We start from the raw sequence: 288,358 nt of genomic DNA on the forward strand, positions 1-288,358 counted from the left end.
TTCTGCCTTTTTGCCAAACCTTTACTTGACTCAGAAAACTGCACCTTTTACATATGGAAGATACACATCAACGAGTTTCCCAAAAAGAAACATAACCCAGTACAGTACAAGTGGGTTGAACAAAAACATTGTCTTAGAATGCTACTAAGTATCTTCTTTAGTCATGTTTTTCCTGTTTACTTGTGTTAGTTAGTAAAATTCATAGACTTATCACTCATTCAAAATTATAAAATATCATTTAAGGAAATCATTGAGATAATTTTTTTTTCTAAGATTTTGTAACTTATTCATCCAGGCACAATACTCCATTAAGAGATCTGTAAACTGTTTTTCACAGCATCATAGAGTCATTGAGTTAGAGCTGGGAAGTATTAGGATCACCTGATCCAATCCAATAAAGAATAAACTAAAAGCCAGCAAACAGAAATGATTTGCACAAGGACATCCAGCTAGCCAGTGTGAGATTGGGATGTGACAAAGACTTCCAAATTCCCATTCCAATATTTCTCTTGCTTTGATAACATACAAGTAATTTATATTCAACAAGCATCTCTGTTGTGCTTCTTGTACTGCTAATGGGAAATTCCTGTTACAGTGTAATATGTTTCTGAAGGAGTTGAGAATTCGGCCATGTTAGGTCAAAGGTCCCTGTAGGGTATATATAGATTTGCCCCACACTCTCTCTGATCATATGCTAATCAGAACTCTTCCTGAAGATATTAACCATCCTTTTATTGTGCTAAAAATATCCTACTTTGTATTTCATTAGGCCATTATATTTTGTACAAATTATTTTTAATGTTTATTTATTTATTTTTGAGAGAGAGAGCAAGCAGGGAAGGAGCAGAGAGAGAGGGACACAGAGAATCCCAAGCAGGCTCCGCCTCAGCACAGAGTCTGATGTGGGGCTCGAACTCACAAACCTTGAGAATGATCACGACCTGAGCCAAAACCAAGAGTCAGATGCTTAAGTGACTGAGCCACCCAGGCACCCCATTTTTATAAGTTAATTTTTTTATGTTTATGGTTTTTTTTTTTTTTTTGAGAGAGAGAGAACATAGGCCACTATTATATTTTGAAGAGAAATTATGCACTTACCAAAAAACATGGCTCAAAATTCACTACCTCTGGTACATTTTCCATCTCAAAAATAAGCCAGCCGTACTTTCTTATCTCTGCTGACTACATTGACCTGCTCACTGCTGATTCATCACTGAACCAGTCAGTTTGCTGGCATAGCCAAAGCTCTTAGGTTTATGTTCTGGTCATTATCATGGGGATAAGTTGAGGGTCAGACGGGGGGAATTAGTGTATTATTTATTAGAAAGACTACAAGAGTGTGGAAATGCAAATTTGAGCCATAATAAGTATGTTCTATGTCCTATATAAAATCATGACTGACAAAGATTCAGAAAGAGGACTCTGACAAAGATCATGCCCTCCTGGAGCTTACAATCCAGGCATATATACAGACTCTGCTGTTAACTCTCTTATTTCCACCAGAGAATTTCAGGAGAATAGAGGAGGAGAAGACTTTTGATGGGGGATAGGATAGGGTGGGAATCAGGGATGGTTTAGAATGCAAGGCCACATCTAGATGCCATCAAAAACTGACTATGCATGTATGTGTATAAGCTGGGTGTGTATCAGTTGTTTCTGCCTCCATCCAGGCAATAGCTGAGCACTTAGGGTATATGAACAGCAAGTCAGCAGGTTAATCATTTGGTGTTTCATTGCTTATTTCGTGATCAGTATGGAAGCAATGGCTCCAGGCAATATTATAGACTCAGTCTCAAAGTTCAAGTTGTAAACAATCTCTTCAAAACTTCTGTGGAAAGTGGGCCTCTAAAGTTAGGGACAGTTTGAAAGTTCTTGCTTTGAAAGGGGCAACAGACCACACATTGGTCTGTGTGCTCACACAATTAGTGCAAATATTATCAACTTTTAATAGACAAAGGTCAAAGACAAACTAACAAATATGTAAAAAAGTGAAGATTTGAATATTCAAGGCTGAATACTCTTTACCTTACACATCCAATCATTAAGTCCTGTCAGGTATACTCTTAGCTAAGTCTTCTTTTATCTATTCCTCACTATCCACCCCTTAATGACTCCATAATAATTCCAGTCATTATTTACATTGCAGCCATATAGAACTTCTCAATGCACAGATATGAACTTCTAATTCTCTTGCTTAAGGATCATCTGGCTTTGCTTAACATCCTCAGTAGATCCTCATTGCTCATCAAATAAGCTCCAAGTTCCTGAACATGGCATTCAAAACTTTTCTTTTCCCTAAATTATTTTCTCTTCACCTAAATACACCCAAACTCTAAACATGGTTTCCTTAATATGTCATGCTACTTCATGTACCCATAGCTTTACAAATGTTGTTCACTATGTTTAGAATTTTCTTCCTTTATGTCTACCCAAAGAATGTCTAATCATGCTTCAAGGCTCTTTTTAATTATAACTGCCTTAATGAAGCAATTCATCACACAGATCTGTATTACTCTGTTCTTGATGACCATTAGTTATCTGCACACACCTGTGGTAGTATGCATCTCTTTTCATTGTAATAATGCATTTGCATTCCTGACTGTGATTTCATTGAGCATAGGGACTTTCTTTTCCATCTTTGCATCTCATAGTACTCATCAATTTGCAGAATGAATAAAAGTTAAGCATTTGTTACATTAGTTAAGACTTTATGCTTTGACTACAGATTTGATTTTTTTAAAAAGAAAGTCGGCTGAGCTGAGACCCCTGGATATTAAATGAAATTCAAAGATGCTGGTGAGAAATCAAATCATTTTTATGTGAGGATGATCACTAATAGCCTTAAGCAGAATAGAACATTCATTTTAAAACAAGTGATTGATCTTGATAACAGCAGGGCAACCCAAAGGACAAAGTCCCTTGCTAGCTCCTTGAGAGGAAGAACTATTTTCTAGTTCTTTCTTATCACATGCAACACCTTGTAAAGGGTGGAATACATAGCAAACCCTCAATAATGCTTGTGGAGAGAACAAATAGGCTTATAAACATGGGGATGAACCTTGGTATTCTAAACATGCTGCTCATTGTCCCTTACCTCAGACCATAACTTAAAGTAGCTAATATAACATTTAGTCAGCAATATTAATTAATCTCAACATTAGCTGCTATGATTACCTATTGAGCAGTTTCTCATTATCTTAGTATAGCAAATCTTTTATACTTAAGGTCTGTATGCATTAAATATCTGGGATATTTTCAACCTATTTTCCCCAAATCATTTTGGATCCCAGTGAGTTATCTGAGTGACCACTTTGAGATCAAAGATGCCAGTGTGAGCACCTCTGCGTATGCTTTTGTGATACCCAGCACACAGTAGGTCCTCAACAAATGTTTGCTGAAATGAAATAGTTAACCTACATTATCAAAAAACAGAATTTAGCGATAATACTATCACACAAATACACACAAATATGTGGCATTCTGAAAAACATAAAGGATATTTGCCTGAAATAGGAATCATTTAAACTCAGCACAAAGAATAAGGATGTGCATTTTAAAAGTTGAGACAGTCAAGTGAAATAGTTGCAGAAGCATAAGTTGGGAGTCAAACAGACCTGGATTCAATTTCTGGCTCTGTTACCAGCTCAGTGACCTTGGGTAAAGGTTTGTGCCTCAGTTTTCTTCCCTGGCAACACTGGATTATTATCACCTTTTTAATACTCTGGTCAAAATTAAATAAGCTAATACACCTGAAAGCACTTACTACCATGCCCTGGCCCAGACCATTCAGTGATAGCTTGTTGTAGCTGCTCTTAATTGGCAATGACAGCTGCCTAATCCTTTCTTTACCCTCTCTAGCGTAGTTGCTATTAGTGATGTGCTGTTAGAGAACCAAGACCCTGTTGAGCAGTGTTTCACAAACTTTACCATGCAACACAATACCCTGGAGGACTTGTTAAAACTCAGATTACAGGGCTCCATCACCACAGCTTCTGATTCATTAGGGTCTGGGATGGGGCCAAGAATTTGCCCAAGTTTGCCCATTTCTAATAAGTTCTCAGACGATGCTGATGATGTTGATCCTGGGATCACTCTTAGAGAAGCACTGCTTTTGAAAAATTATTTCTGCTGTAATGAGAATTACTGCAGGAAGGAAAAAAAGACATTTATGGGTTCTTGAGTGTGGATATCCCTGAGGGCTTCGTGGGGCCTGGAGATACAGAAACGGAGTATTCTCACCTGCCATCCCAACACTGGGAAAGACAGAAATCATTTCAGTTTGCCAGTAGTTCTCAATGGATAAACCCAAAGCAATCACCAGATAGGCTGAGAGGGGATGATCGGGTAGAGGACAAAAGACAGGAATTCTCAAAGCCCCCCACCACCTGACTTCTACTATTTTCAAAAGCTCTCTTTCACTGACCTTATTTGGGAAAAAATAGAACTACTTTGAAAATTACATGTACTGAATGTGTATTCATCTATCTCCCAAACTGGGCAACTATAAAACCAATATACATACTGGGACAGAATCAAAGAGAAGCATACACAGTTTCTGCCATGGAAGAGCTCAGAATTAGGGAGTTTGACAAGCATGTTAAGAAAAAAAAACTGACCAAATATATGTGACATTAGTGCTATAATAGAAAGAAAAAAGTGAAAGGGGATATAGACACCTAGAACACAAAGACCAATAATAAATAGCCTATGTATTTGTGGTGTTTATTGTAAGTGAGGCATTGTTCTATTAATTAATTTAAATTCTCAGTATAGCAGTAATATGACTAGTCCCATTTTACATATTAAAAAACTGAGGCACAGAATGGTTAAATGAGCTGCCCAAGGTCACACAACAAAAATATAGCAGAATCAAAATTTGAAACCAGGCAATCCTGCTCAACATCTTTTCTCTTAATCACTACACTATCTGGAGATGAAATAAGGAGATGAAATTTAAAAAGACAGATGGAGACAAAAAGATGATTTATGAGAATGGCTCAAATTATCAAAAGAAGCCCATCTCTCTTCCTTCTTGTATACCTGAAATCATCTTAGTATTGGACTCCTTCTGCTCCAGAAGCTAAACAGGTAGAACCATTACTGCATTGCCATATCCTAAAACAGGATAATCTAAAGAACCACACTGATTATGTGCACTGACTTCTGTTACGTTGCACTATTTCCCTAAATATCCACAGCAGAGAAAGTTTCATAATAAATTATGTCTTAATCCTGTGCATTAGTGCTGGCCACTCTCCCACAATGTCAAAATTGTAAGCAATTGGCACAGAGTCATTGTGACAATATGTAAATTACTTGTAAAGGGAACTTGATTTTGTGTAATAAATGCTATTTGAATCTTAATTTGCTAACAGTATTTTAATGCAGTAATTGAGGTCATGAAAGACGTGGGCTAAAGATGAAACCATCTATAACTGTCAATTTTAAACAGGACTGCATTACCCAGGTTTATAAAATACTCCAAGGAATTAAAAGGCAAATGCAATACTTATACTTGCTACAAGAAACACTGAAATGTAACTGTAGAAAAAGAAATAATATGCTACGGGACCATAGGAGGGGTTTGGAATAGGTGATCAAAGATTTTATCTGAATCTAAAATTCCATAGTTCTAGGATCAATGTCCCCCGACCTACCTAGGTTTTTCCTTAATGAAATAAAGGGACATCTCATTAAATCATATGGCCCCACTTTAATTCTTAATAATTTGGGGCACCTCTTCATTGCCATGCTTTCATAATTAATCACCAAACCTCCTTTGTCTTCTCAAAGAAAGCCCTCAACCAATTGTCCAATCTTCTTTCTCTTTTCAGAACAGTTCTCTGATCAAAATCAGGTTCAGCATCTGTGAAACTGACCCTCCAGTGTGAAATCATTTTTTAATGATAAAGTGCCAAAAGTGTTCTGTAAGTATAAGGTATTAATTGAGTGTTATAATTATTATTATGCAGCCACTTCCCATAGTGATGACCTTTGTTCTTCTCTACCTCTCCTTCATCTGCTCTATTTTATGATCTGTCATTTTTGAGGCTTTAAAGCCTCTCTTCTTTTCTGAAACCTGAAACTCTGGTATTCTTTTCTTCCCTTGAGTTCTGCCCTCTGTGAACAGAGCTAATCTTTCTCCAAACCCAGCGGACACGGTAGGGAGAGCCAGATTTGGCTCTGATTGAGGCCAATGATCACCATTTCTCCTTCCTTATGTAGTCACACAAAACCCACATTGAGTTATGCAGCTTGGCCAACATTTAGAACAGGAAGGAATTTTGAAGGAAGCCACTCATCAGCGAAGACCTGAAAACAAACCTCCTTTATGTTATGCCCTTTTTCAGAAACCTAAAATGCTGTCCTCTCTTTATCACATCAAGTCATAAGTCTTTATTCAAGACCTGTGGTCTTGTTGACTATAACCCATCCAATCACTACTCACTTACTTCTGGCTTCTCTATTCAGATGTGTGTCCATGATGTCACTTTTCTCACTACCTCTTTTTGCCCCTCCAAATGAGGACTACCGATCCTGCTCATCATCTTGGTACTAGCCAGCTTTCCAGCCCAAGTTCAAATCCTACTTTTTCAATGGAGCTTTGAACCACCTCATTGGTTCCATGTATTTCTTCCCTTCAAATTCCTGCTCAAAATTATTCCTTCTAGAATTAGTTCCTTTCTCTTATCGGCTTCCCAAGAACTTCGCTGATATTCTATAAAAACACTTACCACATTGCACTGCAAGTATTGTTTCTATAGCTTTTTTTTTTTTTTAATTTATTTTTGGGACAGAGAGAGACAGAGCATGAATGGGGGAGGGGCAGAGAGAGAGGGAGACACAGAATCGGAAACAGGCTCCAGGCTCCGAGCCATCAGCCCAGAGCCTGACGCGGGGCTCGAACTCACGGACCGCGAGATCGTGACCTGGCTGAAGTCGGACGCTTAACCGACTGCGCCACCCAGGCGCCCCGTTTCTATAGCTTTTTGACCGTATTGTATATTCATCCTAGTAGAATCTGTATTTTGTTCATTTTTATAATTTAAAACGATAATAAAATCTGATCTATATTAGATACTTGATAAACAATTGCTGGATAAAATAATAAATGATTGCCCAAAGCTCTGAAAGAGTATTAAGTTGAATCCTCTCTTCATATGCTCATTTACAGTTTTGTCCATTTTGCCATTTTTCATTATGCTTATTAATTTATAAGTTTCTTTACACATTCTTCATACCAATCTTGTCAGTTTTTATAATATATATAATATATATATACATATACATATGTATATATAAGAAATATTTCCTCCCCATTTGCAATTTGTCATTTTACGTTGTTTATAGTTTACCTACTAATATGCTTATTTTAATATGGCCAAATTTATAAATATTTTATATTCAGCAGCTTTTGTGCTTTGTTTAAAAAAATCTTTCATACCTAGTTTAAAAGAGCATAAGATTCCAATTCAGAAAACCTGCAGTTGTATCCATATTCTACCATTTATTCCCTGTGGGATCCTGGTCAAATATTTAACTTCTGTGGCCCTCTAATTCTTTTTTTATGAACAGTGAATATTATTTATATAAAGAGTTGTTATGAGGATTAAGGGTGAACAATGTTTTATATGTAAAGTGTTATATGTATGTTAATTATAATACTGGCTAAGATTAATTTTTGTGCAACTGGCATAGCCTGCAATTTCCAAAATGAAAAGAATACCATAACAGGATTCAGAAACCCAGAGTTCTAGACTACTCATTTCTGCCATGACCTTTCTGAATAACCCCAGACTTTTAACCTTCACCAGCTTCAGCTGACCATCTGTAAAATGGCTACACTATCTGTCTCCTTGTGATGCTATGAGCACATGGTAATGTTTAATAAAAAGGACTGGGGCTAGGGTACAGTGAGTGAGGTACTTACCTCAGGTGCACAATATAAGGGGACACCAAAACAACTTTAATCAAGATAAATAATACCTTAATGTAATATTCTTGAAAATCAAAATTAGTGCAAAATTCCATGGTGAACGAGATATCAAATTTTTAAATAAAGATAGGATTTTATTTTTAGTAGAATATTTGTTTTCCACATTTAAGAAATTTTGTCTTCCACAATATGAGAAATTATTACTCACACAATTATCTATTACAGAATGGCCAGAGGTAGGACCAGAAACATGGGGGGTAAGGTTATTGTTTGCAGCTTTTTAAGAGCACTTGCAAACACTTGATCTTTGTTCTCTTCAGCAACAATAGATGCTGAGTGGTCGCTGCTCAGCTGGCAGGTGACTGTGTTTTGAAAGCTTTGGAAGCCTGTTTCCAGCTGATTGGCTATTTTCACTATTGGTGAGTTACTCTGTCTTAATCACAGCTGACTGATCTCAGCTGGCTTCATTCTTTGGCCCTGTACCTCTTTCCTCTCAAAGCCAATGCTAATAGCAAAGGTGTCACTTTCCCCTGTGACTATTGAAGCCTCCTTCTGCCTAAGGAACAGCAAGGCCAGTTAAGGGGTTTTCTCATAAACACAGAGCACTTCCAGCACATGGTAAATAATAAACTGAAACTCAGCCAGCTGCTGACAGGATTGGCTGGTGACAGGATTAGTGATAGAGACAGTTTAGGGACCGGGGAGTGTTTTAAGCCTTATAAACACTAAACATGTCCAAGCTCCGCATGCTTGGAATGCACCAATAAGTAATGAGCTGGATATGATTTCTTGCTTTGGAAGCACCTCATGATGAGATTTACTGAAGAGGCAGAGGAGACTCCCAGATCTATAATGCACATTCAGGGTATGACAGAGGAGGATAAATGTACTGTATATAATAGTCGAACATACCTTCTGTTTTTACTGTTGTGAATATTGACTTCCAAATGGATTTAATCAAAATCAATAACAAAATGTACAGTAATGAAGTAATATAAAATGCAGTAATGTATAGGCCACGAGGTTGAATATGGAATATATTAACAGAAAAGCAGCTTTGCAAGAATAACTCATCCCTCTTTTAGAATCTTTCTTCACCTAATATAAGACAATAAGAAGGAGAGGCAAAGCTCTAGAGCTGGGCCACAAAGTGGGTCCTTTATAGAACTTTAAAAAATTATCTTTTTTAGCAAATTTAGTAAGACAGGATTGGGCCACAGCTGGAAAGACAAAGTAAAGAAATCTGTTTATAAGATCAGAAGGCTGACCTATCAGTGGATGGTCCAAATATTGTCCTTTCAGGTTGGCTTTTAAAGGGAAACAAAATGACTGATTTATAACAATATCATAATGATTTTCTAAAAGTTAAATAATTCTAAAATGCCTTATATATACCTTTGGAGCACACACATGCAACCTACAGTCAGATGGCAAAGGGCACGATTTGTTAAGAATTGTCTACTTATTAAATTTATATCCTAAGAGATAAAAGAGGGAAATGTATTATCTAAAATCGGCCAGAAAGGCCCAAGGTGATTTTTGAATAATCGATATTTTCCAATATCTGCTATAGCTTTAAACCAGAGAAAAATAACTGATGCTGGCATTCACTAGAAATCTGTTTGGTTTTTTTTTTTTTTTTTTTTTTGAAGAAGTTTAATGATTTGCTGGTAAAGACTGACTATAATACAAAGATTTCAAAGACTGTATTTTACCAAGAAGGAATAGCATTCCCATTTTATAGAAAACCAAACTCAAGTTTCAGGATAATAAGTCTTACCAGAAATCACTGGATGAACACTTTCACTCATTTATCATTTGTATTTCTTTCTTTACAACTTCAATTTACTTTTCCCTTCTCATATTTGGCTGTTACTCCTCTCGATTAACCTTTGTGTTACCATCTGAATTCCCTCATTTCCTTCCTCCTGTTTTCCTATTTCTTCTTTGACCATCCTTATACTCTCCAGAGAAGCTTTAAAAGAGGAAAGAATAAAGGCAATAAATAAGGAAAATAACCTACTTTTAAACACTGGTAGAATAGCAGATTTAAGGCAAGAGGTACTATCTTTTGAATACCTCCTTTTAAAATGGATGAAAGGATCAAAAAAAAAAAGGGAGGGAAGGAAGAAATTAAAAGAGGAGAAAGAAATATATGGGTGAATTACTGACATTTTCTAGTGCAGTCCTACAGTGATGAATGTGAACTTCCACATGCCATTTCTGTGTAATGTCTGAGCATTATTGGAGACAAGCACTGACATACAAAAACATTATTAGAATCTGAACAGCAATAGCCGCTTTAGGTGTGGAATGGCTGAGAATTCAGATATCAGGCACAGACCATCTAGGGTCTAGCGGCATTTCCTACTCATCCTCAAGGGACTCCACCATGACTGGAGTAATAGAAGTCAAAACTTCAATCAGGCCCTTATTAGTTACTTTGCACACAGGATACGAGGTACCATTGTTGGTGGCAAGTGAGAGCTATTGTAGCTTAGAATTGACAATGCTTTTTTTAAAAGCTATCTTTGACTGCTCAATATAAGGTTAGGAGCAGGTCATGTACCAGGTTTTTTACCAAATTAATGCTATCAGGGGAATTACAGTTAAATGGAATTCTTTCTATCTAAACAATTCCATCTTGTTCCATCACTGCTTCTTCTCTCCATCCCTCCCTATATAAAATAATTCTGACTAGTAGACATCTGGAATAATATATATATATATATATATATATATATATATATATTCAAGTTATCAAACAAAGACTTACCACGAGGCTTGTGCTCTTTCTCTAAATTATCTAGGAAATCAAAGTTTCAAATAGCCAGTAATTTTTTTTGACAGGTTTCAAGTAATCTTTGACATTCTGCTTCTTGGTACATAAACTTTATTCAAATGGCCAAAAATAAAATCTGAAGAGACTCTTTTGTTTGATAATCATTTCCTTCATCTATTTTTCATATAAACAGTATATTGTTGTGTTTAGGAGAGGCTTTGCTAAATCAGCCATCAAATACATGCAGGAATCAAAATCTAAATCTAATTACAACTTATTATTCCATACTTAAAGGCAAGATGCCTTTATGTCATCTATTGGTTTTTTTTTTTTCTTTTTTCTTTTTTTTTTTCAATTCTAACAACTCTCCTGTATGGTACTTCTAGAATCATTTTGTCATTCCTTTGCCAGTCCAATGAAAGAAGACTTCATTACACCTATGTCTACGCACACAAGTAAATGGGATATTTGAAGGTATTTGTTTTCAGTAATTGAGTTAGTGATAATTCTTTAAGCATCTATGTGCCCACAGCTAATATATGTGTTTGAGACGGGGCATTGGCAGTAGGGGAGAGCTCATAAAAGTAGACTTTAAAGGGACTCTACAAAGCATAGTAAAAAAATGACATTGCATTGACAGAAGTGACCCTGAATTGCTAGAAAGCCTAGATTTCTGGAATAAAAGATATGTGAATTTTACCCACAAAATGAAAGTGAGTTATTGTAGATTCTTAAGCGGAGAAGTGATGAGATGGAGGCTATGTTTCAGGAAGATTTGTCTATTGTGGATGCTTGACAATTCGGAGATATGGAGGGAAGGATGAGAGAACAGGAGTCGATGGGAAGGAGAATGGAAGCCAAGGACATGTTGAGGATGCTTATTTAGACAATAATCCACAATAAAGTAAAAAGCGCCTGCTACAGACTAAATGTTTGTGTCACCCAAAACCCATGTTGAAACCTAAATCCTCAATGTGATGGTATTAGGAGGTGAGGCCTTTGGGAAGTAATTAGGTTTTAGGATGGAGGTCTCATGAATGAGATAAGCATCCTCTTATAAAAGCCACCTGGGTGGCCTACTCAGTTAGATGTCTGACTTCAGCTCAGGTCATGATCTCACAGTTTGTGAGTTTGAGCCCCATGTCAGGCTCTGTGCTGATAGCTCAGAGCCTGAAGCCTGCTTCGGATTCTGTGTCTCCTTCTCATTCTCTGCCCCTCCTCCACTCATGCTCTGTCTCTCTCTCAAAAATAAACAAACATTAAAAAAATTTTTTAAAAAGCAACCCTAGAAGCTCCTTCTCCCTTTCCACCATGTGAGGACATGGCGACAAAGAAACTGTCTGTGAACCAGGAAGCAGGCCCTCACCAAATACTGCACCTGCTGGCACCTTGATCTTGGACTTTCCAGCCTCCAGAACCATGAGAAGTAAATGTTTGTTGTTTATAAACCACCTAGTCTGTGGTATTCTCTTGTGTAGCCCAAGTGGACTAAGACGTGACCTAAGCCACAGAATGGAGAGAAAAAATAAGAAAGGCAGATCAGAGGGAAATTGTGATTATTTTAAGTCTGGAAGGTATAGATAAACAGACAGTAATAAAAGATGAATCCTAAGTTGTGATACCAGAGAACAAGGAGAAGGAATTTAGCACTGATAGGAAAACAGGAGTCAGCAAAAAGCATGGGTTTGGGAATAGGAAGAAGTGGGAGAAAAGGCAGGGAAATTAAGAGGTTAAATATGTGATTCAGCACTTGTTAAATTTGAGAGGATGAAGTTACATCCATCTAGAGCAATTTAATTAACAGATAAAAAGATGGTATCTGGATTAGAAATAAAAATTGAAATGGATGTTGTAAGCAATCAGCATGGAGATGAAAGCAGAGGTCTTGAGAATGACTGCACTGGCCCAAGAAACAAAGGCCGAGAAACAGAAAGCCAAAGGAGTGACCTTGGGGGAAATTTGATTTTGAAAGATGGGATGTAAATCAAAAAAAGAGATCTCAGAGAAGAAGGAAGGAAAAGCTGTAGCCGTATTGTAATAACTGTAAGAGTCCTTACAAGAAAGCAAAAGACATGGGTTCTAGTTTTAGTTTTGTCACTTACTAATGGTAACATTGACTGAGTTCTAGGATTGTGCTGTGCTTCTGTAAAGTAAAGGATGTGGATGAGTTCTTTTGCTGTTTAGGATATTAGGAAAGAGAAAGCTAGAGTGCTGAGAAAGCTCTAACAAGAAATACTAGATAGAGTAAAAAATCATAACTCTTTTTTAAAATGTTTATTTATTTATTTTGAGAGAGAGAGGGGTGGGCAGAGAGAGAAGGAGAGAGAAATCCCAAGCAGGCTCCACATTCTCAGTGCAGAGCCTGATGCAGGGCTTGAACTCACAAACCTTAAGATCATGACCTGAGTTGAAATCAAGTGTCGGCTGATTAACCAACTGAGACACCTGGGTGCACCCCCCCCCCATAACTCTTTTTTTGACCTCGGGGAAAGCTAGTGTTACAGCACAAAACAAGCAGCTTGATTACCAGAAGAGACAGTGCCAAGAAGAGATAGGCCGTGCAGACTGGCTCAGCATGGGAGTAAGATGTATCAGCTGCCATATAAGCAGGTAAGAAATCATCTAAAATTTTGGCAAATGTTAAAAGTCGAGTGTGGGCTAATGTGACAGTATAAACTCTTGTAAGCCCCAGAACATAAAGAAATTTATACTCACTCATCACACAAACTGTTTTCCTCAGATCTTTACTGGGTGCTCTTAAGATTTGGGGTACTGTGAGAAACCAATGACAGCACCCTCAAGGGTACAGGTATACAGGAAGGGATTAGCTGACACTGCAAGAATCCACAAGCCCTGTCATCCTACCCAGAACATTTTCTCATGTGGAACAAAGTCATCTTCTACTGAGAGAGAAACACGAACCCCATGGATGGTAACCAACTGCTGTCAGTAGAGAAATCAATCCTCTTCCCCAACAACTGAAGTGCTAAAGAAACTAAGTACAAGCTCAATCCCTAATTCAACCACAAGTTTTGTCTTTAAAGTTCATTTGCAAAGCAAGGGTTGAATGTCAGTCAGATACTTAGATACCCAGGCCAGACTACAATACTATGGAGGGGCATTGCTAAAGGTTCACTTGTGGCCTCCCCTAATTTATATGTTGATGTCCAAACCCCTAGTACTTCAGAATGTGACTTTTTATCTTTTTCGAAATAGGAACATTGCAAATCTAATTAGTTAAGATGAAATCATATGGGAGAAGGGTGGTCCTAATCTAATATGACTGGTGTCCTTATAAAAAGGAGAAATTTGGAGACAAAGACACACCCACAGAGAGAATGTAATATGACAATGAAAGGAGAGATCAGGGTGATGCTTCTATGAGCCAAGGAACACCAAAGATTGCCAATAAGCCACCAGAGGGGACAGGCATGGAAGATTCTTCCTCACAGCCCTCAGAAGGAACCAACCCTGTGGATACCTTAAGTAAGGCTTCTGGCCTTCAGAACTGTGAGACAATACATCTTTGCTGTTTAAACCACTCAGTTTGTGATACTTTGTTATGGCAGCCCTCACGAGACAATACAGGCATTGAAGAAGTTATACTAGTAGATTCATAAATTCACTTATTGAAAACATTTTTTTCATTCTCTAGTATGTGAAGTGGACATGGTAATGAACAAGAGATAAAGTCCCTTCCCTCAAGGGGCTATAATCTTAGGTTCAGAGATAGACAATAACACAAATGAATAAATTATATACCAAGTAGTGCAATGTGCTTTGAAGAATAAAGCAGGATACAAAATAAAAATAAAGCAGTCAGGAGGAGAAATGCTTCTCCGAGGAGGTGTCCCGGAGTAGGGACCTAACTAGGTGAGGGCAAGAGCCAGATAAATTCTTGACAGAATAGGCCTCCAAGCTAAGGGAGCAACAAAGGTCTTGAGGCAGAAACTTGCTTGGCATGTTTTGAGAAACAGAAAAAAAAGAGCAGAGTGTCTACAGCAGAGTGAGCTAAGAGAGTAGAAATAAGGTCTGAGAGGCAGAGCCAAGATCATGCAGGATTTGTAAGGACTGTGAACTTTATTCCAAGTGTGATGGGAAGCCATCGAGGGTGATGAGAAATTACATGTTTCAAAAGCTGGGTGCCACATACAACTAAACTTTAAAAGAGGGTTGGTGTGAAAGTAGGAACATCCTTTTGGAACCTTTACAGTTGTTCCTGCTGAGGTGATATTATCTTGGGCTAAGGTGGGAGAAGCAGCCACACACAAGATGTATTTGGACAGAATTGCTGACAGTATATGTTAGCTATATGGGCGTTGGTCAGGAGGAAGTCTCTGCCTTGATAGAATAATTTCCAGCCTGAATTAGAAAATACAGCTCTAAGTAGATTTCAAAGTTCTGGGAAGTAACAGACTATGTAGTATGGCTAGGCATACAATGGCTGTAAATATTTTAAAACCGTGCAAGATATTGTGAATATTTTCAAGTGGCAGAATCCCAACAGAAAGTGCATTTTAACAGAGAGCATATTTGCACCTTTCCGTCTTTCAAAATGTTTTCCGCATTTCCACCCAGGGTGTTCTCCCTAGTGACAGCCATTGGTGGAATCGTTTTGAAAGTGCTTGCCTTTCATCACAGGCCAAAATAAATCAAAAACTGTGGTCACAGCTTTTGCAAGGATTGGTTCAATTGTGAAAAAGAATATGTTTGATCTGTGGAGGCTCTCCAGGGGAAAATGTTTTGAGTGAAAGGGCAGCATTTTATTTTCTAAAAACAAATGCTTCATCATTCCTCATCCATAAAGGCTATATCTGCACACACAGAAATGAAGAAAAAGGTTTAAATAATTACCCAAACCATGCACACACAGAGCGGTGCCGAAAGGAGGGAGAACCACAGCATTCTGAGGCAACAGTGGGGTCAGTCTTGTCTGAATTAAATATCTAACTGGAGCAAAGGCCCAAGATTATTGTTCTACTTTCACTTCACTTAAAAGGAGGAAGATTTTGCGAGTTTTATTTTCCTAGGAAACTACTAGCACTTTTCTTCAGACTCTGTTAAGATAGATTCCTAAGAGTTGTGATGCTAAATCAAAAACTGGTAATTTTTATAATTCTGCATATTAAATAAAAGCTGCTGTAAAAAGCCACTGTCTTCTAAATGTCAACCCAGTACTTTTCCCATGTGGAAGGATGTTTTCCTTGATTAGATTTATAGCTTTTTCCAAGTCCTTAATCAATGCAGTCTCAATCAAATAACTAATCAACTTTGCTTCCTAATTTGATGAATTATACTAATAAACTCCAATTTGTACCAAGGAAATGTAGATTTACAGTCAATTCCTTTTCATTTGAATGAGATACTTCCACCATTAAAAAAAAATATCTGATCTCACTTTTTATTTTCAGAAGTTTTGGCTAAGTTAAATTTTCTGTTGGAGTATGCCCAAGATACTAAGTTTTATGCCTCAATAAATGGTGTCAGATTTTTTTATCATCAGTTGCCATGAGAGTCCACCAACAGATCATATCCCCCTCAATCTCATTAATGTCTGACAGTGGAAGAAGTACACCATTTGGGGTTTGTCCTGAAGAGAATGAATATTTTGTGACTTGATTCTGTCACTCTTGTCGTACAGTGAAGCATGAGTCTTGAGCCCTCCATCACATAAGCACTTGTAGATACTCCAGCTTGACATTCTAATTTCACATTTGGGTATACAGTATTTCCTTTAGTCTTTGCCAATCTTACTAAGATTTGTATTACTTTTTTTGGTGTACTTTTTTAATAAGAAGATGAGAACAGAAAACATGTGCAGGAAATAATGCATCAGACACAAACATCCTCTTCACTAACTTGACCATCAAACTCTAAAGATGTAAACAGTCAGGGCCCTGTCTTTTCTATCACCTCTCAGGTTGCTCGTTGCTGCCTACACTGTTAAATTTCGAAAAAATATTGCCAACTGACTAAATGCTTAATCAAATCTCCCAACTTGAGTTCAATTAATCTATTATTATTATGCCCCTACTATGTGCTAAATACTATTGACAGTAAGTATACTGATGAATAAAATAGCCCGATGTTCATGGGCTCCCAACTTGGGTGGATCATAGATTAGTACTTATCTTGAATGATCCTAGATGGGCACTTATCTTGAATAGATACAAAGCTATGGAGAAGTTTATTTGTAAAAAAAAAAATCAGGGATCAGAACCTTCAGAGTCATCAGAGTCTCCCCATTCAGGGCATTTCCTTAATCACGGAATTCTTTAATCCAGTTCAGGGAATATAAACATTAACATACAGAAAAAGACACATTGCTCAGTGATTCCAATCTTACCTTATCCAACCTAGTTCTTACCACTTTTAATGAAGAAAGCAATTTAAAAATAAATTCCACATATATAAGTATAGGGTTAGACAGGGTCTTGGAAGTCCCTTAGCTCATTTTCCTATCTTGCAGAGGAGGAAACAGGCTCAGAGAGAAAAGTGGCTTGCTTTAGGTCACCCACTTCTTAGTGCCAAAACTTGGCTCAATGAGTCTCATTCTTAAATACTTGCCCCCCACACCTCTCTAAATGAATATAAATAGGCCAAACATGATCCATATTTAAACTCCATGGGAAAAAATAAGATAAGAAAAATTGGTAAAAGTTACTATCATAATATTAGAATTCAGCTCCATCAAGTAAAAGATGTGGGGTCTGTGCTGAGTCCCACTTACTTTCTTTACCTTATTCTGGAAGGCTGCTGACTTGCTCCTCCCAATCTCAGAGACTCAGGTCAGTGTGGATGTGGGAGAGAGGAAAATCTGTGTGAAACTCCATTTATCTGAGGAAAAGGCCAAGACCACTAGCACCAGTTTAGAAGGAGGAAACACTGACAGTCAGCTGAATGGGGTCAAAAACCAGCTTTATCATCTACTGTGCTCACCTGGACTTATCTAATCTCTCTGTGTATTAATCCCTCATCTGTAAAATGGGATGGAATCATATCTACCTCATGGTATTGTTATAAGGATTAAGTAATTGATATTTATATAGTGATTAGATTTGCCTAGCACATGTCTGTGCATTTTTAAAATTAATACAGTTCAGTGGTGTAAGTGCCCAATCTACTAGAAACAAGAATACTTAGAGATATGTCCTGTCTAAAAATAATTCCTTTTGTTGTTTTTTATAGAAGGCAAATTTCAAAGAGAAGATTCTGTTGAGGATTCACAGTGTAGTTATCTCCTACTGTTCATTATGATGTCAACTTCAGTTAGAAGTGGTATCATGCCATTCAGATGGATAGCATTAAATACAGCCATTTGTTTAAAATTAAAAATCACTTTATTTTTATTTTTTTAATTAATATGTTCTTGTTTTAAGTTTTTATTTATTTTGAGAGAGAGAGAGCATGCATGCAAGCAAGCAGGGAAGGGGCACAGAGAAAGGAGAGAGAGGGAATCCCAGGCAGGCCCACACTGTCAGCGAAGAGCCCCATGCAGGGCTCAGTCTAACTAATTGTGAGATCATAACCAAGCCTATATCAAGAGTCGGATGCTTCACCAACGGAGCCACCCAGGCGCCCCAAATTAATAATCACTTTACATTGGAATTTTCCACAATGAGTTTTATGGAACATCCATGTCCTTGAAATATAAGTATGAGTCAAATGAACCAAAATTCTTCCATAGTCCAAAACATGGGAAAGCACTGGGATACACAGAATTCAATAGGTTTCTTTACTGCAGGATTTTTAAGAGCCTATGTTTACGCAAATTGAAAATTCTGTTTATTAAGGTGAGAAGGAAATCATCATTAGATTAAATTTAAAGAATAGCAGCTAAAAATGCAACTATGCATTACAATACTTTAGATTATTAACTGCCTTTCAAAAGGCCATTCCTGCAGGCACTGATTCTGATAAAGTTTTCAAAGTATAAATCTCTATGATCATTGCTAGCTGGGCATCTCTGTTAAGAGTTTTTACAGCTTAGTCTCCAGTCAAGACCCAATGAAAAGTCCACAGAAGTGACAATCTTGTGTAGCTTTTCCACAAGACAATAAGAAACAAATAGAAATTTTAATTCATTAAAAGGAGGGTTAGCATGAAGTTTTGATAGAATATCCAGCATATTAACATGCCTACTGTTAAGAGTGAGTGGCAGACTTTTTTTTTTCCTTATGTAGGTAAAGCACACTTTCAGAGCACCCAGGGTGTTTGGTTCCTGAAGAATTTACTGCTATGACCATTTTAAAAAAGATCAGAGCCTAGCAATCAGAATACGTTTTACCCTGTCAGGAGGAAGACCTTCCTCTGAAAGTACATCCAGCCTGAAAGGCTCATTGTGTTCTGGCCAAAAAGGTTAGAGTTTGCACCAAAGAGAAGACTACAGTCTGCAAAATCTGAGACAGTTATACCAAAGAGAAATGAGATATTGGAAGCAGGCCTCCTGCAGGCCAGTGGAGCTTCTATAGTACCTCTCATTATTATGAGGTAGTTGTTTAACTACGTGTGTTCCCCTCCTTGCCTCCATTCTTTGATTCTAACAGCCCAGAGCATCTCATACCCAGGTGGTTAAAACAATAGGAAAGTTGTAATAGGGTTGAAATGTCATAAATTCATTTGAGTGTTGGTTTCTATAATTCATCTATATACTTTCCAGTTGATCTAGCCAGATATTTTAATAATTTATTTCCTGGTAGATTTTATGAAACTGAAACCTAGAAGAACAAAAGCCACAGTCAAGATGCTAGTGCCTAACTGAAAATATAGCATCCACAGAAGACGGCCTGTTTTTACTTACAAGTCTGATGCTGAAACAGGAACATGAATCTATGTGTTTATGCCCATCAGCTCCTTGACAACTGATAGCCACCGTTGGGGTTGATTTGGAAAAGAGAGGATTAAAGTTTGAAGAGAGTGCAGGAAATTGTTCAGCTCAACATTACAAATGTTTGAAGGAAGTAGATTTGGGCCTGGGAGGGATAGAGTTTCTAACAAGTAGGTGAAAAAGGCCAAGAGATCCATGTCAGGAAACCCGTTGTTTTGGTCTGCTCTGGAATTAAGTTTTCATTGGCAGTTGGAAAAACATCCACTTGGTGCTTGCTGTATTTCCCTCCTTAACTAGACTGAGCCAATGGAGATGAGTAAATGTTTGCAAATGTTTCCTTCCATGTTACTATTTTCCCGGGAGTACACAACATTGAAGCCACAAGGCATGAATTGATGTATGAATCGGAGAAAGATGTTTGCTGAGCGGGAAGAATGTGGAAGACCATGACAGCTCCAAAATTAAGACTTTGGTACATATTAGACAAATCTCTTCTCCTCCAAAATGCCCACCTATACAACTTACCAGTTTGCTACCCTACCCCAAGACCTATGCATAAACCTATTAAGACCAGGAGATGCCTTCCATCCATGATCTCTGGAATTGTGTTATAAAGAATTATATCTAGTTACTATAATAATAGTGTTTCTAAAGAGTTAAGCCTATAGACATTTTCTTCCAGGAATATTTCTCTTCCGTTTATCAAGGGATGTTTGTCCTTGTAAGTTTTCAATATTGTTTTGTCTAAAGGCATATGAAATTTTATCACTGTATCAACTTGAAATAAAATGTGGAAGTGGTAGCAGAATTTCAGGCAGTGATAGAATTCCCAAAGGATTCTGGTGTCCTTTTAAAAATTAAATACAATAATGGAAGATAAACTGTGTAAAATGCCAGCACTTCTCTTCCCCATCTCCTCTGTTTGTGTACTAAGCCAAGAGGTCCCACTGCCAATCATATCCTAGGAAAGAAATAGTATAGAAAGTGCTTCTCATATCACTCATGCATTCATTAGATCCCCTGTTTCTCCCCTTTAATTTTGAGTCTGGTGTTAATTCACTGCACACATATACCTATAAAAATGTATACACCTTCTCTGATTATAATACATGTAGATTGTTGGTAATTTAAGAATTCCTGAAAATATTTAGAAATATTTCTGTCTGGATTTAAAATGTCTAAACAAAGAACTTTAAAATGAAATCTCCATAGGAAACATATCTACTGACACTGCAGCATAAATACCATTATTATGATAATGAGAAAAGTATTGGATTTCCAAGAATAACCAATATAGTAACTATCCTTCCCCCCAAAAAAATGCTGAGAGAGAAAAAGATGGGGGTAATTCTACATCTAAACCCCAAGGCAGAGAAATTAATTTCTCTATTAATGTAAACAAAATGATTTGTCTTTTCATAACATTACATCACGTCAAAATGCGATTTGTTTTATACCTTAATCACCCCTATACCTGTGGTCATTCCTCCTAATATTCTGAGTATTATTACAATGCCTCTGGCTGTTTTATTTTAATTTCTCCCCTTTACTTATGAAGAGAAAACATAATTGTTTAAATGCAGGAGATATTTTCTTCCAGAAATCTGAAAAAGCACAAAGAAAACAGAATTTTGTGAGACATAAATTTTCAAAAATACCATAAGAGACCATTCTTTAGGATACAAAGCCCCAAATTTTGCCCCTCACAATCTCTTTGACAGCAGGCTGGTAGGGGAATAAGGTTCTTTTTCATAATATCAGCTTCCAAAAATATGATTTCTATTCTACACATCAGAAATTTCCATAAGAACTAGTTCCATTTCTGACCCTCATAGTTATGTCCAATCACCTTAAAAACTGCTTATTTGTTTTATCTCTATACCATCTTTAGGTACATGGACTTACTACCACTGAAGAGAGTAACACATTGTTTTATGTGCCCAACATAACTTCTGTAAGGTTTTACAGAGCTGCCATAGTTTCAGTGATACTTAAACTTAAGCACTCTGTTCAAATGCTTCTTGACTTTATAATCTTAGATTACATTTCTATACACACTGGCAGCATGTTGCTGTTTTTATCTTTAGAGTGCCTCCTCACCCAGTCCTGTATTTTCCAAAACTGCCTCTCAGTCAGTTTGTTCCCCAGCCTACACACGCCTGATACACACAAACATATTCACTCACACATGTTCACTGTGGAAGGTCCGTTCTTTCAGTGAAACACAGAGGTAAGGCCAAGGGAGACTCTAATTTATTGACTCTTTTAGATGCAAAGCCTAATTCCAGGTGCTCTCATTTTATCTTTATGGCACCACTGTGAAGTATTTTCTTATTCCTATTTTCAAGTCACAAAATGAAGACCTGAGTAATTTGCCCGGATCCTACAGCTATAGACGGATTCAAATGTAGGCTTACCGGTCACCCAATCCCCCACAGAACCACCAATTTTAAGAAGCCAATAATTTCTCAACCTTCAACCTCTTTTCCACTCTGCCTTCCCTATCCTCCGTCTTCAGAGACAACAGCTTATGCAACCACTTTCTTGAAGAGTCTCAATAAGTTGTTATATAAACTTGCTTTTGTTTAATATTAACATTTCAGTTGTGTGATATCAATGCCCCCACTCTTTGATAGTGGCTCCCTTGATGACATCTTAGCCCAACTCCACAATTTTTTAGACCCTTTCAGTTACTTCAATATAGTGCAAGACAGCTTAAACCTTCATCTTCATATCCAGTTTGAAGCTCCAGCCTACACAGACCAGAAATATGGCTCCAGGAGAAGGCAGGAGGGAGAGGCATTTGTTTTCAAGTCCCATTCTCCTCCCTGATGCTCCAGCCTGAGTCTAAATAGGAAAGGGGGTACGAGAGACAGAAATCTCTGTTGCATCCTGGCTCCTAGTATCAGGACTAGGGTGAGACCAAGAAGGCACTAAGCCTGCCCTTACCCAAGCCCACAGGGAGAATCTCCTCAAACCTGTACCCTGGGAATGTCTCTTGCATCCCTTGCTCACACTGCTTCCATATGATGCTGGGGCTTCTGCTCAATGCTGGCCTCCATTTAAGAGGTGCAAAAAAACTGGCTGGCTTTTGCTGGGGCAGTCTCTTTATTGAGGACCTCTGGAAGAACAGCACTTCCCCTGGGTCCCCATATTGCAATTACACTCCCTGGTTGGGTGCCCCCTCTCTTTGCCTCAAGCCCACCTGGGCAAACCTATGATTCCTGCCTCCAATTTCATCTTCCTGCATGCAGATCCTCAGGAACTATTGAGATCTCTTATGTCCTCAACAAGAGCTACAGAAAACTAAGGTGGGGCAAGGGTTATGCCCCGCTTCTTAACAAACCCCATAAGCACAATCCCTGTATGATTTGCTGATGTGGATTCTTCAAGCAGGCCTCACACCTTCCCAACACTCCGTACTAGGCTCTGAGTGAAAACCAGCAAACTTCAGGGAACATATACCAGGGTCTCCCAAAATCTCTCTCTCCACTGGCAAAATCTCTCTCTCTGGCAGAAGGTTGCTGATCTCGGGGAATGCTTTTGCCTATGCTTAATAAGGTTCCACAAACAGATATAGTTTTAGAAGCCAAGAAATCTGTTTTTTATAAACCCATGGTCAAGGTCTGAGCTTTCACAGCATTGCCGTCACTAAAGCCACCACTGAGCACACAAAACCTTCCTGACTCTACAGGCCTCCAGCCCTGCAGTGAGAAATGCTAGATGCCCACATCCTGACCTTGAGCTATTTGCCTGGCTAGGATTTTTTTTTTCTACCAACCTTGGAAGCACTAAGCTATTTCTGAACCCTGGTTTCTTTTCTGATTGCTTACCAAGCAATAATTCTCCAGGTTCTCCATTTGCCCTAGAAACAGAAAGAATCACAGCTCACTAGAAAGTCAAGAGGCACAAGTGGTACCAATGCAAAGTAGCATCTGAGGCTTTCCAGAGTCATAGACAACATCACCCACATTGGCTGGGATCTTGGCCATACATTTCCACAACCCCCAACGTGACCTGTCTGTGTTGTCTTGAGCTCTGAAGTGATGAGGGCCAGAATCAGAGGCCCTCAGGGTCTCCTGGTTCAACCTCCTGCCAGATATGATTGATATCTGAGCTCAAGGGCTGGTATGAGTGAGGGTGACAGAGTGAAAGTCTCCCTGCAGAAGGCAAATGTTTGCAAATTGTGCTTCTTGGAGTCCTGGGTGGTGATGACAGGATTAGGAAGAGGCAGAGAAATAGCCTCTTCTTGATATGTTTTTTATGCTGGATTTGGGTTATAATTTAATATGGAAAAAGGGTTTCAAGTCTTTAATATTGAAAAGAGGATAGAGGTTTGGACTCAGAAAAAAGAGTTCTAAGTCCTATCTATGTCCTTTACCAGTCATTGATTCTGAGCAAATCATTCAACGCCTCCAGTCTCATCCTCATTTATAAAGTGGGGGAAACAATACCTGTCCAATTGTCTCCAAAATTATAATTAGCATGAAATGTACAAAAAATGTTTACAATTCTTAGAGACCAGAAGGGGCCTTTGGTTTACATCCTCTCCTTTGATCTTTATGACATCTCTGTAATGTAGATGCCATTGAACTTCATTTATCATATTGAAAACAAAAACAAAAACAAGTTCAGAGAGGTTCAATAAGTTGCTAACAGTCACACAGTGATCCAAGATTTGCTCTCAATTCTGACTCTTGATCTTCTTAGAAACAGAGGACTTGGCTATGCTTCAGATTTATATATTTATATTTTTTAAATTTCACGATAAAAAGGCCACCTAGACTGTAGAAGGTATAGAACCAGAGAGAGTCTGAAGGTGTGGAAAGAGCTTTGGGCCAGAACTTGATCTTGAACTGGGCTTAATGTTGCCATTGTTATTCTCCCCAGCTCTCCATACTACTGTCTACAGAAATACGAAGGACAACAACAGCTGCTGTTTACTGAGTCCAAGGCACTGTACTCACTGACATATATTATTTATTATCTCATTTAATTACCTCAATTTAGTGAATCCTTGCAACACTTGTATTAGGTAGGCACTTTTATTATTTCTATTTTACAGATGAAGAAAGTTATACTTAAAGAAAATGGGTTAAGTTTCCCAAGGTCCAGGGCCAGTCACATTGTACATGCCTTGGCTGCTGTAGCTAATCACCATCATCTCCCTGATGCCATTACTAATTTTGCCACCATCACCGTGGCACCTGACAATGCTTCCATCTCTGCTGCTGCAAGGCTGTCAAAGCCCCGGTTCATCATCTGCCCTCCAAAAGGCAAAATTGCCCTTCTCGGTTTTAAGGTACCCTCCTTCAAGAAACATGGGAAAAGTGCAACAGGACATGTGAGGAAGATTCTCCCTGACTCTGAGCAGTGCCTTGAGGTTAAATCCAAGCATCTTTACTCTTTCCTCACATGAATCACCTGTCCACCTGGGAATGCTTCACTAGCTGGGAAATCTTTTCTTCCCCTTATTTTTTTTCTGAGAATTATCATTATAATGAATATTTATCCAGTACTTTTTATGTCTTGGGCATTGCACTAGTGTAAAAACATGCATCATCTTATTAATCTTTACAACAACTCTGTGAGATAGTTACAGTGATTATTGCCAATCTATATATGAGGAAGCTAAGGCAGAGAGAGAGGTTAATAACATACATTCATACAGTGGGTTAGCAGGAGAGCCAGGCTTCAAAGCCAGGCTATTAGTCACCAAGGTGAACACTTTTAGCCATTAAATATGCCACAAAGCCTTGTCCATTGGCCCCAAGAGTCCATTCCCTGCTCTTTTCAAGGATATAAGATGACAAAGACCTACCCTAAAAGCTCAGAATGATCCTCCCTATATAAACATCAAGATGTGGAGATTAACTCACTCCATGTGTATGTGTAGAGATTTTTGTCATCTAAATATGCTAAGAGGATATGGGACAAACTGCGTAAACTCTGTTGAAAACAAACGGGAAAAAATAATGCCACCATATTGCCACTTTTTAATGTGGTTTTCTTTCTGCTTTTCTTGCATGCTTTCCTTTCTTCCATGCAAAATATTTAAAGTTGGTACGCTTTCTTTGAGCTTAAAACCACATAAGGAATAACCATGCTTCATAATTCTAATTTCAATAATATTAATAAACTAATTTCCATTTGGTTCTTTGATCAATTAACATGTTCATTGTGCCTTGCATCACATTAAGATATATACAGTGTAAATTACGGATATGATTCAGGAGCAAGCTCTACTCTTAAAGGTATTGAATTCTATGGGAGAGATCAAGCCCAGAGAATATGGTCTCTGTTGGTCTAGATAGCCAGTTTTCTCTCCCAAAACATTATGAATACCCTTTGTCACTGCCCACATGAGACATCTTTGTCATTAACAAATGCACACTGTATCAGGTAGGACTGGCTACATAATTTTCAGGGTCCAGTGCAAAACGAAACTGTGGGAACCCGTGTTCAGAAATTACTGAGAATTTTAAGACAACATCTCATGAAACCAAGCAAGGGACCCTTGTAAGTGCAGGGCCTGTGCAATTGCATGGGTTGCATGCACATGAGGCCAGCCTTGGTGGCATGTCACTTTTTTTGTGCTCTGTTGGTTCTGCTTCTATGTCAAATACTTTGATCACCCCCAGGCCAACTCCATTTCTTAGACCAGCTGCCTTCTGAGCATTTCCTACCACGCCACAGCTGCTCCTCCTGTCTCCTATTGAATCCCTGTCCCAGCTTCTCCATTTGACTATTTTCTATATTCCTTTCTTCTCTTCACAATAAATTGAGTAGGCTGCCTTGGCTGGCTCTGTTGCAAGATCAGAGTAATCTAACTCCAGCGGTAAGGCGTCCTCCCACCTACAGGCCACTTGCCTCTCTCTTCCCCTCACCCAGGAGAAGTGGGGGTGAGGCTGAAGGGAAGCCAGAAGAAAGAGCCACAGACAAGTTAAATCTTGGTAATACCACTCTTGTAGCCACAATGGACTTTGGTACTTTCTCACCATAATGAAAGTTATTTTGCATGAAATTGCTTGATAATTGGCCAAACCACTACAGACCCCACAAAGCACCCTCCTTCAGTTAAAGGCTTTCTCAATTTTGTTGGGAAGTTTATTACCAAGCTGAATTCAAGGAATATGTTAATCTTCCTGATGAGTATAGTTCTGGTGGGCGGGCCCATTTTCATGCTTCTTCAGATGTAAAGCAATGCATCTTGCTCACCTGAAAGGACCCTCTGTGCCTTACAAGACAGCGCTAGAAGTCCAGTGAATGGTGCAAACAGTAGAGGCTTCAAGAGTTGAGAGGAAGCTGGCACTGTAAGGGTAAGAACTCTGGAAGTCTTCAGGGAAGAGGTGAGGATTAAAAGTATTAGTTTCATAAGGTAAAATAGAGTGATATTTCTGCCATTCAACTCAATAGCAGAGAGTCTGCAAATCTCAAAGAATAGTTTTCTATATGGAAATACACCATTTTCTTTATTGACTTCCAAGATTTTATTATGTGATTTCTATTGCTAAGGCCTTTTTCCTGATCATTTAAAATTGTTCCTAATCATTTAAAATTGTTCTCATTATGCCAATATTTATGCTTTTATAATATTTTAACCCACGACTACTTTATTTTTCCCAAGTCTTTTAATTGTCTCCCTGGTTTCTTAACAGTTAATTAATTCATTGAAGAGTAGCAGGTTGACACTTTGATCACAGAATGGTTTAGCTAAAAAATTATCCCCTAGCTGGAAATCTTCTTTCCAGTTTTTGAAACACTTTGCCACTTTCTCTGTATTTTTGTTTGACAATTAGTACTTCCTCCTGTGTAACAGGGCTATAATGTATATTTCCATGTCTTATCTCCCTTACTAGTCTGCACATTCTCAAAGGACAAGATTCTGATCTGGTTCATAAATGTGTCCTGCAAGCAGAGGGTAGTTAATTAGGTAGATGGTTTAGTTAGCTGATTGAATGAAAAAAAGAAGAAAGGAAGGGAGGGCGGGAAGGGAGGAAGAAAAGGAGGAAGAAAAATTTTCTATTTTATCTGAGACTCCATTCCCCACTCATCTTTGATCCTGTTATCAGTTCAAGGTATAGCTAAGCTTCCTGTAATCAACTTTATGCCTGCTATTTTTCAAGAAAGTCTTTTACTACTAAGGAACTATGGGACCAGCAAAAATAGCTGAAGGAGATAAAGCAATGATCAGTTAAAGAACTGTTAATGGTGCCTAACTCTGCAAGTATAGACAAAGTTCAACACAACTAGGATGTAAGACTTGGCAGTGATTTTTCTCTCCAGTAACCTGTGCCTCCTACATTGTCTCTTCCACCCGATGTTCTAACCACTATAAACCTGGAGAATCATGCTATAATCTTAGAGTCAGAAGAAATCTTACATATTTTCTAGCAATTTCTTAATTTTTAAATAACCTTGAAATCTTTGCTTAGTAACTCTCCTTTAGTTTGATCACCTCCAACCATGAGAAACTTACTACATACCAACAAACCCTATTCCATTTTTCTACATTTTAAGAAGATTTTTACATTAAAGAAAAATAGGGAATAATGTAAGGATCCCACCAAATAGAAGTGTATAAAATAAATGCTAATATTTTGTCATTTCACTTCAAAAAATTATAAATATATAACTATATGCATTTAAATATATAAAAACTAAAACAGCATAGTTAATATAGCTGTGAAACACACCATTTTCATTTGTTCCCCATAATTTGCTAATGACATATAAGTTATTTTATGAACCTATCTATCCTAAATGTAAAATCCCTACCTCCAGGAATTTGTGATTGCCCCATTTTACTTGTATGCCCACCTCTAATGGAGTTCTGCCAGAAAACTGATTATGCCCCCCAAGGTCTTCCCCTCTTCTAATTTGTTTTTTATGCTTATTTATTTATTTTAAGAGAGAGAGAGGACAAGCAGGGGAGGGACATAGAGAGAAGGAGAAAGAGAATCCTAAGCAGTCTCCACATAGCACAGAGCTCGAGGCGGGGCTCAATCTCATGAAGCGTGAGATCATGACCTGAGTTGAAGTCAAGACTTGGAGGCCTAACTGACTGAGCCACCCAGGTGCCCCTCCTCTTCTAATTTCTTGACAGATTCCCAGAAAATAACACCAAGGAAATCCCACAGTCTTCAATATTCAAATGTCCTAAATGAGAGCAATAAAATGTGATTGCCTGTTCATAAGAGCAACCACACCAGCAACCAACATCTTCTACATAGGTATGCTAAAATTGCTTTAAAGAAAATAAGTTAGGGGTGCCTGCATGACTCGTGGGTTAAGCAACTGACTCTTGGTTTCGGATCAGGTTATGATCTGACAGTTCATCCATTTAAGTCCCTCTTTGGGCTCCATGCTGACAGCATGGAGCCTGCTTAGGATTCTTTCTCTCCCTCTCTTTCTGCCCCTCCCCCATTCATTCTCTCTTTCTCTCTTTCTCCCTCTCTCTCTCAAAAGAAATAAAAATTTTTTAAAAAACTAAAAAAATAAAAAGAAAATAAGTTGTATTTAACTCAATAAAGCCAATATTTTCCTGTTCAAATGGGAAATGATGAGTTTGTTCCTCTCAAATCAAGAAAATTTTAATATAGAAATAACTCTGATATTTAAACTGAGATACATATACTTTCAGAACACAATTATCTTCTTTGGCTAGGACAAGGTAAAATAAATATAGACCCAAACATATCTGAGATCTCATTCTTTTATTTGTGCTTACACATTCCCCAAGCAAAGTATGTCTCCTCTCCTAGGGCTGTGCCTTTAAATCACTGATTTATGTTCCCGGGCCTGAAGGCAGTGTTTTACATAGTGCAGTGCTAGCCAGCAGCGAGTCCCAGAAGGTGAGTGTATCATTTGAAAGGGCTTTAATGCAGCAGGGGAAGAAGTACTACCTCCCGGTAATCACATGATCAGCACACCTAAATGGACAGCCCCAGCCTGCATATTTAAACCTGCAGCCGGAGATGCAGCTCTGTTTGCACAATGCTGTCCCATGGCAGAATTACACAGCTCGCCATGGCTGCAGCCAGATAATTATTATTGATTCACTCTCAAACTGTCAATCCAGGGACAGCTCTGAGGCAGTCAGTGATGGACAGAAGGAGGATTGGACAGCCACCATCCAACGAGGAAACTTCATCTTGAAAATGAACTTAGATGAGATGGTGCCGGTGGATAAGGGTAATTGATGATTGTTTCAGAGTGGAGGAAGGAGAAGAAGGAAAGATTAAAAAAAAAAAAATCCTTGTTGGCATTCATCTTAGTGTCCTTAGTGGAATGTACTAGGGGCAGTCCAGGAACTCTGAAATTTTTGTGTGGTTTTTGCACAAGATATCTATCATTTTTAATATGCTACATAATCAAAATGGACTCACCACTTTCCAAATAGAGACAAAAACTTAGGTGTTTTCTTGATTACCTTAGAGGTCAGAAAATTTTGAGTTTAGATATGTAGGCACATTGACTATTTTTTTTAATGTGCCTAAAATATATTTGTATAGTCATTTGAACTTGTCAAAGTATTTTCTGTAATTTATTTGCAAAGCAATTGCACCATCAGCCACCATAGGTAACCCATCACATACCAGTTGACAATTTGACAGATGGGCAAATTGAAGCACAGAGCAGCTAAACGACTTACCTAAATTCAAAAAACTCATTAGAGGTCGACCTAGACATAGATCCCACATTTCCTGTCTCTTAGATACTTACCCTTCCTCTAATCATCATTCCCATTCTTCAACTGGCCATTCGGAGTCAAGCACTATACAAGACACTCTGCATAGATTATCTTATTTAAAATTCACAACAGGAAGGAAGTTTGCATAAACCCTTTTTTAAAATGAGGAAATGAAATTCATAGTAATTTTGGGACCTGTGAAGTCACTCAGAAGTCTGTCAGGACTTGAATCTCAGTGGTGCTTCACACAGAGGCAGTGTGTCCAATATTAGAGCTTCTTCAGCAGGTACTAAAACAACAACAGTACAATGGATTTGAACAACAGCACATTAAACCAGACTTTTGTGTAAGTGGTGCCTTTATTACCAGTGAAGACTAATATGGCTTCAGTAACATCCTGCTCCAATAACCAAGGACCCAGAAGCCATCGAAAATTTTTCACTGAAGGGTAATGTCCTGCTTGTGTGATGCTGGACCCTTTTATTTGTTCTTCTAGGAGTCCAGGGGGTGAGCAGCCCCAGCCTGTGCAAGCCAATGATCAAGCTGATGTGCACAGGGTTGTTAAAACAGCCATCGTGGCTACATTCCTCACGATTCACCCTTTGTCTCTCTCCATTTGAGGCGTGACCTGGCATTTGTTGATTGTCAGTGACATTGCTTTACTACAGTCATTTCCAGGCCTGAGGTTGTGTCACCCTGGGGCACCTTCAGTTATCTCAAGGAATCATCTCAAAATGCTTTTTTTTAACAGAGAATTGTTAGTTCATCTTAATTCAGAGAAAGAAAGAAAAAGAAAGAAAGCAAGAAAGAAAGCAAGAAAGCAAGCAAGCAAGCAAGCAAGAAAGAAATATACATTCCAGAGAGTATTTTAAAAGGAGGAAAGTAAGCCTAAAAAAATCAAGCCCAAACAAAAACACATAGAGTTAGGAAATCATTGGTGAACATAAGTCACATTATTCAGACAGGAGAAGCATAATGTTACCCATATTCTTAGAAGTTTGAGTCAAATACCTTAGTTCTGGCCTAGAGGAAGAGCAAATTGCCATCTGCCCCCTGCAGTTTTAACTTCTCACATACTAGATTTCTGGCCATTCCCAGCAATTACATATTCCAACTTTCCCCCTTAGATTAGGAGTGAAGATTCTAAGGGCTGTGGTATGGTAAACACAGAAAGTTCCCCTTCCAATATATCCTTAAGCCTTAAAAAAAGCTTCTACTTGTAAGGATGATTTCCATTTATGATCGCACACTGCACCCACACCTGGCATTCATGTTTTCTTTACTTGTCATTCGTTGTTCCTTTCTTAATCAGCCTTCATCTCATTTCATCCACATAAAACTCTGAAAGGTAGGGTGGATACTATTACTGATGTTTTCCAGATGAGCAGATTCAAGACCCAAGAAGTTAAACGACTATCCAAAGCTGCTCAGCTTGTAGGTGACAAAACCAGGTCTAGAACACAGATTTTTTGACTGCTAGTCCTAGGCTATACCACTATGCTTCACTGACTCTATGGTTTTGTTTTGCTTTTAATGTACTAGATCCATTTTGCATGCATGTAAGCTAAACACAGGGCACCAGGGATAGTATGGAAACCATAAATTTGTGTAAGTATTATAAGAATCTCCTGCAATATGTCAGTAAAGTGTCTCTCTCATTCCTCCAAAAGCTAGTTTTAGGACAGTATCATAACCAACAGAAGTACAGTTTCTTAAGGAAAGTGTTGTTGTTTTTTTTTTTAATAATACCCAAAGGCACCATATAACTTTCACCTTTGGTCCTGAATCCATTGTCTCATGTCTGAGTCCTAACAAGAGATGGCTAGGAGAATGAAGGGAACAAAAAATCTAAAAGATATATTTATTTGAACTTCAAATTTCAAAGCACAGGCCACTTTCTAGGTTTTTTTTTTCTTTTTTAATGTCTAATGATTTATTTTTGAGAGAGAGCAAGCAGGGGAGGGGCAGAGAGAAAGGAGAAAGAGAGAATCTCAAGCAGGCTCCATGTTGTCAGCTCAGAGCCCAACGTGAGGCTCGATCTTATGACTATGAGATCATGACCTGAGCTGAAATCAAGAGTCAGACATTTAACCAACCGAGCCACCCCAAGTGCCCCTTTCTAGTTTTTCTTGTATACAGTATCTGTAGGTAGGCACCATGCACCTTTTACCTGAGATGTTTCTTCAAGCTCTCTGGAGTGTCAAGGAGACCTAACATCCCAAACATCTGATGGGATTGGCCCTGTTTGGACTGAAGAAACATCATTTTCAGCAGGTATTGGTGATATCAATGCACCAGGACACTTAATGGATATGTGGCACCCTTCCAATATGGCCAAGTGTCAATCAGAGGCCTGGGAAGAAGACATTACCACTGGAGCACAAGAACGGAAAATGGTAGATTCTAGCAGGATTCAGGAAGACTATGTTTGTGATCCTTCTTAAGGATGCCTAGAAATAAAGGAAAATGAGGGAAAGGAAGACTCTCAACAGAGCCTGAGTCAAGGTTTAGAGTAATAATGTTTGTACTATGGTTATAGTTACAGTTGTGTTCTCCATCCCAAAGCTGATGTGGTCTGGAGAAAAAGTGGAGGAGTGGGGTGCCCAATTAATATTTTAGATTTTTATGAAAAATGCCTGTTCCATTTTTGTTTTCAGGAAAGGTACATAGATTTTAGGGCCTGACAGAATTGACTTTCAATATTAATCCCACCATTTACTAGTTCTGGAACAAGTAATAGAATCTGCTTAAATCTGTTCTCTTTGCAAACTTGGGGTGATGCATATCATGTGAGATTGTTGGGATCTATCTGATCTTAAAGAGAATGAACTGTCTACAACTATAGGTAACCCTCATCTGAGAAGGCAAAGGTGAGGTCTTTTACAGTTCTGAAAGCCCCACATCAGTCTTGGGAGTTAGTATGACCTCCATGGGACAGACTAGGCAGTCTGCCTTGTACTCACTCACTCCATGGCACTGTCACTCACCTAGCTCTTACCTGGGCCCAGGTTCCTTCAATGAGTGCTGTGATGCAGGCCATGATGATAGTTTAAGCCATATCCTATACCCCTATCCCCAATTTGGCATGGTGATCCAAAGACCTGCAGGTGCTGTTTCTCAGATACATTCAGAAGTAAGCCTTGCCCCCTTACTTCCAGGGGAGAAAAGCTGGGGATCTCTGTGAGGAAGCACTCTCAGCACCTTGTGGGGAGGTAAAGGTGCTTGCCCCACTCCAGCAGCCAAATGACAGGAATGGACTCCATATCAAAGGCAGTTGTGGCAGAGGAGAAGGTCTGCTTCAGGGAGGGAAGGGAGCCAAGCTGTGGAGAATGCTTAAGTAGAATTGGCAGCAGGAATCTTTGATGGCCCTAGCAACAAACACTTGAGTGGCAGGACTGTAGTGTTGATTTTTCTTTTAATCTTCTTTCACCTTCATGATAACATCGTTCTCTGGTAGAAAAGTCAGTCTTTACCCATTTATGGCTCTGAGGCCAAGAATCACAGAAATATTGCTTCAACCGAAATTCTGAAACAAGACCTTATTCCCTACGATTACAAAAAAAAAGGAAAAAGAAAACGAGTATGTCTGTATATGATATCTCTTTTTGTGGTCATGATGTTGCTTTCCACACTATCTTTGTTAAGTGCTCTTAAAGGTGCCAGAGCCAACCCTACAAGCTGATAGATGGAGGCTGCATCAGAAATGACTGACAAGAAGAGACAGAGGGCAAGAGAGCAAAAAGGATTTAGAATGAGAAAGAAGTCTAAGTTTGTCAGCAACTGGGGATTGGAAGAGCACACTGCTTGACGAGATGGAGGAACTGAGGCAAGTCATACTCAGCCTGGCCTAAGTCAAAGTGTTGGAGGACCAAGAATTTATATTAGATAAATTAAACATGAATTTACCTCTACCTCTGACTGGATTGTACATATATGGGGTGGGGTGAGCAGGTAGAGGGAGGAAGTAGCATGGACTATAGATAGAACTAAAGAGATCTAAAATGATCTTCCATGCTTTGTGCAATTAGAGGTAAAAATCAATGAGAAGTAAACACTGATATTAGAGAGCTAGATAAAAACTTAAACAAAGGAGATTAATAAGACCAAATTGAAATAAGTTAGTGTAACCCAAACACGTAACTTAGATTAGTCTCATGAAGTTGCCATAACAAAACGCTGTAGACTGAGGGGTTTAAACAACAGACAATTATTTTCTCCCAGTTCTATAGGCTAGAAGTACATGATCAAGGTGCCAGTAAATTTGGTTTCTAGGAAGAGGTCTCTTCCTGGCTTAGAGCTGCCACTTTCTTTGCACATCCTTACAGAGCCATTCCCCGGTGTGTGTGCACAGGGAAAAAGACAGTGAAAGCAAGCCCTGTGGCATCTCTTCTTTTAAGGACACTGATCCTACCAAATCAGGGCCCCACCATTATGACCTCTATTAACCTGAATAACATCTTCAGAGACCCCATCTGCAAATACAGGCACATCAAGGGTTGGGGCTTTAGCATGTGAATTTGTGGGGCAGAAATGTTCAGTCTACCACATCCCTCATGGACAAACTCAGTCTGTTGTCTTATTAAAAAGAAACACAAATCCAACATCATCCCTAAAGAGCAAAAGGAAATTTAAGCCTTTAGCAAAATCTCTCAAAGAGGTACATATGCTTGCTGCAAACAGAACAAAATGCATGCATTTTTTGCTGATCTCCTTGGAGTTTCAGTCAATGTGATAGTTGCTCTGCAGAGTCTCTCCTTGAGTGCACCCTCCCCAGACTCTTGCCAGTGTGTTTGTCTCTCCTCCTCCACCTTTTCCTCACACCCCTTTCACTCTCATTGTTGGATTAATCCCCTTCTTCTGTGAGTTGTTCTAGGCTAGTGACTCTCAAACTTTGATTGGTATCAGTATCACCTGGGGAAAGAGGGAAACTACAAAGACCCGGGCCCTATTCTACTTCAGCAAGCCTAGGCCTCTGTGGTCTTATTGGCTCTTTAGATGATTCTGATATTCACCAAAAGTATAAGTCAGCTCCGGCTACCAAAACACAACAGTACAGGCTGGAAGCCTCAAACAACAGAAAGTTATTTTCTCACAGTATGAAGACTGGGAAGTCTAAGATCAAGGTGCCAGAGGGGTTTGGTTTCAGATGAGGACTCTTCCTGGTGTACGGATGGCCATCCTCCCTGGGTCCTCACATGACCTCTCCTTGGTGCTTGCAGAGTAGAGAGAGAATTTCTCTCTCTTCCTTGTCTTAAAGGGCCACAAATCCTATTGGATCAGGGCCCCACCCTTATGAGTTCATTTATCCTTAATTACCTCCTATGAGTACTATCTCCAAATACAGTCACATTGGGGTTAGACCTTCAACACATGAATTTCAGTGGGGGAAAATTTAGATCATGGCACCCAAGTTTGAGAGCCAATGTTTTAGACCATGTGTTCTCAACAAGGGGCAATTTTGTCTCCCAGGGAACAGTTAGCAGTATCTGGAGATATTTTTGGTTTTTGCAACTTGAGGGAGGGTTGCTACTGACATCTAGTGGGTAGAGAGGCCAGAGATAGTGATAAATATCCTACAATGCACAGGATAGCCCCCCACCAAAACAAAGAATTATACAATTTAAGATGTCCATAGTAATGCTTACTGAGAAATCCTGCTCTAGTTCTTTCTCTCATCATTCTTATCTATAATTACACCCATTATCCTAATGAGCACAATGAATGTCAGGCATGGATTTGCCTGAACATGAAAGGCAAGAAGGAAGGAGCAAGGAGAGAAGCCAGGGAGTACCATAAAAATCCTACCATTTTTATCTCTGTTGTATTTGTCTGGATTAGAATAGTGCTTCTCAAACATAAGCATGCATCAGAATCACTTGGAAGGCAAGTAAAACACACAAATTGTTAGCTTCAGCTTCAGTGTTTTTGATTCAGTAGGCCTGGGGTATAACTCAAGACTTTGCATTTCTAATAAATTCTCCGGTGATGATGATGATGCTGGTCCAGGAACCTTATTTTGTGAACCACTGAGCTAGAAGAAAAAGAGCTGATAAGTATTCGATTAACTTCTCAAGTTTTTAACCTATGAGCAGTTCTTGGACAAAAGCAACAGCAAGATGGAAATACTTTGAGGGGTTTCAAGATTTTAATAAAAGACTCATTTCAGGCAATAAGAAGTCTTAAACCAAGAGTAATTTATTAAGGGAAGTTTTGGAACCTCTTTCCTTGGTAAACATGAAGAAAAAAAAAGACTGCTTTGATGGTCAGCAGACCTCTGCTGAATGGCTCAAAGGAAAAGACTCTCCTGAGAGAGCTCTACCAAACACAGCCTGAGTCTGGGAGATAGACTAAGCTACCTGCCCAGTAGTTCAGAAACAGAATAGGTCTGCTTCTTTTCCTTCCTGGAAAATATAACACATTAGATGCCCCAGTGTTTTTATGTGAATTAGTTCGTTTTGTGCTTTCCTCTTATGTAAGAGACACACCTGCCAGAGGAACCCTGCAGGGAGGGTGTGAAAAGGATGAAATCCCATGCTGAGCAATGTACTCCAGCCTGGGGGCTCTCAGTCCTGGCTGAGCATCAGAACCATGTGGAGAACTTCGACAAAATATTGAGACCCCAGCCCGCCTGCAACTCCATAAGTCTGAGAAGGACCACACAGCTATTGTTGCTGTTGTTATTCCTGAGTTCTATAAATGTGTGGAGTTGCACAGCCAGATTGAGACCACTGTAGGCACTTCTAGCACATCATTTTATATAATGCCCACAAGAGCCTCATGATTTATTCCAGTTGTAATAATGAAAAAAGAGGCCCAGAGTGCTCTAGGCTATCACTGTGTTAACAGACAGCAAGTGGTAGGACTGAGATTGCTACCCAAATCTGCCTTGTTCACCTGTACCAAAGGGTGATGTGCAGCAGCAGGGGCTGGCGGTGGGGGGATGTGGTGGGGGGTGGGAGGGAGGTATGTGCACACGGTCTGTGTTTGTGTGTTAGTGCTGAAGGGAAATGACATCAAGTTAAGACACCTGTACTTCAGCTTTCCCAGCTTTGGAACCTGGCTCTGAGGGTATTTTTTTCTCCCTTTGTCAGTTACATAGCAGAGAGAAAAACAAAGTAAATTTCTTCCTTTCAAGCCAATCTAGGTTGAGTGAGACTAGGAACAGGACTTATTTTATGAGTCATAGGACCCAGCATATGATTGTGCTTTTAAATATTTAGGAATAACACTCTTTCCTCTTTTCCACTGACATTTATGTAGGAATCCACTGAAGGAAGTCTACAAGAAAAGAAAAACTTGGAACTGACAGTCAATCAGAAGTTCACAACTCAGATTATGTATGAGGTTCACTAACATAAGATTGACAAATTCAGTTTTATTATCATTCTTGACTATTTTTTAAATTATTTTTAATGTTTATTTATTTTTGAGAGAGAGAGAGAGAGAGAGAGAGAGAGAGCGCGTGAGTGGGGGAAGGGCAGAGAGAGAGGGAGGCACAGAATCTGAAGCAGGCCCCAGGCTCTAACTCACAGACCGTGAAAACATGACCTGAGCCAAAGTCCAAAACTTAACCAACTGAGCCACCCAGGCACGCCTCATTCTTGACTATATTAATCCTAATTAGTCACTAAAGCAGATAAGTCTTATAAATGGATTTAGAAAATTATTTTTTAAATTTCATTAGTGGGTGAAATCATTAATTTATATCAGATTGTAAAGCCTCTTTTAATTTTTCTGCAAAGAAATGGCTGCCTTGAGTGTCCCCAACAGAGGGGGGCCAGAGATGCAAGCACCTGGTAAACTGTAAGATGCCACATGGAATGCATCATTGTCATCACTATTAGTTTTTTTTTAATTTTTTTTTAATGTTTATTTATTTTTGACACACAGAGAGAAACAGAGCATGAGCGGGGGAGGGGCAGAGAGAGAGGGAGACACAGAATCCAAAGCAGGCTCCAGGCTCCGATCTGTCAGCACAGAGCCTGATGCGGGGCTCACACCCACAGACCGCGAGATCATGACCTGGGCCAAAGTCAGACGCTCAACCGACTGAGCCACCCAGGCGCCCTGAGTTTTAAATTAAGCTATAAATGTATGAAGCATCTGAAGAGCATCATATGCCTCAGTCTCCCATTTGTTCCCCCCATGTCTCTGCTCTTCCCATCTTTTTTTGATTTCCCTCACCACACTCTGTCAGTGGGCACCCATGCCCAAGTAGTCTAACCTCAGGAGACATGGTCCCATCTTCTGCATTTAAAAAAAATCAGGTTAGCAACAAAGAAATAAACATTGATGATGTACAGATGACCAGCTGAATTCCAAATGATTACTATGATCCTGGTAGAATAAATATCATACACATAGGAAAAAGAAACAGAAAAATGAACATAGAAACAATGCTTTGTCTTTACATGTGTGTAGATTCTCCTTTTCCTTCTTTGCTACTTCAATGTTATTGGTGCAATAAATAAAATACTTTAAGTATTATATCTAATTTTTGTTGTACTATTTTCCCAGGGTTCTCCTAACCTCCCTACAGCACCTCCCCCATCATCGAAAACACCTTAAGATCAAATTCAGGTGGTCAGAATTTGTCAGGCAAATGAGAACCTGAAAATCTTCCTTTTAGCCAAGTCAGACAGTTCATCTGCTTTCTATCTTGCTTGTTTTCTTCTGTTTGTTCCTGCTCCCTGGGTGCCGACTTGTATCCACACTGGCAAGTTAATCATAAGAAGAACTATAGACCAAGTAGCTGGTCTTCCAGAAGATTATGACTACTGGCATCTTGCCATGTGGACCATGTCCTGCCCAGACCCCATGACAGATAGTGTGTCAAGGACTGTTCCTATCGACTTGCCTCATTCTCAGGGGTCTGCAGAGATCTCCACAGGAATCTGCCCCTTTCCCACTAAAAAAGCACCTATGCTATCAGCAATGACTGCACTGTGCACTGTTGATGAAATGCTCATACTAAAAAAAGATACATTTTTTAAACATATATGTATGTATATTTTACATAGGTATGTAAAATATACATAAAAATAAGTTTAGATAGACAGACAGAAAATATATCACCAGAGGTTCATGGAGATGTGCCAAGGGCTCTACTAAGGCACTTAATGAACATTTTTCTGGAGCACTAATTTTACTCAAAAATAAATAAATACATTGTGGAGTAGAATGGAACTTTTACAAGCATTTTTATGATACAAGTGAAAACGTGAAAGACATTTCTTAGGAGGCTTTGGTCAGATGCTAGGGTTCAAATTTACTTTCTTTTGCCAGTGTATCAGTGGGAAATCTGACAAGCAGGACACCTAGAGCCACAGGAAGTTATGATCACACTTGACCAGGCTTTTATAAAACCCTCTGGTGTGTTATAATTTACTTTACAGAGAGTGAAGTCCCAACTCACTAATGCCAGCGTAGAACCTTGAGAACTGGTCTTCATTTAGTAAATGCGGAAAGAGCAAGCAAAAGTGGGATTTACCATCTACTTCTTGTCTATGCCCAGCCTCTAGGGAGCTGCTTCCTGCCAAGAACTGGGCAGACCCCCAGTGCATAAAGAGAAATCTGATACTTCTGTGTTCTAGTAAATCTGACACAGTCACTTCTCTTTTAATAGAAGCCTTGCTTTGCTATGTTTATGAACCAAAAGCCTGAGTCAAGCATGTTCAGGTAGTTTTTTTTTTCTGATTTATTAATTTTACTATATGAGGCCTGAGTTTATCCAGACCTCACAAGCCCATGAATCCAGGTAACAGAATCAGGATATAAGAACACAAGTATCTCTTCTAGAACTTGCTTCTGTGAGACTTTAGCCACCTATAAAGTCTCACCCTAGTCTGTCTGAAAGTATCTAGAGGTGCCTCACAAGCATTCAAGTTAATCAGAACATCTCTTTATGTCCTGATCCATCACCAGTGTCCATGGTGAGAAGCCCTTTGACCAGGTCTCACTGCTGTCACTGCCACCTGGGCCAAGGTGCTCCACTTTGAGGATAATGTCTCCTATGCTTTCAGAGGCAACAACCCTTGAGGTGCCAGGTGTATTCTGTGTAGCAGTGAGAAGGTTAACCCTCTTTCCACTCTGAGTCCAACATTATCATCTGGTACCAAAGTAACATTCCTGATGCCCCATACATACCATGTTCCCTATGAATACAGCTTCTCAATTTCTGCATGTAGTTTTGTTCATCAGTAGGCTCAAAGACCTAATTCCAGATAGTAGATCAATAGTAAAAACAGATCCCATGCAGTCCTGTCCCTCATTTTCTTTTCTCTTCCTTACCATACAGCCCCATTTCTCCCTTGCATATCTGCTTACTCTGATTGAATACCTGAATTCCACCTTCTGATAGTTTATCCTATATTCATGGACATACCTGAATACTCAAAGTAGGAATCTATTAATGTCAAGGCAAAACCCCAGGCATATAGATGAGAAGCACAGAGGTATGAAGGTTAACCTCCATGTACTGGTACATTTTGTGGGTTATTTCTACTAGGTGATACTGAGACTGACCAAAAAAGTACAAGATGATTTATCTTGCTGAGTCCAGGTGAATTTGGCCTGTGGGGGTAATCCATGCTCAACCCACCAGCTCTAATGGCCCTGATGTGACTGGCTACCATGTGAGCATAATGAACCAAGCCTCCTTTTCTACAGGAACCAAGGTAAAAAGCCCTTGCATTTGTTAAAATCCCTTCTAGGCCTTCAATTGAAATGTGATACAAAAGGACAAAGTGCTATTACATTAACCTAATTATGAAGTTACTTGCTAAGAGCAAGTTTTAGAGTATTTATGTTTGTTTAAAAGCCAAAAAGATTATCAGCTGTACTGCGGCAGACTTTGAGGCTCCTATCTGTTTTTTATTTACCAATTTCTAAATTTAGGTGGAGGATTCTGTTATGTGCTTGAATTGCTAGTCGTTTCTGCATGGGCAGACAATGCAATATAGAAAAGATACTAGAATTACGGTTGAAAAATACTAATACACAAAAACATTTTATATAATAAAATATGTGAAATGGCAAGAATAACATTTAAAAAATAAATGGCTTCATTTAGCAAATTGGAACTATATGAGGTTCCATTTATAGAAACCTCTGCAAAGAGCATATGGTAATTCCTTATTCAGAAAGGAAAAAGAGGGGACTTGAGGTGCTTTAAATGTCCTTAGATTTCTCATTTCCATTTTGCACAAAACTCTAGAACTTTTTTAATTGTTAAATTGCTTTAGCTGGGAAAACCATGATCTAGATACAAATATACTTACTTTGAAGAAGTGAATAAATAGAAGATTGGAGATTAAAATTCAGACATGGTGATAAGGGCCAGGCCTTAGAAATTCAGTGCCTCTCAGACACCATTGTCTTTTGTCAAAGAAAATCCTTTATCTAGACAACACCAAACAGCTCACTCACATGTCTCACTTACCAGGAGCCTACTCACTGGGGACTCCAACCCTCTAGAATCCAAGAAGCAAGTGGGCAGGCAAGGTGGTGATGATGGGGTAGTGGGGTGGAGAGAAGCTTTAAGAAACAAAAACAGCTGTCATCTAGTCATCCTTCTGTGAGTTTCTAACATCCTATCCCCACAGTCAGGCTGACTGGATCTGAACCCACTTACACATGTGAGACATTGGGCAAGGCAGGTAGCCTTCAGATCCTTGGTGTTCTTACCTGTAAAACAGAGATAGTAATTTTTTGTCCCTCATTGGATTATAGACAGGATTGAGTGATGTCATCTATGCCTGCTATATGTTAATTGTTGTTAAATGATGTTGTTATTTATTACTCTAACTACAATTCTGCAAGCACGTATCAGGCTGTCCATGCCTGGCAGATCAGAGGCCAAAAATTAGTCAAGTCCATGTATTTCTCCTACACCACGTTATTGTACTATTGGTACAATATCCCCTTTTGATATATATATTTACTCTTTTATTCTACTGTCTATTAATTGTCTGTCTCCTCCCATTAGTAGAAGTTCCATGAAGTCAGTGACTTTATCTGTTTTGTTTGTTGTTTTATCTCTAGTTCCTAGAACAATGTCTGGCAAATAGTGAACACATGGTAAATATTTGTTGTTTGAATGGGTGAGAGAATGAATATGCAAGTGATTAACCATGAGGGATTTTTTTTTCCTTTCTGCCACTTTAGATGGTTATGTTGAGATGTTTTTAAACTTTAAGTGTTTTAGGTCTTTGAATAAAAATCAATTTTAAAAAATTAAATGCATTTTATCAAACTGTGGAACCAAATAGAGAAGTAGGACCATTACCTATCCTGCTAAGATTCTCATGGCTTACCAAATACTACTCTCTTTACCATTTTGGCACACATAATCAGTCTACTTTCTCTTCTATTAAATCATTTCAACATTTACATCCCTTGCTCTGGCCTCTTTCCTGATCGTCAGTCTATACTAGACTGAGAGACAGATCTTTATGAGTATCCCATATATGCCAACCTGTCTTAAATTGAATTCTGATGTTTTTCCCAGACCACTTCTCTGAACATTCTATTACCTAGAACAATGGCCCATTAACTCTTTTCTATGGACTCTTTTCAGGGTTTGGAAAATGGTGCAGACCATGTGGAAATGAGATAATAGCCAGTCCACATTTAGATAGGATGGGAAAGGCAAATGAAAAAATAGAGACAAGATGGGACATCAGAACATCCTTTAAGTGGTGAGCTGAGCTATCCCAAACAGTGCCATGGAGACCCCAGTGTATAAGGTGTGGATACACTGAGGAAATTACAGGCAGGAAGGCAAAACCAAAGTCACTTACTTCTCAGTCCTGCCTGGAGCAGTGCAGCACTGAATGAACCAGATCCCAGCTACTAAGAGCAAAGTTGTCTTAGAGAGGGCAATTTGCAGTAGCATATTTTGGCGGCTGTTTTAGGCAACTGCTGTTGGTTCTCATTTGACCCTGGCTTTGTCTGACCTCTGGAAGCTGTGGCTCAGAAGTGCAGAGTGACTTTGAGTATTTTAATTGGAAAAGGTTGCTAATAATATACACCACAGCTTACCTAAAGTTTACAACATGCTTGCTAACATTTCTCTACCCTTCCCCTCATAACAGTGATAAAACCTGAGCCAGAGCGGGGCAAAATTTGTTAGCAAGGTACTCCGGCCTAGCTCATTCCCCTTCGCCCTATCAGGCAAGTAAGTATTAAGTCCTAATGCCTGGCATTTTTGACTCAGTTTCTCTGTCATATGGTTGATTCACGAAATAATTCTGTCCTGATATCTATTCATTTCCCTTTTTAATTCCCAGTATCCATTTCTCTAAACTTTTTTTTCCTAAAGTTTTTCACTATGCTTGTAAAACAGAAACAGACCTTCAAGGTACTTCATAGAAAACCTGCTCTCAGGGGCACCTGGGTGACTCAGTCAGTTGTCAACTCTTTATTTTGGCTCAGGTCATGGTCTCAATCGTTCATTAGATGGAGCCCCATGTCATGCTCTGCACTGACAGCATGGAGCCTGCGTGGGATTCTCTTTCTTTTTCTCTGCCCCTCCCTTGATCTCTCTCTCTCAAAATAATAAATAAATAAACATTTATAAAAAGAAAAAGAAAACTTGCCCTCAAATGTTGAGAGTTTCTTCTAAATAGTCCTTGAAATTAGTAACACCCGTGCCAGATTTTAGTGTTTGCAAAGCACTTTCTCATTTAACAGTGATAACAGCCCCAAGAGACAAGTATTCTCGCTCCTACAGGTGAGGGGTCTAAGGCTCAGAGATGGCAGGTGACCTACCCAGAGTCACACCTGGGCCGTGGAATACTTTCCACCATATTGGACCCTCACCAATATGTGTTCCACCTTTGTAGCTCATCTAATTGTATAAAGGAAATTGCAGACAAAGACATCGGCATTCATTCCACAGTATCTTATCCAGCCTTGCCTTTCCCAGAGTCAAGAATAGAAGATCATATTTCTTTGCACTCACTCGGCCATGCTGCACTCACCTGCTTGTGCTGTGAACTCTTTTGTGTATAAACCCCAAGTTCATATAATGCATTTGTTCATTTTACTAATATATATGTATATATGTATACATATATATATGTATATATATATGTATATATATATGTACGTGTATGTATATATATATATGTATGTGTATATATATATATATACACATTGAGTGCCTACTGTGTGCAGACATCAATAGTGTGTCGATTAGGTGATAGGAACTATTAAATAATTACAGATGAGAGCATTATTCATTTTTTTAAAATCCACTTAAATCATACAGGATCCAATGAGCTATATTGTATTCAAAGTGAAGTAAATCACAGGGCTGCTGGCTCCAATCCTTTTTTAAAGTAGGCAGGGTATAAATAATAAATAGAATAAAAGCGTCACTGTGAAAATTTTATCAGAGGCCATAAGTGTGGAGGAGTTAAGAGACTGGGCTTCAGTCCAGGCTGCCACCAGCAATGTGTGACCTTGGGTGAGTCACCTCGCCTCAACAGGCCTGTTTCCTCCTCTGCAAAATACGTGAATTGAGTGGGGTGAGTTTTAAAGTGTCTTTTCTCATTAAAGACTGAAGGTGAAGCATCACTCAGTGCTTCTGACCTTGATCCCCAAAGATCTCAGGGGCTGAGAGAAACGCGGACTTAGTTACACTTGGGATCCTTAAAGGTAAAGTACCATCAAGCAAGAGCAAACAAGCAATCCACTTGAAAGGCAATAGGCTGGAGTGTAGAATATAATTGATTTGAAAAAATTAATATAATGATAAGTGAACATTACAGAAATTCCTATTATTGGCACAGTCTCCTATACATAATAAATATCTTGGGAAAATTAAAAATCAATAGGTAATAATGCATTAATATTGGTTCCTTAGTTGTGAGGAACCAATGTTCCATGTTCCATGGTAATATAAGATGCTGACAATAGGAGAGCCAGGTGCAGGGTAAATGTGCATTCTGCACTATCTTTACAACTTTTCTATACATTGAAAACCACTATTTATTCTAAAACAAAAGGTTCATTTTTAAAAATCAATAGGAATACTCATCTACCTGAGAACCATCTACCAAGTTGAAGATTGCTGTCTCTCCCCACCTGCACAAAAAGGTTGAGTGGCAGATTCAGGGTTATCATTCTACCCATAAAACCATCTTATTCATTTCTAACAGTAATGTTTGAGTCCTATGTGTTAGCAGTCTTACAACATTAATCAGAGAGTTTAACTGGACTGGTTGAATTATTTTATATAAATATTAATAAAGAGAGAGAGGTGTGAGCTCTTCTCAGCAGTTGGAAACCTATTCATAGAACTGGAAATAAACTGTCCAAACCAACTTAACTGATGGTGATATTTCCACACCCACCCAAATCCTTTGACTGCCTCTTTAAAAATCGAAGTTAAGTCCAACTACAAGGCAATTACAAATTCATCCTTAAAGGCTCACTGTGGAAGACGAAAGGTCTGAGGAAGATGGTTTCTAACTTCCCGGTATTTGGCTACCATTTGGAAGCAAAGCAAACACACACATGTACACCAGACTCAGGAAGGAAAAGTCAATAGTATTAATAAACCTACCATGTGTGTTAAAAGCATGTGGATTAAAGGAAAATGCCCTAACAGTTCTCTTCATTAACATTAGCAAATTCTTATGTAACTTCCATAGCATTAAAGCCTGCACAATCCGGCCTAATTTCATCTTTGAGGTATAGGCTTCTGAAATGTGCTCTCTTTGGTCTACACACTGCCTTTTGATATATTCTATTAGCTGGAAGCTCCGGCATCCTTTATTATGATTCCAGCAGCCTTTGCTCTCTGCTCACAAATAATTGATGCTCCCTTTGCACCAGGCATAGTTTTCAACTGATAAGCAGCAGAGTAATTGGCACCTTCACAGGATATTAGGAAGAAGGAGGGGGGAAAATATCACACTTTGCAGACAGGAAGCAGACAGCAGAAGGTAACCAAATAATCATGCCTCTGCTAAGAAGCCTAAGTTTTTCTGGAGACATATACTTTGAATTTCCCATAGTAAATATTAAGTTTTATATTTACCAATACACATTGTAAGAAAAAATTGTCAGGCTAGGGTACTCCGTGGGTTTATTAAAGATGAGATGTTGAGGTTACTATTTATTCTCAGTAATGTGCACAGTTTGATATAACTTCTACTAATACCTAGCATTAACAGTTTATATGTTTTCCATACTCATTGTGACATAATTAATGATGCTGTCACACTGAATGCATGCACATGAATTATTACTAAATTAGAATAGGATTCCTATAGCATTATGTATAATGCACTGTCACTATAAATACAATATCAATAAAGAATCTCTGTTACCTGTGCTTAACCTTTTTAAACCTAACCTTTTATTTTAACAAAGCACATTAAAAAGCTCTGATTTTGCCAAATTTGGAGGAAAGTTTATTGAATTTTTAGGACAAAAAGATGTCAATGCTATTTTGACAATGGCACTAAGCATAAATTTTTAAATTCTCTACTTCAAAATCAGGTGTCTCCTAGGATAATAACTGAACAGTAAGTGTATATGTGAGAGCAAGTCAGCAGGCTGGGATGGATTGGCTCATTTGTGTTGAGACAATCCATCTAGTCCTGTCCCTCCTCATGCTCCAACCAAACCTAACTCCCAGCCTCGGATGAAGATCAAAGACTAAAGAAAATTCAGTCTCTAAAGTTGAGCCAAAGGCACAGAGAGAAAAGAAATGTGAGGAGAAAAATACCTGATCAACACTGCCTGCTCCCTCCCCCAATATCACCACTACCAATCTCCATTTGTTACCCCCTAGTCCCAGTGGGATCCCACTCAGATTCTGCCATTGTAGGACCTAAGCTAAGACCATGTCACCCCCAGAAGAAGCTTCCATTTGACCCAAATCCAGGTCTGCTGGTCCTAGCACCTGTTGGCAAAATCACTCTGGTGATTTCAAAAATTTCTTCCAGGCTTCCCAGTTGATTCCCTAAACCTGGTCACCTCTGGCCCTGTGCTTGCTCTTCTGTTAACATTTGACATTTTGTTGTTTCTGAATGTTTGCCTAGACTCTCAATCCAACCATCAGCAACAATCCTGGCTCATCCCACTCTCTTCCAGATCAACTATGTTAGCAGCTGGACAAACTGGGATGCCCCTTTGAGTCACAATGATAAGCCCTTGTAGAAATAATCTAGTCATTTCAGAGACTTCATTCTCTTAAATTGATTAGCCTGACTACATTGGCTTATCACCTGACTGCAGTTTATTTCGCAACCATATATTGACATCACACTATGAACCAAGGAATCACAGATGCAATTGGCTCCCTAGCTTCTTCCCTCTCCAAATGTTCTCATTCTCCAAGGGCACCTGCCACCTACATCAGTGACTATCAAACTTTTTGGTCTCTTAACCATTTACTCTCTTAAAAATATCACAGACCCAAAGAGCATTTGCTTATGTAGGCTATACCTTTCGATATTTACTCTATTAGAAAAGAAAAAGAAAATGTAAAAATATTTATCAGTTTATTTAAAATAACAGGAATTAACCTATTATATATTCGTATAAATGACTTGTCTATAAAATGTATGTTTTCTAAAACAAAAAAAAAGTAGCAAGAGAGGTGGCATTGTTTTTGCAATTTTGTAAACCTCCTTCATGTCTGACTTAATAGGAGGTAGTTGTATTCTCATACCTGCTACCACATTCAGTCTGGTCCAATATGTATTCTAGCTGAAATATCTGAAGAGTACCTGGACTCACTCAGACATGTGTAGAGTTGAACAGAGGAATATCCAAATAACATTTTTGGATAATCGTGAACATTATTTGCTGAAACTCAACTCACACGCAACAAATAATAGTGCAGTGTGGGAACTGAAACTTCATCAATGAACTTTTCATACTCAATACATTAAAATCCATTGGCTTATCATACACTCCGAGTGGATCTTTTACCAGTACATGACGGGTCATGTAGAAGATATTGGTTCACTGAGCTATGTAGATCAAATATTGACAGAGTTTATTATATAATATCAAAAAATCACATTCATCTTGAAAACATTATAATAAATTAAAAGAGTTGTATGATACTCTGGAAAAGGCAATACTCTAAGACAGACATCAGATTAGTGGTTTCCAGGGCCTGGGGTAAGAGGACAGAAATGACTATAAAGGAACACCTGAAGACTTTCTGGGTTGATTAAAATATTCTATATCCTATTTGTGGTAGTGAATACATGACCATGTATATTTGCTAAAACTCATAGAACTATATGCCCAAAAGGATAAATTTTATTATATATAAATTATGCCTCAATAAGTAGACTATTCTGTACAATAAAATTGGAAGAATGCATAAAGCACTTCTGCTTCATTCTGAAGTGCATATACATCTCAAGGAAAAGAACAATAAAACTATTCAAAAAATGTTCTGTTGCAGGTGAAATAATAAAGAAAATTATGAACATCATGAATGCCAAGAGAAGGATAGCATTCATCACACTTTCCCTTGATGTGACAGACTTACTTCATTCATTTTGGAGAAAATGCCTGAATATCCGTAGTTTGTCGACCCAGTCTTTCTTTCAAGTAAAGATGATGTTCCACAGAAAAGGTGCTTACATAAGATTCTAACTCAAATCATATAAGTGCTTTTCTTTTCATGTGTGCCAAGACACCCATAGTTTTACCTACCATTGCTCTATACCATGAGTGTAAATGTCAACACAGTTGTTCCAAGATAAATCACGAGACTGTTAAAAAGTTACTCAATACTTTTGAATATTTCAGCACCACTTTTGTTTGTTGCCAAGGTTTCACAGAAAAGAAGGTCTTCTTTGATGATTTGTTGTTGCTGATGCTGGGTGGATACAAACAAACATAGACTCCCCTCATTGGTAAGGCAAAAGTATAAATCTTCAGACGAGATGGTCATTAAATCTTCAAATACACACAGCTGGATTGCCTCTTAGCTATTGTGTGTGCTTCTTTACCTAGTGCAATGAAATAACTTACCTATTAGATGTTTCTATGGCTGTTTCAATCCTAGTTTGAAAAACTGTAAGGGGCACCTGGGTGTCTCAGTCGGTTAAGCATCCAACTCTTGATTTCGATTCAGGTCATGATCTCATAGCTCATGGGTTCAAGCCCCATGTCAGGCTCTGCGCAAATAGTGCAGAGTCTGCTTAGGATACTCTCTCTCCCCACTCTATGTGCTCCTCTCCCACTCACCCCAGACCAAACTATGACTGGTCTCAAAATGATGCCATACCTGACACCATAGTATTATTCAAAATGTTCTAATGCACATGATACAATAAAGTTAGTTATTAACATCACCAAAGCTAAAAGAACTTTCATCATTTAGTTTCATATTTATTGTTGCGCCCAGCTTCCTCCCCTCCATGAGTCAGAGAACTCTCTATCGCCAGTCTCTCCTTTTCATCATCTTTAGATGTAGATATCTGGCTATAGATTGAAAATGCTTTTCTTCTCGGGGCACCTGGGTGGCTCAGTCGGTTAAGTGTCCGACTTCAGCTCAGGTCACGATCTCACGGTCCTTGAGTTCGAGCCCCGCGTTGGGCTCTGGGCTGATGGCCCAGAGCCTGGAGCCTGCTTCCGATTCTGTGTCTCCCTCTCTCTCTGCTCCTCCCCCGTTCATGTTCTGTCTCTCTCTGTCTCAAAAATAAATAAACGTTAAAAAAAAGAATTTAAAAAAAAAAAAGAAAAAGAAAATGCTTTTCTTCTAAATCTCTCATTTTTAGGCCAACAATTCATCCTTAAATATAGATACAATATATCATTTTTAAATTTGTAATAAAATATTATTAAATTCTAAAATAAGTTTTAGGTACAATTTAAAAGTCTTAAAATATTTTTCTATATTTAAAACATGTTTGTATATTTTTAAAATATTATAAAACAAGACAATTAAGTATACTTCTTATTGTGTTTCCACATAGGCAAAAAAAAACCCTTCAGAATAATAATTTAGGGGCGCCTGGGTGCCTCAGTTGGTTAAGCGTCCGACTTCTGCTCAGAGCATGATCTCACGGTTCATGAGTTCCAGACCTGCGTCGGTCTCTGCACTGACAGAATGGAGCCTGCTTGAGATTTTCTCTTTGCCTCTCTGTCTGCCCCTCTCCTGTGTGTACATGTGCACACACATAGTCCTTCTCTCTCTCTCTCTCTCTCTCTTTCTCTCTCTCTCTTAGAATAAATAAATGATCCACATCATTATATTGTAATTCCTTCCCTGTAATGATACTGAAGGAACCCAGGCTGCTGAGAGACCTTGTACTGCTGAATTGTTTAGGAAATAGGAAGGATACTCAAGCAGGTAGCAAAACCTATAGCCTCAAAACCGTACAGTATAGGCAGCTAGTCGAGACAGGTTAATGATTGACAACATTGCCATCCCATAATTCAAACCAGGAATCTTAGGTTCATCCTTGAATCCTCTCTCTCCTTTGCTCCCTACAGCAAACACCACTGGCTTCTGTCCTGGTAGGAGCCCTCATTATTGCTTGCATGACTACTCCTTAAAGATTCATGAATAAGTGTCCTGCCTCCTCCACCACCGGCATCACTTCCACAAAGTCTTCCCACACACTATGAAATAAAGATACCGGGAGTCCTTTAAATTAGGCCCCATAGACTCTTCACCATATCAACTATGTTTCAACCATTCTAAAAATGTCCCACCCAGAATGCAAACTGGTGCAGCCACTCTGGAAAACAGTGTGGAGGCTCCTCAAAAAATTAAAAATAGACCTACCCTATGACCTAGCAGTAGCACTGCTAGGAATTTACCCAAGGGATACAGGAGTACTGATGCATAGGGGCACTTGTACCCCAATGTTTATAGCAGCACTCTCAACAATAGCCAAATTGTGGAAAGAGCCTAAATGTCCATCAACTGATGAATGGATAAAGAAATTGTGGTTTATATACACAATGGAGTACCACGTGGCAATAAGAATGAAATATGGCCCTTTGTAGCAACGTGGATGGAACTGAAGAGTGTGATGCTAAGTGAAATAAGCCATACAGAGAAAGACAGATACAAGATGTTTTCACTCTTATGTGGATCCTGAGAAACTTAACAGAAACACATGGGGGAGGGAAAGGGAAAAAAAAAGAGGTTAGAGTGGGAGAGAACCAAAGCATAAGAGACTGTTAAAAACTGAGAACAAACTGAGGGTTGATGGGGGGTGGGAGGGAGGGGAGGGTAGGTGATGGGTATTGAAGAGGGCATCTTTTGGGAAGAGCACTGAGTGGTGTATGGAAACCAATTTGACAATAAATTTCATATTTTAAAAATAAATAAGTAAGTAAATAAATAAATAAATAAATAAATACAAAATAAAAACAAAAATAAAAATTCTCCACCCAAAAAATAAAAATAAAATTAAGAGAGGCGCCTGAGTGGCTCAGTCAGTTGAGCGTCCAATTCTTGATTTTGGCTCAGGTCATGATCTCTTGGTTTGAGAGTTTGAGCCCTGCATTGGAATTCTCTTAGGATTCTCTCTCACCCTCTCTCTCTGCTCCTCCCCTGCTTGTGCATGCATGTGTGCATGCTCTCTCTCTCACTCTCTCAAAATAAATAAAACTTTAAAAAAATTAATAAAGGTTCCCATAATACTGTTTGGCATCTCCTAACTCATGTACATGTCCTTTTCCTTGAATTCCACTCATTCTTCAGGCCCAATTCAAAAGTCCACTCCTTCATGAAGCCTTCTCCAGTGCCAAGACACAACGTATGTTTCCAAAATGTAATGAGCAGCTTAATGACCACTTTTATCACACCAGATTGTCTTTATTTGTTCACATCACTGTCTCCCCCCCAATATTCCTGGGGAGAGGAGAAAGCATGTCAAAGATACATCTAGAGTTCCCATTCTAAATGAGCTCCTATCTGATACACTGGTACATAGCAGCAGGGCCTAATCCACATTTGTTGAAGGAATTTGACACCCTAGAAAAGTACTAAATGCCCTTCAGTCATCTGATGACTTAGGTGCTAAGATGCATTCCCCCATACATCTATCTTTCTACTGGTTCATGTGATGCTTTGCTGCAATACCTAGGCACAATACAAGATTTCCAGAACACAATGTTGCCCAGGTAGCAAGAACAAAGCTGTTTTCTTCACTTGTGTGAGATCCTGGCATCCTGTATGGGTAGATCTCAAACAACTATGTTTTGGTGATGATATATGGCCAGGCACTTGTTGTGGGACATCTCAATTCACCATCCCAACAAGCCTATTAAGGAGACCTTATAAGCCCTTTTATGTATGAGAAAAGTGTAGTGCAGAAGTAACTTAGCCAAGGCAAACCTGACACTTAGGCCAAGTACTGTCCAACATCAAAGCCCAACAACTCCACCCTGCTGCTAACAGAGAAGGCTGGTCCATCCTAAAGTCCTGCTCAAATGAGACTTCTCTGAGTCCAAAGGATTTTCTCCTTTTGGTAATTTATTACTGTGGGTAAGAATTTAATGAAGGTTTCGGATTTGTTTGTTTTTGTTTAATGAACACTAAGGAGAACAGTGTGGGGAAAATCTCCTGCCAAAAGTCAATCCTACTATAAGAAAAAGAACTCAGAATCTGTTATAGGAAGAAGAATTCAGAATTCAGACCTCAAATGCTCTGCTTTGTTGTTGCATCTGGTTAGTTCATGAATGAAACAGATTAGCACACAATTATAGTAATGAACAGGACCTGGTATCATTTTTGTACCTAACTGCTATTAAAATGTTCCTTATAATCTTATAGGAAAGCAATGTATGCACTTTAATTATTGTGATAGGGTTCCAAAAGGTGTAGCATTGTACTTTATTAGATAATAATGAGGAGTGTCAGTGGAAATAAAATCTATAACATTATACAACACCCCACTCGCAAGACAAGCACTCATGTCTGTCTTGATGATGGTGTTACTGTATTTGTTTTCCAATTATATCCTGAATTAACTCAACAGACCAGGAGGCATGATGAGGGAAATCTAGTTTCTGACAATTACAGTTTATGTTCTGTTTAGAGGCAGTAATAAGCATTTTCACTGTCCATGTTTACCCAGTGTTTGAAAGTATGTGTAGAAATCCAAAGGATCAAAAAATGCTTTTCATGACTTAAGAAGAGAAACTTGAAGACAATTCTGGTTCCAGGCTATTCCTACAAGAGGAGATGGGCTACTCTGGAGCCCAAGCAAGAAGTAGAAACAGAACATCCAGATTTTTATGATGTCAATAGAATTTGCATGAGGTAAGGACATAAGCACAAATTATCAGTGGACTGAGAAAATATTTTCTAGGAATAAGCAAAATGCACTTCCAAGTTCAAAGGAAAAGACTTCTAGATATTTGTGTTTACATTCTTTCAGTTTGTATTTTCATGTTTTTCATGACCTTCAAGATTTGCTATTATATAACTTAACACATAAAAATATGTTTAGTTTTATATTAGAGCTATTTTTTTAATGCTTTTAATTTTAAGTCTGATTTTCCACAATGGAATTCTTCTGTGAGTAATCACTGATGTCTGTGAATGACAGACACTATGAATGGTGTCACAGAACCCAACAAGTATGCTGAATGTTTGGATCATAAATCATGTGTCAACTTCTTATGCTAATTCTGAAAGATTTTTTTAAATTAAATATTAGCAATGACACAAATATATTATGTCTATTTAAATCATCCATTAGGGAGGGGGAACATTATTACTAAATGCAATTTGATTTATTATGACAGGGTTTTTGTTTCACAGGACACAATGGGAACTTTTAAAAGAGACTTCTTGAAAATTCAGCCAAAACAATATCTGTCCTAATATTATTTTATATAAATTGTTTTCAATATAAAGGGAAGTATCAAAATATAGAGGTTGGCCTTATTTGTAGCATAAAAGTGTAAAAGTATATGTATTGGAAATATTTCAAATGGCAAGCTAATATAACAACTGGTTTTGACCTAGTTTTGTCTGTAACAAAAATAAAATTCAATTTATGTAATTAAGTATTTCAAGTTTCATTTGAAACTTTTTAGGATAGGTTAGCCACATTGTTTTTAGAGTATATTACTCATTTTTTGCCTCCAACAAATCCTTAACTATTTCTATTCCATTTTATTCAAATCATTTTTAAATAGCTAGGTGATACACATTTTAAAATATTTTATATGCAGTTTTTGGTTTTCTTATATATTATTTTTCAGTTTTTAGGTAATAACCCATAGACTTTTTTTCTTTCTCAGATTATTGTTCTTTTGGAAAATTTTAAATGAATTTTTAATAAGACATTTGAAAAGCAGCTTAAGAAATTTTAAAAAATGTTTGTTTGTTAACCTCTGGCTTCATGTCCCAATTATTTAATATAAATATATTCAAGCACTTGAATTGTCCAACAAAGCTGCCTTACCTCTCAGCTCCAAATTTTGTAGGCATATATAATACATACACTTCATTGAGAAGCAATACAACTCCAGTCTCATTTAGCCAAGTTTCTTTTTACAAAACTAGAGGACTGAATTAAAACTACATGTTCTGAAGCCAAACTACAGTCACTTTCTAACTTTGCTAATTTTCCTATTTGAGTTACTTTGCCTATAATATGAGCTAAATAGTAGCACCAAACTAGTATGAGGATTAAATAATACATGTCAAAAAGTAAACAACTGTGCCTAACACATTTTAAACCTGCAATATTATTATTTATTAGAGAAATCATGCTGGAATATTTTATTCATTTGAAAATTATTTACATTTGCATATATATACGTACACATAGATATATGTATGTGTATCTACAAATGATGACTGCATTAAATTTTTTGAATTATCTAAAAAATTATGTTTGTTTTCCACTTTACTCTTTATAGGAAACACAGTCCACACCTCTCATTGGGAGTAAGTCTAATGCTGTGGCCATTTAGACAAGTGTCTTTCATAAGATTAGATCACAGAAGTTTCAAGCTCTATACACGTGTGTCTGTATACATATGTATACAGACACACATACATACAAATATATAAATATGTACACTATAAATAAATAAATAAATAAATATATATATATATATATATATATATATACACTTGTGATATACACAAGTATACACACTGATATATATTTGCAATTACCCTCTTTGTCTATCACTAAATGTCTATTTCCTTGTTGGACTGAAAAGGAGAACATGGTTCTTAGCTGAGGTGAAGAAGCAGACCGATGAAAAATGAGCAATCCAGACCAGGGTAGGGAAAATCTGCATTGAAATCTGCTTTGAAAGAAGTCTGTGCTCCCCTAGGACAGGAGACTCTCACTATTCACTCTGCTCAGTATTATAGTACATCAGTACATGATTTTCCTAGATTAATTACATAGGTATTCAATAATAATGACTCATTATTCTACCAACTACATCCTTATATCAGAAAGCCTGGAACATACCAACTTTATCAAATGCTACTTAAGGAAATAGCCTACATGCTGATAGATAAATACCACACTCACTCACACACACACACACACACACACACACACACACACACACACACACGGTTAGGTGGGAGAGAGGGAGAGTGAGCGAGTGAGCTAGGGAGCAGTGACTGGGACCACACAAAGGTTTGATAATTGAATACCCAAGAGGAGAATACTTGACCCTCATGCTAAAGACAAGGGGATTCTCTTCAATGGTTTAATCCAACACCACACATTAGCAGTGATGATGTTTTCAGGAAATTTCCCATGAAACAAACCAAGATGGTCTCTTTCTCACTTATTGCATGCTGCTTCACCATTTCCTTCCCAGTTGCTCATTTGAAGTGTGCACAGTCTTAGAGGCCACCACAGACCTGACCTCCTCTGTGAGGCTTCCCAGGTCACCTCTAGCCCACTGAAATTTCTGTCTCAATATTCCTCTCAGTTATGACTGGGGTGTCTTCTCAACTGAATCTTGACCCTCTAGCTCTTGTATAGAACAGTCTACTTCAGCACTTATGGAGAAGTACTGTATGATTAATTCTATGCTTGACACTGTGGAAGGCACAGAGGAAGACAGTATTTGAACACCAACTATGTAATAGACACTTTATATAGCTCACATTAATGCTTTGAGAGGGATACTATTACCCCTCAAGATATCATCAAAAAAATGGAAAATCAAAGGAGTTAAATAACCTGCCAAATCTTGCATATCAAGTAAGTAAAATAGCCAGAACTTAAATCCGTATGAATCTGATTCCATATCCTTTATTCCAGAAGTTGCAGATACATGGTTCAAGAACTAAGTAAATAAGTTTTATTTAACTGGCATGATATTTTCTTTAAAAAAAATTTTTTTTAAAAGATGTAAGTGACTTTAGATAGGGCATGTACTTACCAGTTCTCCACAGGCCCCACCCCACCTTAGTGTCCTGTGTTCACACGAGGACACTTCTTTATGCTATCTGCATGGCTCCCAATTGCAGTTGAGCTTGCTCCTCTACTGCTCCCTCCAATAGTCTATTTTTAGGGGGCACCTGGGTGGCTCAGTCTGTTGAGCATCCAATTCTTAATTTCAGCTTAGCTCACGATCCCAGGGTTGTGGGATCAAGTGCTACATCAAGCTCCATGCTGAGTGTGGAGACTGCTTAAGATTCTCTCTCTCTCTCTCTCTCTCTCTCTCTCTCTCCCTCTGCCCCCTCCCCTGGAAAAGAGACGTACAGAGTTTCTCAAAAGAATGAGGAAATTTTTCTCCATGCAGGATGACATGAGTCTTGAAGGGTAGGATTTTGGAATGAGGAGCTTGGAGAAGAACGTTCAAGGAGAAGTGGGAAGAGAAGGTCCACTAGGTAAGATGGGAAAGTACAGTCAGACTTGGAAAGCAGGAGCTTGCTTTCACTTGAGAGTAGGGTCTGTTAAAGCCAACAGCAAGAGAGAAAGTTGACAAGGTTAGTCTGACTTGATCCTGGAAGATTTTAGTGTGGCTTGATCCTGGAAGATTTTGAGTGCCACACTCAGCAGTCTGGATATCATTCTGTCAAAATTAAGGTTGTATAAAGGTTTGTGAGGAGGGTTACATTTGGAACCAGATTTCAGAAAGAATAATCTGGCAGAAATGAACAGTAATTATGTGTAAGTATAAATGGATGGGTAGAAGAACAGGGAAACAAAGAATGAAGGAAGGTCGGGGACACAAAGGATAAAGCCAGCTGTACGCATCTGGGAATAAAATGCTAGAGCCAGAACCAGGGAGTAACAAACAGAACGGCAGGGGTGGTAGGGATAGACCAAGAAGAAACTTAGGTGAGAGTCCCATGGTCTGGCTTGCTCCTGCTTTGTGTGTGAAACACTCCACATTTCTGTTCAAAAGCCATCTGATTCAAGATGCCTTCCCTGACCAGCTTATATAAACTAGCTTTCCTATCCAACCCCAGCCTCCCTATCCCCCTACTGTTGCCTTATCTTTCTCTGTAACCTTTATCACCAGTTCACATACTATTTACTTCCTTGTTTATTTGCTTACTGCCTGGATCCTTGATAAGCTAAGCTTCAGAGAGGGATACTTGCTGTTTTATTCCCTGTAGTATCTCCAAAAGTACTTGGCACATAGAAGGCATTAATAAATATTTGTTAAATGAATAAATAAATGAAGTCTTCCTGAGGGCATGGTGTCTTCTTTCCCCATGTAGATCACAAGCCCAAGAGTCATGTTTCATAATCTTGCACCTACCACAGTGCCACAATTATCTAGGCCGTGTCACTTCAAACACTACAGCCAGACCCCTACCTAGTCCTCCAAATGGATGTCACACACTTTCTTCACCTGCACTCTGCAAAGGTGAGGAGTTCTTTATGGTATTGTGCCAGTCATACGTCAGTGGCTAACCTAAGTACTGACTGAAATAGCTATTACAGAGAACATGTCATGAATCCAAAACTGGACTTAAGCTCAGGTCACTCTGTGCCTTTTCTGTGTAATGTTTATCATTGTGTAATTGATTAGTTATCAGTATAATTATTTGTTTATGAGGCCTGTGTTTCTCAAACCTACCAGGTCCAAATGTCTATTTTATGACAAATATTTTCTAGCACCATCTTTCACTAGGCTGAAATAAAATTAATGGCTAATGTAACCTGTCTACATATATATATATTTTTTATCAATAAAGTGTCCTAACTTTAATATAAAAAGAAATAAAAGGAAAAGAACTTAGAATAAAATAGTACACATTTCAATACATGAATGGTGTAGGATGACTATACTAGGACAGCTAATGAAGTCGTCACATGCTCACCCACACCTGTAGATAGCATCACCAGGAAAGCAATACTACTGATGCAGACTGATGTAGACACATTGTATTAAATATCTGAATATAAGGAGTAGCCTTCATGATGTGATTTTTCCAAAATGGTGAATACTTCATCTTAAAGTTCAATGGTGATTCAGAGAGGAACCAAGAAAAATTAATGCTGACAGATGCTTGAAAGCATAAAACCAAGGGAAATTTGTCATTTTCAGCCACTTGGATAAGCTAATAAAACCTCAAGATGCTTGGAAAAAGAATTTACTTGATGCAGCAATATACATGCCCTGTTTTTTAATTTATTATTTTTTATTTAAATATAGTTTACATATAAGATTATGTAAGTTTAAGGTGTACAACATGCTGATTTGATACATGTACATATTGCAATGTGATTGCCATTTTGCCATCAGCTAGCACTTCTATTGCCAAATTCTTAAAAACGGAGAGTAAAATGTGGTTACCCAGGGCTAGGGGGTAGAGGAATGGAAAAGATGTTTAAGGGTACAAACTTGCAACTAGTAGATAAGCAAGTCCTGGAGTCCTAATGCACAGTATAGTGATTATAGACAATAGAATTATAAACATCAAACCTTCCAAGAGACTAGATCTTAATTGTTCCCACCACACCCAGTGTTTTACATGTATATAAGAAATACCTAACAGCCTCGAACCAACCTGACTTACAAAGCTACAGCAATTTTAAGCTTTTGTTGTTGTAAGCTTATGTGTAGTAAGTGCTTTCTCAATAAAATATAGTTTATTTTAAAAGTTTAGAACAGTTAAGCCTATCAGAGCCAGTGACTCCTTTTTAAAATAATATTTTATAGCTTCACTTCACTACCTAAAAACAAAATTCACAGATTATATAACCTACAACATATATATTTCCAAAAATCAATATAATGCTATAAGCATAGTATAATATAAAGGAGAAATAAAAGGAAAATAATTTGTAACAAAATAATGCATATTATTGCATAAATGCTTGCACACAGCTACAAGACACAATCAAATAGTCTGAAGTTTGTGCTATACATAGAATTGCTATCAATATGATATACAAATACAAACTAATTCAAGTATGTTGAACTGGTGACTCAATACCATGGACAACAGTTCCATTGGACAGATGATTTTTCTTAAATGGTGAACAACTTTTGGTAAAATTGCAAACAAAATGAAATGCAATCTTTCCAAGATTTACAGTTGTATTGTGAGAAGAAAAAAAAAATCAGTGCCAAATTCAAAATGGAATTAGCATATGATCCAGTAATTTCACTTCTGGGCACCTATCCAAAATAATTGAAAGCAGGATCTCAAAGAGATATTTGCACACCTATGTTCAGAGCAGCACTGAATATTCACAATAGCCCAGAGATGGAAGCAATCCAAGTATCCTTCAAGTAATGATAAACTGTAGTGTATGCATACAATGGAATATTATTCAGCCTTAAAGAGGAAGGGAATTATGACACATGCTATAACATGTATGATCATTAAGGATATTATGCTAAGTGAAATAAAGTATTACAAAAAGACAAATACAGGGGCACCTGGGTGGCGCAGTCGGTTGAGCGACCAACTTTGGCTCAGGTCATGATTTCACGGTTTGTGAGTTCGAGCCCTGTGTCAGTTTCTGTGCTGACAGCTCAGAGCCTGCAGCCTGTTTTGGATTCTGTGTCTCCCTCTCTCTCTGTGCCTCCCCCACTCATGGTCTCTCTCTGTCTCAGAAATAATTAAACATTAAAAAAATTTTTTTTAAAAGACACATATGGTTCCACTTATATATACTATCTATATTAATCAAATTTATAGAAAAAGAAACTAAAATGGTGGTTGTCAGAGGCTGGGAGAAGGGAAAATATAGAATAGTTGATTAATGGCTATAGAGTTTCAGTTTTGCAAGTTAAAAAAATTCTAGAGATCTGTCACACAACAATGTCACTATACTTAACACTACCAAACTGTACAGTTAGAAATGATTAAGATGGCAAATTTTATGTTGTGCATTTTTACAATAAAAATTATATATCATAAAATCTTATAAAAAACACTTAGTTTTCTATATAAAAGAGCTGGGCTCTAGACTCTGAAAAGAGCGTTCTTCATCTACATGTATGCCCTTCAAGATGCTTGAAAGTCATGTAAGATAAAAAAAAAAAAAACCTTTTGAGGGCACCTGGGTGGCTCAGTTGGTTAAGCATCCAACTCTTGATTTTGGCTCAGGTCATGATCTTGCAGTTTGTGGGTTCGACCCCCACGTCAGGCTCTGCACTAGCAGCATGAAGCCTGCTTGGGATTCTCTTTCTCCCTCTCTCTCTCTCTCTGCCCCTCCTCCATGCATGCCCATGCTCTCTCACTCACTCTCTCTCAAAATAAATAAACTTTTCAAAAAATTAAAAAAAAATCACTATTCTTCATTTTGTAGACCTGTCCTGCACATTGTAGGACTAGTTTCTCTCACCCAATGTAGCCCGCCCAATGCCTACAGCATCTACCAAAATTTTAACAACCCAAAACTTCTCCACAAATTTTCAAATGCTGCTTACGGGATGGAACTGTATCCATTGAGTTGAGGACCATAATGTCAGATGAGAACAGGGAACTTGTGTCCCTGTGTCTTGCTTAGAATTGCATGCCCAGAACCTAGCAAAGGTTTAATTCATGCTACTAAATGTGTTCATTGAATAATCACTGTGAAAATAAATGAAGATGTCCCTGAGAATAAAGAATGTGCTTTGTTCATCTTTGGATACCACCCTCCTGCCCAACATTACCTAAGGCATTGTTTGGCATGTGGTAGAAGCTCAAAAATATTTGTTTTCCACTTAACAAATACATAATGCTGCACTGTTGAAAAAATACACCATCCCTACCCTTGTGGAGCTTACAGTCTGAATGGAGCAACAGACAATAAACAGTTTAACATAGCCAACCCTTTACTTTTGCCCCAAGTTAATAGTGATAGTTGTAAGGGAGTGATAATACTAGTGATTGTAGTAATAGCAATACTCCCCAAAATACTACTTCTACCATGAATTATTACTTCTAGTATTAGTTGCTATTTTTATAGTATCTACCAGATACCAAGTATATCACTTGCAATAACTCTTCTAATTCTTTCACAGTTCCTATAAACTCTGTCCTATCAGAGACCTGCTTGCTGCCGCAGCATCATTGCTCAACACCTCCACTTCCTCACCCTCCACTGTACATTATAGCTGAGACTGAATTTCTTTCAACCCTCAAATATGCCATAGTCTCTTGTCTCTGAACTACACATATGCAGTCCTGCTTCCTGGAAGACCCGTCATACCCATCTTGCCTAGGTAGGTCCTACTCATCAAGTAGACATTATTTCCTTTCGGGAAACTTCCTTGATCTTTTCCCAGTGCCCCTCTTGTGTGCTCCCATAGCACCTTGACCTTCTATAATAGCACTCATAGCACTGCATTGTCTGTTTACCTATCTGTATCTCCATTAAGAGTATAAAATTTATAAGAGTATAAAAATCAGAGACCACATTTATTTTGGTCACCACTGTATCCCCTGCAGGTACAATGGAATCCTCTTTAAGTCTCTGGGTTTCCTTCTCTGCTTCTCTATGCTTCTATTTCTAATAGTCCATGTTTGCAACCCTCTTCAGAGAAGTAATCTTAAGTAAATGGAGCCATTTTGCCTTTACAGACAAAGAACTGGAAGGGTCTGGAGTATATATTCAACCTTCATCCATAGGAAAGCTTTTACCTACTGACCAACCAGTACTGGAGTGTGAAAGCCAAGCTCCCTTTGCCATAAGTTGGAAAAAATACCAGGGTATGACTTACACTCCAGGTTCCCCTGTGGAATCAGGCTGAAACTACCCTCTGTGAGACTTGGCCTCAAACTGCACCTTGGCTTCACCGCTTCCCTTTTGGCATTTCCACCACTATGTTATATGTTTCTCCTGGAAGCATTTCTTTTTAAATCACTTAGATGAAAATCCTTGTCTCAGGATCTGCTTTTCACAAGCCCAACTAAGACACCTCCTGAAAAACTAGTAAAATTATATGGAATAAAATGATATGGAGTAGAATCCAGTGAGTATTCGTAAAATTATTTAATCACTAGTGACAGAATCCAACAATGTAGGTATGTTTATCCTCATTCTACAGATGAGGAAACTGAGGTTAAAAGTAATTAAGTACTTGTTCTAACTCACACAGCTAGTACTTGGAAGAGCCAAAAGCCAATACTAGGTGCATCTATGGCTCCAAACTTTTTTTGGCAATACTATGTTCCTTCCGGCCCTAATTCAATGCTTTGGAAAACAGAAGGGATGCTATACCCCTTGGGTCTCTTCAGGTACTGAATTCCCTCTTAGTGATAGCTTCTCCTAGAATCAATGTTTCACTCAACAAAGAACCTTCACAGCCCTGGGAAGATATACTGCTCCAACCTGATTTATCAGATGACATTTCTCGAGTTCAGTCCTGTTATCAACTATCAGGAAATATTCAAAGTGTCAAAGCCAAATAGAGATCTATTCCCTAACACAGTGCAAGGGGAGGAAAATTTTCAGAACTATTCCATGGTATCAGACTTTGCCAAGGAGAGGGAGATAAAAAGTAATAGCCTAATTTTCGTTAAGTGATTGCTCTCATAAAGTAAAAGAGAACTTGTCCTTACCAGGACATTAACCCTGCATTGCTCAGACAATTAAGGAAAGTCATAAATTAATCCATAATCATAATCTGAAAAGGAATTTTATCTTAGCACAGAGGGTAAGAACAGGAGAAAGTTATCTTGGAGAAGATGTTTCATCAGTTCTATTTTGCAAAACTCATAGCCTTCATGCCTTTATCCTCGCAATTCTCTTCCTTTTATCCCCATCTCATCTTTTTCCCTCTTCTCCCTCTGCTCACTTCAACTTATCATCCTCCACCCCAATCCTCAGATCTCAAGACTTAAAAGTGAAAAAAAAACAATGTTCTTTTATCCACCCTGGAAGAATACTGAATTGTTTTAATGTAAATGTACATTCAGAGAAATGTAGAAAATTTAGAGAAAAGTACCTTTTCTTCTAAAGACAATAGAGATCCTTCAGGGAGAGGCAGAAATGAAACTTGAAAATGAAAACAATAAAATGATTATGAGATCTGGGGTATTATCTTTGATTATATTTTTATTTCTTTTGTTATTATTAATGATAATATTTGAGCAATAGATACATGTTTGGAAAGAGAACAAGAGAGTAAAGAAAGCAGAAGTGAGAAGGTACTTATCGCCTACACTGTGCCAAGCACTATAAATATAATTTATGGAATCCTAATCATAAATCCACTAAATAGGTATAGTCATCCCCATTTTACAGATATTGAAAGTAAACACGAAGTCTTATTTCTTTTGCAAAATAAGGATTTACTGCCAGCTCTATTTGTCTCCAAAGACCGAAGTTTGGCTTCGAGATGAGGAATGACCAGGGGAAGAGATGGATGATACACACAAGAGGCTTAGAAAACACTTAAATAAAGCTCCTGCTGTTCCATAGCCCTCTAGTAAATAATAATGTTGAAAGTAAGATCATTTTATGAATCTCTTTTGACAGGTGATGTTTTTCTTAGAAAGCAAGTAAGGAGAATAAGACAATAAAGTCAGGGCTTTAGAGCATGAAGAAATGCCTAATATTAACAGAAATATTAACAAATATGACTCCCCTTTATTCTTTTGCCCATCAGACAGTTGAAGTGCATTGCTTCAAGCGAAGGATGACACAGCAAAGAGGATTTTGGTATTTGATATTTAAAAGCCTAGGTCTTGAGAAACAATAAATATTCAGGTGCACAGATAAGAAATTTGGGAGAATATGGGATAAGAGTGAAACTTTTGTTCCTAGACAGGATCCCATGGGCAGGCAGGAAGGGAAAGGACAGCAGACAGGATGAGTTAGAGAAGTCTTTGTGACCATGTAGACAAGAGTGGGTTTGGTGTCCAGAGCCTTCCAAACAGACGGCAGCACTGGCTTCCAACGTGATTGCCAGAGCCTCTAGCATTTCCACTCCAGGGTCTTTCACTGGCAAATGCAGCCATGCTGCTCCACAGCAGATACTGTCCTCAAGAGTGAAAAATGCAGAGACTTGGAGTCTTGTCCAGGGTTAGAGGCAGGGCAGGCTAATGATATCACTCCAACTGGTCCCTTATGGACCCTTAGAAAATAAACAGATGAAGAGTACCAGCAACATGCCCCCAAACCAAGCCCTTGATACAAACACAACTTGGGGGGAAAAATGGAATTCAGGTAGAATTTGTTGCTTCTGGTATTTTTGAACCAACCTGAACCAACTATTTATAAAACAAATAAAGTAGGATGACTTTATAAAGAGGACAAAGTGACTTCAAAGTATTTCTAGCTTCCTGGCTCCCCATTAAACTGCACAAAATATAAAGCATCCCTGCAGGCTTTTAGGGAAATTTTTAGCAAATAATTTAATATTATAATTTCTGCACTGAGTCAAAATCCTGGGATTTCTCTTTGATAAGATTCTAATGTTTGAGTTTGCATGGGATGTATGTCATTTCTAAATAGTGGCAATCATTGCTTTTAAGCATATTATTTATAGGATCCCGTATCATATGTATTTCTACACATCTACATAAATCATATTATTTACCTAGGTAGCTCATCTATCAAACATACATAGCACAATGTGAACAATCAATAAACATAACAATTGTAGCATTACAAAATTATTAACTCATTGTAGTTTTAATTTGTAATTCTTTTATAGTTTAAATTTGTGATTTTCTCTTTAAGAATAAGGTTGGACATGTTAAAAGCAATTTCCTTTCCTGTGAATTATCTGTTCATATGATTTGCTCATTTTTATTTTGGGCTATTGGTCTCTATCTTACTGATCATATGACTTTCGAATGATAAGAAAATAAGCCCTTTGTAATATTCTTCCCAGATTTTCTTCTAACCATTTTTATGGTGTTTTGTTTCCTAGGTAGATGTTTCCTTTTAATTTATTGTACTCAGTAGTTATCAATCTTTCCTTTCTGTTATGGTGTTTAGTGTTTACAAAGGTCATCCTCACTCAAGATGGTACCCATGTTTTGTTCTAGTACACTATGGCTTCACATATGTGTGTGTGTGTGTGTGTGTGTGTGTGTGTGTGTGTGTGTGTTTGTATATATATATAATATTAACATGTAAAAATAATATAATTAATATAATACATATATAAATATTTAAACTATTTGAAAGTTATGTAAGTTTAAAAGTGAGATAGGAATCAAATTTAACTTAATTTTTCTCCAGGTGACTCTCCAATTGTCTCAATACCATTGTTAAACTCCTATATGTATTTGAGTTTTTACCTTTATATTATCTTCTTTAATTCTTAAAAATACTCTTGTAAGATGGATACTGTTAGAGAGAAAGCTACTTGGAGCAGGGAAAACTTGTATCTCAGCATTAGGAAAACATAACAGTAATAGAATTATGAAAATGAAGACTTGAAATAAATTTGATACCATGGCAAATGCATTTGTATTACATAAAAAGCTTCATAAATTAATATATTCCACTGTATTTATAGCAGCTTTAGCCAAAAGAAATAATAAATGTAGTAAATGCCTTGTTAAAAAATACCATGTTATTGGTTAAATTATTAGTGAGCAGTGACCCTAATTAACAAGGTAATAAGCTTGCTGACTTGCTGATGGGGCAGTTTTTCAAATGTCATCTGTGCCAGGTAAAACTTCCCAAGCAGAATTTTAAAATGTATTATACTTAAAAGGGTAGAAAAAAAATAGGGCTCTGGCAATTGATCAGAGCTCAGAAAGGTGTGTGTTCTGCTCCTTAGGGCTCCTTCAAGCCCTGTTACCTCCCATCCCCCATTTGAGAAGGTGGATTTTTAGAAAGAGACCTGACCTCATTGGCCATGATGGCATATGTTATTATCTGTGAAGGAGGAATGATCTTAGGACTCTTACTGCTTATTCTCTTCAACTTCTTCTTTGCTTCAAGGTATAGTTCTCAGGTACCCAGGAGATTGCTGATTATCCAAATTTCTTTGTTTGTTCCTTAAAAAAATCAGTGTTTATGACAATTTGGCCTGCAGCATGTTGGAGTCTAATTTCCTCAAGCAGTGAGCAAGCTGGAGGTTTTAGTTTTGCATGATTACTGATAGCCTGAATTGCCTTCCCAGCATTATTCGGATTTTCATTTTCCAAGGTTTATGTTAAGGAAAAGAGGTGAGGGAAGGTCAATTCCATCCACACCAGTGATCCCACACTGAACACTGATCTGAACAGGTGAGGTCAGAAGACTTAGCCTTGATGTAAATGTGAATAAAAAGGCAACTGATATGGTCTTTGGGGTTAGTAAATAAAAGCAAATATATTGGGATCCTTTTGCTTATATTTTTAATAAAGGAGTGGTATGGGGAAAGAAATAAATTCACATTGGAATCCCCCCAAAAAAGCCTTGCTTGCAAGAGTCTGTTTTGCTGATAACTATTAATATTAATTCAAAAAGAATCTCTTTTACTCCCTCAAAAGTTTAATTAAGAAGTATGTCCTAACAAGTCTGGTATAGGCTCACATTCAAATCAGTCCATCAATCCATGAATCAATACTTATCAGAGACTCCAACAAAATAAAACATCAACTCAGATGAGATTCCCTTCAGAGAATAATTTATGTTCTCGTTTTCTCCTGGTTCAGTAATTTAGGAAAACGTGAGGTGTGACAATAAAGTAATGATACTGATTCCACCTGTCACCTATGAAAATCAACCTTGTCATTTATATATTTCCAGTCACTTATGTAATTTGGGACCTCATCACTCATGTAAATTGGGACAATCTGGGGGAAAATAAGAAAAATTTTGTATGAGTTGTATCTCAAAATATTATGAGGCTGATTTAATTTACCATTCCTTAAAAGTCAGTTGATTAGGTTTGATTTTAGTTTCAGAGTTTTATTGGTTCAAGTACTTGAAATGTATCAAGGATCTTCCATGGGCAAGGTGGGTGTGGTATGTGCATGTACATGCATGTATGCATGTGCACGTGTGTGTGTGGTGTGTGTGTATGTGTTGGTGTGAGGAAGGTAGGGGTGTAGGAAGGTATTTTTAAAAAGAGTAAATAATGTTCAAAATATCTTACAATCTAATTATACATGCAATAACTAATGGCCCCACCATTCACAGCTGTGTGAACTTGGGCAAGTTCCTTAGCTTCTCTCTGCCTATTTCCTCATCTATAAAATGGAGATAATAATAGCACCTACCTCATATGCTTAGTGTAAGGATTAAATGAGACCATGTGTGTAAAATACTATATCTAGTACAGTCAATGTTGAATTTGATGATGGTGGTGGAACATTACAAAAGGATGCTGTTGCTTTTTTGCAAGAGCAATACTGCCATCAACTCCCAGGGTTTTATTTGGGGACTGGGAGAAGCCTCGACTTTCAAAGTTCCTGGACTCAAATACAGTATTTCACAGGGAAAAAAAAAAACTGTGGTCCCTCAAAGTGATACAACTGGCTAATGCCACTGACAAGGGAAACCTAGAAAGAACTAGTCTCCTGACTTTGCCTCATTTGCTTAATTTTGGTGGTGTGTGAAGGATTTTGCACTTTACAGTGGACTGCTAAAAAGACAAAAAACAAACAAAAAAAAAAACAGTGAATGAATACTGTCAAAGCAGTTTGAGACACATAAAGGTAGACATTAAGTAAAGTCAGTCACCAGTCAACAGCATTTATTGATTTATTTCTGTGTGAAGAGCATTGTATTATGTGCTGAATGGGAATGCAGTATTCTTATTCTTGAAGGCATAGAAGTTGACCTGGTATAGGTTGACCTGAATTTTTCTGTAAAAGCTTTCTCCAGATGGCTGCTTAAGCAGTTGTTAATTGAAAGAGAGAACTCTGTCCACAGCACCCTTCACTCTTGCAACCTCACTGGCTCTCACAAGTGTGTCCCAGGAGGCTGCAGATCCCTTTTGCTGCACTCACCAGGTAGGTTGCCACCAGACTTGAGAATCTTCATCATAAGTATAGGCTAAGAAACTTCTTTATAGTATAAAGAAAATCTATTTACTGTATAACAAAAGTAAGGCTGTCACTATTTTCTTATGTAATGTGTTTTCAAATTTATTAACCCTAAAATTTGAGTATTTAATTGCACCCAATGTTCTTAATTGTATTTTTATTTATCTGTAAGTTGTAGCAAAATCTCTAATATCCTGGTTCACAATATGAGAGCTGCAATGATTTTTACCTGTACCTCTGCCTCTGTAATAGGTCTCCTGTGTTATCAGAGAGAAAGAAAGAATGGATTTGGCATTCTAGCTGGGCTCTAGGCACCCAGCACATACACTTCAAAGAGTACTAGCCAGAAACCCAGAAAGGTCCCCAAGCACTCCCTGGCCTGCTTCTCTGTAGGTAGTTTGATAGTTTGGTAGTTCTTTATTCCCTACCCCCACCTCTCCCCTACTTAACATTCACCTTCACTGCAAATCATGATCTTTACAATTAATCATCAGTTCTTCCTATAAATTTCTTTGGAAATTAAGGGGAAAAATCAGAACAGTCATTTCCAGCAGGTAGATTCCTTATTCTTAATTCATAATTTATTCCATCAGTATGCTTTTGATGAAGGCACTTTAGAGGTATCTTTGCTGTCCAGGCATGTGTGTTTATGTGTGTATGCCTATACGGGGAAGGTGGGTCACCACAGGAAATGCAAGATGTCTTGAGTTATAGGAGAAGTAATAATTAAAAGAAATTTTAAGTGTGACTTTCTATCAACTGACTAAATTCTATGAACGGTCAGGCACATCAAAACATCAAAAAAAAGCAAACAGCTTCCTTTTCGTTCTGTTTTTCAGGCCAACCGAAGCTATCTGACAGAAATGGATAACACTTGAATGTTTAATTTTATCCAATGTTCTTAGATTTTTATCTAAGGCCAGAGGTTGGGAGGAACAAGAGCTTAGGATTTTCTTTATAATATGGCTAGCAGTAAGTCGCCAATGCTGAACTTCCTAGGCTGTGAGCAGCACAAGTAAATGGAACCAGAAATGGATAAATAGGTACATACATACATACATACACAGATGCATAAACATATGCATATATACATGGATAGATGCATGTATATGTACTTAGATACATACATAGATACATACATAGATACACACATGCATATATATAAATGGATAAATATACACATACATAGATGCTATCTATGTACCTACTTACATACATACATACATACATACATACATAAAGACAAATGAGACAAAATAATGAAATCAGTGGATTATTAGAAAAGGCAAAACACATTTTCATTTTTATTATTTTTTTTTTAATGTTTATTATTTTCAGAGAGAGTGCATGTGCATGTGAGTGGGAGAAGGGCAGAGAAAGAGAAGAGAGAATCCCAAGCAGGCTCTGCACTGTCAGTACAGAGCCCAACATGGGCTCGATCCCATGAATCATGAGATCATGACCTGAGCCAAAATCAAGAGTCAGATGTTTAACCTACTGAGCCACACAGATGCCCCCATTTTCATTTTTAAAAGAGCAAAAGCAAGATAAAAGTTTCATTACCAAATACATTTACTCTAACAATACGTCTTATAGTTTTGTTGCTATAATTCCTCCTAACTCCAAAAAAAATATTATTTAACAGTTAATAAACAGGGGAGTGACACAAATAACTCTAAAAATCAGCCTAGAAACATGCAAGTTTTGTATAATTTTTGTTTTACATTTTTATTATTACTCAATTTTTCTATTAGATTATTCCTGGTTGCCTGAGGGCCATTAGTATTTAGTTAGTATTTTGGAAGAGAAGGAAATCCTTCTCTTATCTCAACTGTATCTCAGAAGTCTTCCTGGAAGATGAGGGTTTTCTCACACAACTAATGCCTCAAAGCAAAGATGTCCAGGGCAAGAAAAAAACCAGGGAGTTTGTTTAAACCAATCTATAAAAAATTATGACTTTTCATTATTTTTTTTTTTTTTGTAATCTGGTGTATAAGGGTCTTTTTTCTCCCCTCTCATAACATTTGTCCTATGACCCATATACTATTGATGCAATTATCTAAGGCAATGATAATAAAATATACATGAATTAATATCATTCATTGCACTCAAATTCGGGGCCTGCAATCAAGCGAGTTGCTTCAGATTCTTCATTTTATTGGAAAGAAGTTTTTTTAAGAAATCTGCCACAGTGTACATTCATAAAATGGGGCATGCCTTAGGCTCTCCAACTCTATTTTATTCACTTAATCATCTATAACAAATTCATCTCAGAAGTCCCAAGATGGTGAGAAATATCCCACATTCCTTACTTTTAGCATTTATAAAGCTTCACATATATGTCCTTTCCCCCCATCCCCTACCCCCTATGATTCAGTCACTTCATATTGTAATACTTTGGTGATTATTGATTTTGGGTTAAGGTTGGAGCTCAGTACAACTGTGTGAGCATTCGCTGCCTTCAATTGATGGTATGCTGCTGACTGCCCACTCCATATTGACAGACATCCTCTTACTTTCAGATTGGTGTTCGTTTGCTGATGAACACGCAGGAGGGGGATCATGACCTTTTCTCTTATCTGGACAGCTCTTAGCTTCACAAACATTTTTTTTGCTGCAGGGTGTTATTAACAACAGGGTGATAGAACAAAGAAATGAAAAGACGGGAAGCACATCAATGTATGAAATTTTCTTTATTAGGACACCCTCGAGGCCCAAGGGAGGGGTCTAATTATAAAGGTGTTGCCTTTCTCCTTAGAATAACAAATTTTATATATACATGCGCACACACACATACGCGCATTCTCTAATGAGTTCATGATTTGAAAATTAAGGGTTACTCATTTCCTTGTTCACAGGAGTTTGCAACTCTGCATTCATTGGAAACCAGTTTATATAAATAGAAAGGAAAACTAAAGTAATTGAATTTATTATACATCAGTCATGACTTAAGACAAGATTCATTATAATTAGATGCAGCATGTTGATGATTAAAATTTAATGAGCTCATTTGTCCTATACTTGAAGAGTGTGTAAGTTCCGCTCTGTGGGATTACATAGGGCAAAGGTATTAGAAATATAGGCAAATTATAGCTGGTCTGGGTTTGCAACCCTCTTTGCCTCACAAACCCTGTATCTGAATTTAAGGGGCCTCAAAGTAGAGAGAATCCAGACATTTTTAGATGAAACCCCATCTTTAGGTTCTAACAGACTTATTTTCTATTTTCTATGCAACTCTCAGGGAAAATTTTGAAAGCAAATAGGGTAGGTTAAATTCAAACTAAAATTTCCCAGATAACTGGATTTATGCTGGGTTTCTTAGCTTAGGCCAAAATTCTGAAAGATAAGAAGCTAAAATGAAGAGATATAAAATAGCCACAAGGAAAACTATAGAACAAGAACCTATATAACTAAATGATGCTGATACTAGGAGCCGACACTGAGATATCTGCACCATAATATCTCTGTGATGTTAATTATTCTAAACTCCTCATTTCTATTGACTTTGTTTCCTCCTGTGAATAACTAATCCCTCCCTTGCTTTTATGTCCCAGATCCTAATAAAAATGTGTGATAATGTAAAAATCAACAAAATCCTGTTTTTAAAAATCTTATTTTTATGTTATAGAGGTACAAAATACTATCTGAAAACACTAGCTTCTTTTATTTTATTTGGTTCCCTTAAGTAAAAGTTGTGCAATTGGATTGTTTTTTCCCTCATATTTTGTTTAAGATAAAATCCCCTCTGGCTTGAAAACATATACCATATGTCAAAAGCACTTGAAAATAGAGATTTAAAATGGAAACATGATACAGCCATAACTCTAATGGTCCCAGCAGGACTTGGCCAATAAATATAAAGTAGTTAAAAAAAAAATTTTGAAATTCCAATGAGTATTGTTTTGCATTTCTATATTGCATTTCATCTAGGCATCTCAAACACTACATAAGAATTAAAGCATTAAGTCTTACATTTCTGTAGATGATTTTTTTTCCTTCTGGAATGAGCATATCATCTTTGGAGATCAGATGAAGAAAGAGAAAGGACTCCCAGAGAAGTACTGGCCCTGAAATCATGCCACTAAGAGAACCCTCCCAGGTCTCTGATATAGCATCTTCAATCCCTGTTTAAGAACCATGGCATGGACAGAAATATACAAATATAAGCAAAAAAGATGACCCTAATTACCACCCTGTTCACTTATTTATTAACTTGTGAGTGAAGAGAACAGCTATTCCCTTCTGGTCTAACATTCATTTAGTGGGAATTTTCTATTAACCATCATCCACATATTTCCACTGCAGTTATGACTGCTGCTCAAAATTATGACCCTAAAGCATAACCCTGACACTGTTCTGAGTCACTGAAGCAGGACCATATTACATTCATCAGTATGCCCATGTATCATGAATTTCACTGTACTTACAATTCTTCCTTAATTGGTCACAAGTGAGATACATGGATACTACCCATTACCCAGAGACTCTGATTAACCAAAACTTCCATTTCTCTGGTGATGCTGCATAAAAACATGGCACAAGCCAACTGAGATGACTCAGGCAAAGACTACATCACAACCTCAGTGAAACAGGAAAACACCATTTTTTTCATGAACTATCCATTTTTGTAGGGCCCTGTAGACCTACCCAAAGACAGAAAATATAAGGACTGAATCTTGTCAATAAAATAAGGTTCATGGAAAGCTGAACTCCAATAGCTGCTTCAAGTAAACCTAGATTGGCCATGACCCATCTAATTGGAGCTGTTTACCAGCCAGATATGTTTAGGATTTTGTTTTTATGACATATCCTCATTTGTTTTTAGGATTATTCAGTAGGCTAAATAGTGCCCTCCAAAATTCGTGTCTACACCAAAGCTCAGAATGTGACCTTATCTGGAAATAGAATCTCGGAGAATGTAAGTAAGATGAAAGTTTACTGGATTAGAATGGGCCTTAAATCCAAACACTGATGACCTTATAAGATGAGGAGAGAATACAGACACACAGAGAAGAGAATTTCATGTGAAGACAAGGCAGAGATTGGAGAGATGCATCTACAAGCCAAGGAACACCAAGGGTTGCATGCAGCCAACAAAAGCTAGGATAAAGGCACAGGAGGGTTTTTCTCCCAGAGCCTTCAAAAGGAACCAACCCTGAAGATGCCTTGATTTTATATTTCTGGCCTCCTGAACTTTGAAAATATAAATTTTTGTTTTGAGCCATCTGGTCTGTGCCAATTTGTTACAGCAGCCCCAGAAAACTAATACAGACTACATCCTCATTATTACTATCATTAATCATAGCTAATATTTATTGGACCCTCTTTACCAGGCTGTGCTATACTATTTTTGCATAGTATCTTATCTAATCCATATAACAAATGATGGAGAAAAATACAGTTATTATTATTCCCACTTTCAGATGAATAAACTGACTCTTAGAAACCTCCAAGTTTCCACATAAAGGGAAGAGCTTAGACCCAGTTCTCTCCAAGACCAAGTATTCCTCTAGCAAGTCACACCCACAGAAAATAAAATGGTAGTAAGGATTTTCATGTTTTAAAAAACTGGAAATATTTCGCCTATGGTCAGTATAAATGTAACTCAACCCCCCACACCTTTTTTATCTATGCCCATGCTCCAGCACAATCATTAAAATTTCTATGATGAGCCAAACATACTACAAGAATGCGGTTTGCAGCACTACCCCTCTAATATATTTCATAAGCCACAGAAGTGGACATTTTGGCAAACTTCCCAACATTAAATGAAATAAAAAGGGATTTTTTGCTCAATTGTTTACCAGAGGACAATATCCTTCCGCTTAGTAAACTTGAATTTGATTGTGCTTATGAACCCAGCTCTGTTCTCTAGGGTAGATGGGCAAGCCATTTACATATTGAAGGAGAAAACTCTCATTTCATTGCCTTCCCCTTCTTAGCACCATGATCCAGCATACCACTGTTATTTTTATGCATAGGATTGGCATCACAGCCCCAAAGGGGCATGACGCTGTCATTTTCAAGATTTTCATTTCGCTAACCTTGGAATAACCTAACATGTCTTTTCTGGCAGCCATTCAACCTCACTTCAGCTGAAAGCAGCTTTTAGAGAAATGGTAGAAACATTTGTTCAACATTCAACAAACATTTATTGAACACCTATTATATGTAAACCTGATTATAGTTTAGGACTATTGACATATACATAAATAACTATGTGACACATGTAGAAATGAAAGCCAGGCAAATAAACTATTATATGTGTTCAGAGGAGGGTACAGATGAGGGGTGACCATGAACAGTTTCATGGAAGAACTGACAGTAAGAGCTTAGTCTTGGTGACTACATATGACCTGGCCCTGTGAGATAGGAGAGATCTTGGAGTGATGGATAAAGACCTACAAAGAGGGAAAGAGATTTCTTTATATTGTTCCTACCTGCAATGAATGGCATAGCGAGCCCTATGATACTGAACAACAAGCTCCTCAAACACAGAGATTTAGCCTCAGTAAACTCTGTGTCATCACAGCCTAGCATAAATTACCTTTCTTCTCTCTCTCCCTCTGTCTCTTTGTCTCTCTTTCTCTCCGTCTCTCTCTCTCAATAGATAGATAGATATAGGTATGAATATTCAATGTATTGACTAATTACTAATATAATGAATAAATTAATTAACATTTTGTTACAAAGGGAAAATAAATAAAAGTCCCATCACTCTTTCAAAAGCAAAAGAACGAAATAAAGGCTTTTGGAACTAAGGTAGAACCAACCCCCAGCATCATTTCAGATTCCATGAGGTCCAGTAGAAAGTTCTATACCCTCTTCCTCATCAATTCATCCTCAAAGGCATGCCAGCCAAATGAGACCTTCCCCTGAGATAATTCAGAGGACAGAGGCCATGGGGAAGCAGAGAAGAGAAGCAGTTATCTGGATAACAAGGCCACAGAAAACACAGGGTGAGGAAGAGGGTGAAGTCTGCCTTGTTTGGAAAATTGCCTGGCTGTGGAAATCTGACCTGTGCAAAAAGGAAACAGGACAGAACTTTTAAGTCAGTTTCCAAGAACAAGTCTATTTTTAGGTAACCCTTTCTTTAAGCAACAGACCTCCAAGTGCAAGGAAGTACTTAGAATTCTTCGCAACAAAATAAATATAGGTTTCTAAGGTTTATATTGTTTCATGATGTTTTCTATTTTGCAGATGAAACTCTCAATGTGGGCAGAAGAACACTTAATCCTGTATCCAATGTATTCATGAGGGTGAAAGAATACCCAATGAGAATAAATAAGGGCCTTCTTTGCTGGGGGAAACCTCAATGTCTTGTCCTACCCAGCTAAGTCAGAGTGACCCAGCTTATTTATTCACTTGGGTTAACCTCCAGCTCAAATCAGACCATGTGATCACCCACATTACAGCACTCATATTAAAGGTACTTCCAGGGAGTTACTGGGCTGTAAGCCCCTGAACCACCTGGCAATTGGATGAGAAATCTCACACACATCTGATGCCATTTCAAACTCAGAAAAAGCATGGGCAATAGATCAGGTCACATCACAATAAAGACAATATGCTCTCGCCAGGACCAGGGACCCTCTTTCCACAGGCACCTTGGGCCAGGGTAAGCAAAGGGCCTGAGGGCCAGACTGCCAGAAGGGACCTGTGTCTCAATGATATAACATTCAAAAAAGTGTTCTCCCAATCCAAAGTTAAGACATTTAGAAAGGCAGTTGTGAGGTGAGCAGAACATAAACCAAGAGCCAAGGGTCCTGTTAGTCCTTGAGCTATAGTTCCCTGGAAGATGGCTGTGCCATTTCTCAGCATAATGATGACAAAGGAAATCAGCATCTGTGATGTTGTAGGCAACCTGCGAGGGACTTTCCAATGCTTTATTCTAAGCATCAGATTTCCTGTGCATACAGTGGAGAGTGTGATGCCTCCTCTGCTTATTTCTCAGGGAGCTTTTTTCATTTTAAAGGAGCTTTGTAAACCTGGGGGGAAACCATATATGTGGTCTTCGCAGGAGGTGCATCTGGTCTAACAATGAAGGCAGGAGTGTCCTCCTAGCAAATTCAAACCCCTACCCAAGTCAAACAGAACCAAAGGATCATTCCCACAATCATCTTTCCTAATAGGGGTCATAAATTCTTAAAACATCAGCTGGTATAAAGAAGAAAGACTCAACTCACCTATACAGACATGTATAGATATTGAAATGATGAATCAGGATTGGAGAAGAGCCTATGGTTCCTCCCTCCCTTCTTTTCTTTTTTCTTTTCTATTTTCTTTTCTTTTCTTCCCTTCCCTCCCCTTCTTTCTTTTCTTTTCTTTTCTTTTCTTTTCTTTTCTTTGTCCCTATAATCACCATCACCATAACCAGGGGTGGCTTAAAGCTAGCCTCCTAGCCCTTAGTCTCAATTCCAATCCCATAGGAAACCTAAACTCTTATGGTAATGATGAACATGTATATGCCAAGCACAATGCCAAGTACACTACATACATTCTCATTTGCCCCTCCCAAAAACTCTGTGAGGCAATCATTATCCCCAGTTTACAGAGAGTGAAGATGAGACAGAGAGGTTAAGAAACTTGCCTAAGACCACAAAGCTACTATATGCCAGAGAAAGAATTTGAACCTATGCCAAAGTGAAAGAAAAGTCTGTGCTGTCCTTCCCCATACCACACTGCCTGCAAGATTCTAGTTCTACCATCATGCAGCTAAGCTTATATTTCTATGTTGATAAAATTGTAACCCAAAATGCCAAGTAACCTACCAGAAAGGGCTGTGGTCATATTTAACTCCACTAGTTCTGTATGAGATAAAGGTCTTCCTTCAGAACTGCCAGCACTAGTACCTGAGTGGTGACTTCTGAATCTGCACTTGTGTCATCTTTGACAGAAGAGCATGTGCAAAGGGAGTACACAGAATGAACAGGCAGCCACCTCTGCATGCATTTCTAGCAGCATCCCAGCCTCGGCCCTGTACTCTAACTATGCTGAGTTTCTTCCCTGTGTCTTTTACACTTTACATGGATTACACATGAGCTGTTGCTTTCTCCTCTAGGATCTCTTTTGTAGAAAGACTGACAAAATGGCTCAAGCCCAAGGGAAAATGGAGAAAGACATGAGCAACAAAGATGAAACATTCCCTGGAGGCTACAGAGCCTGTTCACAAAAAGTATGATTCACTTCATCATATGCATGCTGGGCCAAATCATGTTCTGGGTATTTCTCAGTCCATGTTTCAAATGACTTTCAGGACTTACATCTCTAGCACTGCTGACCTCCCAAGTCTGTGCCTGTACACACACAGTTTGCATGGATCTTATATTGGCCCCAATTTGTCACTTCCCTCCTAACAAGCCAATACGATCCCCAGATTCCATATAGTGGATCCCTCATTTCCAATATAGTGACCACATATCACAGAAAGAATAAGGAGGCCAAATTTGGTCCCAACCTAACTCTACTACTCTCTTTACTTCTGTGTCATTATCCAAAATCGTTTAACCTACCTGAGTCTGGGTTTCTTTGTCTGAGGTATGGGTATAATATTACCTGCCATGATTATATCTCAGGATTATTGTGAAAATTCTTAGTAAGATTAAAGGGGTTCTTATATAAGGCATTATTATTATTCAAAGTAAAGGCAGCTTTCAATAACTTTGCAGTCATCGCAAATTGAAAATTTTCATTTCCATATGTTGTCATTTCAAACAAAACTCTAAGAACATAATACACATAGCCACACATGCTTCCCAAAATTATTATATCCATGCTCATATTATGAATCCACTTGAACCAAACAAAAGCCAAATGTAACCAAGAGGATTGTCTACTATACTGACAGAGTCCCATAAAGAATTCTTTTGCTTCTATGATATACTGAGCTTACATAATCATACTCTAAACATGTGACTCTCTAGAAATGGCTGAGAAATTGCAGTTTTTAAATCAAGATTCATGATCAAATACTGGGTTTGAAATACCAGTTCAAACAGTTCATGTGACATCTTTAAAAACTGAAGTTATTTAAAGGATTTACAGTAATTTGGATAAAGATTTAGAAAGAAATCTTTCTAAATACAGAACTACATGACAATTTTGCAAGTATGAACAACATGCATCTAGAATTTATCCCCAGAGGAGTAGTTAACCAAAAGTCTTGCCACAAAGGATGAAGCTCATATCCATAAGGACCAATAGTTACAAATGAACTATAGATTCAAGCCTAATAATTTATTTCTTGAAGTAATACATGTGTTACTGGTATGAACTAGCCATATTAACAAAAGAAATGTTATATTGCCTTATTTTTCTAAATAAGATTTTAAATCTGGTTCTAATCCCCTACTCTCTATGGTGGAAATTCAACCTCAGTCATTATTTGTGTTCTTTCTTCAATCCTTCTATGGAATGAAGGGAGAATATGGGGCTTTTGTGGCACCAAAAAACAGGTGCAGAGCTTCTAATCCTGGTCTATGATCATTACTGCTGATGTCTCATTGCCCAAGACTATGTAGGATATTTAAAGGCAGTAAGCTCAGTTTCCTCTGACTAATAAGGGCACTCAGATTGCCCGTCACAAATGTCATAGCTCCTAGAGTTCAATAATCACCCACTTTCTGTCCACCTCCCAACATCAAAATAGTATGACTGGGAAAGCCTGCCTCACTGGGAATGTTGCATGAAAGTAGGGCACTACTCTTTGCTACATATGTAGGCATGCACGTGTGCACACAGGCGCACGCGTGCGCGCGCACACACACACACACACACACACACACACACACAAACGTGCCCTTGGTTAAACCACTTCTTTCTCTCCATCTCTTGGAGCTCATCCTCTTCTACAACACTTTAACTTCACTGGCAAAAACAAGCCTTGACATCTGCAACACAAGACTTGGTTATCTAGCAGGGGTGGTAATATCCTTCCTTGAGTCTTCTCCAACAATGAGAAGGAAATAGAAATTAATCATCTTCTTGTCAATATGCAAATCACCTAGCCCAGAGTGTGGTACATAAAAGAATATTCAAAAACCCCATTCTATTAACCACAATATTATAAATGCTACATATTTTTGGCATTGGGAATAAGACTCTCAGTCTAATGGAAGAAACAAATAAAAGAATAAATACAATTGAAGTGTTATTTTAAAAAATCAATAGTCTATAAGATTCAGCTACATTTAGCAGAGGCTGGCCATGGTTATGAGTCCCAGACATTCCCACCTCTGCTGGTCAAGTCTTAACTGCTGAATTGCTGAATTGCTGAATTTGGGGAAGCTTGAGAAAGGTGGTATGGGGCAACGGGGGCGTTCTGGGGGCTTGGGCTGTAGCTATTTACCAACCAGAATTTAAATAGTTGGAATATTTTAACAACTGTAGAGCCACACCAATGACTATCAGTTGACTATCAGTCCTGATTAAATAACAAAAGTATCACTGCTATGTCAGAGGATGCTAGGACTACTCAGAATACTTATTTGGTATGGAAGCTTTGCATCTGAGACCTTGTCAGTAATACAAGTTCAGAGAGGGTTTTCAGATAAAGGAAACAGCTTGGGTAAAGCCACAGAGGCTTAAGAAAGCAGATAGAGTTTTAACTGAGAAATTGAGAGTGGTAAGTCTTATAATCATTTTTTATTAGATAGAAAGACAAATTACCACCCTTGAACACATAAGTGGTAATTAGTTGTGTGGCTTTTCCGTAAGTCCAGAATGGTCATATTGCTGAAGCACTGGACCTTCCCCATCTCTGCTCTTACTCTGGCCTACATCCTTAGCCTCACCACAAACAACCCCTGCGTGAGTTCCCTGTTATCCCCACTCAGGCAGGAACACAGGCTCCTCTCCTTCAATTGCTTGCATCAGAGCAGCTTTCACAAACAAAAAAGTCTTTCCCAGGTAGCTTTCTGAACAAGCACCTATGGATGAGCTAGCCTCAAGGAAAAGTGACTCCAAAGGCTACTATGCCAGAGAAGCTCCTCACAAGTGACCCTGCGAATGGAGGACCCCTTACCCATCAGTTATCAGGGAAATGCCCAACAGAGATGAAAAAGGGGACAAGAGCACAACCACTTGGATCAGTTTGACAGCTGATCAATGTAGCCAGAAAGTGACAGCCAGAATTGGAGGAAAGTTGCTCAATTTGGACAACTGACTCACCTTTGAAGAATGACTAACATCAAATGGGAATTCAGGTTGGTTATGAAGATGTCACACAGTTGATCAGATTGGCTTTTTGCTGGGTTCAGCCAATAGACATGACCCCCAAAACAGATATACTCTGTTCTTTTGACCAATTTGAGTCTTTCAAGAATTCTGTAAAGTGTTATATTAATTTAGGTGGCAAACTTTAAGACAAAAATCTTTAATACTGAGGTAAGAGACAGAGTTTATAACTAGACATGGAGATATCTGGTCAAATCTTTTCCTTTTACAGAGGAACCAACCTGAAGCTCAGAGACATAGAGTGATTTGCACAAAGTCACACAGCTCCTAAGCAACAGAGCCAGGACTAACACCAGAACCTTTGTTTCTAAGTCCAGTGCCATTTTCCTTACTCCCAGGTGGAGCTTCCTTGAGTCTCAGACCACAGGTTTAAAGAGTCATACATGATTTTGGAAAGCAGACAACTTTGCCCCATTGAAATATCTTGAGTGGGGTCTTCCCACCTAGATATAGACAGGGTCAGTGAAGTCCCAGAGCACCAGGAAGTACTGGATGAATCACTAAACATGTGCCCAAAGCTTTAGTTGGGACACCAATCTGGACCACTGGAAGCCACTCATTTTAATTTCAACATCATTCTCCACCGCATTTTAGCCTTAAGTACTCAAAGAAAGGAACTCATCTGAACTCAATCTGAAACTTCTAAAACAAGTGGAGACGCTCGTGAATCCACGCTTAGGGGGCAGAGAGAGCAGGCATTCTGTGCGTTACTGCCCCAGCTTTGTGTGTGGATTTGGCCACGGACAGTCAGCCAGTTAGTTATCCATCAGCCGCGCGTCCTCCCGCCATGTCACGTGGCAACGCCTAGGGGGCGCTCTCGACGTGCTCGGCAGCTCTGGAGCATCGCTGCTCCAGCAGAACCACCGAAATGACAGAGCAGGGGGTTTCCGCTTTTTAATTTACTATAACGTTTTAGAGTAAAGGAGGGTCACAATCCCAAAGGGGACTTACAAAAAGTGCCTTGCTTACTGAGGTGGAGAAATACTTGAAATACATATATTATTGGATTACTTCATTTCTGCCTTCCTACAGAATCAGTTTTTTTTTTAAATCTGCCCTAAAAGTCCAGAGTATGTTTCTCTCCCTGTCTATGGCATATGGCAAGCCTTAACGATAACAGAGTAATGTTGTCTCCTGATTAAAATGGCTGGTTGAAACGACCTACTTTTATTCCTGCTACAACTTGCCCTGTAACATAATGACCAGCTTTAAATCCATCAAAGTGGAGTACAGAGTACGATTGCAAAGGTTCAGACATGGAAATCCAGTAAATTTTATCTGCTGCTCAGCCAAGGGACATTCTTGAGTAGAGCTCAGCCCTGCTGAGTTTAGATGATCAATTCCTCAATTCCTAATCGTTCATCCCAGGGATGTGCATCTACCTGCATCTCCAATTCATTCCCAAAATGCTTTCCTGAGGCGTGGGCAAGGCGTGTGGGGGCTTCAAGAACTGAAGAGAAGAAGAATTTAGTAATGTTTAAAAGTACCACTGCCATGGCTAAGAAGAAAAAAAAATCACATTTTAAAAATAAGGCAAGAAGAAATCCAAATAATTGAATTTAATAGGTATTATTGAGTGACTTGAAAATATCTAGGCAGGACCGATAAGTGATTATTATGGCCAGCATTAAAATATATGTGTGTGTTTGTGTGTATGTGTGTACCCGCACATATATATATATACCCTTCCACATCCAGGCAATCAGGGTGTTTTTTTTTTTTTATTATGTGTATGTTTGCATATGTGAACAATTCTAGGGAAGATTATCTCACACACAAAGCAAACGGCCCTGCCCCCATTGTGAAAGAAGCAGATCCCTTGAGATTAGGGAAGGAGGAATTGCTTATGGTCAGCAGAGGCCAGGAGAACAATGGAGACCCCAGCTAAAGGCACAGCAGTAGCAGCAGCCTGCTAGGATGGGTGGGGGACTGACCACATGGCCACTGCAAACTAGATGGCATTGTCAGTGTCACCAGAAGTGACTAAAAAGAGCTCAAATTAGCAATTGTTATGATTAGCAGGTGGTTTAAGAGATATGAGGCCCATGAAGTGAATCAGACTGTGGGGGAGGTGGGATGGACACCAGAATGTGTTTCAATTTTTCCTACAGCAAAAAATAAAGAGGCTTAGAAGCAGTTTCTTACTTGAATATAAGAATAATTGCAGATTCATTTAAGGAAAAATAGAGATGTCTAAGATACAAAGTAGTCTCCAAGAGAAGAAAATATCCAGTTTTTAAAAATAATTTTGTATTATTCTTATACAACCATTATAGATGAATTTTAATAAAAGTAGAAATTTAAATGCTATCAAATTAAAAGAGACAAAAAAACTGATACCTCTAGAATTTTTTAAAAGGCACCTTAATTCAATTTTCCTATATAGTGCCTATCTAAAATATATTTTGGACAATTCAACAAAATTTAACGAATTACCTTTTTTAACTTAGCACCTATTTACTTCCCAACTTCTCTTAGAGTTTCTCACAAAATTCATTACTTCTTACATAGATACAAGTTGGAGTTTTTATGTCTTGCCTCTCTAGCTCATGAATCAGAGCAAGCAAACGTTTAAAAGGCCACTGTTTTATTCTTTCTTTTTAAAAATATATGATAATAAATCTTCATAGTGAGTGACTTTCCCAGAAAGGTGTTTCTAGGAATCTGCAGAGCAAAACTGTCAGGTATGGATGTTCTGTCTGCCTTTTTTCTTGTTGCTGCCCTCAAATGTAGTCTCTGAACTAGATTCATTTTCAGGTAAAATTTTGGCCAAATGGCCAAGATTTCTCATTTGTAGTTGCCAATACCCATAAGGCATGTATAAGAGAGACTGACAACTGGCTCAGGGACACAAAGTTATTTTCCCTAGGTCATCCTTCTATAGGTCTGCAGCTTAAATATGGCACTCACTTAGTGGATTTGGACAGAGAGACCAGTTGCATCGAAACTCATTCCAACATATGCCTAGGGGATAACTGGGGGATTGATTTGCTACAGGGCACTTTGCTATGCAAGTCCAAACAATTTCATGGAACAACAACAACAAAAAAGACCATTCCAACCAGGGACCTAGAACTTAGAATCAACTCATATTGGAATCTGTCAGGTTTGGTAGATTTTACTGCACTGAAAACATGAGATCTCAAGGCAGGTAAAGAGAAAAGAGGCCATTACCTACCAAAATCAAGCTATGAAAATATTCTACCAGTTAGGGTGTTACTAAATTATATTTTGCTTTTTGCAAAACTTGAGTATACTCTCAAAGTTATCATGGCTGTCTCTCATTTTGTTCAAAGAAAACAGCCTGTGTAAGCCTATCTTTAGACTCAAAGATTCACATACAAGTCTTGCCAAGTGAAATCCCAGTAATTCAATGCCTAATGATTTGGGACTCTTAGATATCTCAAGAAAGACTCTTATTCTATGTGTACCATAATTTCATGCAAATGCCTCTAAAACTAAAATAACTCATTATAAGTAATTTTACAAATATATAAGCAAGGGGCTATTTTCACAAACCATAATGGAAAACCTGCCTCATTCCTTTACAACTCCACCTCACCTACTGCACAACCAAAGGACCCTGCACATTTCATACTAATTTGAGCAGACTTTTTTAAAGAATCTAGATCACTTACATAAACACATGTTGCAGCTTGCCTTTTCTAGGCAGCTATTCTGGTCAGCCCAAAGTCACTGAGGAATGACTTGGTAACCTCCCAATTGATTTACTTCCATCATGGCTCAAGTCCTTAGCCAAAGGACTCCCAGCTTTTGTTCCCACCTTGAATCATCTTATCAGTAACGAAATTAGGCCTGCAATAGTGAACTGGACCATCTAGCTCCTGGTGCTGCCAGACCAAGAGGGATTTTATCTCCTGGAGAAATCATGGGCACGTGGACCTGGCTGGCCACAGTGGCACACCTGGTGTGATCTCTGATGTTCATTCTCATCCTCTATTGTATTGATTCCCATCCAAATGGTCAGACCTGAACAAGCCTTTTAAAATGTGAAATAATAGGCTGCCTGCATCCCGCAGGAAACTAGACCATTCGGCTACAATTGGAATCATTTTCCAGCAAAGTTGATGCTTTTGTACCTCACCTGACTGAACAGAAATTAACCCCCATTTATGACACTGACCCCACACGACCCACTCAACCTGCTTCACTTGAACGTATTTATTTTGATATGTTATTCACACATTGTTGCTATGCACTTATGTATTTAAGCTGTTGTATGTGGTCAACCAAGAGACCCAGTTACTTGTCCCTTTCATTAGTACCGGGTTGGGGAGAAAAAATGTAATGCACTTTTCAGAGAGGTAGAATCTCTCGTTACTAAAATAAAGAGGAACACTGTCTTAGAGCTAATTACCCAAAATGTCAAGGTAAATAAGGGAAAGCCCAATAGGTGATGGGGATTAAGGAGTGCACTTGTCATGATGAGCACCAGGTGATGTATGGAAGTGTTGAATCACTATACTATACACCTGAAAGTAATAATATTATACCGTATGTTAACTAACTGGAATTAAAATAAAAACTTTTAAAACATTAAAAAAAAAACAGAAATACTTAAAAAAGGGAAAACCCAAGTTCCTGGTGTTTTTTAAATGTACAGATGTCAAAAACGGATGCAGACATGAGTGCTTCTTTTCAAAGATGCACCTACAAATGTTGGCACAATATAGCTACAGATATGAAACATAAAGAATGTCCATGAATTCGCTCATTCCATTTTGCTTTTAGCATCAATTAACCCTAAATAAAAGTATGCTTGCTTAAACAAATGAGAAACTTTCTTGATTATATATATTTTCATAATATTTTGTTTATATTACTTCTATAATTACAGTTTTTAAATAAAATAAGTACGTAGTCCAAAACTTAACAAATAAATACATTGAAGAGAGTGACATTGTGATTACACTGCCAGTCTCCCACACTGAGCACTCAGGGGTGTAAGCATAATTATCCCTAGCTTGGCTTCATTGCAATATTCGATCAATGCCTAAAGAACCATTCAGTGCCATAGACAGAAAAGGCACAAAATAAATATCTAAGGGATGACTATGACACTTACTTCAACTGTACACATATGAAGAGAGAAAGCTTAAGTTCATGGCTAAGAAACACAATGGAAAAAAAAAAAAAGATCCTTGACTTCCCAGGGTTAATTGTTTACTACACTAAGCACCACTGTTTACGTTAAGGTTGTAGCTTTATTGTATTGTGTTTAAATTGAAAAATGAAAACCAGAGTAAATTTAAATTTAAAAATATTACTTTAATTATGGCAAAAACTCCTGTTTCTTCACATAGCCTTGAAAAGAACTCTAAAAGCAATAAAAATAAATAAATAAATAAATAAATAAATAAATAAATAAATAAAGCAATAAAACAATTTATGAACTTGCTAAGGAGTCTTTCCTTCTGGTAATGTTACTTGGTGTGCAGTCTTCATATATGTATAAAACATACATAATATAGCCATATACATATGTTAATAATATTCTTAAGAATAAATTTGTATTTTAGAAAGATCTTATGCCTGATTGTTGATATTTACGTATAAAAACATTGACCTAGCTCTCAGTCTTTCTATAAAATTGTAACAAAATAACAGATTTGTGGAGATTCAAAACTGTTATAATTTATTTCAGATATAAACCAAGACATGATTTTAATTCATACTTTAATTGCACAAATATTATTAGATCCCACATAAGATAATTTACTAAATGCTGGTCGGGGGGATACATACATCAATTAAATATGGCCACTGTTTCCAAGGAACTCAGAATCTAATGAAAAATAGATACGAAAGGGAAAGGGACAGAAACAAGCACATATTGAGTGCATGCTATTGCCAACACCGAGCTATGAACTTTACATATATTATTTTGGTAGATATTATTATGGTAATTTTGAAATATAAGAAAAATGAGTTTTACCAAGGTTAAATACTTTTTCCAGATCACTCAGCTAATAAGCTATAGAATCATAATTTAGGCTCTTTCTAATTCCAAAACATATGCTCCTATGTCACCTCTCAAGACTGTGCAGAGGGAGAGGTGAACAATTCTGAAGGGCAAAAATGCAGGAAGTTTCCACAAAGCAGTTGGCATTTTAATCCAAACTATTTTACCATTTACAGATAGTGCAAAACTATGCTTATTTCTCAGGACAATTTATAACATGTCAGTGAGCCCATGTTTGTAACAGGTCTCTTGATTTTTCTTCCTAAAGAAGGGAATTTGTGATAAGGATAATCCAAAATAAAACATAATCCACAAATCTTTTATGTTTACATTTTGGGCAACAACTCTAATAGTACATTCATACTAGTCATATAGCCAAGACTATCAAATTGAGTTTTCATTCCAGCAGCACAGAATATTGATGATAGAAATTGGCCTAGGGCTACTGAGTCACCTAATGACAGAAGCTTTAATTTAAAATATGTTGTGGGTAATAGACCAAGTGGATAATCCACTTGTGGATAATTGAGAGTATATCTGTACCCACAGTTTAAGATCTAGGTTATATCATAAAGGTCCTGTAACGTAACATGTCATAAAATAACCTGTTCCCAATGCACTAGTATCCATAAAATCAATAGGGTTTTGCAAACCATGCATATGATAGATAGTATGAAATGTAATTAGTATTGGAAAATTGCTGTAAAATCTCAAGCTCTTTCTACTTAAATGACCAAGATGTTTTCCATTGGGGATCCTTTTTTAGAGCAACCTGGTGAATAGAGTCTGAAAGATTAAGTAATTGGTGTCATTCTGGTTTTTAAGCAAATGAAGCCTGTTGTTTCTGTGCACAGAACACAAAATTTTATCACTACAACAAAACACTACTTTGATGGCACTTTCTGAAATGAGGTGAAAAGCAGGATTTAACAACCCTTGGGCAGAAATTTTTGTACCCTATATCTGACCTGCCAGGAATAAATTATCTGAGGCTAACATCCCTTAGGCTAAGAGTTTATAAAGGAAAACACCCCCCCCAACACACACACACACACCGCCAAAGTCTTAAATCTGAAGTAATACCATGAGACACCATAATTTAGGTTCTTTGTTCTAAATAGAAATATTTATAATAAGACACACAAACACACATACACTGGGTCTAAAAGATGCTTGGAGAGAGGGAGAGGGGAAAAGAATAAATGTATTTTTTCTTTCTTTCTTTTTAACCTTATCTGTGCATTCCTGGGTCACACAAGCATTGTGCTGACTCTGGATGAAAACACCCCTTTGATGGAGGATACATGCTGAAAGGGAGAATTCTGAATTATGTTCTCTAAATTATCCAAAGCTTGGAGAGCAAGTATTGATTTTGAAAATGACTGAGCCAGACCTTGTACTGCAGAGCCCCCTCCCTCTCTCCCCGCGCCCCAAAGCACAACAAGAGATCCTGGGCGCTGTGCAGCCACACGAGGCCCTGGGCTGGCATTGTTTCAAAAAATCAGAAAGTCATCCATCAACCATAGAGTCATTGGAATAAGTACATGGTGGCTAAAGACACATTTTATCTGTTCACATGCTCCTATTCAATGAGCTACGAGAAGAATTAGAATGATATTGGACCAATTAACTAATGCACTCTGGGAACCATGAACTGTTAAGGTGTTTATTTTGCTGCCTCACATAAAAGAATGAGAAGTTTATCTGCATAGTTAAGCGTTGTTTGCTCCAGCCATAAATAACTTGGAGAGCCTCTGAGCCAGACCTCTTTTACAGACGCAGATTGAGAATGGGAATTTGTTCTGTAATTGTTTTCATACTTTACAAACAATTTAGGCACACCGTGAACTGCACAATTGTATGGGTGATTGTGTGTGAGTGTATGCGAGCACATGTTGTGGTTTCCCTGGAACTATTACTGGACATTCATTTTATGGGGGGAGATGAAAACTAGAATTATTCATTTCCATGCATTGTGAACATTAGTTTTATTTAGCGGCAGTGATGAACGTAATGAGCCCATCACAAATTAAGTCAGATAACACTAGGTTTTCACTTTATATGCTCCTGAGAGTATATTTTATGTGTCAGAAGAACAAAATGAAACTGAGTAATATTTATGCTTATTCTTACATGGTTACATTTTCAGAATAGCTTGAGACATAAAATTCTAAGCCCCTTATCCTCAAACATTTTAAATCAAAACATGCTGGCTTTAATTAGCAAATATGTTCTCAGGCTTAGTATATGTTTTAAGATATACCACTTTAAGCAAGACACCATTTAGGGCAGGGCTTCTCAACCTTGGCACTATTGGTATTTGGAGCCAGATAATTTCTTGTTGTGAGGCTGCCCTGTGTATTGTAGGATGTTTAGCATCTCTGGCTTCTACCCACTGGATGCCAGTAACACTCCCTTCCAATTGAGTAGTAACAATGAAAATTGTCTCCAGATATTACCAAATATCCCCTAGGGAACAAACTGTTTCCAGTTAAGAACCATTGGTTAAAAATCTTTTTTTTTTATTAGTTTTTGAGGAAAATTTTGACTGCTTTCCTGAAGGAAAGTTATACAAGCACAAGACCCCCACAGTCATTTGCACTGACCCCTGACTATATTACACAGAACAACAGTTGATGGCTCAGAGAAGGTCCAGGCTTGTTTCCACATATCATGTTCTAATTCCATGATATAATCTTATAAAAGGCTCATTTCATCCAAAAATGGAATTTTCTAAGATTTTTGTAGTATTGTCATTAAAATTTGGAGTTAGTTTGTGTCCATGTTTGCTATAGTGATTTTTACAAAATAGTCCAATCCCTTGGGTTGCTATAGCTAAAAATATTAAACTGGAACTTCTCTCATAGAAATTCTCTTATTTTCCCCCCTTGGCCTTTTGAAGGATATGCAATTGAGTGATGGCACTGATTTTATTATCAATTCCTCCTGAAAAAGAGCAATTTTACTGGGTCAAGGTTGAAACAACAAGTCACAGGATAAAAAGAAACCTAATCTACCTCTAAATCGCTCTGAGAGTTATTATGTTGGAGACATGTCCATGTTGAACTAAAGTCAAGTCTAGAGTTGGCCTCTATCCAGTAAATTTGGGTAGTAGATTTAGCCAAATAGTTAATTCACCACTCTTTGTCTCTTGCCAAGGTGGCAGGGGATGGTTTGAATGATCTAGGCTAGATAATTTTTTAGGATGTTATAAACCCACATAAATGGAAAGGAACTGGATGATGTTTTATATACAATTCCATTTCTATTCTAGAACTTCCTAAGGTGTGAATACAGCCAAAGAGTTCTATTGAAAAGAACTGGTTAAAAATAGTTAAACGACCTGAGTACAGATTTTCTCAGAGCCTTTAATATGCCAATGTGCCTTGTGATCTTTAAGGAACAAGTTTTCCTCATGATGCATTTTGGGAAATAAGAGGTATATATTAGGTAACATTTCTGGTTATTTTCTAAAGATAAAATCTAAAGCTCCTTTTCTCTGTACTACCTTAGGTCTTAGGCTTTGATCCCATCACTTTGGGGAATGATGGGAAAGTGGTCTGCAGGTTTATGGCCTGTACACATTGACTGACTCAGATACAACTCTCCCTCAGCCAAGTCATGGAGGGAATGGCAGGATACAAGCCCTTCCCAAGGGTCCACCAGCATCTGAACTCCACTTTGTTTCCTCTCCCTCCCAGAGAAACTTCATTTCCTCTAGGCTGGAACAAATGGGCACTGACTGATCACTTAGTCTCCTAAATCTATTATTTATGCCAGGACCTCAGCTTTTGAAACTCAAAAACAAGAATTTGGCTTTTATTCAACTGCATCATCCCTCCTGAAGCAATAAGCCCAGGAAAGCTCTGGCTGCTGCTTAGGCGGGAGGAGGGTCACAGAATAGCAGGAATTATTGAGAATAAAAAACATAAGTTTAATATAGTATGCCAAATATTATTCTATTGTACCTCTATTACTAAGAATATTTTACATTGTCTGATTTATACCTTATCTGCTTCCAAAACTAGGATTTTAGATAACTTAATATAAAAACATAAATACAAGAACAAAAGAACTAATTTGAGACCAAAAGAGAAATCAAAGACCAAGTTCTATTATCTAATACTCAGAACCATAACAGTTTAATATAACCATTATGATTGTCATCAACATTTCTTGAGTACTTACTATGTGACATAATCTGTGCTATATGTTTTGTACTCTAAATTCATTAATGAATAAGAATTAATTGCATTCTTATAACAACCCTAACAGATATTATTATCTCCATTTTACTGAAAGCACACGGAGGTTCCCAGCAGTTTAGCAGTTCAAAGATTCTCGCAACAGAAACACAATGGGGTGTTGGTATTATGATAAACCACCCAGACCCCCTTTCTGCTGATGGCAGACAGCCTCGCTGCAGAGAGCTGCCTGCTTCAAGGCCAGGCCCCTTCCTAGGATGGTGCCACCCATGAATGATGAATGGAGGATAAAGGTCTGGCCATCTTGACCCAGACATTTCCAGACGATTCTGAAGGGCCATACTAGCTTGCATTCCTTACAGGTTAGCCAAATTTGGGCACAGTGCAGCTTCTTTCTTTGGCCACTCCTGCTTCCCTCATCTCTCTTCCATGGTGTTGATATCAAAAGCACTCCCTTATAAAAATCTCACCTATGAAACTCTGTCTCAGAGTCCATTTCCAGGGGAACCCAAGCTACAAAGGATTAAGCCCCAAATCTGTTTTGCTTCAAAATCCATTCTCTTAATCACTGTGCTACATACAGTGAATGCTTTATAGTAAACATATATTTAATGTATGAAGATGGAGTATTGTAACAACAACTAATTGATGGTCTTAACAGCTACTATATGACTTTGGTCAGGAAATTATATTCCTGTGTCAGAAGTGCATTCCCTTCAGATTCCAACATCTATCTGCTTTCCCTGTGGGACATTGCTTCCTAATAAAAAAAAAATATATATAGTAATAAACTTTTCCTCCATCACACTAAAAACAAAGATAACTTACTTTTTCCAAAAAAACAAGTGGACACGATCAGTATTTAAAGAAACTGATTTTGGATAGAAGCTTGACTGACTGATAAAGAGCTAAGTAATTCACTCAGGTATGGAATCTTAGGGGTCCATCTACCAGGACCCTCTTCATCTTCTTGGCATGACAGGGTTCAGTAACAATGGATTCCAGGTCCTCACACACTAGCCAAGGGTTGAAGATGTCATTCCCAGGGAAGGTGGGTCTCACTTTCTGGTGCTGTGGCACCAGGTTAGATAATCAAGAGCACTTGATCTCTCAAGAGGCCTCATAGCCATCTTTAATGGAAAGGGCATGCAGCTTATTTTAAGTCTGTCTCATTTCAAGGCCCATGTTAAAAGATAAGGCTGAATTCCACTGAATGAGTTGTGAATTACTTGGTGAATTTGGGCTGTGAAGGCAGCCAAAGCAGATAATTCTTGCCTAGTAAGTGGATTTATCACATGTTCAATTGTGTAATTACTTTAAAAAAAATCCATTTTCCCCATTTTATTGTCATGAAGATACAAAGGGGACATTTTGGATAAAGAAATCATTATCTAGGCGAGGGAATAACAACTGTTCCTCTTGTAAAGTTGAGCTTTTATATCCATTAAGTGGTTCAAAGAAAGGATCACTAACTGGAGGCTGCTAACGCTCTGCCTCTTCACTTAGAGCAAAATAGTCCTGGTCTTATGAAGAGGTAGCTAAATAGATGACATTATTGGAGGGACAATAAGAAAGCCCTATGGATCCAAAAAACATTTGTCATGCTCTTGTCATAGTGCCTGAAATTCCACCATTAGCAAACCACTCCTTTGGATCAGATCTTGAAACATTTCTGATACTCAGAACCCCACCCAATTAATATGTCATTAATGCAGAAGGTGAGTCTAATACCTTAAGCCATCTATTTACCTATTACTACCTGAAGAAGTGGGACATTAAAAGACACAATGATATGGCAAGAAAAAAAAAGTGAATGGACATGAGAAAAGTGACACAATCACTAGGAGTAATATATATTTCATATAGTCTAATTTTCATAGATGAGAAAATTGAGTTTGTAAAGTAACACTTCCTAAAATTTCTTACCCGATAATATTTTCCCAGGGTCTAACATGATGTTCTCAGGTACAAGATTCCTAGGTCAAATAAATTTGGGAAACTCTAGATCAAACAAGTTCAAAAGGTTTCAGAGTACATCAGGGATGAAGTGCATTGTAAATCTTGGGGTGGAGGGAAGGAAAGAATATATAGGATCACAGATCCTAATGTGTGTAGCATCTTCCAAGACTAATTGCTATAGAAATGCTTCTTGATAGAGATGAAGTGGCTTGCCCATAGAACATACAAAACCAGAACCTGGCTTGTCTGAATCATAGTCTAATTACTGTTCTACTATACTATGCTACAATTCTATTATTTTGCTTTGGACAAATCTAGAGGATAAAAGGAGATGTTCAGAGATTCAAAGGCTGGCAAAAAAAAACAAAAACAAAAAACAAAAAAACAAAAAAAACCACTCTGCTCAAAACAAAACAACAAAAACCACACCTACATGAGCATGAACAGACTCACCAGACTGTAGTGATCACAGCTCACTCTCTCAGTGCTTTGATGCTGAAGTAGATATATCAGCAAGAGCAGCAGGGTATGGTTTCCTCCCTCCATTTTCCTATGTCATCCTTTCACAGTGGTCTATTGGCAGACAAGAGACGTACCTGCAGAAAAAAAAAAAAAAAAAAAAAAAAAAAACTAGAGTGGCTGAATCTGGAAGAGAAACTCCTTCTTTTATTCTTTATTTAAATTTTTTAATGTTTACTTATTTTTGAGAGAAAGAGAGAGAGAGCACGTGCGCGTGCGCATGCGCACATGTGAGTTGGGGAGGAACAGATAGAGGGGAAGACACAGAATCTGAAGCAGGCTCCAGGCTCTGAGCACAACGTGAGGCTTGAACTCAAGACCTGCTAGCTAGACCATGATCTACCTGAGTTGAAGTTCGATGTTCAGCCACTACACAAGTCTCTCCTTCTTAAAGCATACCTCTTTGACCTTTTAGTTCACACAAAGGAGCTGAGGCTAAGGCCTACATTTTTGTGCATCTTCCAAGAGGACATTATCAATCAAGTTAGCTGACATCACAAAAGGATAAAAATAATACGAAATGGAAACATTACAAGAACCTGAGAAGCATGAAGAATATGAAAGAGAGGCCACCAATGGATGAAGTAAGTTGTATCAGAAGAGGCAAAACTCATGGAACAGAAATAAAGGCTAAAATATACATTAAAAATAACCTCAGAAAGATTAAGAAGACTATAAAAAAAACACAAAGCAAGAAAAAACAAAGATCAAATTTGACTTTTGATATAAACACATAGAGAGTTCAATGTATGGATAGAGAGCTCAAAAAAATGAAAATAGTAAAGACAAGGCTAAAATCAGTGAAATAAAGAACCAAACATTAAAAGTCAATAACAAATTCCCCAAAATGGTTCAGTGAAAACACTGGTAAGAGGAGAAGATGCTAGCAAGTTTGATCTAAAAAAGAAAAAGGAAAGAAGCAGCAAATAAACAAATTCAGACATTAAAAAAGGAAACAGAAGAATGTTATTAATAAATGCTTGCCAGAAAATTTGACAACCTGGATGAAATGGATAAACTTTGATAAAATTAGAAAATATCAACGTTAATACAGAAATACATAAAATTGCCAATAAAGAACCTGAAATCAGCCATCAGAATCTTTCCTCTACCACAGTTTCTCCCCTATATACTATATGACTTCACTTATATGTGGAATCTAAAAAACAAAAGAACAAGCAAACAAACAGGAAATGACTCATAAAAACAGAGAACTGGCGGTTGTCAGAGGGGAGGCTGGTAGGGGGATGGGCAAAACAGGTGAAGGGGATTACAAGGTACAGACTTCGAGTTAAAATAAATAAGTAACATGGATGAAAAGTACAGCATAGGGAAGATAATTAATAGTATTTTAATAACATTTATCGTGACAGATGGCAACTATACTTATCACAGTGAACTCTGTGTAAAGTATAGAATTGTCAAATCATGTTGTATACCTGAAATTAATATAACATTGTATGTCAACTAAACTCCAATTAAATTTTTCTAAAAATCTCTAAGACAAGTTACATTAAAAGAAAAAAAGCTGGCATTATTTTACAAATGTGTTGTAACAAAGCAAATAATCTTTATCTTACACAATCACATTTTTTTACAGAAAATAGCAAAAGGACTTACTCGTTTGTAAACAATGTTTATAACTCATTTGTAAACAATGCCTTCATGCTGTAGCCAAAAAAAGGTTATTAAAAAAAGAGAAAAATTATAGACCAGATTTACATATATAAAAAGATGCCAAAACCTAAATAAAACTAGTTAACTAAAATCAACAGTATATTATTTGCAACACAGTATGATTAAATATAATTTATTCCTTCTGAATTAAACACACACACAAGAAAACTATCAATTTACTACATTAATGAACCCAAAGAGAAAAATCACAGCAATGCCTGCTGTTATAGCTCAACCAAGTTCTGATGGTTACTGGACAATTAAATAAAAGAAGAAAGAAACAAAGAATACAAGACTTGGGAAGAAATAGACAAAGTTTTCATATGCAGATGATACAATTATTCACATAGAAAATGCAAGAGAATAAACTACTAGAACCAATCAGAAAGTTCATCCGGGTGGCTGTATAAGATGAGTACATAAAAATCAACAACTTCCCTCTATATCAGCAAAAACTAATTAGAAAATGCAAAAGAAAATAAGCTACCAAAATAACCATTACAGTAATGAATCTAGGAATTAACCTAACCAAGAATGCATAAAACTTTATGATAAAAGAAAATCTCAATAAAGAGACAGCCATATCATATTAATGGATGGGATAATTTCACATTGTAAAAATGTTATTCCTATCTAGGGGCACCTGGGCGGCTCAGTCAGTTAAGCATCCAACTCTTCGTGGTTTTGGCTCAGGGCATGATCTCACAGTTCATGAGTTTGAGCCTCACATTAGGCTCTGTGCTGATAGTACAGAGACTGCTTGGGATTCTCTGTCTCCCTCTCTCTCTGCCATTCCCCACTCATGCTCTCTCTCTCTCTCAAAAATAAATGAACATTTTAAAAATAATCAATTATATCTAGATTCACTTACAAATTTAATGTAACCTCAGTCAATATTCCAAAACAATAGAGGGAGAAGGTATTAATTTTTTTTAAATATCTGAAATTTATATAGAAAAGTAAAAATCTATAAATAAGCAGTTTTTGAAAAAGAAGAGGAAGGGGTGAAACATCAGACTTCAGATATTAGAGTAACTGCACAATATTAGTATTATATCAGAGAAGTATTATTGTAAGAAGACAAAGAAATGTCTTAAAAAACGGAGAGCTCAGATACAGAGCCATATCTATTTGTTTTATATGGAAACTTGCCATATATTAGAAAGGGAATCAAAAATCAATGGGGAACAGATGGACTATTTAGTAAATGGAATTGGAATAATTGGTTCACTTTATAAAAAAAATATAAAGTTGGATCACTGCATTAGAGTGCACATAAAAATAAACTCCATACGGAGCAAGGACCTAAATATTAAAGACAAAATGGCAAAGTTAGTAAAACATATAGGAGAATGTCCGACAAAACAAGAACACAGCCATGAAGGGAAGTGCTGGACTGACTACATTAAAGATGAGGATTTTTGTTCACACTACTGACAGTTTAACAGACAACTGACAGAAAAATCTTACAATATCTACACACAAGGAAGAATTGATATCTGGAAAAAATAACAAACAAGAACAAATAAGACTCCCCAGTCCCCCAAAATATAGGGAACTTTACAGAAAAATAGGTAAAATATATGTTTGTTTCAGGAAAAAATGCTCTTCTTCACCAATAATCAAAGAAATTAAAATGAAAATGAAAATGCCATTGTTTTTATAAAGTAGGCTGGCAAAAATAAGAAAATAGGAAATGGAAGCCTTACACATTTCTGCTGGAAGTATAAAATGGTACAGACACAACTGGGAATAAAAGATATCCATTTATTCAGTAAAAGTTTTGATTAGTGGCTATTAGAATAATCTTATTCTTGGCATTAGGAAGGTAGCACTAAATAAGACAGACAAGAAGCTTATGTTCTGTATCTACACTGTCCAGTAAAGTAGCCACTAACCATGTGTGTCTATGTAGCACTTAACATATGACTAGTCTAGAAAAAGGAAATATGACCAGTCTAAATTGAGAAAATCTGTAAATATAAAATACACATGGAAGATCTAGTTAATAATTAACATGGCAAATGGCATGCCTGGGTGGTTCAGTTGGTTGAACATCCAACTTTGGATCAGGTCATGATCTCGCTATTCATGAGTTCGAGCCCTGCGTCGGGCTCTCCGCTGACAGCTCAGAGCCTAGAGTGTGCTTCAGATTCTGTGTCTCCCTCTCTCTATGTCCCTCCCCTGTTCACACCCTCTCTCTCAAGAATAAATAAAGATAAAAAAAATTAAAAACAAAATAAAAAAAAATCAACATGTCAGAAAAAGCATTTAACAAAATCCAGCACCCATTCATGATATAAACTCGTAGTAAACTAGGAATGGAAGGAAACATTCTCAATTAATAATATCTACAAAAAAACCTACAGCTAACATACTTAATGATAAGAAACTTGAAGCTTTCCCACTAAGATCAAGTATAAGGCAAAGATGTCCCCTTCTCACCACTCCTTTCCAACATCATACTAGAAGTCTTTTATAATGCAATAAGGCAAGAAAATAAAATAAAATGTATACAGATTGGGAAGGAAAACATAAAACTGTATTTGTTCACAGATAACATAATTATCTATAAAGAAAATCCAAAAGTGCTGGCAAAGAGCTCCTGAAACTAATAAGCAGTTATTAAAGTTGCAGGACACAATGTTAATATACAAAAGTCATTTGCTTTCCTATATACCAACAATGGACAAATGGGATTTGATATTAAAAACACAATGTCATTTACATTAGCATCCAAAAAAACATACTTAGGTGTAAATCTAAGAAAATATGTATAAGCTCTATATGAGGAAAACTCCAAAACTGCAAAAAAAAAAAAAAAAAAAAAGAAAAAAATATATATATATATTAACCTACATACAGACCTTACATCCTTCAGTAATAACTCAAAATGGATCACAAACTTAAAAAGAATTCAAAACTATAAAATTCCTGGAAGATAGGAGAAAACCTAGATAATCCTGGGTATGGTGGTGGCCTTAAATGCAACATCAAAGGTACAACCAAAGGAAGAAATAATTGATAAGCTAAGTTTCATTAAAACTGTCTGGAATTAAAATTAAAAATGTCTTCTCTATGAAAGACAATGTCAAAATAACGAGAAGACACGTCACAAACTGGGAGAAAATATTTGTAAAGAATGCACCTGAAAAATGACTGTTTTCCAAGATATATAAAGAACTCTTAAAACCCAACAATAAGAAAACAAACAGCTCAATTAAACAATGTGCCAAAGGCCATAACAAATACCTCACCAAAGAAGATACTCAGGTAGAAAATAAGCATGTGAAAAGATGCCTCAATTGTAAGTCATTAGGGAAATGCAAATTAAAACAACGAGATATTACTATATACTTATTAGAACAGTCAAAATCCCGAACACTGAAAACACTGAATGCTGACATGGATGTGGAGCCCAGAAATTCTCTTATATTGCTGGTGAAGATGTAAAAATGGCACAGCCACTTTAGAAGACTGTTTGACGGTTTCTTACAAAACTAAACATATTATAAAAAATTACAAGTCTTGGTATTTACCCAAAGGAGTTGAAAACTTATGTGAAAACATCTGCACACAGATGTTTATAGCAGCTTTATTCATAATTGCCAAAACTTTGAAGCAACCAAGATGTCCTTCAGTAGGTAAACAGATAAAAAAAATGTGGTACATTCAGACAATGGGATATTATTTAGTACTAAAAGGAAATGAGCTATCAAACCATGAACAGACATGGAGGAAACTTAAATGCATTTCACCAAGTAAGAGAAGCCAATCTGAAAAGGCTATATACCATCTAATTCCAACAATATGACATTCTGGGAAAGGCAAAACTACACAGACAATAAAAAGATCAGTGGCTGTGGGAGGAGGGGGTGGGAGGGGGGAAAGATGAATAGGTAGAGCACAAAGGATTTTTAGGGCAGTGAAAATACTCTGTATGGTATTATAATGATGGATATATGTTATAATACATTTGTCCAAACACATAGAATGTGCAACACCAAGAGTGAACCCTAAGGTAAACTATGGACTTTGAGTGATTATGATGTGTCAAAGTAGGTTCATTCTTGGTAGAAAATGCACCACTGTAGTGAGTGATGTTGATAATGAGGGAGGCTATGCATGTGTGGAGACATGGAGGGCATGGGGAATCTCTATAACTCCCTTTCAATTATGTTGTAAACCTGAAACTGCTCAAAAAAATAAAATAAAATCTTTAAAAATTAATGTGAAACATCTCAATAATGTTTTTATATTAATTACTTGTGAAATAATATTTTAGGTATATTGGGTTAAACAGAGTATATTATTAAAGTTAAGTTCAACCTGCTTATTTTTGCTTTCTTAATGAGGCTACTAGAAAGTTTAAAATTGTATTTGTGGCTTGCATTATCCTCCTCTTAGATGGTACTGTTCTAGAAGGTGTTCATCTCAGAGCTATACAATTCAGTGTCTATTACTAAGGAAAAGAAGGGGTAAATACATATAGGATGGACTACACTGCAGAAGAAAGGAGCTGGAGTTACAAAACACAACATAGATAAAATATAAATTAAAAACAAACAAGAGACAGAGTGAATGTAAAACCCAGTACTATTAGGTAAACTTTAAAAATTCATACAAAAAAAACAGCATTACACGTACTACTATATGTAACTAAATATATAAACGGTAGCTTGGACTAGCAAACATTAAAAATTGAAGAGTGGTTGTCTGTGGAATGGTGTGGGATTAATACTGAGGATAATTAATATAGGAGAAATAAATCATAAAATAAAAAACCAACAGAGTCTTGTGTGGGCCAATGCTGACAGCATGCCATGAACTCTATGTAATATAATCAACTACATTCCAGGCACTTGAGTTGTAAAAAGAAAATTAAAGATTACAAAGACCGTGGGCCTGGGTGGCTTAGTCGATTGAGCATCTGACTCTCAATTTTTGTTCAGACCATGATCCCAGGGTCATGGAATTAAGCTCCACATCAGGCACTGAGTGGAGCCTACTTAAGATTCTCTCCTTCTCCCTCTGCTCCTCTCCAGCTCACGCTCTCTCCCTCTAAAAAAACAAAACAAAAGAAAAGCAAACAAAACACCCACTCTCATAAAAATATGGAGGACAATGTGAAACACAATTTACTTACCATGTATGTGGTGTGGTACAGGCAAAAAGGAAATGAAATATGCAAATGTGCAAAGATGAAAACACACATGGGCAAGAGTGAGATTTGGGAAGGTAGTGGAATTTGAACGTCACTTCAAAAATAAGAGGTATTTAGGCCGATAGAAAAAAAAGAGGCATTCCTAGTAGATGGTTTATTTGCAAAGTTGAGGCTAAAGAGCACCTTAGTGGATGGAAGAGTGCTGTCCTCCTCTTGAGAAAGGAAGATCAACATCAGAGTAATGACTTAAAATATTACTGCTAGTCAAGTTAAAAACATGAATATTCCAATACCTTTTTCTAACCACTAGATTATGCACCACCCACATAGCATTATTGTTTTAGTTCACAAATGTGCTGAGAAAGTCAACAGTATGAGAGAAAGCAATCTCCAAGAGCATTTTGTTTAATGTCAGGGCAGAGTTGATGCACTGGAAGTCTGGTTTGCTAAGTGATGAGTATATTCAGTCTTTTGCATTTTGAGATATATTACAGATTTTTACTAGATGGAAACTGCAAAGCAGGGGGACTATAAAGTATGTAGTAATACACCAAGGCCATCCATAATCTGCCCCCCATTTACCCCTTAAGAATGTCTCCCCATTCCCTCTCATGCCCAGACTTCTGTCAAACCAAGCACTTTATCATCTCTGCATTTTCATACATGACATTTCCCTACCCCAGGCTCTCAGTCATATTCTTCCTGTATTTGAAATATCTTCAGTTCCATCTGCCAAAATTCAGTGTACATGAGGACAATGCGTGAATTCTTTTATTTCCATAAAAAACATTATGAGTCCCAAGCAGAAGGAAATGCTCCTTTCTCTGAGTTACCAAAACACCAAACTATTCCATTCTATGATTATACTGGCCTATAAGAAACATACTGTTCAAATGAACTAAGACCAGACTGCTGGGAAGATGGCAGTGTAGGAGGATGCTCGGCTCACCGCGTCCTGCTGATCACTTAGATTCCACCTACACCTGCCTAAATAACCCAGAAAACTGCCAGAAGACTAGCAGAACAGAGTCTCCGGAGCCAAGCGCAGACGAGAGGCCCACGGAAGAGGGTAGGAAGGGCAGACAGGCTGTGCGCGCTCCACGGACTGGCAGGAGGGAGCCGGGGCAGAGGGGCGGCCCGCCGGCCAAGCATAACCCTCGAGTCTGGCTGGCAAAAGCGGAGGGGCTGGACTGAGTGTGTTCCAACAGCAAATGGGACTTGACATCTGGAAGGTTATAAGCTAATAGCTCTGCTGGGAAATCGGGAGGGCTGGAGGACAACGGGAGGGAGAGTTGTTGAGACCCGGACGACAGAGCTCATCTTGGGGGGGGAACAAAGGTGCTTGCCAGCGCCATCTTCCTCGCCCATCCCCCAGCCAAAATCCCAAAGGGAACCAGTTGCTTCCAGGGAACTTGCTTGCACCCCGCAAACACCTAATGCTGTGCTTCTGCGGATCCATTCCTCCGGTGGGTCTGACTCCCTCCTGGTGCCGCAGGGCCCCTCCGGAAGCAGATCTCTGAAGGAAAAGAGAGGTGAGCCTGCCCCTCCCGCCCCTGTGCATCTTGCAGATCCACCCCAGCTAATACGCCAGATCCCCAGCACCACAAGCCTGGCAATGTGCAAGTAGCCCAGACGGGCCATGCCATCCCACACTGAATCCCGCCGGTAGGAGAGGGAAAGAGAAGGCACACACCAGGCTGACTGTGGCCCCAGCAGCGGGCTGGGGGCAGACATCAGGTCTGACTGTGGCCCCGCCCACCAATGCAAGTTATTCAAGACAGCACAGGGGAAGTGCCCCGAAGTCCTGCACCACTCCAGGGACTATCCAAAATGACGAAACAGAAGAATTCCCCTCAAAAACGTCCAGGAAATAACAACAGCTAACGAACTGATCAAAAATGATTTAAACAATATAACAGAAAGTGAATTTAGAATAATAGTCATAAAATTAATCGCTGGGCTTGAAAACAGTATAAAGGACAGCAGAGACTCTATTGGAACAGAGATCAAGGGACTAAGGAACAGCCAGGAGGAGCTAAAAAATGCTATCGATGAGCTGCAAAATAAAATGGAGACAACCACGGCTCGGATTGAAGAGGCAGAGGAGAGAATAGGTGAACTAGAATATAAAATTATGGAAAAAGAAGCTGAGAAAAAGAGAGATAAATCCAGGAGTATGAGTGGAAAATTAGAGAACTAAGTGACGCACTAAAGAGAAATAATACACGCATAATTGGTATTCCAGAGGAGGAAGAGAGAGGGAAAGGTGCTGAAGGTGTACTTGAAGAAATAATAGCTGAGAACTTCCCTGATCTGGGGAAGGAAAAAGGCATTGAAATCCAAGAGGCACAGAGAACTCCCTTCAGACGTAACTTGCATCGACTTTTTGCATGACATATCATAGTGAAACTGGCAAAATACAAGGATAAAGAGAAAATTCTGAAAGCAGCTAGAGCTAAACGTGCTCTAACATATAAAGGGAGACCTATAAGACTCGTGACCCATATCTCTACTGAAACTTGGCAGGCCAGAAAGGAATGGCAGGAGATCTTCAACGTGATGAACAGAAAAAAATATGCAGCCAAGAATCCTTTATCCAGCAAGTCTGTCATTTAGAATAGAAGGAGAGATAAAGGTCTTCCCAAACAAACAAAAACTGAAGGAATTCGTCACCACTAAACCAGCCCTACAAGAGATCCTAAGGGGGCTCCTGTGAGACAAAGTACCAGAGACATCGCTACAAGCAAGAAACCTACGGACATCACAATGACTCTAAACCCATATCCTTCTATAATAACATTGAATGTAAATGGACTAACTGCACCAACCAAAAGACATTGGGTATCAGAATGGATAAAAAAACAAGACCCATCTATTTGCTGTCTACAAGAGACTCATTTTAGACCTGAGGACACCTTCCGATTGAGAGTGAGGGGATGGATAACTATTTATCATGCCACTGGAAGTCAAAAGAAAGCTGGAATAGCCATATTTATATCAGACAAACTAGACTTTAAATTAAAGGCTGTAACAAGAGATGAAGAAGGGCATTATGTAATAATCACAGGGTCTATCCATCAGGAAGAGCTAACAATTATAAATGTCTATGCGCCGAATACGGGAGCCCCCAAATATATAAAACAATTACTCACAAACATAAGTAACCTTATTGATAAGAATGTGGTCATTGCAGGGGACTTTAACACTCCACTTACAGAAATGGACAGATCATCTAGACACACGGTCAATAAAGAAACAAGGGCCCTGAATGATACATTGGATCAGATGGACTTGACAGATATATTTAGAACTCTGCATCCCAAAGCAACAGAATATACTTTCTTCTCGAGTGCACATGGAACATTCTCCAAGATAGATCATATACTGGGTCACAAAACAGCCCTTCATAAGGTTACAAGAATTGAAATTATACCATGCATACTTTCAGACCACAATGCTATGAAGCTTGAAATCAACCACAGGAAAAAGTCTGGAAAACCTCCAAAAGCATGGAGGTTAAAGAACACCCTACTAACGAATGAGTGGGTCAACCAGGCAATTAGAGAAGAAACAAAAAAATCTATGGAAACAAATGAAAATGAAAATACAACAATCCAAACACTTTGGGATGCAGAGAAGGCAGTCCTGAGAGGAAAATACATTGCAATCCAGGCCTATCTCAAGAAACAAGAAAAATCCCAAATACAAAATCTAACAGCACACCTAAAGGAAATAGAAGCAGAACAGCAAAGGCAGCCTAAACCCAGCAGAAGAAGAGAAATAATAAAGATCAGAGCAGAAATAAACAATATAGAATCTAAAAAAACTGTAGAGCAGACCAACAAAACCAAGAGTTGGTTTTTTGAAAATATAAACAAAATTGATAAACCTCTAGCCAGGCTTCTCAAAAAGAAAAGGGAGATGACCCAAATAGATAAAATCATGAATGAAAATGGAATGATTACAACCAATCCCTCAGAGATACAAGCAATTATCAGGGAATACTATGAAAAATTATATGCCAACAAACTGGACAACCTGGAAGAAATGGACAAATTCCTAAACACTCACACGCTTCCAAAACTCAATCAGGAGGAAATAGAAAGCTTGAACAGACCCATAACCATCAAAGAAATTGAATCAGTCATCAAAAATCTCCCAACAAATTAGAGTCCAGGACCAGATGGCTTCCCAGGGGAGTTCTACCAGACATTGAAAGCAGAGATAATACCTATCCTTCTCAAGCTATTCCAAAAAATAGAAAGGGAAGGAAAACTTCCAGACTCATTCTATGAAGCCAGTATTACTTTGATTCCTAAACCAGACAGAGACCCAGTAAAGAAAGAGAACTACAGGTCAATATCCCTGATGAATATGGATGCAAAAATTCTCAATAAGATACTAGCAAATCAAACTCAACAGCATATAAAAAGAATTATCCACCATGATCAAGTGGGATTCATTCCTGGGATGCAGGGCTGGTTCAACATTCGCAAATCAATCAACGTGATACATCACATTAATAAAAGAAAAGATAAGAACCATATGATCCTGTCAATCGATGAAGAAAAGGCCTTTGACAAAATTCACCACCCTTTCTTAATAAAAACCCTTGAGAAAGTCGGGATAGAAGGAACATACTTAAACATCATAAAAGCCATTTATGAAAAGCCCACAGCTAACATCATCCTCAATGGGGAAAAACTGAGAGCTTTTTCCCTGAGATCAGGAATACGACAGGGATGTCCACTCTCACCGCTGTTGTCTAACATAGTGTTGGAAGTTCTAGCATCAACAATCAGACAACAAAAGGAAATCAAAGGCATCAAAATTGGCAAAGATGAAGTTAAGCTTTCACTTTTTGCAGATGACATGATATTATACATGGAAAATCCGATAGACTCCACCAGAAGTCTGCTAGAACTGATACATGAACTCAGCAAAGTTGCAGGATACAAAATCAATGTACAGAAATCAGTTGCATTCTTTACACTAATAATGAAGCAACAGAAAGACAAATAAAGAAACTGATCCCATTCACAGTTGCACCAAGAAGCATAAAATACCTAGGGATAAATCTAACCAAAGATGTAAAAGATCTGTATGCTGAAAACTATAGAAAGCTTATGAAGGAAATTGAAGAAGATATAAAGAAATGGAAAAACATTCCATGCTCATGGATTGGAAGAATAAATATTGTCAAAATGTCAATACTACCCAAAGCTATCTACACATTCAATGCAATCCCAATCAAAATTGCACCAGCATTCTTCTCGAAACTAGAACAAGCAATCCTAAAATTCATATGGAACCACAAAAGGCCCCGAATAGCCAAAGTAATTTTGAAGAAGAAGACCAAAGCAGGAGGCATCACAATCCCAGACTTTAGCCTCTACTACAAAGCTGTCATCATCAAGACAGCATGGTATTGGCACAAAAACAGACACATAGACCAATGGAATAGAATAGAAACCCCAGAACTAGACCCACAAACGTATGGCCAACTCATCTTTGACAAAGCAGGAAAGAACATCCAATGGAAAAAAGACAGTCTCTTTAACAGATGGTGCTGGGAGAACTGGACAGCAACATGCAGAAGGTTGAAACTAGACCACTTTCTCACACCATTCACAAAAATAAACTCAAAATGGATAAAGGACCTGAATGTGAGACAGGAAACCATCCAAACCCTAGAGGAGAAAGCAGGAAAAGACCTCTCTGACCTCAGCCGTAGCAATTTCTTACTTGACACATCCCCAAAGGCAAGGGAATTAAAAGCAAAAATGAACTACTGGGACCTTATGAAGATAAAAAGCTTCTGCACAGCAAAGGAAACAACCAACAAAACTAAAAGGCAACCAACGGGATGGGAAAAGGTATTTGCAAATGACATATCGGACAAAGGACTAGTATCCAAATTCTATAAAGAGCTCACCAAACTCCACACCCAAAAAACAACCCAGTGAAGAAATGGGCAGAAAACATGAATAGACACTTCTCTAAAGAAGACATCCGGATGGCCAACAGGCACATGAAAAGGTGCTCAACGTCGCTTCTCATCAGGGAAATACAAATCAAAACCACACTCAGATATCACCTCACGCCAGTCAGAGTAGCCAAAATGAACAAATCAGGAGACCAAAGATGCTGGAGAGGATGTGGAGAAACAGGAACCCTCTTGCACTGTTGGTGGGAATGCAAACTGGTGCAGTCACTCTGGAAAACAGTGTGGAGGTTCCTCAAAAAATTAAAACTAGACCTACCCTATGACCCAGCAATAGCACTGCTAGGAATTTACCCAAGGGATACAGGAGTACTGATGCATAGGGGCACTTGTACCCCAATGTTTATAGCAGCACTCTCAACAATAGCCAAATTATGGAAAGAGCCTAATGTCCATCAACTGAAAAATCGATAAAGAAATTGTGGTTTATACACACAATGGAGTACTATGTGGCAATGAGAAAGAATGAAATATGGCCCTTTGTAGCAACGTGGATGGAACTAGAGAGTGTGATGCTAAGTGAAATAAGCCATACAGAGAAAGACAGATACCATATGTTTTCACTCTTATGTGGATCCTGAGAAACTTAACAGAAACCCATGGGGGAAGGGAAGGAAAAAAAAAAAAAAGGAGGTTAGAGTGGGAGAGAGCAAAACATAAGAGACTGTTAAAAACTGAGAACAAACTGAGGGTTGATGGGGGGTGGGAGGGAGGGGAGGGTGGGTGATGGGTATTGAGGAGGGCACCTTTTGGGATGAGGACTGGGTGTTGTATGGAAACCAATTTGACAATAAACTTCATATATTGAAAAAAAAGAAGATTATCACTTATAAAAAAATTAAATTAAATTAAATTAAATTTAAAAATAAATAAATAAATAAAATTTATCTAAAATTAGGTTGATCACAAAAAAAAAAAAAAAATGAATTAAGACCAAGATGGTCTGACTAGAAAAAATATGACTGCTGTTACTAATGGTAAAACAAATTAGCCCATACACTGAGTTCCACTGGCCAAAATGAATCTTTGTACTTTGCCTTTAATTTACAAATGTGCTATCTCCCAAGTATCTTCATATTTGCATATGGCTTCCCAGTATTTGTCCATACACACTTACTTTACATATATTTTATCGAAAAACACATACAATTTGTTATCCTACCTTTTTTTTTTACTATGTACATATATAAATTTTCCTTATTTCTAAATGTTTTCTTAGTGACCGTTTTAATGTATCCATAATTCTTCAATGTATTGACATACTATCCTCACTTTTCAATTTTTTTTTAAGTTTACTTATTTGAGAGAGAGAGCCGGAGAAGGGCAGAGAGAGAAGGAGAGAAGAATCCCAAGCAGGTCTGTGGTGTCAGTACAGAGCCTGACACAGGGCTTGATCCCACAAACTTTGGATCACGACCTGAGCCAAAATGAAGAGTCAGAAACAACCAACCAAGCCACCCAAGTACCCCTTTTTGTGATTATTTGGTTTAGAAAAGTAGCATTCTTCTCCCCCCTTCTACCACAATTCCTAGAATATACCCATATTAGCCCTATATAGACTAAAATAAATCTTAAATGATCATGCTAATCTTTCACTAGCATTCATGGTTCCATGTCATAATTACTATATAAGAAATCAGGGTAATCTATTCTTTGCCATGTTAATAAATTGCCCCATTTCCCACTTACCAAGATGGCTAAAAAAGAGCAAAGTCTCTTCAAAGAAACTCAGTAACTCATACAGAAATCTGGAAATGAATAATTGTATATGCCTTCACATATCTGTTATTTTCAGTAAGGGTACCCTTGGAAAACATATTCAATGTCCATGGCTCTCTCCAGGGCCTTAGATAGACAAATGCAGTTTACTTGGACAAAATTATACTTCTTAATTCTCCAAATGGAGAAGATGAACCATTAGCCCTTCTATACTGGCTAAATTACCAATTACCAGCAGGTAAACAGCCTATCACTGCAATACTGCCCCAAGCTTATTATGAGTGTCATTTACAAAGGTGGAGCCCTTCAGAGAGAAATCTCTGTTTTATTAGCATAAAGAGGTCTAAAGAGCACTGGCCAGGGCCAGGAGGCCCTCCATAGTCCCCAGGGATCACTGTTGATTTATGAGCTCCCACACATTCACCTACGACATCACAATTCATTCCTCTGTAAAATACTCTATTATTCCTCCACCCAAGTGTAAGGTCAGAAAATATCAAATGGAATACAATTTCTAAGCAAAGTAGGCAGAAAAGTGGTATTGTAAAAAGCCCCAAAGCCAAAAAGAATTGAGCTGAAAAACTAATCTGGAAGAGGAGAAGTAAGCAAATGAACAAAAGCAAGTGAGAAACATTAGGGCATGTTTTTCAAGTGTCAGTTCCAGGTCCCCAGAGGTCAGGCCAGAGGCATGGCCAGAGGCATCAAGCAGCACAGTGAGGAGGAAGAGCATGAAATCTGGGAGCAGAAACCCAAAGCGCTAGATATTAGTCCTCTATTTTGAAGCCATAGGACCTCATGCAAGTTACTCAACCACATTGAATCTTATCTAAAATTTCTGAATGGCTTCACAGCGCTGTTGTGAGGATTAAATCATGTCTAATTCCTGGCACAGAGTAGGCATTTACACTGCCAGTTTGATGATCCACCCTACACCCACCCCACCAATACATTTACTCTTCACGTTCATAAGTCTCCTCAATTAGGCACCAGGTAAATTCTGCCAGCTTGGTCTTTTGGTCTAGAAGGCTTTTGTCCTTGATGTGCCTGTGTACGTATCTGTTTCCATCCACTTTATGGAGCCCTTAAAGTCTAGCCTGCTGAGTTTTTGTGGATGTACAATTAGTCCTTTATATCACCTATGTCTTCATGCTTTGGTATAAACAAAGACTTTGAATCCACCTCAAGATTGCTGTGAATATTTGTTTAGCTATTTAACTTTTGGTGTGTGGCAAAATCACCTGGACTACAGATTGTGTGTGTGCGTGTGTGTGTGTGTGTGTGTGTGTGTGTGTCTAACAAATATACGTGTTTAACCTTTATTTATTGTTGTACTTAGAAAGAAATACTATTTTGTGGGAAGCTAATAATTTTCTCTTTTTTGAAAAACAAGGTAAGAGAATTGTTGTTCAAGAAATTGAAAGGTGTTTACAATTAGGACTTCCCTTCAAGTTTCAATTTCAGAATGTGAGCGCCTTTGGTCTTGCCATTGCCAGTAGGCCCACTGTTATCTGTTGCATGGTGTTAGAGGTGAATTGGAACAAGTGAAAGTCTATACGTGCCCCATGCCATTCACAGTCCTTGTGTGGAAGAAGGGAGAGAAACAAGTAATATTTGAGGAGAAAGAGGTAAAACTTCTACTTCTAGACATAAAGTCCTAATATTCCTCCTCTCTACTTCAAAATAACTTCTGTTCAGTCGACTCTCCTCTCACGTACCACCCTTTCCCAGAAAGGCAGCTATTCCTTCTCTAGATCAGAATGAATGCTGCTCCCTATTCCCTGACTATTTCCACTCCCTGATATCATATGATTGTTTTTCTGGAATTTTCTACAGACATTTGTATACAGATAGGAGATCCCTTCTGACTATGACAGTCTGTGACTCAATGATCTTGTGCCTTTGATTATCCCCTCTCCATCCAGCATCTTAATTTCTTTCACTTCACTTATTCCTTTCTCTGGTACCCCCAAATCTGTGCCTTTACCACTATGTTGATAAACTATATTGACCACTATATTGATAAACTATCAGTAGTTTCCTTGTGCAATGCTCACCCCTAAGACTCAATGATAAAATTCTACTCCTCTCATTTTGATGCTCATCTTCAGTCTCTTGGTTTTTCTCATTCCTATTCTGGCCTCTGTCCACCCAAGGTCATTCCAGAGCCAGCATTCTGGAAGCAGTTTCTCACTCATTCATTATTCAGTCAGTCAACAATTATTTATTGAGCATTCACTCTGCACCAGGCACTGTTCTAAGTGCTGAGAATGCAGAGGCGAATAAAGCAATTCAGATCCTTACCTTTACATTGCATTTCAATCTTGTGAGCAGGACAGGAGAGGTGGTGGTTACCATCTTACAGGTTTTTCCATGGGCAGAAGTAGGCTAAGGGGGTAATCACTCTACCTTGAAACAGAATGCGTCTCCCTGGCCTGAAAACAATTCTACATGTTCTCTAATACCCTCCTCGCCATCGAGCCTCTCCTTAATCCCCTCCAAATTGCTCTATCCTCACTGAATCCAAACTTCCTAGGTCACCAAAGACCTATCACCACGTTCAACATTTTTTTCTACAGTTAATTTACTCAACTGCACTTGACTGCTGGATTTCTACTAGTCGTGCAGACTCAAAAACACAGTAACTTTTTAATTGCCCTCCATCTTTTCCTCCTATGATTATAGACCTAAAACCATTCTTTATATTTTTTCTCATAGTTGGTCTTTTCCCCTCCATTCCAACTACCACAAGGTTTGCATCTCTTTGTGCTTGGGATTCATTCCTAGCCAACATACCCACCTAGCCAACATCTCTAATTCTAGAACTATTTCTTTCCAAATCATCCTCACACATCTTGAAACACTGTATTGATCATGTCATATCTCAGTCTAGATCCTTCAATGGCTTCCTATGGCCTATAGTAAGAGTCTCCAATCTGTGGCTCAAGAAACATAAAAAGAAGGATTGTCAGAAAGCAATAACCACATTAATTTTTTTCATCATTTTTTAGGCTAAGTATCCTTGGTGGGTCATAAAATCCAAAGAAGAGTGGCAACAGTTATTAAATGGTGATTAAGATTGTAGGGTCAGGCTCACCTAGGTGGCTCAGTCAGTTAAGCATCCAACTCTTGGTTTTGGCTCAAGTCATGATCTCAAGGCTCATGAGTTCAAGCCCACATCATGAGTTCAGCCCAGGCTCTGTGATGACAGTGTGGAGCCTGCTTGGAAATCTGTGTCTCTCCCTTTCTCTCTGATCCTCCCCCACTGCACTCTCTGTCTCTCTCTAAATAAATAAACTAAAAAAAAAAAAAAAAAAAAAAAAGACCTGGCCTGTCCCTAACTGATTTGTTCCTCTGTACTGGTGGTCACCAACCCATCCCCAAGGAAGGCAGGAGCCACCCTCCATTCACTCCAGCTCACTCTTCCCTTCTTTCCAAGCAGAGGGAGGCTTCTTTCTTTCTTCCAGGTATCCTTTCATTTCCCCATTTTCTTTTCTCTTCTTTGAAAAATCCATATTCACCTCATTCTTACTCCAACTACTCCTGAAAAACTAAACTGCAGATTAGCATACAATAAACTATGCCAGCATACAATAAACTTCTGCCCACAGGTAAATCCCACTTACATCAAACATTGAAGTGTAACCAATGTGGGTAATCAAAAGAGTTCTGAGCAATTAGAAGCAGCTACTCCTATGAAAAGAGGAGAAACCTTAACATACAATAATAAAAGGGGCCAGGGCAATTTAGTCTAATAAATATTGATTTGGCACCCAGTTGTGTCAATCATGGTACTTTGTGCCCTTTGTATCTAGCTGTATTCTAGCATTGTCTCAGGAATTGCAAATGGTTAGTTTACGTCTCTGTCTCCATTACAGTGTCAGTTTCTCAAAGGTCCTGGCCACATCTCGCTTATCTTACTATCTCCAGCTCAGGACACAGTGCCTGGCATATCACAAGGAAATGAATGAAAGCTGGGAGGGAAAAGGAAGCAGAAATGGAAGAGAAAAAGGAAGGAGCAAGGAGGGAGATGGAGGAGAAGAAATCAATTTGCAGAGTAGCAAAATCAGATAAGTGTTCTAATCCTTAGCTGTATAGACATGGAGAGGTGACTTAACCTCTCTAAGCCTTAGGTGGCTCATCTGTAAAATGGATATAAGTTAATAAATCCACTTCAAGGGCTATAGTGAACTTTTAAAAAGATAAATATAAAGTATAATATGCAAAGCCTGGGGCATACTAACACTATTATAAATGAATAAAACTTTTTTGAAAAAAAGAATGAAGTCACTGCTTATATCATAAATGGAGGTGAGAAGGTCTTGGCCTGGGCCTCTCAAGTCTGTCCTCTGGTTTGGCCAGCCTTTTCTGGACCTTTGTCATTGGAGAGCCACTTTGCCTACATAGCTTTCACTTAAATGGGGGCTCTAAATCAAGCTGTCCTCTGCCACCATTTTTCCCTGGGCTTCTGATTATAATCATGCTGCCTGCTATTAGTACAGGGATGTTTAAAACTCCTATAAAACAAGAGCTAATTGCTGATCTGCTTAATTAAAGTGAGCCTTTTGTTGTCACACTTACAAAGATAAATGAAATAATCAGCTCTGGACTAATGAGAGATAATTAGATTATGCAGCCTCAATAAATAAAGACTAAAATGCTCCCGATTGTGCCTGTATGTCACAAAGAAGGACTGCAGTGAGTCTTAAAGAAGTGCATGTTAGTGATGTTTTATTTGAACAACAGTGAGTGATTATGGAATCCAGCTCCTCAACTCTATTATATATTCAGATGCACAACAATCAATAAAGAACATATCGGTGATTTCCTGACTGGGACCCTACCAATTCTTAACAATTAGTCCCAGTTTTTTTTTTAAATAGACAACATATAACATAAAAGTAAATATAATTTAAATCTCGATATATTTGATCTAATTTATTAATAAAGGACATTTATTAATGGAGCATTAGCTATTTATACTTTACAAAACGCAATAGAGACCTTAAACCCCTTCTTCTTGTCTCTTAATGATTCACTCAATTACTTTACTAAAAATATTGCATTAGGTATAAAAAATGAAATTGATCCAATATCACTACTGCTGACAGTAAGCAAATTCATGTATTCCTGTGACTCAAAAAACCTTAACTGCCCTAAATCAGTTCTGGTGGCCTAGCCTTAAAATTCCAACTCTGATTCTCTAAAACATACATACAAAGAGAAAGAGATCTTAGTCCCTATAGCCAAAGGAGACCAAAGCACTTTCATATACGAAATGACTGATATGAAGATGAAGATAAAATTTTTACTTTGCTCAGATAAAATAAAGACTGATTGCCCGAGACTGATTACATATCAAAAGACCCCTCTCCTCCAATGACAGAGATTACTGTGTCTGGAAAAATATCTGTAAAACAAGTAGCTTCCAGATTTTTGATATATGGACCAGTAATTTATATATTACTAGAATACAGGGTTTCTGTTTATTTTACCAATTAAAAATCTAAAAACAAAAATCTATTCTCACAATAATTTTGCCATCAAAAAACAGAAAAAAATATAATCTTGGACTAAAAGGTAGGACTTCAAATTGAATGAAAGTAGCCTTATTAAGAAAACTCACTATTGTCCTTATTTTTCTCATTTTCTGTGCACCAATAGAAGATCCATTTTAAACAGGCATATCTCCAAGGATCAGAGTTTAGAAACCACAGAGCTAGGTTATTCTTCTGTCCCTGATATCATCATAGCTCCGGAAAGCCTAGAAGCTGATAATTTTTAAAGTCAATATTCTAAGTCATTTCGTAGAATTAAAGGCTGATTTGAAATAAGAATAAAGAAACAAAAGCTTTCCAAGTGCACAAGTCTAGAGCAGCCCCTTCTGGTCCAGTCCAGCATACAGCTTACCAGGGTTGTGACATGTGATGAGCAGGGCCAGCAGCCAAAGTACAGGACACCCCCCCACACACACTCACCCTGAGCAGTGTGGACTGCAGATATTCCTGGCCGTAAGGCCAAGCTGACTTTCGAAGAAACTGGGAAATTTTAGATCCAGTCTGCTTTTCTAAGCACTTCCTAATTTATGCTCTATGTAAATACTAATGTTTAAAGAAATTGTCCTTTATAAAGGGGGAAGTTTGCCGTGGTGCAGGGAAAAAAGCTGGAACACTTGGCCCCATTTCCAATTCTACCCTCATAGCAATCAATCTGTCTTTAAATCTTGGTCCTTCCTAATGTGGGGATAACACCTACTTCATAGAACCACTGAGATGATAACCAGGTAAGCCAAGATTTAGAGGACAGCAAACACTATTGGGATCTTGAACTCATTTCTGATTCCAGTCTTAGGATGTGGGATCTAGAATCTGAATAATATGTCAAATGCTATGTTGAATCTTAAGACTTAAATGTAATGTCAACCTATGCAAAATTCTACCCATAATTTGCTCACAGAGCCTAGATGAGTTGGCCCTGTCCTCACTCTTGAAATAATATATTCCTGCTGTCCCTGGAAACCAAGGCATGGATACAGGGGGGAGGGAGAGAAAGGCAGTCATAGATCAAGTGTCTCAAATGTCAATAAATGGCAAAGGAGAGTTATGGAGCACATAAGAGAAGGAGGAGGCTCAGAATATAGGGCTTGGGATGCCCTTTGACCCCACTCAGAGAGGCCCAGTAATAAATCCAGAGGTGAGGGACATCTTTAGATATTGGAGCCATCCAGGAAAGCCATAGAGAATTTTCCAGCATCATAAACAGTTTGGAAAGAAAAAGATCTAATTTGAGAAGACAGGACAGAATGGTGGAAAAGGGAAAAAGCCCTTGGTAAGTTTTTTTGTTGTTTTGTTGCTGTTGGTTATTGTTTTATCTGAAAAACTGTATACCCTATGTTGGGCATTTAGAAAATTCTCAGTTGGACCCCTTCCGTAAGTCAGGAATCTGAGATAATAAGACCGATACTTCTCGCAGGGCCATGTTAAGCTGACTGCTACCTCAAAAATACTAACACCCAGCCACTCTGGCCACAGATGGCATTTAGGAGGCCTCATTCAAAACCACAGGACAAACTTGCCTTCCCACATGCCTGGATTCCACATCAGTGTACTAATCAGGATACGTAATGGTAGGTGCTGTAATAATCCCCCAAATCTCAATTGTTTAACTTAACAAAAGATCATGTCTCTTTCATGCCTAGTCCATTGCAGGTTGTGGGGGTGGAGTGGGAAGGTGCTTCATGCAGTGAGTGAGGGATCTAGGTTCCTTCAGTCTATATCTCAGGATTCTCTACTAGATGCTCCACATCCAGAAAGAGGGAAAATGGGAGAGATATGGTGGAATTTTAGAGGCCAGACCTGGAAATATGGAAATGGTGCACATCACATCCATCCACATTGATCAGATAGAATGCAGTCACACACCCTCACTCAAAGGAAGAATCCTTCTTATAATAAAAAATCAGAAAGGGAGAAAGTTTATAATATTTATAAAGAGGAGAAGACACTATAGGGAGTGCAAAGGAGGAAACAGAGACCCTGATGGGTACCTGAGGCACAAGAGAGAAAGGTAGGGCAAGTTAGAGGCGATTAAAAATGAATTGGGAACCTGGCTAAAAAGATTTCAGTGTGGAAAATGGATACATTTCATTTTCTATTTGTTAATTAAGGACAATAGAGTTCTCAATTTGCAAGCTAAAATGTGAACACTTAAACTGCAGAGGGAAAATAACAGAATTTGAGGTGTAAGCCACAATCTCTAAAATTCAGCTTATTTGTTGATTATGTAAAAAAGTACACACTAAAAAGAAATAGCACTATGGCCATTATTCAAATGCACATTGAATCAAAAATAAACTATCTCAGCATAAAGAGAAAAACTAAAATCAAAGGAATAGAACCTGCTTACGACCCTCTACTAGAAGCACCAAACTAAGGACAAGGGCACCAATGCTAAAATAAGAGAACATAATCATTTGCAACTCCTAGAATCTTTTCTGCATGACGCAATTCTGTATCCCCTTCCTCTCCTGGAATTTGAATATGCTGCAGGAAAGAGCACTGCATTTGGGATTGAAATGACTAAAATCAGGATGAAAATGGATCTGTCTCATTGGGTTATTATAAGGCTTAAACCATTAATCATATAAAGTGTTTGGCACAGTTTCTGGTACAACATAAGCAGTTGTTAAATGTTGACTATCAGTGTGTTATGAAACTACTTTTACATATGAGGAAACACAGTTTCCCAGAAGTATAGTGCTTTTCCCAAGCTCATGAAGCTGTCACAGCATGAAAATTTCCACACTACTAGTCTTTATCCTATGGCTTTCATCCAATATTTTGTATTGAGAATTTCTCAGTAAATATTGTGACAATAGTGGAACAAAGTCTTCCTATTTGCCCTTTAAAAGAGGGTAATATTATCTCCTTCCATAAACCCCTTGCTTGTCCATACTGACTCCAGTGCAACTATGTTGTGACTTCCAGAAGCAGAAGACTTTCTCTATGGAATTACTAATTCCCCAGTCTCCCACATAGACCGAATTAACACTGCTTAGTACTAGGGGAGATCATATTTCCCCATGATATTGAAACCCATAATTTTTGATCAATTAGAGGCTGGTTACAAAAAAACAATCAATTGATATTTAACTCACTGAGTCAGTAATCATGCTTTGGAGTCTCCCAGGGCAAATGATTTGCCATCTTTTGAAATTCACAAGAGGCCTTCAGAAAAGCCAAACAATGAATAGACTTTTTCTCTCTTCTTTTATCAAAGAATGTAATATTTGTTCCCATTCTTAGCATTTGAAATTTGAAGTTATTGAATACGAGACACTAGAAAGTATAGCAATTACTACACTGAGTTCAGTTACAAGGAAGGATGTTCCAGAGAGCTCCATGGGTTTTATTCTAAACTTTGCTATTGTCTGGAACGTGGATACTGTGGTCACCTCTATAGGAATACAATAAAAATTTGGCTGTAAAATAAGTACATCCACCACCATTGAGGAAACTTATACTATATAGATTCTCACTGTGTTCAATTAATCTATACAAAAACCTTATGATGTAAATATTTTATTCTCATCGTCAAGAGAAGTTCCTGGAGGCCCAATGAGGTTAAAGTGCCCAAGAGCAAGTCTTCAGGAAGGGGAAGCTCAGGGACTTAGGTCAGGCTAATTTTAAAGGCTCTGTCATTCCTACGAGGCCACCAATCTCTGTAGACAGGGCCACATGCAGGCCGATCCCTGCCTGAAACTTGGAAATCAGTTCTTCTGTTGGAAGCAGCCCACTGTCATAGAAAATCCACCCCAAGCTTGGAGCCAGACTGATACTGCTTGAGGGTCCACTCAGCCTCTTTATCCACTGTGTGACCTAGCATGAGGCATTTGACCTCTATTTCCTCTTTTGCAAAAAATAAATAAGTCTATTAGAATATTCAAATAATGTTATGAGAGTATTTGATTGGTATTTGGCCAAAATACAGCAGCCTCTTTCTAGGCAGTATGGTATAGTGGTAAGACTGCAGATCACCTGAAATCAAATCACCTGAGTTTGAGTTTTGACTCTATCCTTAACAGTCCTGTATGTAAATAAATCATTTGATCCCTGAATTTCCTCCTGTAAAAAATGGAAATATTAATAACCTCATAGGATTAATAATATAAGTATAAATGCATTAAAATATTAAAATATTTAGTATAGTGCTTGCTCCATAATAAGTACTCAGTATGCCATTATTATCAACTTTAGCTTTTTCAGAAATGTTTGCTTTTGCCTAATACCAGAGCTTCCTAACATGGCCTAAAATGCCTGTTTGGACTTCCTCCTCAGAATATCTCCTGATAAGAAATTACATTGTGAGTGTGCCCTGCTTCCCTATCCTGGTCTGTCTTGTTCTGGCATTCCCACCACCACTCAACCCCTAGCCATGACATGTGGTCTTAACAGAAAACATAATCAAGTCAATAGTGACTTACACAAGATCCCCATGAGGCAAGTTTCATTAAGCTTGTCCATTAGCTGCTTAAATATATTTACTTGGAGGGACAAGTGCATAAGAATGTAGGAAAATATATCTTTAGGCTTCATTATCTTCCCAGATATACTGCTCTTCATAAGTGGGAGAGCTGGGGTTGGGTTCCTTTCTTCTCAACTCTGATGACAGTTCACATCCTCATATCCTTGTAGCTTTCCGTTTTCAATGTCATGCTTCCTCCTAAGTCTCCATTGTATGGTGCAACATTAACCACAAATCTTGAGCCCCCTCAAGAGTGCTCCACAGAATGCTGAGTACACAGTAGATGGCCAATAAATACTTGTTCATGGTATTGCTAAGCATATTTTCCTTGAGAGCTATGGCTGTAAGTAGCATAGCTGTAGTGCAAACTCATTCAGGGTTAAATAAAATAGTCTTGCCTATTACCATTAAGCATATTTTCTTTCTATAATTTTGTCAAAGTCACCAATAATTTCTATGTTGATAAATCCAGTGGTCATCTTGACCTGTCACTGGTATTTTACATAGTTGGTTAACCTTCTCCTCCTCGATATGCTGTATTCACTTGGTTTCCAGTATACCACATTCTTGGTTTTCCTCCTGCTCACTGGTGGCTCCTTCTCAATTCTTCCCCCATTTTGGGGAGGGGGGGTGGGTAGAAGTGCAGGGAGAGAGATTGCACATGAGCAGGGGAGGGGCAGAGGGAGAATCTCAAAACAGCTCCTTCCCTAGTTCAGAGCCCAATGTGGGGCTTGATCTCAGAACCATGAGATCATGATCTGAGCAGAAATCAAGAGTTGGGCACTTAACCAACTGAGCCACCCTCCCCAAATTTTTAATGTTGAAGTTACTTGGTTCTTTTCTATTCTTCAGCTGCCCTCACTTCTTTATTGATATCATCAGATCCCATGTCTTTTCACACTATCTGTTTGCTAACAACTACCAGACTTTTTCTGAATTCCAGACTCAATAACCAACTGTCTACTTGAACTAATAGATACGTTGACATCAAAATGTCTAAAAACAAACTCCTGGTGGTCTTACTCTACCTCTTACAATGCTGACTGCACTTTGTCCTTGGCATCACTCTTGACTCATCTTCTCTCATACTCTACCTTCTCCAGTTTGTCAGGAAATTTTGCTGGTCTCACAGTATATCCAGAATATGGCTACTTCTAACTCCTAACCTTGGGGGCCACTATCATCCTTCCTGAATTACTGTAATAACCCTCTAACTGCTTCTATTCTTGCACACAACAGTCTATTCCCAACACAGCAACCAGAAAAACATCATGTTACTTTTCTGCTCAAAACCCTCTAATGACTCCCTGTTTCACTAAGAGTAAAAATTGTCCTTAAAATGGTTTACAAGACCCTGAATTATTTGGGCCCAATTATACTTCTGACCTCATGTCCTACCACTGCCCCACTCATTCACTCTGCTATAGCCACATTGGCCTCCTTGCTGTTTCTCAAACACACCAAGCGTGGTTCCACCTCAAGGCCTTTGCATTGGCTGTTCCCTCTGCCTGGCATTATCCAGACAGCCACATAGCCAGCTTATTTCTACAACTCCCTCTAGTCTTTACTCAACTGTCACCTTCTCAATGAGGCTTACGCTGACCATCTCAGTATCCATATCACCTATTATCTTCTGATATACCTTATAAGTTATTTGTTGTATTTAATATTTACTATCTGTCTCCCTGAAGTATAAACTATAGGCAGACAGAGATATTTGTCAGTTTTATTCACTGCTACGTTCCTGATGTCTACAACATTTCCTAGCACATAGAAAGTTCTCAATAAATATTTGCTAAGCTAATTGAATGAATTAATGGGGGAAATGTATTCTCAATGCCCTGACTTCTAAATGGATTTTAGATTTTAGAATGTCTACTATTGTAGACAGTAGCTGGCAGATTTTCTCATTTTTCTGCAAAAACAGACCATTCCACTTATGACATAGATACTCTAAATATGGTCCTCAGAAGTGTTTTACAAAATTGGTATTTGGTTACCAGCATCAAGTATACAGATTAGAGGATGTGAATCATAGTACATTTTTAAACTTTTGTTCAAATATATACCTAGGTTCAGAATTGCTTTCTATGCTTTTTATTCATTAATATTTTTGGATCCTTCTCCTTTGGGAGAGCAGCTTGGCATAGAAGTTAACAGAAAAAACTACGGAATTACATTGTGTAGGTTTAAATCTCTATTCTATTGCTTACAACTTTAGCTGTTATTTAACCTCTCTGTACCTTCCAGAGAAGGCATTCAAGTATAAAGTATGGTATAAAAAATTTATGACATGTGTTCCTCCAATTCAATTTGCACAGTTCTAATTATAGGAAGTTCATTACTCAGGTAGTTTGCTTCTTTGCTGCAGAGCAGCTTGTGTTACAAAGTTCAGTATACAATATTCAGCTAAAAGTCTAGCTTCCTGTGACTTCAAAGCACTGATCCTAGAATGGCCATTTCAGCATTTGGGAATACAAACTTCCCCTGCTACATAAGCTCCAAAAAAACTTTTCTTTTGTAACTTCTGTTGCCTGCCTTCCAGTTTTGAGCCTAAGTGTTATGCCCTCCTTATCTCATAAATGCTTTGGGATTAAGAAGATGTTGAATATTAGTATATCCCAGGCATTGTACCTGTACAATGCACACATTGGAGCAGAAATCAACTCAATGCTCATATTGAACGAGCTGCCAACACCCTCTCTCTGTGCTAAAAAGTAAACTATTTAGACAGGCAGCTCATTTGGGGCTGCTTTCCCTCCCATGGATACTTTGCTGCACATACTCCCTTTCCACATCTTCTCTTTCTTAATCACTCAGTAATGTTTCTGTAATAATTAGAGATATTCCAACTCTAAAATCTCATTATTCTAAATAATACACAAATTTTATCCTCAGTCTGCTTAATAGTTCAATCAACAATTTTTTTTGTCTCTCTATATATAATTGCAAAAATAAATTATAATTGCCCCACTCCTGAAGCTTTGGCCATTCTATTTTTTATGTCTGACTCACTACAAAAATGTCTTTTGGCAGCATTCACAGAAACTTGTCAATGAGACTCACTCAACAGAATTCTAGTGTGGGCCACAACAGACTTCTTGACCAGCTAGTTCACTGCCTCTGCATAGCAGAGGGACCTCTGCTTGGGAAAAGCACAAGGACTCTGAAAGTGAGATTGTCTGGCTTCAAATCCAGCTCCAGTTTGGAAGAAATGGGGAACCTATTTAAGTTCTCTGGCCTTCATTTCTTTAGTAAAAATAGAGATAATAATACTACCTAACTCAAAGATCTGTTGGGAGGATTAAATGAATTACTACATACAAAGCCATTAAAACTTCTGGGTACATGCCAAGGGCTCAATAAATGCTGGCACCATATGAAGAAGCCACTATCCTAGCTGTTGTTGTAAGAGAGAAAAGAAAGTTAAGACGTGACTTCCCTGCATGAAATGTGACTGCTTTTGAGGAAAAGATGAAAAATTGAGGAAAAAAAACCACAGGTAATACTTAAAGAATGTGTTAATAAGAACAGACTACTTTTGTTTTTTGGTTTTATTGTTTGTTTGTTTTTAAAGATTGTAAGGTTAATAGTCCATTTTATTCTTGTAAAGAATTTGTCACAATCTCTCAGCCAGTCTAATCTGCCACTCCTGTGTAATGCCCTGTAATCCCAAATCTGGCCAGTTCCATTCCAAGACATGTTATCTGGTCCCTGAACTCTCTTTATTTCTTTCTTTTTTTCTTTTTATTGTTGTTATTTTTTTTAAATATAATTTATTATCAAGTTAGCTAACATAGAGTGTATACAGTGTGCTCTTGGTTTCAGGGGTAGATTCCCATGATTCATCACTTACATACAACACCCAGTTCTCATCCCAACAAATGCCCTCCTCAATGCCCATCACCCATTTCCCCCTCTCTCCCCTCATCAACCCTCAGTTTGTTCTCTGTATTCAAGAGTCTCTTATGGGTTTGCCTCCCTCTCTCTTTGAAACTATTTTTTTCCCCTTCCCCCCCTCCATGGTCTTCTGTTAAGTTTCTCAAGTTCCACATATGGGTGAAAACATACGATATCTGTCTTTTTTCTGACTGATTTATTTCACTTAACATAAAAGCCCTCCAGTCCCATCCACGTTGTTGCAAATGGAATGATTTTATTCTTTCTCATTGCTAAGTAGTATTCCATTGTATATATAAACCACATCTTCTTTATCCATTCTTCTGTTGGTGGACATTTGGGCTCTTTCCATGATTTGGCTAATGTTGAAAGCACTGCTATAAACATTGGGGTACATGTGCCCCTATGAATCAGCACTCGTGTATCCTTTGGATAAATTCCTAACAGTGCTATTGCTGGGTCGTAGGGTAGTTCTATTTTTAATTTTCTGAGGAAACTTCACACTGCTTTCCAGAGCAGCTGTACCAGTTTGCATTCTCAACAACAGTGCAAGAAGAGTTCCCATTTCTCCACATCCTTGCCATCATCTGTTGTTTCCTGAGTTGTTAATTTTAGCCACTCTGACTGGTGAAACTTGAAGTTATCTTCAAACTCCCCTCTTCCTAACCTTCTATATCTAATCAAATACCAAATTCTGCCATTCTTATCCCAATCATTGTTTTAAATCCCTCCCCTTCTTGACATCCTCCTTGCCATAGCATCCTGTGCTCCTCATTGTTGTCTGAAGTGTAATCCTAAAAATCATCATCACCATCATCATCATAGTCTCCTTTTTTTAAATAATAATCTCCTTTTAAAAAGCTTCTAATGACTCCTTAGAGATAAATTATTTGGTTTGGCTAACAAATTATCTGACTATCCAACTCCAACCTGCATCAGTACCATCTCTTGCCAGTCACCTTACAGCAACCTCAACACAATTACACTGAACCTCTCCCTGTGCCCTAAGGAGATCAGACCCTTGAGTGATTTTCTGCCATTATATATGTCATCCCTGTTCCCAACCATGGCAACATCTACTCATCTCTGTTAGCCTCAGCCCAGTCGACTTCTTTAAAATGAGGCTTTCCAGACCTGCCATGTGCCTAATAACACTTCCCATCTTCTCACTAAACTTGAGTCTTATTTTTTTGCATAATTAATGAAATATCATATGCAAATTACCTGGTATTAGGTTTGTCATAAAACAGGTGCAACATAAAAGGTAGCATTTATCATTATTAATGATTCCTGTTGTACAGAAACCAAATGTGAACCACCTAGATGCCCTAGACCTGACCACCCAGAGCTAGTACAATAAACAATTGTTGAAGGAAGGAGGGAAGGAAGGAAGGAAGAAGCAAGCTGGGGCATCTCACTATAAAAAATTTTAAAAATGAACATTAAATATTTTTTTCATATCTTGTATAAGGGAAGGGAGGAAATATTTATACCAAAACTTTGGTGAATATAGTTACTACAGTTTAACATCAAAGTTAGATGTGAGCTTCCAGAAAGAAAACAATGGGGAAAGGATAAATGGTTCCCATGATCTGATTTTTTTTAGAAAGTACACCACTTAATCAAGAGAGACAAACATTCCTGGAGGAGTTTTCTATATGAATATTACATAAGTAACACTGAAAAGTATGGATATTTCCTTCTGCAGTTTAAAAAAGAAGCAAAAAATTACCCCTTTTGAATTTTCTAAATATCAATCCTCAAAAAAATAAAATCCAAGAGCAGTGACAAATTCTAGGCAGAAGCAGTTAGTGAAAGACAGGAACTTCCACAGAGTTGGAAGGAAAGGATGAGCATGGTTGGCCTGAAGGAAGGACAATCAATGTCCTGAATGAGAGCAGGGTAGTGGATGCTGCAGGAGTGGTGTCAGAATAGGAAGGTGTCCTCATCAAGGTCCACTCCCCCCCACCACCAAGTTGGAATCATGCTAACAGCTAGATAATACATAGAGTAAGGAGGGGAGGCATTTTCAACACAGGGCCTTAAACAATAATGAGAAGTTATATGTAAGTCAAACAGATTTGGGACTCTCTTCAGTGACCTCATTTGGTATCACAAGAACTAAAGATTAGAATGAGCTACAGGCAGCGCCTGGCTGGCTCAGTATAGCATAGGACTCTTGATCTTGGGGTTGTAAGTTCAAGCCTCATATTGGGTGTAGAGATTACTTTAAAAAATAGAATGAGCTATAGGCATAGAAATTGGTTAAACATGTGTTTCTGGGTGGCCTCAGTGATAAGATAATCCATCTCTGTCAAAATAATACCTGGGAAAGTGGATAGGTATTATCAGGCCTGATTCACCAGATAACAGCTACCTGGCCAGCCTCATTTCTGAACACTCCCAGCCTCACCTGATGCTCCAGCAATACAGTCATCTTTCTCATCTCTATGCTTCATATGTACATTTCTTTCCTTTTGAAATGATCCTCCCTTCTCCCCTTTTAGCTCCTACTCAACTCTTCACCCTCAGCTCTGGGTGTCACATTCAGGTAGCCTCTCCTCCTTCTCTCACCCCAGAGGTCTCCTGCCCCCATAACCATCTGTATATGCCTCCTTGTTTCTGTCTTTCTCATAAGCTTCTCTAGGACAGGAACCAAGACTTACTAAACTTGGTTTCCCTAACACATTGCTTGATACAGAATAGTCAACCATTAAATGCCAAAGGGAAGAAGAAAGAGAGTTTGAGAATCACCTCAGGTGATTCAGTCTCAAAGAGTTTCAGAGCGTGATAGGGCTTCTGAGAATAATAGTATGACCATGGAAGGAATAGTTATGAGAAAGAATAACAACAATGCTGGCACTTGACTTGGCAAGGTGGGTATCATTAAAACAGCTCATGAAGATGAGAGGGAAATATCAGCATTAATACTACAGATCTGAAAATCATCTGCCATGAAGCAGCAGCTGAAACACTGAGAGAAGATGAATTGTACTTTCAATTTCACCCTAGTGAGCAATTATCCTTTGACTATGATCTTCCCATCTTTTTTCCCTTCATTTGGGGACCAATACCACAGAATCAAGGTTAAATTCAGGATTCTTAGCTTTATTTGAGTAAGGCTCAAGCCTCCTCATGTTACTCACCAATTCAGTCCCCTCTGCTCCAGGAAATTCACATACCATGCTCTGAGTCCCTGTTACAATTGCCCCCTTGGTGGTATTACTCAAGGTTCAGCAGAATCCTTAAGGGATCTTTTCCTTAACTTCAAGGTCCATCTGCCTCATCCTTGGCTAACTCCCTCAAGGCCCAAACTCAAAAGTACAAAAAGCTCCTCTAAACCTAAGAGCCCCATCCTTTGCTGCATGAGTACACGTTTTTTCTACTCAATCAGAATGCAGAACTCCTTGAGGACAAAAGGAGTTTTCTTCTTTTGTCCCCACTGACTCTAGGCAAAAACATTCAGACAATTAATATTTAGGATTGGTGGGAGGGTAATAGCTTGTTATTGAACTCCTGGGGCAGCTTCCAGATCATTGTTTCTCTGCCAATATCAATAATCTCTCCTATTCTAAAGCTCAACATTATCCACTTCTTTCTCTCCATCCTGAAAGTTTCAGGATGGTGATTGTACCTTCTCCCTTATGATTCTAGGTCTGATCACATAATTCTCTGTATATTTCTTTTTACTGAAGTATAATTACTATACAATGTTATACTAGTTTTAGGTGTAAAACATATCAATTTGACAATTCTATACATTACTAAATGCTCACCATGGTAAGTGCAGTCACCATCTGTCACCATACATTATCACAATATTATTGACTATATTCCCTATGCTGTACTTTCATTGCCATAACTTATTTATTTTATAACTGGAAGTTTGTACCTCTTAATTCTCTTTATATATTTCATCCATCCCTCCACCCATCCCCTCTGGCAATCATCAGTTTGTTGTCTGTATTTAAGAGTCTTTTTGTTTATTCATTTGTTTTGGTTTTTAGATTACACATATAAGTGACATTATATGGTATCTGCCTTTTTCTGACTTATTTCACATAGTATAATACTCATAGGCCCATAGATGTTGTAGCAAATGGCAAAATCTCGTTCTTTTTTCTGTCTTAGTAATATTCCATTGTATATACATAGCACATCTTCTTTATCCATTCATCTATTGATGGACATTTGCACTGCTTACATATCTTGGCTATTGTAAATAATGCTGCAATAAACACAGGGATGCATATGTCTTTTCAAAGTAGTGTTTTTATTTTTCTTGGATAAAAACCTAGTGGTGGAATTACTGGATCATATGGTATTTCTATATTTAATTTTTTGAGGCAATTCTATACTATTTTCTACAGTGGTTGTACCAGTTTGCATTCACATCAATAGTGCATTGATGGGACTGGATGATGGGGTTCATCTCTCCCAATGAACCTGCTTATCTCTGTCAGCAGTCATTCCCACTGTAGCTCTTAGAGTTTTTTCCTTCTGCGAACAATGAGAGTGGCAGCATGAAGTTTTCAATGGTATTAAGCAGATGAAAAGAAATTATCTAGGAAAGTCCCAGCTCATAATGTGTTCTCCTTAAGGTAAACTTCTCCTTCCCTCCCTTTTCCCTCTGAGAATGAGGAACAAATTCTTCCTGAAGCAGCCATTTTAACTTTGAGTATCTTTGACTATTCTCTGTCTGGATTCTCTGTCTGAATCAAAATCTGTCTCCCAGGGCTCCTGCCTGGTGGTTCCTGCTCAGCTGCCTGGAGCATTAAGAATAGGAGTAACCCCCTTCCCCAGGGTAGCCTGTCAGCAATCTTCAGACAACTCACATAACCCTGGAGTTGTTTCTCCTCCAGACTGACCACCTTGACTCCTCTTGCTGTCTCAAACATATGATGTAGTAGCCATGTTAGTCTCCTAACATACTCCAGTGTACTACACAATACACAGTAAATTCTGCCAGAACACCAGCCTGTTCAAAATTCCCCAGACCACAATGAGGACATTTTCTGGGGTTAACAATTTTCCTTGCTCCAAACTGGTTGAAAAATAAGTCTTTACTTACAAATCAAACTCTACAAGGGAGGGAAAGAAAAAAAAGAAAGAAAGAAACTAGCTCCTAGGACTGTAAGAAATAGCAATACCAAGTGAATGGGGATCTTTCTTTTTTTTTCAAGAGTCTTGAATCCTGAGGGCTTGTCTTGTTCTTTTAACTAGAAAGTTTGAGTCTTGATCCATTAATCCAGAGCTAATAAATGTCTGGTGGCAATTTGCCAGTTTGAACTCACTACTGCGAGCTTATTCATTATTAGGAAGTAGCGATCTCTGTGGGGAAATGCTTGCAAACAGGATTAACAGAGCAAGGGGAGGGCAAAGCCTTTGGTGAAAAATGTGCCCATTGCTAATCAATGGCCAACAGCTTCTTGCTGCAATGAGTTGCAAAAAGCAATCGTAACTCAGTGATCTTCACGTTTATCATTTGCCAGAGCAGGGAGTAGACTTTGTTACACTGGCTGAGTCAGGATTTGTAGAACTTTTCCACCAAAGTGCCTGATAACAGTAGCCAATAACCTCATGTCCCTAGGGGGTCCAAAAACAGAACCAAAAAGCCCAAAATGTAGTTGAAGTCTCCTGTTTACTCTTTAACATTCATGTAAATTTAGCATCTTATTCTACACTATTCCGACATTGATCTTAATATAAAAAGAATAGATTTCCCCATATCTCCATGTTATTCTCTGAGCCTCCAGCTCATGAACCATGCCCTCAAGGGGTTCATGTGCTCCAATTCAAGAGAGGAAGCTGGACCCCACTCCAAGAAAGCAACCACACACCCCCAGAAGCCCAAGCAAGATAGGCTTGGAAGTCTCATGGCCACTTCAGTGGTCAGTCCTTACCCAGACCTATAGGTTTCTTCATTCCAAAAGGAACTACACCAGAGAGGGTACCACCCTGTAAGACCTCAGTATTGAAGACAAACAGCTCCGCATTTATGTAACATGTGATGGGAGGCTACCTAACCTCCCCAAACTCGTTTACTCACTAGAGGAATAAATTTAGCAGTATCTACTGCTTAGGCTGTGCTGAGGACCAAATCAGATCATGTGTATAAAGTGTTTACCACAGTAAGTGCAACAAGAATGTTTGTAATCATTATATTGGGTGGTATTACCAGACACCTAAGGGTTCCACAAAACCCTGCCTTCATGTCCTAAAGAGAACCCTGGAAGTAGATACTTAAATACCAAGAATCAAGTTTTGGTTCTGCCATTAGATAGCGATGCAGTCATAAAATGAGTGATTTGAACGGACCCCAGGCTTCCTCATCTATGAAAATGGGAACGATACCTGTTAATAGGTTATTCACTGTCATTGTGAAGATTACATGAAATGGTATCTACATGAGAGTATTTGGTAAAATTAACACAAATACAAGCTAAAATCCACTTTCCTCTTCTTCAAAGATATGCAGCTTTTCAGTGTTAACTATTTAAGAGTTTTTGGTACACAGGAGAAACAAGGAAAAGATGTGAATAAAGCTGTAATCTGAGCAATGGAGATGACTTCTGCCAACTGCTAACTTCTTCTCCCTCCAGAGCAACATACAACAATCATAATAATGACAATGTTGAGCCCACCACATGCCAAATATTATGTTAAATGCTTTATCTACAACCTCTCATTTAATCTACGTAAACTGTATACAATTATCATGCCCCATTTACAACTAAAGAACTGAAATGCAGAGCAGATAAGAAACATGCCCAGATTGGTAAGGCTGGGATTAGAACCAAATCTTGGTAACTCCAAGCCTAAGCTTCTAACCATTATGCTCTGCTATCCCACACTTCAAAGGGGCAAAGACCTGCTTATTTACTAATCCAAAATGAAAGGAACATATTCTGGAATTTTCTCTTGAGTTCCTTTAAAATCTCTGGCTAATCCTATCTGCACTTGGCCAGCATAGGCTGAGGCTGTGATTTCAGACTTACTAACTAATAATGTCAGAGAAGGGGTAAGACAGAATTTCCATGCCTTCCCCTTTCTTCTTAGGCGCCAGCAGGTCTAAGATGCTGTCAGGTTAGAGTTACCTTGTCAGGATCTGAATTCCAGCTCTACTGATGATCAGCTACATGACCCTAGGCAAGTTACTTCCCTAAGAGTACAATAAACTTTTATCATATGTAAAATAAATAAAAAAAATTATAGTCTCTACCTTGTAAAAATGGCCAGGAGGAATAGCTGAGGTTATATGAAGTGCCTAATACAGAGAAGGTGACTCATAAATAGTAGCTATTATTATTCATTATTATTTTTATAATGAGGCAAAACCTTTCATAAAGTAAACCAAGTTAAGTTTTTAGATGTCACATTATATGAAATTTAAAATCTTGAATACGCTTTCTGTCTTTCCAAAGCATTAAGCAAATGTGAGCAGCTGTCCAATAATTTATGTCAGTTCACACACAATGGTCTCAATCTAAAAGATTTTACATCTTCTTTCCAATCAAAACCTTCCCTGAAATGGTTAAATTCTGATAGGGAAAAGAAAACCATGTGGGTTAGCAGAGTAATCTCCTGGGAGCATTAAAATGATTCTTGAATAATTTTCAAACCTAATTGTATTTGCACTTCCCACTGTTTTAAAGCCAAATCAAAATTCATTGGCAAACAACAGAATCTTGCCAGGATCTTATGATTTATCATGTGAAATTTCATCATTCTCAGCAAGTAGCAAAGTAATATGGGTTCAAAATTCCTGATGATTTGTTTGTTCACTCTAAGAAAGAGGGACCAAGGAGAGTCAATCATTAGGACTCCTGGACTTGAAGTGGTAAGCCCCTAATAGGAAGGCATAGGAAGAATTGCCAGAAAACTCCAGAAGACAAAGAAAGGTGGTATACACTAACATTAAGTGCAGGACAATCTTTCAATTCCTGTTCCTACAGGAGGCAGTAATCATGACTGAATAAATCTTAAAAATTAAGAAAAAGGATTAAATTGAGGAAGACCTGTGAAGTGGCCCCAGAGGCTTCTAAACTGTTCTTGCCACTTCCCATACAACCTTGCCATTATTGCCAATAGCTTCTAGGCAGAGTGTGAAGGGTGGGCAAGAGGCTAGAAGGAAGATTGGAAGGGGGACTCAGATGGCTACACTGATCTCAGCAACAGATACCATACCCAGTGTTCCCACATGACTGAGACCTCAGCCTCCCCTGACAGAGAAGATTTCTCTTGACTAAATGAGACAGTCAGCCAATTTACCTAAAACAAGGACTAGTGTAGCACTTTTCAAAGACCCACAACCACTTACCAAAGCCACCTGCTCCTAGACAAGCAGTATAGGTAGAGAAGCAAAGAGCTCAGACTCCAGAGCCCAACCACTTCTCTACTGGCTTCTCTAAGACAAGTTACTTAACCTGTCTGAGCCTTAGTGTCTCCATCTGAAAAATGGAACAAAGAATAATAGTACCCACGTCACGAGGGTTATGGTGACAAATAAATAACTAGATGTTTAGAATAGAATAATGCCTGACACAGAGTAGGTGCTTAATACCTTTTATTATTCTAAACAAGCTATCCCTTTGGTATATAATTACACAGCTTACTTACAGCTCACTAAGTGTTTTTCAGGTTCTCATTAAAATCTCATGACAACCCACGGAGGTCTGGCAGATACCATTATACCCATTATATAGATGGAGAACCCATGGCGCAGAGAACTTATGTGGTTTACCCAAGGCCATGAACCTAATAATCATCAGAGGGGAGACTTGAGCTCAAGGGTTTGGGTTTCAAGTTTAGAGACTTTCCTTTTATGCAAACAGCTTAAGTAAATCACACAGCTTACTTAAAATTTTGGCTAGAAAATTACCCTAAAATGAACACTTTCATTTTAACCCTGTGCCACTTAGATATTTTAGCTGGTGATTATTCATTCCACGAATGGGCTCACATATTTACACTGTGGTCTTAACTCTCAGCTGATGGGGAACCCTGTCAAGGGGCAGGCTGTCACAAGAGTCAGATCCTGTCCATTTTCCATTTGCTTTCTTGAATTTGAAGTGCTCCATCATCATGTGGGATAGGACCAAAGCCAGTAGGCAAAAAACAGCTATGGGAAAACTGGAGTTATCACTTTTAAACAAATGACCATTCTGACCAGAACCACCACACCTGAAGATTTACACAAACCATTCCTGAACTTTCATGTGTCAACACAAGCAGCCCTGTAATAAGCTCTCTCTGCCGAATAAAATTCTCTCTGCACCACCAATTAGATTACACATGCCCAAAAGGCAGACTAATCACAACTTTTCAAGTGGCCAATGATAGTACAATCTTGCAGCTAAACAATCAGTTACTCTCAGCCAGTTGGGGAATGTTACCCGAGCAGGTTCGGATTGCTCAGATTTGCAAATACAACAGGTGAAAATAGAACTGGTAACAGCTGGTGAGTGATTATTCACAGAAACTCCTGATCTAGACAGGAGTAAGTCATATAAAAGAGAAGAACAGAAAAGGAGATGCCAAAAAAGCATTTGGTCCTCGAGTTCTCTGAAGAGGAGCAGATGGGCATAATCAATTACCTAAATAATTCAGAAGAGAGAAAAGGCTGCTTTCACCTGAATTATCCAGATAATTTTTAAAGATATAGTCTTGGTAAGAGTTTTCTTTTCATCCAGATGAACTGCTTATAATTCCCTGGTTCATCAAATAATTTACTTCTTCATGAGCAGACCTGCCATACACAACTACTATAACCATAGAGATAACTGCTCCTGGTGATGTCCTTTCTCTTACATTTGCACTTCAGGAAAGAATTGGTTTCAAGCCGAGTCCTTTTTTCTCCTTTGTGTACTGGTAAGCTTTTCCTCTGGAAATAAACTGGGCTGGCTGTCCCTTTGATCCCATTGTGCGATTCTATCTCGTTCATCAAGCTTTGGCACCTGACCTGTTACAAGGGTATAGAAAATAGTACAATTTGAGCATTTCAAAGTGCCGGTTTTCTATTTTAAAAAGGGGGATATTTGACAGCCACCTTCAGATCCACTTGCTTATCTGGGTTACGTCTTAACAAATTTTTGTGAAAGCATACCATTTATTCACCAAAATTGGAAAAAAAATGAACAATGGTGAGTTCATATCCCAGTGAATATGGCTTAAAACATCCAAATCTATAGCAAAAACTGACAGAAGGAGTATCATCATATCAGTGTTACATCAGAAAATGGCCCAGGCCTGAGCTTCCACACCCTGTCACAAAAAGGACCACAACAGCTGGGGAGAGAGCTTAGTTTTATTTTCCAGAAGATTGTAGCTACTTTCCTACCAGTCCGCTGTGTGGGTAGATTAGAAACGACATAGACATTTCCCTGGCCAGAAACCTCTTGGCTCCAACTTCATCAGGGACGATTGATCAGCTTTTACTGATTACAGGAAATGGCTGTTAACTGGGTGGATAAATAACACATCTGGAGGCAGAGGTCCTAACATGATTCAGAACACCCTCCCGTCTGACTCTCCTGTATAACACAGTGGAGTACAAGTGCTTTCTTCCTGCATGAGATGCTTACCGTCCGTCCTTATCTCTTCATCAGACACAGAGAGCTTGTAATTTCAGGCAACATGAAATACCAAACATCAAAAAATGGTAATTTTTGCAATAAATATTTTCATAAGACAAAGCACAATCAATGAAGCCAAGGTGTTTGTCCCTCTGTGATTTAGACTGAGATAAAATTCTACTCTCGACTAAAAATTTTTCTCTTGCTTCCAATCAAATGCAATTTTAACTCTATTGATTCTACTCATTTAAGAACACGGTAATACCTTTTCTTCATCAGTTTTAACATTTTTGAACCCTCTCTTGCAGATGCTAACCCTGAGAAGAATCTTCCTAGGTGACATCACTGTTACACTGTTACTGTTTAAACTTGCACAAAGCACTTGGAAAACAATTTGGCCTTTTGCTATACTGAGAATACACACTGCAACTCACTGTTGATAATCACACTTTTGCTTCCATTTGCTTGTGCTTCTGATTATAGCTCAATATGTTTTCATTCGGTTTGTAGAGTGCCCCTTTTTAGCCTCTAGCTGCTGGATGACACCATCTGTGATTGCCAAGGAAATTAAATTAAATTAAGTTAAAATTCAATCAACAGAAGATTGTTGCTTCTATGACTTTACTAGGAACCTTGAGAGCATAAGTGTCTAAATGCCTCTCTTAATACAGAAACGGGCCAGCTCTGCTATAGCAACACTGGCCCGTGGTTTAAGACTCCCCCAGATCCAGGGGCCAGTGATTGACCCTTTCTGTCCCACCTCGCATGGACTGCAGCAGCTGGGAGACAGATTGCTCTGCTTCAGCAGTCTTTCTTGGCTTAGGGAAATCTTTGTTTCTTACCAAAAAGAAACAAAACAAAACAAAAAGAAAGCTTTAAATTTATGCAAAAAGAAAAGATTGTTAACTTGTATAATATCTTATACCCTCTACCAAAATAAATTCAACGTGGATTAAATGGTTTTATTTTACAAATAAAAATAAACTATAAAAATGATTTTTAAAGAAAAGCAATATGTTGATCTCAGAATTTCTAAGCATTAAAAACACCAAGAGAAGTATTGATTGAGTTGAATATACCAAATTTGAAAAAGTCATATCAAATAACATAAACAAAATGCAAATACAAATTAAAAAACTGGGGGAAAATGTAACATTTATGATGCAACCTTAAGAGAAATATAAACACATACATATGCAAGTGTATATATAAACTCATAAGAAAATAAGTAAAAATATTCCATTTATGGGCAAAGTACATTAATAGAAATTAACAAATGAAAGAAATACAAATAGACAACAATCCTTTCAAACTCATCTTTTTTCCAAAACCCAACACATGCACACACATACACACATTACAGAAACAATGAGAAACTCTTTATTATGTAGCAAACTAACCAAGTCTCAAAAAAATTTATGTTAATTTGGTGATGACACAGTAAAATAAGAACTTTTACATACTGCTAGCAACCTGTAACATGCCACCGTCTTCCTAGAAGTTAACTTGACAGCATGTATGGACACCTAACATATATGGAGAGAAATTTATCTCAAAGAAAAAACCACAGATAAGCATAGAATTTGTAGGGAAGGGTTTGTCGTTTCATTTATAATATAAAAAATGGAAAAATACTAACTACCAATCTGGCTACATAAATTATATTACAAACACAAAATAAAATATGCACTTTAAAGACATGTAATTTGGGGTGCTAGGTGGTTCAGTTGGTTGAGTATCCAACCCTTGATTTTGGCTCAGGTCATGATCTCAAAGTTTGTGAGATAGACTCCTGCGTCAAGCTCTGCACGGACAATACGAAGCCTGCTTGGGATTCTCTCTCTCACCCCCTCTCTCTGTCCTTCCCCTGTTCTCTCTCTCTTTCTCTCTCTCTCTCTCAAAATAAATAAATAAATATTTTTTAAAAAGAAAGAAGAATGTAATTCTATGAAGAAATTTTTACCATATGACTGAAAGCAGGATGAAAAATTATGTATGTATGTACATTTTTATATATGTGTATTTTGACTCAGGTTTTGTTTCAATATTACATAAAATGGTTAAATATTGTACATTGTATACATAATATATGCATAACTACATATGCAATTACAGAGATTGATAAAAAGAAAAAATGCTAAGAGTAATTATTACTGAATGGTGGGTACACTTGTCATTTTATTAATCCTTCCATTTCTGTGTTTTTCAAAAATTTCTAAAATAAGATAATATTACTTTATAATTTTAAAAGTAACAAATGTTACTTTTAAAAGGGGGGGGGGGCTTGCTTTTCCAGTCTCTCCCAAATGGCAGAGGTCTTGTTCTCTTGCTGTGTAGTGAGGTGTATTTCATTACCATTTCCCATAACCATGGTATAATTATCTTCTTAACCAGTTCATGACAGGAAGTGCAAAGACTCACAGTAAGGCAAAATACCAGTAAAAATTTCCCAAGAGGAAAAAACTAAGTGGTCAAGCCAGGAAATGTGGTTTGCATTATCATATGTGGCTTCCCATTCTGCCTTCCCCACCTCCCTTCTCCTCTGGGCTGCCCTTCATCCTCCACCAACACTTCACTTGAACAAGTGTATTCAGATTTGGAAAGAAGATATTCCCATCCCATTCCCTGTTCCTACTTCATCACTTAAACCTTCACTCCCCAAAACCTTAGGCTCCCACAGGTAAGCTATCAGCATAGCATTCAGAAACACACATGTTCAGAAAGACCAAGAAGAGTTAATTATTTTGAATACTGATACTTCCAAAATAGAGAACTATCATAATTATTATAACAGGTACCATTTATTGAGCACTAATAACGTACTGCCACTCTGTTAAGTATTATCTCATTTTTATATGTATTATTTCATTCTTAAAACAACCCTGTTGGGGCGCCTGGGTGGCGCAGTCGGTTAAGCGTCCGACTTCAGCCAGGTCACGATCTCGCGGTCCGTGAGTTCGAGCCCCGCGTCAGGCTCTGGGCTGATGGCTCGGAGCCTGGAGCCTGTTTCCGATTCTGTGTCTCCCTCTCTCTCTGCCCCTCCCCCGTTCATGCTCTGTCTCTCTCTGTCCCAAAAATAAATTAAAAAAAAAAAAAAAAAAAAAAAAAAAAAACAACCCTGTAAGTTAGGCACACATATCCCCATTTTACAGATAGGCATTTGAAGCCCAAAGAAGACAAGTAACCTGACTAGTCTACCAGTCATAATCTAAATTCAAGTCAATGCCAGTGTCTATACACTAAAACTCCACACCATATTACCTACAAATAAGATGGAAAAGCATGCATTTAAAACCAACCTGGATTCAGGCTCTGCCATTGAATTTTGGTATTTAGAGGGGAGACTTGTTTATTTTCATCTTCTCTTCCTCTTTTTCAGTATATTGTTACTGTTATGATTTGCAGCTTTATTCTCCCATCTTCCACCATCTGCTAACCAAATCTTAGTTTTAGAAATTCACATACTAGACCTCCAAAAGAAACTAAAAACTTTATGTAGTTCAGGAGGATGAGGCTTGTTATTCTTATTTTATGGATGCATCCACTAAGTCCCAAGACAAGTCTCTATTATTAATAAGTAACAGAGAAAAGCATGAAACCCAAGTATCTTGCAACATTTTCCTCACAGCTAGCAATATATGCAACATTAAGGGTTTTCACTATAAACAATGCAAGTTCTTCTTCCATTGCTGATAAACCTTATACTATTTACATACAATGTGGTCTCTACATGAATTGAACTAGCTTTATTTTGGAAATCCAATATTCTTTCTGCAGTCTCGTTTTTTCCATGACTTACCACTCTATGATAATAGCTATATTCCAGGTGTAGTCATGAGTTCTTTATGTATATAAATTTATTTAATGCTCCAAATATCCTATGAGAGAGGCACTATTATTATACCCACTTCACAGACAAGGAAACTGGGGCCAGGGTTTAAATAACCTGCCAAAGTGTCAGACCTGGGATTTGAATCCACTACACTGGTCTCTCTACAGAAAGAAAAAAAAGTGCATGGAAACTTGGAAATTGTACCTTATATAATGGCCAGAGCTATAATTTTAGTACTATTTACAACACTATTGCTTAAAGATGCAGAAAATCTGGAACAAGTCCAAGGACACATAATGAAAATTACTAATATTTGAAAAATGGAACATAGGTTAAGAGAAGTGGAACTTTTTAAACCTTATAAAGAGAAGACTGAAGGGAAAGTTAATAACTCTTCAAAATAATGAATGATTATTATAGAGAGAATGGTAATTACAGTTATTCCCACTCCATAGAGAAGAATGTAAGAGAAAACCAGCTTAAATCGCAGAAGGAGGAAATTAAACCAACTATAAGGAAGAACTTCCATTAGTTAGTATTTTCTCAATTATGAAGGTCAATTTAACCAGACTTCCTTTAAACTGCCAGTTCAAGCATTCCCTCTAATGAGGTCAAGAATTCCTTTTCAAATCTCCAATGATTAAATGGTACTCAGGACAAAATTAGTTTCAGGTGTTTTATTTCATTTCCCAAATCTTTGACAATCAGATACCCATACCAGGTTATGTTGAAATCCACAAATGTGAACATATGATTAGTCAGACTATATGATTCCCTGAATTATCTGCTTAGAAAGCGCTCACATAAATCAACAACCCAGGATAGATATGGCATCACTTTCTTGAGATCCCGGTGGACAGAAGCAGATACCCATTTGTCTGGGCACTTGATAGAGCCAAGCCCAGAAGCAAGGAGGTGAGCTGCATTGACCTCTTGTGGTTCCTTCCTACAGGATGATTCTATAACCTCCTACATTTAGTCATCCATCCCAATAAAGCTTCATTGTTAGAACCCACGGTTTCTTCACAATGAAAAGAATAAAGTAAAGAAATGGTATAGGTACGAACTGTTGATGGGTCAGACAAATTGGACTTAGAGCTAACTTTAAAGGATCTTATTATGTCTCTAGTTCAGATTTCCTCAGTGTGATCCTTAAACTACCTTGCATTAGAATAGCTCTAGAACTAATTTGCCAAGAATTAATCAGAATCTTTAGAGGAAGTTCCCAAGAATCTGCCTTTTAAGCACTTTGCCCACACATTTTTAAAAATGTACACTAAGCTCTAAGAACCAATGAGATTCATGTCTAACACCTTCATCTCACAAGTGAGGAAACAAACCTAAAGAAACTAATGTTTGCACCCCTAGTTACTAGAAAAATAAGGAATGGAATCAGATATTCCTAATAAGCTAATGAATTTCTTATCTACCTGGGAGCATTAAAAATAGATTTTTAGAAAATACCTTGTATAATATACACTTGGTATAAAAGCAATGATCAAACAAGTTTTGTCTCTCTAAATAATTCTATTCTTTGCCATGGAGAAAAGTACCAGTGGCCTATGTCTCAGTTAAGTTGTCTGGCACTGCAAATAACTGAATCTCATCTCCAAGTTACTTTAACTATGAAGAAATACATTAGCTCATCCTAGAAGCAGTCCAGAGGTGAAGCACACTTCAGGGGTCAATTGATCCAATGGTTCAACCCCATCATCTGAGACTCCATTTCATCATCTCTCCACTTTGCCATCCAGATCATTAGGCTAACCTATCAATTCTCTCTTAGGGGAACAACTTCTTTCTGTGAGTCCCAAGAAAGATTTTCCTTGACTTTCTTTGGCTCAAGTAAGTGTAAGCTTATCCATTCCTCAACCAATTACTAGCAATGAAACTAAAAACACAGTAATTGGCTCTAATGATCAGCTGGTATGGAATGGAGGTAGGAGAGTCAAGCACAGTTTCCAAACAGCCTGACAATACAAATGGCTAGAGAAACTTTCACACCATCCCCAACAAGGGTCAATCCCCAAACAGAAGTCACTCAGGGGTCTTGCTTTTACCAAATACTTTCCCCACACCTCACATTAATGCAGCTATTTTCCATTTTCAGGATGTGCTAAACAATTTCATCTTGGGACAAGACCTTTCTGGCCCATACCCACAACCTACATTCATGACCATTGACTCAATGCTGTAGGGAGAGAAAGGCATGTTTTCTCATCTATATATAACAGGGTCCCAAGTATATTTAAATATATTCATGTGCAAAGAAAAATGTAATTTCTTTGTTTTCACATTTGAACTAATCTTCCTCTCAAGCCCACAGCACCCAGGACAGAAGAGGTAAGAGGGGTTAAATCTGGCCCAATCTAGTAAACTCAAAAGGACCATTATGGTTTGAGCAGGTATTTTAGATAACCATGTCACCTTGTGTGGTTTAAAGACACAATATTTCACATTTCCTCTTATTCTTCTTCAAAATGGTATCTGGATATACAGAAAGACCTAACTGCAGAGAGAAGACAGCAACTTTCAGTCCACGTGGCATCCCCCCACCACCCACCTTGAGCGTCTTTCACACAAGGGCCTCTCAAGAACATACCGACTCCTCCACTCTCCCTCTGACCCACTCATTCTCTTGATGATCCCTCTGGATCCAGGAGCAGTGGGCTTCCTCCTCTTTCTTCCCATTGGAACAGAACTCCCCCATGTTCTGCTCTCCTCCTCCAGAGGTAGCATTTAAATTATACACTCCTGCCCTAACCATAATAATGGTGGAGTGTAGGAGGAAGAAATATGAAAAAAGATTATAAAAAGGAGTTGTTTCAGAATTATTATACCTATTACACTGAAAATGTGCAAAACATTTAGGATATCCTTCTGGGTAAACCTACTTCACTAACTCGTAAGGATGTGAGGAAGAGAGAGCAGGGCCAAATATAGCTAACTATAAAATCATAAAACAAAATCTATCAGGCCCATGAAATATCAAAGCTGAAAAAATATGTCCATACCCCAGAGACTGAGGTTTAAGTGCAAATGGGTAAAGTATCCATGAAATAAAGAAAAGAGACAGGTTTCCAGTAATCCTGACTATGTCTAGACAGGCGACATCTAAAAGCCATATTGGCCAGAAATGTTTTTGCCATCAATCTGCATGGCAATGGGGCCCAGAAGTATCAGTGACACCAGTGCCACTAACATATAAGCAACAGAAAGACATAAGACAGCCAAAAGCACAGCTGGAGAGATCTTTCTACCCCAATTATACATAGGACTTCAGTGTCATCATAGTCCATTTTTTTACCTAATACTTTTTCCTGAAAATTTATAAACTAAAATCTAACACAAGGGGCTTGATAAAATGTTATTCAGTTGCACTGAATAGTAATTTATACTTGAGACTTAATCATTGGCCTTCAAAATGACCATATTGTTCTTTTTTTTTTTTTTGGTCTAATATAATTACATGTTTACATTTGAACCTATACCCAAATCCTATGCTTCTCTTACATAACAGAGGCATGTAGTTTGCTATAAGGAAAACCATGTCTTTTAAAAATCATGCAATTTGTTAAAGAAAAACCCAAAGACCATTTTAAAACACAGACTGAAAAAATTAAGACTTTAGCTTGAGTTTTCAAAACATTGTAAATACTTCTGCTAAACCAGCTTCAATGTTAGAAGTCAATGCTAATTAGCCAGAGTCAATGTTAATTAAAAATGCACTAAAATGGAGGGAAAAGATAAAGAAGATAGAGAAGTAGAGGAAGGAATGACTAGTTACAGTGTCAACACTGCCTCCATAAGCAAATGGAAAGATACATGAAATGAGGTTTTATTAGATTAAGATGTAAGCGTTCATCTTTTCTTCTTATGTTTCTACCTTAAAATAGGAGACTTTGTGACTGAAAGATTTTTGGAAACCCAATTTGGAGAAAGATGTCTTCAGCTAAAGCATACTTAGTAGTAAGATATTCATGCTGAGAAATTAAATCTGCCAAGGCAGCAAAGAGGAGGTGATGTCTACACTAGAATTTGAAGGATGAATGAGATTTCTCCAGGTAGAGAAGACAGAGGGGAATGGAGATAAAAACATCTCAAGAAGAGAGAATGGCAAATACAAGACAAAGATGTGAGCAATCAGTGGTGTATCCATATACTATGCCACTGATGGAAAGAAGAAGGAGATGAGGGGGAGCCTTAAAAATAGGAGTGGGCCCCCAAATGTGAAGTATTCCAGAGAAGGTGACCTACCACAAGGATAGAATATTCCCCAGAGCATCTGGCGATGTGGAAGTCACCAACAAGCTTGGTCTGAACAGTATCAGCAGCCAAAGTCAAGTTGCAGTGGGCTTAGTAAACAGGATGTTGCAGCATAAAAAGAATGAGCTATAATGGAGGGAAGAAAAAGATTGTCTAAAAATCCGTAAGCATCACACAATAAAGAAAAATTTTGTCCTGGTTTTTCCTAGAATGGGAGAACTTGATCACAGTTCAGTCTAAGAGAAGAAGAAAAGAGAAAGAAGCTGAAGATACAGAAAAAAAGAAAGATTGCTGATAGAGTAGGGTTCCAGATGAGATGGGTGGAACAGGAAAGATAATGTCTCCTTTGGGTCTAGAGAATGGATATAGAGATAAATAAGTTTGCAGACAGGGAGGAGACAAGAAATTAAAGAGTTCCCAATTAATCTCAAACTTCTCGTAAGTAGAAACCAAGACCATCTATTTATATTTAAACACCATTATGTTCCATACATGATTTAAGGTAGCTAAATAGGGCCGTCCATCTACTAACAGAGACAGGCCTTGGAGAGGGGACAGAGCTGTTGAGGGAAATGGAAGCACTAACCAGAAAAGAAAGAATGATAAGTGGCAGGGGATCTTGAAGCCCAAAGGATACTAGAAGCAATGAATTTGTACAGACACAAATATGCATAGTTTATAACAAACTGAGAAGTTTGAGGAGTGCCTACTGTTGGAGTGACAGAGAGTAGGAAGGATAGGAAGTTGCCACCATAGAGAAGGGTCATGGAGCTTGAGATCTCAGGTATTGCATAGTCTGCATGATAGCAAGGTGTTGATGTAGATGAGAATTACTGATGTGGAGTGGTGATGAAGGCCACTGGCATTGAGATCAAAGAAATGGAAAGAGGGTGCTAAATGCATTGCCTATATGAATGAAAGAATCCACTTAGGTGTTGAGAGAAGTTGGAGAGGAGAAAAGACTGAATAAAGGGGCGGATCAAATGGGGAGGAGGTTACAATAACAGAGCATGGAGAAGACAGAGCAAGCTCGGTGAGAGCTTCACAACAGGGAGAATAATTCATGAATTAAGAGAACAGTATCAAAGAAGGTGTGGGGAAGGAGGGATGCTGTGAACAGGGAGAAGTACACTCATCTGGAGGGCTACAAGGCAAGAGATGTCTATACATGAGAAACCAGCCATGGTTGGAGCCACAAAATAGGAACGCTGTGAGAAGGGTCTGAAGTACAGAGACATAGTGGAAAAGATGAAGAGTAAGATCTTGGGTGAGGATAGGAGTAGGGGAGTGAATGCCCCAGAGAAATATGGAGGGAAAAAAGATTGAGGGAAAATTAGTAATAGGGGGCCAGCATATCTAAGATGTCCAAGACTTTGTACTTGAACTTAATTAACTGGTCTCCAGTTTTCCAGTACCTGGGTAACACTGTTAGGGCCCAGAAAAGGCCAAGGGCCAGAGGGGTGTAGGGCCCAGTTCTGCAGAAGTTTCCTCTCCAGTCCTGTGCAGAAACTGCCCAGTGTCCCCTCGTAATAATACCCGAACCAGTGGCCTGGGCATCCCAACTGCTGTGTCAAATTTTATTAAGGTTAGCTGTTACCAGTATGTATCATACAACTTTTTTCCCCTTATTTAACTCTGACATGTTGGTAAATTTTCTGCCGAGTTGTAGTTTATCTTCCTCAGCTTTAGTGTAGACTTTATAAAACTGTGATTGGCTTTACTGACCAATTTAGTTAGGTTATAATCTGGCTAGTAGTTCTTCTGTTTTGTAATATGGAAAGAAAATAAATTTTTGATGCCAATTTCCATTCTTCCACTGTCTGCTTATGGTCAAGTGACCTAGATAAAGTGGGCCACTAATATTCACATCCTATGTGCAATGGCATCTAGGTATTTGGTTCACAATTAAATAGAGTTACTAGAACTGGTACTACAAGTATTTATCATCTTAACTTCCCTGCCTGTACCGATGTAAGTTTTAACTGTTTTTGCCACTGCGAACCAAATGTTTTCCATGGGTTTTCTTTCATTGCTTTATGGTTAACCATCTCAATTACAATAAGACCAGATATTTATAGACTTCCTTGTTCTCTTTATTAATTTAATCTTTAATCCTTTAAGCCTATCTGTTACAATTGTCATAGTAACCCAAAGAATATGTAATCTCCCCCAACTCTGTCAAATGTCTAGATGAAAATTTTCACCACAGTTGCATTTATTTACATCTGTTTTCCCTAGCATATCTTCTGCCAAACACACATTCTGAGAAAACAAATCAAGAGAAAGCTTTGTCTTTCACATTTCCCACATAACACAACTTTAATGGGTTTTTCTATCTGCTTGTTTGAAACTATAGCCATTGCTACCAGCAGAGGTGGGTCTATGTACATAAACTTTATATTCATGGTGGTAGATGAAGAGTTAAAGAACCAGCCAGCAATTGTGGATAGAAAGAAAGAACCAGGACCCTAAAAGGCCCTGTCTCCATTCTTCTTATCCTCTATGTTCTTCATCAATACAGATTCATCTTGATGGAAAGTAGGGTTTCTCAACTACTGTTCTATTGATATTTGGAGCTGGACCATTTTTGTTGGTGGGGGTGGGTGATGTCCTGTGGACTGTAGGATGTTTAGCAGTATCACTGCCCTCTACCCAGTGTTCTCTACTGGGGTGGTGCCTGAATCACCACTCCCCATGCCTTCTTTGAGTTGTGATAACCAAAAAAGTTCTCCAAAAATTGTCAAATGTCCCCCGAGAGACGAAATTGCCTCCAGTCGAAAGCCACTGATTTAAGAGACCATCCTCCCTCCACTACTACCCCTACTCCAATGAAAAACTGTGAGGAAAGAAAACAGAAAGAAGGAAATAAAAAAAGAAAAAAAGGAGAGAGAAGGAGGGAAAAAAGGAAACAGCAAGTGGGGAAGGAGATAGGGGAAGAGAGAGGCAAAGAAAAGGATGAAGAGAGATAAAACAAAATATAAAAATAGAGAAAATAAAAAACAAAAAGGGAGATGGTTAGTAGAAATGTATTTGTCTACCTTCCTCTAGGCCTCATCCTAGTTTCAAAGATGAAAATTTACAGCAAAATCCTTAACTCCATCCCCTCCAAAAAAGACTTGGGTTAATGAATTTACATACAAAAAGGATTTTAAAAGAGAAAATATGAATCAGATTTTGATAGGTTCATCCATTGGAAATCAACCAATCCCACTAAGAATATTCACTCCAAAGAGCTAGCTTATAATCGTTGGCAGAAGGCTAGAAGTACAGAGGCTTTACTCATCTAAATCAACTATTTGTCATTTGTATGTTTGTTTAGCTTTGTTTCCATGTTACTATTTTAATATTCAGTGCTACATATTAAAAGTTTGGAACTTAGTGCTTTGTTCTTAAATGAGGTAAAAGTGGGAGGCCATGATCAGAGAGTTCATGTAAACAGTATTTGGAAGTGCTGGACAATGACTACGGACAGCTATCAGTGAATCCCTTATGGAATTTAGATAAGTAGAGATGAATACTAACAAAGAAGTCCAAACTTTCTATCTGTGGCTTCAGCAAGTTCATTAATTAGCAGTATATATATAGTTTTTTTAATAGGAATGTCATTCCTATGTTTTAATAAAATTGAGCATCTCCTAAAATATTTAAGAATATATAAACTCAGTCAATTCAGGAATGTATCTGATGGCAAACATGTAGAAATTATAAAATAAAATAACCTTATTTGAAAGAAAGAAGTGATTTAAACTAGCCATAAATAACCATAATGTAATTTAACTGAATTGTCACTAGACAACTCTCCATATACTATTAGCCTGTTAGCCCACAGATACAAATGGGATCACATTAATGATAATGCCCCTATGTCACTGGCTCTTGTTCCCAATGCATCATGAGGAACCCACCTCCTCGAAAGTGCCTCCTAAACTTGACTGGAATTCCTGGGATTCTCCTAAAATAGGTACAATCAGTTGACCTGTTATCCTAGTCAGGATACTGCCTCTTCTGCTGGCAATAGCTGATGCCTATGAGGACGAAAGAGTGTCCATGTTCTGAGGCTAAGGAGAGAGAATATCACTCCTCCATATATTATATTCTCTTGGAGAATTAAAAACATGAGTGTTGGGGTTTCAAACAGGCCTCTCAAATTTCACCTCTGTCTTCTCCAGTAGGGCCCTGGTCTGAGAACAATCCAGGCTGAAGGACTGTAACAGTCACCACACAGTTTGCCCCATCAATGGCCACTACTTAATCAATTGCCACATGCTTGGCTCTCTTTTAACTTGAGATAAGCTCCCTCTCTAATGGCTGTTGAGGTCCTCATGCAAACAGACCTTAGTTTCCCTTCCCTACCAGCCTGCCAGCTATGTGCAAGGGCCAATTCAAAAGCCTCAAAGAGTTTTGCTTTGTATCACAAAGGCTTTGGTGGACTGGCCTGAACATGTTCCTTCTCAGAAAATCAGCCTGTGCTAAATGGGTAGTAGATCATGTAGCCTCTTTTCCCAATCATAACATAGTTGACTGGACCAAGGGTGAACCCTTGACCTGAAGAGGGGACTTCCCAGGGCTTGTTAGCAACCTGTGCCTCGGAACAGAAAGGTCATCTGGACCAATTGAATTGTTATTCTAGAAATAATTAGTGACAGAACAGAAACAAAATGCAATGGACTTATGTTATTGGTGATAATCCATAGACTTCTGCTGCCCTTGTCTTATACTCTTGGAGGCCTGGGCATTCAATGAAGCCTCTTGATATCATTAAAATCAAACTTTCCTCAAGTTTGGGCCAGGAAGATAGGATTTGTGTTCCTTTATACAAAATTCTAATTAAAATAACTATAGAGAGTTGCAATACCAAAGCGTTTAATTTTGGTCTCTAGTTAGTCCTACCTGATTCATCTAGAGATGAGTAATATATACTCTGAACACAGGAGAGGCTACTATATTACATGTCTTCAGGGAAGAAGTGGAAACAACTGTAAGTCATCCAGGGTTATAATGTCTGGCAGAGAGCCTCCAAATCCAGGAACACAAGGGACAGACAGAAGTAAAGCACATAGGGAGCTCAAATCCTGACTATCTTTGTTTTTCTTTGACATATTCCAATAAAGTCCAGGCTGCACTGCTATCCCTGGAAAGACAATGAAGTGTTATTCTGTACCAAGCCAATCTGTGAATGTCATTAAATTCTAAAACTTTGATCAAACTTTCAGGGGGCAAAAAGTCTGAGGGATGATGCAACAGACCGCTCTCATTTGTGGCTGCCAATGATTTTATTAATCTGTCTCACCATTTTGGTAATTTTCTGTATTATGGATTATGCTTTTCCCAAAGAGAATCCAAAAAACTTCCATTTCAAGAATGCTTTGCATGTGACTAACTTCAAAAAAGCAGACCCACCTTGTGAGATTTGGAAAAGCCAGGTAAATTCTGTGAGGCCACAAGCCTCTCCTGGAAAGCATGGTTATGAAGATGTTAAGTTCATCTTCAGCAGCCACAGTGGAGCTCTGCTGTTCCAGGTGGTGGCTTCATGAATGTTAGTGTACTTTCTATTGGCACATTCCTGTGGAGTGATTGAGCATTCCTCCTGGCTACTCACTTCTGCTGTGTGGCAACCAAGTTTGGTTCTCTCACTGCCCCCCAAATCTGTAAGCTGTCTGATACCCTGTAACCAATCCTTCTCTGCTTAATCTAACTTGAGTGAGCTCTGTGAATGGCATTTGAACCCTGTCTGTCTGAAAGCCAGTGAGGAAAGCCTCTTCAACACCAGCAGAGACAGCTGCTCTAGCAGGGCTGAGCAGGACGAGTGATACAGACAAAAAGCAAATATGTCCGTAATGACCCTCAAGGTCCCAAATGGGTAGTCTATGAGTGGAAATAGAGAAAAACCTTTTCAATGAAATGCAATAAGTTTGTCATACGACAGACACTTACAGGATCTCATCCTTCCCTCCTCCCTCCCCAAGCACTTATTTTGCCGTTTTCATGTTCACTGGCTACTCCACTAGATTCTGTGTCCCTCCACTAGATTCTGAAATCCTTAAAAAATGGAAACTGTGTTTATCTTTCTGCCACTCATATCAGTGCCTGAGCACCATGCTTTGACTCAGCAAGTGCTCTAGCCATCCTTAGTGGGTGTGTTATGGTTGTTGGTTGCAAGAAGTTACTGTTCCTCCTTTCGCGGACAATGGAACAGACAGAAAAAAGCTTCCCTAGATTATTTTTACTTCAAGATAGGCCTTAAAAAATCTGTGTATGAGATGAGGTTGAGTGGATCCCGCCAGCCAGAGTCTTACTGACAGTTAGCACTGGCCCTGGTGGTTCTCCAATTTGTATTTATATCTACACACGCCTCTTCCATCAAAATATGCCATATGCAACTAAAAGATATTGAATCAAATATTAATGCCCAAGATGCCCACGCATTTTTGTAATGCCTTCAACCTTCCTTACAAAGGATTTTAATGCACTCTTGTAATTTTACTTCAGCACAGTGCAATCAGCAAACATCAATTTCTCTCTGGGACCACAAAGACTTGTTAACTGCAGTTCTACTATGCACGCCCTATTAAGGGAGAGAGCTGCTGTGTCAGACTCTCAGAAATTATCTCATCTCTGCAGATCCTGGCATGAAGAAAACAATGGAACATGAGACAGAAGTTAATTTGTCAGCTCCCAGTGGCTTGTTTTTAAGGGGTGATTCCAAAGCATTCTGTCTTAAGTGCCCACACCTCTTTCTCTGTTAAATTCCTACCCATTCTGTGAGACTAAGGTTGGATGGTACCTCCACAAATTTTAATCACCAACCTGAACTGTTTCCAGTGTACTTTACTTCTATTTCACTTATCCAAAACTCCCTTGTGTACTGTCGTTTATGTCTTATATCACCTTAAGGTAAGCAGCTTGAAGGTAAGGACTAGATATTTTCTATCTTTGCATCCAAGTACAATGCAAGTCAGGAAATATTTGTAGACTAGATAAATGGTAAAATTTGTCATTTCTACTACCAGAGTTAAGATGAAGGGGTCCTGACAGTTTAGAAAAAATAGAGCTGAAATAAGCTTTTGTAGGCTACTTTAGAAACAAATCAGTTTTTAAAAACATTGTTTCATAGACAAAAAAAAAAAAATCAGATTCTCCTAAAAAAAAAAAAAGTAAGGCCTTTTCTGCCTTTTTTAAATGACAAAATAATCAGATTCCTTGTTGTTCAAAAGCACATCTTATGTCCAGGCAGAGGGAAAACACAGCAGGCTGTTGGCCGGGGCTATTTCCCTTTTCCCCTTGATCTAACTAGCCCACTCTTCATTGCCTTTCACTTCTTCCTGAAGAACAATTCACTCTCAGCAAATGAGTCCTCCCTATGTAGCAAGTAGCTCTATGGTGCTGCCAAATATCAGTTCTGAGCACCCAGACATGGTCAACAAGTGTGAACATTTAATACATACGTACTCACTAAATGATGCTCTGATAGTGACCACTTCTGCTCAATGCAAAAAACTGACCCAGCACTCCATCAGGGTTATTAGAAAAGATTTTCATGGCAATTTAAGATTGGGGTTTTCAGTTCCAGATCTATAAACCATCAGCATTTTCTCCTGGGTTCTCTGCCTACAATGCTAGCAGGAGGAAAGTGCTATCTTAGATCAACTTTCCCCAGAGTGTTTTGGGTTAACGGGTAAAGTGTAGAATGTACATCCCATGGTCAAATAGGTTTGGAAAACACTTAGTTTAACAAAATTAGACAAATTAATTTACTCTGGAACTTTAAAGAGCCTTTAACATGAGAGCATGCACTGTGAATCTCAGGATTTCTCTAGGGTCTCATGTTTTGAACATAGATTTTGGGAAATATTGCTTTATAATCTTACTGCCCAGGTCTTTCCTACTAAACTATGAAATATGAAGAAAGCAAAAGTGAGTGATGCTGATGTCCTTTTAATGTTTTTGTCCTATATATAATAGCATAAAATATAATGAATTTCTCATTACAAACACAGAAGAAACTCTCCAATAGCTTAAAAAAAAAAAAAACAGACAACCCTAGGCACCTCAATAATCTGACCACTATCAACTTTTGTTCAAGTTTAACCTACCTTTCTCTCCAAATCTGTTTAAGTAATAATAATTATTATAGCTCTCCTCCAGAGAGTTTTTAATATGTTGCAGGAGCTACGCTAAATGCAGTTCTTCATTTAATCCTCAAACCTGACAATGTGGGAATTATGACTGAGAAAACTAAGAGAATTTAAATAATTCAGCCAGGTAAGTGGCAGAACCAGGATTTCAGCCCAGGTCTCCAGACCCTAGGGTCCATGCCATAGCCACTGGGGGGCACCTCCTCATTGCTATGACTCTCTAGATGTAAGTGCTGCTCTCTGAGGCTCTCACTCCTTGGCTGCCTCTGTATTCATATGAACACTTTACCAACCAAAGCCTTCCAAGAGGCTAGATTCTGATTCCTTCTTTGACTACCTTTGACTTCTTTGACTAATGAGAGGGAAAGATGCTAACTGGCTAATTAATTATTCACTTCCCTCAAGGTCACTGTCTTTTGCTATTTTCATAGACTTGGTTCAAACATGTAGGAATCAGAGATTTCTCTCATGCTCTTCCAAAGAAAGACATTCTGGAATTTAATCACAGGTTTTAACTTTGTGTCTCCTATATTGTCTCTCACAGACAGCAGAGAGGAGAAAAATTGCAGAAACAAAGTAACATGTTTCTGAGGTCAGATTCTCCACTTGCACTCTCTTGAGTTTGGGTTTCTTTCCCTCTCCATCCTGACAAGCATTAGTACCTGATACAGGTTCATGTTCAATAGTTGTTCAAGTGCTTTAGATTCAGCATTTTACCTCCTGCTTTCACTAACTCTGTTTGTCATTTTTTTTTTTCCTGAACATTCTAAAGAGCATTTGAACAAAGAGGACAATATTTACCTTCAGACACCTGGGCCTTTCCTCACTGCTATGTTTGCAGGTTTTTCTTTAATCAACAAGGTCATGGGACAGCCATGTCATCATCTAATTTTGCATGTGAGGAAATGAGGCACAAAGGGACGCACAGGGGCTGTGGTAATGATGATTCCTCAGGTTTTCAAGCAAGAGAAGTAAGAAATCAAACGTCCACAGCGATGTCAGATCGGCCTCTTTTGTGTCCTCAAGGTAGAGTCTCATTTTCAACTCCTAGCTGGATTTTACAACTGCCTAAACCCCATTAAAGGATTATAGTCAGGACTTTGATGCAAACACTGAAACATTCTGAAAAACAAAGTGAATTTAAGTCAGTGTTGAATGACAGCTTTAGGTACGTGAGCGAATAGCACAAACTTTAAGGAGTGAATTAGTTTACATGTCTTTGGGATTAAACCACTTCTTGAGTTACGCTTGTTCCTCTCTCCTGATTCTAGCATCTTGGTTCCACTAAGTCTTCCTTGGAGAATTCCAGACATGTTAGCCTTCTATGCGCCAGAGAGTAATGACATGGGCTTCAGCTCATGGATCCTCACATTTCTGTCTGTCCAATAACTTCAGGATCAAATACCTTGAGAGCTGAGTGCATGAGGCAGTGGTAAGACAAACACCTCTGAAGGACAAGACAAAAGACCTAAATGTGGATGGTATTTGCTCTTTATCATAGGCAACATAGTCAAGAGAAAACAGCATACACTTAGGAACAAAGTAGACCTAGTTACTTTCAACCCAACTCTACCACATACTAGCTCTATAACCATGAGTAACTTATTTAATCTTCCTGAGCCTCAGATTCTTCACCTGTATAATTGCAGTTAGTATGCACCTAAAAGAGTTTTAAATATAAAATTAAAATGTATATAAAATTCCAATCATGCTGCCTGGCACATGAAAGATATTCAATAAACACTCACTTTCTCCCCTTCAGCTTCTTGATTAGAGTAACTAGATAATAGTAATATTTTATCTCAAGGGAACTTCTGAGAAAATATTATGGGACCATCTAAGACATAGTAAATATTCAACAATGATAAAAATAATACTAGCAGCTACTATCACCATCATTACCTGTTTTTTTTTATTAAAATGTCTTCAAGGCACAACAAACTAATGACCTGATTCAACTTGTCCATGACACATGTGTCCCCCCACATGTCTTTCTGCCTACTGGAGGGAATGGGCAGGTAAGTGAGGGCGCCACAGTTATCTCAACATCACTAATTCTCAGGAGAGTTTCCTTGCTAGAATCTGTTCAACTCCCAGCCTAGTTTCTATTCAGGCAAACTGGAAAATCAGGGTGAAGAATTTTTAAGCCTCATATCTTAACACAAAAGACTAGAGTGTTTGCTTTGCTTTATTTCTAGAGTTCATTAAGGATAGGAACCTTGATCTAGACATGGAGGTTGTGACCCATCGCCCCCACCCATATTTCCATAGAGTAGTTTGATCTTCTGGGGTTTGCACAACCAAAGGCTCCAAGGTCATGTGGCTTCTCTTAGGTCTCAAGTCACTGTGGTTGATTTAATTCATCTGCTACACATAAGTGAGTTAATCTAGTCCCTGTCTCACTCCATTCACATGTGTACTAATAGATAAAAATTCATTTACAATGTTAATTTTAAAAGTAATGCCATCTTTTTCTGGTATTTTATTTGAAGTTAGCACAACAAATGCATTTGTGTAGCCTAGTCATACTATGTTTCTTTGTAGATTTAGGCTAAACTGTCACAAAAGAGTAAAATATCTTAAACATCTGTTCACCTGAAAAATCTACCATGTTACCCATAGATTCTATCATTGTGAGACAATTACTGTCTGTACTAATGCCACTGTGCATTTTTCTGTATGTTCTCTCTGCAACAGAACTACATGCAGGACTCTTTTCTGGAGCTAAGATGAAAATGTAGCATTATTTTATCCAAGATTTTAAATGCCTGGAGATATTGATCCAGCCTGCTAGCCTGCTCAGAAGGATGCCCCACTTGCTGCATTGTGCTTAGAGACAATCTAATAAAAGCGTGCTGAATAATAAACAATGGGAGCCCACCAATTCTAAAAATTTAGATTGACAGGAATAATCCCCTCCCTGGAAAAGACAGACCAGCGGGCGCTTCCCATAAACCCATTACTGCCCACTCACCCATAAGCCTATAGAAGATGTTGGATTATTGGAACTCTAAGCTTTAAGAGAAATTGCTTTCCTAAATTTGACCTTCCATACTAAATATAAAATATGGACCATCTGTAATGAAGGGATTGCAGCCCAAACAGCCATCATCTCTCTAAGGCAAAGGTTAGAAGGTTGATGCACATTGGTTCCAAAGGGATGGGGATGCAGATGACCTTTTGCCTTGAAAATGGTCACTCGGAGCTGTAATGTGAGAGCAAGGGGTCAGGTATTAGCCAGTAAAGAGTCTCTGAAGCTTCTGCCTTGTTAGTTTTACAAAGGGAAAGTCACAAAAACAATATGAGAAAACAGCATCAATTCTCATAGACATAACAATATAATACAGAGACAACATGAAACTGGATATACTTCACATAGGGAATATGTTTCAAGGCCTTTCAAAATAAGTAAGTAACTGTAGATAAAAGAGGATTTAGAAAAGAAAATATCTTCTCTTTACTTGTGACACACTTCTGACCATTTGATTGGCATGTCATTGTTGCTACTTGCCCCATACCTCCAGGCAAGGTAGTTTCTACCAGACTGATTCTTTTAAATAAAAAATACTTTATAAAAATAATTTATGGAGGCGCCTGGGTGGCTCAGTCAGTTAAGTGTCCAACTTCGGCTCAGGTCATAGCCTTGTGGTTCATGGGTTCGAGCCCTGCATGGGGCTCTGTACTTCTGATTCTGTGTGTGTGTCTCTCTCTCTGCCCCTCCCCTGCTCACTCTCTGTCTCTCAAAGGTGAATAAATGTTAAAAAAATTTTTTTTTAAATAATAATTTATGGAGTTCAGTGAAATTCCCACTGTCCATGTCCTGAGTTTTGTTTAATTCTGATCAAAATACTCTGGCAGCAATAAGGATGGCCCCAAAATGTTGGATGCTTTATCAGCAATGGTTTTTAGGGAGAAACAAAAAAGGCTGCAAATCAAAGATTCTATCAGAGAACAGAGTATTCATTCAAGAGAGGGTAACATTAAGCAGGGAACTGAATGGCACAGGTGGAAGTCTCACACACCAGACTGACGGGAAGATCCAATGTGGTGCACAATGATCAGGAAGATGGTTCTAATAAATGCATAACAACACATACATACCCATTGGTCTCATGGAGGCAATCAGCAAGTTTTCCCAGTTATGGTTTCAAAATACAAGTGAGGGGAAATGGAGGTTCCCTGACTAGATTTTGCCAGGATTGGTATTTTGGGAAGGCAAGAATGACCTGGTAAATCATGAAAAACAATTGAATGTCCTACTGTTCTCTTTTATCTCAAAGTCTTTCCCACTCATCTCTCTCCCTCAAGCCATCTCCTCCAGGCCAGTCTTTAGCAGCACCATTCTCAATGTATGGTAAATACATAGAAAATTAAATTTCAAAGAAAGAAGAAACAATTAATAGCTGTTGCAGTTAGTAGTATCTTCATCAGCTCAGTATGAGAAAGAAAAATGACAGAGTAATATTGCCAGTAGCAATTCCTAAGTCATGTGATTTTTTTTTTTTTTTGGACAGATCAATGTTGGTTGCCAAGCAACACACACAGACACACACACACACACACACACACACACACACACACACACACACACACAGAAAGAGAGGGGGCGGGAAGAAAAGGAAAAGAGAGGAAAGCAGTGTTATGTTTTGATAAACCTCTTTTTTTGTTTAGAAAATTCATGGATTTCATACCAATATTATCATTATAAATTTTTCAAGCCCTATGTTACTTTAAAGGAGGGTCAGCTTCATTAACTGAAAATAACTTTTCTGAAAAATGGGCAACATGCAAAATATACTTGGTAAATAAACAGTGAACTTGAGGAACAAGAACTGAAAATTCATAGTTGTCATCTTGGAATGTTTTATTAATGACATGTGGGTGTTTATTAATGAGTTTATTGCCTTTGTGTCACACTTATGTCACCATCAAATATTAATGTTTTCTATATTATAATAATATATATTGATATAACTGAAATTTGCTTCCCAGTAGGTGTCACCATGAATAATACTTTTGAAATACTAAAATCAATAATAAGAATATTAGGTAGGCATTATAGTATGTCATTGAAATGAATTCCACTTAAACGCTGCATGTAAAATAAACTAAATATACCAAGGTATAATTTTAAATGTATGAATATCCAAGTTATAGATATGGATCTTAGAATAGGCAAGAATATGTTATCTGAAATAATAGAATAAAAAAAAAATAAATGAAGGAAAAAAGGTCCTATGGATTCTGTGATTTAAAGTCAGGATTCTGTTCATTTTTAGAATTAATAAGCATCGATTTCTTCCAATGTGACAGGAGATCATGTAGACAAGAGATGGGCTAAGTGGTTCAAATAAACCCTAAATTCATTTACCCTTGGATAAGATGGCTGCTGTTCCTCCCTCCATTCACTCCTTTCACAATTGTAAGGTCTTGTTCAGGAGCCATTTTTTTCACTCCACATTGCATAGGATTGGACAGTGTCTGTGTTAGCAAGAGGCCTTCCCAGTGAATACCAAGGCAGCAATGCTTGCCGGCTCCTGGACTCTGAATGGAGGCGACTGTCAGGGCAGCTGGAAGCCTGGCTGTGCTATCTGGAGATCAATAGAGGACTTCAGCCTAGTGCTTTACAGAACTACTAATCAAGATACAGGGACACAGGCTTCCTTAACCAAGGAAGAAAAACTATGAGTATTCAACAGAGACACAAATCCATCTAGATTCTGGTTAACTGTCAAAACACTCTGTCATTATGTTGACTTCTCTCATAGACAAGACTGGCAAAATAAAAAGCACGCTCCCCTTCTCACCTCTAGCTTTATACACCATTGGGCTGCCCACAAAGGTCCCCGCCTAGTATGTCCTGCAGAAACTTTTCTGAGTTGCTTACACTTGTGCTAATTTGAGGCAATTCCTTCTGGGCCACACTATCTCATCTGATGAAGTCAAAGTGAATCACAGTGTAATGGCCTCACATGCACTCTTCCTGAATCATATTCTACAATTCTAGAATCGCTGCTCTCTTAACCTAGAACATCAATAGTAGTAATTCTGGGCCCCACTGTTCCTCAGTAGGACTGAAGCTTGAGTACCTTTCAAGTCCTATATCACAGGCGGTTGTCTTTTTCACTAAGAACAAAGGAGGGTTAACCACACAGTGTTGTGACAAGTAGCATTCCTAGCACTTTATATATATTACTCTTCTAATCTTTATAACATCTCTACAAGTTTGGTCATATCTTTATCTCCATTTCATAGATGGAGAACCTATTCAGGGTTCTTCAGCCCATTAGTTTGGGGCAACAGAGTGAACCCCAAAATGACTGCTTCTAAACCTACACTCTCAATCACTACTGTGCAGCCCCCTCTTATAGATTCAAGTCTTAAAGGGCTGAAGGTTGATATGTAAGGACAATTTCTAGTAGGAGGACAACTGTGAGGTTGCCCCAATATGGACACTCCTGTAGTGACCCTTTTTTTTTTTTTAATTTGAGGACTACCTAGTTCAGAGATTATTGATTTACACAACCTGAAGAATATCTCTCACTCTGTAAATGACACAAAAATAATTATTTGGGGAAGTCTAAAACAGTACTTAGGGGCAATTCTATAAATATAAATGTGGGAAGAAGAGCGACCAAACTACACATAACATAGACACAGGAAGCCTTGTGCTGAACTTTAAGTGTTCCAGCCATACAAGCTATAGGCAGTATCTCATCTTGGCTGGCTGGCTGGCTGGTGACAGGGTCCCTGAGGCCATCAGGACTTACTTATAGGACACAAAATGCCAGTTCTAACTGCAGGAAAGAGCTGAAATGCCATTGGCATCGTTCTTCCTGTTTTCCATGACCTTGACCTAGGGTCTGTCTCCCTCAGCCTCCCACTTGATACTGGTCCCCATCCTAACTCTCCCTGTTAACTCTATTAAGAAACTATACTATCTCTTCAAAGACCATCTCCCAGAGCCAGGTCTTGGTCCTGTCACCATCTAAGCAAGCTCTAGCCTCTTGATTTTTTTTTTTTATTTTTTATCCGAATCCTCTAGGAACCCTCCTCAGAAGTCTCAGAGGTCTTTGGAGTCCTTGGTCATCCTGGCCAGCTTGCTCTCAAGGTCTATACTAGGCATCATCACTCTTTAGGAGCTGTGGATTATGCCCATGTTTTCCATACAAAAGACTAATTTTTGAATACAGTTTTTAAAAGACTGTATTCAGGGGAACAGAATGTTTATCTCATACATTTCTCCTATGGAAGTGGTTATTAAATTTCAACGAGCACTGGAATCATTTGAAGCACTTGTTAGAATTACAGACCCACCTCATCTCCACCCCCTTCTAGAAAACTCTGCTTCGAAATTATAGGGCCCAGGGATTTGTATTGCTTAAAAGATAGTCCATCCACCATACTTGCAGAAAGTCTGCTTTGTGTTTTTTTTTTTCCAGTTTCCACTTTAGCACTGGCCCCTAACTAAGTCTGTTCCTCGTCCCAGAATACACTGCAAAGACAAAGCAAAACAAATGTTTAACTCTTACTTGTGCTTGACACATTACCTACTTCAAGTGCCTTGAGGAAACTAAGGCCAGAGAAAGCAAGTGATTTGCTCAAGCTTTCAAAGTTAGTGGTGGATCTCAGACTAGAACACATATCTCTCATGTTCTAGTTCTTACCTCTACTATATACTACCTTCCCTGAGTTATTTTGAATAAGACAATAGGTGTTAGGAATAGTTAAATCTCACAGCGCGTCCTGCCGATCACTTAGATTCCACCTACACCTGCCTAAAGAACCCAGAAAACCGCCAGAGGATTAGCAGAAGGGAGTCTCCGGAGTCAAGCGCAGACTAGAGGCCCACGGAAGAGGGTAGGAAGGGCGGCGAGGCGGTGCGCGCTCCACGGACTGGCGGGAGGGAGCCGGGGCGGAGGGGCGGCTCGCCGGCCAAGCGGAGCCCCCGAGTCTGGCTGGCAAAAGCGGAGGGGCCGGACGGACTGTTTTCCGACAGCAAGCGCGACTTAGCGTCTGGGAGGTCATAAGTTAACAGCTCTGCTTGGAAAGCGGGAAGGCTGGAGGACAAAGGGAGGGAGAGCTGCTGAGCCCCCGGACGGCAGAGCTCAGCTTGGCGGGGAACAAAGGCGCCAGCGCCATCTCCCCCGCCCATCCCCCAGCCAAAATCCCAAAGGGAACCAGTTCCTGCCAGGGAACTTGCTCGCTCCACGCAAACACCCAACTCTGTGCTTCTGCGGAGCCAAACCTCCGGCAGCGGATCTGACTCCCTCCCGCTGCCACAGGGCTCCTCCTGAAGTGGATCACCTAAGGAGAAGCGAGCTAAGCCTGCCCCTCCACCCCCCGTGCACCTTGCCTACCCACCCCAGCTAATACGCCAGATCCCCAGCAACACAAGCCTGGCAGTGTGCAAGTAGCCCAGACGGGACACGCCACCCCACAGTGAATCCCGCCCCTAGGAGAGGGGAAGAGAAGGCACACACCAGTCTGACTGTGGCCCCAGCAGTGGGCTGGGGGCAGACATCGGGTCGGACTGCGGCCCCGCCCACTAACTCCAGTTATACACCACAGCACAGGGGAAGTGCACTGCAGGTCCTCACCACGCCAGGGACTCTCCAAAATGACCAAACGGAAGAATTCCCCTCAGAAGAATCTCCAGGAAATAACAACAGCTAATGAACTGATCAAAAAGGATTTAAATAATATAACAGAAAGTGAATTTAGAATAATAGTCATAAAATTAATCGCTGGGCTTGAAAACAGTATACAGGACAGCAGAGAATCTCTTGCCACAAAGATCGAGGGACTAAGGAACAGTCACGAGGAGTTGAAAAACGCTTTAAACGAATTGCAAAACAAAATGGAATCCACGATGGCTCGGCTTGAAGAGGCAGAGGAGAGAATAGGTGAACTAGAAGATAAAGTTATGGAGAAAGAGGAAGCTGAAAGAAAGAGGGATAAAAAAATCCAGGAGTATGAGGGGAAAATTAGAGAACTAAGTGATACACTAAAAAAAAATAATATACGCATAATTGGTATCCCAGAGGAGGAAGAGAGAGGGAAGGGTGCTGAAGGGGTACTTGAACAAATTATAGCTGAGAACTTCCCTGAACTGGGGAAGGAAAAAGGCATTGAAATCCAAGAGGCACAGAGAACTCCCTTCAGACGTAACTTGAATCGATCTTCTGCACGACATATCATAGTGAAACTGGCAAAATACAAGGATAAAGAGAAAATTCTGAAAGCAGCAAGGGATAAACGTGCCCTCACATATAAAGGGAGACCTATAAGACTCGTGACTGATCTCTCCTTTGAAACTTGGCAGGCCAGAAAGGCTTGGCACGATATCTACAGTGTGCTAAACAGAAAAAATATGCAGCCGAGAATCCTTTATCCAGCAAGTCTGTCATTTAGAATAGAAGGAGAGATAAAGGTCTTCCCAAACAAACAAAAACTGAAGGAATTTGTCACCACGAAACCAGCCCTACAAGAGATCCTAAGGGGGATCCTGTGAGACAAAGTACCAGAGACATCACTACAAGCATAAAACATACAGACATCACAATGACTCTAAACCCATATCTTTCTATAATAACACTGAATGTAAATGGATTAAATGCGCCAACTAAAAGACATAGGGTATCAGAATGGATAAAAAAACAAGACCCATCTATTTGCTGTCTACAAGAGACTCATTTTAGATCTGAGGACACCTTTAGATTGAGAGTGAGGGGATGGAGAACTATTTATCATGCTACTGGAAGCCAAAAGAAAGCTGGAGTAGCCATACTTATATCAGACAAACTAGACTTTAAATTAAAGGCTGTAACAAGAGATGAAGAAGGGCATTATATAATAATCACAGGGTCTATCCACCAGGAAGAGCTAACTATTATAAATGTCTATGCGCCAAATACCCGAGCCCCCAGATATATAAAACAATTACTCATAAACATAAGCAACCTCATTGATAAGAATGTGGTCATTGCAGGGGACTTTAACACCCCACTTACAGAAATGGATAGATCATCTAGACACACAGTCAATAAAGAAACAAGGGCCCTGAATGATACATTGGATCAGATGGACTTGACAGATATATTTAGAACTCTGCATCCCAAAGCAACAGAATATACTTTCTTCTCGAGTGCACATGGAACATTCTCTAAGATAGATCATATACTGGGTCACAAAACAGCCCTTCATAAGTTTACAAGAATTGAAATTATACCATGCATACTTTCAGACCACAATGCTATGAAGCTTGAAATCAACCACAGGAAAAAGTCTGGAAAACCTCCAAAAGCATGGAGGTTAAAGAACACCCTACTAACGAATGAGTGGGTCAACCAGGCAATTAGAGAAGAAATTAAAACATATATGGAAACAAACGAAAATGAAAATACAACAATCCAAACGCTCTGGGATGCAGCGAAGGCAGTCCTGAGAGGAAAATACATTGCAATCCAGGCCTATCTCAAGAAACAAGAAAAATCCCAAATACAAAATCTAACAGCACACCTAAAGGAAATAGAAGCAGAACAGCAAAGGCAGCCTAAACCCAGCAGAAGAAGAGAAATAATAAAGATCAGAGCAGAAATAAACAATATAGAATCTAAAAAAACTGTAGAGCAGATCAACGAAACCAAGAGTTGGTTTTTTGAAAAAATAAACAAAATTGACAAACCTCTAGCCAGGCTTCTCAAAAAGAAAAGGGAGATGACCCAAATAGATAAAATCATGAATGAAAATGGAATGATTACAACCAATCCCTCAGAGATACAAACAATTATCAGGGAATACTATGAAAAATTATATGCCAGCAAATTGGACAACCTGGAAGAAATGGACAAATTTCTAAACACCCACACTCTTCCAAAACTCAATCAGGAGGAAATAGAAAGCTTGAACAGACCCATAACCAGCGAAGAAATTGAATCGGTTATCAAAAATCTCCCAACAAATAAGAGTCCAGGACCAGATGGCTTCCCAGGGGAGTTCTACCAGACGTTTAAAGCAGAGATAATACCTATCCTTCTCAAGCTATTCCAAAAAATAGAAAGGGAAGGAAAACTTCCAGACTCATTCTATGAAGCCAGTATTACTTTGATTCCTAAACCAGACAGAGACCCAGTAAAAAAAGAGAACTACAGGCCAATATCCCTGATGAATATGGATGCAAAAATTCTTAATAAGATACTAGCAAATCGAATTCAACAGCATATAAAAAGAATTATTCACCATGATCAAGTGGGATTCATTCCTGGGATGCAGGGCTGGTTCAACATTCGCAAATCGATCAACGTGATACATCACATTAACAAAAAAAAAGAGAAGAACCATATGATCCTGTCAATCGATGCAGAAAAGGCCTTTGACAAAATCCAGCACCCTTTCTTAATAAAAACCCTTGAGAAAGTCGGGATAGAAGGAACATACTTAAAGATCATAAAGGCCATTTATGAAAAGCCCACAGCTAACATCATCCTCAACGGGGAAAAACTGAGAGCTTTTTCCCTGAGATCAGGAACACGACAGGGATGCCCACTGTCACCGCTGCTGTTTAATATAGTGCTGGAAGTTCTAGCATCAGCAATCAGACAACAAAAGGAAATCAAAGGCATCAAAATTGGCAAAGATGAAGTCAAGCTTTCGCTTTTTGCAGATGACATGATATTATACATGGAAAATCCGATAGACTCCACCAAAAGTCTGCTAGAACTGATACATGAATTCAGCAAAGTTGCAGGATACAAAATCAATGTGCAGAAATCAGTTGCATTCTTATACACTAACAATGAAGCAACAGAAAGACAAATGAAGAAACTGATCCCATTCACAATTGCACCAAGAAGCATAAAATACCTAGGAATAAATCTAACCAAAGATGTAAAAGATCTGTATGCTGAAAACTATAGAAAGCTTATGCAGGTAATTGAAGAAGATATAAAGAAATGGAAAGACATTCCCTGCTCATGGATTGGAAGAATAAATATTGTCAAAATGTCAATACTACCCAAAGCTATCTACACATTCAATGCAATCCCTATCAAAATTGCACCAGCATTCTTCTCAAAACTAGAACAAGCAATCCTAAAATTCATATGGAACCACAAAAGGCCCCGAATAGCCAAAGTAATTTTGAAGAAGAAGACCAAAGCAGGAGGCATCACAATCCCAGACTTTAGCCTCTACTACAAAGCTGTCATCATCAAGACAGCATGGTATTGGCATAAAAACAGACACATAGACCAATGGAATAGAATAGAAACCCCAGAACTAGACCCACAAACGTATGGCCAACTCATCTTTGACAAAGCAGGAAAGAACATCCAATGGAAAAAAGACAGTCTCTTTAACAAATGGTGCTGGGAGAACTGGACAGCAACATGCAGAAGGTTGAAACTAGACCACTTTCTCACACCATTCACAAAAATAAACTCAAAATGGATAAAGGACCTGAATGTGAGACAGGAAACCATCAAAACCTTAGAGGAGAAAGCAGGAAAAGACCTCTCTGACCTCAGCCGTAGCAATCTCTTACTCGGCACATCCCCAAAGGCAAGGGAATTAAAAGCAAAAGTGAATTACTGGGACCTTATGAAGATAAAAAGCTTCTGCACAGCAAAGGAAACAACCAACAAAACTAAAAGGCAACCAACGGAATGGGAAAAGATATTTGCAAATGACACATCGGACAAAGGGCTAGTATCCAAAATCTATAAAGAGCTCATCAAACTCCACACCCGAAAAACAAATAACCCAGTGAAGAAATGGGCAGAAAACATGAATAGACACTTCTCTAAAGAAGACATCCGGATGGCCAACAGGCACATGAAAAGATGTTCAACGTCGCTCCTTATCAGGGAAATACAAATCAAACCACACTCAGATACCACCTCACGCCAGTCAGAGTGGCCAAAATGAAGAAATCAGGAGACTATAGATGCTGGAGAGGATGTGGAGAAATAGGAACCCTCTTGCACTGTTGGTGGGAATGCAAATTGGTGCAGCCGCTCTGGAAAGCAGTGTGGAGGTTCCTCAGAAAATTAAAAATAGACCTACCCTATGACCCAGCAATAGCACTGCTAGGAATTTATCCAAGGGATACAGGAGTACTGATGCATAGGGGCACCTGTACCCCAATGTTTATAGCGGCACTCTCAACAATAGCCAAATTATGGAAAGAGCCTAAATGTCCATCAACTGATGAATGGATAAAGAAATTGTGGTTTATATACACAATGGAATACTACGTGGCAATGAGAAAAAATGAAATATGGCCTTTTGTAGCAACATGGATGGAACTGGAGAGTGTGATGCTAAGTGAAATAAGCCATACAGAGAAAGACAGATACCATATGGTTTCACTCTTATGTGGATCCTGAGAAACATAACAGAAACCCATGGGGGAGGGGAAGGAAAAGAAAAAAAAAAAAAAAAAAAAAAAGAGGTTAGAGTGGGAGAGAGCCAAAGCATTAGAGACTGTTAAAAACTGAGAACAAACTGAGGGTTGATGGGGGGTGGGAGGGAGGGCAGGGTGGGTGATGGGTATTGAGGAGGGCACCTTTTGGGATGAGCACTGGGTGTTGTATGGAAACCAATTTGACAGTAAATTTCATATATTAAAAAATAAAAAAATAAAAAAAAAAAAAAAATTGAAAAAAAAAAATAAAATAAAATAAATTTCTATTGAATGAATGAATGAAAAAAAAAAAAAAAAGGAATAGTTAAATCTGTGTATTTGCATGTAAAAAGACAGATTAGGTTGTAATGAAAAATTAGAAAATTCTATAAAAGGCTGAGTAGATTTTTACATGATTCAAAGAATCACAGCTTTTTTTAGAAAATATAACACAGAAGTAATTAAAGGTGTGTGTTTGGTGGCCTGACAATGCCATCTTGATATTTAATCTTATTTTACCTTGTGTAAGAGGTCATTAAAAAACAACTCCATCTGTGCCTTGCTTTCCTTATCTGCCATCAACCCAGATAAATGTGGTAAAAACAATTAAAGATTATAATCAGCATGCAAAAAAATTCAAAATGCAAACATACTCTCATCTTTAGCAAATGAAAATGAAAGGTATTCAGAGAGGTAAATTGAAGTGACTCTTTCCAATACAAAAAGATTTATCACAGTGCCTTGAAGAAGCTCCCCTAAAATATCTCTAACATAATTTATCTTACAGAAATATTTCTTGAGAAGAACTATCCCCAAAATTATGCTTTACATTATGGCAAACTGGAAAACAAAAGCATTCGTCTTGGCAATTTAAGCAATAAGAAAGGCACAGAGTAACTTATGTCCTCATATAACATCAAATGGCCAGATGAAAACTACAAAAATTCAGTCATGTATCCAATTAGTTGGTATATGCTATACCATTATCTAATATTTTAGAAGAATTCAAGAATTCACTTATTTCATTCCGATTGAATTAGAAATAATCACTAAGTATTTTCTGTTTGTAACAAACCACGGTGCTAGAAAATTTGATATTTGGCAGAGTCAGTAATTGAAGGTCAACAGGAACCAAACATTTTTAACTTTGGTGAGTAGATGGGGAAAGAGGAAAATGGAAGTCCAATTATTTTTATATAGAAACTAATGCAGTACCAGACTCAGAAAAACATAATCATCACTTAGGAATTATGTGATGAGAACTATATCTAACTACTAAAGAAAAAGAGATCCATGGGGCACTTGGGTGGCTCCGTCTTTTAAGCAACTGACTTTGGCTCAGGTCATAATCTCAGGGTTCGTGAGTTTAAACCCAGCATCGGGCTCTGTGCTGACAGCTCAGAGCCTGGAGCCTACTCTGGATTCTGTGTCTCCCTGTCTCTCTCCCTCTCCCCTGCTCACACGCTCACTCACTCACTCTCTCTCTCTCTCTCTCAAAATAAACATTAAAAAAAAAAGAAATACTCAGAAAAAAAGAAAACAAAAGAAAAAAGAGACCCATGCATTACAAAATAAAAATAAAGACCCTTCTGGTTAACACTGCTCTGCAGACAAGATGCAGAAAGGTCTACCCAGAAGATTAGTATCTCCCTAGATCTCAAAGCTATCTTCAGCTGTTGCTCAACAAGCTCCTCCACAGCCTCCTTGTTCTAATTCTTTCTCCATCACCTCCCTCGGTCATCCCCCTCCCCATTCACACATTTATCATTCAGCCCCTGTAGGTATCTTAAAGTTGGGGAGAAGTACCAGCTTTTTATGGGAAGATTGGGAATCCCTGTGTACAGCAATGCTCCCAGTTAAAAACAAAATAGATTTTGTTATTAAAAAGACAATTGGAATTATAAAGTTGCTTCATTAATGTTATAAATCATGACAATTATATTTGCAGGGATATTTATTTTCCTGTTTCTTGCCCCTAAAAACAAAAGAAGTTTTAAGGAAATTAAGATTTATTTTGGCAAGACATATGAAATTTATTTCATTACTCAGTGCACTAAATCTCTCTAAATAAATCCCATACTGATCTGACTTTCACCATGAAAATCTGTACACTGAACTCCTAGTTTATTATGCCTACTTGAAAAGGGTAATTTAATAAGGCATCAGTACAAATACTTAATTGTGCAATGGCTATCGACAATGCCTTTAAACAGTTGCATATTTGCCAGATTTAGCTAATGGAAGTAGAATTGCCACTTAATGTCTCAGCTTGCACTGGTGGAAAATAAATTGTATCTGACATTCCATTGGCTTTTAAAGGACATACTTAGATAATATTTACAGTCAAATTGATATATTGTTGCATTTATGTTTTCTTGGGTTAAAAAAAAAAGGATCAAATGGGTTCTAAAGGATAATATTTCTTTGTATCTGCTCAGTTTGGAATGCTTTTGCACACGCATGCCTCATTTAGTGGGTGTCTAACCAAAGTCTAGATATCTGAATGAAGAGTGGACATTTCAATCAGGCAAACAGTTACTTTAACTATAGCTCCAAGACCCAGATGTGTGCAAGATGGAGTTGGTCAGTTCACCTTTTATGGAGGTCATGTAGACAGAATTTGCTTCATTAAACCAGTTGATACATTAAGTATTACAGTATCTTATTCAGTTTTTGTAACTAGAAGAAAAAGCCAGAAGATCTAATATTTCAACGTTCTTCACTTGCCCAGCACTATGAAATTAAAAAACAGGCAAGTCTTAATATTGACGGACACCGTTTCCCTTGAGAGGCAGTAACTGGAAATAAGCACAAGGAGCTGCATCAGGTACACTGTGACATTTCATTTCCTGATCAGGGTGCCATTTACATTGGTATGTTTACTCATATACCTACCTAAAAACTGCTGCCAAGATATAGAACATGACCATCATCTTGGAAAGTTACTTGTGCCCCTTACCAGTCAATACCTGATCCTACCCACTCCCAGAGGCAATCGTTGTTCTGATTGTTTTGCACCATAAGATTAGTTTTAACTGTTTTAGAACTCCCATAAATTAAATCACACAGTAGTTACTCTTTTATATAAGACTTCTTTCATTCAGTATGCTTTTGAGATTCATCCTTATTACACATATCAATAGTTTATTCTTTTTTTTGTTGAGTAGTATTCCATTGTATGCACATACCATGTTTTGTTTATCCATTCTGTAATTAATGGACATGTGGGTCATTTCCAGTTTTGGGCTATTATGAATAAAATGTCTATGAACATTCTTCTACCAGTTTTTTAGTAAACATATTTTCATTTCTCTTAGATAAATACCTAAGGGTGGAATTGCTGGGCCAAATGGTAGGTATAGAGTATTATTACCTTGATTTTGGTATGATATATGATAGATTTTCATATATCCTGTTATAAAAAGAAAGAAATTAGGGATTCTGACATTGTAGTTAGGGAAACATATCTGAAAAAACATCTTTTCTCAAAAAGCTAATCAGAATCACAACTAGAAAAGGGATCTTTAATGATATGCCATGGGCCCTAGAACCATGTCCTCAGCCCTACTGTAATCAATATTTTTATGAGTAACATGAATGAAGACATTTTAGATATTTTCAACAAGTATTCATATTAGATATACTCAACAAATCCATAACAGGCGGAAAGGAACGGTCATTTCCATCAGTGTAGTATTCCCGGCATATGACATGGACTTTCTCCCATAAGCCTTTGTACACTCTTTATATATACTCTGATTTAAATATCCTTTCTGAGAGCCGAGGTAATTATTTAAGCGCAACTTGAACCATCACCTTGGCATGGAAAAAATTTTCAATGTCTGATTCATATTTAGAATTGCAAAAGATATATCAAAGTTGCTAATAATCCCTCTGGTTTCTGCCTCAAGTCACATCTAGACTATTGCCTCCCATATGGGACAAGTTAACCTAGGAGAAACATTAGCAAGCCATTGTTAATCGGGAGGAGAAAGAGGACACTGGAAATAAAGAGGACACTGGAAAAATAAAATAAGAGGAAACTAAGAAACCTAGGATATCCATCCCTCCAATTCCAGCAGCATACCAGGGAACCCAAATCTTGTTCCACCTGAGAAGAATCTTTGCAGACACATTACCCTTGGAATCCTTAAGTCCTGCCCTTGTCCTTCCAGCCTTCCTCCATTCATCTTGGAATATACAACTATGATACAAGAAACAAACCTTGAATAGGAGCAGGGGAGAAATGAAGAGAACATTAAATGTGTGAATTTATTGCACTCATAAGAAAATTTTGTGATCAATTAAATGTGTGTAAACTTTTGTTTGCTTGATTTGGGAAAAAAATAATTGTAGTTAAATGTTCTTTATATTTTAATTATGTAATAGACAAATAAATTAATATTTATGAAAACAATTTTAAGCATTTTTAATTGTATGAAGAGGCATCCAAATGCAAGGGGAAAATTGGAGAAGACACTGTAAGACCCTTCCCTGGAAATAATATACACCATGCAGAATAAAATCTGAGGTTTTTTTAGTAAATTCCCTTCATCAGTCCTGACACATAGAGTACCGTGATTTTTTACAAACCATTCATTATTGTGCTCCCAGGCCAAGAGCTGAGTGAAAAGAGAAAAGTTGGTCTTGCTCTGAACCCTTATAACCTCAAATTTTGGTTTTGCACTAACACTGAAGAATTGAATCTGTTTTTATTTCAACCTTATATTTGGGATCATACTTCTCTACAAGCCCAGCCAGCCTTTGCCAAGGCTTTGATGAAGAAATGGAATCTAGATCTTTCTCCATACTGTTTGCAGACAGGGACATTTTCCACTCCTTTCACCCTCTCATATAACAAAACAACAAAGGGGAAGATATGAAATATAAAGGGTCGAAGTCTGATCCTTTAAGGTAATTGTAAGAATATGTAACATGCATACCGAGAAGTAGGTATGTTACTCTCATAGGTTCACATTCTACATCCCTAATTAAGCAATAAAATTTCACATTAAAAAAAAGAAAACTAATCACACTAGAGTTAAAAGGCCATCTCAACAAAAACTTTGATAAGGCATTTCAAGCTTAACAATATTCAAATAAAGCCTCTAGAATTGGTTAGCCCAACTATTCCAAGTAATATGGTAATGAAACTAATGCCTTAGATTCAAATATTATATCTACTCACAGTCTTCAGAACATTCTGGGACCCCACACAGCTCACCTAACTGACCAGCCTTCTTATCTAAAACATGACACTCAAGATCAAGGAATATCAAGGAAAATGTAACAAAGTCAATTACTATTCCTGACAAATCAACTCAGCATCCACTTAGCTTGATGGAGAATCTAGAGCATTAGATTCTCATACACAGTTTTATTGAGTGATATACAAAAATTGGCAGAATAGCCCATAGTCTATATTCATTTATTCAATCATTTGTTCATTCATTCTACAAATACTTTTTGAGTCCTAACAGTATGCCAAATATGCTGTGTTTTAGACCCTGACAATATATTTTCTAGTCAGTTGGGGCAAATCTCTGAGCAGCTCATTGGATGCTCTTTACTGCTTATCCAATTTTATTTTGGTGACAAGTGTTAGATAAACAGACTCTCTTTTTTTGCAACATAATATACTCAAATATTCAGAAAATCAGAAATACCTAGAGTTCTAAGAGTATACAGGTCTGAAATTGATAAGCCATTGAGAACCAAGGTAGCTCTGAGGATCAGCCATTCTTTTGGTTTTTTGAGGAGAACATGGTCCTCTGCTTCTTCATTCCCCTCTCTCCGTTGGCACAATTCCTCTCCATATTCATAGTTCTCGCTCCTCCACAACTCTGGTGTGTGACCACTGTAATACATTATATAATATCAACTTTGCTAGGAACTATGTTTCTCAGAACCCCTTTCCTGTGTGAGTGCAAGTTAGAGTTGGTCAAAGGAGGGACAAGCATAAGATTTGGAAAGAAGAAGTTAAGTAGAAGCCAATACCTTTGGAGATCCATCATAGTCAGACATTGGGCAGAGGTGCCTGGTGGGATCCAGCAGGTTTTCAATCTCTCTTGCAACACATCTAATTCATCTTCCCAAATACTGGTCCTGCTTACCAACAGAAGTCCCATTACCAGGAATTTGGCTGAGGATCCACAGCTTCCCCAGAGTGACTTCTCCACAAACTTCCCCTGCACAGCCTCTCTCCTATGGCCAGATATGCTTATTCTCTCTAATTTCTCTGTAAACTCTGGCTGTTTCTCTGACTCTCCAACTTCCCTTTCCAGACTTCAATTTCCCAGTTCCTCTCATACTCATGTAAGGTCCAACTCCTATTTCAATAGTATTTGTGGTAGCTCTGCCTCAATACCCGTGTTTTCTAAATCACATTTCCAAGATCAAGAACTTTAGTAGTCCAACTCATTTGTCTCATGAGTTTCTGATTCAGTAAATTTATGGGAAAGTTTTGCTATTTGTATTTTTGAAACTCTGCATACATAATTCTGTCATGCAATCCTGCTGGAAACGACTAATTTAAAAGTCACAATAAAGAAAATTAAAAGTTAAACCAAGGGGATTTCACAATTTAACATATGTCTTCAGTGGCTTAGAATATCTGCAAAGTAAAAATCAAAAACAAAAATGAAAACAACAAAAAGAAACTGCACAGCCAGGCTGCAAACCTACATTGTGACTTTATAAATTCCAACAATAATAATAATCATGTCCAAGCCCCTTTAAGCATTCAGGTTATAAAACAGAAATCAGGCACCAGAAAATAAGATTGGGCAAATTCAGATCCAGGCAGCAAAGGAAAAAGCCAAGCCAGGGTAAGACAGGTATGTTTTGAGAAGGGCAATTCAAAGTCATTGAAAAAAAGAGATAACACAAACTGCTCTTAATTTCTTTTCCCCAAGACTGCCCTAATGTCAAGACTCACTGAAGACAAATTAAGACAGCTTTTAGTCCTCAAGAACAAGGAGGAGGAATGGAGAACATTCCTGGCCACTGTGAACAAATTGGAAGGACATTCCTCAGAAATGAAAGAAAACTACCTAAAATGATCTTGGCTTTTTATAACGAGCAAATTATTGGGCAAATTTACACAAAGGAGTCTGCATTTTCAGAACTCTTGTTTGTACAGTCATTCTAAGCCTATAAGTGTATATCTTTCAATTTAAAAAAAATTTTGTAGGGGTGCCTGGGTGACTCAGTCAGGTAAGCATCTAACTCTTGATTTCGGCTCAGGTCATGACCTCATGGCTCATGAGTCTGAGCCCCACATCAGGCTCTCCACTGATAGTGTGGAACCTGCTTGGGATTCTCTCTCTGTCTCTCTCTCTCTCTCTCTCTCTCTCTCTCTCTCTCCCTGTCTCCCCCCAACTCGTGTTGTCTCTATGTCTCTGAAAATAAATAAATAAGCTTTTAAAAAATTTAAAATTTAAAAAAATAAAATTTTTTTGTAGAAAAAATACAGATGAATGGAAAATGTATCTTGCCTTCCTGCTCCTTATCTAGGCTAAAAAAATATCAGTATCTTTTATCCAAGAAAAGATGCCACACACAAATTCACTTCATGGCAGGTAACCACAGTGAGTATTTAATTTATTCCTGTGGAGTAAACATATAGCAAATTTTACTAATATCAGGTGCTATCACCAAAGTATGCAATAGCTTAGCAGACTTGACTTTGGCTAAATTCATTATTTTACACAATACATGCAACTGATAAGTGAAGATAAAAAATGGATTGCTTACATATCTCTGGGAAACTTTCATATTACATTATTGCTTCTAAATAGGCAGGCAGAATAAATTGTGTCTTTAGTATGCTAAATGGCATTTTTAAAATTCAATAATACTCCAGAAGAATCAAAAGTGCCAAGTGTTTACATAATTGAGCTGAACAAGTGCTATTAAATCAGTGGCAAAGGTTACTGTTTTCAACAGGAGATAGTTTGAATAAACAGTAAAACTATTTCAAATTCCCATGGATTCTCCACCAATAGTTAAACTTCTATTCCCATAACTAAGAAATGCCTGAGGGGATGATAACAATTTTCTTTCCCTCCTTCTGTTTTTTTGTTTTGTTTTTTTTTTTTCAACTTTTTTTTTTTATTTATTTTTGGGACAGAGAGAGACAGAGCATGAACCGGGGAGGGGCAGAGAGAGAGGGAGACACAGAATCGGAAACAGGCTCCAGGCTCCGAGCCATCAGCCCAGAGCCTGACGCGGGGCTCGAACTCACGGACCGCGAGATCGTGACCTGGCTGAAGTCGGACGCTTAACCGACTGCGCCACCCAGGCGCCCCTCCCTCCTTCTGTTTTGTTAAAAACTAATAATAAAAAAAAAAATCACAAGGAGTAATGAAAATCTACAGAATGGGGCCCATGTACACACTGTAAGACAGTTTATAAGGATCTTCTTATTCCAATCGGGGATTGTTCAAAGTGGTGGATTCTGTTGTAAATCATATTGGAAAGAGGCAAGTTTAGAGCAACAAAATTTCATACTAATTCAGAAGATTACAACAGGAAATGAACAAATCAGAAAAATCTGATATCAGTGAAGGAAGGATAAAAGGAACAGAGGAAAAAATACATATTTTTTAGGCCAAATTTAAGCTATTAAAAAAATACGGGAGGACAATTATTCTGGGGCATCCATTATTGTGGGTAATAAACACAATCTAGATCATTTAAATCAATCATTTTTCAAACTGAATTTCTTTTAATCAGCTAACTATACTAAATATCCTGATTACAAATTCACAGGGTGGCTAATTTAGGACAGCCTTTTGGGATCATTTACTCCATTCTTTTCAATTTAGAAGATGAAACTATAATCCAGGAAGGAGAAATGGTTTCCCCAAGGTTGCCCAAATACTGACTGCCAGAGCTGAGTCTAGTACCCAGACCTCCAGACTAATGTTCTTTATACTACACTCCAGCTCCTCTTCCACAAAGAAAAACAACTAACGGTTTCTGAGGACATATTATACAGCAACAACTACTCCAAGGCTTTCCAGAGATGCACACACTTTTTTTTAATGTTTATTTATTTTTGAGAGAGAGAGAGACAGAGTGTGAGAGGGGGAGGGGCAGAGAGAGAGGAGGAGACACAGAATCTGAAGCAGGCTCCAGGCTCCAAGCTGTCAGCACAGAGCCCAATGTGGGGCTCAAACCCATGCACCGTGAGATTATGACCTAAGCCGAAGTTGGACACTTAAACAACTGAGCCACCCAGGTGTCCCTGGAGATCCACACACTTAATCCTCACAATAATAAGACTTAGGATCTGTTATTGTCCCCCTTTTTACAAATGGAGAGACTGAGGCTTTGGTTAAATAATTTACCCAAATATACCTAGCTATTGTGGCAGAACTAAAATAAATATTGCTTGTATACTCTAAAAATAAATTGTAAACCCTAAATTATGAGTTCTATACAGTTGAGCAATACTAACAATATTGCTGACCTTGAGGGTTATTGAAAAATTAGCTTAATTTCCAAAAGAGGCTGTCAGTTAAACGTGATGTCTAATGTGTTGTCCATAATCGTCAACGCACAGGAGTAATCAACCCAAGAAGTGTACCTACCATTTGCATGAGTTAGAACCTCCTCTGACCTATAAATAAGATGTAGCTCCTTCTCAAAGAGCTCAAGATCTAAAAATAGAAATTTCACTTTATAAATACCAAATGCGGTATGAAGCAACTTGGAAAGGATCTCATAACAGACATATAACCAAATCCTGAGGATTAAATAAAAAGGATAACAATCCTTTCAAAACCTTAAAAGTTATCTTGTTTCATTTTGTATGTGTATTTTTAAGCAATGACCTTTTAAAAAATGATACCTGCTTATTATTTTTCAAAAAATCAAGCCATATTGAAAAATATTTTAAAATTTAAAAATCTTCTAAAATCTCACCACTAGGAAATATCTATTTACCTTGAATGAAAGTTATTACCATTAATATTTAAACAGATAGATAAATATATGCATAAACTATGCTTGATTTTAATTAAAGAAAAATTACATGAAATGAAATTGAGGAAATTGTTGGACTTTGGATAAATGTTTCTTTATTACCTTCTAAAGAACCTTCTACAGGTTAGGGGTTTAGAGCCATAAGTTTGTTTGTTTTTCTAATCACATTTCAACTTTTCATAGTAATTATTAACTTCTTGCTGTGAAAGGTCAGAAAATAACCTAACTTTCTCCATCTGTCCAACTCTCTGATTTGTGCTCATTATAATTTTCCACTGTCCATGGTTTATAACATTGACATCCTATTCAGTAATCACAGTTTTCAGAGTTGTTTAATCTTGGTTCCAAACTTTAAACAGATTCAAAACTTGTTTCTCAGTTTTACCATCATTTTGTCACTTCTAAGGTTTTGGATGCACTTATTTGATAGGATTTTATCAAGGAGTAGGGTTATTTTTTTATTTAATTTTTTTAACGTTTACTTATTTTTTGACAGAGAGAGGCAGAGTGCGAGCAGGGGAAGGGCAGACAGAGACGGAGAGACAGAATCCGAAGCAAGCTCCAGGCTCTGAGCTGTCAGCACAGAGCCCAACACGGGGCTCGAACTCACAAACCGCAAGACCATGACATGGGCTGAAGTTCGATGCTTAACCAACTGAGCCACGCAGGTCCCCCATGGAGAAGGGTTATTTTAAACCAAAGAGTCTATCAATGTTGGATTTCTGTAATCTGTCCCTTCCTCTTACAGAAGCAGTCACTTCCCAGGGTAGTTCCAAAGTCTACCGCCTCCCAGACCAGAACCACATGTCACATTCTCTATCCATCTACCTATAGTAAAGCAATCTATTTTTTTTAATTGAGGTACATTTTAAATATCATAAAATTCATTCCCTTCAGCTGGAGAATTCAATGATTTTTAGTAACTCTTGAGTGAAGCAACTATCACCATAAATCAGTTTTAGAACATTTCCATCCCACTAATAAAATCCCTCATGCCTGGGGTGCCTGGGTGGCTCTGTTGGTTAAGTGTCCACTTTCTGTCAGGTCATGATCTCACGGTTCGTGAGTTCAAGCGGAACTCGTGAGATCAGGGCAGAGCCTGCTTGGGATTCTCTCTCCCTCTCTCTGTCCCTCCCCCACTCTCACTTTCTCTGTCTCTCAAAATAAATAAATAAACTTTAAAAAAATCCCTCATGCCCATTTACGGCTAATTCTCATTACCACCCCCAGACCCAAACAACCACTAATCTATTTTCTGTCTCTACACATTTGCATTTTCTGAGCATTTCATCTAAATAGAAACATAGAATACATGGTCTCTTGCATCTGACTTCTTTCACTTACCATAATAATTTCGATTTTAATCCACGATATAGCATTTATCATTAGTTTATTCTTTTTATTGATAAATAGTATTACATTGTATGGGTATTCAACATTTTGTTTATCCATTCAACATGTGGTGAAAATTTAGGTTGTTTTCAATGTTGGGTTCTTATCTAATAATGCTGCTATGAACATTTTTGTTCAAGTCTTTATGTGGACATATGTTTTCATTTCTCTTGAGGATATACCTCAGACTAGGACTGCTGGGCCATATGGTAGTTTTACATTTAACTTTTTAAGAAAATGCCAAACTGTTATTATGGTGTCTGCACCATTTTACATTCCCATTAAGGGTTTATGAGGGTTCCTGTTTCTCTACATCTTCACCAATATTTGTTATTCTCTTCTTATTTACGATAGGCATTCTAGTGGGTGTGAATCATTTCCCTAATGAGTAATGATAAGCACATCTTTTCATGTACTTATTACGCATTTATACATCTTCTTTAGTGAAATGGCTGTTCATACCTTTTGCCCATATTTTTAAGTTTTTTAATTCCAGTTAGATAACATACAGGATTTTCTTAGTTTCAGATGTTCAATATAATGATTCAGCACTTCCATACATCACCCAGTGCTCATCACAAGTACACTCTTTAATCCCCATCATCTATATAACCTGTCCCACTCCTACCACCCCTCTAGTAACCAGCAGTTTGTTCTCTATAATTAAGACACTATTTCTTGATTTGTCACTGTCTCTCTTTTTTTCCCCCTTTGCTCATTTGTTTCTTAAGTTATACAAATGAGTAAAATCATCTGGTATTTGTCTTTCTCTGACTGACTTACTTTGCTTAGCATAATACTCTCTAGCTCTATCCATGTCATTGCAAATGGCAAGATTTCATTCTTTTTTTAATGCTTAGTAATAGTCCAATATATATATCTCACATGTTCTTTATCCATTCATCAATCAATGAATAGACCCTTGGGTTGTTTCCCTATCTTGGCTACTGTAAATAATGCTGCTATAAACATAGGGGTGCATATATGCCTTTGAATTAGTGTTTTTCTATTCTTTGGGTAAATACCCAGGAGTACAATTGCTGGGTCATAGGATGGTTATATTTCTAATTTTTTGAGGGACTCCCATACTGTTTTCCACAGTGGCTGCACCAGTTTGCATTCCCACCAATAGTGCAAGAATGCAGTGTGCCTTTCTCCACATCCTTGTCAACACCCATTGTTTCCTGGATAGCTGCTGATTTTAGCCACTCTGACAGGTGTGAGGTGATATCTCATTGTAGTTTTGATTTGCATTTCCCTGATGGTAAGTGGTAGTGAGCATCTTTTCATGTATCTGTTGGCCATCTGTATGTCTTCTTTAGAGAAATGTCTGTTCATGTCCTCTACCCATTTTTAATTGGGTTATTTATTTTTAAATGTTGAGTTGTATAAGATCTTTATAGATTTTGGATACTAACATTTTATTGGATATGTCATTTGTAAATATCTTTTCCCATTCCATAGGTTGCCTTTTAGTTTAGCTGATTGCTTCCTTCACCATGCAGAAGTTTTTTGGGGGTTTTTTTGGGTTTGTTTTTTTTTAATTTTGATGTAGTCCCAATAGTCTATTTTTGCTTCTGTTTTTCTTGAGGAGAGATATCTACAAAGAAGTTGCTATGGCCTATGTTAAAGATGTTACTGCCTGTGTTCCCTTCTAGGATTTTTATAGTTTCAGGTCTTTAATTATGCCTTAATCCACTTTGAGTTTATTTTTGTGTATAGTGTAAGAAAGTGGTCTAGTTTCATTCTTTTGCATGTAGCTGTCCAGTTTTCCCAATAACATTTGTTGAAGAGACTTTTTCCCATTGGATATTCTTTCTTGCTTTGTTGAGGATTAACTGACCTTATAGTTGTGGGTTTATTTCTGGGATACCTATTGTGTTCCACTGATCTATGTGTCTTTTTTTGTGCCATCACCATACTGTTTTTATTACTACAGCTTTGTAATATAATTTGAAGTCTGGAGTTGTGATGCCTCTAGCTTTGCTTTCCTTTTTCAAGATTGCTTTGGTTATTTGGGATCTTTTGTGGCTCCATACAAATTTTAGGATTGTTTGTTCTAGTTCTGTGAAAGAGGCTGTTGATATTTTGATAGAGACTGCATTAAATGTGCAGATTGCTTTGGGTACTATAAACATTTTAACAATATTTCTTCTTCTAATCCGTGAGCATAGAATGTCTTTCCATTTCTTTGTTTCATCTTCAATTTCATCCATCAGTGTATTACACTTTTCAGAGTACAGGTCTTTCACCTCTTTGGTCAGGTTTATTTCTAGGTATCTTATTATTTTTGGTGCAATTGTAAATGGGATTGTTTTCTTAATTTCCTTTCTTCTGCTTCATTATTGGTATATAGAAATGCAATAGATTTATGTACGTTGATTTTGCATCCTGAGACTTCACTGAATTTGTTTATAAGTTCTTGCAGTTATTTGGTGGAGTCTTTTTTGGTTTTGTCTATATAGTATCATGTCATCTGCAGATACTGGAAGTTTTACTTCTTCCCTAACAATGTGGATGCCTTTCATTTCTTTTTGTTGTCTGATGGTTGTGGCTAGGACTTGCAGCACTGTGTTGAATAAAAGTGGTGAGAATGGACATCCTTGTCTTGTTCCTGATCTCAGTTTTTCACCCTTGAGGATGATGGGTTTTTCATAGATAGCCTTTATTATGTTAAGATATATTCCCTCTAAACCTACTTTGTTGAGGGTCTTTATCATGAAAGATGTTAGACCCATCTGCTCCAGTTGCTACTCCAGCTTTCTTTTGATAACCATTTGCATAACAGATATTTCTCCTTCCCCTCACTTTCAATCTGCAGGTGTCTTAAAGTCTAAAATGGGTCTCTTCTAGGAGAAACTGGGTAGCTCAGTCAGTTAAGCGTCTGACTTTGGCTCAGGTCATGATCTCACAGTTTGTGGTTTTGAGCCCCACATTGGGCTCTGTGCTGATAGCTCAGAGCCTGGAGCCTGCTTCAGATTCTGTGTCTCCCTTTCTCTCTGCCTCTTCCCCTGCTCACTCTCTCTCTCTCTGTCTCAGAAATAAACAGTAAAAAAAATTTTTTTTAGTGAGTCTTTTCTATGCAGCATAGAGAGGGGTCTTATTTTTTTAATCCATTCTGTTACCCATTGTCCTTTGATTGGAGGGTTTAGTCCATTTACACTCAAAGTAATTATTGATATATATGTATTTATTGCCATTTTATTATTTGTTTTGTGGCTATTTCTGAAGATTTCCTATGATCCTTTCTTGTCTTTTTCTCTTTTATGGTTTGATTTTCTTTAGTGATATATTTAATTTCTTTCCCTTTATTCTTTGCATATTTATTAGTGTTTTTTATATATGGTTACCATTAGGTTTGTATATAACCTCTTCTGTATATAGCAGTCTATATTAAGTGAATGGCCATTTAAGTTGGAACCCATTCTTTACTCCTCTCCTCCCCATGTTTTCAGTGTATGATGTAATATTTTACATCCTTCTATTTTGTGAGTTCCTTGACTGATTTTTTACAGAAATATTCATTGTCAATGCTTTTGTGTTTCATACCCTCATACTGTCACTTTTGGTCTCTGCTTTCCACTCAAAGAATTCCCTTTATTTTTTGTTTTGTTTTGTTTTGTTTTTACTTTTTTTTTTCAATATATGAAGTTTATTGTCAAATTGGTTTCCATACAACACCCAGTGCTCATCCCAAAAGGTGCCCTCCTCAATACCCATCACCCACCCTCCCCTCCCTCCCAAAAGAATTCCCTTTATAATGTTTCTTGCAGGGCTGGCTAATGGTCATGAGCTCCTTTAGTTTTTGTTTGGGAAACTCTTTATCTCTCCTGCTGTTCTGAATGATAGCCTTGCTGGATAGAGTATTCTTGGCTGCAGATTTTTCCCATTCAGCACTTTGAATATATCATGCCACTCCTTTCTGGCTTGGAACATTTCTGCTGAAAAATCCCTTGATAGCCTTATGGATTTTCCCTTGTATGTTACTATCCCACTATCTGTCTTGCTGCTTTAAAATTCTTCTCTTTATAGCTTTTTTTTTTTTTTTTTTTGAAATTTAATTACAATATGTCTTGGTGTGAGTCTGCTTTTGTTGATTTTGTTGGGGGTTCTCTGTGCCTCCTGGATCTGGATATCTGTTTCTTTCCCCAAATTAGGGAAGTTTTTAGCTATTGTTTTGTCAAATAAATTCTCCTCCCCCTTTTCTCTATCTTCTTCTGGGACTCCTATAATGCAAATGTTGCTATATTTGCTAGAGTCACAGAGTTCCCTAAGTCTATTCTTGTTTTTCATTAGTTCTTTTTTCTTTGTTCAGCTGGATTACTTTCCATTACTCTGTCTTCTGGGGCATTAATTCATGCCTCTGCTTCTTCCAGCCTGCTGTTCATTCCATCAAGTGTGTTTCTCATTTCGTTTATTGAGACCTCTATCTCTGCGATGTTATTCCTCATCTCTGTGTTAAGGATCTCACACATGTCTTCCACTCTTTTCTCAAGTCCAGTGAGTACCCTTATGAACACTGTTTTAAATACTCCATCAGGCATGTCATTTAAATCTGTTTCTCTTATATCTCTGGCCATGGTCTTGTCCTGTATTTTCATTTGAGATAAATTCCTCTGTCTTCTCATTTAGTCTAAGTCTCTGTGCTTGTTTTCCTGTGTTAGGGATGGCACCTAGGTCTCCTATTCTTGGGGGTAATGGACTTTTAGTGCCCTAATGTGTGGTGTCCCCTGTTCCCTGGGGCCTGGTGCTTCCAGGAATGTCTCCAATGTGTGCTGTGTGTGCTCTGTTTTGTCTTGGCCCCTTTATCCTTCAGGCCAGTCGTCCACAGAAGCTCTCTTTGCTTCTGGTAGGCAGTGTTTGGTCCCTAGCCTGAATGTGGCTTATTTTAACTAGGTGTGCTCTGGTCTGCCTGTGAAATGAGACCTGTTACCACCTCCACCAGAACTGAGGCTCTGCAAAACTCCCAAGTTGGGAGACATGGTGTGAGCATGGGTTTGGGCCAGTCTTCTAGGGGAGGAATCCCACCATGGGACTGAGGCAAGTGAGACTGAGGCAAGTGAGACTGGGAAGGGCAGTTCCACTGAAGTATGTCAGTGGGGGGAAGGCTTGTTATAAGCAAGTTACATAGTGACTGTCAATGTTGCACTGGTTCCCACAGGTAGCTCTGTGCTTCTGCAGGGCCAGGGGAGAGAAATGGCACCAGTTAGTTCCTTTGTTACCATTGGAGTCTCTCCATGAATGCTGCATCCCTAGGACAAGCTCCAAGATAAGCAAAAAACCTCCCTACTGTGTGCCCCAGGTGCTCTTTAGATTGATGTTTCCATGTTGTATGTCCACAGGTTGCTTGTCTACCTTTTCTCCAAGAGTAGCTCAGTGCCTTTGGGGCTCTATCCCAGCCAAGCCTGCTGAACTTTAAAACTCAAGGCTTTAAGCCCCACTGGTTGACAGAACTCACAAAATTCAGCCCCTCTCTGTTTCCAAGCCAGTTGCAATGGAGATTGTTTTCTCCATGCACTACCCTTGTGTGCTTGTTCATCTCTTGCTTTTCTCCACAATCACAGCTCTCTCCCCATCAGAGTGTCCACAATCCATTTCTCTCCAAAACCACATCTCCATGCTTCCTACCTTCTTCAATGTAGCCTCCTCTCTACCTTCAGTTGTGGAATTTGTTCTGCCAGTCTTCAGGTCAATTCCTGGGGTATTTAGAATAGTTTGATAGTTATCTAGTTATATACATGAGACACAGTGAGCCGAGGGCCCTACTCTGCCACCATCTTCCAACCTCTGAGTCTCTTTTGTCCATTTTTGTTTGGGTAGTTTGTCTTCTTACTATTGAGTTCTAAGAGCTCTTTGTAAATTCTGTATATAAGTCCTACATTAGATATGTGTTTTGTAAATATTTTCCCTCACCTATTGTTTGTCCTTTCGTTTTTTAATGTTGTCTTTTGGAAACAAATATTTCTAATTTAGTGAGGCCCACTTTATCAATGTTTTCTTTCATGAGCAATGTTTTTGGAGTCATATCTAAGAAATCTTTGCTTACTTCAAGTTCTCAAAGACTGTATTCTATGTTTTCTTCTAAACATTTCATTTTCAGCTTTTATTTTTGAGTCTATGACCCATTTTGAGTTAATTTTTGTGTATGGTATAAGCTGAGGGTCTAAATCCAACTTTTCATATACAGATGTTCCATTATCCCAGCACCTGACTACCTTTTCTCCAATGAATTACCTTGGCACTTTTATAAGAAAATATTGACTATAAAGATTTGTTTCTAGAATCACAGTCTGCTCCCTGGATCAATATCTATCCTTAACCTAGTACCACACTGCCTTGATTACTATAGCTTTGTAATAAGTTTTGAAAGGGGGAAGTTAATGCTCTACAAATTCATCCTTCTTTTTCATGTTTGTTTGAGCTATTCTAGATATCCTGTATTTCCATATAAATTTTAGAAATCTGCTCATATATAGGGATAAAAGAGATTGCTGTTAAGGCACTCAAACCACCAAAAGTCTGTTATACCCTTCTTCTATCACAATGAGGCCTTATCTGCTCTGTAGTCTTCTCAGAACACAGAAGAGCTACATTAAGGTCATTTTTGCTTGTGATTATTCCAACAATCAGAAAACTTCACAATCAAAAATTAACATGTATATTTTCACATAAAGACAAATATAATCTCTGAGAGAGCACCCACTGCAGTAGAATATACAGAAAGCATTTAGCAGAAGCCTCAATACAGAGTAAAGAACTCTGTAAATGACAGTTACAGTTGCTACTTTTGGTAGGTAGATCTATCCACTACACTCGTACTTGCCATCCTCAATTTTTATACTATATATCTGCTTTAGAGCTACACTGTCTAGTAGAGTAGCCACTAGCCACATGCGGGTATTTAAATTTAAATAAACTTGAGGCGCCTGGGTGGCTAAGTTGGTTAAGCATCCAACTTCGGCTCAGGTCATGATCACACCATTTGTGAATGCAAGGCCCTGCATCGGGCTTTGTGCTGACAGCTCAGAGCCTGGAGCCTGCTTTGAAATCTGTGTGTCCCCTTCTCACTTTCTGTGCCTCCCCCATTCATGCTCTCTCTCTCTCTCTCTCTCTTTCTCAAAAATAAACATTAAAACTTTTTGAATTTAAATAAACTAAAGTGAAATATCATTAAAAAGTCAATTCCCAAGTCATAGTAGCTACATTTTAAGTGTTCAATCATCAGACATGTTGATAGTTATGCTGTCAAACAGTACAGAAATCATTTATCTCAGAAAGCTCTACTGGGAGCTTTGGGAGGATTATTTCTGGTGTTTCCACAAATTTTTATTAACATGAATAAAACTTATGTGAACAGTGCCAAATTTTAGAGATTTCACTAATTAAGATATATTTTTGTATATCACATCTTCCCTGATCTTGATTTTTTTTTTTTATCTCATTCAGTTCAAGTGCTTCTTTATGGGATGGTATCAAAAAAGGTTGCAAGGTCCCCATACATCTGAGAAGATGAGTGTCTGAAATGTCTTTCCATGGCCTTCACATGTGAATGAGAGTGTGGCTGGACACAGAATTCTGTGATTAATGTCTTTTTCACTCAAAACTTAGGAGACATTCCCATTTCTTTGGGAAAATCCAATAGCAGACTTTCTTCATTAGATAGCCTGTTTTTAATATCTAGGTTCTTACAGAAATATTTTCTTTCCTTTAAATTAAAAAACTTTTTCAGGATATATATCATTTTATATATATATATGTATATACATATATCTCATATATATCTCATAATATATATCTCATAATATATATATCTCATAATATACATATATATCTCACACATATATATCATGATATATATCACACATATATATATTTATGATATATATATATCATATATATCATATATATCTATCATAGATATGATATGATATGATATGATATGATATGATATGATATATGATATATGATATATATATGCCATGAATTTTGCCTGGTATTTGGGAAATACACTTAATCCAAACATATATCTTCTTTCAGCACCGATAAATTTTCTTCGATTATTTTTCATTGCATTTCCTCCCTCTGTTCTGTTCCACTTTTCTAGAATCCTTATTACACATACATAGAAACTTCGCAATTCATTCTTCATGTGTTGATTCTTTGTTCCTATTTAATTATATCCTTTCATCAAATTCTTGGAAATTTTCTTGGGCTTATCCTTATCTTCACTGATTATGTATTTTGTTTTTACTATAACCAATCTGCAATTCACATCTCCCTTTGTATTTTCATTTGGTCATTTATGGTTTTTTTAATTACTATCTTAAAGTAATCTTCTCTATTACTTTTGAAAATATCATTGTTAAATTTCACTGATAATACAAAATATAGATTTTCCTAAGTTTTCTCTTATTTTTTTTTCTGTACCCTCTGTTTATTGAAGGAATAATTGCTCTGTTCCTAACCATGTATTGGCTTAGAAGTTTAAAATGGGCTCATATCTCTGTTCTGTTACTTACTTACGTTCTTTAACCTCAATAGGAACTCTGTTTACTTAAATTTGATGTATGTATAATTCTCAGATTTTAGGGCTGTTGTAAGGATTAAAAGAGGCAATTTATGTCAACGGCTTGGCACAGAGTGTGTAATAAGTTAGCTATTTATTACTGGCTCTTTTCATGTATATAATAATTACCTCAATTTGTTCATTTCTAAAACATAAGAATATATGCTTGTCTTAGGAGTTGAAATGGAATCTGACAGAGATGCTGCTGACTTCTATGTGCATGTTTCAGGCCCAGATGAAGAAAATGGGAAAATTTAGAAAGCTTGCAATTTTACTTTGCTAGGCCAGTAGTCCATTTGTTAGTAGAAAGGAGACAGAGAGCTATACTCCACCACTAGCTCAAAGAGTCTTCTCTGTGTTGTCGAGGCAACTTGAATGTGGTTAAAACAGGGCCCACTCTCCACTGGTATGTCCACCTTCATAGGGGCCCTCAGGAAGTACCTCTGCTTGCTTCCCAGCACAGCAGTGCCAAGTAGACTGAATGTACATTGTCCAGTCCAAAGGATCTCCACTATGTTTGAACAGAACAGCATGTTTTTCCCCAAGATACTCTTAAAATCAAGATCCCTAACAACTGTTTCAAGGCCTGCCTTCACCTGCAGCCCTTGCTACTCTCAGATATATATTCCAGTGGCATCTACTGAAGGGTTCCTTCCAGTTGTTTTCCAGGTCAATTACAGATTAATTATCTTTCCTCTCAATCCAGTAATACCAGTACTGCTTGAAAAAAACTCCTTAAAGTTTCCAACCTCTCCCTTACTTTCAATGTTAGTATTGCACACACACCATCATTTTTAGATTCCCTCAACCATTTCCACGGAAACTGAGATTTGGAGGAGTTAAATAACAGACTCTTATCTCCATCTTAAATAGTGTATTATTTAATTATAATTTTACAGAAGTGGTATGTGGAAAAGGAGACAAATAATGGCATTGATATTGATCTTGTTTATAGACAGCCAAAAAAATGTTGATTGTGGCTATGTCATTATGTAGCATTGCCTTTGCTTCAATTGAAAATAAAGGTCCAAATCTGCTTGGGGCAAATCATTTCCCTAAAGCAAGCTATGCATTCACAGAGTCATGGTTGGCTAAAATCCAGAACAGTATAGGCTAACTCCAATTTTGATCCTTTTTTCAGGCTATATGCTTGTGTCTAAAAGCAAGTTGTTGAAATGAACTGGTCAGCACCAGTGGGAACCAAAGCGGCTTTCTTCGAAGCCGAGCTAGGCTTCCCAGCAGTATGTTCCAGTAAACTGTACAGTTTGAACTGATCTGTTCTGTCATAAAGCAAGAGATTTCCAGCTGATCTGTTTGCTGATCTGGTGAATTATTCTCATGTAAACAATAGAAACACCATAGAGAGTTACTACTGTAGCTATCCCCTTATAAACACAACTTGCTTGCCACTACTGAGTACGCTCAGCCCGGACTGCATAAATCTTTTATTAGAGAATTAAAGAAGTAGGCATGAGAAGGGAAGACAAGAGGGAGACTTTACAAAGTGACTGAGCCTGAAAAATAAAAAGGCACAAAGAGCAGGTCAGAGATGGAAGACTAGGATGGGGATAAAACATAGGGGCAGCAGCCACAGAGATCAGACATGCCCTTGAAGAACCCCTTTTATTCCTGATCAATCCTTCCAGTACTTTCTCTGCAGGGCAAATTCATTGCTCTCCATAGAAGCCCAGAGAGTCCTGGAGTTCATTTTAAAGCTAGTAAAAGTAAGCTGATTGCTGCTAGGACATCCCTTTTAAGTGGCTGAAAACTAACCATCCCATTGCTAAGACAGGTGACCCCACTCCATCAACTATATGCCTGCCTTCTCAAAGTATTTCAGTACAGGTCACAAAGCCAGCAACAACAGAGTAGAAGATGACTCAGGACAGGAACAGGGCAGGGGGATCCTCTCACCCTATGTGGCCCTTATCTCAGCCTCAGCTCAAATGAGATTTTCTGTTGTGGGATCATGAAAGAAGACAGAAAAACCTATGATAAAGCTCTTTGCTGGAGCCCAGGTCGTCACTCAGGCATCAGCTCAGTTTCTATAGATACTTAAGAAAGGAGCACAGGATTCAGAGTCAGAGCTCCCTGATCCAAGGCCATTCTCTGCCATTTTTGAGATATGTGTGGCATCCAGGGAGCTACTCAGGCCATAAATAACCCACAAAGCCCACTGGTATTAAAGGTGTTGTGAGAGAGAGAGTGATGATTCATGCCCTTATCACTCTGTTTCAAAATTCCACTTGAAAGATGTGTATAACTGTCCAGTAAAAGTGCAGCATAACTGGGTGAAAATCTTGGATTTCAATGTGACTAGTTGTTATAACTGAACTTGGTTAACCAGGCAAAGAAATGTATTCTGGCCATAATACTAAGAAATACACCACTGGACTTACAAGAAATATTTTCCATGGACAGTGGAGTCTTTATCATAAGTGAGTTAAACTCAAATTATATGAGTTAGGAAGAGAGAGAAATCATTATTTAAATGGTGCCATTCTGCTTGAAAACATACTCCTATTAGGAATGAGATGGGAAAGGTAAACCCATTCACTGTTCCATCAGTTAACTAAGGGACAACACACACACACACACACACACACACACACACACACACACACTGTCCTTTCCTTGTGTGTGGATGATTTTAGGGCCATTCATTTAGGGATAATTTTGGCCACTCACAATTTTCATTTAATATGCAGACTTTACACCTAAACTCATTATAATAAAGGTTTGAGCAATTGGAAAAGTGGTTCAGCATACCTTATTGCAAGGTATCTCAGATTTTAATGAGCCTGCTAATAAGCACCTTGTTAAATGCAGGTTCTGCTTCATTGAGTCTGGCATGGGGCCCGAGATTCTGCATTTCTAAAATCTCCCAGACAATGTCAATGCTGCTGGACCACAGACCACACTTTGAGTGCAAGGGCTTATAATATGGATTTTGATATACAACATTCAATATTCAGCAAATATTTACTAAGCATCTACTACATGCCAAGCACTATGCTATTTGCTGATGATGGAAAGATGAAAGATACTATTCATCTCTCTCAGTAGATTCAGTCTAGTTTGATGTAAGTACTAACACTGCCTGAAATGGAAATCTGCCCCCAAAAAAGTGTGCTTTAAAATAGCCCTTTAGGGCACTTGTACCCCAATGTTCATAGCAGCACTCTCAACAATAGCCAAATTATGGAAAGAGCCTAAATGTCCAACAACTGATGAATGGATAAAGAAATTGTGGTTTATATACACAATGGAGTACTACAGGGCAATGAGAAAGAATGAAATAGGGCCCTTTGTAGCAATGTGGATGGAACTGGAGAGTGTGATGCTAAGTGAAATAAGCCATACAGAGAAAGACAGATACCATATGTTTTCACTCTTATGTGGATCCTGAGAAACTTTACAGAAACCCATGGGGGAGGGGAAGGAAAAAAAAAAAAGAGGTTAGAGTGGGAGAGAGCCAAAGCATAAGAGACTCTTAAAAACTGAGAACAAACTGAGGGTTGATGGGGGGTGGGAGGGAGGGGAGGGTGGGTGATGGGTATTGAGGAGGGCACCTTTTGGGATGAGCACTGGGTGTTGTATGGAAACCAATTTGACAATAAATTTCATATATTGAAAAAAATAAAAATAAAAAAATAAAAATAAAATAGCCCTTTACTCTAACATAAATATAGTGCCTTACCACTTACAAAACATCTTTTAAAAAATTTTGTCCCTTTTAATACTTAAAACACCTTTTCTTTCAAACCTTTTCCTCAGTTGTAACATGTTACAGATTATTTTTTATGTTGGCATAGCTACCTACATACTCCTAGCGATAAAAAGGATTTCCTCAGTACCTTATTTAATGGATTGTTGACTATTAAAAATGGATTAAATGAAATCTATTCAGTCAAGCATCTATTGCATATGCACATGTGTGTGATCTAGTAAATAAAATGAGTTTTTATTTTTTCATAGCCTATGTAGAGTAGCAGGAAGCCCAGGAGGATACATCTCTTTTTCTAGTACAGGGTCCTCTGCAGACTAGCTGTGTAACCACATGCAAGTTAGTTAACCTCTAAGGACCTCAATTTCCTCATCTTTAAGGAAAGAGCTGGACCAGGCGACCTCTGAGGTCCTTCCCAGCTCTACAATCTTATGATTCTATGACCCACCCACCTTGAATTTGCTATAATCTGTGTTTTAGATCCCAAAGACAGATCTTTTCAACAACATCAGCACACTGCAGCTCCCCTCAAGGCTTAGCTACACTAGTTCACAGAGCAAAGCTTTGAAATTCCCAAATACTGTAAGCTCTGGCCTGCCAGATCCTCATGGAACTGCTACTTCACAATTCAAGCAGTCAGCTATTGACTCGCAGCAATCTATATCTGCATTAAAATGGGGAGTTTTGGATTAATGTGGAGCTGAAAGCCCGACTGAGGCTCTTTGCTGCCAGCCTGTCTCTGTAATTGCAGCATGGATTTCACCAACCACAAAGGGCAAAATGAATGTGATCATCCCCAGTAGTCAATAGCCCATCGATTTTTTCTTTTGACTCTATGATTCGCACAAATATTGAAGCTCATTTTTTAAGCAAGGAGGCTTATTAATCTACATTCTTCAGAACTAGTGGCCCCTTCCATGAGGTGAATTCTGAAAGTTACTTAATATGCAAGACATGAGTAGATTAGTCACATTAATTTTTTAATTTTTTCCCATATACATGCATACACACACGCATGTCCTCACTCTTATTTAAAATTGGCATTCCACATAGCACTGGAACTTTGTGCTTATTATCATGCCATTGTGTGTCTGATGTGTAGGAATGATCAAGAAGGAAATGTTGGCAAAGCTCATTCTGGTCCGTGGTTGCTGCCTTTTGGGGGGGGGTAGGGGGATAGGTTTTGTTTTTTCATTCACCCGTAAGGTTATAAACAGAATGTGTACAACAACACCTGTGGTTCCTAAAATGGAACAATGATTCAGGGCCATTTCTTCCCCAAATGGAGGCTATTAATCTGCAGTAGCAAATACATGTTAAGGGAGAGAAACAAAAACAGTTCCTACAGAGTTCAATTGTGGTTTCCTCAAACCATACTAGTTATTTTAATTTCTTGCAATGCATTTTCCATTTTATGCTGCTTCTGGTTGTTATATTCTCTGGTATTTCTTTTGTCTATTGCCTCCTTCATTTTGCTGGAAATTCAAACTCTGAATGGTTTGAAACCACATGTGTCAGATTTGGTTTTGTGTGGTTTATTACAAAATGTAGTGGTTTTCTCTCTTCCAATAGTTCTAGCTTTTGAAAATAACCAATAATGATAAAAATTGAAAATTTTCCAAATTTGGTTCCTATTCTCAACCAATATTAGATTAACTGTTTTGGTTTACTTCAGGTGAAGAGGATTTGGGGATAACATGTAGGGATAAAAGACGATGAGAATCTTGACCATGAGATTTGGCCACAAAGCCAGGCTTGTGGTGATCAGAACTTGTTTAGGGAACTTGAAGTTCGTTCAGGATCCAATATGCCTCTAGTGACCAATGTGTCTTGCCATCAGGAGTTTATTGATCACAGCCCACTGGTCTACCACGTAGTGACTCTGCTTGACTCTATAGTCACTCAACTTTCACTTCGGCTTCTGAATATTTAACTCTTTCTCCATGTCTCAAGGACAAATAATACCTTAAGTCACAAGATCTAATTGTTCAACCACATCCACTGGCAATGGCTTTTTTGCCATGACTTTTTCAGGCTATTTTGCAGGACTCTTACTGGCCATTAGTCAAGTCTATAGTTGGGCTATTCTTAAATTAAGCACTCATTATTTTTAAACCATTTTATTGAGGTGTTATTGACATATAAAAACCTGTATATATGTAATATATGCAACTTGGTAAGTTTGGAGATACATATACATCCATGAAACCATTACTACAATCCATGACATAAACATACCCATCACTTCCAAAGGTGTTCTCTTGCTCTCTTTACTATTACTGTTGTTGTTGTTGTTGTTATTATTATGTAATAAGAACAACATGAAATCTACTCCCTAAACAAATTTTTAAGTATATAATACAGTATTATTAATTATAGACACTATAATATCAGTATCTTTAGAACTTTTTAATCTTGTATAACTGAAACTTTGTACCATTGACCAGTGTCTCCCATTGTCCCCTTCTCAAACCCCCTGGAAACCACCATTCTACCCTTTACTTCTCTCAATTTGACTATTTTAGATGTCTCTTATAGGCAGCACCATGTAGTATTTGTCCTTCTGTGTCTGGCCTATCTCACTTAGCTTCCATGTTCATCCATGTTGTCACAAATGTTAAGCATCCATTCTTGATTCAATAAATAATAGTCTGTATCCACATGGTGACTTATGAGGAAGAGGGTTTTAGAAAGAACCTTTTAAAAGGGAAATACAGGCAAGGCAGCATATTGAGGCTTGTCCCACCCATCATGCCCACAGCCTCTGCTAAATTCAAACCCACACCGTCACCACAAATCTTTGCAATAATTTCCTTACTAGGATCCCAGTGCCTAAAGTCTATCCCATATAATTCATTCTTAATAGTGGTAATACCCTTAGGAAAGTCTCTAACTTCTCTAACTTCCTTATCTATCTCATCTATTAAATGGGTATAATAGTTGAAAGGACTTGAAGAAAGAATGCATGTAAAGTAGTTAGTTATTTTTATCACTGTCCTATGAATGTTCTATCCTGATTCTAAAGATTACATTTGTTTATAAGCATCTCTCTCCCACAAGAATGTGGGAGATACCTGACCTTGAGGTCAGGGATTGAGTCTTATTCATCTCTTTAACTCTAGTCCCTGGCACAATGTGTATCCACTCATTATACACATAGAATGAATGGAAGCACCATTGACATTCCAGAGAATTCCACAGCCAGCCTAATATGAAAAGATGAAATCCATGTTCCTTTACAAATCAATTTTTCTTAATTTTCTTTATAACAAAATGAATTTTTGCCCCTTCATGTAAAACAACTTGAACTGGGAAGATTGGTTATGTATCCCTCTGTGCTAGGGAAATGGAATAAGACACTTTATAAAGAGAGTACTCAGCCAATGGAGGTGTCTCATATCCCCTAACATTGAAGAATTTTATTTTAAAAGGAAGAGACTAAGGCCCAGACAGTTGACATGATTCACATGAATTTAGTCTACAGGGTTGTCCTAAGAATAAACTCGAAAACAATAAACAAACTTGAAAAGTCACGTGTGTGAACTCCCAAGGATATACTTTATCCATGACTGGGGCACATCCCTGCTTCCAAGATGGCATGCATCCAATACAGAGTGACCACTTACTCAAAAAATTGTATAGGGGCCTGAAGAACATTCTCTGGACAAACATAATTCCACTGTATTCACATCCAGTGCAGTAAAAATACACATTTTCCCCTCTCAGAAAAACTAAGTCTGGAGTCAAGGCAGGTTTCCTCCTTATAGGAGAAAGAAAACCTAAATTTGAGCTGTGGCTCACTTGCCTTCTTTGGATATTAGCTTCTGCAGCTGCAAAATGCAAATGCAAAAATGCATAGTCACTGGTTTTTAAACTAGGCTTCCCTTAGGTTCCACAAGCATGTCATAAGGTCCACCTCAGGAGTAAGAGTAAGGGGGCCCAGTCCCTTGCCTTTCCCAACCATTTTTAACACTTGTTCCTTTCTCAAAGTTGGACATTTAAAAATTTCTAAGTCACTTTCAATCAAATATATCTCTATTTATTCAGAAATGTTTTAATTATGTGACTCTTATCTATGGCTAAAATTTAATTTTTTAACAGGAATAGGGCAAAAGAATAATTCCAATGTTTATAACCACTGAATCATATAAAGATAATTTTACTGCACCCAAGAAAAATGTTAAACCTGAATACAAAGTTATAAGAATTCTCAAACTTCACAAACTGACCTATACCCCTGAAGATTCCTAAATATGGATAATAATGTTTAAAAGTATGTATAACATCACAATATTAACCACATGATGTACAAAAATTTGTCAATATATAAAACTCCAAAGAACTGAAAATTTTAGGAATTTTTGGCCATGTGGTCAATTTTGACCAACTTGTTACTTTGTCCAATGTGTTTTCAACTAATTTATTTTTACCAAATTGTCTGCTTCTGGAAATCCAGAGACTTTACTTCTAGCCCTAGAGAAAAACTTACATGGAAGTAATGGGAGTTGAACCAGGACTCAAAGCTTCCTTCTCCCTTATAATTCTCACCCCATCACTAAGAAGCCAACAAGACAGTCAGATTTCACTGGTGGGCCACCTTAATTCATTCACTTACTCATTCATGGACTTGAGTGGACTAGCTTTCTCAGTGTAGAGATGAAGAAGGAAAGGTCTTTGCTCTATAAACAGACAGGTACATATGTTATTAAAATATCCTAGGATAAGTGCTAGTAGAGATATATTCTATCAGGGACTAAGGGTTAAGGAAATAATATGACATTAAGGAGAGGGTTGAAAAAAAAATCTCAAAGGAGACAACCATGTAAGACTTGGAGGTTCACAAAGATAGGGAATGCCCCAGTGGAATCAAGTGAGGAGGGAAGTTATAGCTGCAGAAAAACAAAAACAAAAACAAAAACAAAAACAAGGACCTAAAAGAAATTCCAGGCAGACAGACAACCTGTTCAGAGACATGAAAGGGTATGGTGTTTCCAGGGAACGTCAAATAATTCAGAAAGGCAGTAGCACTGGTTCCCACTGAAAGAGGAGGGATGAGTAGGATCAGGTAGTAAGGTGAAAATGTAGTCACCAGCCAGGAAAATGCAAAGCATTCCTGACAGGGTCATGAAAGAGACTTTATGAGAAGAAAACATGGAGAGAGGGGAGGAAGTGGAATGTGGAATTATATTCCACAGAAGAGACAGGAACACCAGGGAAATTCTTTAAAGATGGATGATTGTATATATCAAAGTAAAAGATGTCACTGTAAAATGCAGAGGAATAAAAATCCAAACACAAGTAGGTCACTCTTGAATCAGAGTTATGAATGACAGAAAGAAGGGCTTGGAATGAAGGAAAGGGCAGGGAAATGTCATGTCAGCGAATAGAGATCGTGAACTCCCTCCAGAAGAAGACAGAGCTCAGAGTGGGTAACAAAATAACTCAAACTCTAAAATAAACTGACTATACTCAGGGTGCTTTGCCAGCTGCTATCTTAGACCTAATCAAGTGCTCTTCGACCTGTGCCAGGAAACATCATAATCCTAGAAAGGAGAAGTCAGCCAAAAGCTGAAGATGCCTAGCTAAGGAAGGGGATTAAAGGGGAAACAAAGAAGGGAGTCTTTCTTTAGTATCCTAGAACAGAAAAAATAATCACAGATACTAGAAAAACTACACCTTATATTTCCCACTCAATCCCTTACTAATCCAGCAAAAGGTCAAGAAACTTTAACTGCCAAGGATGAGAATACCATTAAAAAAAGTCAAAACATGACTCAAAAAGGAAACCCCTCTGGGTGTCTTATCAGAGAAACTGGTCACTCACAGGTATCAATTCAGAAATTGCATAAAGATTCACTTCCCTGGCCATCTTACAGCTGTCACTCCCATATTACACCTACATACTGCCACCCCAAAAGAAAAGCATTGCTGATACCTGCAATTTCCATAATTATCACTCCACCTATTTGCCTGAACTCAACAGGGACTTTTTCACCAGTTAAAATGTGAACATCCTGGAGGAAGGTGGCCAAAAGGTACAAACTTCCAGTGATAAGATAAATAAGTACTAGGGATATAATGTACAATATGATGACTACAGTTAACACCACTGTATGACATATTGGAATGGTGTTAAAAGAGTAAATCCTGAGTTGTTATCACAATGAGGTTGTTTTTCTTTTCTTTTTATTGTATCCATAAGAGATGAGAGATGTTAACTAAACCTATAGTGGTAACCATTTCACAATATATGTAAATCAAACCATCATCTTATGCACCTTAAACTTATACAGGGATGTATTTCCATTATGTCTCGATAAAACTGGAAAAAAAAATTTAATGTGAATATCTTGAAGGAGGAAGGAGTACATAAGGAATTTTATCTATCAGTGTACCTTGTTAGAAATAAGGTATCTTCTTATTTCTTAGGATAAGCAAAGATGGATAACAAGGAGGTTACAAGAGCACGCTCCTCAATGCACATAACTGTTTCCCTGCACAGGGGGGATACACACTTCTGTTCCATTGAGAAAGAGTTACTCCAAGGATGGCTAGTGACACCATCATGACTCTACCTTGAGGTGCCTTGGTCCTGTCTCTGTGGCAAGGATGACTAAGTACCCCGATCTAAGCCAAACCTCAAGGTAGGGAGCCCTGATACACACAAGACATTGGGCTAGGCAGTGCTGGTGAGATAAAGAAGGTAGGTCACTGAGCTCTTAGAAAGCATAGAATCTAGCTGTGAAGACATGAATATCTTAGGGAAATCCACCAGGCCAGGCAGTCAATGTTAAGTGAGGGATGATAACTTGAGCTCTAGGATCAGGGAAAAGAGCGGTCATTTCCATCAAGGATTATGTCCTACATCTCAAAAGTAGGACAGCCTCAGCTTTAGGATTTGTGGCCCTTGTTCAAAACTTGGGACTGAGTAGATACACAGTTAGACAGATAGATGGATAGGTGGATATGAGAGAGACAAAGGGAAACCCAGAGAGAAGGCATATAAGGAAAGACCAGCAAATATTCCTTATCTTCTCTAAGAAGCAATGATTTTCAAGTGTTCTTCCATCTCCTGTGACAACTGTGGAATCACTAGTGTAATTTGGGAGCTTTTCAATGAAAGTTTATTGTGGGATCTTTATAATAGTTCCCTTTTATTCATACTTCCTCTTTCATTCGGAGGACTGAGCTAATTATGTGTCTTTTGCTCAGGTAAATACTCATTTGCTCTAGAATAGGGGACTATATGACAGAGGAGGATTCCCCACATCATTAGCAGTAGTATTGAATTTTGCCACGGATGAGGTTATGGGATGGTGTAGATTAGAGAAAGCTCCCAACTGGGAGACAGCAGACTTGGTTTATAGTTTCTAAACATTGTTCTGCCTCCACCTCAGTCATCTCAAATGTTTCTCTAGATTCTATTCTAGGGTTGTAGTCAATGGCCCATTTATGATGATATAGCTAGACTCTGTTTATTGAGCATTTACTATAGGCTGAGTGAACGAGGTAAAGACTTAACATACATTATTTCATTTAAGTCTTATATAGACATCATACGGTCAGATTAGGATAGGTCAGATATGATAAGGTAGTGATGTCCAAGCTCACAAAGCCAATAAGGGGCAAAGATAGAATTTAGACCCTGAATTGTCTACTTCTGGGGTCCTTGTACTTGAGCACTAACTACATGCCTGTCTAGACAGCTGACCAGCTCAGGGGTTGGAATGAAGCTAAGGGAAAAGCTACATGTAGAAAATCCTGCAGCTGTGCCTAGCCCAGGATTCCAAATCTGACCTGCACTAATGATAAGATACACAGGCAATTTAAAGCCCTAAAGCCTTTTGTACAAAAATAAATTAAAAAAAGAAGATAATTGGTTTTTTAGAAAAAAAGAAAATGGGTGGACACAACAGCAATTCAAGTTATCTCCCTTTCAAGAGTTTTCTCTGATGTACATCAAATAGTTCTTTACAGAAGCCTAAGTAAATGAATAGATGAGTGAATTAATGAGTAAATAAATGATCCTGGGGCAGTGTGATGGGGAAGAAGTAAAGAAACATCACAAGTAGCAATAATACCACAAATTAAGTGGCTATGTTAGACAGCAGAAGCAATTGGTTTTTATTAATGGTTTCAACACTGTCTCACATTTGTGCTCAAAGTAATCTGGTCCCACCCCACCTTTCTGGTTTTCTCTATTCCTAAAACAGAGGATAAGCTTTCCTTCCACTCCAGCCAAATAAACTCCTATCTTTATACCGTATTTTCTCTATATTTTTGCTTTATCCATATATTTTCCTTAATGAGCTTGTTTTTTCTCATCTCCAGTCAAAAACCATATCTACCCTCCAAAATCTAGCTGAAGTTCTATTCCTTCCTTTTCACACCAAGTACAGGGCAGTGGGGTTTCCAGGAGCCTGGCTGTGGTTATAGCAGTTGATAGATACCTTTAACAGGAATTGCTCCCAGATGTACGTGAAGAGTTTTCTGTTCATTTTTGATGCTGGGGCAAATGAGAGACACCCATGTCTCACCAACTCGTGAGGACTGTAAAACGCTATTGCATGTCCTTAATGAGATGTTGGTGTACTGGTCTCAGGCTGAGCATGATCCAAGAGAGAGGATGAACACACACACCATTAATGATAAAAACAGATCTTCCCTTCTGCCGAAATGAACTCACTTAACCCTCTACATCTTATAAGTCTTGCTCCAAAAACCTTTCATTCACTCCAAGATGTTTATGCTTGATGGCCAATGCTTAAGCTGGCTCCCCTGTCTGCAATGTCCTTGTTTTATCTCCCTGTTACTTCTCCTTCCTTTCTCTAGATAACTCCTCTCTTTATTAAGACACACCACTTGGACATCACCCCCTCCAGGAGACTATGCATGATCATCGTTCAGGATTATGTGTGATTCCCATGGGCTCCCATAATTTACTATGTACATTTCTATCACTGCTCTCCCCATGTTAATCTTAATTTATTTTTAAGTGTCTACCCCCCCCCCCCCCAATAACTGCCAGCTCCTATTCAAAGGCTATGTCTCATTCATCATTATACCTTTGGCAGCCAGGAGAGCATACAGTGGGATTTCATAATTTTGCTGAATATAAATGAATAAATAAATGAGCAAACTGGAGAGCCCCCTACCAGGCCAGAAGATGAAGCCTCTATTCTAAGGTGGAGCTTAAGAGTAATGACAGTTATTCTCTAAAGACAAGCCCTTCTCTTATACTAACAAGAAGTCTAGTATAAAGACTCCAAAACAAACACTAGGAGGATGGAACACTGCAGAGGAAACTGTCAGGAGACCCGCATTTGGGAGCTGTCCAGGTTACTGGTCGGGTTGGTCTGTCTCCGTTCCTAACCCAGAAGGGGTCTCTGCCCAGACCATGTCTGCTCTGCCACCTCAGCCTGACTTAAGCTTTGGCCTCTGACAGTACCCCCACCTCTGTATCAAGTGCTTCTGCTCACTTGACCTTCCTGGCATTGGCCATTCTGCAGTTCCTGCTCTGATTTAACTAGCTTGTACTCACTGGCTCCAGGCTAACTCCCTGCCTCGAGTTTTGCCTGACATGACCACCAATACCTGCTATATCCCCTGCTACTTCCTGATCCAAGAGCAAGTTCTCTAGTAAGTTTCCTACCAGGCCTCTGTCTGTGGACAGCAGGGCCACAGTCTCAGACTGAACAAATGAATACATGGACAAGTGAGCAGCAGCCTCTCTGTATAGGGCACTCTCATGCTGTATTAGGCAGAGTGTGACATTGGTGGCTTTTGTGATGTGCTATCTTCCATACTCCATTCTGCAGAAGTCACAAAGTGGACAGAGAATAGAAGGGAGCTCAGCACTCCTGAACCACGAGGGCAAAGGTACTAGGAATCCAGCTGTTGCAGTCCAGGTAGGACCTCTTGCCTCTCATTAGTTATGAGTGACTCTAGGGTGTATCTTGTATATAGAATAAGTATTAAATTGCATCTGGTATCATAGCTAAATATAGATAACAATGAACTAGCAATGAAAAGAAAAAAAAGTTAAAAGTTTGGTTGAACGATACTATTTTATATCTCTTAACAGGAATTGCCAACCACTTAAACTAAATGACTCTCTACAGATTAAGGATTTTGAAAATTCTAATTCATGTTAGTTTAAATGTTTCAGGCTTTACCTAATGACAATCCTAAACACCATTCACATGTTGCTTATAGTTTATTGCTGATGTAATATAGTTTTTTACATATAATTTTTGAATAATGGACTATGCCCTATCCTACTACACTGAAGTTTTCCAAGTGCCATTCTTAACCACCATGTTGCTTTTATTGGTGGTTTCCTACTGATGCAGACTTCTCAGGTCTGAATCTGCCCTATCATTACCTCATATCACGTGGTTTGGGTCTAGAGCAGTGAAGACAGCACCGCTCCTCTCTCACCCACTGGAGGTGAAGCTCCACATGTGCTGGACCAGTGAATCCCCAGGATACGAAACCCCTTCAAAAGGAGAATGAAAGACCACCTGCATTTCTCAGGCTCCTTGCTCTCACCAAGCCCTTAGATCCAGCCATGACAAAAGTCCCTCACAGAAAATCTTTCTCAGCTCTACCGTCTTCTCTCCCACTGCAAGCATACTTTGAACTAGAGCATTAGGCTTTCTCAGAAAAGTACTGCTGCCATCCTTGAAGCTCTTAGCATATAAATACCATTCCTTTTTTCTATATCATGAATAAACCCCAACACACACACGCACACACAAACACACACACAGCACGTGTGTGTGTTTGTGTGTGCATGTGTGTGCGTGTGTGAGTGTGTGTATAAGTCATCTAGGAGCAACTACTGGTTTGTAGGTCAGAGAAGACAGGAGAACCCTAAGTCCTTAGCCTAAGGTTTTAATAGCCTGGTAATTGTGTACTCGGTGGCCAGCAAAATTTGCAGGTTTCTCCCCTTCTCAGTTCAGCTTTCGAAGTGTGACAACCACTGAGTTCAAAGGACACCCCGGCCTCAGAGGAATTAAGGGGTACCGTTAGGAAGCTGATGACCTCGGCAGCTGTCAGAGCTGAAAATTGGCTGCCTTGTGCCTCTTGGTCAGCCCCCTTCACATCTGTGAAAGAAACCGGTCACGCTTGAATCACTCTTCTTTTGTCTTCGTGGATTTTAATCTCTCCTCCAAGCCTAGGGGTGTTTATCAGGATATCAGAGTAAGGGAAGGAAAATATGATCTGTATCCCCTTGCCCACACATCTCACTCCCATATTCTACTATTAAACATGTCAGCCAAGGCTGAACACTGGAATCAGGTATTTTCTATGCCTAGATTCTGTCACTCTCAAAACATCGACTGACCAATAAAAAGTTGTTGCGGCTGCTAACCAAGAATATTTCTAATCCAAAGTTGAGAGCAAAAAAGCCTATTTGAAAGAAAATTTTTGCTCACTGGATGATTCTGAGCATCCTCTTTTCTTCCCCTGCTTTCTACAACCCCAGGACCCTGGTTGTCTCATGAAAACTACCCAGTGCTCCCTTCCAAATGTCCCAGGCCACTGCTGAGCATTTTCCCACTGCATCCTCTCTGCTTCCAGTTCCTAAAGCCATTTTCCTTCAGCTCTTGAGCAGCTTCAGAAAACTCACCTCCACCACAAGCTTTTCCAGGTAGATTAGAAAACAGACTGGGCTCCCACAAGCCTGGCAAAGGAGAAGGAGCCCAGGACTCAAAGGTGGATTCAGGAGTTGTCTCTGCCACAATCTGTGCCTCCTCCACAAGAGCCTCAGATTCCACTCCCTGCAAAATGAGAAGTTTGAACCCCAAAGACCTTTCTAACCCTAAAGCCTCATGCTCGACAGCTCCATTCTGCATGTGTTTCCCATGGACTAGTCTATAAATTCGAAAAATCTCTACCTAGTGTTTATACCTAGTACGCATATCTTTTGCCTCAATTTAAGTGTTTTATTTCTGAACTTTCAAAATGCTATTGTGAATTTTTTTTTACCTAAATAAGAATATGAGTACAGCAGTTGCTTTTACTTGCATCTACATGACATCCAGATGAATTCTGAACATTTTAGCCAAATATTCTGTGTCTATAAGGCTAAGCATGTGAAATTACATAAGTTTATATGTATATTTTATAATGGGGAGGCAAAACATTCAGAACATGACTCATCTGGACGTTTTGCCAACAGGGAGGCACACTGATTGAACTTTGAACATCTGCCCACCACAGCATTTGCTGCTACTGAAATAACTTTCGATGGCAAATATTCTTGATTATGATGAATTGTTCCTTTGCCCTCTGAGAGGTCTGTTTTGAAAACCCATCAAGACCCTACTGAAATATAAAACTTAATGCGTCTATCATTTTGTCTTCCAGACCCTGAAACTGAAATTTTTCAAGCTTTATTCTGTGATGTAAGCACATCCTTAAAATTGTCATTTTTTCCATAAATGCAAAATTTATCTTTGCATGACGAAAATCAACAAGGTAATGATTAACTGAGGTAAGGTAAGAAAGCAAACTGAATACCAAGCACAAAATGTTTAAAGGAGATGTCTGTTTTTAGATATTTAAAATTATATTTCTGATTTTTCTTTGTTATCTTTTCTCATCGACAGAGATTTTAAGCAAATATCTTTAAACAAAGCTACACACTAAATCAGCTACCATGCTTGCTTTCAGAAATCAGAATCTACAACTCAGTTTTTAAAAATACCCTTGGCTTTTCCTACCATTCTGCCTTATATTCCTGTAGATAGGAAAAACCTTGGCAAGCATCCTGAAATCACCAGGGGGTAGGCAGCAAAATGTGCTTCTGACCACTGAAATACTCTCATTGTTCACACACTAGCCACACAACAGACAGAGTGACCTCTTTCTAACACTGACAAGTGAACATGAACAGCCCTGTGACTTTGATTGGCGGTTCACTGGGTCTCTGACCTTGAATGACATTGCTGGCACATTTTGATTGGCAGTCTGCAGCACAGCAGACCACCTCTAGTACACATGCCCACTCTCCAGAAATTAGCCCTTACTTTTTCATAAACACTCTTGTGTTCCCAAAACATAGACTAAACATGAACCAAAATGTGCCTGCAGGCATCAAACACAGCCTGAAGGAAAAAAAGGGAAAAAAAAAAAAAAAAAAAAGCATGATCTTTAAGTTACAACCCTCAGATCCCACTATAATTGACACATCCAGTGATGATCCAGGTAGTCAGCCTTTGGCTGCATCTCCATGAAGCCAAACATCAAAACTGGGTGAGAGAAATTCAGGCAGGCACACAGATATGTTGTCTACAGGGCATCAAACATTCAAATACTTAGGCACTTCCGGATGGTTCTTGACATGCAGACAAAACATCTGGGTGACTGGGGAAAGGTTTCAATTCTCTCCAGATGCTTAGGCATATGGAAGGGGAGTGTCAGTCTTGGCCAGGGGTCCTCATGTTGCATGTGCTTGGGTGAGACAGAGGCTGATGATGCTCTTGCCACTGTTCTGGTGAATGAAAATATGCTCATTTTAACCCAGTACTCCACAAATTTTCCCTTAATAAATAAAAATATATTTTCAAATAAAATGCCACATGTATGTATCTTAAGAAGCCACTGACTTTCTTTTCAATAAAATCAAGATGTTCCAAAGTTGGCAACAAACCATGAACTCCCATTCTGCTGGTTCAACAGGGCATATTTTATACCTGTGCTAAACCCTGCTTCCTCTAGAAGCTCCACTAAAATGAGTGAAAAAATGCAAAAATTATAAACTTTCCAATGTAAAGAAAATGAGGAAACAAAACCAAGTGATGGCAAAAAGTCTCAGGAGTCAGGAAGTAGCTGGAGGAATTAACAGAAGTGAAAAATTTGACAACTAAATACCTGCAAAGAAGAATAAGAAATAAGCCAACTGCCCCCACAGCCTCCTGGGAAGGCTAAGGAAGTAGAGATTCCTGATGCCATGCAAGAAAGGGAAGGTGGTCCTGAAAATAGGACAGGCAGATGAATGTCAGCATAAGGCATTTTGATTCCCAGCCTTCCTCCCAAGCCACTAGGCAACCACTGTCTCTTATCCCACCAAGAGATTTGTTCTATAGAGAAAATGAACCAAAGAAAATCCAAACTGTGACAAAGAGGCAGGTAAGAGCACTGTAGTAAAAACAGGAAAATAAGAAAAAGCCTACATCCTAAATGGTAATCCCCCAGCCTCTTTCTGCCATTCAACTGAGATACCACTGGCAGCCATGTTTAGACCTCCCTGTCATAGGTCAGGCTCTCTGGGAAAGAAATGCTGAAGGGAAGATTTGTGTGCATACAGTGTATTGGAAGTACCCTCAAGATCAACACCTGAGGAGGAGGACAGGAAGCATGACTGGGCAGAAGAGGAAGTTAAAGAGCAATACAGTAGCAACAAAGGACTTTATCAATCTCACTGGGAGGGAGCTGTGGAGCTGGAATGGCTCTTGTGAGTTGCCCCATATTGAAGCAAGCCCCATATTGAAGGCCAGACCTTTGTACTCCCACATTGACCAATCACTAGATATGGGCTGTTCTCTTTGCTAGAGGCAATTCAAGAAGTGGGACTGGCTGAGAGCTATCAGCCACAATGCCCCGCACCCCACCCTCCCCCCTGGCAAAGGCAGGAGTGACTGATTTAATCCTCAAGGGCAGAGGGGATCTGGAAGGGCAACTCAGGGATGAGCAGAATGCCACCCCATCCCTGTCAAACTCACACTTGTCAAAAAGTCAGAATTAAAAATTTACTACATTGGGAAGACAGGCTGTTAACTAAATAATACAATGAGTCACATGCTCATCAAAATTATGGGATGAAGGTTTAGTTCTGGTGGGAAAATAAAAGTATGGAGCTTCTGGACTGCTTTTCCAGGTTGAAGACATATATACTGGACATGGAAGGATGCACTGAGATGTATCAGCTGGGATAGAAAGGACAACTACAACAGAAGGAAGGCAGAATATGCACCAAGGAATAAAAGTACATCCAGACAACTGAGCAAGTCCAGCAGGAGCGGGCAGTGAAGCAGAATGGATGAGGAGAAATGTCTGCAAGGCAGCTGTAACTGGAATTAAGTCCCCTGTGCAGTGGGGAGCCACTGAAGGTGTCTGAACAGGAAAAGATACTGACAAATGTCATGTTTCCAGATTTTACTGTCAGTAGTTACAGACAAGATTAGAACTGGGAATGGTTTAGAAATGTGAGTTGGAAGAAAAGGGCACTATAAAAGGGGTGTTGAGAATGCATGCTGTGGACTCAGGTCTGAGTTTTAATTCTCACTCTGCTACTTACCAGCTAGGAAAGCTTGTACAGATCACTTACCCTCAATGGCTCAACTGCAAAGTATGGGATAGTAATACCTGCTTTAAAGGATTTGGGAGGACAAATAAATGAGATAATATGTCTAAAGTGCTTAATACAGCACCTAGCACAAAGGAAGTGCTTATTAAAAGAAATCTGATCAAGAACAGCAGCAAAAGCCATGTGCTGTGGACTGTATTATCATGCAACCAGAAGAATGGGGAGGAAAGGAGGGATGTAAGAAAAACTTTTAAAGAAGAATCAATAAGAGTTGAGTTTTTTTTCTATGAAAAGAAAAGAAGATGGATAGATTCAATGATGCCTCCATGGTTTTTAGCCCAGGTACCTAGAATAATAGTGACACCATTACAAGAATAATGGACATCTAAAGCAAAAAAAAAAAAAAAAAAAAAAAAAAACTGATTCAACTTTGAAATATTTGATTTTCATAGCGTCAGGTTTTACTTGCTCCATGTGAAGTTAGGGATGGGGATTGAGCTGAGGATGTCTTAGGAAAAGAGAGTGTCAAGGAATATTTAGAGAGGAGCAATGGAGGTGGGTGGCCTTGGATCTGAAGGAAATCCACATTTACAAATAAAAATAAAAGTAAAGTTGTAGGGGAAAATAAAGAAAAGTAGATAAGACCAAATGTGAAGGGTAATTTTATGTGTCAGCTTGAGTAGGCCACAAGGTACCCAGATATTTGGTCAATCATTATTCTACATGGGTCTATGGGGATGTTTCTGGATGAGACTAATATCTGAATCAGTAGAATAAGTAAAGCAGATTGCCCTTCCTAATGCCAATGGCCATCATCCAATTAATTAAAGGCTTGCAGAGAAAAAGAAAGACTGATACTAAGCAAGCAAGAAGGAACTCCTCCTGGGGCACCTGGGTGGCTCAGTTGGTTAAGGGCCCACTTCGGCTCATGTGACAATCTAGCAGTGCACGACTCTGAGCCCCACATCAGGCTGACAGCTCAGAGCCAGAAGCCTGCTTCAAATTCTGTCTCTGTCTCTCTGCCCCTCCCCTGCTCGCTCTCTCTCTCTCTCTCTCTCTTACATATAAAAAATAAAACATAAAAAAAATTTATACATAAATAAATAAATAAATAAAAATTTACAAAGAGGGAACTCCTCCTGCCTGACTTCCTTGAGCTGGGACATCTGTTTTTTCCTGCCTTTAGATGAGAACTGAAATATAAGTTCTTTCTGGGTCGTGAGCCAAAACATTCAGAATTGAACTATTACCGCCTGCTTTCCTGTGTCTGCAGTTGGCGAGCTGCAGATCTTGCGATTTGTCAGCCTTCATAATCATGTGAGTCAATTTCTTACAATAAATGTATATCTTATCATATTTATATGACTAAATTATATAAATAGCTAGCTAGCTAGAGAGATAGATAGATATCTTATAAATTCTGTTTTTCTGGAGAGCCTTGACTAATTAATACAAAGGACAAAATTCCAAGGAAAAAGAGAATTTCAAAAAGGAACAGGTAAGTGATGTGCTCAGAGTTCATAGAGTTAAATGAAAAAGAAGTTCATAAGTAAGCTCAGGGTGGGGTAACCTTGATATATAAAGTTTTAAGAGACCAAAGAAACTGGATTGCTACATGGGAGGTTTATGAAGTACCTCTCATTTTAATCCAGCAAATCTCACCAAATATTTTCAGACAATATCTCAGGTGAGGGTTGAAGGTCAAAACAACATTAAAAATTATCTTTGAAAAGCAAGCATAGACAAATACATAAAGAATAGCATAGCTGTCGTCAATCCCCCTGCAAAATATGTTTCTCAGAAGTAGGGTTTTAGTCCTGGCAGAGATGGTCCTGTTTGGTATAGAAGTTTCCTGTTTCTGCTTTAATAAATTACCTCAAATTTGATACAACAGAATTTATTCTCTCACAGTTTTGGAGGCCAGAAGTCCAAATCATTTTCACTGGGTCCAAACCATGGTGTTGCCAGAGCCATGCTCCCTCTAGAGGCTCTCAGGAAGAATCCGCTTCTTTGCCTTTTCTAGCTTCTAGAACTGCATTCCTTGGTTCATGACACCTTCCTCTATTTTCAAAGCCAGTAACATTAACATCTTCTTTCTCTGATTCTTCCCTGTGGTTTCTCTATATGGCTTCCCTCTTTTGTGTGTCTGTGTCAAATCTCCCTTTTATAAGGAAACATGTGATTGCACTTATGGCCCACCTGGACAATTCAGGATACTCCCCATCTCAAAATCCTTTGGTTAATCACATGTTCAAAATTCTTTCTTTGTCATATAAGATAACACTCATAGGTTTCAGAGATTAAGATACGGATATCTTTTGGGGGAGCATTATTTAGCCTGCCACAGTTGGTAATCCAAGAAGTGTGTCAAAATGTGAAACCCTAGCAACCCAGTTGACTCATCACTCAGCCTAGGTCCTAACTTCAAAGACTCAAACTCAAGTACTTGAATGAGAAATACCCTAACACCCAAGCCTAAGCATGACCAGAAAAATACAGGCATTTTTAAAGAGACCCGGAGATAAGATCCCTTTAAGAACAATAACCCACAGTTGCAGAAGGACTGTCACTTAGCAAGAACTGTGAGCCAATCAGATGCTCTGTCAGGAGGCAAAGCAACAGAAAGCCTGCCTAATTGGATTGGCTGCCTTAATGGGCCAGAAGTCAACAAGTCAGAATGAAAAATATACTCAATTCAGCCAGCTGGAATTGGTTGTAAAAAGGATGCAATAAAATAGGTCAATTTTCTGGAACTAGTAAGAGGGTCCATACCCAAATGGACTGAATGCTCTGTCTTTATGCACCTGTTTGTCACTTTGTGACTATAGTCTTAAACCACTCAAGATGGGTGAATCTATCTTGTTTTTAAAGGGTTAAAAACCAGTAAATGAATTTATTCATTTTGAGCCATCTTTCTAACTACCACCAGTCAACCAAATTTGTTATAAGTTTGACAAATCATACTGGTTTTCTCCCTGTTCAGTAATACAACTCATCCTTTTTAATATATCAATACTATATCAGTGCATGTTTTCACTAAGGTACATTTGGATGTTCCCTCTTCCCAGAAAGCCATCACAATGAATGCAATTCTGTTTTTATCCACCTCCATCAGAGAAATTATTTTCGTAGTAGATTAAATATTTGTGATTCAAATAGTCCACCTGGCCACACTTTTGAGTATTTATAGCACATTAAAATGGCTGTGGAAAAGGTAGAAATGGCTATTTCTGAGATAGGTTCATCTTCAGGCTCTTTTCGTTGGTCCTGACTTGCCACTCCTAGTTTACTCTTTTAGAAAATACTTACTGAGCTTCTGCCATGCAAGCCTCTTTATACAAACTCCTATTCCTAAGACTCTCACAAAAGAATGCAAGAGAGGCCAGGAAGAGATAGCTTCATACTACCCAGATTCTGGATTTTCATCATATGGAGCTGTATCATGCCTACTGGCCCTGTGTGATGTAATGGGTTGAATGGTGTCCCCACAAAATTCATATCCACTCAGAACATCAGAATGTGACCTTATTGGAAAACAGGATTTTTGAAAATATAATTAAAGATCATGAGATGAAATCATCTTACATTTAGGATAGTCCCTAAATCCAATGATCTATTAAGATTATTCTCTCCCTTGCTAATACAAAGTAAGAGCATATCCCTCTATCCATGCCTTATAATAAACATATTACCAGGATATTTTTTTAGTTCCTCATTAGATTTTTGCAAGTTGACAGTTCATTCCTGTTTTAGCAATATTGACATTATTCTTACAAAACTTTTCTTTATGTCTTTCGTTCTCCTCCCTGGCACTTTCACATGGGAATTTGCTTAAATGACCACCATTCCTCTTACTTTTCTTTGCCAAATAGGTCTTTAGGTCTATTAAAGCTAAAGACCATGTTTATAGAAAACTACCATTTGGACTAAATTAACCAAAGAGATGACAGGCCATCCCCCTACATGTACAAATGACTGTGTGTTTGAGTGAAGAGACCAAACTGAACTTTTTGACATTCAGTGACTTCAGCTCCACATAAAACACAGCCTTGACCCTAACCAGGTTTGAATATTAAGGGTAAAAAAAAATGCCATTGGCTCCTGACACGCCAATACATCTGCTAACTCAGGTTGGTTAGCTGATTTGTCCTCTATCAGTCAAATCATAGGAGTACCTGGCTGTGTTACTGAGCAGTGGATAGAACAGACAAGAAATGCCAACACTGGGAACTAAACGGACTGAGGAGAGAGATGTCTCAGCTGTACTGCAGACAGAGGCAAGACATGGCCTCTAGCATTTCTACACCCAGAGTCCCAATGGCCAAGAAAAGGTAAGAGGAACTCTAGTCCACAACACTGCACACAGACCTCATCCGGCTGTGGGAATGCCACCACCACCATGTCATTGAGGGCAGATAACTAAAGGAAAGAGCAAAGACTTATAGGAATATGGTCAACCTTATCTAAACAAGAAAGTATTTCCAAGGGAATAGTAAAAGCAGGTGCATTCAGACAGGAGATCAACAAAAAGCATGAGTGAGAAAAAAGAAGTTCAGACAAATTAATTCCAAGAGAGTGTAAAATTCTCTGGAGTCCAAGATACCAAATAGAATCAGGGAATGAGAACTTCAGCATTTATGAAGCACATGCTAGGTGTCAGGCACCATGCTAAACACTTTCAATATATTATTATTTCACAGGTCTATTTTATACTTGAGGCTCAGAGAGATTAAATGGCCCACATAAACATAACTGATAAGCAAATTCAAATCCAAGTCTATCCATGTCAAGAGCCCAAGCTTCTCCTTCTACTTTATCAATGTTACTCGAAGTGGGAGTTGAAACCACCTTCATCCAAGTCACCTGAGATGCTTGTTAAAAATAAAGGCCCGAACTGAGAACAAACTGAGGATTGATGGGGGGTGGGAGGGAGGAGAGGATGGGTGATGGGTATTGAGGAGGGCACCTTTTGGGATGAGCACTGTGTGTTGTATGGAAACCAATTTGACAATAAACTTCATATATTGAAAAAGTAAATAAATAAAAATAAAAATAAAGGCCCAACACTCCTGAATGAGGTTCTCTGTAGGAGATTCTATATACACTCAAATTCTAGAACCACTGTACCTACCATAGTGCTTCCTCTCTAAGAGAAGCCTGTCCTCTGGGCATTAAATACATGTGCCTCAGATTGAATGATGACTGTAGGTTCTAGTTGGGGCTGAACCCACAGTGGTGGTGAAAAGCTCCATGAAAGCAGGGCCAGAAAATCCCAACTGATTCTCCACAGAGCACAGTGAGTCCAGCAGCCCCATCTGTCAGCAACCTTAGGTTTCACTCTAGAGCCTCCACACCTAATACAACAAAGAACCAACAAAGGGGTTGAGGACCTGTGGCCTGAAGTGTGTTAGCAGTTAGGAGGCTAGCTGTGGTACTGAACCCCAAATCCTGATCCTGAGACTGAGTTTTTTCTTTCTTCCTCTGTGTGAACTTCTCTTGTTACTTAACACTCCCAGACCCCATCACCAGTCTCAGCTTCCTTGTCCATAATCACAGCAATAGCTAACATTTACTGAGAACTTCCAGTGTACCAGGTCCTGTTCTAGGACTTTTATATGTATTTATTCACATGAACCTACAACCACTTAATGAAATAGATACAATTTCTATCCCCATTTTACAGAACAAAGAGCTAAAGTACCAACATTTTAGGCAACTTGTCCAGAGTCACACAGCTAGAAAGTGCTAAAGCTCAGATTCTAATCTATAAAGAAGCCATACTCAGTCACTACACTGTTCTTTAGAGAATGGCCAACCTATGGTGCCAACCTCCATGTTCCTGGTGTTCATCAGGAAGTTTAAAGTGCCACCTTGGGACTGAAAATAGGAGTCATACACTGCCCTGAGCACATGTGTCTGACCAGCTGTGATAGAGAAACATAGAGATTTCAGCAAATTTGATCTAGTCACATCAGATTCTGCTGTGAAATCACAGATGGACATGATCCAAGACTGTAAGCCAACTGGGTAGAGTGGCCAAACTCCTGTAGATGCATGCAATACTGTTTTATTTACTGTGAGTCCAGAAAGCATTATGACATCTCCAAAAGGCCTAGTCTGGAATCCTAAAAATAAAAAAATAAAAAAATGCCACCTTGGAAACAGATAAAAATGAATAGGAAAGTGGATCTTTCAAGAGTTCCTGGGTACAAAAAAAAAAAAAAAGATGACAGCAACAGCAGGACATGCTAGGGGGTTGTCTTCAGTGGCTGAAGTGTCTACAACTGCCCAACAAGGTAAATCAAATCTGCTGCCAATACATTCTTCTGCTGTCCAGATAAAACGGCAGACTAAGCTGGTGAACTTTCACCCTTCACCCGCGCTCTTCAAGCCAAAGTACAGATTAAAAAAAATCAATAACCCCAATCGATGGGAAAATATTTTTAGTCTCTAACTGAACGATATGTTTTGACAAGGCCAAAGAGGAGCACAAAAGAATGGCAAAAGATAAAAGACAGAAAATTAGGAATTTGCTTTATTGGGGGAGGTGGAATCACCAATCACTTTCTTTTTCCCTCACTGACATTTGTCTAAATTATCTCACAGCAAGGAAATAAAGTGTAAGGAGATGAATTTATAAAATGGCATGATTCACCGCCAAGCACCTTAAAACCTATTATTGCTACCATTTTCTGTTGCCATTTCCAAGAAAGCAATCTAGAGAAATGCCCATGTTCAGAACAGAGTCAGATGAAAGAGCATTTCCCCAAAGTGGATAGAGCAAACAATGAAACAGAGCCTCCCACCCCCACCCTAACCCGGAAATCACATCCAATACTAAACACACTTGAAAGTGTTTAAAATCCACCCAATTTGGCTCCATTTTCTCTCAAAATAACCATTGTTTTTCATAACCCAATACCCTGGAGTTTCTTTCATAACTGAGCAAATTAAACACATAATATCACCTCGTCTTTTGGCCCCTTAAGCAGTAATTTATTTTTGTACGTAGACCCGAGCCTGCTGTATTTCTAAAAATTATGTCACATTTTTTTCTATACTGAATAAAGGTAATAAAGAAACATGAGACCTTGAATAAAAAGCAGAAATTATCCAGTACATGTTTGCTTTTTTTGTCCAGGAAAACTTTGAACATAAATTGTCTTACCAATCGATTAACATTTTCAATTGTTTATAGCAAAAGCAATTGGTGAATAAATAGATTTATGGGAATCAAAAATCTATATAAATCCAATAGACTGATAGTTGGAATGGTAGAAACCTATCTTACTTATTAATGCATTTCCTTTTCTTTTTTCTCCCCAATATCAATGCCCTATTATTTGATAAGACTTTGGCATGAATTTAATAACTACTGTTTTGCTACAATTCCTTATTTGTCTCTCTACCATAAGTTTAAATACACAATACATATATATCCAGGCTGATGGCTACATCTATGTAATAGCAGCCAATTTAACCCACAAAAATCAGTCAATGAAGTAAAAAATGTTGCCAAACCAATGGTTTGGCATCATATATTTTGGCAGTCAAAGCATCCATTCAAAAGCTTTTTGATTAGCCAACTTTTTACACTATTAGTAAGTTGCTCTGTTGTTAAGATGACATAGACTGTATAATGGCAATCATTCTGGCATAATAAAAAGATTTGGACAGTCCATTTCCCTAGGACTCTACCACAAGAGCCCATGGTCAGTTTTATACACTGAGTTTCTATTTAGGCAAGTGGTAGAATTACCTTCACTTTACAAACTCCCTGCTATTCTTTGATCTACTCACACTTTTGTAACAGGAACGATGTACTTCTTTGTCTCTGGTATTGAAAAATCATATAATAGGCAACCAACGGAATGGGAAAAGATATTTGCAAATGACATATCGGACAAAGGGCTAGTATCCAAAATCTATAAAGAGCTCACCAAACTCCACACCCGAAAAACAAATAACCCAGTGAAGAAATGGGCAGAAAACATGAATAGACACTTCTCTAAAGAAGACATCCGGATGGCCAACAGGCACATGAAAAGATGTTCAACGTCGCTCCTTATCAGGGAAATACAAATCAAAACCACACTCAGATATCACCTCATGCCAGTCAGGGTGGCCAAAATGAACAAATCAGGAGACTATAGATGCTGGAGAGGATGTGGAGAAACGGGAACCCTCTTGCACTGTTGGTGGGAATGCAAATTGGTGCAGCCGCTCTGGAAAGCAGTGTGGAGGTTCCTCAGAAAATTAAAAATAGACCTACCCTATGACCCAGCAATAGCACTGCTAGGAATTTATCCAAGGGATACAGGAGTACTGATGCATAGGGGCACTTGAACCCCAATGTTTATAGCAGCACTCTCAACAATAGCCAAATTATGGAAAGAGCCTAAATGTCCATCAACTGATGAATGGATAAAGAAATTGTGGTTTATATACACAATGGAATACTACGTGGCAATGAGAAAAAATGAAATATGGCCTTTTGTAGCAACGTAGATGGAACTGGAGAGTGTGATGCTAAGTGAAATAAGCCATACAGAGAAAGACAGATACCATATGGTTTCACTCTTATGTGGATCCTGAGAAACGTAACAGAAACCCATTGGGGAGGGGAAGGGAAAAAAAAAAAAAAGAGGTTAGAGTGGGAGAGAGCCAAAGCATAAGAGACTGTTAAAAACTGAGAACAAACTGAGGGTTGATGGGGGGTGGGAGGGAGGGGAGGGTGGGTGATGGGTATTGAGGAGGGCACCTTTTGGGATGAGCACTGGGTGTTGTATGGAAACCAATTTGACAATAAATTTCATGAAAAAAAAAATCATATAATACTCGCTTCTCTTTCCCGAGCATTTACTATATTCCATGCTCTCTGTGCTTAGCATTTTTTACAAACTTGATCTCATTTATCTATAACAAACCTATAATATAGATGGTATCATCCCTGTATTAAAGAACAGAAAAAAAGTCTTAAGAAGATGAGATAATTGCACAAGACCACAAAGCTAAGTGGTAGAGCCAGGGTATAAACCCATTTCTGTCTGATTCTGATACCTACTTCATTAGTTCATTCAAGTGATGGTTCCACCACCTAGATGGGATGGAGCTGACCAGATTCACTATCAGTAGTAGTTGGAATAACCAGAAAATTACACTACATTAGTTCACAAACTGTTCTGTCATATTCAAATTGCCATGAAAGTCACTTTTAATATATTAAGTCTATAGTTATAACACATTTATTAAGCATATTTAATTCTAGGATATTTATGTAGATAAAGTTCATCAATAAATTCCCAACAGGTCCCCTTGTTAAGGAAAATTGCACAGTGAAAGATCAAAACATTATTAGCACATTATAAATACATTATAAGTACATTCTGTGTGTACTTCAGAATCAGGTAGTATGTCAAAACCAAGAGTATAATATATGTTATCCATAAAGCCTCATTTCCTCAGAATCTGCAAAGATAATTTTGTAATACTGAATTGCTATATTTTATACATTTCCCCAAAATGACTATCATTAGCCATTTTTTTGTTTTTCACAAAACACCTAGAGGAACTGAGATACTGTGCTCCCTCTTTTCAACATTCCCTGGAAGTAGTTACCATCATGGCTGATTGTTGAAGCACTAGTGGTTGAAATGAGGAGGTAATTATGAAGTTGAAAGCTTTCAACATGCCCAGGGAAGTGTGATGACTACTTGAATTAGCTAACAAAAACATGTCAAGTCATTGCCAAAAGATCTGTCACAAAAATCTATTATTTACAGCTAGCAAGTTACCAACAGTGTGAAAAACCAGAATGACCCTTTATAACTCTGACTAGATCATCCACAAATGATCCATTATTTGCAAGTGAAACTGAGTGTACATGTGAATCCCAAAAAGTTGCAGACAAGCAGGACTCAGTGATAGTCACTGGTCATTACAGTGCTCAGAACATTCTATTTCAGTGAAGCCTGAACCTTCCTTAGCAAAACTGATTTAGCTACCTTCTTTGCTCTTTCCCATAAACCCCAAAGCTTGTTCCAGATTAATAAAATAACATTAATAGTAACACAGGTGCTAACATTGATTAAGGCTTACTGTGTACAAGGCACTTTGCTAAATGCTTTACATTTATTAACTCATGTAATCCTCACCAAAACCTATCTTAGCTGCTTTATTCTCCCCATTTTAAAGATGAGGACTGAGATTAAGTAATTTGCCCCAAAGGCATGAAGTTAATAAGTAATGTAGCTAGGGTTAATTATGCATCACCAACCAGGCACTGGGGCAGAACTTCTTGGAGAGTAATAATGAACTAGGAGACACAGCTTTTATTCTTGTGAAGCTTAACAAATTAGAGTCAATCCCAGGTCTGACTTCAAAGACCATGCTCTTAACCACCACTCCAACCTATCTCTAGATGTGTATTGATGGTTCACTTTGTTGGGAAAGGCAGTGTTATGCATGCAGTCTTTCCCGGGCCTGGAACATTTCTTACCAAGAGATAAGGAAACCTCACAGCCTGTGCTGGACTTATCACCAGTGTGGAAACACCTTTCCCCGTTTAAACTCAACGTATGTTATTTATTCTGCTTAAGCATAATAACCACCTGGCCACCCCACTACTACTATATCTGCCTCCTGCAGGAAGGGGATAGAGTCCTTCTGCTGCAACCACACTGGAAGTTCATGCAGGCCATTGGCCCTGTGCTGGCTACCAGAAGGGACCTGCTCACCATCAGACACCAACACACACACTGAAGCCAAACTTGCTGTCTCTTCCCTGAGTAAAGTGTTGTTCCATCCAGTGCTTGAATGCATTGTGTTTTCCTTGGCAACTCTGATACCAAGATGCAAAGGCCAGAAGTGCTCAGACTTCTACTCCTGGTGATAGTCAATAGATGCCACTTGCTTGACACACTTCATTCAGACACTTTAAATAAGTTCTTTCTCTCAACCCTCAAAACAGCCCAATAAGTGACAGAACCAGGATCTGAATCCACAGGAAAATCAAACCAACTTCCTCAGGGGCAGTAAAGTCTTCCTTTGGCATGGGAGCCCACCCAATGCTCTATCACTTCTCTGTGCCCTCATTTCCCATTTCCACCACCTTCTCCCAAGAATTTACTACCTGAAGCCCAAATTGTGAAAAATCCCTCCTGGCTTCTATCATGTATGCTGACTTCTTTCTTTTGTTCTTGAGGCCCTCCAGGGTCAGCTTAAGCTCCCTAAAACACCAGCTTCATCATGTGATAGCCCCAACCCAGAAACCCTGATTGGCTCCCCTATCTACCCAATAAAAAATTCTCACTATAGAGCCTGGCATTCATAGCCCTCCACCATGTGGGCTCAGCTCCCTCTCTAGCCAAAGTACCCCAGTTTCTGGGCATGAACTGTCCCCTGGGGCACACTCTTCCCCACTGCCTTTCATCTGCCCTGCTCACATACACTATGCTCAGTGGGTGCAGGAGCCCAGAAGCACCTCTCTTTATCTGGGCCTCCTTCTTGTAGTGCTCTCCTCCCATCTCCAGGCAGAAACCCCAGTCCCTTTGTCCATGAGGCTCTCCTACACCTTGCTAGCCAATGCTCATCATGCCTTCCTTCCACAAGCCAGCACCCTACAGCTGACATTCACTCATTTAACACACAAAGATTTCAAAGCTCATTTTATTCACCTAGGGCATAGGAAAAGACAAAAGCATAGTCTGTGACCACAATGTGTTCACTATTATAAGAACTCACATCATCAAACAGATGCAAAATGCATGCAGTAATAAAAGTATATGCAAGGCAGAGAGGCATCCTGAGGTAGGACTGGGGAATATCACAACCTGGAGCAGGGGCCAGACAGGATCAGCTTCCTCATGGATCAATAGGAGTACCCAAGGCAGTCATGTAGGAAGAAGAAGACAAGAATCAAGGACTGACTTGTATAAATAATTTATAGTTTCCTTATCTGTCCTGCTCAGTTCACAAGGTTGTTTTGAGATTCAAATATGAGAGGAAAGAAAGCTCATCAAAAACTCTAAGGCAAAACTAACTGTATTATTACTGTGTATAGGTTTTGCCTCTCTGGCTAAATCCTAAATATTGAAAGGTAGAGACTGATACAGGAAGGTGATGCTCTAAGCATAGCCTTTAGTCCATTTCCCTTTTACCTCCCAATGCTTCTCAAAGAACAGGAATAAAATCCAGATTTCTTTCCATAGCCTGAAGGTCTTAGTACCCTTGTGGCCACAGCCTCGAATACATTACCCACAGACATTTGTGTGGCCTGGTCTCATGATCATCATGAAGGTTTCATAATTCAGGTCTCAGCTCAAACATCATCCCTTCAGAGACATCTCTCTGTTCCACAACCCTCCACTTCCCCTTTATTATTTTGTTTTCTATCCTTTATAGCACTAATCATTATCAGAGGTTATCCTACTAGACTACCAGTTCCATGCCACCATAATCTCTCCACTGCCTGGATCAGAGACTGACAAAGGGAAGATGTTCAGTATTTATTGAATGATTGGATCCAATGCAATGATAGATCCCTTGGACAGAGTCAAATTTTGTATTAAACCAATTTAACTATGCTTAACCTATATATTCAGGTTCCCCTGTTCCACAGAATCTGCCTGCTTTTTAGCAATCCTTGCCTCAGGGACTTTTGCAAAATGCCAAAATGCAGGAAGACAATGGCTCTTTCCTTTTATGGGAAAAATCCTCAACTCATTAGAGTGATAATGCACTGAGAGAGACTTTCAGGGTAAACAAAGAAGAGAGAGGGAGATTTCTCCTGAGAAAAACTGCTAGGAGGGGAGAACAGAGGCCCACACCCTGTGGAAGAGCATCCAAGGAAGGTAGCAATACCTCAGTGGTCTTGAAGGTACATTTAATGAGGTAAAACCACAAAGATGGATACCCCAAATGTGGCAGCAAAGCAGAGAGCCATCTGACATTATGGCTTTCCCACTGAGGGTTTTAGTGGCAATGAGGATGAACTGACATAAAAGACCCACATACCACATAGCCTCCTAGGTTACTTACAGAGTAGAGAGATCCAAAAATGATTAATGCTGAATTTCCCAGCAGCCTATCAAGATGGAAGTTCTGAGTCTGATTTCATTTGAGTTCAGGAAAATTAAGAAGTAGACATTTTCTTTTATTCCTAAAAGTATGAATTGAGGCTCTGACCTACTCTAAAGGCTTCCATTGATCAGTTTGGCCTGAGCCAAGAATGCCTTCAGCCTTTCTTTCATCTTCGCAAAGGAGACACTGGCTGGGATAGGGTTCTTTAGTTTGCTTTTTCCTTATGGAAAGAGAAAGTTTACAGATATACACCAGATGCCACAAGCCTAGGATCCCAAAAACCTGTGTTTGAATCTTGGAGCTATGTGGCCTTGGGCAATTCACTAAATCTCTCTGAGCCCCAAATCAATAAGATGCAAATATCGTCACCTCACAGGACTGTACAGAAGATGAAAGAAAGTCATGCATATGAAAATGTTATGTGAAATGAAAAGTCCTAACATTAACACTTACTTCCATGAAGAGGAGAAATTAATCAAAAACAGCTCCAACTTTACCTTCTAGCTCTGGCTGTAAAATCAGTTTAGAGAGAGTCATCAAGATATCTGTTTATCATTGTACATGCTTAGTATTAACCAAAGGATAGAAACCCTTTCTCCTCGTCTCTGTAGTTCTTACAGTAATGAAGACAATCTGATGGAAAGCACCAAACTAGCTCCAAACTATATACCTCACCCATGCTCCCACTCCCATTACTTCTTTATATGTCCTGTATTATGTAAGGCAGATCAACATTTGGGACATATAAATTCCAAAGTTTCAGTGCATTGATTCTGCAGAAACTTATTTCTTGATCATGTAATCATCCAATGAGGGTCCAGGTAGGAAGAGGACGTAATGGGTGGGTGCTGTGCTCTATGCAATCTTTCAGAGATCCAAGTGGCCAGTGGCTCTGCTGTTTTCATAATGTAGTTTCCAAGCTGAATGGCACTGACATCCAGTTAGCACACAGAAAGAAACAGAATGGGTAAGACACATTCTCAATTCTTAAATATCTCAACCTGAAAGTGATACATGCATTACTTTTACTCAAACTCTATACTTGAGAACTATTCATATGGCCCACCTAGATGGGTAGGGGAGTGGCAGGGGGATTAGGATTTGTAGTCTTAGATTTCCCAGCTACTTCACAGAAGCAGTTTCATATTGTAAAAAGAGAGCAGGTAACCAGAAAAGTTTAGATGCATAGCTAGCTGTCTCTGCCACACACTCAAAAATGTTATCTACTGACCTGACACCTTAGATTCTTCTTCACATTCCAAATATACCATATCCACCACCTGCAACTTTCCCACTCATGTGTCTTTGATTTTACTATTCCATTTATGTAGAGTATATTTTCCTCCGTGTACATATCAATACAAATCCATCAAAACCAGCTTAATTCTGACCTCCTCCATTATGTTGTCCCTGATCCATTCTGTAGGAAGGCAATTCTCCCCTTCTGATTTCCATGGTTTTGTTGTACCTTCCAGTATGGTACTGGTGGTCTATTCAACATTTTGTATCTTTTTATCCAAATCAACTTCCTTACTAGGTCACAAGCTCTTGGAGAGTTAGGCTCATGTCTCGTTTACCTGTGTGTCCTTTGCAGTATCCAGTATCATGCCTGACATGTAGTGGGTGCTCAATATATGATGACTAAAGTGAGCCAGTCTTCATAGGCATGAAGCCACATTGATACCTCACTTGCTTGAGGGCAGATCCTTGTTTGTGAAGAAGTGAGGGGAGTAACAGCTATTGCTCACTACTCCAAAAAAGAAAAAAAGAAAAGAAAACCCTGTAAATTCCATGTTAGTTATAACTACTTTTTCCACTTAAAATAGCAGGTCCTTCCTGCCATGTAATTCAGTGTTGCCTTTTAGGGGGCATACAGGAAGCATTTTGAGTGACTGGGCTTCTGTTTTACTCTATCACAGATATCTAGGTATCTAAAAGGCAACCTCAAGACCCCAAACAATCAGAACCAGGCCTTCCTCTGGAGCACAGGTCTCAACATGTTCAGTTAGGAAAATAAAATTTATTTTAGTTGTTGAAGAAAGTCATATCTGAAGGCCTCTTGTCCATATTTTTGCATTTAAATAAATGTTCCAAATCAATAGAAAATTTGATAAATTATAGTATATCCCCATAATCGAATATTCTCTCATTTGAAAAGATGGTGTATTATTCCTAGGTATTTTATGATTCTTGGTGCAATTGTAAAGGGGTCAGTTTCTTTATTTGTCTTTCTGTTGCTTCATTATTAGTGTACAAGAATGCAACTGATTTCTGTACATTGATTTTGTATCCTGCGACTTTGCTAAATTCATGTATCAGTTCTAGCAGACTTTTGGTGGAGTCTATCAGGTTTTCCATGTATAATATCATGTCATCTGCAAAAAGTGAAAGCTTGACTTCATCTTTGCTAATGGTGATGCCTTTGATTTCCTTTTGTTGTCTGATTGCTGACACCAGAACTAACCAAAGATGTAAAAGATCTGTATGCTGAAAACTATAGAAAGGTTATGAAGGAAATTGAAGAAGATATAAAGAAATGGAAAAACATTCCATACTCATGGATTGGAAGAGTAAATATTGTTAAAATGTCAATACTACCCAAAGCTATCTACACATTCAATGCAACCCCAATCAAAATTGCACCAGCATTCTTCTCGAAGCTAGAACAAGCAATCTTAAAATTTGTATGGAACCACAAAAGACCCCGAATAGCCAAAGTAATTTTGAAGAAGACCAAAGCGGGAAGCATCACAATCCCAGACTTTAGCCTCTACTACAAAGCTGTAATCATCAAGACAGCATGGTACTGGTACAAAAACAGACACATAGACCAATGGAATAGAATAGAGACTCCAGAATTGGACCCACAAAAGTATGGTCAACTAATCTTTGACAAACCAGGAAAGAATATCCAATGGAAAAAAGACAGTCTCTTTAACAGATGGTGCTGGGAGAACTGGACAGCAACATCCAGAAGGTTGAAACTAGACCACTTTCTCACACCATTCACAAAAATAAACTCAAAATGGATAAAGGACCTGAATGTGAGACAGGAAACCATCCAAACCCTAGAGGAGAAAGCAGGAAAAGACCTCTCTGACCTCAGCCGTAGCAATTTCTTACCTGACACATCTCCAAAGGCAAAGGAATTAAAAAGAAAAATGAACTATCGGGACCTCCTCAAGATAAAAAGCTTCTGCACAGCAAAGGAAACAACCAACAAAACTAAAAGGCAACCAACGGAATGGGAACAGATATTTGCAAATGACATATCGGACAAAGGGCTAGTATCCAAAATCTGTAAAGAGCTCACCAAACTCCACACCCGAAAAACAAATAATCCAGTGAAGAAATGGGCAGAAAACATAAATAGACACTTCTCTACAGAAGACATCCAGATGGCCAACAGGCACCTGGAAAGATGCTCAACGTCACTCCTCATCAGGGAAATACAAATTAAAACCACACTCAGATACCACCTCATGCCAGTCAGAGTGGCTAAAATGAACAAATCAGGAGATTATAGATGCTGGAGAGGATGTGGAGAAACGGGAACCCTCTTGCACTGTTGGTGGCAATGCAAACTGGTGCAGCTGCTCTGGAAAACAGTGTAGAGATTCCTCAAAAAATTAAAAATAAATCTACCCTATGACCCAGCAATAGCACTGCTAGGAATTTACCCAAGGGATACAGAAGTACTGATGCATAGGGGCACTTGTACCCCAATGTTTATAGCAGCACTCTCAACAATAGCCAAATGATGGAAAGAGCCTAAACGTCCATCAACTGATGAATGGATAAAGAAATTGTGGTTCATATACACAATGGAATACTACGTGGCAATGAGAAAGAATGAAATATGGCCTTTTGAGCAACGTGGATGGAACTGGAGAGTGTTATGCTAAATGAAATAAGTCATACAGAGAAAGACAGATACCATATGTTTTCACTCTTATGTGGATCCTGAGAAACTTAACAGAAACCCATGGGGTAGGGGAAGGAAAAAAAAAAGTTAGAGAGGGAGGAAGACAAACCATAAGAGACTGTTAAAAACTGAGAACAAACTGAGGGTTGATGGGGGGTGGGAGTGAGAGGAGGGAGAGTGATGGGTATTGAGGAGGGCACCTGTTGGGATGAGCACTGGGTGTTGTATGGAAACCAATTTGACAATAAATTTCACACTAAAAAAAAAAAAAAAGAAAAAGAAAATAAGAAAAAAAGAAAACCAAACAATAAAAATATATTACCTTTCTCATGATTCTGTTTGCACCAAGATCTGAGTGTGCAATATTAGTAAACATTTTTAATGTTTCCTTTGGTTCCTAGTTTTCTGAAAATTTTTCTGCTTCATTTAAAAAAAAGAAAAAAGAAAAATAAAAAGATGGTGTATTTATACCTAAAGGAACTATCAAAAGAAGAAAAACTAAACCCAAAGTTAGCAGATGGAAGGAAATAATAAAAATTAGAGCAGAAACAAGTGAAATAGAAACTAGAAAAACAATAGGAAAAACTCAACAAACCTAAGAGTTGTTTTTTTTTAAAAGCTAAACAAAATTGAAACTACCTAAGAATAAAAAGGAGGGACACTCAAATAACAAAAGGCAGAAATGAAAGAGCAGGCATTTTAAATGATGCCGCAGAAAAAAAGAATTATGAGACTACTGTGGACAAGCTAAAAGAAATGGGTAAGTTCTTAGAAACATACAAACTTTTAAGACTGAATTATGAAGAAATAGAAAATCTGAACTGAACAGTAACTAGTAAGGAGATTGAGTCAATAATTAAAAATCCTCCAGTATATAAAAGCTCAGGACTTAATGGCTTCACTTATGAATTCTACAAACATTTAAAGAATTAATACCAATCCTCTCAAACTCTTCCTAAAAAATTGAGGAGCATAGAATACTCCTGAACTCATTTTACAAGACCAGCATTACCCTAATACCAAAACTGGGTAAGGACAACAAAACAAAATAAAATTGCATGCCAAGAAACCTGATGTACATATATGCAAAAAACCTCAACAGAATATTAGCAAAACTGACTTTAATGGCATACTAAAAGGAATTTATCCCTGGAATGCAAGAATAGTTTAACATGTACAAATCAATAAATGTAAAACAGTACATTAACAGAATGAAGGAAAAAATCCACATGATCATCTCATTTGATGCAGAAAAAGCATTTGTGATTATAAAAATCCCAACAAACTAGGAATATAAGAAAATTACCTCACCATAATAAAGGCCATATATAAAAATCCCACAGCTAATATCATACTCAATGGTGAAAAACAGAAAGTTTTCCCTCTAAGAAAGAAAGGATACCCAATATTGCCACTTCCATTCACCATAAAATTGGAAGTCTTAGAGCAATTAAGCAATAAAAAGAAATAAAAGGCATCCAAATTGGAAAGAGTAAGTAAAATTATCAATGTTCACAAATGACATGATTTTATATGCAGAAAACCCTAAAGATTCCACAAAAATAAATATTAGAACTAAAAAAATGAATCCAGCAAAGTTGCAGCTTTCAAAATCAATACACAAAAAAATCATTTGTATTTCTGCATACTAAAAATGAACAATCTGAAACAGAAATGAAGAAAAGAATCCTATTTGCAGTAGTACTAAAAGGAATAAAAAACTTACAAATAAACTTAACCAAAGAGGTAAAAGATTTATATTTCAAAAACCACAAAACTTGCCAAAAGCAAAGGCAATAAAAGCAAGAATAGACAAATGAAACTACATCAAACTTACAAACATCTGTGCAGAGGGGAAACAATCAAGAGAAGGTAAAGGAAATCTAGGGAATGGGAGGAATTATTTCCAAACTATGTATCTGATAAAAGGTTAATATTGAGACTATATCAAGAACTCCTATAATTCAACAACAAAACACAAATCATATTTAAATAGCATTTCTCCAAGAAGATATACAAGTGGCCAACAAGCATATGAAAAGATGCTCAACATCTCTAATCATCAGGAAAATGCAGATCAAAACCATGGTGAGATATCACTTCATACCCACTAGGGTATGGCCACTATCAAACAAAACAGAACAAAACAAAACAAAACAAAACCCAGAAAATAACAAGTGTTGCCAAGAAAGCAGAGAAACTAGAACCCTTGTGCACTGTTGATGGGAATGTAAAATGGTGCAGCCACTATGGAAAACACTATGGAGTTTACTCAAAAAATTAAAAATAGAATTACCATATGATCCGGCAATCCCAAAGCCTGTATATATCCAAAAGAACTTAAACCAGGATCTTAAAGAGATATCTGTGTATCCATGTTCATTGCAGCACTAATCACAATACCCAAGAAGTGGAAGTAATCTAAATTTCCACAGACAGTTGAATAAAGAAAATGTGGGATATACATACAATGGAATATTATTCAGCCTGTATAAAAGAGGCTACAACTTGGATGAATCTTGAAAATATTATGCTAAGTGAAATAAACCAGTCATGAAAAAACAATGATTTCATCATCTCCCTTAAATGAGGTGTCTAAAACAGCCAAACTCTTAGAAAAAGAAAGTAGAATGGTGGTTGTCAGGGGCTTAGGGAGGGGAAAAGGGTGATATGCTTTTCAATGAGTACAGGGTTTCAGTTCTGCAAGATGAAAAAGTTCTAGAAATCTGTTGCACAACAAAGTGCATATAATTACTACTACTGTACTGCACACTTAAATGGTTAAGACAGTGAGAAAAAAGGGTGATACATATATATACTTACTGAGATGTTAATGATAAATTATTGCAAAATTAAAGTTATAAAATAGAAAATGCATTTTGGTCCCACTTTGGGGACCATATATATGTATATATGCATGTATATGTAATCTTATGTATTTGTATACATACGCGTATATGTGTGTATTTTACATTTATAAATTTTATACATATTTTATATACTATATACACTAGAATATCAGCGCACCCTGGCAGATTTCATGTCTGTCTGATCTGTCATTTTATCACTAGTGATCAGCATATGGATGGTTAGTAATATTCGATAAATGAGTAAGAATGTGTGTCAGGAAAAAAGACTGGAAAGTTATACACCAAAATATTAACAATTGTCATCTCTGTATTGCAAGATTTTTTGTGTTTACCAACCTGTATTTCTAGGATCTCTTCTAATGAATAGTATTTTTGTACTCAAAAAAATATTTAAGGTAATAGATGGAGAGAAAATGCTCTGAATCTAGATGCGCCTAGTAAACTAGTGAATTTTTAGCCCAAATATATTTTACCTAAAATTCCCTGATAAAGTGAATAAAACTTCCCTTTTTCCTTAGAGGAGGAGGACAGCTCTAGAGACACAAAATATAATGATAGGAGAGAAAGGTTAGGGCTAGATGGTAAGGTCAGTAAAGAGCTTGAAAAAGTATTGCCAGAGACAGGTCTAGAAGGACGTGCACTTTCAGTAAGTAAACAAGAAGGAAAATTCATTTCAAAAAGGAAACAAGACTAATTGCAGGAACACTAGGATGTACGTGTCGGGTGTCAGTGACCATTAGTTGGAGTAGATGTGGGTCTTTAAAAGAAAAGAAGTTGGAAAAAAGGGTTTGTTGGTGGTTCTCCCTGTGGAAGGCCCAGAGTTTGGACTTTGTCCTGTGGATGGTAGCGAGCTATCATTTTGTTGGCAGAGATATGGCATGGACAAAGTGCTGTTTTACAAAGATTTACCTGCCATCTAGTTGTAGTGTGGCCTCGGATTGAAGAAACTGATTAGAAAGCTCAGGCAATATCCCAGGTTTGAGATGATAGAGACTTGAACTGGGTGGGGGGCGGGGAAGGAACAGAAGTAGCAAAGACAGATATAAGGGCTAGGAAGAGAAAGAATCAATTGGACTTAGAGATTGACTGTGGCAGCTAAGGTTGCAGGCCCAAGGAGAGTACTGTGCACCCTTGCTTTTTTTTTTTCCACCGAGGTAAAATTAGGTTAAAATAAAGAGCCAGAGCATATTTCGGGGGGTTGGGGAGGGAGATGATTTCCAAAGGAAGTCTATATAGGCAGAAAGGTCCTCCAAGGACTTTGGGGTTTTTTGGTGAGGGTAGGTATTTCTGGTTTTCCAATTTTTTGGAAGGAGTGCTGTGAAGATCTGAATGTAGAGAAGAATCAGACAAGGGGGACAGGAAGACTGAAGATGAAGGAGAGGTGGCATGACTGAGATGGATCTCCCTGAAGGGATGGGGGAGGGGATCCAAAGTAAGGCAGAGAAGAGGGATGACACCTATCTCTGAGTCTGAATCAAGATGAGAGGGTATGATGTTCTGAGGTACAGAGAAGCAGGAACTGTGAGCTCACATGCAATCAGATAATCCTTGAGTTTGCTTAAAAGAGTTAGGAAATCTGCCACCTTGCAAGGAGGGACTGAGGTGGAGCAGAAAGGAAGACATCTGAAACACCAGTATGGAAAGGGTCTCAGAGAAACAGAAGATGCATAAAGGGTCAGACAGCTGTATTTGGCAGTGGGTCAGGCTCACAGGACTCAGCAACTCTTTCTGCTAATGCCATGGATCCCAACTCCTTTAGCACAAAGGAACCAGGGCTGGGAAATGCTTAACAAGCCATAGAAAGTTGTAGTGGGTTTAGGACACAGGGAGGGGCTATTGATGAGATGGGCAGGCAGAAGAGGATTCAAGGTTCAGGTAAGGTTGGAGGGGTGGGACAAGAGAAAGCTCAATCTGCTTTTAAATTCCAATCATACCTTTGGTGATGTGGGGTGACAGGATCTCATGCACAAGCCCTTGAGCAGGACCATGGAGGAAAATGAGTTTTTGAGAAAATGGCAAAGAGGCCCCCTAGGAGGACTGGCTGGACATACTAAGAACAGTAGTCTCATTTGAAATGGGGAACAGCATCACTTATTGGATCTCATTCTCCTCTGCCTTCCAGGAGCCTCAATAGAAACCAGTAAGAATATATGACAGTGGGATACTGGACAGATGAAAAATGAGGCAACCAAGAATATGTTTAGGCAAAGCTAATATAAAGTGACATAGTAAGAGAAGACACTGGAATAACTCACTAGCAAAATGCTGAGGCAGGGTCAAGCGAGAGATCAGAGTGTGCAGACTGACAGAGGCTCAGAAAGACAGAGTATCCTTTCCTGACACCCATGTGTCTAAACTGGTCTTGGGAGGGACATGTGAGGCATGAGCAATTCTCAGATTTTGGATTCAGTAGATCTCAGATATAATGACAGCTAGGGTTAGAAAAGATGCTAGGTTAAACTCAAGTTGTTGATTCTGCTATTATTGACAACAGTTAACATCTCTTGAGTGTTTCCTATTTTCCAAGATCTTTAAAGGCATCATCTCATTAAATTCTCACAACAATTCATTTTCTGGGTAAGCAAATTGAGTTTTAGAAAGATTAAAATTAACTTTTACAGGAGCAAGTAAGTGGGGTGTTGGGATTTGAGCCCAAGACTCTGTAAAGCCAGAGCCCGAAATCTGAAGTGTTAGGCTTTTCCGGGGTGATTACAAGAAGGAAGCACCAGCAAGGCCAAAAGAGGGTTTTCCAGATAATTATGTGATAATTCAGGAGCCTCCTTGTCAGGGGCATCTGCAACATTCAGGTTACCCATATAGACCTAAAAGCAGTTTCTTAATCAGCTATACCTAAAAAGAAAAATCGATCGAAAAGTCTGTGTTTGGTAGAATAACTCTAGCAACATATCCAGCATCAAAGACAGCCCACATTAAAAGGAGGCAATGTTTTAAAGGACTTCCCAGACACACCGGCAGCCCCCATAAAGCCATTTGGGACACACTTCAAGGTGACTCCATTTATCACTGTTCTCGAGAGATCCCAGTGTAGACCTCCTAATATCATCATATCCTGGGGACTGTAGGTTCCCAGGTCACCACCTTTAATATTGGTCATGACTGGGAGTTATTTGGAGTGTGTGACACGTTGTATCATATGGGATTGGAAGAAAGCAAGAGAGACAGATACAGGTTCAAATGGTATTTTTTTTCAGCAATTTCTAACATACGTGTACCTGTATTCTCCCATTTCTTGCTTCCCTTACTAATGTGGAGTAGCTGTTCCCATCCCCAAGATCTCTTTTATTACTATTATTATTATTATCATTATTATTACTATTATTTGAGAGAGAGAGAGGGAGAGACAGAGAAAGTAGGGGAGAGGGGCAGAAGGCATGAGAAAGAATCTTAAGCAGGCTCCATGGTCAGTACAGAGCCCAATGTGGGGCTTGATCCCACAACCCTGGGTTCATGACCTGAGCTGAAACCAAGAGTTGGATGCTCAACCAACTGAGCCACCCAGGCACCGCTCAACACTTCTCTTTAAGATCGGGAGGCTAGGATTTTAGTTCGGAAAGTAAGCTAACATTTCCTACCAATGAACAGACTAAAAATATTGCATGCTAAGGTCTAAAGTTAAGCCAGTATATTTCCCATCTATAGAAGAGGAAGGAGAGATAAGCAACCATAATGGGATGACGCAAGGCAACAAGACTCTAACGTCTTCATGTAAATCTTAGTATGGATCAGCTCTGTGTTTAGTGCACATGGATCAAATATCTACAATTATTTAAATTTTTAAATACAACTCTTTTTCCCTAAATTCAGTGAAATAGCTCCTAGTCTGATTTGTCTTTCCCTCCCTCACCTACCAAACTAAATATGTGGCACACAGGTATCGAGAAATGAGAAACCTATTAGTGTTTCTAAATAAAGCCTATTGCCTGTTTTTTTTTTTTTCCATTTTTTTAAACTAGAAATTGAAGTATGGTCATCAAACCTCATATCTGAATCTTATACAATCTAATTGACCACAGTCTTTCTCCATTGCCTCATGAATTGTTTGGACCAGGACTCAAACCATCATTTTTAGGACCACAGTAAACAGCACTACCTGTTTGCCACATTACTGGTTCCACTGAGGTTGTGTAGCAACAACACTGCATTGTTCTGAAAATATCTGAACCACTCTTGAAAATGTCATTTGTAATAGACATAGCCTTCACGTAAATGGACACTTAAGGAATTATACTACTTCAGAGCCAAAAAGATTTGTGTAAATTATCAAGTCTAACCCCCTCATCTGGGAATCACAGGCCCAGAAAGAGAGTCTTGCCTGCAGTCACACATCTCACTGGTGGCAGGACCAGGATATGAGACCCAGTCCATATCCCACTTTTCTCCACAGTGGCTCCATCTCCTCCCTCAGCTCTCAAAGCCTTTGCTGACCTCCCCCCAGCCCCATCAAAATTAGATCTTCCTCCTACTCACCCTCACAGTACTCTATACCATTGGACATTTGTTTATAGTACTCTGTGTTGAATGCCTGCTCTCCACCAGAACTATCCAATATCAGTAGTTTGCCAGGCACAGAATGGTCAATAAACATTTGTAGAATAAAAGAATGAGTGAGCAAATCCTCTCCAATGCATTTCCCATGATATCACACAGCCTTCATTTAATTATGTATCTAATATATCTTTTTACATTTTTTACCTATTGTAAAAAAATTGCTTTTTCTGCCTATCCAAAAACATTGATAAGAAAACCTTAAAGATTAAAAAAAAAGTATTTTTGTAAAAATAAATAAGATCTTCTAGATATACTAGAAACAGAAGTTTTATAAATCATTTTCAGGGACCCCTCACTCCCAAGGGCTAGGACCATATTTTCTTGATCTTTTTACCCATTGCCTAGCACATAATTGCAAAGGCAAGTAGCAGGAAATCAAAATGCATTTATTGAATAAAAGAAGAAGAAATGAATAAGATATGTACACTGCACATGTGGCCAGACATTAGCAAATGATCTAAACGATAAGGTGAAATATCACCCAGAATTTTTTTTTTTTTTTTTTTTTACAGTTTTTCCTGGATGAGCCATTTGTGTCAGAGCCACATTCTAAGAAGTGAGCAGGAGGTAGATGTCGCAGCGTCTGAACCCAAAGTGAGCATTTGGTCTCTTTTAGAAAAGGTTAGGAGCTCTATATCCTCAAAAGTGAGAATACACTGGGGTCACAGGGAGGACAAGTAGTACACCATCTCCTGCCAGCCACAGAGGCAGGGACTCCAGAGCGAGGCTGTCCCTGCTCTGTGTGGAAACCCAGTCATGCTGCAGCCCGCTGGCAGAGCAGCAGCTGAAGAGAAGCCACCCACCGCTCCAGCAGAGCCCCCACACAGCCAGGCTGGCCTGACCTAACTGCCCTTCAAACAGAAAGCACTTTTCTGAATTTCAGAGAGACCGACTACAGCCACCCCTGCAGTAGCCTCAGGTTAAGTCCACGAAAGTAAGGGTTAACAGACAGTGCTGTGCAGTGAAAGCACTGCCTGTATTATGTTAAACCCCCTTTATATAAAAGGGAAAATCCAACTGTTGTGCAGAAAATCCCTACCCTTTCCGATCGATGCTTCCTACCACTAGGGCATCTAGTAATTTCTGATTCAGTCTCCTGTAGCCTTTACTTCAATGACAGGGCACAGCAGGCCAGGGGTAGACAGTGGCCAGGCCCCGTGTGGCAAACCCTCAGCTCTGCCAAGAGGTGTGAGTGTTGAGGGTGATGCACAAAGCAGAGGGGATGTCGCCATGGGTCGCAGTGGGACTGTTTTAAGCCATGCCCGGGTCCTCAATCATAGACTCTGAGTTCAAAGGGCTGTTAGGCTGTTGGTCACTGATCTCATCTCAAGGTGGTAGTCACCTCTGGCCTTTCAGCAGACAGCAAGCCCACTGTCCATCCATCTTAGAGCAGCTTGACACTGGATTCTCTACCCATTTTACAGCCAGTGAACATTCCCTATTGATTTATTGATCCATGTCTGACTGTGGAGGGAGCTCGGAACAGATTCTGTGTGCACTCACAGACTCCTGCATGGATTTTTTTCCCTTCCTTTCTTTTCTTCTTTTTATCAAGGCGTGTTAGCAGTCTGAGGTGCAGCAGGAATTAGAGCATGCAGGAGCCCAATTTATCAGTCATGAACGTGCCCAGCTCCCGTCGGTTGATCAAGTCTGCTTGTCTTTTCTTTTTTCATTTTGTCCCAAACTCTCTGAAATACCTGCCCCTGCTTTGTCCCGTGAATCCATCCTTTCCCTCACCTTTTATTTGAGATAGTTCTTAAATCCAACACAGAAAAAGCAAAGAGAAGGGAGTTAATAGAACATACTTTTACTCTATTGTCTGTTTGCTGCCACATCCCATTATGAGCACTTTATTTCCAAAAACAAGACTTCCTCCTCAACTTGGCTTTCAGTAAGCAATATTCAATTGCTTTGAATCATTTATAATTAAATTCTGAGCCATTCTGACTGTACCTGTTTCTCTTTTAGAAAAACAATTCTTTTTTTCAGCACACTCATCCTTCCTGGAATTTCATAAATAAGCATTCAGAAGCCATGAAATCTGTGTGGTCCTTAAGCTTTTCAATCAGCAGAGCAAGGTTAAGAGAGTGCCTACGAAGCAAATCCCATCTTCAAGGAGAGACAAAAAATGCAAAATCCTTATAAATGCCACACATCTACCAAATGTAAAGTGCAACAATAGAAATCATTGGAACAACGGCTAGTGTGTCTTATAAGCAGACTGCATGACTATACTTAGCAGTAATTACTTCCAAGCCATCCTAGACGGGATCTACAAATCACACCTCCCAATCCCACGGTTCCTCACTGCCTTTGGAGTCTTCAGTGAAAGGAATCATTTATTTCCTGATAGAAATTAGGTGGAAAGATAACTATGTTGTCTTATGAGTAAAATATTGAATTGATCTGGACACTGCATACCCAGGTCACATTATATTCACAAATATATTTTCTAAAAAAAAATAACTTGTTTTGCTTGAAATAAACAAATCATTCTTACATGAGCAAAATCTCCCAAAGAGACACACTGGAGGGTAAGACTACTTCAAATGCCTGCTATCCAGCTTCTGTGTTCTAGAAATTTCAGGAAGTGTATAGGGCGTGGGCCCCCAGTAGCCCCATTTAAATTCCTCTGCCACCTCTCAAAAATTCTCACTCCACTTAGAGATATCAGTTGTCCATGAGACTTAGCTTGAACAACAGAAGCTAGCTTCCTATGCTTCTAATCTGCTTATTTAATCATGTGTTACCAATTTTCAGTGTTTTTTAATTACCTGTATTTAATATTTTAAAAATTTAATTGAAGTCAAGATTCCAATGATAAACTAAGTAAGGAAAGACAACCAAAAACAAAGATAAAAATGCAAATTAAAACAGGTTACTATCTTTTACACATCAATCAGCAAAAAAAAAAAAATTCATGACAATTTGTAAGACTGGTGAATATGATAAAATAAACTGCCTATATGCAGTGTAAGTTGGTAAAACCATTTTTAAAACTAATTGAACAGCATATATTAGTAGCCTTTAGAATGAATACATCCTTTTGATCTAAAGAAATAATTTTAAATTTTAAATAATGAAAAAGTATTTATATTATGCTAAGTGAAATAAGCCAAGCAGAGAAAGACAGATACCATATGTTTTCACTCATATGTGGATCTTAAGAAACTTAACAGAAGACCATGGGGGAGGGGAAGGGGAAAGAAAAAAAGTTACAGAGAGGGAGGGAGGCAAACCATAAGATACTCTTAAGGGCTGAAAACAATCTAGGGTAGATGGGGGTGGGGCAGAGGGGAAAGTAGGTGATGGGCAGGGAGGTGGGCACTTGTTGGGATGAGCACTGGGTGTTTTATGGAAGCCAATTTAACAATATATTATGTTTGAAAGAAAGAAAGAAAGAAAGAAAGAAAGAAAGAAAGAAAGAAAGAAAGAGATCCATAGCAGTGGTACATGAAAATCTCACAGAAAGAGAGGAAACAGTCTAAATTTCAGAAATATGGAATGATTAAGTTGAGGTATAGTCACTGTGTAATGCATCATTATAAAGCATACATGGCTATGAAGAATATGGAATAAGGGGAAATTATGGGATTATAATCATTCTTTCTTTTCAAATGTCCTTCCAATTTGCATGTTTCTACTAAACATAAACATAAAAACTTGGAAAAAGTGGAACAATAATTTGCCTTTGAAATTATTTGGAATAACTTTCAAAAATTTGATGAAAGTTTCATATTTTTATTTTCTTAACTGATAAGTCACCATGGAACAGAGATAGGGACCTGGGATATTTGCTTTGGTAAATGGTTTTGAAAGTAGCTGAACTTTTTTCCCCCATAATCAGTAGAAAGTTTTTCAACACAGGGTGGCCAGCAAACCAGAATAAGACAGGAATGACTAGATAATTTAATATCGTGTGGAGCAATAGAAAAAGGCTTTGGGTCAAATGCTCTAGATTCCAGACTCCATATTGCTATGAACCAGCTGGAAAAAAGGATCACTGAATTTCTTCATACTTTAATTTTTCCCCCCACTCAAACAGATAAAATCACGTTTAATCCATAAAACTAAAAAATAATCACAGACCACTAGATAAATAGGCAAAATACATGACGTCACCCAGTTTTAGTTCTCACTTTCCCCTTCTAGAAAATTATTTGATGTTTTTTTCATCCTTCTTCTGATTGGACTGGCCACTTTATAAAGTAACCCTTCAATTTCATCACCTAGAATGGTACTAGAAAAGGTGTCACTCACCCCTGTGGCAGGATGATTGTCCTGATTTCCATCGCACACACAGACTGATAGTGAGCCCACCTCCTTCTGAGGGAATTGCTGACCAATGGCAAAGGCCCTCAGAGGGGTGTGGAAGGAGGCCAGGTAGAGCCAGTCCATTGATCTGCATATATGTGGGAGCTGGGCTACAAGAACAAACAAAAGCGAACGGTAAGCCCATGTCCCAGCAAAAGAACAAAGGTTGAAGCTAGGCATACCTTTAACAAGATTAAGCCAACAGTTGGACAGAATATTTTACCTGGATTCTCTTATGATGAAGAGTTACAGTCAACAGTTCAAAGCATTACACGAACACACTGTCCACAAAAATGACCGGAAGTCTAAATGACCATCCTCCTTGCCAAGAACAAATACTAATTATTTTCCCTAAGCTACTTGAAGAGTTCAGATGGTCAAGTCACTTGTGACAGCTATGGAGGCAAGTCTTGAACTGATTTCCTTATTGAACAGAATCCATCAAGCTCCACAATGCACCGAGCAAAGAGGATGCAATGAAGAACAGGCACAATCCTGGTCTCTAAGGGAGTTTGCAGTCCACTGGAAATAATAACCAAATGTTATACACTTATCATCCTATAAAAGATTTGGTGCTTTCAATGCTGTGCTGCATTTAACCTGCCAGCAACCCTGGGAGGTCTTGCTAAGCAAAAATGCAGCAGTCCATGATTGGGCATAGGTTGTCAGATTGGGAAAAGAACACAATTATGACCAAAAGAACCTCTTCTTTCTATGATTGGGGTAGACAAATATCCCAAGCGCAAGGAGATAATAGGCACAGACTGTAGCAGGCTCAACAAAGTTGAAAGAGTATATAAGAATTAGAATGGATAAATCACAGCGTGCTATTATTATTCTCTTGTGCAAAGGAGGGAAGAAATATACTTGCATGTTTCCCACAAAAATGTGCTCCAGAATCCCAGGTAGGAGTGCTAAGGAGATGAAAAATCCCTTGGGATCTTCAGCTCAGAAGAGAGGTGCCTGTAATCCCTACAAGTGCTTCTTGCCTTATTCCTCTGGCATCTAGGCTCCAGCACCATCGGTCCTTGTCCTGATGTCCAGATGCAAATCTGGTGCTTATTTTTCTCATCCAATAGTCTAGAGTTCACACACTGGGAAACTATTTTCACAGGAAACAGAGAGCCCTCAGCAATCTCCATTCTGATCAAACCAAGCCCCTCTTGCCTCAATCTTGCTGCCCCTGAATAAAAACCCATGGGGAAAAAAAGCATACTATGTCACAGATGGAACGAAACTTAAAAATCATTTTGTCCACTCTCTTATTTTATAAACAGAAAAATGGAAGCCCACACCTTGCCTTAGGCCACTCAGCCAACCTCCAAACTCTTTGTGACATGGGCCAAGGTAGATCTATCTGCTCATATTCATCTATGCATCTGCTTATACATGCAATCCTAGAGCAAACAAGTGGTACACTTAGAAGTCACTCGCCTAGACTGTGTATTTGTCATTCTAAGGACCACCTGTATTTGGTATAACTATGGTATGTGCTGCAAAGAAAGTACATTTGGGAGGGTACTTCTTCCCTATCTGTGTAGTGTATGAACTTGTGGACAAAAGCAAACACAAATGTAGACACTAATGTTATCTTAAAATGATTTCAGTGATGTGAGTATTGGTATTCCTCATTGATTAGAACCTGCTTCTGACTTATTCATGGCTTAATGTTGCTTGTTAAAGAAAAAAAAGCAGACTTCCAATCATCCAACACACCTAAGATGTGATACTTGCAGCTTTCAACATGTACTGGTTAGACAAGCTGGCCATGATACAAAATCATTCATTCTTGCCACCTTTCTGCCAGATTATTCCTGTACACATACCCACACCTCTGGCCCCCTCCATTCTGCCACTTGCTGATGCTATTTGCCAGGGAGTGAAGGTGTCTGTGAGCTCTGAAAATTGGATCACAGGGACAGCTCCACTCTGGCCCTGGTCGTGCTGTCGGCAAGACTGATCAATCAATACTCTGTGTGACACTTTCAGAATTCATTGGAAATGATGCCCTTTTCAAATGACACCCACATTTTATCGAGGGCAGCTCTAGTGGGGAAAAAAAAAAAAAAACACCACACCAATGTGTTTTTCTTAGATACATTTGGTTCCAGTAAACTATGTTGGGTAGTACCAATGAGTCTGTATCTCCAACCTCCCTGCTCCCATACCAGAGCCTCCTGAACAAGGAGATAAAATGTTTAGGCAATATTGCAAGCTGACATTTTCTTGGGCCCCCTGAATCTCTCATATTACGCAGAAGATGGATACATTCCTTTCAATGCAATGGGTCTTTTAAAATTCTAGGTTTGTTGTAAATTCCAGCACACCAAGCTTATAAAGAAAACAAACAGAAATTTTCTTCCAGAATGAAAGCTTAAATTGCTTTTCTAAATACTTTGAGAGGGTTGACCCTTACCTTACTCCTATGAGGCTGACAGGAGCACACAAAGGCAACAGTTTGCTTTCTTTGCAATAAGTGTGCAGCTACCTAGGCCAGCCCAGAAGATTAGCACTGCTACTTAACCAAACCAGATGGGAAGCTCTGGTTTAACTGCTAAGTTCTAATGCAGTAACAGATAGTGTTCCCAGCACATCCTAATACCACATAGCCCACCCAGACCCCAGGAATAGAAGTTTCAAAGGGCCTTGAGGGACTGAGCAGCCAGAGAAGTGACTCTTCTAACCCTGGAGGACCCTAGAGGAAAGGTTAGAGAAGAGAATAGAAAGCATTGGGATTCCAATGCTGCCACCATTTGAATAAAATCCCACATACTAACAGTTAAGAGCAGTGATTTTCAGTTTGAGCACATATCAGGATCACCTGGAGGGCTTGTTGAAACACAGATTGCTGGGTCCCACCCCAGAGTTTTTGATTCAGTATTTCTGAACAGGGACCCCGGACTCTGCATTTCTAACAAGTTTCCATATGATGCTGATGCTGCCACTCTGGATACTCTGCCACATTTTGAGAACTACTAGTTTATAGCACCTTTAAATTACCTGCAAATCAAATAAACCCTATATAAACCTAATGTAAATAGCATTGTATTTTTAAACTTTTATTGCACTTGTAACAGTAGATATGATAAAGCATGTCTATAATAGAATCAATTTCCCAAATACTGTGGGGTTGTTTTCATTTTTGTTTTGTTTTGTGTGGCACTATGAAAGAACACAAGTGGACTCTGAATTTTGTCCTCTGACAATGATGATTCTGCAAACAAAACAGTCATGTGACTGGTCCTTGGCAGTTCAAGCACCCCTTAAGGTTCAGGGAGCAATCACTGGGGCCTTGGGTATCCAGGTCAACTGAGTTAACCAGATGCTGGTCAATCACGGGGCTTTGGGCTGTCACAATGAATGGGCAATCAATGGGCCATCCTGTTCAGTTGTTGAAACACAAAATCTAATGGCTGACCATTTCAGAATCCCGTTATATGAAATCCACCTGAACTACCTTTAAATAGCCAAGTTCTCAAATAAGAAACAATTTGATTGGCCTCTCAGCAATTTTCTCCCTCAGCCAATCAGGTTTAACTATTAAGAACTGACAAATTCCCTAAAATAAAACAGTAGTTTTATTCTCCCAAAAGTAGTTCAAGATTTTATTGGAAATGAATTTTCTTTTTTTAGCATATCAAAGGGAGGCAAATCTATGCACACACAATCATGAAAACTGAATACAGACTATCCCTCTTCAGCCATGAGCATCCCTTTATACAGAATTCCAGTATCTGTGGATTTGCTTCTGTGCTGCTTTGCAGCAACTAGGAGAATTTCACTTTCAGTTACAGTGCATGAGATGTATGAGTCCCTTGGACTGGGGATAATTAAAAAAAGAGAAAGTGGTGTAGGGAATAGGAAAAGGAGCAAAAAAAGACAGCAGAACGTGGGCAGGAATTTTTGCAATGTTTTCCCCTCTTTCTTAGGACATTGAAAGAAGGTAAAAGCTGGTCTCAGAACTGCCCTCCTGTGCCCTTCAAAGACAGTAGCAGAAATATGATGGGAGTTCATCAAATAAAGTTCATGCTAACTTTAGCATGAAGTTAGCTTACCAGAGAGGTTCTAAGTCTCTGTGTATTAGGGAGAGGAGGTGAAGAATACCTGCACAGGGTGAACAAGTAAGTTAAATAAAATTTTCCCAAAGGCTTGGGGTTTGCTTGTTTGTTAGTTTTTATAACTATGTTTCTTTCTCTTTATTTCTGTCTTTAGCATCCAAGTCACTCTGCATTTGTGCACATGAGAAGAACCTGAAATGAGAAGCGACAACTCTAAGCCATTACATCAGAAAAAACACTAAATATCTGAATAGCAGGAAGACACAAAGAAAAGCCCTTTTAACATGCATATCGTCTGGAAAAAAGAGGAAAGATATGAACTCATTTTTTAAAGTGTTACAACAAAGGTAGAAGAAACACTAAAATATTGGGCAGTAACCAAAAATTGGCAAATAGAAATTAACTATGATATAACGTTCATAGCCAACTAATAATGAGTAATATGTCATTGGTGTTTCTTTAGTGTGTTAATTTTACTGCTTTATTTTTTTCTCTCATCCATAATCTTGTATTGATTATGTGCTGAAATTATAATATATTGAATGTTTGGGGTTAAATAAAATAGTACAATCTTCACCATTTACTTTTAGTTTTTTAAACATGGCTACATTTATTTTAGAAAATTTTAAATTACAAATGTGGCTTACATATGCAATGACATGGATGGAGCTACAGTCTATTATGCTAAGCAAAATAAGTCAGTGAGAGACCATATGATTTCATTCATATGTGAAATTTAAGAAACAAAACAGACGAACATATGGGAAGTGAAAGAAAGAGAGAGAGGGAAGCAAACCATAAGAGACTCTTAACTACAGAGAACAAACTGAGGGTTGATGGAGGGAGGTGGGTGAGGTATGGGCTAAATGGGTGGTGGGTATTAAGGAGGGCAACTGTGACGAGCACTGGGTGTTACATGTAAGTGATCAATCACTAAATTCTACACCTGAAACCAATTTAATTTTACCATCTAAGTTAACTAACTAGAATTTAAATAAAAACTTAAAAAACAAATGTGGCTTAAATTCATAGTTCAAATTATTGGATTTTAGTGCTTTATTTTCATCTCATAAAATACTTTAGTTTTTTTTAATATGAAATTTATTATCAAATTGGTTTCCATACAACACCCAGTGCTCATCCCAACAGGTGCCCTCCTCACTACCCATCACCCACCCTCCCCTCCCTCCCACCCCTATCAACCCTCAGTTTGTTCTCAGTTTTTAAGAGTCTCTTATGTTTTGGCTTCCTCACTCTCTAACCTTTTTTTTTTCCTTCCCCTCCCCCATGGTCTTCTGTTAAGTTTCTCAGGATCTACGTAAGAGTGAAAACATACGGTATCTGTCTTTCTCTGTATGACTTATTTCACTTAGCATAACACTCTCCAGTTTCTGTGTCCATCCATTTCCTCAGTTCCCCAACTCTTTTGCCTATAAAATCATCTGATTCTAACAATGAATCCTCCTAGCTAGGGGCATCCAGTAGCCTAATCCTCACGGATTTGAAAGCAATTCCTATGTTGTATATGCAAGGCAGTAACATACTGGAGCTGTTCACAGCACTGTATGAGGCAGGAGGTGGATGAAAAGGGAAGAACAGGAAGGACAGCAAGACATGTTCCTCTTGACCTTAAGGAGCTCACAATCTAGTGGTAGGGACAGATTAACAAGCACCAAGCCATAATATAAGTGATAAATAAAAAGTGTCAAAAGTGTTTCAGGACCACTGTTTGTGTAAAACTGGCAAGGAGGGAAGTTCTCGATGTTTTCACATGGTAAACACATTTAAACTTAACCTTGAAAACACACAATACTTTGCCACGCTAGAAATGGGGGGCAGGAATAGGGAGTATTCTAGTCAAAGTTTGTGCCCTATTAAAGAAATCTCCCTGCATCGGTCAGGGTTCACAGCCACTAAGAAAGAATATTATGAGAATAAGGGATTTAGGAACCAGACCTTACATAAATATGTGAACAACTGGGGAAGCCTGGTGGGGGCAGTCAGGGGGTCAAGGAAAAATCATTAAGCAGTCCATCTGGAGCACTCACAAGAGAGGACAGAGCAAAGCCTGCAGGGAAATGCAAGAAACCAATCTAGCCAGCCATGAAAATGAAACCATAGGAGGAACTTGTGGGGAGGTCTAAAGCAATCTATTTCCTTTTAAAGAGTCAACACCTCTGTGCATCCACAGTCAAGAAGAGTCTGAGAGTAGGCTTGATGTCGTTATTGGTCAACAGGGCAGCAATTGGCAAGATGAGCTAGAAACAGCGTGGAGAAGGGCAAGGACCAGCAGAACCCACAGGCTCTCCATGTGACCATGACAAACTTCCACAAGTCATAATGGCTGCTTCTCTCCTACCTCCCAAAATTCACTCAAGTTCTTCTTTTGAACAACTCTAATCAGATACCATACAGAGAGATTTCTAGGAAATAGAGTACCTACTTAATCAAATTGTAGGATGGAAAGCACAGTTTTAAGAAGGAAAATTGGAAAGTGTGCTTTAAGAACATAGAATGTTTCCTGTGTTTGGAAGAAACTGGCAAATCATTGGAAGTGTTAACATCAGATCGCATATCTAATTTCTCTGTCTACAAAATAACTTGAGTGGCTGTATGCTATGTATCACACATAACAGAGAAGAAGTCCGTTCACATCTCCCTGAATTTACTCAAGCTATTTCTTCTCCCTAAATTGCAATTATTCTTGCCCATCCTGTCAAAAGTTCTGCCTCCTCACAGATTCCATTCAAACATCACTTTGTCTGTGAACTGTTCCCTGACTTCCCACCCATAATTCTTCTCCGTTACCCACTCTGGGCTCCTGTAACATCTTATACATACTTCCATTGAAGCCCTTTTCATATTATGCTTTAATTTTCTTTTCATGTTTCTTCTTCTTCAGTTAACCACAAAATCCTTGAGAAGAGGGACCATGCTTTATTAATTATTGTATACCCAAAACCTGTTTCACATTAAGTGCTCAATAAACATGGAGTAAATACATGAATAAATGATAAATACATGAATAAAACTTAGCAATAATATTAATGCAATAGTCAAGACTAAATATCCAGAAAACTTTGGGGTGCCTAGGTGGCTTGGCCATTTAAAAGTCTGACTCCTGATTTTGGCTCAGGTCATAATATTGCAGTTCCTGAGTTGGAGCCCCATTTGGGCTCTGTGCTGACAGTGCAGAGCCTGCTTGGGTTTCTCTCTCTCTGCCCTCCCCCACTAGTACTCTATCTCTCTCAAAATAAATAAATAAGCATTCAAAAAATAGTAAAAATATAAATATCCATAAGGCTTGGATTTGAAGAGGAGGTAGAAAGTGAGGAATATCCAAATAACATTTTAAAAACAGAATGGCTAGAATTTGGTATCAGTGGGTGAAAGATGTAAGAGACATACTCTGATAAATACTATAAATGAAGCAAAGCTTAAGTTGTAGAGGAGATCATATTCAATATCAACAAAGAGATAGAGTTGTTATAACATTAAGAAAATTATATGCCCATAAAGAAAAATATGGTCAAACCACTATCCAACAAATAGGTCAAATTGTCAGAAGTCAGAAAACTAAGAAAAGTTAACAGTATTATATATTAGAATTTTCTATAGGAAATCTTAATTTCTAAACATCTACCCTATTTTCATTTTGTTTCACTTGGCAGTTATTAATGGAATCCAAAGAGCTATAAAAGTACATAATAACTTTTAGTGTAATTTTAGCATTGTTGGTCCATTACAGATTTCCAAAATGGCCCACACTGAGCTAAGCAAGCAAGAATGCTCCTATATTGATTTATCTATTTATTTATTTATAGGCTGAATCTCCTTTCACACAGTCTTTCACATAAGCTAGGACCGAATTCCAGCTTGACTCCATTTTAGCTGAATGATCTCAAACAAGTCACCTAAACTTCTAAGCCAATTTTTTTACATCTGTAAAACTACTGGCCTTTGGCGTGATTCTTCTTTATTTTTCCAGTATTTTATTTTATATTACTTTTAAAAGTTTGAGACTAAGGAATACATACATGACAAAATTCAAAAAGTATATATAGGAGTATTCATTGAAAAGAAATTGTTCCCTCCCTGTTTTCTAGCCACATAGTTCTCTCTCAAAAGGAAATCACTATTACTACTTTTAGAAACATGCTATGCATTTTCCTACACACAAATGCTGCAAACTCTATATACTATTCTGAATCCTGTTTTTCCATTCACTTAACTTTGAAGAACTTTCCACATAAGTATATATTATGCTGTATCATTCTTTTTTAATAGCTGTTTTATATTTAATTGTATGGATCTTTCATAAATTACTTAACTGTTTATTTTTTTTTTTATTTGAGAGAGAGAAAGAGCAGACAAGTGGGGGAAAGGGGCAGAGAGGGGGGGGGGGAGAGAGGGAGGGAGGGAGGGAGAGAGAGAGAGAATATATCTCAAACAGGCTCCACACTGAGCATGGAGCCCAAAGTGGGACTCAATGAGGGTCTCAATCCCACAATCCTGGGATCATGACCTAAGCTGAAATCAAGAGTCAGATGGTCAACTAACTGAACCACCTAGGCACCCCTTAACTGGCCTCTTAAACAACATTTAAGGTGATTCTAATCTTTTTATATTATAAACAATGTTGTGAAGAATATCCAAGTATATACATCACATCACAATTGCATAAAATCATATATCCATATTTTTCTTTTCTTTTTAAATTATTTTTGAGAAAGTACACAAAATTAAAAGTGCATATCTCAATGAATTATCACAGTGATGTTCCATGCAACCCCTGCCCCAGCCAAGAAACAGAATGTTGCCAGAATCCCCAAAGCCCCCTCCTCCTAATCACCAAAACTTAGAGCTCCTCAAAGGCAACCTCTATCTGGTTTCCATGGCAACCCCTGCTTACCAAGTGTCATTACCAAGAACGTGTCATCAAACATCACAGACCACCCTTGCCTGCTTTTTGAACTCTGCACAAATGAAGTGACAATGCAGGCATGTTTTCAAATTCACCTTCCTCATTCAACACTATACTTGGAAAAGGTGTCCATGTTGTTCTATTTATATGTAAGTCATTTATTTTTGTGGCTACATAAAATTTCATTTTATGAATATACTACAATTTATGTATCTATTCTAGATAGGACATGTGTGTGTTTTTCAGTTTGGGCCATTGGAATAATGCTGCTATGAACATTCTCATCTATGTCTCCTGGTACCCATGTGCTCACATTAGGACTGTAATTGCTGAGTCATAGAATAATCTATCTTCAACTTTAATAGATAATACCAAACTGTTTTTCAAAGTGATCATACCAATACACACTGCTATATGACTCCTATTGCTCCATATTCCCAATAACACTAGACATTTGTCAGTCCTATTAATTTTAGTCACTAAGATGACTAGTAGTATCTTCTTATGGTTTTAATTAGCATTTCCCTAACTAGGAAATTAAAGAAACTTCATACATATTTTAGCCATTTGAATATTATATTTTGTGGAATACCTGTTCCAATCTCTTATTTATATGTTTATTAGGTTGTTTTTAAATTTCTGGGGTTTTTTTCTTACATGTTGAATATGTCTTTCATGTTTGTTGCAAATATCTTCTTACCTTTTCACTCCCTTATAATGAAAAGAAGTTCTGGATTTTAATTTAGCCATTTTGTCTTTTTCCTTTATAGTTAGTTCCTACCCTCGGCCATAAAGATATTCTCCTATGTTATGTTCTTGAATGTTACTATTTTACCTCTTATATCCATATTTACAATCTACCAGGTGTATGGTGGGATGTAGAGGTCAAGTTTCCTTCTTCTATGTCTTTTTAATTTATCTGTTCCAGAATAATTTACTGATAAAACTAAGTTTCCCAACTATTTTCGAGCACCACCTTTGTTATAAATTAAATGTTAATATATGTGTGATCTATTTCTGAACTTTCCCCTATCTCCCACCATTCTGTGTGTTTATTCCACACTGACTTCTAACTTGTTCTTCTTCAAGAGTGCCTTAACTGTTCTTGACCCTTTGAATTTTCATAAATTTTAGAATCCACTTGTTTATTTCCACCAAAAAAAATGGGCTTTTTGTTGGGAATAGTATTTTTTTATCGGGATTGAATTGAGATCAGTTTGGGGAGCATTAACATCTTTATATAGAGTCTTCAAATCTATAGATGTGGTTTTTCCTTTCTTTTGTTTACACCTTTTTAAAAATTTTTATCAGTTATGTTTTATGGTTTTCTGAATAGACATCTTACACAGCATTTTCTAGATTTATCCCTAGGTAATTGACATTTTTGGTGCCACTATAAATAATATAGTTTTGTTCATTTTCTAGCTGTTTAGTGCAGGCATATACAGACATACAATGGATTTTTCACTATTTACCTTACATCTTTGTATCTTTGAATAACACCTTTATTTCTCCCTTTCCAATCTACTTACCTCTTTTTCCTTGTTTTTCCTGACTTTTTGCCCTGGATAGCATTTCAGTACAATACTGAAGAGAAGTAATGATACTGAGGATCTTTATATTCTTCCTTCTCAAAGGGAGAGCTTCTAACCATAAAGTATCGATTTTTTTTTACTAACTATCCTTGATAATATTAAGGAAGTCTTCCTTTATTTCTAATTTGCTAAGTTTTTATTATGAACTAATAATACATTTTATCAGATGTAATTTCTGAATCTATTGAAATGGTCACTTTTTTATCGCTTTTTCTAAGTGAATTATATTGATTTCAGATGCTAAACCAATCTTTCATTCCTTTTTATATATTTCTGGGTTTAGTTTGCTAATATTTTGATTGTTCTCTCTTAAATTTCTAGCCATGAGTGAGATAAGCCTTAGGCTTACCTTCAAAAATGTGTCAGGAATATTCTCTCTTTTGTGTAAGACTAGAGTTATTTTGTTACAAAAGTTTGATATAATTTACTGACTATTGATTTGGAGTTTTCTTCATGGTGAAAGCTTTAATTATGCATTTGATTTCCTTAATACTTAAAAACTATCCAGATCTTTTTAATAAATTGTGCTTAAGAATGTGTCCATTTTACCTAAATTTTAGAAGTATTATTATAATGTTATTCATAAGAGCTTATCATTTTCATATCTGTAGGATCTCAGATAATGACTTTTTTTATTCTTAACATTGATTTTCCTCTCTCTCTCTCTCTCTCTCTCTCCCTCTCTCTCTCTCTGCCCCCATCCCTTTTCCCTCTCTCCCTTCCTCTTCCTCTCTCTCTCTCCCCCTCTCCCTCTCTGCTGGAGCTCTTGCTAGCTCTCTCTGTCTCTCAGTCTCCCTGTCTCTCTCTCCCTCTCACCCCACCACTCCTGCACTAGGAAATTTCAGTTTTATCAGCCCCTTCTGAAACTAACTTTTGCATGTCTTGATCCTCTCTACTGCATGTTTGTTTTTTGTTTTCCTCTTCATTACTTTCTACTCTTAATAATGGCATTCCTTCTGCTTTCTTTGGTCTAATATGTTGTTATTTTCCAGCTTCTTAGGATGGATGCTTAGCTCATTGATTTCATCCTCCCATCTTTTCTAATGTATTCACTTAAAGCTATTAATTTCCCAATAAGCAAAGCTTTGGCTATATCCTACAACTTTTGATATGCAAGATTTCCAAAGTCCTTCAATTCAAAGTATTTTCAAATTTCCATCATGATTTCTTCTTTAACCCATGGGTTACTGTCTAGAAGCATATATCTGAACTTTCCTTTATTTGGGAATTTCCTGACTTCATCTTTGTTACTTTGAGCTGTGATTTTTTTTTTTTTTTTCTTATTTCACTTACCAAGTCGATTCCAATTCAGAACAAGTTCTTGCGCTCCCTGGCTCCCTGTCCAAAGAGTTCACAGGTGGCGCCAATTCACAGGTGAAATTCAACTTTTGAGTCATATTCAAAGCTGTCTCTGAAGCCAGTCTCCCCAGCTCAGTTACCTTAATAAATGGCAACCCCTCTGGTATGTGCATAAATCTGTTCAGAACAGAAACCATTTTTCCATGCATCTTCCTTGAACTTCACCCACAAAGGATTTCCTGGAGCTGGACTGAAAAACCAACAGACAGTTGCTAGAACAGAGCCCTAGTACAGGGTCCCTGTGGGACACAACTCCATAGCACCACACATATGTGGCGCAACCACCAAAATCATCATCTATGTAAATAATGCCCCCTGCAGTTGTGCAGGCACTCTGTACGTAACCATACACAGCAGTCCTGGTCCTTTACCACGTGGAGACTCAGCCAGAGGGATTCCTGTTCGTCAGCTAGATGCCAACTGTGCTACACCAGACACCATGTATATGTGCACTTGTGTTGGCTACGACGCTTCGCTCAATGCCTAGCACCTGTATTCATAAATTCTGTTGATAGATGAACTAAAGGATGAATATCTGGAGAGAAAGATCACAGGAGAAACTGGGCAATGTTATTTTCTCCTACAAATGTTGTAGCAGAAGTTCAGTGGAACTTAAGACCAAGATAATTTTTTAAATAGAGATGTAATCAATCAATATAAATGTAAATCAAGTTTCAAGTAACATACAAAGCCAGCATCTATGAAAAGGGCAAATAAGAGGATGGTCATTGTCTGAAACAATGGGGCTTAAAAATAAAAGGCAAATACATAAGGTGGAACTATTAAAAACTAAACTAAACTTTGGTTGAAAAGGCAATTGGATTCAAATAAATTTAAAATGATGGCATTTGAGAGCACATCCTTGATTATACAAATAATTGTTCAGGCAATTCAGTAGTGAATATCAGACATCCTAGGTGTTTAAATTTGGCTTTCTCCTAACCTCGTTGACATATTTTTTCATAGTAAAGGGTTTGCAGGATTTATTTTTAATGAAACAGCAAGAAAAAACAGAAAACATAACAGGCTGAACTGAATTTAAACTAATGAAAATTGAGTTTGATAAAACTGGGTAAGTAGCTTCATTTCTTGCATTTTTACCTCATCCCTGAAATGTGAGGTAGTTTAGTCAGTATTTCCTCTAGCACATTCTGTCCAATGAAATATAAACATGACAAAGACTTATTTCCAACAAGTTCAGAAAGTGCTAGTTTAAATAAATTCGCTGCAACATTTCTCAGAGTTTTTAATACATTGTGACTCTCCCAAAATGGGATATACTATGCAGCATTTCTCAAATTTATGAGAGCACAGAACCATTTTCAAGCTTAAACATCCTATAGATTATTCTACTGTGAAACTAGGTTCACTTGTTCAATTTCATTTTACCCTACTACTAAGTATCCAAGATTTTAAGTAGAACCTTTATGAGACTTCTCAAAATATGTGTGTGTATACATTATAAGATATGTTAATAGGTTTAAAAAGTGATTCCCAAATATGTTTGGGAAACATTGGGATTGAACACAGTCAAACATGTTTTTTATTGTTCTATAGTGCTTTGTAATTCTGCAAAAAGCAGGCACAGTTTGTGGTATTTATGTGACCATTGGACTCTATAACATCTTGTAGGACTAGTGTTCCACAGAAAACACTTAGGGAAATGGTGATCCAATCTATAGAATTTAATATTTCTGTTCATCATAAGGTCTGAGAATGGAAGGAGAAGATCTTATTGAATCTTTGGATAAACAAATTAAAGATCCTAGAGTGATGGCCAGTAGAAACCAAGGTTAAGGCAATTGAAAATAGATGTAAATTGTCATATATTACTGATGGGGGGAATCCTATGAAGAGCAATTTGGCAAGTTATCATATACATACACACACACACACACACACACACACACACATGCACTTGTACTAATGATGCTTACATATAGTTATTTCAACATTGTTTGAAACAACTAAAGGTTAGAAACAACTCAAGTGTCTAGAGGATACATGTTAAAGTAAGTTACATACATAAATGTATTCCATGCAGCTGATACAGTCGGTTAAGATATAGGTCAATTCCATGAAAATGAATCCTTCAAAGACATGTCTTGCTAATTCTTTTACCTCAAGGATATACAGCAAGTCCTAAAACATAATAGGTGTTCCATAAATATTTGATAAATAGTAAATAAAATTACTGAATGGATGACACCTCTAAAACCAAAGCCCTCTACATCAGTGAACTTAACTCCTACTTTTTCTTTCCTTGGGACCCAAATAATCAATCATTCAAAAATTTACTGAATGCCTATTATGTAGCATACATTATGCTGGATATACAGAGATAAAGCAGATTCTACTTGTCAAGAACTCAATTCTCTTGTAAAAGAAGTTAAGGCAGTAGAAAATAAAGCATGATGGAATTCAGGAAAATAAGTCATTACTTAATCTGCTCAATCATTACCAAATAACTGAATTACAAATACATAGTCAAAAAATTTAGAAAGTTTCTCAACAGGCACTATATTTTTGAAATACTTTTGTCTACTTCTAAGTGACTAATCATGGCCCCTACCATCTGATACAGGAATTGATTTCTAATTATTAGAATGTTGGCCAGGGACATAGAAGGGGAAAAGCAGGTCTTGCTTCCAGTAGTATCCTGTTGTGGTATGATAGCTTTTATATGAACTAAATCACTTTCCTATCTCCTAGTCTTTTTCCATTTTTCCTCCCCCATCCCATCATCCCCCCCACAAAAACAAGCAATTAAACTGTTCTGTGCTTATTGTTTCAGGGTAAATTTGTAAAAAAAAAAAAAAAAAAAAAAAAAAAGTCTTCCTAAACTTTGAAGGAACTAGAGAGGACTTTGGGCATGAAAAAAAAAAATGTTGCAGAGAAGTAAGATCTGGGCAGTGTGAGGGCTTCTGAGAGAGCCCATAAAAGAAGCCAAAGCCCTATCAGAGCTCAGAAAGCAGAAAGGGGAAGAACCACAGGGAATCCAGGCATATGGTACCTTAGAGAGCCCCAAAGAGATCTCCAAAGTTCCAAGACAGCAGGAAAGGATAGAATAATGACCATGCACAGGAGTAAGACAGAGACACTAGGCTTGAAGGAGCTATGAAGGGAAAAAGAAAAATCAGTGGACAAATGTACTGAAAAGTGTCAAAGTCACAGGCCATCCTACCATGTTTGGGTTTCACATAATCCATGTCCCCCAAAATTTAGATTTCTGGGGCACCTGGGTGGCTCAGATGGTTAAGCACCTGATTGTTGGTTTTGGCTCAGGTCACAATCTCACAGTTTTGAGATCAAGACCCATGTCAGGCTCCACACTCAGCATGGATTCTCTTCCCCCCACCCTTCTCCCTCCCTCCCTCCCTCCTTCATCCCCTCTACTCCACTCACGCACCAGCACTCACTCTCTCTCCTCTCTCTCTTTCTCTGATAAAAAAATAAAAAACACCTTAGATTTCCATTACAAAAAGGGTGGGGGGTTATATTTCTGCCAACCCAGCAAAAACAGACAGTTAAGTTGAGTTATAAGAAAAAAATGAAGAAAGCTGTATTTTCTGCCCACCTAGGTTATAGGCTGTCATAGAAGCTGGCTACAGCTATCTCCACATATGCCTTCCTGCAATTACTTACATTAACACAGAGACTCTAAAATCTCTGGTTTCAACCAGCCACAGAAATCCCTCTGTGAATGGTCTCAAACATCACCTGGGCCTCAATATGATGGCCTTGCTAAAGTTGATCTGCTTTCAGCAGGGGGATCTCTTCCTTCAGAACAGCTAAGACACAATGAGTTGAGACCCAAAGCTGCTCACTCTCCAAGAATGTGGTCATTAGAGCTATATCATCTGTCACCTTTGGGTGGTAATTAGAAAAGGGAAGTCAATAACAATAGTACATAACACTACTTTACCAAGATTTAAACAAGTTGTAATATTGTTGAACATCTATTGATGAGTCCAAATGTGCCACAGGCTATTGAGCACAAGAAGGGCTTTGATGGGAGGTTTTTCATTATTAATTTGATGGGGTGAGGTTTATAGACATCACAGCATACATTTTCATTTGTTACATGAGCATGAGCCTCCCACAGCCATCAAATCTAATCAGTATCCTATGGGGTGACACCCAAGGTGGGGGAGGATGTGGGACTTGCAACCCCATGAAGGAGAAGAACCAAGCCTTGTTGACCTTGCCAGGCTCTTTCCCAGATGTAGAAAAAGAAAAGAAAAGAAAAGAAAAGAAAAGAAAAGAAAAGAAAAGGAAAGGAAAGGAAAGGAAAGGAAAGGAAAGGAAAGAAAAGAAAAGAAAAGAAAAGAAAAGAAAAGAAAAGAAAAGAGAAAAGAAAAAAGGAACCTTTGATCATTGATAAAAATACTGAGCTGGGAATCAAGAAGCCTGGGTTTTAGGTAAGTTCTGCTAGTAACTGGTTCTTAATTACAGTTCTAATGTTACTTTACCCCTCTGGCCTGGAGTATCTTCATCTATAAAATAATCTCTTATGGTGACTTATGGGCCCAATATTGGATGATTTTGTACCTTGAGTTATCTCTTCTAGTATCATAGTTTAAATAACATCTATATGCTTGTACTTCCTATTTTATACAAGCATCTAGATGCTTGTACTTTCCTATATACAGCTGCCCTTGACAAACTCAATTTGATGGCATCTCAAACATCACACACCCAAAACCAAACTCTTGACTGCTCCTTAAAACCTCCTTCTTCCCACCCCAGTCTTCTCAACTTAGTAAATAGCAACTGCTTTCTAGAGCTTGCCTTCTAATCCTCTACCTGTCACACTCCATATCTAATCCTTTAGCAAATTTTACTAGTCCTATCTTTCAAATATGTCCATAATCTGATGCCTTGTACCACAATATCATAGTCCAAGTGTCCATCTTCTTTCAATTTAACTAGTGCTTGATCTTCCTCCACCTGTGCTCATCTCAGCAAGAATGGCCACTCCTCTGCTCTTCCCCCCAGATATCCTTATAGTTTGCTTCTCACGTCCTTCAAGTATCCATTCAAACTCACCTTATCAGAGAGGCCTCTCCTAACCATTCCATTTAAAATATTATCTGTGCTGGTTTTTTATGCTATTCAACAAATCACCACAAACTAAGTGGCTTAAAACAAGAGGCATGTATTTTCTCACTGTCTCTTGAGTCAGGAATCTGGGCATAGCTTATTCTCTCAAGGCTACAAATAAGATGTTGTCTAGGCTATGTTCTCATCAGAAAGCCTGACTGGGTAAAAATCCACTTCCAAACCCATTCGTGTTTTTGGCAGAATTCACTTTCCTTAGAGCTGTATGACTGAGATTCTTATTTTCTTAGTAGCTGAAAGACACTGCTCTCAGCTTGTAGGGGCTGCCCTCAGGTCTTTGTCATGTGTTTCCTTCCATTTGCAGTTTACAACATGGTTGTTTGCTTCTTCAAAGTCAGCAAGAGAATTTCTCTCTCACCCCAGGTGGAGTCCAGTTCCTCCTTTAAGGGCTTTTACCCTATTAAGTCAGGCCCATCTTGGATAATGTCCCTTCTGACTAGCTAAGAATCAGCTGATTTGGGACCTTAATCACACCCTCAAAATCTCCCTACCTTTGCCATATAAATAACATCACCTAATCATAATATTGCTCACTGCCATTTTTCTGGCAACTACAACAGTATCTGGCTCAAAGCTCAAAAAAATATTTCTTGGATGAACAAATGAATGAATGAATTTAAACATAAATATCTTTGACGCTTTATCATCCCAGGAACTCTGGGATGTGCATTATTCCTCTAACAGACCCTGGTCACATGCAAGTTAGTTTCAGTGAATATTTACTGGGCAACTAACTCTTTACCAGCCACTTGAACACACTGTAGTTAATCCTCACAATAATCCTCTTTAAATCACACAATGTATTCTGAGCCTGGCTGGGAGAAAATTGAATTTCAGGCATACTTTTGGGAGTCCTATATTCCTATAGTAGCTACTAAGTATTTATTCTTTCTCCTGTTTAATAATAGTAAAAGTACCTAATTTTAGCTAGGCACACAGCCAGCCCACAGACAGTTTCTCTTAAAACACAGTTTCTCTTGAAACCGTAAGACCAAGTTCAAGTCAATGGACTATGAGAAGTAATGGGCACAATTTCATCTCCATAAAGACAAGATTGCTGTCCATTAACTTTTCCTTTTGCCTTTTATTAGTGCTAGAGAATAGACATGCAAGTGAGCCAGCTTCAACACTCCATGACAAGACCCTCAGCCTGGGGTTGACAGGTCTTCAAAGGGTCCATGGATAGAAATCAAGGGGTCCAGAAACTGGGATGGGAAATTACATCTTTGTTTTCAGAAACCTCTAAGTGAAATTCAGTTTTTTCTCTCATTACAAACGTTAAGCAATAAACCACAGTAGTGTTCAGTGTCTGTGACCCTGTCACCCACAGAAACCAAAGATATGTTCATATCACACTACATGTATACAGATATAATCAAATAACAATTTGTCTTCATCACTATTCCAAAACTAAAATATTGGACACACCGATACATCTTGTTAATAATCAATAAAGAAGCATATGCATTATTAGGTCACAAATTTGTCTTTTTATAATTGTTGTAATAATTGTATTTTGTTATAATTTACTTCCTTTATAATCCCCTGATGTATTTTTTATGCACTTAAAATCCTTTTTTTTTTGAGACACAGTTCACACACCTCACCAGATTGCCCAAAAAGGCTGTGGCATAAGATTTTAACATCCTGTTCTAGGATATGGGGTGGTACCAAGATGGAAGAAACATGGAATCCTAAATGCCTTTGTGGTGTAGAGCTGTTTACCAGACCTGAACAGTTGACTTACTTCTAGATTATTACAAGAGAGAGGCAAAAAGAACTTATAAATTGTTTGAGCCTCGGGATCTTGGGGTGTCTGTGTTATAGCAGCTGAGCTTATACTGTAGTTAATACCTCTTCCCTAAGGCCAAGCAAGAATCCTGGCAGTGGGGGGTGGGGTGGGGGTGGTGGTCTATGCTGTACAAAGCACTTAGGGAGAGACTCTTCAGTCTTAAGACTACCCTGATATAACTGATTGATGAGCTCATTCTCCAAGCCTATGTGTTCCTAAAATACAGAAGATGAGCCCCAGATCCTTTTAATACCTGCTGGTGCTGGGAAACAGATCTTAAGGTTTGGCCCATCTATCATCGCAGCCTTCCTCATCAGAAGTCCCATAAACTCCACTGAAAGACAACAGAGTGATGATCCTGACTCCACAGAATTTACCAAGCCCCACACTCTTTCTGTCTCAAAAGGAATGCCCTAAAAAACCTCCCTTCTCTTTGGCCACTTTTACCTCCCAAATTCAGTTATTTATCTCTAGCTTCCCTACCCCTCTGGAATGATCCAAAATAATTCTCCTCAATGAGCTTAGGTTTTGCAAACAAATTTCTGGTTGGATATTGTCTGGAAACTTCTCTTTTTGCCATATCCACTCCCCTTCACAAAATTTCCAGAGGCAGAGAACATAAAAATTTCCCCATTTTGCTAGGGGGAAGATAAAAACTTCTATAAATAGTAAAGTAAAGGTTATTATCTCAATATATTATGTTATAGCTACTGCAACAATCCAAATGTGTGGTCTTAAGAGCCAATTCTGAAAAGTGGTGAAAGCAGAAAAAGAAAGAGGGTAGGGATTGTACAGAATTTATGGAAGCAGAATAAAAACAAATAGTGACTGGTTATATATGGAAGGATCATGAAAAAAGAGAAATCAAAGTTGCCTGCAAGATTGAGGTTTAAATGAGCAAAAGAAGGATAAATGAAAGAGAAACATAGGAGAGAGTATCATTTTGGAAAAATAAGAGCTTTTAGATAAGTTGAGTTTGAAAATCCAAGTGGAAATCCCAAGAGGCATGAAATGGGAACTCAGAGATCAGTATCTAAATAGAGATGTTGAGAGAGCCAAGAAAATGAAGTAACTCACCAAGACGGAGAATTAAAAAGGGCAAAGGGAGAATGCCATTTCTGATCCTTAAGGAACACTCACATTAAGGAACAGAAGAAACCATCAAAGGAGACTGAGAAAAAAAACTATTCATAAAGGAGGAATAAAGTTAGGATAGTGCAATGTCACAGACAGCATGGGTTTAGAGCAAAATGCAGAGAAAAACTAAGGATATGAACTAGGCAATGGCCAGGGGATTTTGCAATGAAAAGATAGTTGGTTAGTAGATAGCTTACTAATAGGTATCCATATAAATAAGACACCCTGAGGTACACATATTACCAGGAAAACTGTCAAGATTCTTTTCAGGGCTATAATGGAGCTACAATCTTCCCTTAACACCTTTTTCACAATTTCTAGCAAACCCACTACAAAAAATAGGTCTACTTTCTATTTATAATCATAAAATGTCCCTGGCTTGAAAAATATCTCCATCCCAGAAGGCATCATTCAAAGGCAAATGGACTTGGAATTATTAAATGTATTCCACTGGATCAATATCATGGAGAATACTTATTTTCATTTCACTTATCAGAAAACTACATGTATTACATATAGCAGCTCTTAATATATGAAACGTTTTCCCCCAAGCTGTTCAAATGAAGATATTTCCCTCCATTTTCATCCTATATGGAAGGAATAATGTAAGTCCTATTTAGAGCACTAGCTAGTGCTTGCCTAAACCCTGCAAATGTTCAACCACGATGGAATCAATAGATGGAATATAGAATTCATCTCACAGATGAATGACGCCTAATGGACCCTAGATTTTAATTCTAAGACATGAGCCCAACCTGAAAAGCTAAGAAGAGAGAGAAAAGAAAGAAAAACCAAGTTCTTCTCCAAGTCAGAAACAAACAGAAGTGCTCATATTTAGACAAAGGAAAAATTACGCAATTAACAATGCCCTCATAACCTCTCTGGTGAGCATGAATAAAACATTAACAGGAATTATACAGATTAAATATTGAGGTGCTGGATGCTAGAACTCACCACAAATAATGAAAGCTTTTACACTAATCACTTATTTCCTTATTAAAAGACTTGCAAAACTCAGAAAGAAACAATAAGAGAGAAATCAAAGCTTCTTTTCCCTACCACTAGCCCTGAAAAGGAAAAGTAAAATGACAAATTTAGGTTATGCTCAGCTTCCCCTAACATCTGATAATTTAAAGCATTCTCATGGTTACATGAATTTTTCAATTTCTCTCTAGATATTTGGCAGCATTTGGATGCAGGTTTCCAACATGTGTTCACTCTCCATGCTCTGTTTTCATTAAAATCAATTGTGTTGTAGGTGGCTATGGAGTCAGGCCTTCAGAAGCACATGGCACTGGGCAGGCTCCAATCTGATACAAGTTTCAGGAAGCTGAAGTGAGGAGGTCTTGGTGATGCCGCTGGCACCATGGTGGTTATTGTACACTCCTCTCTTTCCCAGTCCCCATATCTCCTCTATTCATTCAGCTGCTGATCAACTTGGCTGAGATTGGAATTTCCCAGTGCACACTTCCCCACCATCACTTGCTCGCCTTTTGTCTTTGCATTCTCCTTCCTCTCAGTCTCAAGACAAAAGTAGCCTCCCTTTTCTCCATGGTAAATCCTCCCACCACTCAGCTTCTACTTTTCCTTTTGTTCATTCACAGGAGATGGTGGTCACAGAACCATCAGTCCTTTTCAAGAGTCCTCACTGGCTCTTTGCCCTCTGCTGAAAACATACCTTAGCTTCTCCCGTTTTGGTTTTGGGGAAGAAAAACCCATCATAATCTGTAAGGAGGTCTCACTTCTCAATGCATATTTCCATAAACCTCCTTTTCTTCTGTTCTTTTACACTTTTCTGTGCTTTCCAACTTGTGTAAAATGAGCATTTTTTTTTAATATAAAGTTAAGAAATTGGAAGAAAAATTTAAAGGAAGAGGTAAGGTACTCTCAAAACAGTAGAGCACATGGTTTTGGCATGAAGCAAATTTGGTTTCAAGTTCTAGTTCTGCCCTTTCTAGTTTTGTGACTTTGGGTAACAATTCTGGATCTCAATTCCCTCCTCTGTAAAATTAACAGTACTAATCCACAGGATTACTGAAATGATTAAATTATATCATTCCTACCCTGGCTAAATATAGTAAGTCGTCAAATCCTTGCAAGGATTGGTCCCTTTGCCACACCATGACTATTCTTCTTCTAGGGGGAAAGAAACTCTCATAAAGGACAGGAAAGCAGATCACCTTTACAAAAGGAAAAAGACAAATATTCTTCCCACACTGACAGAAAGTAGGCTTCTGGGATTTGAGCAGTGGTTAGCAAAGGACTGAAAAGGCAAGCAAAGAGGCCTCAACTATATGAGCTTCACCACCATTTCACATGGCTGCATGGGTCAGACCCTTCAAGGGAGAATGCACAGACAGAATCTATAGTTGGCCTGGCAGGAATGCAGACTGATCATGGCTGAAACAGCCTAGGCATACACCCTCATTTTCCAAAGAGAAAATTAGTTTCCATTCATAAGGCCTACCATATGCCTTCTACCCTCAGAGTGTTTATTCACACACATAATTCCTCCTGCTAGGAGGCACCCCACTCCTTACTCTCTACCTAATGCCATCATCCTTGAGAGATCAGCCCCAGAACCACCTTTACCTGGAGATCCTTCTCAGTCACCCAATGCACTGGACTTCCATATCCTTCATTCCTGCTAGAGGGACTGTGGCCATACCTTCAGGCCTGGCTCACTCTCTGCTCTTGCCTGCTAATGAGCTAGTCCTTGGGGCCTTGTCTCACCTCCCTGCTGGATCACAAGAAGTAGCCTTCACTGTCCTGTTGTAACTGTGTGACACACAAAACAGGTGTTCAAGAAGATTTTGAATGAATAAACTAATTTCTTGTTCAGGTTGGTATTAGTAAAAACTGTTCCATGGATAACTTCCCTTTTCTTCAATTTCCCACTATAAGAGAATACTGAAATAAGTCACTTTCTCCTCCATTTTCCATTCCAACAAAGAATCAGGATGCCCGTGCAGGTATAATGCTCCTTCTTTTTTTGACCTACAGCCCTGCAGTGGCTGTCTTGAATTATAGTCCACTATATGGATTTTTAGTTTTGAATCTGCAGTACATACAGTCTCATGTCTCAGAAACCAGATATTGATCCCTGTCTCACTGGGTCTACACAAACTGGATTGCCTGAATTCAGGGATTGTTTTTTAAGGAACAAATTCAGTAAATTAAATGGAGTAGGGTTTTTTTTTCCTACACCATGCCAAATAGCACGTTTGGCTGTATCTTTTGTTTTTTATCCAGCTTTTCTGGTGACAAAGAAATCTACATATATGTATATGTATATGTATATGTATATGTATATGTATAATGGTTTTAGGAAAGCCATTTTTTCATGACTCATCAAAGAATGAGCCACAGGTATAATTTCACCAATTTCACCATAAATGTAATTGTGCCCCAAGTGAGCCCTAGAATCAGGAGGTATACATACCAAGAGAAGAGTTAATGGGAAAGAAGGCGAATCCAGGCTACAAAACATCATAGATGTTGCCTCCAAGGTAAGCCAGCTATAGAGCCTGCAAATATTTATTATACACATGCAGGGAACATGATTTGCCACATGCAGGGAATAACACATATATATCTTTCCTCAGAGGCTTTCAGTCTACTGGGATAGATGGACCTTAACCTAGTCACTACAGCTGTGATGGGGGGGTGGGGGTACGGTGCTAGGAGAAGTAAAATTGCTGTAGATACTCAACAAGACCTAGCCTGGAGAATAGTCCTTAAGGATTTGTCATTTAAACAGAATCCTAAAAGATAAGTAAAAGTCAGCTAGGTTACTTGGAGTCAGAAAGTAGGTAAAGGTTCAAGAAAAGAAAGATCACTTCAGATAGAAGCAGCAACATGCAGCAGGGTCCTGGGATAAAAGAAAGCATGGCTGTTCGAGAAAGTCAGAGATGTCCTCCATGGCCAAATGGTACCAAAACAAGATGGGATTATTTTTTAATAAAGCTGAGGGAAGAAAAGGGCAGAGGGAGCATGGCAGTTAAGACTGAAAAGGTAAGTAATTGTGAGTCTAGAGGGTCAGGTGAAGATTCTGAACTTTTTCCTAAATACAATGAGAAGGCATTTATGAGTTTTAAGTTTGGTTGCTTTGGATGCAATAAAGAGAACTATTTGAAAGGGGAAGGGTAGAATCAGAGAGATGATTTAAGAGGCTGTTGCTGTAGTTCAAGCAAGAGATGACAGTGGCCTGAGTGGCATACTGACGGTGGGCATGGAGAAGAGGAGACAATTTGAGGAAGAATACTATAGTTGTCAATCATTAAAATCAAACTGATACCTCATTTTATTGAGTCAGTCTCCCATTTCATGTCCCCCAACCTCCTAATATCCCACAATCCACTAACATGCTAAGAATATGAAAGTGGAGAGAAAAGAAATGCCCTTTTCTTCAGCCCTGAAGCATTTTTGCTTACCTACCACATTTCCAGTATCAGTTGAAAAGAGACCCTCTGCCATTCAACATGCTTATCCCCACTTCCACATCGAATTAACCAGTGGAGACCCTAGGTCTTTTAAAAAGAAAAACATCACTTCCAGCACAGCCACTAGAAACCAGAAGTCAGCCTGAAAAGTGAGTCCTCCAGCTACTCCCAGGTACGGTTTTGTCCACTTGACCACCATCCAAAGAGAAGATGGTGGTCAGCATCAGGCTTCCCCAAGGAGGTGGGAAAGTGAATACTCTTCCCCTCTGCTTCCAGTAAGACTCCAACCCCTTCAGGGCTAAAATGGATGTCGATCATAGATTCTTAAGAGGACTTTTCAAAGAAAACAAGTAATATGTTCCCTCCTGTATTGTGGATTTTCCTAGAAACCCTCTATGAAAGGTTTTTATTGTCCAAGATAGCTTTTTAGATGTCACTCCAGCCCTAAGTGTATTTGCATTAAGAAGCAGCTTATTTCTTGTGTCTCCCAGAACCTTGCCCTCTCGCTATTAGTACATTCATCACCTCTCACACTCACAACAGAACAAGAGAAGTCAAAGTAGATGAAAGGGACCAGATCCATTTGCTCCTAACCAGGCCCCTTAAGAGCCTCTTAGAGGATCCCAGGTTACAAATATGTTCATCTTTTCTATTCATGAATACCTTTTTGAAGGCAAAGACAGGTCTAGAAATGGGACAAAAATAAAGTCTATTCTTCTCACTGCCCCTCCTAGTATATTTTCTTCAAAATGTTTTTATCTGTTAGCCACAAGACTGGCTTTAGATGTATACCATTTGCTCCCAAATGTGTTTTAAACATACACCCTTTTCCCTAGGATTATGGTTTCCTGTGGCAACAACCTACTAAAAGGTGTGAAAAGGGAAAGAACTTGATGCTCTTGTTTTAAGGGACAGAGAAAGAAACCAGGGCTTTATGATCATATCTCTATAAACAGAATTGCATATACTTTAACAGCAACTTTGTATTGACTTCAAAACCTTTGCAGGGACAACTGCTAGTTTCCATGACAACCACATCTACAGCACCTAGCTTTCCTCCTGCACATTGGTGACACAAGACAGAGGAAGGCCACAGGTGATAGATTCAGTTATGCATCAGTTGCAACCATGGATATTCAAAGAAAGACCACAACTTACCCCATACCTTGAGAATTTTAGATATTATATAGCTGACATGATGCTATGGTCAAAGCATAAAAGCATGTAAAAATACAGATCTGCCATAAGTTTGGCTGTGAGCCTTGAATGTGGCTGAACTTGTTTCTCATGTCAAAATTCTTTTTCCAGTGAGCCCTGATGCCTGAATGCAAAATACATAAGGAGTGTTTAGTTTCCCTTGATTTTTTTACTTCTTGACAGCCCTTTTTTTTTCTCATTTTTTTTCTCATTTTTAGAATGGAACAATAATGAAAAATACATTAAAAGTGAGGATGAGACTCCTAATCTGAACTATCCTTCCAGTCATCCTAATTGAAATACTTTATGAATTAGAGGATCCCTCATGGAAAACATCTTTATGAGAAACATGAAGTAAATTCTAGGGAAATTGTTCTTTCCCAGGGAATGTATGTCCTGGTCATACATGAAGTGCTGGTCAGTGGTAAGGCATAGACATTTGAGTTGAGCCATTCCAGGCTCCAGGCCCATTCTGTCATTTACAACTGTTGAAGCCTTTGCAAGTTACTTAAGTTCTAGGTTCTTTTTCTGTAAACTGCAAATAATAACTACTTCACAGGTTGTTCGGCTTAAGATAATGTAAAGAGCGTAGCATTGTGCCTGGCAGATGTATTGTTCATGTTCTTATTAACTATTATTGTATTTATTATACTGTAGCTCAGCAAGAGGAGTCTTATATAAGTCTAAGTCTTATACTCAACTCAGAAGTAGTCATCTTCATGTTCTTTTAGGCTAGTTTGATGAAATGTTAAAATTATAACTATCATATGATATAACTATCATATCATATCAAAGGACCTCATTTTTATATCCTGTTAGTGAACAAATGAAATATTTTTAAAATTGAATTTGAAAATATTATTTTAATTAAAACTGTAGGATAGTTCCTCAAAATCATACTTAAATTGCTCAAGTAAAGGCTTCAGATACCTGCATTCCATCATAAGAGACTTTAGGTGTTCCCATGACATCCTAAAGTGCTGTTCTAAATTAGTATCTTTAAAAATTAGTCTATTTGGGCAAACTGTGGCAGAACCATACCAAGATTTCTACCAATTCTGGGAAAATTTTGACTATATAGCCCCTGAAGTCCCTTTAGCCATCCTTTATGAATTTAAAAATATTTTTTAAGCTTTCAAGTAAAGTAAGGATCTGATGCAACAATTTCTTTTCTTAAAACAAACCCACTATTGAAAGAGAATCCCACTGTCCCTCCCAAACACTATAAACTGTCATTTGCTAAATTCAGTTAGTGAGGAGATTTTACTAGACTGAATCTGAATGTGAACTAAACAGCACAAACTAGGGCCTATTCCCCTGGCTAGAGTTAAGACTGAACAGCTAGGCAGTCAAACCAGATTCATCACTGAATCTCAACCTTTGTTTAAAGCAGCACCCACCAACAAACCAGTTGTTTCTTTGTTTGTTTGTTTGCTTGCTTGCTTGTTTAGAATGACCTGGGCTTCAATCGATTTGCTTTGATGACTGAAACTGTCTTTCAACGCCTGCTGGATGCCCTATGCTGCTAAAGTTCAGCTGATAGACAGCATGCAAGCTCTACCACAACTCTGCCATTTGGTTGCCCTGGAATATCCTGAAGTACCTTCATTCTATCCTGTGTCTGGAGCACTTGGGTGTTCTGTTCATACTGAGAGAATCACCATTTCTTTATCAGTCAAAATGGGATTACTGAAAGAGTTCAATGAAGGGACTGTTTACAGGAGTGCGGACAGCTTAAGAAAACCATCAGGGGTTGGTAAAGCACCCAACCAATAGACGATACACCATTAATAGACCAAGGGCCTAAGAGAGCAAGGAGAAAATGACAGTTCCAAAACAGAAGTTTTAGCTATAGCTTTGGAATGATAGATTTGGACTTCAGCAGAGGAACAAGGACTATCAACCCATGGCCCCAACAAAAAGGGAGCAGAGTAGTAATACCCCAACCTTTCTTTTTCTCCTACTCTCTCCTCTCCTGACAATCTTTTCATTGGTCAAATCCAAACAGAAACTGCAGAGCAACAGATCCAAATGGATACAGCCCATGGAAGTCAAACTTTTGGAACAAGCTCAGGGTAAAGAAAGGTGATCTAGAAGAGCAAATGGAAAATATTTGGTGCCAACCTTTTAGGATTATCTCTGGTTGTCCCCCTTCCCATAAAAACATCATTTATGGGGTCCCTGGGTGGCTCAGTCAGTTAAGTGTCCAGACTTCAGCTCAGGTCATGATCTTGCTGTTCATGGGTATAAACCCCGCATTGGGTTCTATGCTAACAGCTCAGAGCCTGGAGCCTGCTTGGGATTCTGTGTCTCCCTCTCTTTCTGCCCCTCCCCTGATAATGCTCTGTCTCTCTCGCTGTGTCTCAAAAATAACAAACATTTTTTTAAAAGAACATCATTTACAAGTAAGTCAGTTTTTCATAATCCAAACCAATTTTGCAGGCATCTATAACAGATATAATAGGGCACAGTGATCTTGCCCACGGATTTGTGAAGATGTCCTTCTCTAATGTAGTGCTTGAAACAAGGTACAGAGACCCTAAAAGTATCTCCTTCATGCTTTACCCAATTACTCAAATAGGAGATCAAATCAAACAGGTGGAAGGGGCAAGGGGAGTGATGAAACTGAGAAACCATCCAGATAGATTACTGAAAATGAGCAAAAGAAACCAGAGGGGAAAGTGTTTCCAGAAGTGAAAGAGGACAGAGACTCATATAATCTGCCAGGTCTTCAGGAAACATAGGTGAATCTAGTAGAGAACATCCAGGACTGGAACAGACTGCATGGGCAGAGCTCTAGGACAAAAACCTGGGTATATTAGCTGGTTCAGTGAACAACAATCAAGTTGTTTGGTGAGAGCAGGGTGGGAGGGGAGAGGTGGGGAATTATTCTTTTTATACAACTGGTCATCAGTTTTAATGTAAAACAGATTAAGTGATGGATAAAATTATGCTTTTTAATTATGCCAGGGGAAATAACATTTTCTGTCAATTTTTGAGTGCCATACTATGCATTGTTTGTATCTATATTGGACACATTACATACAATTCATTTAGTAATCACAAATCTCACACTAAATTATCCTACCTTTAGAGATGCAGGGTCAGAAAGATTATGTAACACATCCAAGGATATGTAGCTAATAAACAGTGGCACTTGGATTCCACCTCAGCCTTGCTGACTCCAAATCCATGCCCTTTCTACTATGCTTTCAACAATCTTAGTAAAAGTATGCTCTATATTACCTCCCTGTATTCTCTGTATGGCAAGTTCCTTACCTTTAAATTGATGTAAAAAAAGAGTATCTTTTATAATAAAAAATATGATCATTAGTACCCAGTCTTTTAGAAGTCCATAGCAAAAGAAAGTAATTATCAATTTACTAATGGTACTTTTGCTTGTATAATTATCCCCAAAGTTAACTGTCTCCTTAGTTAACCTACCTTTCCACCTTCCACATTAATTAGACATATTAGCAAATTAAAATGTATCTATGCAGGAAACTATCCCATCTAACAAGAGTTTAAGCAACTTAAATCTTTCTAATTTCTGCTTCCCTAAGAAGTGTGTAGAAAACATTCATGTCTTCCAAGAAATTCTCAGACAGTACCCACTTCACATGGAAATTTATAAAGTATTTAGGATAGTAATACACATCTGCTAAGCCTGAGGAAGATATATCGTGATCCAGAATTTAATGAAATGAAAGATTTAAGACAAATGCAAAAAAAAGGGGGGCGCCTGGGTGGCTTAGTTGGTTAAGGGTCCAACTTCAGCTCGGGTCATAATCTCGCAGTTCATTAGTTCGAGCCCTGCATCGGGATCTGTGCCGACAGCTCAGAGCCTGGAGCCTGTTTCAGATTCTGTCTCTCTCTCTCTCTCTCTGCCCCTCCCCCACTCACTTGCTCTCCCTCTCTAAGAATAAGCATTTAAAAAAAAAAGAAAAAAAAAGAAACAAATAAAATGTTTGCATATGGATCCCTCAAGGAACACTGGGGCCTGCTCTGAAGAGGACTGAGATCACTATGCATAAGCAAAAACATTTATAAGACAGAACACAGGCATCATTCCTATTAAGAAAGCCAAACTGATGGGACCTTTCATTCTTTCCTTGGAACTAGGTTTTAACTGGTTTCTATGTAGAACTAATCCACTGGATGGGGGCGCCTGGGTGGCTGAGTCGGTTGAATGTCCAACTTCAGCTTATGTCATGATCTCATGGTTCGTGAGTTTGAGCCCCACATCCGGCTCTGTACTGACAGCTGAGAGCCTGGAGCCTGCTTCAGATTCTGTGTCTCCCTCTCTTCCTTCCCCGCCCCCCCCTCCAATGGCACTCTGTCTGTCTCTCTCAAAAATGAATAAACATTAAAAAGAAAAAGAACTAATCCACTGGATGGATAGGTGTGAAATGATTGACAAGTAGGGCCAATCATGCCCGAGAAGCCCCTTATAGAAAGAATCAATGATTGTTCAAATATAGTTCAAATTTTATTTGTGTCTACCTCTAAGCTCAGAACTATCTCTCTCCACCCCACCCCAGACCGCTTCTTGGAGTATCTTTGCTTAATCCAGGGCCCTGAAAATGTATGAGGCCTAAATTAAATATCTGCAACACACAGTTGCAAATATTCTCTAATTTTAAAAAACGTATTTGTCTCTGAAAAGGCAGCCCCATAAGAGGGGGAGGGGGAAAAAAGAAAGATTTTTGGTGAAAAGGGAGAAAGTATGTGTTAATGTAGACTGTAAGTTCCATATACAATTTATTGTTTTCTTTCATTTTTTTTTAAAGAATCCTTTATCCAGCAAGCCTGTCATTCAGAATAGAAGGAGAGATATAGGTTTTCCCAAACAAACAAAATCTGAAGGAATTCATCACCACTAAACCAGCCCTACAAGAGATCCTAAGGGGAATTCTGTGAGTGAAATGTTGCAAGGACCACAAAGTACCAGAGACCTCACTACAAGCATGAAACCTACAGATAACACAATGACTCTAAGCCCCTATCTTTCAATAACACTGAATGTAAATGGACTAAATGCTCCAATCAGAAGACATAGGGTATCAGAATGGATTTAAAAAAAAAGAAAAAAAAAAAGACGCCTTGCTGTCTACAAGAGACTCACTTCAGACCTGAGGACACTTTCAGATTGAAAGTGAGGGGATGGAGAACTATCTATTATGCTACTGGAAGTCAAAAGAAAGCTGGAGTAGCCATACTTATATCAGACAAACTAGACTTTAAATTAAAGGCTGTAACAAGAGACAAAGAAGGGCATCATATAATAATTACAGGGTCTATCTATCAGGAAGAGCTAACAATTATAAATGTCTATGCACCAAATTCGAAAGCACCCAAATATTTAAAACAATTAATCACAAACATATGCAATCTTATTGATAAGAATGTGGTAATTGCAGGGGACTTTAATACTCCACTTACAACAATGGACAGATCATCTAGACAAAGAATCAATAAAGAAACAATGGCCCTGAATGATACATTGGATGAGATGGACTTGACAGATATATTTAGAACTCTACATCCCAAAGCAGTAGAATATATTTTCTTCTCAAGTGCACATGGAACATTCTCCAAGATAGATCACATATTGGGTCACAAAACAGCCCTCAATAAATATAAAAGAATTGAGATCATACCATGCACACTTTCAGATCACAATGCTATGAAACTTGAAATCAACTGCAGAAAAAGTCTGGAAAACCTCCAAAAGCATGGAAGTTAAAGAACATCTTACTAAAGAACGAATGGGTCAACCAGGCAATTAGATATGAAATTAAAAGATATATGGAAACAAATGAAAATGAAAATACAACAATCCAAACACTTTGGGATGCAGCAAAGGCAGTCCTAATAGGAAAATACATTGCAATCCAGGCCTATCTCAAGAAACAAGAAAAATCCCAAATATAAAATCTAACAACACACCTAAAGGAAATAGAAGCAGAACAGCAAAGACACCCTAAATCCAGCAGAAGAAGAGAAATAATAAAGATCAGAGCAGAAATAAACAATATAGAATCCAAAAAAACAGTAGAGCAGATCAATGAAACCAAGACACGGTTTTTTGAAATAATAAACAAAACTGATAAACCTCTAACCAGGCTAGTCAAAAAGAAAAGAGAGAGGACCCAAATAGATAAAACCATGAATGAAAATGGATTTATTACAACCAATCCCTCAGAAATACAAGCAATTATCAGGGAATACTATGAAAAATTATGTGCCAACAAACTGGACAACCTGGAAGAAATGGACAAATTCCTGAACACCCACACACTACCAAACCTCAAATGGTAAGAAATAGAAAATTTAAACAGACCCATAACTACTGAAGATATTGTTTTCTTTCCATTAGAATCATGGCAAAATCATAACCATACCACCTTTATTTAGAATTAGAAGACTTGCCAGTCATGAGGTATTTTTTGGTTAGGCTATACAATGTTCATGGAAGAAAGTAGACCTTCTATCTGTTCAGTTGATCTTTAAGCCTATGAATTGTTCTTAATGAGCAATTCACATCAGCCTCCTGCCAAAGCATGTAACTGTGAATGTCTAACCACGAAACTTTTATGACAAGCCCAATTATGAGACATTGCACTTAATTATTTTTAAGTGCACTGTGTCATCTCCACAGAATTATAAGCCATCCCACCATGAGTCTAGATATCCTTGGACTGCATCCTTGAATTAAGCTACACAATCTAAAAGTTACCTTTGTTATCTTCTTAGCCTCTCACAGAATTCCTTTCATCGAACTGTCCCTTTCCCTTTGTCTAACTAAAGACACATTATGGATATGGAGAAAAGGGAATCCTTATGTACTATTGGTATAGCCATTATGGAAAACAGTATGGTAGTTCCTCAAAAAAAAAAAAAAAATAGAACTACCACATGATCCAGCAATTTTACTTCTCAGTATCTATCCAAAAACAAAACAAAAAATTAACTTGAAAAGATATATGATCCCCATGTTCACTGCAGCATGATTTATAACAGCCAAGATATGCAAACAACCTAAGTGTCCATCGATATGTCTATTGAATGGATAGGAAAAAATGTGATATATATTTTTTCCAGCCATTAAAAAAAACGAAATCTTGCCATTTACAACAACACTGGTGAACCCTGAGGGCATTATGCTAAGCGAAATAAATGAGACAGAGAAAGGTATACTATTTGATTTCACTTATATGTGGAATCTAACAACAAAACAAAACAACCTCATAGGCACAGAAAATAGATTCTGGTTGCCAGAGATGGGGGAGGGCGAGTGAGAGATGAGCAAAATGGGTCAAGAGGGTTAAACGACACAAAATTCCAGTTGTAAAATAAATAAGTCATGGGGATGTAACATACAGCACGGTGACTAATGTTAATAATACTATATTGCACATTTAAAAGTTGCTAAGAGAGATCTTAAAAGTTCTCATCACAAGAAAAAACTTGTTTTAACTATGGCGATACATGCTAACTGAACTTATTGCAGTGATCATTTTGTAGTATATACAAACATCAAACCATTATGCTAAACACATAAAACTAAATTTTATATGTCAATTATATCTCAAAAAAGACACACTATAGAAAGCAAGTTTATAAAATCTATTACATTGTTTTTGCAGAAAATCATTGAGGACTTTATTTAATCATTCTGTGACTCATATATGTAGACAAGGATGAGAACTATCTTTGAAACATAAAGTAAGAAAAATCTTTGTTTAATCCTGAAGAACAAGTATGTACCATGTAACTGATGAGATATCTCTTTTTTTTTTAATTTCACCACTTTGATGTTTATTTATTTTTGAGGAGAGAGAGACAGACCGTGAGTGGGGGAGGGCCAGAGAGAGGGAGACACAGAATCAGAAGCAGGCTCCAGGTTCTGAGCTGTCAGCACAGAGCTGGACCCGGGGCTCGAACCACAAACCCTAAGAACATGACCTGAGCCAAAGTCGGACGCCCAACCAGCTGAGCCACCCAGGCACCCCGAGATATCTCTTTACCGTAGCTTCCAGAAAGCTATTTAATCATTCTGTGATTCCTATATGTAGACAAGGATGAGAACTATCTTTGAAACATAAAGTAAGAAATATCTTTAACTCTGAAGAACAAGTATATACCATGTAACTGATGAGGTATCTCTTTACCTTAGCTTCCAGGAAGCTTAGCATCAACTCCAGTGAGCAAGCATAATATTTATGTACAACTCTAAGATCTGTTTGTGCCCTTTCACCATATATATTCATACATGGAGCAATTCTAATTTTTAATTAAATTGTACTGTATATATTTTATAAGCCACATCAAATCTCTGAAAAGTGAAGTAAAAAATAAAAAAAAAAAATCAGGAAGAAATGGAAAATTAACCAATATTTATCAAATACCTTTAGCATAAAGGCAAGTGTTATGAGCTTATACCAAAAGAAGACTTGTCATTCTGGTTCTCCACAGCCTCGCCCAAATAACCCTAAAAATGAGAACATCCTGACACTAAAAATCAAGACTATTCAACGCTTCCTAATACCATAATCTTTATATTTGTAAATGTATAAGCTTTACTGCCTGAACAAAATTTGCAGGAGCAAGTATTACAAAGAATAAGAAGGCAGTAGACTGCTTCAGAACACAGTCTTTGGAGCCAGACTGCCTGGGTAAAAATCCTGGATCCTCCCCTAACAAGTTTTATAACCTTAGGCAAATTATTCAATCTCTCTGTGCTTCGTTTTCTTCTTCTGTATAATGGGCTTCATAATAGTACTCATCTCATAGGGTTGTTGTGAGAGTCAAATGAGTTGGTACTGGAGAAAAATGCCTGCCTATCGCAGGTATTCTGTTAGCTACTATCATTACCAAGAACAAATAAAAAGACACAGCTCTTGGCCCCAAGAATCTCAGTGACCAGTAGGAAGACATACACATAAACAGGGTTTTTTTAAAGAGAAATAAATGTTACATAAAAATATGTACAAACTGTCAAGGGCACAAAGGATAGTGTCATCTTTACTGTGTTTGACAACCATCTCATTCAAATAACGTACACTGTCCTTTTATTTACATTCCTATCATTTTCTATATGTAATGTGCATCTGAGAGAATTCTCTCCCTCAAATTCCAATATAACAACCTGTGGTAGTTAATATTTCATTGACATTTAATCTAATTACCCATATGTAATTGCAACAATTAGTGTTATTTTGTCCCTGACATTTATGTTGCCTGAACATTATATGGCTTAAATTGGCCCACAAGCTATAACTATTTTCAGTTGCTATTTGTTTTCAAATTTCCTCAATTGAGATAAAAATTTCAGTCCCAGGGTACACACTCTTTCACATGCAAACAAATCCATACACACAAGCACATATGTACACACAAAGGAGGTGTCTAGGGGCCACAACTGAATCCACCCCTGCCCAGTCAATCTGCTATTATTTTTCATCATTTCAATTGATTGTGCAGCAATCAACTGGACTGATCATGTGACAACCCAACCTGTTCATTAAGGCAGCTGTGATAATCAGATCAGCTGGGGAACATTCAGTTATTTTGTTCATCCAGAGATGGCAGGAGTCTTCCATGTCAAAATACTTTGCAACTCCCAGGTAGACTTTATTTTTTAAAAGAGCATTCCTTTTTCAGGCCATCCACATAACTGGGATCTAATTATCAAGTTCACTTCAAGCATCACTTTTTGAAATGAGCACATAGGATGTGGAATCAAAACTTGGAATGTACGTGCTACATCTACAGAGACTCTCCTGTTAAATAATGCAGTTGGAAAGAGGCGCCACTGAGACAACAAGGCTTTTTGGCTCCTGCATAAAGGACTGAATTCTTGTGGTGCTTAATTTCCCAATTTCTAATTTCAAACTCTGTGCAGCAGCAATGTCTAGTTAGCTACATCTTCATGTCCTGCAGGGTGGTGGGTACAGCTGGACAGCAGCAGGCTGCTGGTTCAGTTTGATTGTGTGGCCCAGCCTGAAGAGCCTCCTGGGACCACCAGTGTTCTGCAAATTAAAGTCGGCCTGGCCTGAAGGTCAGCAGCCATCCCCCAGCAGTCACTGGCCGTCCCAGCCCACTGCCCTTGAGAAATTGGTGCGCTGAAAAACATATTTGCTCAGAAACAGAGAGAAAGCGATTCTTCACCTAATTACATCCATTTGGCTCTGAACAGATAGATCAGTCCTCTGTGTGGGAGGAACAAAGCAAGAAGGAAAGGAATGTTTATGTGTTTGTTAAACCTCTGTAAATTTTTTATAAAACTGCATAGTTAAAATTAAATAATGAAGGTTTGTGCTTTGTGAATTGTACACACTACATAAAAGAAGGAAAGGGAGAATGAGAGAACGCTGGGAAGGGAGGAAGGAGAGAGGATGCATCCACTGTAGGACTGTCTTACAGAAGTGGCCACAGTGAATCCCCATCTACAAATAGCTCCCAACCACAAATGCCTTCTCTCTAGTCTCTGCCAAAATAACAGTCATTCTCTATCATTCAAAGCCCTTTCTGAGTGCTGCAATACAATCTTTCTCAGCTCTGTGCAATGTCTTTACTTGGTGGCAAAGAGAGGTGAGTTTTAGCCAGGCATTTCATATGTAAGCTACTTTGCTAAGGGTTAAATCGATGGACAAAGAAGCCCAGAGGAATGTTCTGAAAGTATCGATGCAGCAGCCTGAGAACCACAAACACTGGAGGCAAGGCCAACTGACCTCAAGTCTAGTTGTGCAGACTGCAAAGGCAGAAATATTTTTTTGGGCCAAAGTTTCCTCAGCATTTACCCACTATTTTCCTTCTCAGCTGGTATCCAGAATGAGTTATCTCATTCTTTGTCTATTTTCCTTCCATCTTCAGTACGCTCATTCCCCCAATTTTGTTCTCTTAGGTCATTCATTCACACTAAAATATATGGTATTTTATCAACATATTGGGTTCAGTTATATTTTGACTGGGATCAACATCAAAGAGATGCAACTCTGGATGAAATCTCAGGCCTTGATGAGGGGAGAAGTTAGGGTCATGCAAGGCTTTCTGACATCCCGAAATATCCTACCCTGTTGGGAGTCACCACTTTCTCTGTTCTGTGCTGTACTCCCAGAATCATCCCCTCATGGCTGCCTGCATGCACGTCCCCTACATGCATAGGCATGCAGAGGGCTAACTTTCTCTCAAGAAATTTTCTTGAACATAATACTTGGTCCAAGAGCCCTAGAGAAATAATACAGATAAAAGAGCTGGGAGTGAGAGCCAACTTTTATTCCTAGCTCCACTGTATTCATCTGAAAATGAGCATGTCCATTATGATCTCTTTACCACACAGCATCTCGCGGAAGGCAGTGGAAGCCTGTCTCAGAAAGGCTTTGAAACCCCCAGATTAAAGGGATTGTACAGTTTAAGAACAAAGGGATACAAAGCCTTAATATACAGTTTAAAACATTAATATCTTCCTGGTTTCTGGCCTTTAAGAGAGAGCCACAGTTTTTCTAGTTATTTTATCTTAATTTGCAAGCAGTCCTAGTTGAATTGTTCATTTACTTTCTAGATCATGCTGTTAGTTACAAGGTTCAGATTCAAAGGGGCAGGGGAAAAGAAAAAGAAGAAAGCTACTGGTAAGAAAAATGGACCCCTTGATTTTTAGTAAGTATTTTGTTTGCAAAGTATGCATGTCATTCCAGCTAATGGTGAAAACACCATGATGTAAGGAATGGTTTCTTCATATTCAGCTGATAGCACTGCAAAGTTTAGGGTCTATCCAACTCTCCTACTCTGGATTGAGCTGAACAACTTGCAGGTCTTTTTCTGGAAGCACTGTCTCTGTTATATTAATCATGTGGAATGCCCTGTTTTGGGTGACTCCATAGTAAAATCTGAAAATGAAGGTTTGTCTTAGAGATTCATGACTCTGGACTTAAGAAAAAACACAATTTGAACAACAAATCATAGTTATATTAAGCTCAGAAAACACCATACTAAGAAAGGAAGAAAGAAGTAAAAAAGACAATGTGAAAGTGTGTTGTGTATATCAACACTTAATATACTTAGTTGAGGCCTATTAACCAATATTCTCCACTATGTTCTATTGGCTGAATCCATTCCTAGCTCAATCCAAAATTGTATTCAATTTTTAAAAAGATAAAGAAAGAAAAGAACAAGAGTGGCTTTTTTATTTCTGTCATTAACTGTGGTAAAGGGATGGTTTTTCAGCCCCTGGATAGCTAAGGGCACTTCATAATAGAATCCAGCGCCTTTCACCCCTAAATCACTGATTTGAATCCAACCAGGTCACTATTGACAGAATGTTATTACCTCTAGGTGTTGTCTGGTGGCCCATGTGGAATGAGTTGATGGTCTCTGTCCTGTTCCATATGGACAGTTGCCCACATCACCTTGTTGTCAGTTTCAAACGAGAAGCCAAGGAGTTAATGGATATGGAGCCCAAGCCCCCCTCTCACTGCAAGGTGGTGACCTCCAGGTCGGAGTGGAGGGCACTGAGTGCGACATGTGAAGCTGGGCCCTGATCTCCCTCATCACTTTCCGGGACATCAACCTATCTCATTTTTCCACAATTGCCTTTGCAAGGCACAAAGAATAAAAACACATGGCTGGTATTTTATCCAGAATTTGTTTCCATTTTTCCTGGCATGGGAGGCTTCCAGTGATGAATGACACTTATATTAACTTTCAGGTCACCATCCTAAGTAGAAAAACAGAAAATTTGTAACACCAAAGCAAAGCCATATGAATGTTAATTTTGCAAATCAAATGCCATTGGATTATTATTGCTCTGGTGTAATACATTTTGCTGCAGAATAGGTCATATGAATTCAACCAGAGCCATCAGCACAATACTGGGATTTCCATTCAAGAGAACAAAACACACATGTTGAGAAAGAGTGGCCATCTATACTCCATACTCTATGACTATATATATTCCCACCTAGATGAAACTTTAGGGAACATGTCCTCCAACCCTTCCCCCCTTTTGTTCAATGAGAAAACTGATGCCCACATAAGAAAAATGTCTTGTTCAAGATCACACAGTAGAAAAATAACATGACTAAGACTGATGAGGAAGTTCCGGACTTGTACCCCCAGTGCTCCTTCACAGAGGCATTTCATTTCATTTCATTTCATTTCATTTCGCACAAGTTTATTGAGCACTTCCTATGAACCAGGCACTATACTGGATGCAGTGGTAGTGGTAACAGTAGTGGTGGTGATAGAAGTTGGAGACAGGAATAAGAGAAATAAACAGAAACTCTCTCAACTCAGTAGTGAACACAGAGCCTGGCATTGTGAGATGTCATTAACAAGAATGGGAATATGAAGTAAAGTTTACACATAAGGGCTATTTTCTTTTAGGTTTTGCCAAAAAGATCCTGCGACAAAGATTTAAGTAAAAGCAGTTTATTTGGAAGGCGATGCCAGGAAGCAGTGGTAGAGGAGAGAGGAAGGAAGAGAATGACAGTGAGCAGGATGCTGCTGGGGGCAGTGGGGTTCCATCCCACCAGGGACTCACATCACTTGATGGTGAGAACATGCCCTGGGGATGACCTACTAAGAGGTGACGAAGCTAGGGGATCTATCCACCTACTCCCATCCATCACTGATTAACAGCTACATAAGCTTCCCCAGCACCTCTGGCCTGACTGTGTGACAGTGAAGCATAAGCACACTCCCACAGCCACAAATGACCCTCAGATAGAGAGGGTCACAGATGATGGCAGCAGGAAACCATGAGCCTTTCCAGAAACTGTGAGTGTAGGAGTATGAGTGGACACCAAAAGCTTCTATAATTAAGAGTTTATGATCTTGTTAAGAATACATCTAACATTTAGAAGACAGCCCATAATACAGAACAAAGACGGCAGGTTCATTAAAGAAATACAACACAGGAAGTGACTACTGTGTGTGCTAGATACAGGGGCAGGTACAGAAGTAGGTACTGCTCCCCATGACATATGACCTAGCTCTCAGCACTTTCTCTCCCCTCCTTCCCATTCACAATAGGCAACTCAACATGTTCCACCCTCCACCTCTACTGTCTCCTCCATAATGACTCTGTAGAATTTCCTCCTTCTAAAGCCCAGCCCTGGACCTTAACGCTTCCCTTCCAAATCCCACAAAGAAGCCCCTCCATCTTATTGTCTCACCCTTGGAATCCCCAGAAGTGAGTTTCTCCCTCAGATCCCATCCTCCAAGTACCTTTTTATTTTTCCATCTCCTCCCCCCATATCATGATAATAAGTTGGAATTTGTTTCTGAGTAACAGCAGACAACAGTTGCTCAAGAGATTCAGTGAATAAATAAATCACCACATTATGAAGTCAAGCTGCCAGAAGTCCTCATAGGATAACAGGCCAGACACTGAACTGAGAATTTCATAGCAACTTTCATCCAATTCCTGAAAAAAATTAGACAGACCTCACAGCCCTCAGAAATCAACCAAGTTCCAGTGATGTTTGCTATTAAAACTAGAGAAAAAGCCCCTTGGAATTCTTCCTTCCAAGCACTGTGCAATTCCCAGAACCTTCTCCTGGCTCCACTTTCCCTCAAAGAAACTATCTCAGTAATGTATACAGGTTAGCAAGATTGCTTAATTGCACAGTTACAGACATTGAAATAAGGTTCAAGGAGGGAAATCTGTCTCAGAAGGTGTCAGGGAAAATGAGGAATTGTCTTCCATTTCCCTCTTGGGCAAACCATAAGGATTTTGGAGGGGAAAGGTCATGTAGAAATGGTTATAAGATATTTTAATTATCTTTTCTGTTGGAGGGGAAGGGGCTATGTAATAGTTAAGAAATGCCTATTTTGAGGGGCACCTGGGTGGCTCAATTGGTTAAGTGACTCGGGTTATGATCTCACGGTTCGTGGGTTCGAACCCCACATCGGGTTCTGTGCTGACAGCTCAGAGCCTGGAGCCTGCTTCGGATTCTGTGTCTCCCTCTCTCTGCACCTCCCCTGCTCGTGCTCTGTCTCTCTCTGACTCTTGAAAAATAAATAAATGTTAATAAAGAAGAAGTGCCTATTTTGAATGAGGTGATATGTCAGGTACTTTATGTTTTCTCTTTTGATCCTAATAAAATCTTATGAATAATAACAATAATAAATGGCAATGTTTATTGAGGCAATATTCTGGGCATTATACTAATGACTTGATATATTATCTTGCTCAATCCTCACCTATGAGATAGGTACAATTATTATCATCATTTTACTCATACATAAACTGAGGCTTTTTTTTTTTTTAATTTTTTTTTTTTTCAACTTTTTTTTTATTTATTTTTGGGACAGAGAGAGACAGAGCATGAACCGGGGAGGGGCAGAGAGAGAGGGAGACACAGAATCAGAAACAGGCTCCAGGCTCCGAGCCATCAGCCCAGAGCCTGACGCGGGGCTCGAACTCACGGACCGCGAGATCGTGACCTGGCTGAAATCGGACGCTTAACCGACTACGCCACCCAGGCGCCCCAAACTGAGGCTTTGAAATGTTCTATAATCTACCCAAAATCATGAAGCTTGAAACCACTGGATCAAGGATCCACATACTAGTTGTCTGACTGTATCAGCCATTCTGTTTCTGCTATACCACTCTGTCATGGTCTTCCACCCAGGAACCTTCCTTACATTGTGGCTTCAATGTCATGATGTAAGGGAATATATGGGTAGAATTTCAGGGATGTCAACTTCAAACATTTTGGAACATATATCTCAAAGATCTTGTTCCTATATTAATCCACAGATTTGGCCTCCATGAACACCCCAGGCTTTGAGACTGAACACACAGGAGGGTCATTTCTTGTCTTCACTGGCACTTTAGCCACCTCACTAGGGCCAAGAATCACTGAGAGGAAATAATTTCCTTCACTTCTGCAAAACAGGCTTAGGTCTGCAGAATAAGGAATGGCTTTGTGCTTAGCTCCCAAACACTGGGCCCAAGTCAGCAGGGCCTGGGACAGAAGAGCAGCATCATAAGACCCAACATGCACATCCATCCCAGAAAAGACAGACTCATCTAAGGAATAGATGGCTGAGTCTGATTTGTGTTGACCTCTGATAAAGCCCTGATTCTAACTGGCAGAGTCCACAAATGCCATAGGTAAGAAGGTAGCAAACAACTTAGGAAAAAACAATCCAAAAAAAAGCATTGTTGGGTCAAAAATTCAAAAACAAAACTTGCTGGTTCCTTACTCATCTCATGGCCTCAACCATGGCAGGCATCAGCAGCTCACAACTCTTCTCACAACCATTCTCTGGTTTGTGACCCCAAGTTATAATGTGGCTGGATTCCCAAGGGCCTCAAGAAGTAATTAAGAACTTGCATTTCCAGGACTACTGGGTGGCTCAGTCAACTAAGTGTCCTACTCTTGACTTCGGCTCAGGTCATGATCTCACGGTTTGTTAGATTGAGCCTCTCTGTTGACACATGCCGCCTGCTTGGGACCCTCTCTCTTTCCTTCTCTCTCAAAATAAATAAACAAACTTTTAAAAAAAAAAAAGAATTTGCATTTTCTAGGGACACAGAATTGTTAAGAGTAAGGGTTTCCAGAGCAGCCTATGAAAGCCACCTTAACCTACGAGGTTATTATGCTTCCATTTGAGATAATAAGAACATGCCTTCCACTGACCCCTCCAGAAGAGATGTGAGAAGCTGCAGAAGCAGGGAAGCGGGATGGGACTTAAGCACTGTGGTCAGGAGCCCTATGGGATACCACCCCATGGAAATTCCACCCTGGACTGAGGATTCACCAACGGGTCCATCAGCAGCACCTCCTGCAAGAGAAGGCACTGAAAGCAGAGAAAAGTGTGGGACCAACTGCTCTGGCACATGGTAAGCAAGCCCCTGAGGGGCCACAGGAAGAGTTCTGAACGGGGAAGCAAACAAGGGCAGCTGGGTGACTTCAGCTCTCATCCACAAATTATGGGCTATGACTAGTTTCTCACCCACAGGTTATTGTGAGGATTCAATGAGAGAGACTGAAATTGGCACAGTGTGTGACATTTAGTACATATCAAGCATGTGTTTACTAAGAACCTACTTTCACTGTAAAAGGAAAACTTTATATCACAATCATAATACTTCAGATATGTACAGTATTTCTCATTTCACAAAGCAGTTTGAATATATGAACTCCAATCCTTACAACAGCCTTATAGATAGGCATTAATATTGTTCTCATTTTGCAAGAGGAAAGAGGATTCAGATGACTCAATGACTTTCCCACAGTCACGTACAGAGAAAGTGGTAGAATGAACTTCGGGCCCAGGGACTGCCAACTCTGCTCTGCAGGAGAGTCAGTCATGACTTCTTGGCTCACTATTCTTGATGACTAGAAACAAAAACATGTGATCTCTCAGCATCAAGCCAGGATAGGGTGGCCAGTCACCATCCTCCTGAGTGGCACAAATCTGTCTTTGGGGCAAAGCAGATATAAGTAAGAGCAATAATGAAGGAGAACAAAGATACCTGCTGGAACCTGGCCTTCTGACATCTATTTTTCATCTAACCCAATCCCCTGCATAGAGGCAGAGATGACTGGCTCTGACACTTTCCTCACTGGCCTCCTATTTGCTCCCAGGGACAACCCAACTCACTATCTGAGCACTCACATATCCCTCTTTCTATTTCCCAGCTAGCTAAAGCTTCAGAAAAGGGGCCACTTGCTAGTCTACACACACACACACACACACACACACACACACACACACACTTTCTGGAAGTCAGCAAAGCCTGCCAAATTTCTCCCAGAGCAAACTCCTATCTTTACTTGTTCTAGTGTTTTCCCAGTCATGTCACAGGGCAGACAGGGTTGGGGAGGCAGTCAGGGATGAACATTCACTCCACATTATACAGTACAGCCACCACGTCTAGTTGTGCACACATTTTAAAACCAAAGCTCTTTTTTATCTGTTTGACCTTTCTTTTCCCATCAGCCTCTGACCATTACCATGCCTAGCCACACATTTACAGGGGAGGGAAGCAGGAACTCTTTTGTCTGTTTGCTTTGTCAAACTGAAGTCACAAAAAAGTCCATTCAGAACAAAGATGTTCTCTGTACCCTTCACCTGGCACGTGGCCTAGCAAGAAAAAGTGTATTTAATGGTAAGAAAGGAAGCTGAAAGACAGAGCTGAAAGGTATAACCCCCACATGAATGCCACGCCACCTCCCTTTCCAGCCCCTTACCACAGCTGTCCTGTAATGACTGACAACATATACAAAGGGAAAAAGATTATTTCTGGGGCTAAACATTAAAACAAAGGCAGCCCAGAGCTAGTTAATTCTCCGAATGAGACAAACATAAATGGTGGGTGGATGTGCAATAAGGTGTAAAAGAGGAAGTTAAGATACATTAGAACCAAGAGTGCATAATGTATTATCAACAGCTCTGTGGCTTTGATGGGCGAAGGCTTTTATACAGACACCGCTGTATTGATAGGTATTTCAACCAGCAGTAAAAAAAAAAAAAACAAAACGTTCTTGACATTCATCTATAGGGAAAAATATCCATGTACTCTTGGCTATAGGACCAATTAGTCTGTGAAAGCAGCAGGGAGGGGGGACAGAATATAAATGCAGGATGCATCCGCACTTGATTACTCTAATGAAATGTCCATTGATTCCTATAGATTAATGTGAGAAGAACAGCAGCTGCAGAGTGGCTAACACCTCCAGGTCAGCAGCTGTGTTAGGGGGTGGGGGGTGCATGTGCGTGTGTGCACACCCCCATGAGTCTTGTGCTGCAGAGAAAAGAAAAATTAGAAGAGAGGATTGTGTGTGTATGAGTGTGTGTGTGTGTGTGTGTGTGTGTGTGTATGTGTGTCTGAGTGAGACTGATTATGCTGGACAGAATCAAGGAAAGGAAGGGCTGGCTCCTTTAGAGATCAAGGAGTGGCTGTGCATGGCTGTGGACAATAGGAATTCAGCTCAGCCACTTTCAGAGACCCAGGCTGAGTGCTCCATTTCCCTTTCCTCTCCTCTCCCCACCCACATTTGACTTTGCTGAGGGGGGAACAGAAAGCTCACAGGTCACCTAGTTTGGTTCAATTAATTTCATACAGCCTTTAACCACCCAGAGCAAATGTGGAGTTCACAGATGGCTCCCCGTCCACTCACTGGTGCCCACCCTCCCCTGCTCCCACCCTAAAGCTGACGTTGGCCTGTCCAAGCCAGTATTATGCCTTGGGTAAATGCGCCAATCAAAGTGATATATTCCCAAGCTCAAAGAACCTGCTTCACCTCGTGTAATTACTGGGCAACTGTTCTGTCCCACTTGGGTCTGGCATCAGCTTAAATTCTTCATTGCCAAATAAACAGCTCTCCCATGACTGCAAGGGCCTCCTTTAAAAAATGTTATCTACCCAACCCTTCAACAGAGGGCCTGGCATCTGCTCAGGGTTTTACCTAAAATCCCTCCTGGTGGTACAAGTACACAAAAATCATTTACATAAAAATTTCAATTAGCTAGTATATCTTTGCTCCACCTGATTCACAACAACTCCTACTTATAGAAAAGGAACTGGCAGAAAAGTCTGGGAACCAGGAAAGCTGCAGGAAAGCATGCAGGCATCCAGCAGCTGCAGAGGTACTCTGAGAAAGAGCAAGTCTGTTGCATCTGCTCCAGAACGGAGAACTCAAAGGTTCCTGGGGACATCCACAGAGATGTCTGCAGAAGAATGAAGACAGGAAAGCTAGTGAGAAGCAGCCAGCCCTGGCAATCTTTTCACACCCAGAGAGGAACTTCTGCTCCAGCAAGAGAATTCAGCACCCAACAATCGGTGAACCCCAGTAAGCTGAACAAGACAGGCAAAGGCAGCATTGGTATTCAAAACCCTTTCTTTCTTACTTCCTCAGAGGACCCTAGTGGCTAATCAGAACATACTGATCACTCTTTGTCTCTGAATCCCTGTTCATTAAAGAACAGCAGGAAAGGGACCCTTCCTGCGGAGTCAAGAAAATGGATGATTGAGACAGAATGCATTAGTAATGCTAGTAGTGAAGTATTTAACGGGGAGAGAGAATTCTGCACAGTTTACTGCAAAAAACACACATTCAAGCATCCATGAATTGGCTCAGCTCATCACCAGTAACTTGGTTCTAGATATGATTAGAGACAAAACCCTAAACTGGAATTTTATGGTACTATACATCTACTGATACTGATATATATATATCAGCAGTTGCCAAAAATTCTGTGTGCACAAAATATCTGATTGACATATAGATGGCAATTTTAAATGTAAATAGGCCAAAATCTCCTGACTGCTGTCCAGCCAAGGCAAGACTTTCCAGTTTTCCAAGTCTCCTTCACCTGGCGGCACCATACACGTCTGTGTTTTAAGGAGTATAGGCCCAACACTTTTTTTATTGAGAAGCTGCAGAACTCTAACCGGTGGTTCAATAAATTGTATTACATCCCCCTCGCACCGAATGCCCTACACGCTTTGGCTTTCCATGTGTAATTGCAAGCTGTTATTAGCCCTGAGCTGTGTCCGTTACTGGCCACACTCTTGCTGAGCGGTCAATTTTTTCCCCTGCCATTTCCTTTGCTCACACCATGCTGACCACGTTGGCCAGAGGCGGCCCGAGGTTTATAGTGCAGCATTGATTTTTCTTTTCTCTCAATACTGACAGAATCATAGATCCAAGGCAAATAAAGAAATGCATTCTGGGGTGATGAAATGTCTTTCATTCAGGCTGGATTGAATCAAAGCCCATCACAGAAATGCAGGGCTCTGAAATGCTAGGGAAGCTCATGCCTCAAATTGTGGAAGAATAAATTTTATGTTTTCTCCACTCTCCTTCAGATTTGTAAATCACCGGGGACTCAGAGAGTCCAGCCTGTGACCAGCTTGGGCAATGGGGCCACTGTAAACCAAGAACGGCTGTTACCACCTTCATTAATTGGGGCATTGCTTGTAATTCTGCTTGAAGGATAGTCATTTATTAGCTTAAGTAATACCCAGAGTCTTCCAAAGAACTGTCTTACTGTAAAAATATTGACTGAGGCTCAGCCTTTGCTAAGAAATGCAAGATAGCAATTCACACAGACTTGTGAAAATCAAGTACCGAGGGGCAGCAGTGACTGACTGCAATAAATTGAGGAAATCTTCACTCAAACAAATAACTCTAGTTGACATCTGGTGACGTGTAAATATGACCTTCAGTAATTAATTTGGTGATATTCATACCTTGTTTATAGACATTAATCCAAGTTTGATCTTCAGCACACACAAGAGTACATGTTCACAGAGACAGTAGGATATTCAGTGGAAAAACTCTTGGAGTGGGCAGTCAAGAGATCTGGATTTTTATTCTCACTCTCCCAACAGCAACAAATCGTTAGCCCTGAACACAGTACTACACCGTACTTGGTCTTGCTCCCCTAGCTGCAAAATGTAGATGCTAATACCTACCATGGTTCAGATGGTTCAGTGGGATAATGCACATGAAGTATCTGGCACAGAGCCTGGAGCATGTCATTCCTTTGTGTAACATAAGTGACTGGCACCCAGGTATGGTGCACTTCAGGTATGTGGAGGCACCCAGGTAGGCACTAAGGAATAGCAGTAATCAAACAGCTGGCTCCTGCCCTTGAGGAGACGATAGACTGGTGCATATCACACAAGTAGCAAATGCTCAGATGACTGCTATATTCCAATTATTATCATTATTTGTGGTAATATGTTTTAGCAATGGAGGGGTTGGACTGCATGAATAGGTCCTTTCTCTAATCTGTGATCATTTATAACTATCTGTGTGTCTATGTTTGTAGGTATATCTGACCATATGTTAAATTATTATGTAGTAGAGGTTTGCACTTAAGCAGACTATCTGCCAAAGGGCTCATTTTCTGCATCCAGGTTTGGGACCATTTAAAATTCATGTGTATATTTATTTGTTTTCAACTTGGCCTAATTCCTCCCAAAACTGAAACACTGTATCACTTCACATGGAAAATTAAGCCCCCTGGAATGAATAAAAACTAATTCACATTGTTCTGTGATACATCAAATCTAGGTCACCAAAACCTGAAATTATTATAGGTACAGCCAATAAGTTTAATGTATAAGTACATGGAGATACCAAGTTATGCAAGGATATCTCTTTGATTTCTGGTGATCTTAGAGATGAGACACCTCTCCACCTCCATGACATTTAAGTTTCTGGAAAAGAGAAACCTCTTTGTTATTTTTCATCCATCCCGGGTATTTGGCACATAACAAGTACTTAATAAATGTTGGTCAACCAATCTGTACCCCAATCAGACAGACAAACAGTTCTGCCCCAGTCCTTCTACGAAAAAACTGCAAAGGCATCTGTTTTCCTTTATAAAGGACCATAGCTAAGAGTTAGGTAGTCATGGCACACTGGTCTACAGTGCTCAAGGGTATCCATAATTTGAAATTCAAAGGCTCTTACCTGAACCCAGGAAAAACCTCTATAGTTCCCTGAACTTTGGAAGACATGAATGCAGAAACCCATGAAAGAGAAGTAACTCCACAAGTCAGAAATGCCTGGTATCTTCTCCCTGTACTAACTGGGAGTGGAAAAGGAAATAAGGCTTTTCATCTTGCTTCTCACTGATCCTCTGTCTCAAACTGTCCCCTAGGAAGGATGGCCTTTTCATTTTGTTTCTTTGATTTTTTTTAATCCCAAGAGAATTCTTCTTTCAATGTTTATTGACACTTCAGTGAGTTTTGAATGGCTCTTACCATTTTTCTGCATTTGGGCAGTGACAAGTCATCCTTCTGAACATCTGTTTGACTTTAGGCATATGACATAATTCCAATGGCTGAACCAGAATTAAAAGCTTAAATGGCAATATTTATAAAATGCTAATATGTATAAAATGCACTCCTGCTGTTTTTCAGAAAAGGGTCTAATCAATTTGCAAAAGCCATTACTCACACAAGAAACATATGTCAATTTAGATTGTTCTTAATTCCAGAGTCTACTATTCTTAGGTAATTTATGTAAAATGGGTATTAAAATTACCTGGAGCAGGAAAAAACAGCCTGCTCAATTCTACCTCTGGCCCTGAGGAATGTGCACTCAACAAGCATTTTCTAAGCATCCACAATATAACAGGGCTAGGATCTTTGCCTTCCTGAAGACCTCAGAAACAAATGCAAGCAAACGGTCAAGATTTAGCCAACAGAGGCCATGGTAGAGGATGTGCCTGGTGCTAAAGAATGGGGCTAGAGGATGGTGTGCACTTGAGGTAAGAGGCATAGGTCAGAAAAGCTTTCTGGGCTAGGCATTTCTGGGCTGAGTTTTAAAGGAAGCAGAAGACTAAAGGCAAAGGAAATTGAAGCAAAGAAAGCAGCCTATACAAAGGGCCCTGGGAGTGCTGGAAATTTGTTTCTGTATTTCCAAAGGGGCATTCTCTTGTGTTCACTCTCTGCATTGTCCTTGAGCTATTCAAAGGAACATTCAAAAATGTTACAGCGCTGAGAAGGGGAACCTTCCAGGCCTGAAAAGAGGGAGAGTGGTGAAAGAAAAGGCCATCCACCTTGTAAGCAGCATGAAGCTGTGAGTAGTTCTCTCCAACACTCTGCACATGGGGAATCACCTACCTACATACCAGAATCTCAGATTTATAAACCCCTATAAGTTTTCCACCCAGATTCATTCTAGTTCATCAGGCTCTTAGGATTTTGACCATGGCCTAATGGGGTATCTAGAAAGACAAGATGCATCAGTGACTACTCAGTGTGACCTAGTCTCGAGGTTGGTATAGCAGAACTCAGTCTGTGCCTCAGTGAGAAGGAATGGGAGATGAGGCAGAGGGAGATAAAGTCCACTCTAGTAAGGAGAAAAAGACAGAGCCACAGTTAGCCTGAGGCCAGGAGAACAAAGAAAATTCACCCTGAAAACTCACCCAGTCCACTCCCAGGAGGCAGTCTGACAGGGCACGTTTATCATTCACCTTAATTCAAATCAATTCTGATTTGCAGGAACATCAGCTGTTTGAAGAGATAGGTGACTTCGCCAATACATTCTTGCTTATCTTTCTCACCGACTAAATTAGTAAATCTAACAACAACAACAACAACAAAACTTTAGGGATTTGGTAAGGAAAAATGTTTGAATGAAGTCATATAGATCAAAAAAGTTTGATTGAAATGCTCATTGTTTATTTATATGTGTGTACAGCCACACAGATATAGCATTTTCTGACTTTATAGGAAACTTCAAGTTATTCAGAGAATGAATCAAGCCAGACATATTAGGTACTAAAATGTGATACACTAAAAGTGAGGAAAGGATTATTGTTAATATTACTACCACAAATATTTCACAGCAAGATAGATACAAATTTTTAATTTTACAGTATTATTCTTGTACTGGTGGCTTTTAGAAAACTTCAGAGGTAAGAATTGCCCAGATGCTACCCAGCGTCTACAAGGGCAAACACATCCAGGTTTGGGTGGATTTTATATGAATCTCCCTAAGATCTAAGGAACCATTTTTAAAAAGAGCATCTGATACTTTCCTCTGGAATTGAGAATTCCACATAGAGGTGAAACCAAGCCTTGAGGGGCAGACCAATACAGAAATAATGCTTTCATTGCTATATCCCAAACACCTAGAACGGTGCCTGGCACATCAGACCTACTCAATAAACACCTGTTGAGTGAATCAGTGAATGAATGAATGAATGAATGAATGAATGAAAGCCTATTTCTGACAAACTCATGCATCACCATCATAGTGCACTGGACAGTGCCTTCCAGACCCATGTGATATTTCCTATGCCAAGAATACCCTTTTTCCCAGATTTCCACCTGGCTGGCTCCTCATCATTGAGGTTTTTGCCAGCGATTACCTCCTCAGAGTGGCCCTCCCTGACCACAACATTAGGGGGGGAAAAACTGTCCCACTAGAAGTTACCAGCTATCTCCTTCTCCTATATTATCTTCTTCAGAGAAATTATTACTCTCATAAAAGACATTACTATAATGAATTGTTTTTCTATGGCTGCTGTAACAAATTACCACAACCTCAGTGGCTTAAAACAACATAAATTTATTATCTTACAGTTCTGTAGTTCAGAAGTCCAACATGGGCCTCACTGGCTAAAATCAAGATGTTAGCAGGGCTGCCTTCCTTTCTGGAGATTCTAGAGGAGAAATCTGTTTCCTTACCTTTTTCAACTTCTAAAGCCCACTTAACATTCCTTGAAACATGGCCCCTTCCTCCAACTTCAAAGCCAGTCACAACTGCATCTCTCTGACCATTCTTTCTTCGTCCCACCTCCTGACCACAGCCAGGAAATACTTTCTACTTTTAAGAACCTCTGTGATTAGATTGGGCCCACCTGAATAATATGTGATAGTCTCCCCATCTCAAGGTCCTTAACTTAATCACATTTGTAAAGTCTCTTCTTCTATGTAAGGCAACATATTTACAGGTTCCTAGAATTAGGATGTGGACATCTTTGGGGAGTCATTATTCTGCATACTACATATGGCAGCCTTTTATTTTTTGTTTACTACCTGATTCCCACAGGCTTTAAGGTCCATGACAGCCAGGGCTTTGTCTCATTTGCTACTGTATCTGCAGCACCTAGAACAGTGCCCCACACATGTTGAGCACTTGGTATGTATTTCTGCATTAAGTGAATATCCCTCTGCATGTGCAATAAATTGTTTGTTCTGATGTTTCGCTGCCCCATAGTCTTCATCCCACTATGAAGTACTTATGATCCACCTAAATCATCCTCTATATACTTGTAATAATGCATAATTACTCAGAATTCTCGAAGAGCTAAAATAAGGCTAGAGCATTTTTGTTCCTTTTTTGGTGTCTCACATCCACTTATTCAGTCTCAATAAAAAAGCAATTGTAGAATTTATTAGAATTAACTTTACCAGCATCCCTCTTCCTATAGCAATTTCTTGCTATCTAAATGAGAATGTTTTAAGCAATCATGTAAACATTATGGAAGATACAAAGACTTAGATTTATAACCTTTTCTTTCCAAACAAGTACTTTATGGCAGTTTGTCCAAAAGGAGATGGATTAATAAACTGCAATGCTTCTAACTCACCAAGGGCAATGTGGTATTGTTTAAAGGATATCAGTGTCAAAGATACTGATATCTTTGGTTTGAGTCCTAGCTCTACCATTTTCTAATTGTGTACTTCTGGACAATCTCCTTAATCACTAGCCTCAGCTTTCTCATCCACAAAAATGGGGCAAATAGTACCTCTCAGAGTGTGCTGTCATCAGGAACTAGATAAGAAGATATATACCAAACACATATGTGGTACCAGCCAGGCCCTCAGTAAGTATCAATTCCTTTTCTCTCTTCCTTACTGATCTCATACTCCAAAAGTTTGGTGGATGGGAGAAAGGAAGCTGTGAGAACAAGCAGAAGAGGGAACAAAGACAGTTGGACAAAAGCAAGGAAGGAAAGCCTGCTGGCAGCAAGTTCTATTCCATCTGAAACAGCAACCTGTTTCAGATGGAAAAGGAAAAAAAAAAAAAATCACCTGGATCTAAATACCTGAGTTTTTTCTCAATGTAGTATGGGAGAGGAGGGCTTCAGCCCGGCATTCAAGTCTACCATCAGCTAATCTTCCCTAATTCCATCAAAAATGATGCACTTACATTCTCTCTGCAAAGAGAATTCAGGGGGTGCCTGGGTGGCTCAGTCAGTTAAGCGACCGATTTCAGCTCAGGTCATGCTCTTGCAGTCTGTGGGTTCAAGCTCTACATCAGGCTCTGTGCTGGCAGCTCAGAGCCTACAGCCTGCTTCATATTCTGTCTGTCTGTCTCTCTCTCTCTCCCTCTCTGCCCCTTCCCCGCTCATGCTCTGTCTCTCTCAAAAATAAACAAACATTTAAAAAGTTTTAAAAAAAGAGAATTCAGGACAATTTTCCATTAAAACAAATGAAGCATTGAAGTAATTCAATGTTTGTTGAAAGATTAATTGGATGACAGTCCACAAGGATTGTTATCCCACCCTGTCCAACTAGAAAATAAATGTTTTGGCAATAGCTGAAGCATCTGCCTTCCAAGTACATTATAAAGTCTTCATTCATTTTTAAGAGAAAAGGAAATAAGATGAACTATTACTTTGGTGTGACTCCTCCCCTATCATTTGTGATATCTGCCCCACCTGGAATGTCCTACTACTCTTCCCTATCCCAATCCCATCTTTCAAGGCCTAGCTCAAATTCTTCTATTAAACTTTTCCAGACCACCCCCAGCCCTAAATGTCCTTTTCACTCCACAATTCTTTAGCATTTACTATCTCTACTGCTGATTTCCAAACCTGGCTGGTTTGGAAATCAAGCCCCACGTTGGGTTCTGTGCTGACAGTGTGGAGCCTGCTTAGGATTCTCTCTCTTCCTCTCTCTCTGCCCCTCCCCTGTTTGCTCGCTCTCTCTCTCTCTCTCTCTCTCTCTCAAAATAAATATTTTTTTTTAAAAAGGATAGGCTAAAGTATGCTACAATAACAAACACTACAACACGTTAATGGTTTAACATAATAAAGTTTTACTTATTGCTAATACAAAGCCCCCTGCAGGTCTGGATAATTTTCAGTGCTCTTTGTTCCTAGCAGGAACTCAGAGATCCAGGCTAATGAAACCTGCATCATTCTACACCTGAACTGTCCAGAATAACTGGCCTCCTTAATTGGTATAGCAGTAGAAGAGAATGCTGGAGGCTCTAGCACTGGCAATTAAGTGCTTTAACCCAAAAGTGATGTATGTAACTTCCACTCTCAACCCACTGGCCAGAATTAGTTATACGGTGCAACCAACCAGAAGAGGCTAAGGAAGTGTAATCATCCCAAATGGCAAGAAGGAGAAAACAAGATATGGATGAGTCTCTTGCACACCTAAAATCTTTTTTAAAAATAGAGTTTCAGGAATCACATCCAAATCAAATCCAAAACTCTGGGAGTGGGTCACAAAAACCTGTCTTTAAGACCCCACTTTAAGAATCCTTCATTCCTATCACTTATTTTATCTGCCATTCATTTGTCAGTATTTTATTTTTTCATGTTCATATATGCAAGGTCCTTGAAAACAAAGACTACATCTTTGTGTAATTCAGACAATTTTTATTAGTCATGGTGACCAAAACTGAATGTGTCTGACATTTTAAAAATACGGGTACTTGGGGCACCTGGGTGGTCAGTAGGTTGAGCCTATGACTCTTGGTTTCGGCTCTGGTCACAATCCCCAGGGTTGTAGGACTGAGCCCCACATAGGGCTCCATGCTGATCCTGGACCCTGCTTAAGTTTCTCTCTCTCTCCCTCTGCCCCTCTTCCCCACTCACTCTCTATCTCTCTCTAAATAAAAATGATAATAGTAGTAGTAGTAGTAGTAATAATAATAATAATAATAATAGCAATAATCAACATGGGTACTTACCACATTTCTGCCACTAGGTAAGTCACTGTTAAAAACTAATGTTATATTTAATTGATGTATAATTCACATACTATACAATTCATGTTTAAAGTGTATAATTTGATAGCTTTTAGCATATTTTCAAGGTTGTACATCAACCCAGGATCCATGGAATGTACAACCATCACCACTACCTCATTCCAGAACATTTTCATCACCCCAAAAAGAAACCTCATACCTGTTAGCAGTCATTCCCAACTCCCAGCCCCATCCCAGACCCTGGAAATCACTAATCTACTTTATGTCTCTATATATTTCTTATTCATATTTCATAAAAATGGAATCATGCAATGCATGGCTTTCTGTGTCTACATTCTTTCACTTAGGATGATGTTTTCTAAGCTCATCCTTGTTGAAGTTTGTATCAGTAACTCATTCCTTTTTATTACTAAATATTATTCCACTGTACCAACAGACTACATTTTATTTATCCACTCACTCATTAAGGGTCATTGGGATTGTTTCCACTTTTAAGCTATTACTTATAAAGCTGCTATGAACACACATGTACAGGTTTTTATGTGAACATACATTTTCAATTCTCTTGGATATATCCCTAGAAGTGGAATTGCTGGGTCATACGACAACTCTATATTTAACAGAACTTTGTTACATTTATTTATCTTTAAAACATGAAGAGTAGTCTCCTACCGTGTGAATTCCAGAGGATGTTATAAGGATCAAATATAAAAGTATTTTGTAAAAACTAAAATACCAATAAGTTCTAGACGTTATTATCATACTTCAAAAGCACTATGCACAACATCTTATACATAGTAGATGCTCCATAAAGATGTATAGGCCAAGTGATTTGTGTAATTAACAAATAAGGAGAAAAAAATAGGTCATTAAGTGGTATATTAAATCCTGAGTATTATACCAAACTAGCAGAAACAAGTTACTCAGGGACTACCATGAGTCTGCATTTAATATATTTTCCAGAAGCAGTACAAAGTCTGTGTTCTTGAAATAAAATAAAATTGACCTGATGTCTTTAAAGGGTTTCCATACTAGCAATCTATTTCTTTAGACAGGCTGTGGCATGAACTGCTTGCGCATGCAACAGTGGTGTCCACTAGGGACATGTGATATTTGGGAAAGCTGTTCTACCCTCAGCTCCTTTGAAGAAGAGTTCTGCCAAGTCTCATTGTTTTTCAGGAGTTAAATGTGGAGTCACACCCCTCCCCAACTACTCTAAAGAGGAAGCAGAATTTTTTCAATAAACTGCAAATTGGCATCCATTCATAGGAGACACGTCACTACCATTTCGGCAGTGTGTGCATTCAGGTGTTCTGTCTGAATTGAGACTTTTAGGCACTAATAATAATTAACTACTTTCTTAGCAATGAAAAAAGTCTTAAATGCCTATTTACTTAATGGTCCCCTAGGGTGTCTTTGTTTTGAATGGGATAAAAAAAAAAAATCTTAGCTGCAAAATAAGCAGGTGATTCTAATCAATAAAGCCAGAGGACTATATTGATTACAAGAACTCCATTCTTTAGTCATTAACCCTGTGAATTCTCTACACAAGCAGGGTAGGACTACTTCTACCCAATAGAACATAGAAAGGCTCACTGAGAAACTGGAATCTCATTTCATGTCTTCCTCTTAGCCTACAGGGCCGATTTAGGTAGTCCATTCCACAGGCTGCACAGTGGGAAGAGGACTCTTGTGGCCCTCTGTAAGTAGGGTGTGTGCTTGTAAGTGTTCAGGGTTTTATTTTCTCACTGGTAGTAATGGATTTGTTGACAAAGCAGTAAGCCTAGCCTGGAAATTTCTTCTGCAGGGGCAGAATATTTCCTCCACTTTTGGTGATTGTCAACATTTCTGCATTTCAAAGAGAGCATAGAGATAAGACATAGCATTGATTTTATTAGTGAGAAACAGCAGCTAATGTGATCCATGGAATGTACAACAGGCTAAATCAGGCTATATTCTCCAATCTGGTTTGAGTTGCAAAGCTTAGGTTCATTGGTATATGTTATAACTGAACTGAGCATAGTTGCCAATCATTGATTTTCTCTGAAGTCCCACAGCACCTCGTAACAAGGAACGACACACTATATACATACTCCAGCAAGATTCAGGGGCTGTGGGTTCAAGTCCTGACCTTCCCACTAAAGAAGCCAAGTTATTTTATCCTTCAGGACCTATTTCTACACCTAATGATGGATTTGGACCAGATCTGTGCTTTACAAGTTTTAATGGGAATATGAATCACTTGGGGATGTGGTTAAAACGCAGATTCTGATTCAGTGGTTCCAAAATAGTACTCAAGATTCTACCCTGGTGAAGCTGAAGTTTCATGGACACACTTTGAGAATTAGACACTCTATGACATCTGAGGTTACTATGCTCTATGAACTATTGATTTCCAATGGCGTCAATATGTTTCTACCTTGTGCTATGGGTATTTACGTAAATTCCTAATTAAACTTCAAGCTCTGTGATAGTGGAAGGTTTCTTGAATTCTGTGTTTTCTCTGTATACCCTTGGCTGCACAGTATTGGGCACAGAATAGCTGTCCAATAAATATTTGCTAACAAATTAATGAATAAGAAAATTTTATCTATTTAGAATCAGGAAGCTGGGGGTCACCTGGGTGGCTCAGTCGGTTAAGTATCTGACTTCAGCTCAGGTAATGATCTCACAGTTTGTGAGTTAGAGCCCTACATCAGGCTCTGTGCTGACAGCTCAGAGCCTGGGGCCTGCTTCAGATTCCGTGTCTCCCTCTCCCTCTGCCCCTCCCCAACTCACGCTCTCTCTCTCTGTCTCTCAAAAAAAAAAATAATAATAATAATAATAATAATAATAAAGAATCAGTTAGCTGGAAGGATGGTTGGAGACAATCCACTGTAACACTCTCATTTTATCCATAAATCAAAGACCCAAATTACTCAGGACCTCATAGTCAGTTTATGACATGGTCACAAATAATCCTCAACCTCCATCTCCCCAAATCTACACTCACACAGCACCATACACCTCCTGATCCTCATGCAGTCATATTTCACTAAGGGTTAATCCAGAGACTATGAAAACATTGAAATCTAGTTGAACTATAATATGTAAATCTATCTTGCTTCTACCCAAAAGAAGGTAACAGAGAGGTGTAGGGAGGAAGACGAGATCAGGAAATGAATTTGGTAGGAAGCTATTTATGCTCTCAGTTCCCTCCTATTTTAAAAGACAGTGTTTGAAGGAAGAGTCTAGAGAATATTTAGCTTGACAGATTCATATCACAATAAATTAGCTTCTGGATATGACCAAATTACCAAACTGGTACCATGTAGCCTCAGCAGACTGACAATTTTCCTTCCATCCATGGTTTATTCCCTTTCCTCTCAGGTACATGAGCATGGGACTCACTGACTTTTTGATAAAGGAAATGTGCTAAATTCCCATGCTACAGTGTACAAAAAATTACTGCTGTGGTGAAAATTATAGTAACTATTACTCATTGAATAAAATTTACAAAAATATGGGATGTACGAAAGGGAGCTCATGTTAAGATTAGAGCCATAAGTAAGGAAAAATCTTAACAACTTGTTCTGCCTACAGAGAAAGGGCATTGCTGGCAGGGTTTTAAGCATGGGAACATCATGCTTAAATCTGAGTTCTCCAGAGAGAACTCCAGCAGAATGGATAGAAGGGAAACAAGGCAGGAGGCTGTGAGCTTAAATAGGAAACTGCTGCAGAAAATCTGCCAAGACACATGAGAATATGAGCTCAGATATTGCTAGCTTGGATAGAAAGACAGGAATTTCACAAAAGATTTGAGGTTATCCCCTGTGAAAACATAGGAACATATTATGGGTGGGGAGGGTAAGATTAGAAAAATCCAGACCAGAAATAGAATATACATGAGATTGGGAAGCAAAGTCAAAGATGGAGTGTAAACCATAAAGTTCTAGATAGCTGTTACAGGCTGAAACCCAAATCTGGCTTTGAGTATCCTGAAAACCAACAGGAAAATAGGGTAAGGCATGGGTGGTTTTTATTGTCCAAATAGACCAAAAATATAAAATACCTTAAAAAACAAAACAAAACAAAACAAACAGCTCTTTAAACGAAACAGAGCCCTTCTAATCACTCAGTAAGAAGAAAAACAAATTTCACATGACATTTCATATAGAAGGTAGCACAGGATACAGTCACATGTTCTCAGGAGTATCCTAAGTATAAGTGTAGAAGTGATTTAATCAGGGCATTTCTATAGAGGGCCTCAATGAAATACATAATAAGCATAGAGAGACCTCATCAAGGCAATGGTACATCAATAGTTAACAAGGAAAAGAATAATCCAAATGACTCACCTCCAGATCTTAACTAAGTGGCTGCCATTTCTTGGTTATAGC

This window comes from Panthera onca, chromosome B3, assembly GCF_046562875.1.
Source record: "Panthera onca isolate mPanOnc1 chromosome B3, mPanOnc1 haplotype 2, whole genome shotgun sequence".
Lineage (NCBI taxonomy): Eukaryota > Metazoa > Chordata > Mammalia > Carnivora > Felidae > Panthera > Panthera onca.